General features: G+C 41.0%; 4 protein-coding genes and 1 long non-coding RNA gene across 14 annotated transcripts in view; 2 read left to right on the forward strand and 3 right to left on the reverse strand.

Annotated features, from left to right (window-relative positions):
* The first annotated feature begins 577 nt into the window (after window positions 1–577).
* Window positions 578–126,495, forward strand: adgrb3 (adhesion G protein-coupled receptor B3). 10 transcript variants are annotated; one of them, XM_052080557.1, is made up of 31 exons: window positions 580–1,236; window positions 2,577–3,345; window positions 48,645–48,755; window positions 50,691–50,852; window positions 56,202–56,366; window positions 57,784–57,948; window positions 59,536–59,700; window positions 60,432–60,533; window positions 70,471–70,577; window positions 71,910–72,107; window positions 75,956–76,024; window positions 79,386–79,494; window positions 86,895–87,041; window positions 87,668–87,743; window positions 90,020–90,122; window positions 90,391–90,434; window positions 102,541–102,667; window positions 104,209–104,312; window positions 104,410–104,512; window positions 111,722–111,872; window positions 113,170–113,239; window positions 113,634–113,700; window positions 114,570–114,673; window positions 115,243–115,341; window positions 115,573–115,744; window positions 115,856–115,951; window positions 117,212–117,251; window positions 119,319–120,007; window positions 121,308–121,343; window positions 122,260–122,364; window positions 125,356–126,495. In XM_052080557.1, the coding sequence occupies exons 2-31, from the start codon at window positions 2,592–2,594 to the stop codon at window positions 125,542–125,544; spliced, it is 4,629 nt and encodes a 1,542-aa protein (XP_051936517.1). In that variant the 5' UTR covers window positions 580–1,236; window positions 2,577–2,591; the 3' UTR covers window positions 125,545–126,495. The 10 variants fall into 10 exon arrangements, with proteins under 10 accessions (XP_051936522.1, XP_051936524.1, XP_051936517.1 ...); XM_052080559.1 differs by having other exon boundaries at window positions 71,919–72,107; XM_052080560.1 differs by having other exon boundaries at window positions 581–1,236; window positions 114,570–114,655.
* Window positions 122,370–125,349, reverse strand: LOC127610418 (uncharacterized). Its single transcript, XR_007964844.1, has 2 exons — window positions 125,057–125,349; window positions 122,370–125,005 (listed from the first exon to the last, which is right to left on the reverse strand). It is a non-coding gene; the product is annotated as an uncharacterized LOC127610418 (long non-coding RNA).
* A 5,200-nt stretch (window positions 126,496–131,695) lies between the features above and the next one.
* Window positions 131,696–170,700, reverse strand: lmbrd1 (LMBR1 domain containing 1). The gene is made up of 16 exons (XM_052080572.1): window positions 170,535–170,700; window positions 167,282–167,458; window positions 164,097–164,160; window positions 157,834–157,931; window positions 157,034–157,101; window positions 155,906–155,994; window positions 152,598–152,671; window positions 148,770–148,895; window positions 146,835–146,987; window positions 144,617–144,681; window positions 144,287–144,389; window positions 143,944–144,048; window positions 143,711–143,860; window positions 143,171–143,246; window positions 135,082–135,173; window positions 131,696–133,891 (listed from the first exon to the last, which is right to left on the reverse strand). Exons 1-16 carry the CDS (start codon window positions 170,598–170,600, stop codon window positions 133,781–133,783), a joined length of 1,617 nt encoding a protein of 538 aa, XP_051936532.1. The 5' UTR covers window positions 170,601–170,700; the 3' UTR covers window positions 131,696–133,780.
* A 3,650-nt stretch (window positions 170,701–174,350) lies between these two features.
* Window positions 174,351–273,401, forward strand: LOC127610410 (collagen alpha-1(XIX) chain). Its single transcript, XM_052080567.1, has 50 exons — window positions 174,351–174,484; window positions 177,402–177,523; window positions 178,760–178,834; window positions 178,924–179,023; window positions 183,785–183,908; window positions 184,665–184,940; window positions 185,329–185,409; window positions 186,331–186,450; window positions 187,147–187,209; window positions 192,140–192,184; window positions 193,412–193,456; window positions 201,556–201,600; window positions 203,223–203,258; window positions 204,958–204,987; window positions 205,114–205,140; window positions 205,473–205,526; window positions 222,871–222,915; window positions 231,312–231,374; window positions 231,449–231,493; window positions 232,836–232,868; window positions 235,970–236,014; window positions 239,703–239,756; window positions 240,224–240,268; window positions 241,794–241,868; window positions 242,862–242,903; window positions 243,940–244,017; window positions 244,394–244,429; window positions 244,871–244,924; window positions 245,123–245,176; window positions 245,811–245,852; window positions 246,968–247,072; window positions 248,463–248,516; window positions 248,863–248,916; window positions 249,215–249,268; window positions 249,366–249,419; window positions 249,633–249,677; window positions 251,673–251,723; window positions 251,884–251,928; window positions 253,330–253,356; window positions 254,550–254,603; window positions 255,529–255,573; window positions 257,000–257,044; window positions 257,145–257,207; window positions 257,623–257,658; window positions 258,910–258,954; window positions 259,798–259,923; window positions 260,579–260,645; window positions 260,733–260,870; window positions 265,821–265,898; window positions 272,183–273,401. Exons 1-50 carry the CDS (start codon window positions 174,420–174,422, stop codon window positions 272,359–272,361), a joined length of 3,384 nt encoding a protein of 1,127 aa, XP_051936527.1. The 5' UTR covers window positions 174,351–174,419; the 3' UTR covers window positions 272,362–273,401.
* A 3,355-nt stretch (window positions 273,402–276,756) lies between these two features.
* Window positions 276,757–288,358, reverse strand: part of col9a1b (collagen, type IX, alpha 1b) — a 12,928-nt gene continuing 1,326 nt past the window's right edge. Inside the window, exons 5-32 of the mRNA XM_052079456.1 lie at window positions 287,373–287,426; window positions 287,029–287,064; window positions 286,927–286,950; window positions 286,763–286,816; window positions 286,425–286,478; window positions 286,165–286,197; window positions 286,033–286,089; window positions 285,714–285,767; window positions 284,585–284,638; window positions 284,434–284,487; window positions 284,270–284,323; window positions 283,414–283,467; window positions 283,283–283,336; window positions 283,154–283,207; window positions 283,019–283,072; window positions 282,514–282,558; window positions 282,373–282,426; window positions 282,225–282,278; window positions 282,074–282,127; window positions 281,145–281,216; window positions 280,926–280,961; window positions 280,797–280,841; window positions 280,665–280,697; window positions 280,420–280,566; window positions 279,727–279,781; window positions 278,769–278,957; window positions 277,668–277,745; window positions 276,757–277,600 (exon numbers count right to left, since the gene is read on the reverse strand). Coding sequence (XP_051935416.1) covers window positions 277,410–277,600; window positions 277,668–277,745; window positions 278,769–278,957; window positions 279,727–279,781; window positions 280,420–280,566; window positions 280,665–280,697; window positions 280,797–280,841; window positions 280,926–280,961; window positions 281,145–281,216; window positions 282,074–282,127; window positions 282,225–282,278; window positions 282,373–282,426; window positions 282,514–282,558; window positions 283,019–283,072; window positions 283,154–283,207; window positions 283,283–283,336; window positions 283,414–283,467; window positions 284,270–284,323; window positions 284,434–284,487; window positions 284,585–284,638; window positions 285,714–285,767; window positions 286,033–286,089; window positions 286,165–286,197; window positions 286,425–286,478; window positions 286,763–286,816; window positions 286,927–286,950; window positions 287,029–287,064; window positions 287,373–287,426 — 1,797 coding nt within the window. The 3' untranslated portion in view covers window positions 276,757–277,409. The remainder of the gene's footprint in view (window positions 277,601–277,667; window positions 277,746–278,768; window positions 278,958–279,726; window positions 279,782–280,419; window positions 280,567–280,664; window positions 280,698–280,796; window positions 280,842–280,925; window positions 280,962–281,144; window positions 281,217–282,073; window positions 282,128–282,224; window positions 282,279–282,372; window positions 282,427–282,513; window positions 282,559–283,018; window positions 283,073–283,153; window positions 283,208–283,282; window positions 283,337–283,413; window positions 283,468–284,269; window positions 284,324–284,433; window positions 284,488–284,584; window positions 284,639–285,713; window positions 285,768–286,032; window positions 286,090–286,164; window positions 286,198–286,424; window positions 286,479–286,762; window positions 286,817–286,926; window positions 286,951–287,028; window positions 287,065–287,372; window positions 287,427–288,358) is intronic.

The raw sequence follows: 288,358 nt of genomic DNA on the forward strand, positions 1-288,358 counted from the left end.
TACATTTCCTCACAAATGTAACATGCAAGTTAATGGAAGAGTTGTTGCTCTACCTGGTGGGGAACTTGGGAAATTGCTGTTTCATCAAACTTAGGACAAAAAAAGAAAATTAACAACGGAAAAGACATTTGGCCCATGCTGATATCAATTCCTGTGTTCAACACAACAAGGTTCAAAATAAAAGTAATGCAAACACTTTCTCTGTCTAAATAAGTAAATCCAGAGGATGTAGTCTGTATAGTTTGTCCCAGAGCGGATTCATAAGAAAAATCAATGCCAACCCAAAGATCTTCTGGAGGGAAAAAACAGTCCGACGACACCAGCGAGCTTTCAGGTCCCAGTGACAGAGGGTGCAGATTTTATTTTGGTAATCACGGTTAATCTTATCCACACGAGTATACTGTACATAAAAAAATCTAACAAAAAGCCCAATATTCCATCCTTGAAGGATGCCGCATGCTGCAAACGTTGGCTGAGCATAAGTGAGAAGGGTCCGGTACAGGGGGGAACCCCTTTTGATTGGAATTAAGTGTGCGTGTGTGTGTGTGAGGGGGGGGGGGGGGGGCGAAAACGGAGGTGGGGGATGAGGAGGACTAGGAGGAGGGCAGAGAAGAAAGTGGGAGCTGGTGCCAGACGCAGTAAGAAGTGAACGTACGTGTGTATGGTGCTGAGAGTGTGACGTGTTATTGCAGCCCGCTCCCGGAGCTCTGCAAGCAGCCAGCAAAGCGTCTTTTTGCGTCCTGACTGGCCCCCTAAAACATCTCCCATCCACCCACTCTAGACGGATCTTTTCTCTCCTCTCTCTTTTCTCGACGTGACGAGAGGATGCCGCTTGACGATTTGCTTGGAAATGGAATAGAGATGCCAAATAAACCCGTGATGTTATTGTAAAAGAAAATGCTCTTATTTTTTTCTTCCTCTTAGTCTCTTAAATTCTGTGACTGTCGCTTGGTTCTATTTGAGTTTGGATGGGAAAGCCCATGCGGATGATGAGGAGGAGGACCGTGGATACGAGCGGGGAAAGCGGAGTGTAACGCATTTTATTTGATTTGATTCTTTTTTCCCCCCCCCATCCACTGAAGCATCTTGTTGCGCCGGACTTGTGCGCGTGTGTGTGTGCGCGAGTGTGTGTGTGCGTGTGTCGGAGTATGGATTCACTCGAGGGCTACAGACTTGATTTATAAAAGGATGTTGTCAAGTATGTTGGGAAAATAGCCATAGCTTTCGCGGTGTAAGGTAAGATCTTTCATTCTTATTATCTGCACGAATATGTGTGGCTGTTGTCAGTTAAAGTTTTTGCATTGAAATAATCTTGACGAATTTGTGTATGTGTGTGTGTGCGCGCGCGCTGCGTAGCCCTTCTCACGCATGCACGCAGATGAACAGATATGTTTATTTAAAGCAATGATCTGTCTTTTAAGAGGCAAACCCCGCTTTAAAGTGGCACCGCGTCTCCATTCACATTGCTTCCAGAGAGATGATTGCTTTTTAGAAGCCTCGGCAATAAAACCGAGCGTGTCTCTCTTGACGACCCATTTCTCCTTTTCGCCCGGAATATTGATTCCCCCTTGACGCCCCTGCACATGAATCTTGCAAAAGGATGTGGATTCGCGTGGATTTTGAGTTCACACCCTTGCAACCCATTGCACGACAAATAAAGGTGTATGGGGTGGGGGTGTGGGGGGGGGGGCCCATTCCATTTCCCATTCTGGTCAAATTGGTCGCGTGTGCGTGTGCGTGTGTGTGTGTGTGTGTTTGCGTGCGTGCCTGTGTGTGTGAGAGAGAGAGAGTGTGTAAACCAAGCGAGTCCATCGCCTCCCCACTTCCACAGTCGCATGGACGAGCACGCGCACCCACGCGCGCGCACGAACTCGCTCGCAGCTGCATTGCCTGCAGGATTAAAGCAATCAGGACATGGCATTGCCCCCCCCCCCCCAACGCAAACACACACAAAAACACGCACTCGCACACATTCGCACGCACACACACTATCCACTTCTCGTCCACACGCCCCGTGCGCGTCGCGCGCGCACTCTCAGTCAAACTCTCACACACAAGCACACCAAAACAAACAAAAATGCCTCAGAGAGGAACATTTTTATTCCGCAAATTTGCTTTCTTGGCATGAAAATGTTCATGCAAGTAATTTGTGTTGAAGCCTTAAATCAGGCAACCTGCATAAACACACACGCACACGCGTTGGAGTGACGGAGCCTTTGGATGGCAAACAACTTTAACCCAAAAACAAAAAAGCTTGAGGATGATCCCATTTCTTTTCTTTCACAGCACGACCCATTTAGCAACGTCTCAATGTCTTAACCGTGTCACCCCAACACACAAACATACACGCATGGTAGAAAAAAAAATGAATAAAGTCCAGAGTAACCACAAGGTGGCAATGTTTGCACAAAGTACAGTAGTGAAGCGTGGCAAGATAGGGTGCAAAAGACAGGCACCTGCGATTGATGTGGTGGGTTTTGTCTTGCCATTTTCATGATGGGGAAACACACGAATCCCGTGACTTCATCGATCATCCGTATTGCTCACTGTGTAATTCTCCTCATCTTTCCTTGCAGGCCAAATGACATAGGATGAAGGCTGTTCGAAACCTGTTGATTTATATATTTTCCACCTATCTTCTGGTTATGTTTGGATTAACTGGTGCCCAAGATTATTGGTGTTCCACTCTGGTCAAGGGGGTCATCTATGGATCCTACTCTGTGACTGAAATGTTCCCTAAGAACTACACAAACTGTACGTGGACACTGGAGAACCCAGACCCGACCAAATACAGCATCTACCTGAAGCTATACAAACAAGACCTGAGCTGCTCTGAGTATTCTCTCCTCGCCTATCAGTTTGATCACTACTCTCACGAAAAGATTAACGCCTTGCTCAAGGTGAACGAGTCAATAGTGTACCTGTGTGATTCCAAGAATATTTATGTATTTTTGCTCTACGACAAAAATTTTGTTCAGCTGCGGAGAGTTTTCCCCTCTGATTCAAATGGATTGACACCACAGAAGCTGGAAGAAGAGGAGAAGTCCATTGTGGAATTCCTGGTGTTGAATAAGGCGAGCCCCAGCCAGTTTGGGTGTCAAGTGCTTTGTACATGGCTGGAAAACTGCCTGAAATTAGAGAAGGGCACGGTGGAAACGTGCGGCATCGTCTACACAAAATGCACGTGTCCCCAACATTTAGGAGATGGAGAATCTGAGAGCATGCTCATGCTCAACAATGTGGTTTTACCGCTCAACGCCCAAACGGAGGGCTGCTTGTCGCCCCAGCTGCACGCAGGCCAGGTCTGCAATCTGAGTTCCGAAGTGAAGCGACCTCCTAAAGAAGGTGAGTATGCCGCCGTGTCTTCCGTCTGTGCTCGCACACTGATGGAGCTCTGTTTATGAGTAGATCATTTAATGTGCACGCCGATCACTCCCTTCTTCTGCCCTTTCCCCACTGCATGTCTCAAGCGTGATGGCCCATGAAACAAAGAGCACACATAGACTAGAGCTTTAATTAGATGGTTGCTGCCCCGCTAATTGGACAACCAAGTTTGGAGTTGGGTGTTAAAATATTACACTGGAGCCTCTGGAGTTGAATAGCCAAAAATTGGGGGAATAATTTCTTCCTTAAACATTTCAGTTGTCAGCTATCAAATGATTAATTCTGTCCGTGCGTAATTGGATTTTTCACAATGCTATATCAAAAAAAAAAAAAAAAAAGATGGAAACCATCACACATGACGTCAAACATGATGCGAGCATATCATGTTTGTTTCTTCCCCAGAATTCAATGAGCGTCAAACGATTCAGCGACATACTTAGATTTATCTTTAATCTTTCTGTGATATTTATGACAAATGCTTCAACAAGGGCTGTTGATAAAGATATGATCTGAACAGTGAAGACTCGTCAATTGTTTTTAAACTTACATCGGAGTGGATCACATTTTAGTGGTTAACTTCTTTTACACTCGTGTTTTGATGTTCACATATTTATGAATGAAACAGTTCGCGTTCGATCAGCTGTCTATTCTGTGCTGGTGCTAGGACGTGTTCTGAGCAGGCATGAGATTTAGATCGACTTTCTGCTGCCAAATTGTAACCCGGCCAAGTGCATTTTCAAGATAGCCCTTCTGCTGCGCTGGGCCGCCCAGTTTGACGGAGACCAAATTGGCAAACATGCACAATGAGCCTTGGGCTGATACAAAAAAAAAAAAAAAAGAGGATTTGGCATTTGGACTACTGCGCAGATGCACGTCTAGGAAAATAGAGCCCTAAATGTAAGTTCAGTGTTTTGCGTTTTTGAATGTAAAATGCTAGTTCAATTGTACTTATTAAAACAAACATACAAAAACAATCAAAAGGAATACATTGGTTTCCAATACAACCGAATGTCTTTGGCCTCAGAGGTTCCAATGTTCTCGTGGGTGCATGGTGGGGAGGGGTATATTTTCTTGTCAAAGGTCGGGTTTTAGGCCATTCGCATCATTAATTGGGTGGACACACGATGCAAAATTTGCTGTTTAGCTTCAACAGTAATTCATGGTCTGGAGTGGAATGAAAATGATTAGAGTGTAAAGGTTGACGTGGTTTTACCGTCGTGCTGGCATAGAGCAATGCAACATGTTATAACATTGGCTTTTAACAGCAAATGCTTCTGATAAGGTCGTGACAGACCGCGGAGCTTCATTATGGGGGCCGCTTTGACACATTGCTGATTGGCATTGAACAGGTAGTGTTGCGTGTTACGTTTGACGATAACTCACAAAGCAGTGGCCTTCTTCACCAAAGTCATCAATGAACCTTTTGATTTGTGGGGGAAATAATGAGGGAGCAAACGTTATGGAACATCAGTATTCCCTTGTGTGAATGAAGTAATGGTTGCAGTAATCACTCCCTGGAGATCACAATGGAAAGAAGAATATGCTTTTTTGCGATAGTTTGAGTTGCTGGGTGGCTGCTGCTGCTGCTGCTGCTGGACACTTCAACATCATTTAGTTTGCACGTCAGCTTGTAATAAGAAGACTAGTGGCCCTGTCATTGCTATGACAACCTTGGATCACTCTAGTCTCTACTTTAAGCCACATTTTCACCAGGTGGTAAAATTCTGTTTGGTTTACCTCATTATGGTTTAAAAGCATAAAGGCCGAATTGCTGATGATATGCATAATGCCTCTGACCAATCAACACAAAGCTCTGTGTCTAGCTCTACCTTTTGGGTACTCCGTCACTGCCTTTGACAGCCATGCTGAGCAGTAATTTTGGTACCACATATATACAGTATGGTGGTGCCTTCATTTATGAGAATTTACTCAGTTCACTTGAAACTAAAATCGACTTTCCCCATTAACATGACTTCAAACGTTAAAACACTTTAATCTATCATAGCCCGCCCACCCCAAAAAATAAACACTGCCCAGTGCCATGTTTTTGGAGCATAGACAAATAGAACAGTAGTGTAAAATGTAAATGGAAACATAATGAAGGATAATGTATAGAAAGGAACAGGTTGTATGAAGGGTAATTATTCCAAGTCACACGCACACTGTAGTACCTCCATGTGTTATGCTTTGAAATGTCATGTCCCTATGTCACTCTTAAACTACTCCCCTGTACGGCTTTGGTAGCAGTAAAGCTTACCTAAACAGCGAGAGCTCAGCAGACACTATACACACTTTCCAGGGTTTCTTAATAGCATAATTTTTCATTTCACTCACTTGGGAGTAGTAAGGCGAGCTAATTTGTAGAAAGAAAAAAAAACAATATTGCTGAAATGGGTGTTGCACTGAGCAAATGACATTTACGCTGCATGAGAGACAGCACGAGTGAGTGTTCCGTGTAGATGTCAGAAGCAAAGTTTATGGACCAGAGAGATATATGTTCAGCGAATGTGCTTGTAAATCTATTTATTAGTGTTCCACGAAGAGGTTCCACCTCAACTTTTTCATCGCCAGCCATTTTCAGAAAGAGAACCTCTTGAGTGCCACACAATGTCAAGTATTCTGACGGAAACTACCAAATGAAAGATTATTTTCATCTTTCATCCCCCAAATGTTTGTTTCTACACTGTAGCATTGTTTTAATAATGAGCAGTAAAAGGTTTAGCTCACCAAACTCACCCATGTTGTGCTTTGTATAGCAAACTATTGCAAAGTATTTGCAGTGAATCACAAATGTAACAGTTTTACATTTGACATTTACAAACTACTTGCACATGTATTAGTAATAGTAGTATTAAGCCGTGTGTGTGCGTGTGTGTGTGTAAATATACATGCATTACATCATTTTTTCTACTTTTACATATTAATAATCTTATTCGTCTTTTCTTTCTTTGATGACACTCTTTTGTAGTCGACTTAACATGATAAAACTCACTCAAGCAGTGTGTAATGGTTTCATTTCCAAGAGTCCGCTCTGTTTAAGGAGCTTACACATTGTTGTGACACGTGGTGATCTCATCCAAAAAATTTTATGTTGTTGTTTTTTTTTGTTTACTTTTTATGGCTTGATTATCAAACCACATTTGGCCAAGACTTTTCTCTGCTCACTAAAAAAAAAAAAAATAAAACAATAAATGTTGGCAATTAACATCAACAGCATTTTTTATTAGGAGTCCATGTCAGGAGTTGATGGCATGTCACGTCAACAGCGTGACGGCAAGAGTTAAATATTCCATCTTCACTGAAGGTGTAGAGAGCTTGCAGCTGTCTCATAACTCGAGTCATTGCTCGCAAGTCAAGAAAAAAAAAACATCCCAACCACAGCTCGTATCACGGAAAACTCGTATTTACCACAAAGTTCACTTTGGTGAGCTTGTTGACCACAGTTGCTTAAAAGTCAAGACTTCACACCTATAGTGAATTTTTAGTCCCCCCCCCCAAAAAAGTTAAAAAGCAATTACACACACCTCTTCTTCAGATAAGTAGCATTATCGCTTTACCAATTATCATTTAGCTCACCCGCTGATCAATTCAAAATGACAACGATGCAGAGAGAATTCTCTTTTCCAGAATAACATTTGACATTTTTCAGCATGTTAATATCAGCTTAAGAGCAAAGCTTATCCCCCCCCCCCCAACGCCACCCCCACCCCAATGAAGATTTTCCACTAGCATCTATTTATAGTGTTCGTTGATGGGAGGTTTGAATAAATCCGTTTTCATCTGGATAACGGGGGAGATCAACACACTGGGTTTTAAAAGAGCACTGTCTCCCCTACTGGCGTCACACGGGCAGAGTGGGTGTTCCTGACGAAGAATAAAGCATTACAAATAGTCAACAAGGGCTGTATTTAATACAATCGCTCGTCTTTGATCTTCTCAACTTCCTGTTGCGGAGGAGTGAGTTTGAGCCTAGCAAAAGGCGGCCTGGAGGTTGTCCATGTCACACAGGCTGCGGCATTGGCCCCACTCGTGTTGCACATGCAAACACAGCGTGTAGATCGTTTTCAAGGTTAAAGCTTGTACATATTTGAGGTGATCAGACAGATAAAAGACAGACCTCACTCGTTGATGCTGTGCCAAACCAACACAATGGGAACCCTAAACAGGGCTACTGACTCATTTATGCTGCTTTATTTTTGTGGCTGTCACTATGTCATGCATAAAAGTTGTAAAATCGGGTGGCCCAGTGCTGCACTGACACTGTGATTTAATTCTCTCCCATTTCCCTTGTGTGTAAATATGTGTGCATGGGTATGTGTGTCCCGTCTACCCGCAACACATGCAACAGCATGACAACTCCTCCTTGCCCATTGGTGAACTAACGTGTGTGTTTGTTAGCGTCGTGATGTCTGGATGTCATGCCCAACCTGCTTTTAGAGAAGTGTGACTTTTGGTCTAAACAGTGGGGAGCAAACAGACATTTTTATTTTCTTACAGCCATTTAGAAGGCAATTGTACTCAAAAGCGTTGTTTTTCACTGACAATGGAGCTGATTGTGCACAACTAAAAATTTACCCCCAATTGTTACTGATAATACACCGTATTCCTTTTTGCACAGAATCCCACCAATTCTCAAGAAAACAGGCACTCCTGACACATGCTTTGCGGATGCTGGTGTTTACTATTCATGTACAGGATAAAAGCTTAAAATCCTTTAATTCCCTTTGAACACTGTGATATCTTTCACAACCTGCTCCCGGCTTCATGAGGTACCCCCTCATTTGGTTGATCCCTACCGACTCTTTTTCCCCTTGGCTATGGTCGGCTGTCTCATTATTTGCGTTGTTTTGCTGTCATTGGAGGATCGGGGTCGATATGTCTCATTGCTTTTGGGCTGGGAAGTCTATTCTTGTTTGTCGTCCAATGAGACTGTTAATGAAGCTTCAAGTAGTCATGTTGTGCTTGTGACGTATCGCATTGGCCTTGACTGTCCGAGTTTCATCCAATTTGATTTTGCTTGAGATTTTTTACGGGAAATGGAATGTGTTGAACTAAATATTAAGAGTTCCATTTGAGATGGTGTCTGTAAGTATGTGGGCGTGAGTCTGCCTTTCAGTGGAGAGGTTATGGGTTCAAATCTTGGTTCAGCCCTTTGTGTAGAGTTTGCATGTTGCCCCTGCGTGATGAAAAAGATGACAAAGTGTTTCATTTGCTTGAAAATTCTTGGGAGTGCCATGAGTTAAGTCTCAAAAGTACGAAAGATATTCAAATGAATATTTAATGAGTCCACAAAGGGGGCCTCCAAATCCTGTATTAGTCCGAGAATTAGATTACAAACACAAATATGAGTCCTAATCCTCTTTCCCTCTTGAGGAAGAATGGCATGGCCCCTAAAGGCAACATGCAATGTACCTAAAACATGAATTTCATAGCCTTGTTTGGCTGGAATGATAGCGAAATAAGCATTCCGGAGGAAGAGCTCTGCATTTCTAAATGTGATACTGAGCAGATTTCAGGTTGTACACTTCCATTTACTTCATTTGAACATTCTGCTTTGCGACCACGCAGAAGATGGCAACGAGATTTTATCGGGGAACGAAACGTGGTGCATGGCTCTCCAGTGCGCCGTCACCCGCCGCAGTCGTGAGTGCCGCCGCAGCTCAGCCCCGCTGCCTCACATAAAGCGGCCTTTTATTCACTTTGGATCTCAGTCAAGTCACTCAGTAGTCACACTGCATTATTCTCACCCCCATTGTTCCGTACACTTGGAGGCCATTTTAGTTCCAATTCAGTGAAGGAGAGGCTTCAGCTAGACAGCCCTGAAACCATTCGGTTTACTCTATGTAAGATATAGAATGAATTGCTTTCTGTTACAATTGCTTTGAAAATTCCACCCAACGATAATAACATTTCCCATGGTATGCCTTCATAAGCGCGTTCTGTACCCGACTTTTATAGCAGTGAGCTCAGTGTTTCTTCCTCTCAACCTTTGCAGGCCATTCTGCTGACATGGAAAGAAAGTTGTTAGTAAAAGGCACGGTCAGCTTCAGTAAGTCCAATTGACTGTAGCTCTGTGAAAACCAATGTGACAACCTATGACATCTTTTTGTGTGCAATAATTGGACCCGCAACGTTAGGTAGACATACAGAAGCTGCGGGCATATTCAAGAGCAATTTCTCACTTTTATTCAGTGAAGAATTGTAAACACCTCTTCGTGTGATGTAGTGCAGCTCTAGATCAATGCAAAGTACTTTGTACAACTGCAGCAATAAAAATGGGAAAGTTTTGATCATTGTGTTTTTTCCACCCTTTTCACATCAATTCCATGGCCCCTGTGACTCTGCTACAAATTCTTTCTCTTAACTACATATATAAAAAATGCACAATTGATATAAATGTAAACTATAAAAGCATCTGTCACGTACAAAGAACATTCAATTCTTAAGGTCAAGAGCAATCACGACCATTGCTCTTACACCATAGCAAACAAACAACATGGCAGAGAAGTCATTGTTTATCATACCATCCACAGTCACGGTTTCATGAAATAAAATCGACACTCATACCAACCTTATACACACGCACACACAGTTCACAACCAGTTCACAGTGTATACGCCTGCCATCCAAAGACAGGTGGGATAGACTCCAGCATGCCCACGCCCCTCATGAGGATGAAGCGATTCAGATAATGGATGGATGGAAAATATTTGAACCACAGCTCCGGTATTAGCAAGTGTACCTAATAGAAGGGCCAACTACTGTGTAATATTGTAGGTAATACCTGTGCTGAACAGTCACTCTGGGAGATTATAGTGATGCTATTTATGTCTAGAACATGTTTACATTTGTTTGGTTATTTGAGTAATGTTGAATATTGTACCTTTATCAATGCAAAGTTAGATTACAGAAGTGGGTGATTAAAAAAAAGGCTGTTGAAACAACAACAAAATAACACATTCATTCAATGGCAAGGTACTGAATTCCGTTGTATTACCATTGCTGTTTCAATGACGTGATCGGACTGGTGGATGACGATCAGTTGTGCAAACTGTTGTTCAAATTTTGCGATAGATTTGTGATCTCAGTCCGGAGGATGTTCTTCAGCGGCGCCCCAACTGGGAGTCAGAGTGATAACTACCTGCTATCCGACTGTGTGCTGCCAACTGTCTCTGAGCAAATGAAAGAGCAGTGTTGTCATAGCGCAACTGCCAACAAGATGGTGGTCAAAGTGTCAACAGCGTTTAAGACAGCTTGAAGGAAATATACTACACTGGAAGAACTCAGCGAGACAGTGATCGACTGGTTAGCGCGTCTGCCTCACCGTGCAGAGGTGCTGGGTTTGATTTTGGCTCTGTGTAGCTTTTGCATGTTCTCCCTGTGCCTGTGTGGGTTTTCTCGGGGTCTTATGGTTTCTTCCCACATACCACAAATATGCCTGGCAGGTTAATGGAACACTCGAAAATGTACCTAGGTGTGAGTGTGAGAGCAAATGGTTGCTCGCCTATGCGTTCCCTGCAGTTGGCTGCTAACCAGTTCAGGGTGTACCGCGCCTTCTGCCCAAAGACAGCTGGGATAGGCCCCAGCACGCCCACGACCCTCATCAGGATAAGCTGTTTAAATCATGGATGGATGGATTAGAATTCAAGACAGCCAAATGCACATGATCAGCAAAACAGTTGCCCCTCACCCTGGTGTAGCGACATCCCTTGATGCAAGTATTTATATTCGTTTGGGGATGGAGAAATATATGAAGCACATCAGCCATTGGCTAATCTGTTTTCATGGAAAGGACTGTACGACTTACCTTTCCATTATTCATATAATTTATGAGTCTCAGCAGTTACATGGCCTATTATAATGTCATATTACATGAAGAATCAGACCAAAGTCTCAAATAATGAGGTCGATAAGATGGAGCAGCCACACGATGTCCTCGAGAGAGCCGCTTATGACTTTAAGATTCATTCCACAAGCACCTGAAAACGCATTCTAATGTACCATTTTGGCCATTTGCCTAAACTAGTTTGAAGCGTTTTCAACTCATTGAAGGTCAACCGTCAACAACTGTATCCTATGTTACGCAATAACATCTGAATGTACACCATGATGAAGGTTACTCATGTTGTTCGGATGGTCTTACTGTTCTTATTCGGACTTGTGCTGTCAAGTAATAAAGACAAATGAATCCGTTGATTGTTTTTCAACTACACTTTTAAAAGACAGTTCCAGGAAGTTGGGTTGGTCGATGTTGTTGGTCCAAGTGGTGCTGCTGCCGATTAGCGGTAGTTCCATTTGAGTCTTATCCGCCAAGCATACATTTACTGTAACTTGCAATAATGCATTACTGACATACGCTAAAACATATGACACAGAAATAATGTTTTCAAATGCTGGCCTGGCACGTCCTTTATACAAAATTACTCCTTATTTGCATCCGTTGCCTTTTAAGTCAGGGTAACCGAGGCTAATTGTTTTGAAAATGTTTTTTGTGGGTGAAAAAAAAAATGCCTATGCTAAATCATTGTTGTATCAATAGTACAATATCCTTGTTTTACAGCTTGGGTGGAGGGATAAAGTCACTAGTCTTGACTTCTTTTGGAGCAGAAGGAGTCTCATGCAAATTTGCCACAATCGGCGTCAAGGAGTTAAACTGAAATTTATTTGCACAGAAACTTGTAAATTATCCAATATGCTGCTACACGCTGATCTGCTCACAGAGACAACAACTGTCGAAGAAACTGGGCATGTGAGTGAGGGAAACTACGGTATTGCAATGATGTATAATGTGGCGCACACTTAAAAATATGAACCGGTGCACACAATATGGCATTTTATGTCAGTATTTGTTACTAACTATGAATGTCAACCATTCATAGTTTGAGGACTACTTGTCATGAATGTTTATCAGTGTTTTTTTGCGTGTGTTTTTTACCAATTTTTGGGTATGGATTTTCTTTCTTCCTCCCCGCCCCCAACGGATTTTAATGTCCATCAATTATATGTGGATTAAGCCTATTTACATGCCGGCCCATTCCCTGTCCCTTGCGTGTGTGGGGTGGGGTTCGACTGTCATCATCTTTGTCAATGGCTGCAATGTATTTTATGAAGCCGTGTTACACTCAAGCAAAATCTTTTGTGTGGTGACTAATGGACAAGAAAATCTCTTCGAAAAACAGACATATGCTGCTGACTGAAGCTCACTCAAAAGACCTTGTTTTCTTCTGCAGTGTTCCATGGCCACAAAGCTATAATGCCATTTGCATTTGTAATTGCACATCTTGCTCCGACATCACAGTGTTCAGGCTCTATTTTGCAATTTATGAGTTAAAGTGGACTACATGAATCAAAGGAAGCCGTCATTGCTTCCTCGGACTTCAAAAAGGCTTCTATATGAATACAAACAAAAGTAATGCGTCTCTGTAAATGAAGACAGCTGTCTTATCCTCTTATTATACAAATTGAATTTGTTTATTTTGCATCATGTGCATAATACACTGAAAGAAAATATTGCAGCAGCTTGCTCCACCACAATAGAGGGAACAGATTGAACTTGTTTCAAATCAAGTCCGCAGGAAGAAATAAGGAGTAAAGGTTTGATATCTTCAGGTAGGCAGCAGAGCAACAGCACCAAATCAAAAATTCAGCAATTGTAATAAAAGAAATGAATTGCTGCAATGCAAACTCCTTTCGAATGGGCTTCACACATTCATAATCTTCACAAGAGCATGTTACAGCTTTGCCTTGAATTCTGCAAGGAAGCAGAGCAAAGTTCTTCATGTAGATTAACACTGTTGGATGTCATGAGGATTTGTTATCAGATTTCTTTTTAAAGAAGAAGAAAAAATCATATTCATACCTCGTTTGCTTAAGTGGAATAATATGTTATTTTTCTCTCCTCTGGTGCTTGTAGATGTTAATGCAAATGGTGTACCGCTTTCAGCCTCTTAGTTGCATGCTCCTTCATTTCAACTCAGTTGGTTTTGGCCTGTCACTGGATGGCTATTTCTACCCACAGTAAAGAGGAATTTGCATAAACATCCACCCACAAACCCTGGCAAATGAGTCTGTCACTCAAAGACTATGTGGGGAAGTGGAGGAGAAATCCAATCCTTTCTCAAGGGGCTTCTGCAACCACGCTCACTGGCACCTCTTCAGTCGTGATGGCAAGTGTCTTAACATTATGGATGGCCGTAATATGTAGATGCTGCCTTCATGTGTGTGTTGTTTCTAACGAAATCTCAACATACACAATGGTCTTTTGGCAATGGGCCATTAACATGCAGAAAGGCAGCCAGTGTTTTAGATTCATTGTTTTGTTTTTGGGTTTTTTTGTACACACACAGAATCATTTATGCAAAGGTTGTCAAGCCATCCATCCATCGTTGGTGACTATTCCAATTGGATTTGAGCAAGGCACGGATCATTCCCTGGAATGGTAACCAGCCAATCACATGGCATAAATAGACAAATACATTCATACAGTCACATTCACGTCGACGGGCAATTTAACAGCCAGTAAAACTCACAGGCAAGTTTTTGGAATAGCCAGAAAAAAAACATATTGCTTGAGCCTGACTTAGAAGACGGGCCATTCATAGCTCGAGTTTCCACTTGATATTATTTTCTTGTTTTAATAGGATAGGATAGGATACCCCTCCGTGAGTCGTCGCCTTACCGTGGTGGAGGGGTTTGTGTGTCCCAATGATCCTAGAAGCTAAGTTGTCTGGGGCTTTATGCCCCTGGCAGGGTCACCCATGGCAAACAGGTTCTAGGTGAGGGGCCAGACAAAGCACGGCTCAAAAGACCCCTTATGATGAGTAAAATTAATGGATCTCAGTTTCCCTTGCCCGGACGCGGGTCACCGGGGCCCCCCTCTGGAGCCAGGCCTGGAGGTGGGGCTCGTTGGCAGGCGCCTGGTGGCCGGGCTTACACCCATGGGGCCCGGCCGGGCACAGCCCGAAGAGGCAACGTGGGTCCCCCTTCCCATGGGCTCACCACCCATGAGAGGGGCCAAAGGGGTCGGGTGCAATGTGAGCTGGGCGGCAGCCAAAGGCGGCGACCATGGCGGTCCGATCCTCGGCTGCAGAAGCTAGCTCTTGGGACATGGAATGTCACCTCTCTGGCAGGGAAGGAGCCCGAGCTGGTATGTGAGGCAGAGAATTTCCGACTGGATATAGTCGGACTTGCCTCCACACACAGCCTGGGTTCTGGTACCAGTTCTCTCGAGAGGGGTTGGACTCTCTTCCACTCTGGAGTTGCTCACGGTGAGAGGCGCAGAGCAGGTGTGGGCATACTCATTGCCCCCCGGCTCAGTGCCTGTACATTGGGGTTCACACCGGTAGACGAGAGGGTTGCCTCCCTCCGCCTTCGGGTGGGTGGACGGGTCCTGACTGTTGTTTGTGCATATGCACCAAACAGCAGCTCAGCATACCCACCCTTTTTGGAGTCCTTGGAGGGTGTGCTGGAGAGTACTCCTGCTGGGGACTCCCTTGTTCTACTGGGGGACTTCAATGCTCACGTGGGCAATGACAGTGAGACCTGGAGGGGCGTGATTGGGAGGAACGGCCCCCCCGATCAAAACCCGAGTGGTGTTTTGTTATTGGACTTCTGTGCTCGTCACGGATTGTCCATAACGAACACCTTGTTCAAACATAAGGGTGTCCATATGTGCACTTGGCACCAGGACACCCTAGGCCGCAGTTCGATGATCGACTTTGTAGTTGTATCATCGGATTTGCGGCCGCATGTTCTGGACACTCGTGTGAAGAGAGGGGCGGAGCTGTCAACTGATCACCACCTGGTGGTGAGTAGGCTCCGATGGTGGGGGAAGATGCCGGTCCGTCAATGGGCTCTCCTATCTCTGTGGTTGAAGTCACCGATGTGGTTAAAAAGCTCCTCGGTGGCAAGGCCCCGGGGGTGGATGAGATCCGCCCGGAGTTCCTCAAGGCTCTGGATGTTGTGGGGCTGTCCTGGTTGACACGCCTCTGCAACATCGCGTGGTCAACAGGGAGAGTGCCTCTGGATTGGCAGACCGGGGTAGTAGTCCCTCTTTTTAAAAAGGGGGACCGGAGGGTGTGTTCCAACTACAGAGGGATCACACTCCTCAGCCTCCCTGGTAAGGTCTATTCAGGGGTGCTGGAGAGGAGGGTCCGTCAGGAAGTCGAGCCTCAGATTGAGGAGGAGCAGTGTGGTTTTCGTCCCGGCCGTGGAACAGTGGACCAGCTCTACACCCTTAGCAGGGTCCTTGAGGGTATGTGGGAATTCGCCCAACCAGTCTACATGTGTTTTGTGGACTTGGAGCAGGCGTTTGACCGTGTCCCTCGGGGAGTTCTGTGGGGGGTGCTTCGTGGGTATGGGGTACCGAACCCCCTGATACGGGCTGTTCGGTCACTATACCACCGATGTCAGAGTTTGGTTCGCATTGCCGGCAGTAAGTCGGAATCGTTTCCAGTGGGGGTAGGACTCCGCCAAGGCTGCCCTTTGTCGCCGATTCTGTTCATAACCTTTATGGACAGAATTTCTAGGCGCAGCCGAAGCGTTGAGGGGGTCCGTTTTGGGGGCCTCAGTATTACATCCCTGCTTTTTGCAGATGATGTGGTGATGTTGGCTCCTTCAAACGGGGCTCTCCAACTCTCACTGGAGCGTTTCGCAGCCGAGTGTGAAGCCGTTGGGATGAAAATCAGCACCTCCAAATCTGAAACCATGGTCCTCAGTCGGAAAAGGGTGGAGTGCCCCCTCCGGGTCGGGGAGGAGATCTTACCCCAAGTGGAGGAGTTCAAGTATCTTGGGGTCTTGTTCACGAGTGGGGGTAGGAGGGAGCGGGAGATCGACAGGCGGATCGGTGCAGCGTCTGCTGTGATGCGGACGTTGTATCGGTCTGTCGTGGTGAAGAAGGAGCTGAGCCAAAGGGCGAAGCTCTCAATTTACCGGTCGATCTACGTCCCAACCCTCACCTATGGTCACGAGCTATGGGTCATGACCGAAAGAACGAGATCCCGGATACAAGCGGCTGAAATGAGTTTTCTCCGCAGGGTGTCCGGGCTCTCCCTTAGAGATAAGGTGAGAAGCTCAGTCATCCGGGAGGGGCTCAGAGTCGAGCCGCTTCTCCTCCACATCGAGAGGAGCCAGATGAGGTGGCTTGGGCATCTGATTCGGATGCCTCCTGAGCGCCTCCCCGGTGAGGTGTTCCGGTCATGTCCCACCGGGAGGAGACCCCGAGGAAGACCCAGGACAAGCTGGAGAGACTATGTCACCCAGCTTGCCTGGGAACGACTCGGGATCCCCCGGGGAGAGCTGGAAGAAGTAGCTAGGGAGAGGGAAGTCTGGGCTTCCCTGCTAAAGCTGTTGCCCCCGCGACCCGGACCCGGATAAGCGGTAGATGATGGATGGATGGATGGAGGATAGGATAGATTAATCCCTAATTAACCCTACACTAAATTCATAGCTTTCTCTGCCAAGGTATAGAATTTACCGATTATATATTTTCTGCAAAATAATGGTGAACTGTTTCAAGCTCCTAAACCAAATGCTGACGCTACTACCACGAGGCCAATATAGCAACTACAGTATCACACTACCAAATGTAGCCGGCTTGCGATCCAGGCAACTACATGCACCAGTTTGCAACATTTGTACAGGCCTATTGATTTAGTATTTTTAATGAATGCAATAGGGAATAGAAATGTATTCAGCTTTCGGAGAAACAACTGTGTTACATTGACTGTAAGGTGACCCTCAGATGATTTGTACAGCATGCATTATGCATATGTGGAACTGGGAGTTGCGGCTTGGAATTGAAGCGGATTTACATAGGTCAGGAGATGTGAGCCAATCTCTTTTTTCGTGAATGGAAACTACAGCTTCTTGTTTGCCTTCAAAACTTAGCTTGTAGCAGATGTGTGCACATTTTCAGCATGATGTCCCTGATCCACTGGTGAAAGGACACTTTGATCCTGTCCTTTTTCATCTATAACTGTTTCAAACAATAAGGAGTGCACAGAAAAGTGATACAGATTGAATGACTGTGTCTTATGTGTTGTGTTGTATTATTTTGACTTCATGATGGTGCAATGAGAGTGGCTGCCTTTACAACAGCTCCTATACTTTTTGTTCTTCTACTTTCTTCCTTTCATAACTTTGCTGCTGTAAATTGGGAATTTCTCCATTGTGACATGAATACATGTTTTCTTATTCTTATGGTTAATAGCTGTGAAGTTCATTTTACATTATGTCCTTATGTCAGATTTGGATGGTGATTTTAAGCTACAAAGGTCTAGTGCACAGTACTCTTCTGCCAACTTCTGTTTGAAATGTTTTCTTTGTTTTGGTGTGGAAAGTGGAGGGAGAGCAGAGAGTGGAAGCGTTGATTCACAAAACCTGACTGACTTAGAAACAAGGATCACATCAGAACCATCTGATTGAACATTGCGTGCCTTTCAAAAATCACACTGTACTTTTTTCTTTATTTACCTGCAATAGGCTACATCCTGGCACAAATCCACCATATGGGATTTCTTTCTTTTTCTGGTACTGAACTTGCTTATTGTCAAAAACTGGAGTTGATTGGCTTATTGTTGTTTACCTTCTACTATACTTTCCAATTAGTGAGTAACACGTTTTCTGCATGAGTTGTCATGGTATTTGTTAGTCTCATTAAAAAAGTCAGGAGCGATAAGGTTTTTATGCACTCAACAGTGCTCCCTTGTTGCATGTCTTTTTCATTAAAAACAAAGTCTACGGGAATTTCACTAATTGAATCTTAATCAAGTCACTAATTGGGTTCAAAGAATTCTCAGAGTGAAACCAGAGCCAAATCAAAAATTTCAGTTGAGTGCTAAAACATTTACCAGGCACTATTTCAGAAGTTAAGTCTTGATGTAAACTTTTAACCTTTCTAAGTGTGTGTGTGCGCATGCGCGCGCACATACTTTTGTGCATGCCATTCATTATTTACGCTACTTTTTTTTCTCTTGATGCGCTTCTTTTAACTTTTAGAACTCTGCTCACATAAAACAACCAGAAATGAAAACAGCTACACAAGCAAATGAAGATGAAAGAAATATAATATTTGAACTCAAATTGTACTTTACACAAGCCCTTCCTTTCATGATTGAAAAACATCCCTTTAGCCAGTATAATTTAAAACACTCAATCCATAATTCAAAATGTGTTGGAAATAAATAGTACCCACATATCAATATAATCTATAACCTTCTGTATTATATTATGTATGTCGTATTTTGTATCATTTTAATGTGATACGTATATCATTGAGGGTTTTATTCATCTTGCATGGATGTTGACCTTATATACATTTTTTAGATTTTTATTTTTTATATACAGTGAGGAACTGGACATGATCAAGGTACTGCAAAATGTTCTTTTCCATACATTATTATTCCCCCTTGTTTGATCTTTGGTTTCATTTTTTTTTCAGTATGAGCGAATATGCATAGAAGCAGTTATGTAAACCTGTCACGCGTCTCCCACTTTTGTTTTTCTGCTTCAGTCATCTTTACCCAGATTTCTTTGAAGGATGACGACGAATGCTAATGATGCTTTGTCATCATCATATGTCAGTCATCACTGACTGAGACAGACGGCATTTGCTTGCGCTAACTGGCCGTATGCTTGTGTGGACTTTGTGCTTATTCAGCTCCTTTCAAAGGAGGGAGAAGGGTTACTTTGCAGAGAAAGCATTCACAGGTCCTGTAAAAAACTAAAATTTTATATTTAAAAAAATAAGTAAATAAAAACAGACATGTAAATAAGAGTACAAAAATATTCAAACTGCACAAATAGGAGTGTGATGATGATCACCATAGAACCATAAATGGAGCTAGTTTCCAGTTGAACATCGAAGATCTAATGGTACCAATAAAAGTGGTACACACGTCTTTGCCGTGATGAATATGGCTAAAACTACTATAAGTCAACAATAATGATAAAAGAAGAACAGGATGTATGTCTGTGTTTATCTTTATGGGAGGCAACTTGCTTCATCCCTCCCGCCCATTTTCGTCAATGCGCCATTAAAGTTAATGGTGAGTGCACATTTCATTGTTTATCAGAGGTTCACTCTTTTTTCATGCTTGGGTGAGTTGACGTTAAAATGTGACTTAAAATCGTTATTTGCGTTCATTTTATTTTGAAACTTCAACAAAGTAGAGGTCGATATTGCTGTTAAACAGCACGTTGGTCAAGTGTCTGAAGATCATATTCACCATTTTGTTGTATTGTGCATGTGAGATAGGCCCTCATATGCACAATGCAACAAAATAGTGATGACTTGAATGGAAAATTGATAAGACCATAAAGTAGCAATTAACTAGTATACTTCCATGCAACCCATACATTTGCACAACTGTTGCATTATAACATCTCACCAAAGACCAATATCTTCTCTGCCCTTTGATGTCATTAGAATTTGGAAGTCACTGTAGTAACTGTAAAAAGAAAGCCAAACTGAAATGCAATAACGTATTTGCAAGGCTGCAGAATGTAACTGATTGAATCTGATAGTTTGGTTGGACACAAGGGAGCTTTATTGGTGATTGCGTTTAAGAGACGGTATTCAGAGCCTGACTCGACTAAAACCAGTCAGACGTTGAATGTGTGTGTCGCAGTCTGCCTCTTTAAATCCGTCTCTCCATCACTAAAAATCAATCTCAAACACCCGTCACATTTGGCGCATTTTAAACTGCAGATATTACGGCAGACTTTAAACTCACTTGTCAGAGTTCTGCACCACAATTACATACTGCGATTGTGTGCAAAGAGACAATTTAGCATCTATCCCCAGATAGCCTGCAGCACGCTGCTTCACTGAACATGCCTACACACTGTTGAGAGATGACTGCAGTAACCAATAGAGATGGTGGCTCAACAATGCCTCAATGTACAATTTGCAATTGATTACTCATATTAAAGCTGAGTGGACAGTCGGTGTTGAAATTGGATCGGATGCACAATCTGGCTTTCAGCTGACTGGATATCGTACGGTTGTCTGAAAAAGAGTACTTTTGTTTTCCGGGTTTAACCGGGATGATGACCTCTGTAAAATCCGAGTGGGAATGAATAGTTAGTTGAAATCTCGCATCCCAAGGTTAGGTGCTTGTTTGTTTCTTTCAAAGGCCTTTTCAAATGCTTCTGCTTTTCACGCTTACCATGAACAGTTTATCATATTTGAAAGCCTTTTGCAGATTTTTTATTCACTGGTGTCTCCGTATCAACATATAGCAATTTCAGTGGTATATTTTGTACTGAAACATGAATTAAAAATGTTCATCTCCACTTCCTTCATTTTATATATATATACATATATATATATGTATATATATATATATATATGTAGGGCGGCCCGGTAGTCCAGTGGTTAGCACGTTGGCTTCACAGTGCAGAGGTACCGGGTTCGATTCCAGCTCCGGCCTCCCTGTGTGGAGTTTGCATGTTCTCCCCGGGCCTGCGTGGGTTTTCTCCGGGTGCTCCGGTTTCCTCCCACATTCCAAAAATATGCATGGCAGGCTGATTGAACACTCTAAATTGTCCCTCGGTGTGAGTGTGAGTGAGAATGGTTGTTCGTCTCTGTGTGCTCTGCGATTGGCTGGCAACTGATCCAGGGTGTCCCCCGCCTACTGCCCGAAGACGGCTGGGATAGGCTCCTGCACCCCCCCCGCGACCCTAGTGAGGATTAAGCGGTTCAGAAAATGGATGGATGGATGGATATATATATGTATATATATATGTGTGTGTGTGTGTGTGTGTGTGTGTATATGTGTGTGTGACCAAACTACTCGAATGTGGCCGTTGTTGCAGTAAAACAATATTTAATTACACCAGACTCTCCTTGATGTGTGATGGAAGGATCCATCTGTGTCAAAACACTCGTTAAGTAAAATCTGTTGCAGGGTCCAAATCAGACAAATGAAATGGTTCAATGCTCTCTGCTGCACTTTTGTAAAGTGGAGGACTCCCCAAATACCACATTCATCTCAAAATGGGACAAATAAATCAGCAAGCTCAGAGGAGCTGCTTTTGGATTGGGCAAATCAATATTGTGCCACCATGGCTTGTTGCAGCTTCCAAAAACCTACTCTAAAATAAAAGCCCCCAGTTGGGCATTGCCAAGTGACGTTTTTAATCCAGCGATATCACAAATAAAAACACTCATACACATTACAATTCCAGAAGCGCAATTGGAACTTAGAGGCGCGTAGCTGTGACACGTGACATCAGAGAATCAATTCAAGGACAGCGATTCGCAAGCTTGTCTTTGCATTCTATGTACTTTATAAGATGATGCTTCGAAAACATCACGGCTTCTCTTATGAATATAAGAGAACCTTTAAAGACTAATTCAACTTGTTCTGAGACAATCTGGAATTATTTATGAAATACACAATACAGTATTTAGAATAAGCTCACAAATTGAAATTGTTATAAATGAACTCTTGCACTCATGGGAAATGGGAATGGCTTGTTGAATGACATTGAGAGTTCATGTCAACATTTCCGTTTGTTGAAATTTTAGCAGACAATCTCGTCATACGCGAGTCAGCACGCTGTCGTGTATTCGAAGCCAACAACCAAAGTGGGTTGACGGCTTAATCGGTGACGCTATGATATTTCTATTATTCCTTAGATACAGATTTTTGAAACTTCATAGATGCTTTTTGGAAACTTTTTAAAAGTTTGAATCGGACTGGCTTTGACAATGTCTTCGCTGTGTGATCATTTTTATATTATTCTCTAAGGTTTGCGCTCTTCTGTCTGTCATTCTAAATGTGTGCTGAATCAGTTATGGCTGCCATGTGCAAATCTGTTTTCATTTCAGTAACAAAAGTTTAGTCTTTGATTTGATGAAGGCACCTTTGTTTGCAAAGACGACATTATTAGGCAATTTAAATACGAGGAGTAACTTTTCCGAACCTTTGATTTATCTATGAAAGGGGTCACGTGACACACAGCTGCGGTGTCTTTTATACTAACCATATGAATACAATGGAGTTGTAAATGGTGCCTAATTCCTCATATGTGCTTTTGGTTTCCGCTTACCCTTCATGAAGACGCGGCACGTAGAGCTTAAATGACATTGCTTAAATGTACTTGTTTTAAAAGCGACAGTATGTTCAGTGCAATGCAAAGGCTTTCATAGTATTCACGCATGTGTGCGTTGGGAAAAAGTCTTCTTGCAGGAAATTCAGTTGCATCCTGTAGAACAAAGTTGGCGACCTCTGATCGAAAGATTATTATGCAGAGTACAATGCAGCCAAAATAATTAATAATAAAAGAAAGCATTTGTGTGCCGTGTAGGGCCTTTTAATTGAATTATGACAGCAGTAATGGCTCATCCCAGCTTTGCTCTAAAATGGTCTTTTGGTTTGTGCAGTGAAGTGGCACAAAGCTACTGTGGCAGTATGTGATCAACACAGTCACGGCAAAAAAAAAAAACAAATCTCCACAATCAATATCAAAGATTTATAGAAAGGGATCATTTTCAGCTACTTCATGTGCAAAACTGTTATTTGGGGGTCTGTATTTGAGATGCTGATACAAAAATGGATTCCATGATAGAACAAAAACTCACTTCCACCAGTGTGTTTTGTCCATAAATGTATTTTTTTTAAGCCAAAGAACCCAGAATTACTAAGTGACTCCAATATCGACTGTGTCACTATTCTCGTAGATTTTTCTTTCGTTGCTACACTAAATTTATCCCGAGTGAACATTTCTCAATTAACTCAAACGAGAGAGGGGTTTATTATAAAATCAAAGTTTTTATACGATTACTTGTCATGAGATATTGCACAGCACTTGTTGCGTGAACTGCTTTTCTCTCCTCTTCTTTATGAGAATGTCTGCACCCTGCAGCACTCCTACGCAGTGATCTGCCAGTGTTATTTATCAGGTGCTTGACGCTGTACGGCAATGAGATCCTCATTTAAGTTCTTTGTTCCTCATGGCCATCTTAGCGAAGCATCATCTCAGCGGTGTCCAACGCTTGGCTGTTGCGAAGTTGTCTCAACAGTTACTGAAGTGCAATAATAGCAGTTTTCTTCTCTCATCGGAGGTGACAATTCCAAGCAAGGAGGTGAAAGAAGTAGATTTGAAAAGGCAGTGAAAGATTGCTTTGCCACTTGGCACAGGGAATGTAAACACTATTGAATTGTGGGCCTGAAAAAAAAAATTACATATCCATTGTTTTTTTTTAGGTGTCGACAGATGCAGCTTTGGCTTTTTATGGTTTTTGTTTTTTTAAATGGCTTTGGAAGAAACATCTTCCATTCATTTCCACTTGCACGTCAGGAACATGTTCAACATCTATAAGGTTGTTCATTTGAACATCAATGCCTGTCAGAGCATGTGGGATAGCATCCAAGTCTGTTTCACCCCTCATTTGCATTGACGTCCCTTAGCCCCCTAGTGTGTTGTGCGCTTTTTAAAAATTGCAAATCATACAGATTGGTGATTGGTACTGTGTGTGTCTTTTTTTTAGGTGATAATAAATGTGATACATGTTGCTGACACGGCATCAAAAGTGAACAGGAGGTGTTAATGAGAGATACTGTCCACATCTGTAAATGTGTGCGTGTTTGTGTGTGTGTACGTCTGCGTGTGTGTTGTGTGTGAGTGTGTGTGTGTCTGTGTGCTGAAAAATGTACTCACATCACTGCTTTACAGAATATGATTGCTGGAAGGGATGCAAAAATGCACACAGTATGAGATACATGGAACAGCACATGTACAGGATATTGAAATCTGACTTTTTAAAAAAAAACATGCACAAATTGAATCGTTGAAATAAAAACATGCGATTGACACCTGATTCAAATGAACAGGTTTCAATGTCAGGCTTCCGCAGAGTTTGCTGATGATCTGATCATTTGAATCAGGTGTGTTGCAACAGGGAGACTTGGAAAACGTGCAGGACATCAGCCCTCCAGGACCTGAGTTTGACACCTATGACCTAGATGATTGGAAAGTGATTGGAAAACACTGTGTACATGGTAGACAGTACAACTGCAACACAACCCGCAGCAGAAGAAGCCCAGCAACAGCACTTGTCCAAACTGCATTGTTACACATGACGTGAATTCAGAGAGCCACAATTGATTTATTTATTTTATTATTTTTGATGGATAAACATGAGTGTGCTTCTTGAACGTGAAAAACACACTCTGAGTCTGAGTGAAATCCATGTACGACGCTGTATGTCAAATTTTACAGGATAAAGTCGCAGTTGTACTCATTTATCTTGTTGATAATTTCACAGACAAATTATACTTTCATTTTTTTAAAGGGCAAATGTTGAATAGAATGGTTCATTTGTATGTGTGTCTTTGTGTGTGTGCGTGTGTGTGCTTGACATCATTAAGTGTTGAATGGAAATAATTGTCAAAAAGGAAAATCACATTTTTTTAATGTATTTATCTTCAATGGGGTTGATCCTTTGAAAACCACTTTTAAATGCAATTGGTCTTGGACGTATTTAAATATTTTTGTATTGTTGTGTTTGAAGTTTGTAGGGCTTAAGACCTGTATGTCATCATCAAATCAGATGTTTTTAAGATTATAATGACCGAGATAACACCGTCTAGCATGAATACATTTAAATATTTTTAGATTTCAAATCAACATGTTGCCTCCACAAAAACTGTTCTTTCTTTAATCTTTGTACGTATGACCATAATGCCGTGAGTAAATTGCAAGCAAAAGTGTGGATGTTTAATGGGTTTGACATTCATTCTGAAGTGACACGTCAGCCTTATCATGTCAAGGGAAGTGCAAACTCAACTTTTCATTCCAGAATTGGTACACACGTGTGCACGATCACATTACATCAAAGCCCTGGAGTAAAAGACGACCAAGTTGAAATGCAAGACATTGCAGTTCCTCCAGTATTACTTCATTATCAAAAATTCAATTGGTATCCGGTGATCTTCAATTATTAGGTGAACATGAAATTATATTTCGCCCAACCATATTTCATTGTACTAACAGAATTAGTATTACTGAATTACATTAAGTTCTAAATTACAATGTCTATATTTTTCCAGAACTAATTTGTGGGCTACTTTAAATGGGGGGTTTGGGGGGTTAAAAAAACAAAAAACAAACGTACAAACAAAAAAACTGAACAAATGCCTGCATGCACTTTTTGGCCCCAGGCCACATTGCGCACAGTGGAAATCACAGAACACTGTTTTGTTGTGTGTGTGTGTGTGTGTGTGTGTGTGTGTGTACTTGTCCTCAAGCAGAGAACATATTTGAATGTTTGGCTGGTGCTTTATTTGTGTCTGCCCTACAAATGTCCCTCATCATTTCTCTTTCCCTCCAGTCTTTTTTTTTATAGTTCATCCTCTGAAAAAGCTTTGATTTATTAGCCTGGCAGCATTTTCGGACATTAAGTGTGAAAACAGAAAATTGATCTTGGAGGTAGAAAAGGTTCAGGTGCGTAACTCCAAGCCTGACTGAATTCCCAAATGGACTCAAGCCATCAGTAGAGGGCTGGACAGATCTAAAAACAAATGAAATCTAAAACAAGCAATGTGATTTCTGCCTCTCAGACCACAACAGCTTTCTTAGAACTTGGGCGAAACGACTATTGGGTCTAAACTCTGGAGCCTCCACAGTCGGTATGCGCAAAGGCTTGAAGGCCCTTCACGTTCTGGGGCAGGGTGAGGCCTGTCTGACCGGCTCTCCAAGTATTGCTTGTATTGGACTCAAATGAGAGCAAGCTGTTCTCTTTTAATTATTCAATATGTGGGGCTATGGAGGAAAAATAAGAGCCACCCATCAGATAATGTGTTGGCTTTGGCAGAGTAAACACCCACACAAATCTGTCATCAACATAGTGTGTATGGAATCGGATGTGCTGTGATTGCATGCATTTTTCCAAGTGCCGGTAGATTAATTGCATGCGAGTTACCTGAGTTTGTTACGTCAAGTATCTGCATTTTTCTTTTTCAACCCATCACAGTAGAAATATATTGTATGTAATGTATGCCATTCCAAATACTGTAAAAAAAGCTCTGTATCAACTGGATTGGTTTTGTCATTTCCAAGTTTGGTGCTTGAGAAAATATACTGATTGTCCAATCTCTAAGCACACCACTGGATGAATCGTAGTTGTTAGAATCTATTTGTGCGGCCCGGTGGTTGACTGGTTAGCGCCTCAGCTTCACAGTGCAGAAGTAGACAAGCATCAACAATGAAACTATGTGGGAAATAAAAACACGGTCACATATAGTTAACTGTTAAAAAGTCCCCAAAATTAAAAATGACCTGCTGTACGTTGTATTTCACAGTGATTTTGTTTCCCTTCACAGGATGAATAAAGTACAGCATCTATTGATGCATCTGTCATTATTGACTATGAAGATATGCATTCTTGACCATTGCAAACTTTCAGATTTCATAGAGTTGATGCTTCATTATATGTTTGCAATCTATGTGAGCTTCTGTGGGGAGGTTTTTTCCCCCATGTTGAGATTACCCTGTAACATTTGACATGTGAATAAAGTCAAAGGAAGGTAAAGTAATACTTCTCACCTTCCTGATGTGATGCTCCATTCCTCTCCTTTCTGATGTTGCTCATTGTGGTTTGCAGGCTCATAAATGATGCGCATGCCTGAGTCAATAACGAGGTGCATCATTTTGCAGGCCCTGCAGGTGGGCCGCATCATGCATGTCACTCTAATGTGTCTATTTTTAACTCTCACTATGTCTCTTGGGCCGATGCACAACAACAAAGAATGCAAAGAATGCACTTAAATCAGTACAAAATGTACGTTCGCTGCGATTTGTGACAAACGGAGAAGATTTGCTTCTGATATGCATCCGGTACACAGTATGCCCCACTTGCTGCCTGTTGTTTTGTGACGTGATCTCATAACCTTTGGAGCTGTCATTTGTTTTTTTTTCTTGCTCGTGAAAAAAAAATATACATTAGTTGCTATCCCATGGTGACAATACGGTGTTTTAGTCATGGACATGTGATGTTTGGTGGTGAAGGTGTAAACCGGATTCAAATACAGGGAAGAAAGAGAACCGAGGCAGGTGAGCAGACATACATTCTAAGAAGGATAAAAACAGCAATTAAGGTTCATGGAAAATCTAAGTAATTAACAAAATACAAACACGAAAAAAAAAGCATTTAAAACAGCGCACATTTGAAGGATTCAATCTAATAAATTATGACTCAGCACTATTGTTGAGGGCAGTTTGTCCTTGCTGGGAGGGACCCCTTTAACCTCCTTTGAGTGCAACACTTCCTTGGCATATCCACCATGTTTGTGGAATGTGCTCTGGCATAACATTACACACAATATTTGTGTTTATTCAGGAAGGCAGCACTGCATAGCTTCAACCCATGTGCTGAGAGACGGTGTTGCTGTGCTTCATTATCTGCATTGTACCATTCCTCCGTAAGTGTTCGCGACAAAACCTTGATCTCTATTTCCTGTGTCTGATTTCACATGGTGACTTGTGACTCGGATGGATGACTTGTGAGAAAATGACAGAGGCTCCAATCATGCCAGTGAGACTTATGGCATTTCCTCCTAGTATATCATTGACGGGATGCGCACTGCAAAGCAAATATCAACGATCTTCCCGTCGTGCATGTGCACTTAACGCTGTCTCATTCAGATGTTTCTTCGAAGTGACGTGAAGGAGCAAGGAAGGCATGAAAAAGGTTAGCGAGCCAGATGTAAAATCGCAGTACATGTTGTTCATGCTCCCACTCCCTGACTCAATGCTTGCCAGGACACCCTGTGGCATATTATATTTTGATATTTCCATAAACGCGTCCTATTATTAGGGCGTCCCGCAGCACATGCGACATCAGTCTGACTGCCTCCATGTCTTGGTTTTTCCTATTACACTTTGACTGACTCACCAGTGGACTGTGCCTCCCAGCTGGCAATAGGCTGACACTCTCTTCCACCTCATTACCAGGAAAGCCAGTGCATGGAGCGAATGGAACCTGTGGATGTGCAATACAATATGGCATGTACCCCAAGAAAGACAACCGATAAAACAGTTAATAAACTCGCGAGTTTAGTATTGTGCGGCTGTTAAAAAAAAAGTTCTGAGCCGCTCGCGTGACATGAGAATCCAGACTGCTTGCATTTCCATTTTTTTCCCTCCAATCTGCTTCTTGCGGATCAGTGGTTCTGTCAGATGCTCACAAGAATAGGAATATGTATACTTCGTACAAACAACAGCGGAGATTTTTACTCTCATAAAATAAAAAAATATCTACACACATATATATATATATATATATATATATATATATATATATATATATATATATATATATACTGTATATGTGCAGCTGATTTCGTAGAGTATGCTTATATTGAATTCTGACCGTATGTTTAATGTTGTATACTGTCACGTCGAAAGGATGCGCGGGGTATTTCAAGTTGTTGATTGTCACTAAATATTCCTGCAGTCTCTACTAACCGTTTATCTGATTTAAATCTGGAACACACAAAGTTGTTAATAACAAAAGGATTTGGGTCACGGTGATGCATGCTGTTTGATTTAGTATGCAAGCTTGTTCCGCGTTTAGTAATGCAAAAATATCTCGTTTTCCATCTCGGAGGGAAAAGCGAAGCTTAATATAGGAGGATTTTCGACTCATGTATCACAATTTGAATTCTGTTCTGATATAGTGGCAAGTCTTGAAAAGGCTCTGCAACAAGATTTGATAATTACACATGTTTTCCACTCAATGACTCACATTTACATGGCTCACAGATTCCACAAATTCAAATGCTGCACTCCACTACGTTTAATAAATCGAGTCTTTTTAAGAGCCAATCCCCATCATTAGTGGATTGTTTTGAGCTAAAGCTTAAGGTCACCTTTGATGCGTTCATGGGGGGAGGAAGCTCTTTGGTTAAGGAGACTTAATTATGGATGGGCTGAAATGAACATCTATCATCTTTCAAGTTCAATATTATGACATATTTTTAGAGCATTAATTTAGATTAATGGCACCAGGGGAGTTATAGATATGTGCCGTGCAACTCTAAACAGCTCTTCCCTCTTACCCTCTGCACAGTAGGAAAAGGTAATGTTATTTCAGTCATTTTAAGAATTCAAAACCCCAAAGTGATTGACCCACAAATATAGTTTTAAATTATATTATTTATTTCCTGCAATGCACTCTAATTGCCTTGACTTTGAGTTGATTAAGAATGCACGCAAATACCAAGGGCTGACTTTAATACGTGAAACCTGAAAATATATAAATAAATCGGTGGATTTGAATCACATTTCAAAATCTGTTGTTTTAAAGCATCGCATTCACTAAGATGTAAATGTGTGTTACTTGAAGCACGCACCAGTGAGATTATCTAACACAAAAGAATTCATGCATTATTCTAATGCATTTTACATCTGTCAGGCAGCGAGCCCAGCCACATAGAGGTGGGCGGTCATGTCATATGAGTCCGTCCCGTCGCAGCAGCACATAAACATAGGACGGTTATTTGCTGCAAGTGTGGAAAACTGCATATGGATGGTTTTATTTATTTATTTGTGTACAACCACTCGTGCTTGCTGTCAAACACATGTAACTGTATACTTAAAAACATAGTGTGCTTTGTTCACAATGAGGCACTTGTAATCTGTGGTGGAGCCTTGACTTTACACTCACGTGAATAATTTGGGCTTTCAAATCGATAGAGGATCAGCAGCTTTATGTGCGGGAGTACTGAATTTAACAAAGATACATACACATCCATACATACATATGGAAGATACACACATACATTACAAAAAAGGAAATGCAATTCATCTTAAAAATGAATAAAGCACTTCACATGTATGACCTGTGAAATCAATGAATGGATAACTACGGTCTACAATGATATCAACTTCAAAAACGGTTCATTTGTAACCAGATCCATAATTCCTCCATCCTTCTGGATGGACATAAAATATGCGCTGAATAAATTACAACCCTATAAGCATCAAATTATATTCGGTAGGATTATACAGCAAAATTAATTGGAAACGACTCCCTGTGTTTGCCTCCCATCTTCCTCTTTCCACCCAAATTGCATTAGCTGACCCAACCGGCCAGCTGCATCTGGATTCAAGTCACATTAACTTTTCTTCCAATGCCTCGAAATGAACCAAGCTCTCATTAAAAGAATTTCAAGCGCCACTTTTACACTTGATTCGCTGTCCGCACTCTCAGCGTTTGGGCCTTTAGCCGGCTTTATCCAAAATGAGTGCTTGACGCATAAGGAGCCCCACCACACACACACACACACACACACACACGTTCCCTACCCCCTGCATTGAATATGGACAGGAATGTGTGCACATTTTTGACTGCATGGTTGCTTGGTAACAGGAACTAGACATACGATTCCCTTCTACTCATCCTTAGATTTAATTTTCAAGTGATAGAGGATACTCTATATCTACTCCTCTCGGTCTAAATGGATTGAAAAGACTAAAAGTCTGTGGGTCGATTCACACGCGGCGATTCAGGCAGTGTTATAATCCTCAACGTGCCACATTTCAACTGCAGCCGAAGTGGAAGGGAAAGTGGCAGCAGTGTTGCTGCTTCACTTGGCAATGATGAGCAGATATTTTCCTGGACAGTGGCTAAATCAAGCAGACACTGCAGCATCGCTGCTCACTGAAGTAGCAAACAAAAGAGGTCTTGTTCTGACTGAAGCCACACTTTGCCCTCCCCTCGCCTTCCCCGAGATGCTCTCGAATAGATAGAAGGCACCACCCTGGTGGTCTGAGCTGCAGAGGGGGTTGTGATTGAAAAAAAAATAGCTATGTATATATACACACTATATATACACACTATATATATATATATATATATATATATATATATATACAGTATATGTCACAATCATCTGCATATGCGGGAATGCCCTTATTTTGTGTATTGATTGGTCATAAGGAGGTATGGATGTTCCTCGTTACTCAATTAATCTGAAAGGAATCCCTGGGATTGGAAGCCAAAGCATCTGGCTTTATGAAGCGATGCAAGATTACTTGTTAACACACCGGGTAAGCAGTGGGTTTTCTCGAAATGGACTTCATGCTTGTTAAAATAAATACAGTGAATCAAATGAAAAAAAGAGACTACTGGTAGTTTAAAGTACAACACTGGCGGAAAGATTGTCCCATCACATTAAGTGTCTAAAAAAACAAATTATTAAATTAACACATTGTCAAATCCCCATCTTAATTTGAACATACTCAAATTACCAAAAAAAAAGTTTTTTTTTCACACATTTGCGCGTCATTGAACATTTTTTCCCGTTTAACAGTTTGATCATTTTGTCATGCAAATGTAAAAATTTGTGCTATCATCAATGACGGACTTGTGAAACGTCAGGCACCCAAAAAGATGAAGGAAATACAAAATGTTTTTCATCTGAATATTTTTCACTGTTAATCCAGTCACTTTGAAATGTTCCGTGTTAGATAAGCAATGAAGAACAATTCAGTGCATCGATACACAATTTAAGATAACTACTTTTACAATGTGCTCATGTTCAAATCGATGATGTAAACTTGACAATTGGTCTCAGTTGTCCGTTTAAAGTACCGTATTTTTCGGATTATACATCGATCCGGATTATAAATCACGCCAGCAAAAAAAGGAGTATAAATCGCATTTCAGGGGGAAATTTATTTGATAAAATCCAACACCAAAAACATACATGCCATCTTGAAAGGGAATTTAAAATAAAAATAAAAATAGAAAACAACACACTGAATAAGTGTACGATATGCTAACATTACATGACACATTAACAACGAACTGAGAACGTGCCTGGTATATTCAAGAACATATTAAGAGTTATTCAGATAACTATAGCATGAAGAACATGTTCAGCAAATCATCATTGTCACTCCAAATCACTAAATCAAATGGAATCTTCATCCTCTGTGTCACTTTAAAGCAACTCCATCAACTTCGGCGGTAGAAGATGCAGCACTTCCTCTTCTACGTCGCTTACGTCAGACTCATCGTGGTTTTATCAATACAGGTCTCGAGCGGCCTATTGTGGTTTAATGTGAAAATAACATGTTAAATGATATAATAATGTGTTAATAATTTCACCCATAACTCTCTCCAGAGTATAAGTTGCACCCCCAGCCAAACTTTGAAAAAAAATGTGACTCATACTACGGAAAATACGGTAAATCGGTTATTTGCACTTTTATTCAAGACGGTTCTCTGAGACCTTCAGTCCTACTTCCGACATGTTGTTACTGACAATAACAGCACGTTTGCTTTCTATTTGCAACCTAAAAGAAATTTGCAAACCAACAGGAGAAGGAAACAAAACTCCAACTTGCCACTTGATGTCAAACAGCACATTTTGGTTTCTCTTTCTTCTTATATAATTCCTTGGAATATTTCAAAGCAGGCTACCATGGAAACTTTCTTGACAGGGCTGTGACAGTTCGAAAGGCAAATGAATAGCATTTTAATAAAGGGGGTGAACTCTAGCTCTGCCTTAATGGGATAGTGGTGCTGGTGTCATTTGCTCAGATCTCTACAAAGAAAGAAGACAGAAAAGTTGGAAGCGAAGCTGAAGCCAAACTGCATAGACTGGCATTGCCGGGAAACGATAATGAAGGAAAATCTCCCGCTGATTTGAGTTTTTGTGATATTCCCCACGGGCGTTACTTCATCTGCATCTGTCATAATCTCAAGGGAAGTCAGAGAAAAGAAGTCTTGTGATGAAGAGCTTGAAATGGAAAAAAAAGAGGTCGTACTTTGACCACATCGGAGGCCACTAATTACATGCTGCCAAATCATAGTTGTCTGAGACAATTAAAAAAATGAATAAATAAAGAAGCAGAGAAAAAGAATGGGCCCCATCGGTGGTGAATTATTGAGAAAGTCAGTGCATGAATTAGCTCTTATCTGTTTGTTGTTGTGGCCTTGGCAGTCATGGTTGCAACATGTTGCATTTAAAGAGTAGAAAACAGCCCCGGAGAAAGTGTCTGGGCAAGAAAAATGCTCTGCATCCTCCAATATTCACAAATTCATACCTTTAGGAAATGTATGTGCTTCTTTAGAAACTAATTATCATACCAGTAGGTATATATGTCGTATTTGTATTTTATGTATGCATCAGGCATCAACATTATATACATAGTCTTCTTCCAACTGTAATGATGAACAGAATCAGCCTTTATGAGATTTGTTTTACGGCGTCAAAATTAATTGTACGAGTACCAAGTACAATCATAAAAATGATCTCATTGCACATTCTGTATTCTGGATATAACATCATGTGAATGAATTAAATGTGCACTGTATAATACAGGATGTCATCATTTTAATTCCCTAATATTTACACTAAGTCAGTAAAATAGATACAAAACTGCTCACATAGTATACTGTGTATTTTTACCACAAAGAACTTGTACACATTTACCGTATATATCAGTTGAATGGTTGGCATTTGTATACATACTTCATACTGAGTCAAAATAGTCTCTCTTCTTTCTGTCTGGTTTTGAATTAAAATAGTTTTATTTGCTTTGAGTTCTGTGCTCAATGTTTCTCTGGATTGATGAGGTGTGTGTTAATGGATTCTGTCATGATCCAGCACCTTGGCGGATGGAAAAAAAAATATTAGGAGCTTATGTTAATGATTGCGCACTGTGAATTCAACATTGGCAAAAACAATAAGAACCTTTTTGTATCAAGCTTTTTCTTTTATTGGCAGGAACCAAAACAAGCAATCAAATGTTCTGCAGTGGATCCAATTTTTAATGTTATATAAGCTTATTAAGAATTTGAATATGTCTTGCCTAAGTTTTAAAACTTTAGTGACGTGCACAGTGGAAGGCACATAAATATATTGTGCTACGTTGTGCTGGACCAAAATGATGTGCACAATATAAAAATGAGCAATATTTCAAAATTATGGAAATTGCTGTTGGCTGAATATAGGGATTGGTTACATGGAATTGGTATCTTGGTTGCATTGTGAAGAGAACCCAGACCATTGGTATGCAAACTACTATCTGGGGCCCATTTGTGTCCCACCATCCAATTGTCAGTGGCCCGTAGCATATACTAAAAGGTCAATTTGACACAACCCGCAAGCCATGTTAAAAAAGAAAAAAAAGTGCAGAGGTAGGCTGAATGAAAAGGGAGGGTGTCAAAAATAGGTGCCACCGGTTTAATAAAAAGTAAAATAAACCTAAACTACCCACTCTTTGAAGACCACCTACAGGCACATGAAGGAGAAGGAACAGAGAGGTGTTTGCAGATTGATACTGTCACCTTCGGATCAACACTCACGTCTCACGTAACCTCACGGATGACGCAAATTGCACAATTTTTTCAACAATGAGTTGATCAAAAACACCAAATTGTACCACTTTTACTGACGTTCAACTTTGGAGGTTGCACACCAATGCATCTTATGGTGGTATAGCGAGAAAGAAAAGTGATTGTCGTTGTCTAGTAGTGGCAAGATTTAGATGGGCTGAGCGTAAATTGACAAGAAAAATTCTGGTTCACCATTACTGAGGAAAGGTTGCGGCTTGCAAACAACCTTTTATCCTTTTTGAGAGGAAATTGCTTGCCCTCAGTCCTGCCACGTTATATGGATCAGAGTTCTGTCTTTGATTCCAAGACCCTCATTACGTATTGACTCCTTCTCTGTCTGCAACACGAAAATAGTCTGTCTCTCAGACAGCCAATAAATGTGAGGCCTGAGCACACTGATCTTTCAAACTGTCAACTGTATTGGGATCAATCCGTCATTCATGTCTGCTTGTAATCTGACACGGTCACCATAGCCTCAAATGGTGTTCGCTGAAAGTTTATTCAATGGCGCTTGGCCGCCTCCTTTTGCAATCTTGCTAATGTCTTACAGATGATAAAAATAAGAACACTTGAGTCAGGAATTAGCAGGGCAGCCAAATTAGTTGTGTAATAAGATAAACGTAATCAGTCAAAGAGACCTTGTGTTGTAGTGTTGACACCAGATGAATCATTATTTCATCACTTAATCATTTTGTGTCAATGTGGGACCAAAGATTATACCAGGGTTCACTAGCATTTTTTTAAATTGAGAACTCCTTCTTAGGCATTGATAAGTAATTATTAGAGGCAACCTGTTGCTTGCAGGCACCGTATCACGGACCGCCGGTGTGTCATGATTAAATTGTAAAGTGCTCGGCAATTGTGTTCTGCAATGTTTTAGAACATCTACTTGTTTGTAATAATTTTACTGTATTGTATTCCAGGGTCAAACTGTACTCATCATAAAGTATTTATGCATTACAAAGAGAAGACCCAGGTCATATTTAACCAAATTAAAAAACATGACAGTAGTATTCAATAAATATATCGAGGTGCATTATCACATGTGCCAGTGATGTGAGTCTGGTAACATAAAAAAAAAAAAAACATTCACGTCAATAAAATGACCTTTGTGGGTTCAAGCAATACTTTTATTCATTCATTCATTCATCTTCCGTACCGCTTGATCCTCACTAGGGTCGCGGGGGGTGCTGGAGCCCATCCCAGCCGTCTCCGGGCAGTAGGCGGGGGACACCCTGAATCGGTTGCCAGCCAATCGCAGGGCACACAGAAACGAACAACCATTCGCACTCACACTCACACCTAGGGACAATTCAGAGTGTTCAATCAGCCTGCCACGCATGTTTTTGGAATGTGGGAGGAAACCGAAGCACCCGGAGAAAACCCACGCAGGCCCGGGGAGAACATGCAAACTCCACACAGGGAGGCCGGAGCTGGAATCGAACCCGTTACCTCTACACTGTGAAGCCGACGTGCTAACCACTGGACTACCGGGCCGCCCCCAATACTTTTATTATGATTGTCAATTTAGTAATTTTGTGATGAGCAGCCTTGGCATATGCTGCTATACAAATCAACAGCATCGGTAAACTAATTTTTTGTTTGTTTTCTGTAATGATTCATACACCTGTATGTAGAGGCTTGCAAACATGTACTGTATCTTTTTTTTTTTTATTAAAGTCGCCCATGAATTTTCATGTTCATCATTATCATTTTCAAAACAACCAAAATAGTTTCACCAATTGTTCATTGATTAAAATATTCTTATTCCCCAAATGGGAAAAAAAAAATGTTTTGTTGAATTTTTGATCGACTGCTGAGCACATCTGGGTCATAAAGTGCAAGATGGTGGAGGACCAAAAAAAGCCTGGGGGCAAGAAAATACATTGACAAAAACACTAACAGGGGAACACTGGAAAAATTAAATCAGTAACACAAAGTCATTAAATGCGAAATAACAACCCACAAACAAACAAACAGACAAAAAAAAAAAAAAAAAAAAACCATGACAGAAGCACAACGATCCGACCAAAAGTGGTCAGCGTGGCAGCCCTTTTAACAGAAAAGAGCTAATTACATGATGACCAACAGGTGCGACGCTGGAGGAGAAACCCTCCAATGGCACCTGCTGAAAATATGCATTCATCATTGCCTCTAAATGCCACCATGAAGTGCAAGATGGTGGAGGACCAAAAAAAAAGTATGGGGGCAAGAAAATATCTTGACAAAAGCACTAATAGGGGTACACTGGAAAAATTAAAGCAGTAACACAAACAAAGTCATGGAAATACAAAAGAACAAGCCACAAACAAACAAACAAACAAAAACCCATGACAGAAGCACAACGATCCCTTTTAACAGCCCTTTTAACAGAAAAGGCATGATGACCAACAGGTGCGACGCTGGAGGAGAAACCCTCCCATGCCAGCTGCTGAAAATATGCATTCGTCAGTGCCTCTAAATGCCACCGTGAGGTGAAAGGATCGTCCAAATTATTTTGGTTTCTTTATTCATTCAACACAATCTCTTCCACAATTTTAACAAGCGAGCTCCGAGCAAAAATGCAGCTTTTGGTTGAACTTTAGTTTTAATAAATTATAGATAGATTGTAGGAAGGCGATCCAGGAAAATGACTTTTTTTCCCACATTTTGTTGATGAGAGCAAAAATTATATGTGTCAGGTTTCTCTACTGAAAGCTCATCAAGCCTCCTCCCAGGAGTTCATGTTCAGTGAAAAAACATGGGGGATCTGACTCACACGTGGCTATTGTCAAGGAAATGTTGAAGATAATATCGCAAGACAAGTAGATGAATAGCATATCTTGTAAGGATTTAATGACTCCATCCCCAGCATTTTCTTTTTTGGGATGATGCCATTATTATCTCAACATGCTTTGACGTATTCTGACACTGTGAAACATTTAAGAACATGCACACAAGCGTTATCGCCATGAAAATGTGAGAAATGTATCATATTGCATAGCAGACATTCACTTCCTGTAACCACAACTCCTTGCCTGCTTTCGTCAGTGAATTAAACACGTTACGAAACACGGCAGATAGGTACACCATCAGCAACATGATCTTACCCAGAGTACATCAGAGAGACTATTCAGCCAAAGGAACTGGAACTGCTGGCGTCATGGGCTCTTAGAACTTCCTATTTCTTTGTGGCAAGTGTGACTGTGACTGTGCTTTTTTTCAGTCTAGTGAATGGCCAAAGTATGTTTTACAAAGAGAATACACTAAGGAAGGAGGCAAAAAAAATAACTTCTAGAGCTTTTTTAGACCCTCACCACATCAGACACCCTGCAGCAAACACACCCAACATGCACAGACACACAAAATACACACTCAGAGTAATCCATAAGCAATAGACGGCTTATGTGTGGTTCATTTTCACTTCAGCATGTGATTTTCGGACCAAGAAACATGGGCCAGAGTTTAAAGGACAGAAAAAAAGCATGATTGGGAAACTGCTCTGACACTTTGGGACCTGTTACATGGGTGATGCTTTGTAGAGTTTAACCCTTTGGTTGGTGACAAAAATGACACAGTGAGAGACCACTCTTTCACAACATTTCTCTCTTTTTTTTCTTTCTTCCAGACCATACTACCTACAGAAAGTACAAAATATTACATTACACACAGACCATTTCAGGATCGTTTGGCACCAAAAATGCTCTGCGTACCACAAGTTTAGAAACGTCAATTTGTTAATAATGCATTTTTTAAGACGAAAAATGTTGGTGACCAGAGAATCCTGTCGCATCTCATTACGTCCATATGGAATGATTAGGCTTTACATTGCGAACTGTAATCTGATTGACCTCGACTTGAACATATTTTTTTTCTTTTCTCCCCCATAACACTTTATATTCTAGACATGGTGACTGCAGGGAATGCTTGTGACACGTTAATCAATTCTATACACTGGGCCAACGGTAAAATCTTGAATGGCTAATTGACCACAGTAATGGTGCATAGCTTCGTGCCGTTGCATCGTGCAGACGTGCACATTAAAAAACAATTAATTCCCAATACTAATGCTACTCTGGGTTGCCTCGCCTGCTGCCTGTAACAAGAAGCTGTCAAGGATGAGTCATTTTCAACTCCATCTCATGCCTTTTTTTTCCTACCTCTTTTCAAAGCAGCATCCCTTGAATGCAACGTATCATCGCGGGTCATAATGTGCATGTGACGGTATTACATTGATCTCAGACAACGTACTCGTCAAAATACAAGAAAAGACCTTTCCTGATCAAGTGTATATCAATCATGAGATGATGTCCGGGAATGCTGTAACTCGATCTAGTCACGTAATTCCTTACTGACATGCGCATGATTATTTTGATAATGTGGTGGTGCTCTGTAAGCATATCCAAGCAAATACCCCCACTGAGACAGTCATCACGAAGTCACTGTAAGATAATTAAGAATCTGCATAAATGAATTATTTTACAACCCATCGTGAATGTCCGGAGAAGACAGCAGGAAACATTATTGTTGATGTCACTCGCAGGAAAGAATTAGGAAGCAAGTCCATTAAAATTTTGCATTTGGTCGACACCGCAATGTGTAATGACTGTCGGTAAACAATATATTTTATTTCGTTTTAATTGCCAATCAATTCTTTAAAGTGAATCTTAATATCCCCCCAGTGAATAGTATCCAATGACACGAGTTTCAAGATATGGCTTCATCCGTTATATTCAACTTTAAACGAGCCACATATTGTCGTTACCAGCAATGAATCTTCACTTTTAAATTGCTTGGAGGTGCTAAGGATGAAGTTTGATATGAACATTCCACTGTCGAAGATTTATGATCTGAGTGTGATCTTATCTTGTCTGGAATATTAAGGATTAGGGAACTCGTCAGTGCAATGCTATCTTATACTGTGTAGTCATAATGAAATACATATTCGCTTGCATATGTACATACGTGTTGAACTAATTTACGACACTGTCACCCAAATCAAGGTTTATACCACAGCTACACTAAATGAAAAGAATGAATGGCAAGTGCCAACATACACTGAAAAAAAACGGTGCGGTGAATTTACTGAAATATTTCGTCAAGTGGTTGCAGAAAATAAAATGGATCCAGATACCTTCTTGAAGTAGATGTCTACTTTAAAAGGGTATCTGATTCCAAATGATTTTATTTTGCTCAACATGAAATGACATTTTGCAAATTAAAAATAAATAAATAAATAACAAACAACAGCATAACCTTTTCGATAATAAACTCGAGTGTACTCATTGGCTAAAAATTAAAAATATAATTTATTAATACTGGGCGGCCCGGTAGTCCACTGGTTAGCACGTCGGCTTCACAGTGCAGAGGTACCGGGTTCGATTCCAGCTCCGGCCTCCCTGTGTGGAGTTTGCAGGTTCTCCCCGGGCCTGCGTGGGTTTTCTCCGGGTGCTCCGGTTTCCTCCCACATTCCAAAAATATGCATGGCAGGCTGATTGAACACTCTAAATTGTCCCTTGGAGTGAGTGTGAGCGTGGATGGTTGTTCGTCTATGTGTGCCCTGCGATTGGCAGGCAACCGATTCAGGGTGTCCCCCGCCTACTGCCCAGAGATGGCTGGGATGGGCTCCAGCACCCCCCGCGACCCTAGTGAGGATCAAGCGGTTAGGAAGATGTATGAATGAATGAATGAATTTATTAATACTATGTCAAAATTGAGTAATTAACTTCAGAGAGAAAAAAAATGCGGTTTAAATATTGTGCTCCAGTTGACTTGTTTAAGAACCCCAGTCTAAAATTTGGTAGGCCTAATGAATTGGGAATTCAATTAGAAATTCCTCATTCCTGTTCAAAATCACAAAACCTCAAGTAAAATGGAATTCAATTGCGCATTATTGTCACTACATGTTTTTCATGATGTTAAGAGGCAGTGTGATGAGGTAACTAGGACTTTTTTTATTAAAACGTAGATTTTTGACAGGCAGAATAGGAAACTAGATAAACCCTAACTGAGGAAGACGCAAAGGTAAAGAGTGAGCTGATTGGCTGCCTCACCATTAGTGGGCTAAGTAAAAGAATGACATCGCAAAAATGGATGTGATCTTACATTGTTTTCTTTAAAAAAAATAAAATAAAATTGCTACACAACTGCACTGCCAACAAATTCTCTATGGTCAAAAACAGAATTAGAAAAGTGTATTTTTAGCATGACATTTTAACATAAAACCAGAAGGAAAAACCAAAAAAAAAAGAAAGACTCAATAATACATGGGCAAAGCAAGTACAGTCCAGTGCAGCCATGCATATCTATGAAACAAGTGTTACAAATGTGATGTGATGTTCCCCAACTCGGTATCAGAATCTATTAAATAAAAATCCCATCTCGCCGCTGTTGTGCTCTTGTCTAAGGACATTTTCAGCATTGCCAGTGTGTCCTTGTAATTATTTTTGAGAGGGTATATTTGCTTTAACATGAGCTTAGTCAATGAGCCAAGACAGGGCATGTTGCAGGCATCTTCCTCATGACTAACTTGCATATGACACAATGTTCCCTACGTTGATAGATGCAGGGTGGCAGTCTGAAGCTCAGGGTTTTACCACTGCAAAAGGAGCAGACATGATTGGAGCCATGGAAAAACTGACAGCATGAATTATGAAAGTCTCATTTGGCCCTTGTTGGAAATGATTTGTCTTACTTCATCCATTGCTCATCTATTCTCTCCTAAAGGCGGAAATTCCCTTCTTGTTTTTTGCCCTTTTTTAAATTTCTGATGTCTACCATTGGTTTAGAAATACGGGAATTTACCCGAGTGCTCAAACTACGACTCTATTAAGACCAAGGTCATTACTTGGCATGCCAAGCAAAATAGCTCAGAAAAAGGACAAGATATGCTCTCTGAAAACTGGCGGCGGATGCAAAAGGTGCTATAAAAATGTGTCATGTTTCTCACTCGACAGATGCACGGCTTGGCATGGTGTCATCAAGCTTGGCGGTGTGTGCGTTAATGCCAGGTCATCTACTGGGCTTGTGTGTGTCCATATTGACGCCAAGAGCTGCTCCAGTACTATCTCAATGTCTCCTTGCATCGACATTTCCTTGTATGGCTGCGGTCATTTTAATCTTAACCTATAAAAGAATATTTCACTCGAATGCCACTCTGTAATGCGCAGACAACCGCCAAATTGGAAATATTCTTGTCTGATGATAGATTTTCTCTTAATAAACACCACAATTAAGAAAGGCAGACATTTGCTTTTCTTTTTTCTTGTCATTGGTTTTTATTAAGACATTTGCATCCCTCAAACTGGAACAATTGCAATAATCATAATCAATGACCGATGTGTGTGTTTGGCTTATAGTCAAGAGGCTCTGAGCTCACATGCGAATGTTTCGACAGTGCTTCAGTGAGTCTCCACAGCTACTCTCATGCCATCCCATATTCTAAAAACATGTACATTGGGTTTATGTCAGATTTCCATTGTCCACTGGTGTGAATGTGCGTGGGAAAGATTGTTTATTGAAATAAGGCCTGCATAGGCCAGTCGGCTCCAGCTCCCCCAGTCAGCCAGAATGAGGACAAGCAAAACACAGATGGATGGATCATTCTAAACTGTTTACTGATGAGAACCTCACCCATCCGATATATCCAATGCAGTACACAAATCTAAATGCACTTTCCTGACTCCTGATTCATTAGTAATCTGCTTCCATCCTTGTTCCTGTGAGAACACAGTAGTCCTTTTCAGTTTTGCCCTGCACCAGCGGCAATTTTACTCATGGGTGGTTCAGCACACTTTTTTTTCTAAAGCTGTGGATCTTGCAAGTTATAAGCTGCAAGCTTGGCATCGCTTTCTCTTGAAAACGTTCCATAGGCGGATCCATTTTCTGATAGCATCATGCAGCGGAACTGAAATCACAATACACGACTCGCATTATCATGCAGAGAGTAAATCTTTGTGGGTAGATGAAACGGAAGGGGGGTAGCTTTCATTTGCTTATGGTGATATTTTCAGTTTCCCTCATGTTATTTAACACCGCCTTTTATTATGAAATATTTCTTTTTTGGGGGCTTATTTTCCCAGTGGCACATCATTATAGTTTAATGCTTAGTTTGGGAAATATGCATTTATTGTTGTGGCTTTCAACAGCAGCTGAGATTCAATTTCTACTTGTTTGGATGAATTGAAGTGATATGAAAACAAGAGTGATGAAGCCGACATGACTGTGTGTGTGTGTGTGAGAGAGAGAGAGAAAGAGAGAGAGAGAGAGAGAGGGATCATCTGCTTATAACACCCAGCAACAGGGCTTCTTGATGCAGTGCTTTGATAACGTCGGAGCTCCATCTAGGTTGCCCAGCGTGGTACTGCTCAATAACCTTGTGCTTTAGATATGTTCTGCAAATGATCTATAGTCTTTTTTCATCAACTGCCGCTCATTGCTTGCACATCAGTGCAACAAAATGCGCTCAGATGGCTTACATCAGACTGTTCTGCCAGTGTCGGTCTGATCTGAGTGCTATCTTGTCTTTGGGAGAGTTCACATCCTTTTCAATGAGATGCAGTGGCGGCTGCGCGGAATTCTAATTTGGCTGCAATCTCAGTCATTAGAGGAGTCAAGAGCAAGCAAACAGATGGCAGAAGAAATATGATAGGTAATGTGATGATAATTTTCGGAGTCAGCGCAACCCCCCTCATTTTCTTAATCAATGACAAATTGACCCCCCCTCCCCCCCAACATCCTCTGGTGGGCCATCCTTGAGGTTGTACCAGAATTGAAGTAGTGGCGTAACAGCGGTACAATGAATAAAAGTCATACAGTTTTCTGACGATAATCCACTTCTGAGTATTAGACTGAGAAATATTTTTTCAATTAAAATACATGATTCATTGGCCACCTTTATCATTATCGTAACTATTATTCGAATGAAATACAAATCAATTCATAAAGCTATTTATAATAGTGAAATTGTAAATTTCCCCAGTGTGGGACAAATAAAGGATATCTTATCTTAATGACTCTATACGTTATATGTTTTTCTTAAATTGCACACTGCACACTGTTTTGAAGTGTCTTTTTGGTTGAGTCAAAATGGAAAAAGAAAGTATAAAGTTTTCTAAGAGAAATTAATAAAATATTTCTATATTGGCTATTTTTAAAAGCGTTATTTATTTTTTTGTGGTTTGTTGCGATAGTTTGCATCATTCTGAGGGATGCTGGTAACTTCTAGTGCAATGGAGAGTCTTCATTTGTTAGAATCAACTTAGATTCTATCTGACTGTATTGTGACACAGAGTGAATAATTTTGAACATCAACTGAATTATAAATGCAATTAATAGTAGGTGGGCACATTGCTGTGTCAATTCTATCTGTTTTATAAACAAATGATAGCATGAGATTCAAGGATTTCTGGACGGAATTTGAATGTTCTGCCCTTCTGCTTAACTGCGTTTCCTCCAGACTTTGTCCCACATTCCCAAAACATGCATATGGGGTTCACTGAACACGTTAAATTGCCCAAAGATGTGAATGTGTGTGAATGGTTGGTTGACCTGATGTTCCCTCCGAATGGCCGGCGACTTGTCCAGGTCGCTCAAGCTCACCCATGATCCTGAAATGGATGATTGGTGCCGAAAATGGATGGATGAATGAATGAATAAACAGGACACACATAGAAGGAAATATTACTTTATCCTTACAAACCAAACCGGATAGACCAGGTTACATTTTAAATGCATTCTTGCCATTCGCCATTGTCACAGCTTCTCTAAAACTGTGTTTAAGCACCTTACAAATCCTAAAATAGCACCGCATTGAACGACAATGTGCCAGCCTCCTAAGCTCAACTGTTGGGAAGTGGATCAAAGACAAGCATTGAGTAATGAGGTATTCCTCTTTCTGGTCTGCGTGGACTAAACACTTCTCAATATTTGGGGATCTTAAACTCTTCTAAGTGCAGCAGTAATAAAGTGCCACTCATTAAGAGTAGCGTTTGAGATTGTTGGTCAGGAATAAATCAAGGGCAAAAAAATAGGAGCTACTTCCAGTCAAAGCTACAATAAAGGGGGAGTGACCCACATTTTGAAGGTCTATGACTAACAATGGCCCTAGTAGGATTTTAAATTTGCAGCATTGCCATGCAAAGTGCCCAAAGTGACTTTTTTTTTCCACGGGTGGCAGGCCTTTGAATAGAACTGCACATGGAACATGTCCATGCAGCAAAGATGTGGCTGGCAGGATCACTGCTGATGCTTTAAGCCTTAAATTCCCAACATGTAGTTCAAAGCCAGAATACAGATGAAGGTTACCTGCACAGGGAACTTGGAATCTCTGATTGGGTGCTGCTTCTTGACTTGTTTGTCAAGTACACGGCACCTAATTAGTCGTGGGACATTAATTAAATAATGCAGGAATATATTTGTAAATATAGCCGCTAATTAAGCCTGAGAGCATCGCTGAGCTGTGATGGGTCTGAAAAGCTCTTGAGCCCGACAAATCAGGCTCAACGGAATAGTTTGGCAAGGATGAAAGCAAATAGTCCAGCATTATGGCAATTCAACATTTGAACTATGCTTTCCTGTTAAGTCAGAGCCCAGTGGACACAAGTTTACTAATCATTTGTGTTACTAATGGAGTGACCTGACACACACGTTTTTTGAGATATGCGCCATCACTCGGCCAATTGATTTTTTTTTCCTTTGCCTTGAGGTGCAGTGCTAAATTGCACCAGCACACTTCAGAACAAGCAGGAGGTTGCAGATAATGAATAATTCTTCAAGAAAGAACCACCTAACCTAACCACATAACCTTTTTTTCCTATTTGTTCTTTCTATTTCATTATTTTTTCATTTCGGGGGTCAAGCTAACCTGGAAACAAAAAAGGTTATGCATGTTGTTTGTTTTTTATTTATGATATTATTGTGTATTTTGGAGGGGCTGGAGCAGATTAAAGGCATTTCGATGCATTTCAGTCAGGAAACATGACTTGCGATAGGAGTTATTTGAGTTATAAGCCAGATCAGGAAACATATTAAACTCAGAAATCAAGAGACTTGGCCATTCTTCAGAAGCTTTTGTTGTTCCATTTTCGGAATAGAGACAAATTCAAACCCAAGGGAGCAGGTTATGAGTCGAACAGAAGCAAAAGCATGATCTTCCTTCCTCAGATAGATTACAGAGACAAGATTAATGTGCAAACCAGTGTGGCTCATGGGGGTCAACGAATCACTTTCTTAAAATTGAGAGTAACACACTAGCCGAAAAAAATCCCAACAACATTCTCAAACCCCTGATGACTTGTTGATGTCAAGCTTTTCAAAACTTGAGGCACGATTAGGCATCTATCCTTAAAATGTGATCCTTCAATATCCTTAAAGACCAGTTTGTGTTCTTAACAGGGTTTATTGCCGTTTTGATGTTCAAAGTATCAGCGAATGATCTCATTAATGTTTTTTCTGGATATTTATGTAATTCACTTAAAGAGCAAAAACTCATGTTTATTATTGACTTCTTTCTGCACGTGTGTGTGTGTGAGGGTGTGTGTGTGTGTGTGTGCGTGCGCGTGTGTTTGTGTGAGAGAGACAGAGAGTAAGGGGGGGGAGGTGGTCTTGTATTTCTGTCTCCAACCAAATAAATGTATCACATTTTAGTTTTAGCGACCTTGTCCCAAGGTCAGCAGCCCAGTTTCATTCTCATAACAATGCATGGAATTAATGAAAGTTATAAAGTTATTTCAATTGAGAAATATTAGTATTTCCTCATATTTTGCTAACTCGTCTCACGGTCAAAAAATAAGCATTACATTTTTAATCTGTCATCAAAAATATCTGTAATGCATGCTACATTACATGCAAGCCTGGGAAAGTGAATGACTCATCTGAAGAAATAAAATCACCATGATGGATTTCTATATTGATCAAATCTGCTCTTTGATGGATGCCAACAGTTTTAGTCCTCAATAATCTTAAATGAAGACACATGAGTTTTACGTTCACTTTAAGACGTTTAATAGTCTCCCGAATAGCTCTCCCAACTAGCAGATAGTGTCTCAAAAGTCACATTTAATGGCTTGCAACATGCTTTGTGCCCTCTAATGCCATTCAACACCTTTACAAAATATTCCAACCTGCTTCTCACAAATGATTGTAATTTGTTCTCTCGCCACTCACTTGAGTTAGTCACGGAATTACTTTTCTGTACTTCTCTTGTTTCATTTTTCATCACTGACTCACACCAGAAACAAAAGGCATCAGCATTTTCCATATGTGCGTGGACAGCAAGAAAAAAGATCATACAGTTACAACAGTGCAACTACAAATAACCTTTCACAAATTAAAAAAAAAAAAATATATATATATATATATATATATATATATATATATATATATATATATATTGTTTGGCTTTCTTTGCATATGTTGGGTATGCACTGACAAAAAAGTAAACCTCGGTTGAGAAATGGGCTAATAGTGACTTGATTTCAATACTGTACATTGCCTTCAGTGGGGAACGCTGCCCCTACCAACATGGCCGCCAAGAACGTATTTCGGTTAGTTGGGCTGTTGTAGCGAGCATGCCTTCATATCTTTTATGACATCACAAACCTCATGGATGTGGAAAATAAGTTTATATTTTGGAACAGCACATATCAGGTGATGAGAATACATGTATGTTGTTGTGTTACTGTAAAAATGACCTCCAGGATGGTCAGACTGCTGGTATTAGATGTGTGCATCAACAGTAAATAATGTCCAATTTATACCCACCAGTCACAATTAATAATAATCACAGGTGTTTAGGGTTCACCTTTGAAATTTTATAGAAAGTGCTTAGGGTCGTTTTTGACCCTACACATGGAAAAGTGTGGTACCAATACAAAAACTGCAATAACTTAAAAACTACAAATTTAGATTACAAATTACAAATTACAAATCCAAATCGGCTCATGTCGCTGCCAATCTGTTTGAGGAATGCATGGAAGATTAAATAATACAAATTTTCAACTACAAATAGCCCAGGGGTCACCCCATTTATGCATCATCAGGTTAACAAATAATTGACCAATTTAAAGGGGTGAAAATGGTTCGCCCTCCTTGAAGACGAAGGAGGCCTCCTTGAAGACGCAGTTTTTGGGTCGCCCGGAATAGTGACAATTTTGGAGGTACAATGATTCGGCCCAACCGCAGCAATACGCAATGTGATTGTGTGACTTTGATGTGTTTGTTATCCATCACCTGTTTTGCATTGGGAATGACTAAATCACCTCAGTTAGGACCACATTGTCAAAAGTTGTCGTCTTCCACTAAAAACGAGTTAACCTCAAGCAGACAATTATTGGATAGTTATTGAAGTCGCGGTTGAGTACCCCATTGCTTTTGTCAGTGTTGTCATATCACTTTGTCCCTGTGTTGAAGACAAAGTGAGCACGCATTGCAAAGTGCACAGCTCAAAATACAACACATTCACGGTCATTTGGCCTGATTCAAACAGAATGAAATGAATCACAAGAGGAAACTGTGGATCAATCGCATGTTATGTCCATGACCCCCCCTCCTCTGTGGCTTTCTTACAGCTTACACATTTTACTTTCATTTTGGTTTCTTTTTCTTTTCTGGATATGTGGGAGAGCGGGAGGGAGGGTCGCCACTTGGATCGACGTGGTCGTTAAGTAAAAGCGATATGCCAGTTAATTTGCATGTTTGCTCTGTGTCGACGCTCTGCTTACAAGCTCAATTAAGAATTTGACTTCACCCTTAAATTTGTTGCATTGTTCTATGCCCCAGAGTGAAGGACAGATTAAAAACAAACATGTGTGGTCTTTGTTTCGAGCCATGTCTGCGGTTGTTCCCAACATCCTGACCAAGCGTATGTAATAACGTTTTGTTGTCAAAGCATAGCTTTCATATCAACCTCTATTTTGTCTCTTAGAATATGGAATGATCGGAGAGCATACAGTAAAAAGTCAGCGGCCAAGATCAGTTCATGACACAAAGGCCCTGCAGGAGCAAGCTGAATCTGCTAAATTTATGGCACAAACTGGTAATATAATAGTTATATTTCCCTATTTTATTGTCTGAACTAAACTTAATTTCATCATGCATGCTCTCTCTTGTACTGCACCTTTTTGAGTGGAAATGTTCTGCATTATGATTTTTTTTTTTTACCCAACTCATTCCCGGTGACTACATAAGAAATGATAAGACGCATTTTTCATTGATTTATAATTCACTTTGAACATTGAACATAGATGACTTTTGTGGGCCTGTTTATTCTTATTTTCACATAGCCATTTCTTCATTCAGTATACACAGAATATACTTTTAAAACTAAGGCCCAGACGTAGTGGTTCAAATCCTCTAATGCGTGATAAATGAAATGCCATTAGGCTGATAGCCAAGTCATAATGTGACTTTGACTTAAGTGGAGCTTAATAATTCAAAAGTGAAAAATAAAAACAGCCATTCAGATTCCAAAGCACGATCTGGAGTTCATTCTCATGTTTATTATTATAATTTAAGTTGATTTGTTGCTTTATTTATTTATTTTTTATTTTAATGGATTTCGTGGGTTATTTCTTCTGGAGAGTCGAGTTCTTTGTTTGATTTGGGGAAAGTGTTTACCATTTTTTGTCATGTTTACATCGCTGTCTGTTTCCAACATTTTATACACGGTTCATGGCCATTTTAATTTGCAACCCACCATCTTCCAAGATTAACAGCACCACCCATCAATACTTTTCCTTTCCATGTAACACACGCTTTTGGTACGTCGCATCCCTGTCGAAGTGTATTATTGGTGTGGTTTTCTGTGCTTCATCCTCACATTATTTACACTCCCTATGCTGCCTCATTTGACAAATTGATCCACCTTCCAGTCTATTTTATGATCTCCAAATTTAGTGGCAGAGTTCCGATGCTTAATTGGCTGAATCGACTTATGTTATCATGCTATGCTGAGAAGAGCTGCTTTAAAGCATATGGTGCTTAAAGTGTTCACTTTTCTTGAAAAAGTCTTCATTAAAATACTTGAGATTAAAAAAAGGAATAATAATTGCATACCAAGAATTTTGTTCTACTGTGGTGTGGATAATATAATCATGTTGCTACATCAGGATTGGATTTCTGTGGGCTTCATGTTTGAGTCCCATTTGGGCTCTTGTGAATGCATGTTATTGCTTAATAACCTTAATTTGATGACTTTTTTTTTTCTTTACATGAACAGGATTAGTCCTAACTCTAATATAAATAATAGCATAACCCACAGTTGGCGAAAAAGCCTACAACGGAAATCGTTTGGGTTTTTTTGGTTGTTTTTTTTGGGGGGGGGAATTGGGACTCAACATTTTTGGGGTGATCAACATCATTAGATTTAACTAAGAAAGAATACAAATACCACGAGAAAATTACAGTTTTGCTGCAGGGCAGGGCGATCCGTAGTCCGCACCTCTAAATAACTCTCATCACAGTTTCCATTTTGTTTTATCAAATGTCATCACCTTGCATGTCACCATGTTTTTATGATGTTTTATTTATTTATGCTATTTTTTTTACCTTGCTTTTTTTCCAACATGTTTTGTTTCACTGAAATGCTTGAAATATTCATAGCGATGTACTGGAAAAAAACCCCTTTAGAACGCAACTATGTTGAATGCTAAATTTTTGATAGCCACATTTCTGTGATCTTTGTATAAATACACATTTGTAATGACCTGAAGTGATGTGCTTACTTTGGAATTGCTGTCAAAACAATCTATTACCTATTTGTCAAAGATCACCGAAAAAAATGATATATACAGTATGTACTGTATTTATAGTGTTGAGCACCCAATCTGGTGGCTTTAAGTCTTGAAAATACCGCTTTTTCTCTGGCCAACTTTGGCTTCTCCCCCATTTTACTGCCCACCTTGCCACTCCTTAGCCGTGCCCCCAAGACCATATTGCTGCATTTAACTAGTGTCACCCTTCTCCCATACAGGTGAATCAGGTGCAGAGGAGTGGTCCCAGTGGAACTCTTGCTCTGTAACATGCGGGCAAGGGTCGCAGGTGCGAACAAGAACATGTGTCTCACCATACGGAACACACTGCAGCGGCCCTTTAAGAGAATCAAGGGTTTGCAATAACACTGCCCCTTGTCCAGGTAGTGTTAGCCGCAGATTCTTGAATGTTTTTTTTTTGGAAGTCATTTGTTGTTGAAATGGCAGGAAATGTGTTGTATCGGAATGTGTCTTACAACGTATTATGATCATCTTTTTAATCACTCTTTGATCAAGTGTTTTCCTTCTAGTTATTTTGTGAAAGTGTGTGTTTTGTTTAGTTTTTTGTCATTATCACCGCTATGATTTCATCATTTCATATAACTGAGAGGCACCTCATCAGCAGCAAAATGGTTTAATGACACTTGGTTCTGCATGGAGCTGCAACTGATAAGACATCTGCATTATTTCCTTAAAGATTATCAGGGAAACTCAAAAATAGCTTCTTGAAGCGCACCTTCCAACCCTCAACCCAGTATGTACATAATAGGCCAGATGAGTCATCACATAGCAGCGTCAGACTTGTGATTACCGGCGTGTATTTGTCATTCGCTCAGGTGCTTGTTCCCATTGGTGACTGCTTAACCGTTCTTCCAGAATAGACAGACGCCATCGCAAAAACTAAACAAGATCAAATATAATCAACTGAGTGTAAACATAGCAAATACTAATTTTTGGACTGGGAGTGACACAACAAAAATGACCCAAAATGTACAAGGCCAGAAATCACATCTGATTAAAAGTTCATGGTTCAGTCAGAGGGCAGAAGTGTGAAGAACTCTCACGGTGTGAGATGTCAGGCTGTGCGGCATCCCGGTGGTCCGACTGCAGGAGGTGCGATCACATTCTTTGATGAGGCAGGATTCACTATTCGTCTGCGTGGTTCGTGTTGGACACGGTGTCCACATGAGCATCTCAACATGTTCAGACTCACTTGTCAGAAGACTGAAGTTAAAGTTAGAGTTGTGCATATTTGGGCTGATTCACCTAATTTACAGTCACATTTTTATCACCGGACCCAAAGTTGGCATATTAAAAAAAATCATATTCATAAAAGTATAGCAAGATTGGACTTGGAAAGTGTGTTTTTCTAAACAAAAGTGGTCTGCTGGGTTACATATATGTATTATGTTATCCCTCTCCTTTTTTAAAAGTGAAGTGAGATGTCATAAAAAGCTCAAGCACTGATGCATGTACATCCTAGCACCTGCTCATTTTAACGTCAAGAATATGATGCTGTCATTTTAACAGTGGCTGTGTCTTTTTTCAATGTAGTGTTCACACTTGAAATGAAGTGAACTGTTCCGCACCAAAGTCCATGTCAAAGAGCCACTTGTTTGCCACATTGGACCAAATGAATGGCACCTGCAGAGCAATCACATTCACAGTTGGTTTTAACACAACTAAACCAGACATGTGTCAACACAGCCCTTGGACTGTGAATTGAGAGAGAAATGACAAAGAATTGGCCAATTTTGAATACAAAGAAAGACATTTTTAGACATGATTTCAGATGCACTATGTGTAAGTGGAAATTTGGCTGTGCTCAAAAGGGTCAACATCCTACTGCGCAGAAGAAATGGAATGAGTCATTTCAAATAGCAGCTGAGTGAATAGCAGCTTGAGAGTGACTGCTGTTTAGATCTAACAGCATTCGGAACTTGGATTCGCGGGGGGAAAACAAAAATCAAAAATAGGCCTCTCAACTGCATGGTGGAACTTAAAATTCCCTTTTACTTTTGTCTGGCCAATTATGCATTCAGAACATTCCTCCAAAATAAAAGGAAACAAAACTCTTCAGTAATTTAGGCTATTCACACATACAAAGTGTCAAGGTAAGATCTGGTCTGCAATTTTCAAAAGGATGCACTTCTTAAAATTGCGACGAATATGGGCTTACTGTCTTCCGAGCTGTTCTAATAATACTGCCTTTATTTTGCTTCATACAAAACTAATCTTGAGTCTTGTGAAAATTGAGACACTATACTCACAAGCAAACTGCCAACTGGCTTTGTGCCATTGAAGAATGAAATGACTGATTATTTAAAAAAAACAGGCTAATTCTGCATGTCGAAGGATGCACAGTATCCAATTTGACGTGTGCCAAAATTAGAGGCATTGCTCTGAACGAAAAAATATCTTCATTAGTCATTAATAATGAAATATCAGTATCGAAATTGGCATATTTTCGTGTTTTTTTTTGCTGTTAGTCATGTCATTCATGCAGACATGACTGATCCATCAAAGTGTTGAATGCTTTGAGAGTTATTTGTCTTTTTAATAGCGCCTCTTTTGAAACAGAACTCATACTACCTGGGGCAATCGAGGCTGACGACTCGAAGGCAGCTTTCATTTAAGGAATAACACTCAATAGGTGACATTTATAGCTGAAAAAATCAATTTGTCCCCAGCTATTTGGTGCTCTTGAATCACATCTAAATGGATTAGGTCTGTTGTCTTAGCATTTCTAGACCGTTCTGTTTGTTTGTTTGTTTGTTTGCTATAGTTTTACAATTTCAACACCAAAAGGCACTCAGCCCCTCCAAAAAACCCAACACAATGCCGCTTCTGAATCAAACCTTATTTTGTATGAAAGAAAGGGAGAAAATGCAAGAGTTCAGAAATGGGAAGCATTTTATACTATCTGTAATGTTGTAAATATGATGAAGGCAAAGTTTTCTCAATTAAAGACAGCAATAATTCAAGGTGTCTGACAGTTTCCCTTTGCTAAATTGCAGTTGACGAGCCAGTGTTTCTTTGGCTTGGCCTTGAAACTGGTGGCACTCTGCAGCGTCGTATTAAAACCATCCATCCATCCATTAACCGACCAACGCAGCAAATTTGAAGTGAAATGATCATCACAAAATCAGAATAGAATTGTTTGTTAGATGGATTAATCCATTTATCCCCACGAGGGCCGCGGGGCCTCTCCCAGCTGTCTTCGGACAGTCGGCTGGGTACACCCTGAACTGGTTGCCAACCAATGGCAGGGCGCACAACCATTCACGCTCACAATCACAGCTAGGGACAATTTACTCTTTTCCATTAACCTGCCATGCGTGCTTTTGGAACGGGGGGGTGGGGAGGGGACCGGTGTACCTGGAGAAACCCCACTCAGTCGACTACTGCGCCGCCCGCTTAATATTCCATGATTCCTAAACACATACTGTATTTTCAAGACATTGTGTACTTTGCTACGTTTGATCGACTTTAGTTCGGAGTGTCAAAGCAGTGGCCAGAGGCAGTGGACTCGGACTAATGCTGACATGCCCTTGCTGGGACAATAAGTCGGATCCTATGATCCAAATGCCCCAGCACTGATCTTGAACTCTAACTACCGGTATTGCATTTGTGCAATGGGAGCCATTCATGTTCCATCTACAAAGCTGCCTTGTGTAGAAAAATAAAATCCTCAAGGTCGGAGCAGTCTAGTTTTTACCCAGAAATCTGGTCATTGTTTGTTCCAGTTCACCGGTCAACTTCAGATTTGTTTGGAACAATGTTCCCATGGGAATTGTTGGAAACAGATACGGAACTTATTTTCAAATCACAAAATAAAAGCTAAAGAACTTTGAGTCAACAGTTTGACATTTGGTGAGGTCCACCTCGGTCTGCATGACAGCGGTTCGACTGGTGTGTATTATTGAAATACTCGGGTCCGATTCCGAAGTTTGCAAACTCAAAGACACTCAACTTCACTTCCTCTCTTCCTCTTCACTTCCTCTGTAGGGCGTTTCTATACATGTTGTTCTTGTATCTTAAAGTGCTTAACCCCGGAGAACCCACGGGGGTCAAATTGGGCCCCTATAAATTCTGCTACTTAATTAAATGCTACCCTTAAATCCCAAATGGTCAAATTTGGCCTTAATCCTAAATTAGGATTAAAGCATTAAATCTTTGAAAAAACATGTATTTGGGTGTTCAGTGAACATATAGCAGTCATTTAATGTAAAATTCATCATTTTCCAAAGAAGAAAAGGGTTCTCCAGAGTTAAACATCATTTTTTTTAATTATACATTCTCAGAATATACAAGAGAATTTTCAGAATGTTGATGAGCATGAGGATTTTATTTTAGCCTACACATTTCTTTTTGGATTTATACCCATTTATAGCCAAAAGGCGCATTTCCATCAGTAGTCTTCAAGCCAGATGGAACACAGCTATGTGACCTGGTATAAATAAAACAACAGGTTAGCAGAAAAACAAAACAAAGATACAATCATTAAAAACAGCAGCATTACATGTTGCCATTTTTTCAAATTATTTTTAAATGAGCAGTTTGACCTGCACGATCAGAGAGCAAAAAAAAAAAGTAAAGTTCTCTTAAACTAAATTTCACAATCCCCTCTCATAAACCTTGTTGCCGATGATCTACGCTAAATTGTATAAGGCTACAGAGCTTTATTATCGCTATTATCCGGTGCCAAGGCCAGACATGAATTGTTAAACCTATTGTACGTCTGCCACTCTGATTTCCATATATTACTCTCCAAAGTAAAACTGAGGCAATCGCAAACAATGTCTGCAGTTTGAGGAGGAAGTTGCCATCTGTCGGCTGGAGAGGCAAAATTAAATTCCACTCGAAACAACACCTTTTGCCAGCTATCGTGTATAATGGGGAAATTTGAACAAAACACTTTTGTCCTTTAAAACTCCACTTATCAGAAGGCACAAAATGAAAAGAAAATGTGTCTTCACTTATCATTAACATGCAGCGCTTTTAATGTTTGTCTGATTCGGGCGTTAACATATTAAGGGACAATTGTTGCAGGAGTGCATCTTGAGAATCCCAAAATAAAATTGCACCATCTGGGACTTACTCTGATCTTAAAGACGAAATAATTGCCTGCCTTGGGAACATTTCTTGCATCGTTTGCACGCATGATGTCGAAGCCCTTGATTGCATAAAATTTGATGTTACTGATAAGTTATGGAATTTGACCGCTCTTTCAAAAGTGAGGAACCAGGCTGTCCGCTGCATAACAATTATGAATATGTTGTCGCAGTGACAGATTTGCAGGGGACCATTGTCGGCCCACGTTAACCTTAGGTCTGCGTTGCAGCAATTTTATTTGCAGTCGACTAAGAAGAATCAGCAAGCGGCAAAATTGAGCAGTCCTGCCACAGCTCGACTACATCTTTGTTTTGAAAGACTCTTACAACAAACCAGGAAGAGTGATCTCTCTCTTCTGTGTGACACTTTAACAACTTTAATAATGATTGCCAAATAAACATAAGTGACTGACGTTTGCACCTGAGCGTTTGTGAATTAGACCCCGCACAGTCCATGTGGCCAGTGTTTCATCCACTATCATAATAATGGCTACCGGTAATTACTTTTGATTGATTTGATTTCCTTTTATGGCTCAGTGCAGTTTATGATTGTCCAGTTCTGTAATGGCACGGCGAGGGGGATATTGATCAGGCCTGACACCTTCTCTGTGCCCGCAGTGCACGGTGTATGGGAGGAGTGGTCGCCGTGGAGTCTGTGCTCATTCACGTGCGGCCGAGGGCACCGCACTAGGACTAGGATGTGTGCGCCGCCCCAGCACGGAGGCCGGGCCTGCGACGGACCTGAGACACAGACTAAGCTTTGCAACATAGCCCGTTGCCCAGGTATCATCCGTTTGCGAGATAACCCAAGAAACATTAGAAAACGACACTCTTGATCCTCATCCATTAAGGGGTGGATCAAATTAAGATGTCCCCAAGTTTTTTTGGTTGAGGTTCAAATTAAAAATGGGTTTCAATCCTAGGGGCTGGGGGGAAAGATTGGTGCTGTCCAATGCCAAATGTGTATGTCTTACTAATGGGATCGTTTCTATTTCATGGCCAAGCGTTTCTTCAAAACAATCCACAAAGGACTCAACGGATTTAAATCTATAATTTCATATCGCCTTCAGTGTACAAGGACATTGTGTCGATGTAATCAAGGTTTTTCACGATGAATGCATGTTGCCCGTCTCACATTGTTTAAAAGTTGCTATTTGACACTGCAAACAGTCATTTAATGGCTAATTTAAGCACCTGATATTGTGTATCACCAAATTCTACTGTCAATCATCTGTTGAAAAAGTAACGCCCATGGTCCCAAATGTCCGACTTTCGTTTATTAATTAAGAGAAAGTAAGCTGACTCAACTCTTGTCCTAGTCCTTGAGCATCGATACTCATGTGGTATCTAGCCTCCGTGTGGTCTAAAAGAGATGATTGTGAAGGTCGTACCGCAACGCCGCAATTCTTTCCTGCTTTGACACACACACTATTCATAGTACATGCAATAGAAAAGAAACAATGTCATTGTCAAGCCTAAATTGTTCAGGTCGTTTCACAGGGACATCATATATTGATATATATTCATATACTGATCGACATACAGTACATCAATGCATAACCTTATGACATGATCATAATGTGGCATGCTTGACAAATAATAAGACAGCAGATGGGATTTTACTCTGTGAATCCGCAACCAATTTAAATACTTAAGCCATTGAACCACAACCCCTTTTTGGGTGGTATAGGCTGAGTTAAATCATCAATGTAATTACAATTAGCGTAAAGAGTAAAACGGGCTTAAAAATAGAAGCGCTTCAGCTTTTATGCATATTACCATACTGCAATCAATCACGAGAGCAAAGCTGAATCAATGCAGCATTTGCGGTGCCTTTGTACTGCTGTACTTTACAAATCCCGTGAAGTGTCAATAATAGCAAGCCAGCTTCAAAGTCATATTAGCGCTGATGATCACTCTTGCGTTCACATTAAATGTTGCCTTTGGCCTGTTAAGAGTTGGTCTTTTCCCCTGCATAGACAGCACGGCATAGTTTTAAAGACGTTGACAGTCATCACAATCCAAGTATAGCTGTGGTCAAGTCCTTCAGAAGTACCCATGCTGCTGAATAGACTTTTGTTCCACTGGTTTTTGTTCTAAAATCTCCTTCCTTTTCTGTCTGCCCTTATTTATATCTTATTTTTTCCCCTTCCGTCACTTGCGACACGCGTGTTGTGTTGTGTTGTGGCTGGTGCCTCAGTGGATGGACAGTGGCAAGAGTGGAGCTCTTGGAGCGATTGCTCAGTGACCTGTGCCAACGGCACTCAGCAGAGGACCAGGCAGTGCTCAGCGGCTGCACATGGGGGATCGGAGTGTCGCGGTCACTGGGCAGAAAGCAGAGAGTGCCATAATCCTGACTGCACAGGTAAAATATATACATATATATATATATATGAATAAATCAACAACAAAAAACTAGACCAAAGTCTATAAGTACCATAAATATGAAGGGATGAATGGAGGCCCAGATGGCGTTATAATTACAGTACACTTTTATTAGTGACGGCCCTTGGATTCTTTGAGCCGTGCTTTCGATTGCACTGCCCCAAAGCTTCAAAGCGAAAGAATCAGGGAAATAGCAATAATGTTCAAGACCATGCTCTATCAATTGGATTTGTAAAATCCAGTTAGAAATGCTGTATGCCTTTCAAAGAATTCCGGGTTAGGCGTCCACCCTGTCTGTCAACGCCATTGATGCATTAGAAGCTCAGAGATGTCAGCTTAGTGGCCTCCACCAAGCCTTGTCTCATCACACCGAGGCCTTCACATAATCTCCTGATGCAATTTTTGCAGCTGCAGCCTGAAAGAGCACCGATTTTCTTTCCTTTGTTATTCGTCTTTCATTCCGAAGTCTGTCGAGCTGTTTCACGACTACACACTCAAACCGAAGCACTAAAGGAAACAATAATGGCTTTTGAGGGTGTGCGTGCGTTTATTTTTCTCCAATTTTTGTGATAATGAACCCGGCAATGTTGTTGTTGGCTTCACACAGTGATGATACATTATGCAATTTTTGTCTTTAATGAGCTCAGCCAATTTAGCAATTCAAATGTATCACAAGGTGAGCGATCAAATGCTTGCAGGATTAACACTGACTATGCCATGGTATTGCACATGAAATTGATGGTGAAAAATATCCACCTTTCCCAAATAGTAATGGCAGTTTGATTGGCACCTTTATACATACCTACTACCATAATATGACTAATTATGTCATTGAGATCCTCACAAACAAGGGAAGATTCACCCTTGATGTTTAAAATTTTCTGAACTACGTTCAAAAATGTAATGTTTTGTTGTCGTTGTTGTTGTTCTCCGAGGGTCAATAAAAATGTATGTAAGGGTGAGCTGACTAGTTAATGTGCAGTGCTAAACAAACATCTAATCTCCTTTGTAGAGGTCATGAAGGACACTGCAGTTTCCATAAGTAAATTATTTGCGACAAAGCAAATATCTCATCAAAGCTCATCCATTAATTAATTTACTTTTGGCCAGTATGACTCAGTGGTTTCTACATATGAGCAACGGAGAAGGTGGTTCGTTGGAGGACAATGAAATGGCGCTGCATGTGTTTCCCTCTTCTAAAGAACAGGATATGGGAATTACTACATTGCTGAAGGGTAGCATTGTTTTGTCTAATGCTCAGTTTAATAGTCTTCATTACAAGGGTATAAAACCTGCTGCTGGTTATGGCAACTTTGAAATTATTGTGCTTTAATGTTGGCAGCATGAGCGAAATGATCGCCATTTGCAGAGAAGCTTCTGTAGCCATAAAACGCACATGCTGCTAAGTGCCCCAAGTTATTTTGTTCTATTTTGGACCATTGCTAGCATACTAAGTTGTGCAAATGTGCAAAATGACAGAGTGTGAGATAAGCACACCATGTAACAAAATGAGATTTGTCAAATTGGATGTTTTTGATTTAAGCCTAACAAGATGACTGTGTTACAGCGAATGGCCAGTGGAACCCTTGGGGTCCATGGAGCGGCTGCTCTAAATCTTGTGACGGTGGATGGCAGAGGCGAACTCGAGTGTGTCAGGGGGCAGCGACGACCGGGCATAAGTGTGACGGCAACAGAGAAGAAGTTCGGAAGTGCAGCGACCAACGGTGCCCAGGTGAGGCACACTACTTGACGGTTCTCCCCAGTAAGCAGCTCATGCTTCCCCCTTCAGGTACTTGGAGAAGATGAGTGAATTTAGCATATATATGCAATGCTCCTTTGACACAGAATATCAGACAACATGGTCTTGAGCTGACGTTAAAAGTTCAGAAGTCTGGATTTATACCAGAAAACAATTAACATGAAATAATCAACCGACATTTTCAGTAAACATGTCAAAAATGAACTATTCACGTGCTCACCATGACCCAATACCAATTTCTACATCAAGCGGTGATAATGAGTCACCATGGCATATACACTGCCCGACAATTGAGTAAGGCTAAAAGCAGGTCATAATTAGATTTGCTTAGCTCGTAAGAAAAACAAACATAGTGACCCTTGCAGTACAAAATCCAATTGCTATCGATTAGCTGTGGTTGTTGGCTAGCAAGTATTGTTGTTAGCTTACATTGTAAAGTTACTTACTGGTAATAAACAGATTCATCTCTCAGCTCACACCACTTATTTTTTATCTTAGTTTTTGTGAATTCATTTGTTGAACAAACAAATATAGCATCTGTGCGTTTACACAAACTAGCATGGCTCGCCTTGCTACCCAAATATATTATTTTCATTGTAATGCAAAGAAATGATTGCACCATGTCAGAAATTACGCACGAATTGGGAAATCTAATCAAAATGTTGCGTAGATGCAGTGCGCAATTTTACCAATTTGCATTTCAGCACCATATGAGATTTGTCCTGAGGACTATGCAGTGTCGATGATGTGGAGACGCACACCTTCGGGGGAACTGGCCTTTAACAGATGTCCATCTAATGCTACAGGTAAGGACAATCAATTATTGTTTTAAGTTTTTAATTTGTCTTTGGTTACATATGCTTCATTTGTAAGTCCTGTTATGTGAATTAGGATAGTTATTTTTTTCTTTTATTTTTGATGAAGGAAAAGCATAGCAAATGTAAAATGGGAAAAGGCAGTTTATATTGTTTCACCACAAGCCACATGATAACATTGTTGAATTTCTGCTGTTAAGCTGCACTGCAGTGGATCAACTCCTCAGCGGGCCTTATTGTTCTACAAGTTTCTTCCCTAATCTTTGTGAAATCTACAAAACCTTGTGACACTAAAACAAAATCTGGTGCCAGAATTCCGCCTCCGAATCCAAAGCACAATGCCTTTATCCCTTCATTCCAATTCAACACGCAACATAACTCTTGGCAGCACCTGTCAGATTTGCACAGGGCTATGACTCATTGCATAGCGTTGTTATCGAAGAGATCACTGAAGTGTGTTCTTTTTTTTTTTCCTTTTTCTTTTAATAAGACATTTAGCAGAAGGACCATAAGCAGTTACGCTGCTTAATTTTGTGATGTGGAAGACAATGGCATTTTATTGGGGCTTATAAACACAATATAAAATCATAAGATGAAAAGGTGGTAAAAAAAAAAACATTTTATACTTGTGTGGATTGTGGTGATAATTCCCCTTGAAGGACACCAAACCGAAACATCCATCCATCCATTTTCTAATCCACTTATCCTCACAAGGGTCACGCGCCCAAACCGAAACAGTTTTAAAAATCGGAAATTATAATCTGGGACAATATTGGAAAGTTTAACTTTTAGCTATTGCTACCACATACAGTATATACATTTTTTTCCAGGTTTTATATATACAGTATATATTGTATATAGGGCGGCCCGGTAGTCCAGTGGTTAGCACGTCGGCTTCACAGTGCAGAGGTACCGGGTTCGATTCCAGCTCCGGCCTCCCTGTGTGGAGTTTGCATGTTCTCCCCGGGTCTGCGTGGGTTTTCTCCGGGTGCTCCGGTTTCCTCCCACATTCCAAAAACATGCGTGGCAGGCTGATTGAACACTCTGAATTGTCCCTAGGTGTGAGTGTGAGTGCGAATGGTTGTTCGTCTATGTGTGCCCTGCGATTGGCTGGCAACCGATTCAGGGTGTCCCCTGCCTACTGCCCGAAGACAGCTGGGATAGGCTCCAGCACCCCCCGCGACCCTAGTGAGGATCAAGCGGCTCGGAAGATGAATGAATGAATGAATGAATATTGTATATATATTTTTTGTTTTTCTATTTTTATGTTTGTTTAATGTGAATGCTAATAACATCATGAAAATTAAACAAATATTTAAAAACATTCATTGCTGGGTAATGGAACACTCTAAATTGTCCATCGGTGTGAGTGTAAGTGTGGGTAGTTGTTTGTCTCTGTTTGCCCTGCGATTGGCTGGCAACCGGTTCAGGGTGTCTCCCGCCTACTGCCCAAAGATGGCTGGCTGATGCACCCCCTGTGACCCTTATGTGGATAAAGAGGCTCGGAAAATGGATGGTTGGATGAATATGTTGTATGTGTATGCGCATACATCGGGATAATTCAGATTCAGATTCGGATTCAGAATGTGAATAATGATGATGGTGGTGCCGTGAGCTTCAATGTCAAACAAAAATGGAAAATCACATTTGACATTTACTCATGTGCCGTAGATCTATCGGAAAATTATGTTCCAAATGAAATGTGATGTTTTTTTTGGTTTGTTTGTTTTTTTTGGGGGGCTTGGGGGCAATTCACATATTGGTGTGCCAAGTAATCGAATGTTTTAGATTTGGAAAAAAAAAAAAGCTTTTACCGAGTGCTCTTGTTTCACTTATATTCTAGTGCTACTGATGAATCTCACGTAGTTTCTAATACACATCCACCTCAAGCATATTTTATCTTGATAACTCGACTTCAGTAGCGTCAGCAAGTTGAATGTACATTCATCTCGAGCATATTTTATCTTGAAAGCCCTATCTCACTCATGTCAGCAAGTTGTAAGGCTTTGTACTATGTTGTTTATGTTAATACATTATGTCATTTCCAAGGAATCAGACCATCTTTGTGTCTTGTCAGTGCAGAAGAACATTAAGTGAATGTGCATTTTTGTGAGAATACTAACACGAGAGCGCTAAATCGCTTGACCTTAAATGTTTGCGTAATGGAGGGACTTGTGCAATGATAAAATAAAATACAGAGAGCAGACGTATTTTATGCTTCAACTACAGTGGCACTTAGCAAGGGGAAAAGACTATAATGGACGATAGTTCAGGTCAGGTCAAGTTTGTTTGTCAAGTAATTAGCAAAAGTCTCAGCACGGTTTGTAAGGGCTTATGAAACATTGAATGGAGTAGAACCTCTCAACCTTTTGTTTTTGTATTCAAATTGAGGTCAAAACCACAGAACCAGATGTGAAAGGAACCCATGATTAGGCCTCTTTCTTCCTTCCAGGATATTCCGACTGCTGAGACCAACTTAACAAGGATGAAATATTGATCAGCACAAGCACCACAACCAAATATGAGACATGAATGCAGCCAGACAGCTCTGGCGACGTGTCCAAAATGTGTTCGGGGCATAGGCGCTTACACTGCCGTTGTCACTGTCATCATCAAGGTCATCATAGAAACGGCGCACAGCACTGGGGCATAAGCGTCGGCTCACCCATCACTGGTGACAACTGCCACCAGAGGCGAAAAGATGGGGTCGGCTTGTGGGAGGGAGGGGGGGGGGGCATTCGGCCGATGTGGATAGCGGTGCTGCAATGTGGAAAGACAGGCGGACCGAAACGCGCGAGCTCAGCTGCAGCCGTGCAGAATGTTGAATTGGATTTTGACAAGGCAGAACTCTGCAAGATAAATCTCAGCTGGAATAGAAACACAGGAAAGACGATGGTACAAAGCCCACGAATAATTAAAGTCGACCTCATCAGACTGCAACATAGCGCAAGCATGGAGCTGATTGAAACGGAAGGATTTTTTTTTTCTAAACTAGAAAAGTACTGCAGACAATGCAGATCTTTGTCTCGGCCGAACCATTAACAAAAAATAAGAGAACACACTATGGACCACTGTTTTATTTGTCTTTATTTGTCCACCCACATTGTCAGTTTCTATACTCAGCGGCAGTCTGATAACAACAAGGCTGTTCTGTGGAAGGCAACAAAGGGGCTTTATTGTGAAGCCACACAGAAACACAAAAGTAAGGGACTTCTGTCTGCCTGTGAACATCCATTTTATCTGACTGGTACAACAGAAAACAAATCCATGTCCTCTATCTGCATTTGTATTCCAAGATGCACCAATTTAATGTCTTAAATGTCAACACTCTGTGATTGACACGTGCTTGTGCCACACACAACAACAGCCCGTCAGCTGGATCTGGTAGAACAGTGCCCAAATGCGATGCTCATTTTTCCATTGGCTCTCCCACTCTTAAAATAACGCCAAAAACCATCAAATTAACACAACAAAAACATAATTTGCATTGTCCATCCATCCATCCATCCATCTTCTACCGCTTATCCGGGGCCGGGTCGCGGGGGCAACAGCTTTAGCAGGGAAGCCCAGACTTCCCTCTCCCTAGCTACTTCTTCCAGCTCTCCCCGGGGGATCCCGAGGCGTTCCCAGGCCAGCTGGGTGACATAGTCTCTCCAGCGTGTCCTGGGTCTTCCTCGGGGTCTCCTCCCGGTGGGACATGCCCGGAACACCTCACCAGGGAGGCGTTCAGGAGGCATCCGAATCAGATGCCCAAGCCACCTCATCTGGCTCCTCTCGATGTGGAGGAGAAGCGGCTCGACTCGGAGCCCCTCCCGGATGACCGAGCTTCTCACCTTATCTCTAAGGGAGAGCCCGGACACCCTGCGGAGAAAACTCATTTCGGCCGCTTGTATCCGGGATCTCGTTCTTTCGGTCACGACCCATAGCTCGTGACCATAGATGAGGGTTGGAACGTAGATCGACCGGTAAATTGAGAGCTTCGCCCTTTGGCTCAGCTCCTTCTTCACCACGACAGACCGATACAACGTCCGCATCACAGCAGACGCTGCACCGATCCGCCTGTCGATCTCTCGCTCCCTCCTGCCCTCACTCGTGAACAAGACCCCAAGATACTTAAACTCCTCCACTTGGGGCAAGATCTCCCCCCCGACCTGGAGGGGGCACTCCACCTTTTTCCGACTGAGGACCATGGTTTCAGATTTGGAGGTGCTGATTTTCATCCCAACCGCTTCACACTCGGCTGCGAAACGCTCCAGTGAGAGTTGGAGAGCCCTGTTTGAAGGAGCCAACAGCACCACATCATCTGCAAAAAGCAGGGATGCAATACTGAGGCCACCAAAACGGACCCCCTCAACGCTTCGGCTGCGCCTAGAGATTCTGTCCATGAAGGTTATGAACAGAATCGGTGACAAAGGGCAGCCTTGGCGGAGTCCTACCCTCACTGGAAACGATTCCGACTTACTGCCGGCAATGCGGACCAAACTCTGACATCGGTGGTATAGTGACCGAACAGCCCGTATCAGGGGGTTCGGTACTCCATACCCACGAAGCACCCCCCACAGAACTCCCCGAGGGACACTGTCAAACGCCTTCTCCAAGTCCACAAAACACATGTAGACTGGTTGGGCGAATTCCCACATACCCTCGAGAACCCTGCTAAGGGTGTAGAGCTGGTCCACTGTTCCACGGCCGGGACGAAAACCACACTGCTCCTCCTCAATCTGAGGCTCGACTTCCTGACGGACCCTCCTCTCCAGCACCCCTGAATAGACCTTACCAGGGAGGCTGAGGAGTGTGATCCCTCTGTAGTTGGAACACACCCTCCGGTCCCCCTTTTTAAAAAGAGGGACTACCACCCCGGTCTGCCAATCCAGAGGCACTCTCCCCGTTGACCACGCGATGTTGCAGAGGCGTGTCAACCAGGACAGCCCCACAACATCCAGAACCTTGAGGAACTCTGGGCGGATCTCATCCACCCCTGGGGCCTTGCCACCGAGGAGCTTTTTAACCACATCGGTGACTTCAACCACAGAGATAGGAGAGCCCACCTCAGAGTCCCCAGGCTCTGCTTCCTCCAAGGAAGGCATGTTGGTGGAGTTGAGGAGGTCTTCGAAGTACTCTGCCCACCGGTTCACAACGTCCCGAGTCGAAGTCAGCAGCGCCCCATCCCCACTGTACACAGTGTTCGTGGTGCACTGCTTCCCCCTCCTGAGACGTCGGATGGTGGACCAGAATTTCCTCGAAGCCGTCCGGAAGTCGGCTTCCATGGCCTCACCGAACTCTTCCCATGCTCGGGTTTTTGCCTCGGCGACCACCGAAGCTGCGTTCCGCTTGGCCAGTCGGTACCCGTCAGCTGCCTCTGGGGTCCCACAGGCCATAAAGGCTCGATAGGACTCCTTCTTCAGCTTGACGGCATCCCTTACTGCTGGTGTCCACCAGCGAGTACGAGGGTTGCCGCCACGACAGGCACCAACCACCTTACGGCCACAACTCAGATTGGCCGCCTCAACAATAGAGGCACGGAACATGGTCCACTCGGACTCAATGTCCCCCGTCTCCCCCGGAACATGGGAAAAGCTCTGTCGGAGGTGGGAGTTGAAACTCCTCCTGACAGGGGATTCCGCCAGACGCTCCCAACAAACCCTCACAATACGATTGGGTCTGCCAGGACGGACCGGCATCTTCCCCCACCATCGGAGCCTACTCACCACCAGGTGGTGATCAGTTGACAGCTCCGCCCCTCTCTTCACCCGAGTGTCCAGAACATGCGGCCGCAAATCCGATGACACGACCACAAGGTCGATCATCGAACTACGGCCTAGGGTGTCCTGGTGCCAAGTGCACACGTGGACACCCTTATGTTTGAACAAGGTGTTCGTTATGGACAGTCCGTGACGAGCACAGAAGTCCAATAACAAAACACCACTCGAGTTCTGATCGGGGGGGCCGTTCCTCCCAATCACGCCCCTCCAGGTGTCACTGTCATTGCCCACGTGAGCATTGAAGTCCCCCAGTAGAACAAGGGAGTCCCCAGCAGGAGTACTTTCCAGCACACCCTCCAAGGACTCCAAAAAGGGTGGGTATGCTGAGCTGCTGTTTGGTGCATATGCACAAACAACAGTCAGGACCCGTCCCCCCACCCGCAGGCGGAGGGATGCAACCCTCTCGTCCACCGGTGTGAACCCCAATGTACAGGCACTGAGCCGGGGGGCAATAAGTATGCCCACACCTGCTCTGCGCCTCTCACCGTGAGCAACTCCAGAGTGAAAGAGAGTCCAACCCCTCTCGAGAGGACTGGTACCAGAACCTAGGCTGTGTGTGGAGGCAAGTCCGACTATATCCAGTCGGAACTTTTCTGCCTCACACACCAGTTCGGGCTCCTTCCCTGCCAGAGAAGTGACATTCCATGTCCCAAGAGCTAGCTTCTGTAGCCGAGGATCGGACCGCCAGGGTCCCTGCCTTTGGCTGCCGCCCAGCTCGCATTGCACCCGACCCCTTTGACCCCTCCCACGGGTGGTGAGACCATGAGAAGGGGGACCCACGATGCCTCTTCGGGCTGAGCCCGGCCGGGCCCCATGGGTGTAGGCCCGGCCACCAGGCGCTCGCCAACGAGCCCCACCTCCAGGCCTGGCTCCAGAGGGCGGCCCCGGTGACCCGCGTCCGGGCAAGGGAAACTGGATACCATCGATTTTATTTGTCATTAAGGGCTTTGTGAGCCGTGCTTTGTCTGGTCCCTCACCTAGGACCTGTTTGCCATGGGTGACCCTCCCAAGGGCATAAAGCCCCAGACAACTTAGCTCCTAGGATCATTGGGACACACAAACCCCTCCACCACGGTAAGGTGACGGCTCACGGAGAGGAATTTGCATTTGCATTGTGCTGGGTGGAAAAAAAAACGCTCCACTTGTCCGCCTCTGAAGGCCTTCAGGAACAAGGTTGCATTTAATTTGTCACGAAAATATTTTTCTGCAAAGCTAGATGAAGGAGTTCCGCTACATTGTGTAAGAGGGGTAGCACAAGGTCAAAGAGTCTTGGGATTCAGATGAAGGTTGAAAATATTCAACTTTAGACTTGTGCAGTGCATTTGCATTGGGGAAGTAAACAATCAAATCCAGCAGCGTCGTCCGGCATGTCAGGCTTACTCATTCAAATGAGGCTGACTGCCATGTTCAGAATTGTTCAGCATTGGTGGATTTGTTATTCTCGGTCCAGTTGTGATCATTCTTTTTTTTGACCCGTTAGATAATGACACCCTGAGATGTGAGCACACTTTGTCTCCAAGAGATTTGACGGCACTTTTGGCAGCAAGATTTCAGAGATGATTAGCTGATCAATGAATGGCATCTTGCAGGAGGGTGTGGGAGTCTTTTGGCAGCTGATTTGGTCATTTGCCATCGACTGTGATGCCGCCAGACCGCCTTGACATTTTGATATAAATCTTTTTGGAAAAGGTTCCAATCAGTGTAGTGAGAATGCTCGGAAGGCTCCCTTCTACCCTTGACATTGACAGATACCCAAGGACTGTTAAAATAAAAAAGGGGAGTTTGGGGCAGGTTTTTAAAGGGAGAGAGGTAAAAGGGAGAAACCCAAAATTTGGTCATACATATATCCATTTTTTTCCCAACATTGCAGGACGTTTGGAGTCTATCAAAGCTGATTATCAGAACCACGACATTACTAATAATCCCACTCACATTTTATCAATTGAGTGTTTTAGAATCACTTTGGTGTCAGTGCACATGTAATCAGTGGGCTCCTTTTCATAATGTAATTTGTTTTTTGCGATACACTAATAATTGATTTTGTCCTGCATAATTTGAGATGATTGTGCTCCAAAGCAATGGTCAAAAGGTTTATCATTTGGATCAATTTCTGTCCCTGTCTGCTGCTTGAATGATCAATTAAGTCTTATGTCACTCATCTAAAGGAGAGAGCAATTATTACAACATTACGTCAAGCTGTGAAACTCTTCACAGGTTAGTTCACCAAAAAGCTCTCATGGACATCCATTTTTTTAAATGAAACTGAGTTCTCTAACAACAAGGCTGTTATGTATTAATTACACCACCTCTGTGTCATAACAATAGTTGAAGGTTGTGAAAATTAAAATCATGATCATAGAAGACCCCCACATAGTATAGGAGAAGTAATAAATGACATTTTGGTGGTGTCATTACATGCTTTTGTTATTGCTCAGGTTCTTGAATGCCCCCCACTCCCTATGAATGTTTTTTTTTTCCTTGCGATCAAAGGGATTGAGGCATTTCACATCAATGAACATTTGCCTTTGGAAATTGTTATTTTCTCCCATTCTGAATTCACATTAGGGGCGGCCCGGTAGCCCAGTGGTTAGCACGTCGGCTTCACAGTGCAGAGGTACCGGGTTCGATTCTAGCTCCGGCCTCCCTGTGTGGAGTTTGCATGTTCTCCCCGGGCCTGCGTGGGTTTTCTCCGGGTGCTACGGTTTCCTCCCACATTCCAAAAAAATGCATGGCAGGCTGATTGAACATTCTAAATTGTCCCTAGGTGTGAGTGTGGGCGTGGATGGTTGTTCGTCCCTGTGTGCCCTGCGATTGGCTGGCAACCGATTCAGGGTGTCCCCCGCCTACTGCCCGAAAACGGCTGGGATAGGCTCCAGCACCCCTCGCGACCCTAGTGAGGTTCAAGCGGTTTGGAAAATGGATGGATGGATGGATGAATTCACATTACAAAGGCATCAAAAAAGGGTAGAGGTCATCAGACACGCCCCCCAAAAAACATCTTTGTTCTACAGCGAGAGAGAAAGGCTCTTAATATTTTGCAATGGTCAGCAGTTAAATCAATTTACTCCCAAAAACTTGAATCAGAAAAAAATTAATGCTGTCTGAAAAGGTTTCTACTTACTGGCCACGACGTTAGATGCAATTGCATCTCTCAGTAAATTTTTTTTTTGGTTTGTTTTTTGATAGCACTATTTGATCTCATTAGATTGTGCAAGTGCACCTACAGCAGTTTGTATAATTTGTGGGTTGGGGCATAGCTGTGCTGTGATGCTGTAATGCGGTCGCCATTGTGGTTGGAGTCAGTGTGCAGAACTGATCCCGAGTCTTCACTCACTCTCACGATGCGGCGCAAGTGGAAGATGAGACGAGAAGATAGTAGGTGGGCAGATCAGAAAGGTGGCATTGAGACCTTCCTCCCTGTATGTGTGTGTGTGTGTCTGTGTTGACTTGTGGAAAAGCGAGAACGTGAACAAACAATAGCGAAGGTTTTAGTGAGGGAGGATCGCCAGGGGAAATGTTTTTTTTTGTTTTTTACTGTGTGAGTTTTCCTCGGGATGTCGAACGGCCGGGTGATCTGTGAAGTGCACTCCAGCAGGTCGACAGCTGGGAAGGTGTGATGTTGGACCGTCTCTGTAGGATGCGCACGGCCGTGTGGGTGGATATTGGGTGGTTCTGCTATTTCTGGATCGCTGCTCCGTTGCCTGACAGCGACCACAGCAGTAGTGCCGCATGCTTGAATAAACCAATCCTGAGTTTTCATGTTGCACTAATAACACAAGACATGATGCATATATTACAAGCCATGGGACTCCAGTTTCACTGCTAATACATTGAAAAAGCACTCTCAAATGCACTGCATAATTGAATATGAGGCATCAAATTTTGATAGTGAGTGATGAGCTGCAGAACTGGACAAAAGGGGATTGTTAAATATCTCATGAAAAGAACTAATATGTCCGTCTGTCCTCTTCTCTTTTTTTTCCCCTTCATTTCCTGTTTCCAACTCCCCGACTTTGCTGCACCCTTCTGTCATTCAACTCTCCTTTGGTCTTAATCCCACCCCTAAACTCTCTGCGCCCGCATCCTCATCTCCCTTCTTATCTCCCCCGCCCGCCGCTTCCTCTTCTCCAAATCTGTCGCCTTCTCTCCCTCCCGCCATCTCGCAGGCACGACCAGTCGACGTTGCTCTTTGGATCACCGTGGTATGGCCTTCTGGGAACAGCCGAGCTATGCGCGATGCATAACAAATGAATTCAGATACTTGCAGCAATCAGTAGGTGCAAAGTCAGCTCTGCCCCCCCACATCCTCTGTTCACAATGCATCAAAATGTAACCTCCTCCCTCGCCCCACGGCACATTCTCTCCAGCACTCATCCATTCTCATTGCACTGTGGCGCGACATCCATCTTTCAATAGAGACGGAAAGGGAACATTTCGCCATATATCTTTCAGTCATAAATAGTTTTCATTTTCTGACACGTCCCTTATGTTTTGTTGTTCTATTGGACTTAAATCAACCAGATGTAAATGGCTGAACTACAATTACATTAGACCCAAGAACAAATTGTCTCTAAAACAGTGTCAAGTCATCCAAACATGGTGGACATGTTGCATCATTGCGGCATATTTTGCTACAGAAACATTAGATTGTGCTATCATTTCAAAGGAGTTATGGCATAGTCTTTTCAATTCCATTGATTAAAAAACTACTTTTAAAAGTCGTTCAAAGACATGTCCACTTTTAAATTACGATGCCTTGTCTTTTATGTAAAAATGTTTTAATTTGGGTGCAAAAACCGTCTCTAATACATCATATTCCATTGGAATATAACTGCACCCAAACAAATGTTAGCTTTTATGCCTCCTTTATATCTGTTTTTTTTCTTAAACTGAATCAAGTTTTAATTTAAATCCTGTTATCAAATGCACACTGAAGCATTAAATTGTGTATAACCCAGCCACATTTGAGTTAGTTAGTTTCGTGTTTTGAAAGTCAATCAGGGCCATCGCACCAAACAAAATACAAATGTTTTTTTTTTCTCTTTTTTGTGTTGTTTTTAATTAGTGGCTAGGCCATTGTTACTTGTTCTGTAATATGTTGTATTTGTTTATTTATTTTAAATGTGTTTGGTGTTCTAGTTTTTGTTTGTTTATTCATGCACTTTTTCATGCAGCCTTGAAGCTATCTTGCCATCACTCACAACTTGATTTCTCAATGCAAGTTGTCAACTGTAATTGTTTAAAACCCGATCTCTCATACTTGCAATACACAGTCAGAATGTTGTGCTGTATTTTTGAATGCATTCCTATAGCAGTGAATGTATATTTGATGGACCTTGAGCATCATTTTTTTATTTGCAATTTCTGCCTGAACATTTATCTTCTGCTCCAGTTAACTCTTTTTATTCACAGTGGCTCATTTCAGTCGTCCGTGAGGCACAATGCAATTGAGTCTGGCTCAGATATTTCGTGTCACATAAAGGGTTTCTTGGAAAATAAGCTTTCTTTTCATACTTTATTCACTCCATTTCCTTCCAATGTGAAGCTGTCTGTTCTAAAGTGTGAAGGACGCCGATGCCCCAAGTTCTTTCCTCTCCTGTTTTTGGAGGTTCAGGGCCACCTCGCAAAGGGACAGAGGATGCTGGCCGGGGATGGAATGTCCCAGGTGACCAAAAACCTGCTGGACCTTACCCAGAGGAAAAACTTCTATGCCGGGGACCTGCTGTCATCTGTGGAGATCCTCCGCAATGTGACCGAAACCTTCAAGAGGGCCAGCTATGAGCCGTCTTCCGATGACGTGCAGGTAAATTAAAAACCATTCATATGTGGGACTCTCAATGTTGTCTTCGCAACATTATTAGAACCGTATTTACGATGAGTAGCTCACAATCAGTTCACCTCAGAATGTTCTGGACTCCTGCTTCATTGAAGATGACCAGGATGATACACCCTTGAGGAGTTGTACCTTGATGGGAGTCTTTATTGATGTCAAAAAACGTCTTGACGTCATGTTCTTCTTTAAGTTGCAGAGCTAATTTTACAGCGCCTCTGCTGGAACACTCACTTCCGATTAACACTGGGACAGCAAATTTAAATCTGAGTTGGCTTTCGAGTTTGTGTTCCTAAACTCATTTTTTGATGCTGCTTTAAACAGTCCTTAATTTGTGTGTGTGTGTGTGTTTCGTCATGTATAGCTGTGTTGTTTTAGAAATACCACCTGTTGCTGAGACAAAGCCAGAACTCATAAATATTACCCAACATTTTATCTTTTTACATATTATATCATATTTATTCTAATTATATTTTTATCATGGAGACAAGATGTGCTAGATTATAGCACAGGTGTCAAACTCAAGGCCCGGGGGCCAGATCTGCCCGCCATACGATTTTGTGAACTTGTCAACTTATCAATCAAGCTTGTCAACTTTTTAATGATGCTTGTTAAAGTCTCAACCAAAATGTAAAATTGTCATATGAAATCCATCATTACATAGAGATATTGCACGCATTATCTCGTTACGTACTTATTACATGAATGTAAACAATGGCTGAACCAAGCATTATTCTTGACTTCTGGTTTCCAAATTAGTTATCCACCAATTTGTTGGGCACTGTTTATGTAATTTGTGAAGGCAATCAAACATTTACACAAAATTCACAGTCATCATGGTCTGCTCACGGAAACCATAACTACAATGTGGCCCACTCCAAAAATAAGTTTGATCCCCCTGCGCTCGAGCAAATGAAAATTTGGAATTAGGCAAAAAAAAAAACCCTGGAAAATTTTACTTGAAACTCTAGCCACTTTTGTTGACCAGTGTCATTAAACAGTGTTATAATATGCCAAGCCCTCTTCTAAAGTTCCGCAAACTTCTTTTCTGTGCAATCCCTTTTTTTATGATGTCAAAATGACTGCTGTGAAAAAGCAAATTAATACAAGGAGCTAGTTGTGTTTTGCGGGACTAGGAAATAGATAGCGATCTTCTCCCTGCCAGCTCTGTCATATATTAGAGAAATGTCTGAGGCAGCACAATGGCTGACAAACAAGCCCGTGGCTCTATTGTATTAAGAAGTCTCCTCCACAGCCTAAGCTGTTTCATCTCATCATGTTGGGCTTGACTGCAGTCCTGATCCTCTTTATGTCAATGATGGAGATTATAGCTAAAGCTCCACCTCCATCTTCAATAAGATAATTTATGTCCTCAGAGCCGTGTCACTTTCAAAGACACCCTTGTCGGGCCTCGGGATCTCTGCTCACTCCAGCACACGCGTGTGATTTACTTACTGTCTGCGGGTCCCGTGCACTGAAACGGGAACTCAATGGGCGGTAATCAATCGTTTGTTCATTTGATTTTAGGCCAAATCCCATTATATTAGCAAATTGATTTGATCGAGGTTGGGGGCAGTCTTGATCAATTAATTGATAAAATGTGTCTCAGTGTTCTGAGCTCTTGTTTCTGCCTTCCCATTGAGTTCAGTTCCGAAGATAAACTAGCAGACTGACTAAACTATGACCGCATGATCACCTACTATAAGAATAGTTCATTCTCAACTCAACTCATCTCAGCTGTATTTATAGAGCACTACAAAACATTCTTTATTGCCTCAATTGCCTCAAGATACAATTAATAATTAATTCCATGCAAAGAATGTAATTCTTAATAATTAATACATTAATCAATTATGCCCATAAAATAGCGAATATTCACCATCCACAAATTAGGAAAAAATATATAAAATAAAACTAGTTCATAGTCTCATGCCATACAAATGCCTCACTGACATTGTTGATTAAAGTAGAGCATTTTTCATGATTAGATTCCCATTCCCCCTATAAACCAAACATGTGGCCTACAAACTGTACAGCACAATAAAAAATATATTCTAAGCAAAAACAAATGTACAGTAATCTGGTTGCATAAATACACTCACCCTCAAACTACTTTGTTGCAGCGCTGCTGGCTTTTATGACAGCGCTCAGCCTTTTTTTTTTGTCTATCGATGTAGCAATATTTCCCCACTCTTCTTTAAAAAAAAACACTCCAAATCTGTCAGATTGTGAGGGCATCTGCTGCGTACACCCCACCAATGTTAGATAGAACTGTTCATAATTCACTCCACCCTAGTTGCAGCTTAAGGAAAAACAGTTCCAATGCATGATGCTGCCATCACCATGCTTGATTGTCGGTATGATCTTCTTTAGCCGCGCTTAGTTATTCCCTTTGTAGGCTAATGCTTCCGTATTGTTTCCCGAGCTCATAGCCGAACTATATGAATAAGGTGCAAATTTGTTGTCACTTGTACTCAACAACTTGCTAGGAATTTCTGCAGCTCCTTTAATGTTGCTGTCGGCCTGACCAGATTTCCTCTCCTTTTTTTCATCTAGTTTCGAGGGACGTCTAGTTCTTGGTGATGTCAAGGTTGTGCAAAATATTCTCTTGATGCTGACTGTCTTTACTGTGTTCTCGGGTGTATTTTATGCCTATTATTTATTTTTTTTTTACCCTTCTGCTGGCTGGTACTTTTGAAGAGTCCTCTGATGCTGTGGAAGCTCGCTGCAGATGATGACTGGTGCTGTAAGATGTGACAACAAAAATATTAAGGTGTCTACGAGAAAATCTGAACTTTAGGTGGGGTTAATCAGAGGCATTTTCAATGGTGGCAGGAGAGTGCTAACTTGCCTATAACATAAATTTGAATGTGATCGGTTAATCCTGAAAATAGCTACCTCGCCAATTGTATGAGATTACGCACATTATCTCTGTTGTTTGTTTTTTTTGTTTATTTTTTTTTAACTTACCCTTTTATAATTTTTTTCATTGACTTACACATGTTTTAGGTGACATAATTTGCAATTTGCAGGGCATGTGCAAAAAATGGGATAGAAAAAAATAGTCATAGAAATGACAGTGATGTTCAGATCTCAGTGGTCACATGAAGTCTCCATGAATGCCACTAATATTCTACAGGAATTTGTTGACCATGAACGGGCGGCCTTGAGCCCATTCAGATATTTTTGCACCATAAAAAATCTGTGATGAGAAAAGCATTTTGTCCGCGGTTATTACCGGAGTTCTTCAGTGTGTGTGGGCCCACAGCAGAGCAGTCAGATAGCCAGCAGTTTCCCCCGCCCCCACCCTCACCCCCCTCGACGCGCCTCTGCACTAATGCAGTGTTAAAGTGGGCACATTACCACCAGAGGGAGCATAAGCATTCAAGTAGAAAACAAGATAGCCTCTGTCAAGAGAGAGAGAGAGAGAGAGAGACACTCCCTCAGGCACATTGTGGACTAGACGAAATAACAAGACTAAGGATCAGACCAAGGTCCTATTACGACTTCAGGCATGCACCTCAAGCATTCCCGACTCTCTCCAGCTGAACAAGACAATGCACACAGCTGCTCAAACATTCCCTTTCATCTGTTTTTCCCCCTATGGTTCCAGCTTGTACTTATTTCCTCCAGCGCTCAATATTTTTTGCTCCAAGCTGCAGGGGTGCGTTCAAGGAGATCGTGTTGAATTGCCCCTGATATGCCATCACACAGCCGTAATAACCCCGTAGTGATGCATGATGCTCATTTTAAGGTTCTGGGAGCAAAAGTGAGGGACGTGTGTGTTACGGTGAATGATATTTCCTGTCCTATCTCCACAGAATTTCTTTCAAATCATCAGCAATCTTTTGGAGGAGGACAACAAGGAGAAATGGGAGGATGCGCAGAAGGTAGGCATGTTGCGGTGAATAATTCAGGCCCACACGAGTGTTGTGCACTTAAAAACTCAGGCAATGCTGTGCCATGTCATCCACAGACTTAAATAAAAGTCAGTTTTGTGCTTAGATAACGCTCTGCATCACAAGGGTCATTTAGCATGGTGTCCTCATCGTGCATGTGGCCTCATTTTTAAGGTGACTTTCGCAGATCACCACTTGGTGGCAGCAGCGCTACCACGGAAACTCCTTCAGCCATAAAAAGCACTGCAGGCTCCCCTATTCTGCACACTGACCAACATAGCAGATACAAATCATGGCAATTAGTGTGATTAGACCATTACTTAAGTAGATTTCTTTATAGCACTCTGTTGCACTTCAGGCTTTATATGTTTTATTGATTATAGTGCAGCAGCAAAAAGTCAATCTTCTTTGAGCCTCTCTCTCTCTCTCTCTCTCTCACTCTCTCACTGGCAAGTTGGTGAAATGTGCAGTTTTAGGGGAAATCGCTTATTATTACACGATGCATATTAAAGGTCTGCAGCACTGCAGTAATGTGCCGCAGCTCAAAACACAACGCTCTCTTGCAACGCTGTTTATCCATGAATAGTCGCTCCTGGCTACATCTTCTGTCAGAGCTTTGAGAGATGGCACTTTGTAACGTGGCGGCTTGTGTCTGCAAGCTGAAACCCCCGAAAACACACACAACCTAGACAAAAGATGCCATCTGTGATAGCTGCAAGTCTGGAGAGGGCATCTGCTGTGATGCCGCTGCCAGATCCACCTGAATTAGGTAACACTTATACTGACATGAACTAAAATCCAGTTAGATCAGTTTGATGCTGACAGCTGGTCCCAGCTGCCCGTATAGACTGTATTTAAGTATCTATTCATGGCAGCTGTAGGTTGACAGGGCCCATAATTTGCTCCGGTCTTTCACTGAAACTCAGTGAAGCAAAATGCATCAGAGAACGCGAGGAACAGATTTGAGGAAATGCAGAAAAAATAGGTTGCTCCTTCATTTCCGCCAAGGTGACATTCGTTCAATATTCTGCTTTCCAAAGACAAATTGCGGAACTTCACAGTTATATTTTTTTTCACACTTGCTAGCTTGTGTTGCCTTAATGAGTGCATGCCACTCTGTTTGCACAGCACCCACACACTGCGCATTGAGGACACCTGCAAAAAAAAAAGAAAACAACAACTCATAAAACACCTCATTGTGAGGTTTTACTGCCTGTAGACTTGGCTGGGAGGAGAGATCACTATACATTCACCTGCGGTCACTGTTTCCATGGAGAGAGAAGCAAGAGCTTTTTCTAAAGATACCCCATTGCAGCCATTTCCTTGTGCTGCCTTCACATCTTTACAGTTGCCATGGAGACTAGTGGAATACGTATGACTGCGTTGTGCGTCAAACGTGCCGGAAGGGGCGATGCAATGTGCTTTTCTTTTTACCACACCCACCCCAATCCGCGTGACTCTGCTGTGTTATTTATTAGAGGATCTCAACTTTGGCCGATCCACTTGCGGCATTTCACATGCGCACACACACACACACACACACACACACACACACACACACACAGAGCTCTGCCTTAGGTGTTTGCCAAATATAAACATCAAGTGAGGTGCTAATTGTTAAATGCCACTTAAAGGCCTTTTTAATTGCTTGAGAGCCTCATTATATGCTCACACATTTGTTAAATTAACATTGTTTAAAGTTGATGTTTTGGGAATACTGTCAAGCATCATCATGTACAACATCACTGCGGGAGGTGGGAGGGGGGCATCCCTTATCAACGTCTGTGCTTACATGTGACCCGTCAGTGTGTAGACGAGCAGCCTGGATAGTGCGAGGGCAGTCCCAGGATGGCCATGCCTTTGATATATTGACCTGGAGGAAATCGCTTTTTCGCTCCTCCAGTGTCAGTGGCCGAGCTTGTGCTGTCTGAGGATCCGACCAAAATGATCCACATCAACCATCCACTTTCATGTCGAGACTTAGCTTCCAAAATTTGACTGACTGATCACATTCATTTCTATGAATTTCATTTCAATTTTAAACACTTTCAACAAAAAGAATACTCTCAATCCGGTGTGGAACTCGGCCAACCCTGCTAATTATACCACTGCTTTCTGTGGATTAATAGTAAATGATAATTCCTGGAATTGTTTTTTCCACCATTGATCCCTGTGTCACCAGTTATGAAGATAATCATACATATAACTTACATGCAAATGACCTGACAAGCTTTGAGTTTACGGGGGTGGGGGGAGGGGATGTCACACAATTGTACATGCAGTCAAGATATTGGTATACTCTTTACACAATAATTCGAATGTAATAATAATTATAATATTTATATCTTTGTGGTGGTTGTTGGGTGGTTAGGTTAGCACTTCGCTTCATAGTTCTCAGGTTGTGGCTTTTAATCTGCCTTTCTGTGAGTGGTTTGTATGTTTTCCCCATGGCTGCATGGGTTAAACTTTGACACTGCGGCTCCTTCCACATTTCAAAAATTGTTTTCTTTGGTAAATTTAAGAATCTTAATTGTACATAGTGTCATGTTTGCGTGAATGGTAGAGGACCCCAAAAAGCAGGGAGGCAGGAGGAGCAGCGTGGGGTGAACAAAATGTATTAACAAAAACACTTGCAGGGATACACTGGAAAAACAAAATGAAAAACACAAAGTCCTGAAAACCACAAGAAATCAAAGTAACAAACAAACAAAGAAACAAACAAAATAACACAAAACCGATGACAGAAGTACATACACATGAGAGTAGCACAAAGACCCACCACAATCCGACAAAGACTGACAGAACCCAGGGAACTAAATACAAGCAAAGTGACGAGACAACGAGAAACACCTGGACAGGACCCAAAGGGTTGAGGGAGCTGATTGGTTAAACACAAGGAACTCAGATGCCGAGAACAGGCGGAGACAAAATGGGCGCTGAGGGAATAATCCATCCATCCATTTAATCTCAAAATCATAACACATAGACACAAATATGAGTGTGAATTGTTTATATGTGCACTGTGATTGGCTCGTGACCCATCCAAAGTGTATTCCGCTTCTCAGATAAATGTTACAAAAAATATATTGATGTAACAAAAAACTGCATCATATACAGCCGTATAATGTTAAAATGCTAGAACTCATAGAATGGGGCAGTCAGTCATCTGCCTCAGTAAGCAGTAACCACAGGGGTTTTTTTTCTAATCACATTTTTATTTGAATTTGTTTTTACTTTATTCCCCACACTGTTCCCCCAACAGACAGACTCAGTGTGTGTGAACTCAGAGCAGCAGAGTGGAAAATGAGGTGCTTTCTCACTGATTTATTTAATAATTTGTTGTCTCGTGCAGATCTATCCCGCAGCGGTGGAGCTCATGCAGGTCATAGAGGAATTCATCCACATCGTTGGATTGGGAATGAAGGATTTCCACAATGCTTATTTGATGACTGGGAACTTGGGTAAGAGTGAGCCTCCGAGCTTCTGTTTCTACGGCTATCATTAATTTAGGAGAAATTGTGCGTGACGAACAATGTGGAGAAAACTGCTGGGAATCAATAATGTTTAATAAAACAGAGCTAGGGGTCGAAATGTGCCAGATTCCCATGAAAACACACAGTCCGCGAGTGAATGGTATCGCAGCCAGACTTTTACATTTGGAGTACATCTAAATGCAAATCATCATCATAATTGTACCACGCCGAATAATATGGTAGGATTAAAAAAAAAAATTAAAAACATTGTCAGTGTATGCAGAACATCGGCCAGTTTCATGAAATTGTTTGTGTCACTCCTCTCGTTGTCAGTGACACACACAACCGAACCAAAAACAGTACACATGCTGTATCCCAGCAAGTGAGCCACGAGTGCAGCCACCGTGATGTCACTGGCTATGCACAAACCATGTGAACTGGACCGCTCAAATCTACAAATTAAGATTAAAATGATGGATTCCTGGAAGCACCTAAATTATAGAGATGAACATACTTTCCCTAACAATAAAAGATTTCAAGCCCTCTTCTACAGGCTGTGTGGGTATCGTTTGCATGGAGACAAAGTCCCGGCCTACGTGCGCTGATCCAACCAAAATGCAGAGTGATGAAACATTAAAACATTTTTCAATTCGTGCTCACATGCCACACACCAGCCATCAACCCCTTGCCCTGCCAGCTTCACATATGCAATAAACGTGTCGGTCCACTCCGGACTGCACTGTCCCAAGTGAAGGGTGGTTTACGGCCGTAATACGAGGTTGAAAAAAGTTTGGATTGAATTCACTCACATTTATTTTATCAAGTGGTTGCACGAAATAAAATCATCTGTATCCGGATTTTTTTTTTTTTAAGTAGACGACACAGCTCAAATGTATCCACTCACTTGATTACAAAAAATGCAACGCATGTAATCTGAGAATGCTCAACCTTGCCTGATCTGGAAAAGGTCCCTAGTTGTGCAAGTGCCACAAATGAGGGTTAATAAAGTCATCATAAGTATGTCAGCTTTGTATTCAATGAAACAGGCCCACATTTCACACTGAGCAAGTTGAACAATTTCTGAGTAACTTGAGACGTGACCATTATTATTTCAGAATTTTGGTTTGGTGGTGATTGGTGAGATGGGTCTCATGTACACGTGGTGCCTTGGTTCAATTAGGGCTTTCATTACTCGACTTTTAAACCAAAGATATAAGATAAGATATAAATTCCCGTCATCCTTGAGACCACATTCCTAATTGAATCAGCAATTTAGCATTTGGTTTCACCGAAGCAGTTGATTCCTTGAAGCATTTTCTTTCAATCCATTTTGGAAGGATTTGGTCATATTCGAATGAAATGTTAATCGTATATTGATGGCAAATATGCTCTCTCTGTTGACTGATGCTGCTGCGATCCATGTAATTAGAGCAGCACGCTGCATATCATGTTATACTGAAGTGCAATTTCAGCATTAACAAGATTGTTTGAGATGTGGTAGCCTATTGTGGGTGTGTCTGATAAAATGTTATCGAGCTAAAGTGAAATTACAAGTTATTCATTGTCACTGTAATGAGCTTGAAAGCCATTTTTAATGCACCGCCGGTCATAGTGGAGATTAAAACTCCCCTTCTTTGCGACAAAATGTCTCTTGATATGAGTCTTGGAACAATATTTCTCCTCCCTAATGTTCTCGTGGGATCTTTTAGTTTGTGTCGCACTGCCTCCTGGATGATCGCAGGTCTCAGTGGCATTTCATTTCTCAGTCAGCCATGGATGCCGCCTCGCTGGGATGGAATAATAGAACAGCAGTCCTGATTTATTTATGCAAATGAGTGTGAGCATGAACAGCTGGGCTGGTAGGCAATTTCTCCAGAGGAGTCAGGTTTCTTCCCAGCTTCTATTCTTTACAGTGGCCAGCATTTGACCCACTTATCGGAACTACTCGAGACTCAGAGGCTCTTCACGGCGCATGCATGATTTGCAAAATGATGGATAGGAGGCCCCCCAAGAAAATCATTGCAAACATGATGCAATGAATGCATACGAAATAACATGAAAGCAGTAGATACTAGGAAAGAGGTTTGTGCATCAAATTCATATTTCATGTTTGTTCGAGCATACATTTACCCTTCTTTGTTCCTCCAGTGGCGGCCCGATAGTCCAGTGGTTAGCACGTCGGCTTCACAGTGCAGAGGTACCGGGTTCGATTCCAGCTCCGGCCTCCCTGTGTGGAGTTTGCATGTTCTCCCCGGGCCTGCGTGGGTTTTCTCCGGATGCTCCGGTTTCCTCCCAGATTCCAAAAACATGTGTGGCAGGCTGATTGAACACACAACAAACATTGTCCCTTGGTGTGAGTGTGAGTGCGAATGGTTGTTCGTTTCTGTGTGCCCTATGATTGGCTGGCAACCGATCCAGGATGTCCCCCGCCTACTGTCCGAAGACAGCTGGGATAGGCTCCAGCACCCCCCGCGACCCTAGTGAGGATCAAGCGGCTCGGAAGATGAATGAATGAATGTTCCTCCAGTAGGACTTAATGACACTCCAGAAGCTTTTTACGTGGCTGTGCTCCACGAAACCAACTCCGAGACTTCACAGGGTAACGTCAGACCAGGATCTGATGTGAAAATTGCACCTTATAAATCATGTTAATGGAACACTTTTTAAATTTATTTTACCCAAATTAGGAATGTGCATAATAATCGATGAATCCATGAATCAAGAATTTGTATGTTGGTGTTGACTTATATTGATGAAGTTCCATCTTGAGGCAATTGAAGCCAAAGAGAGTGAACTACATGGCTGCAGAGGTGCTGTTAATTCTCGACCAGTTTACTCTTTGTGGGACAATGCCGTTCAATTCATTTCCATTGCACGCACTTGCACCAACTTTGGAGGTGTTGCAGCCTTCTGCTGCCATGCTTGGATTGGCCTCACAGCCCCATGCTTGATTTTACCGTTCCTGCTTCGTCCATCCACGGCAAGTACCTTTTCATGTGCCGTTCAACATATAGCTGGAACCCCTTCCCCCCTCCATTGCCACTTAGAGGTGCAATCTTTACCGCTTCCGCGCCGCAGCCAAGCGGCACGCTTCCCGTTTTCGCACCTAAGCCAGGCGCCATCATTCCTTTTTCAACACCTCATCCAGGTACAATGCCTCCTTCATATGTGCCTTCCGTTGCGACCAATTTTCCTTCCTCTCCTCATTATGTTGTGCAACCAGTTATGTTCACAAAAGAGTTGGGTACTATTGCACAACACATCACAAAATTTAATCCAAAGCAAGATGGCTCCGATCTTTTTCCACTTTTCTTTGAAGAATATTTGTCTTCCTTTTTGGAGGCGCACCCAGCGCTCTTGCCTCGTGCGTTTAACTTGCAAGGACGAGGACAGTGAACTACCCCCCATGCACTTCTACCATGTTGCACAACATTGTCGGCCATAGTAGAGCGCCCTGAACTACCACGAGTGCACCGCCCAGGAGGGCCAGAGACTTCAAAAGCCAGGTGCACAGAGACGGAAGGTCTCATGTATTTTGCGCTGCAAAATATACAGTAGTATAGGTGTAAAGTGCATGTTTATTTATGTATTCATAGTTAAGTTCACTTAGAATAAGAGTCTGGATTTCCAACAACTACTAATGAAACATGCATCAGTTACGGGTGGTTTTTACATTGATAATTTCCGGTTCTCATCACAGCTTGTGGCGGTCATTGGTCCTTCTGATTGAACAAATGAATATGCTTGGATGCCGAGCATCAGGATGAGTCACTGGATGTTCTTTCTCATTTGTTGCAGCCTCTTGACCCAGAGGGTTAATAAAAGATTGTTACTCATACCTCTTTTCTTTGCTCAGAGAACATTTGGTCTCATTTAAAAGCATTATTTTAAGCATTATTTTTTGTTCTCAAATCAGTTTTGGTTGAAGCTTGTTCTTGATTGTACAGTCGTCCTGTTAAATATGCTTCTAGTCACGTCAAATCAAACGTCTGCAGGTCACTCTCGTGTTGAGACAATAATTACAACAGTATCCTACGAATGAGTACTGTATTGTGCAAGATTTCTTTTCTCCTTTTTGAATTAAGATAAGATATCCTTTATTCGTCCCACACTGGGGAAATTTACAGCCTCCAGCAGCAAGAATGTATGTAGAAAGAAGAAAGGAGAAAGAGAAAAAAAAACAACAAACATCTTTCAATTAAATGCAATATGAACACAAATGAATAAATCGCAGTACTATTTACAATTTTCCTTCACATCATTTAATTATTATTATTATTATGATTGGTATTTTTTATTGATCAGCCTGACAGCAGTCGGTAGGAACGAGCGTCGGTATCTCTCCTTCTTGCAGCGTGGGTGTAACAGTCTCTGGCTGAAGGAGTTACCAAGTGCTGTCAGGGCGGGCTGGAGGGGGTGGGAGGGACTGTCCATCATAGCTTTTAGCTTAGTTAGCATCCTTCTGTTGCCCACCTCCTCCAGAGTGTCAAGGGAGCAACCCAGGACAGAACTGGCCTTCCTGACCAGTCGCTCCCGTCTCTTTCTGTCCCGGGCTGAGATGCTGCCTGACCAGCAGACAATGCCATAATGGATGGCCGAGGCCACCACCGAGTTATAGAAGGTCTTAAGGAGTGACCCCTGAACCCCAAAAGACCTCAGTTTCCTGAGTAGGAAGAGTCGGCTCTGTCCTTTCCTAATCAGGGTGTCCGTGTTTGTAGACCAGTCCAGTTTGTCGTTCAGAAGAACACCAAGGTACTTGTAGGAGGTCACCCTCTCTATGTCCATACCCTGGATGTTCATCGGTGCTGGTGAGGACTTTTTCCTGCAGAAATCCACAACCAACTCCTTAGTTTTCCTAGGGTTGATCTGGAGGAGATTCTGCTGGCACCAGTCCACAAAATCCTTTGTCAGTCCCCTGTACTCCCGATCGTCCCCTTCTGTAATGAGGCCAACAATCGCAGAGTCATCGGAGAACTTCTGAAGGTGGCAGTTTGGAGTGACGTGTCTGAAGTCCGAGGTGTAGAGGATTAACAGTTACAATGCATTGTTAAAATAAAGTAATGGCGTCAGTATATTTTGTTTATTTTTTAATTCTTTCACTTTGAGGTGTCAATTTTTAAGGTTTTGTGACTTATATTTGAGATCAAACCACATCTTCTTGCCGTCTACCGTGCTTTAGCTTTTTTTGCTGCTATTTGACCTTTTCTCACAATCATTTTGACACAGTTGAATAGTATACAGCTCTCATAAAAATACAGGTTTAAACTAAAGGCAGTGCATCACAGGCAACATAAGGGCAACCGAAAGACTTTGCTTGCAATTTACAAGGTTATAGATTAAAAAAAGCTAGTTAGCAAGCTAACATTTTTAATATGACATCGACTTTCTAATCCAAAAATCAGATTTCCAAGACTAAACATCGCTCAATGAGGCCTATGATCGCAAAAGTGTTTCACTCCAGCTCCTTTTCTTTTCTTGTGAGTATTCAAAGGACAAAGTGGTACTTTGGACACGCTGGGAAGTTATGAAGGATATTTAGCTCTGGCTCGCGTATTTATAACATAATAGTCTGATGTACAAATATTTATCTGAATTTCAAAGCCAATGTTCCATGATTCAAGGGTTTACTACAATTTTTGCGTTCGTACTGTGTTACTTTCGATAACTTCGTACTGACAAAACAAATATTCAAATTTCTAATTCCAATCTGAACTTAATTTGACCTTCTCAAAACTTTTGAATTAAAACATCTAATTGTTCAGTTTTTCTGTACGTTATACACAAGTTCTTGTTCTTGAAGCAGGAGGTGCAAGCAGTGGCATGTGATTCATGACCGGTGAGGCAGTGACTCAAAATTCAATGGACTAAGCAAAGCAATATTCACAAGCGTTTGACCCATGAATTGATCAAAACATTCCCAAGAACGTCCACTTCTATGCCTTTCTGTGACTCTTCTGTCTCTCTCCATTGAAACCTGCTGTCGATATTCTGTGACACTCAATTAGAAGGTCAAGTTCTGCATTGACTAGGGACCGACAATGCATTGCTCGCTCTCTGTCATCTTGATGCCAAAATGTGAATAGCACAATGAAGAGAACTATTTAAGAGCATATTGAATCAGGAAATGTATTGGGAGATTTATAGATCAAAGTAATTTTGCACACATGGACATGTGCGTTGACAGAAAGTCAAATTCAGTTCATTTGTAAAGTTTAGAATATATTCTGGGTTCATCCTGAATTGTCACCTGAAAGCCCACTCTCTCCAACTTTTTTGCAAGTAGCGTAGCTACGGATGAGTGCATCAATGCAGCATTCAAACATAATGAAGGCAGTGCCATAAACTCCCTTCATGTGAAAATGAACCACATTTTCGGTGCACTGAATCGCATCACAATCCTGAATGATTGCTTTATTTGTGTTGCCGAGCCCCATCGGGCAGATGCAGAGCCCCGTTTACATGCAGAATTACCCTGCACTGTGAAAAGCAGCCTTTCCTCTATAGTGTTGCCTTTCATGCTGTGCCCCATGACTGAATAAGGTACCTAAACCGCTGCCGCACCCAGCATCTGGCACCTTCTTACACACTTGGTGCAATGTGATTTCATGGCCGCTCCTGGATCATCCCAAACATACAGACACGCCTTCCTCGTCACAGTCTTCATCCCAGCGTGGAGCCTTGCCAGGATCCAAATGGCATTGTTGGCAAAGAGCAATGAACAATGGAGCTTTTGCATCAATGGGAATTAGCCTCACATTCCCCTCTCTGAAGCAGCACCTGACTGGCACAGGCTGTGATAGCAGGTGGAGAACAGGCCAGCTTTATCCTCCACTTGTAATGCCGAGGCTTGTTTGCTTGATCTGGAGCATTGCCGCGGTGCACGGACAGACCCTTTGTGGCGCCTCAACAGGGAGGTGAGAAAAGGAGAGACCGAATAAGGAGATTACCTTTTATACTAGTTGTCAGCTGCCAGTTCTAGCTCAGATGAGATCATTTCTGTTGGGAACACTCAGGATATGCTTGATTTTGTTTCAGGGCTCCCCCAAACAGTTGTTTCATTTCATTGAGGTCACGTTTGTCAGATAATGGTTTTTGCACAGACATATGCTGAAGTATAAATTATATCAAGAAAAAAAGGACTTGTGATTGATAATGAAAAGTATAATTTGGATATATATCCAATGTGTCTGCATATAGAGTTTATCAGGTTGCCTTTATCCATCCTATGGAAATAGAGCCCAGAGTGTGTAGAGTTGTCTGTCACTATGTGACCTGTGATTGGTGACCAGTACTGGGTGTTTCCGATGGGATTTAAGTGGGACTTAAAGTCACACAACATGCTTTGAGTTCATTGATAGCGACGTACAAATATTGTGTTATTTGTGCAGTGGCCAGCATCCAGAGACTTCCAGCCGTGTCAGTGATGACTGATATCAACTTCCCCATGAAGGGCCGTAAAGGCATGGTGGACTGGGCAAGGAACTCTGAAGATAAGGTGGTCATCCCAAAAGCCCTCTTCATCTCCCAAAGTGCAGGTTGGTTTCCCAATATTTCACAGAGCTTCCCCAAGTCGTAGAAATAATCTCTTGATTGTACATTTATTCAGGCATGTTATTCAGTGCAGTGGCTTTCCTATTTTTCAATTCATTGCCTTCTGAGTTTATTTCCGACTGACTGCATAATGATAAACCTGAAGGCCATTATGAAAGATGGAAAATAAAAATCACCTGCTGCCAAATTTCTGAATACTGTCGAGGAAGCGAGGCCAACCTGCCTTGCTGGGCCTGTTCAGTCACAGTCAACTCAGCATTTCCTTCTTCCTTATCAACCACACGCTATTTAGAGTATTGGGTTAATTGCTGTTATCTGATAACAGAATAAATGCCTGCAGGAGAAACTGCAACACATTCTTCATCCTAACTGCCGTGACTCGTTTTGATTTCAAAGTTTCAACCTTCGGATGAGTAAAGAAGTTGTAAAAATACCCGTCATAAATTATAATAAACATCATGAGCCTAATCATCAGTGCAATTTTAGATTTTAAAAAAAATAATACAGACTTTATTCATGAAACATTTACAAATTGTACATCAGCATGCATGCATGCTTACACTGCACTTCTTGAACAAACTATCTATTGTTACCTCTTGTTTCCCTTTAGATATGGAGGGATCCCCTGTCTTCATTTTGGGAACAGTTCTTTACAAGACCCTTGGACTCATGCTACCATCACCAAAGTGAGAAGACTTTGTGATATTTCCTACTGAAATCCAACGAAAGAGACGGAACACAAATCTTTGTTTTGTCATTTGAATGTTGCATCGTTGCCTAAAGAGATCATAACTTGTAACCAGCCTGTTCTCACAAGAGTTACAGAGGATCCAAAATGTTAAAATTGGAGAAAACGTTTTGACAATTTTTAAAATTGAAATTGAAAAACAGAATCATAGCTCTCTAGCAAAATTACAAATTTTCACACCACACTGTGGAGGAGCTAGTCTTTGAGTTATGTACTTTTTCTTGAGAACACATTGTCTCTTTACCTGTTGGCCGCCCTCAAACTTTGTCTCCTCCGCTATATTCAAGACGCTTTACAGCTCATGCGGGAACATATTGCTACATTGGCTCAGATGAAATCACATGAACAATCTTATAATTGGGGATCTGGCTATGTTCACAATTATCCAGTCATGTTCCACTCATAAGAAATGGAAGTCAGCACACACCTACCACCAGAAATGCAGTTAATGAACTCTGATATTCCTAAAAAGACCATTAGGATGCTCCTCCAAAGCTAACATTTCTTCTCAATACATCCCTTGGACCAACGTCCAAAGACAGAGCAGCCATTGCAGTGGACCAGGCCATGAGTTCCATCTTCAGCAGCTGGCCTTAGTGTGCATATGATGAAAACAAACTGTCAGATTTAAGTTCCTTTTTTCCAAATGTCAAGTTTGCAAAGTTCTAAAAAAAAAAGAAAAATAACCCCCCACACACACACACACACACATCTTTCCTTGGAATGCATTTATTCAAGTGCACCGAAAGTGGTGCGCTGCAGAGTTCAACAAAAAGTCCATTGACGTTCATTTTACAGAGTGTTCAAAAAAGATATTCAAAGCATATAAAAGGTCTGACAAAAATATTCTTAGCTCTAGTGGTGTTGGAAGGATGGCCATCCTTTGTGTTACTACCTCGCTCCTGCTTTTAATCTAAAGAGAGGCTATGCAGTCAATCCGTAAAATCACAAGTAAGGATTTTGAAAACATCACATCTTAAAAGTAGAGGAGTCAAAAAAGCATCATGTTCATAACTGACAAAGCTTTTATTTGTTCTCCCTGTTATCTTTTGTACTCGGAACACAGATGGTAAATGATTGATTTTTCATGTGTATGATTCTACTTTTACTTACAGGGTATTTTTGTGTAAAGTCAAAAAAGAAATTGCAGAAAAACGTGGTGTAGTTCAATAATGTTTTTTTTTTTTTTTTTTAATATGCCTGCAAAAAGGCCATGCCAATTCAAAATACTCCATGAATTGCTTTTCTGGTACAAAAAGCAATACGGTATAACAAGAGTGAATATCCCCGGCGCAGTTTGACAACAGAGTTGAATAAAATACGGTACCGGTTAGCATTGTATTGGTTTGTGGGGGAAATTTAAATTTTAACCACAAAAAAGGAACGGTAATGATCAATAGAATAACAATATCGAGTGTCACTAAAATATGTACGGGTATGTACATATGTACTCATTAGGCAATGAGAGTGAATAGACTGAGTAGCAGCAACGTATGTGACAATTGTACATAAGTGATAATCTCGATATTCATACATGCAGATGCCAGTGGAAACTGTACATGAATACATTTATACTGTATATACGCAGGTGTGCATGGCAGCTGTACGTGAATCAATAATTACTCATGTGTGCAAAACACAAGTGGCTGGTTTAGCCATCCATCTATCCTCTTTCAATAGTACACGTTCTCATTACGTTCAAGGGTAGGCTGGAGGCTCACCCAGCTCTCTTTGGGTGAGAGGCAGGGTACACTCTTTGTAAGCCAATCACAGGGCGCATATAAACCATTATAGGCAACCTGGAGTCTTTGGTTGCAACTTCATTCAGAAAAAAAACACACGCATAAGTAAGAGTAGTCAGATAAATGAGGGCCAAATGTTGCATCTGTAACTAGCTTTGGCAAATTTAAGAGTTGATGAAAGTGTCACTTGCCAACAACGAGCTGAGTAGGTTGAGCTTTCATTGGAATTGTTATCCATACTTATATTGGTATACATGGTAAAATCCAAAAGAAAAAACAAGACTTTGTTAGTTGTCCTTTTAAAGGCAATGTTTTTGATGTTGTTCTTGGACTGGTATCTTATTGGATTGTGCAGGTTAATGTTATCCAATTGCTGAGTCATTGAGGTTACAAAGTTATAGAAAGTCTTGTCGAGAGGATGATTCAAACAATGACATTTATTCCTTCTGTCATATTTTTGTGGGCGTTTCAGGAACCACACAGTCGTGAACTCCAAGGTCATTGCTGTCACTGTCAGGCCGGGGCCCAAGGCCATCCAGTCTCACCTGGAGATTGAACTGGCTCACCTGGCCAATGTAAGCACAGGCTCACACGATCACCAAAGCACTCTGTTTGATGATTATAATTATTCATAGTTAGCCACAAAAATGCTTGATGATTCCCTTTTTTTTAATTCTCTGGGTAATGAAGTGTTTCTAAGTTGTCAAAATGTGTTGAAGGACAAACAAATTGTGTCACAGGTTAATTAGAATTCTGACAGCGGTGGCCATGAAGATGAATTGTTTTTATCATTCACTTTAATGACTTTTTTGTATACATTTTGCCAATTTCTATTTCTTTCAGGGAACCCTCAGCCCTCACTGTGCACTGTGGGACAACAGCGTAATGTGAGTACAACCGGAGCCACTCGTTCAATTACATGTGAAGCTTTCAGCAGTGAAGCAAGCAAGTTGCAGAGATTTCACTCAGTTCACTGAGTAATACGAAATTAAGCATATATGTGAAATCAAAATGTGTGAGAATAAGAAGCCAAAATGCTTCTGATTACAGCGGTGAAGTCTTAATCATTCCTGAATTGCTGTTGAATTTACTTTTTTTTTATGCTACTATTATAATTTTGAAAAATATTATTCTGTAATGTACGGTTAGTGTTGTCGTTTAGGCCTAGCGCAAATTGCAAATGGTTTACCCATGATAAATATCAGCATTCTAAACATGTATCCGCCAGCATTCAAAGTCTTGCTCCTTATACAGCCGAATAATATCAAAGGGAAGGTTGGTATGATGAAAAAAGAGATATAAAAAATGATTGAAAAACGATTTGAGGTTGGACTTGAACTACAGTACGTTGGGCTTGGTGTATCAGAAATAATTGAAAACCTATAATGCCCATGGGTTGTGTACAACACCAACAATTATTGGAGATTAGACCATCAACGGGATTTATGAGAGGGGATGTCATAAAAAGGAAAACATTTACTAAATTGATTTTTGCTGCAAGATACCATGATTTCCTCAGTCAACTGTCAGCTGCATCAAGCCTTAAAAGCAGTCAGGTTCTTGTTGGCTATAAAATACAATTTTATCTGTTTGGAAAAGCTTGAAAGATTTGTGACTGGAAGAGTGTGGAAAATGAGAAATGTGCCAATTTGACCCTTCACTTCATCTACATGAGCCATCTTTTACAATTCTCAATCAAGTAGATTCTTGGTTTGACATTGAGAAATAAGCTTTCGATCAGAAACTCCTTGGGTACTGAAGACAAACTTTGGACAAAGTGGTGTAGCCTTGTGTCTTCATGGAAACAAGAATAGCCATGTATAGCTTTATGCTGTGCAGTGTTTCTGTCGAGGAGATGCTGCCACGATTACATCAAAACAAATATGAGTCAGCCATGACTCAGGACAGTCGCTCCTTCAAACCACAGCTACAGTATATAAGTGGTTACGCAACCTCAGTTTTACACAGAACACCATTAAGTCAATGTGCAATTAGATGGAAAAGACAGACATTTGCAAGGCATTAAAAATGGACCACCTGAAGTGTCAAGGCCACAAATACTGCAGAGCTGAATAACAGAACAAGCCATGAGGATGCCACAACACATAGGGCTGCATTATCCATACTTTCAAAATGGACATTTTCTTTTTCACCCACTCTAAATGTGCATATTTTATATTCTCTATGTTTCGGATTAATAGATGTCATGACGTCATAATGCTGTGCTATATGTGATAATGTTCTGTTAACTTTTCCGGCTGACATTGCTTTTGCCAACACTCTTGCAGAATGACGTTAATATGCAAAGCGTGGTTTCATCGTACTGGAATGGTTCAGTATGCTCCAATGGACAATCTTCTTGTACTGTATTGGTTCGAACTGTTGCTGCTCGTAGACATTACACAAAGGAATCCCATGACTCAGTGTGTTGAATGTGAGGCACAACACTGAAGCAGTTGCTTGCCCACATTTTACATAATGCAGGCTTATTGGATGACATTGTTGAATGTGCTGGATCCTCTCAGGCCACATTTAGTGTGTGTGTGTGTGTGTCTGTGTGCGTTGTATACACAGGCAGGCACCTCTCCTTTTCTTTTGCATCTTTTGCAAAGTAGCTGTAGCAAAGTGCACAAATTCCGTTCAAAATGAATATAAGACACAACTTGAAACGAATCTTTGTTTTTTTGCTTATTTATTTTACCCTCACTGACCCCAGGTGTTATGAAATCAACCATCGATTGATTGTATGCACTGTATGGGCTAAAAACCTCATACTCAGTTGATTTTTCAATGAGGTGATGGACTACACTCATTACCTTTGCCTGAATATTAAGGATTTAGTTTACCAATATATTAGCATGATTGTCCCCCTGTTATGGTTTGCTTTGATGAATTTCGTGTGGAAAGGACCTCACCTAAACGACAAGAGAGTCTAATATGAGTGACCTCTGACCTCATAAATGGTCACCTGGATGAATAGACAAACATTGCCACACTCACAGATTCATGTAGCCTATCATCCCATCTTTTCTTCAAGTTTCAGTTGGTGTGATAGCAAGCTGTCCCAATACTTTGGTCCATATTGCGTCACTTCATGTAGAACCAACAAGTATAACCCGTTAACCGGATGTTTTTACTTAAAGATGTTAGTGCATTTGAATTCATTAGAAAGCCTTAAAGTAGCAGTCTCCAATGAAGACAGCATTTTTATGGCAAAATAAATAGCATCGTTTGAACACATGTTCTCCTCTATTGTGCTGTTTGAGGGCATCTGGTCTATTTCAGAACAGGAAAGACACAACTGGGAAAACTCTCCATGTGTTTGTCTGACTTTCAGCAAAGCCAGTGTTTATTACAGTCATTATTTTATGATCCACACCCAGTCATTTCCATCGGCAAATGACTCCACAGGGCGATTAGCGTAGCACACAGTTGGCTGGTCCGATTAAAATAGGAGATGCGCTCAGAGGGCCATAGAGGAGGGGAAACATACCATCTGTCTGACATGTTTCAAACAAAACCACAGTGTAAGGATGTGAGTTTTGTTTATATGTTCCCCCATGCACTGAATGATTATAAGTCTGTGTCATACCTTGAGGATGCCAGTAGTAGTAGCTATAAAACCGTATCTGATGGTCACTGAGTGAGGACTGAACCCACACTGTTTGCACCGACGTAACTTGAATGCACCACTGTATCATTGACAACGAACGTCACATAACAAATGTCCCAAAAAACAATGTTCAAATAACAATAACAACTTAAACGGGAATAGAATTGACAACAACAGACAATGATCTGACAAACACAGAACGAAAGCAGGAATCCAAATCAAGCCAACTGACGAGACTATGAGGAACACCTGGACAGGAAAGCGTGGCTGAGGGATCTGACAAGAAGAGGTGGACACAAAATTTACCAAAACAGACATCCATCAATCGATTTTCTAATCCGCTCATCCTCACAAGGGTCACGGGCGCGTGGAAGCCTATCACAGCTGTCTTTGGGCAACAAGCGGGATACACCCTGAACTGCTTGCCAGTCAATCACAGGGCACACATAGACAAACAACCATTCACACTCACGGTCATTCCGAGGGACAATTTAGAGCATAGGTGTCGAGCTCAGATCCTGGAGGGCCACTGTCCTCCATTTTTCCAACTCTCCCTGTTGCAACACACCCGATTCAAATGAACAGGTTAGATATCAGGCTTTCGCACAGCTTGCTGATGATCAGATCATTTGAATCAGCTGTGTTGCAACAGGTTGACTTGAGTTGACTTTACACTGATAATTTAGAGAAGGGCTAAGGAACTCCTGCCTGTTTTCGAGCTCTCCCTGTTCCAACACACCTGATCCAATTGCTCATGATCATTTCAGGCTTCTACAGATGTGGTGATGAGCTGATTTTTTGAATCAGTTGTGCTGGAGTAGGGAGGGATCTAAAACAGGCAGGATATGGCTCTCGAGGAACCGGAGTTCCCTACACCTGACTTAGAGTCTTCCATTAACCTGCCATGCATGTTTTGGGAATGTGGGAGGAAACCGGAGTACCCGGAGAAAATCCACTCAGGCATGGGGAACACATTCAAACTCCACATAGGGAGTCGGAGCCCGAATTGAGGATGTGATGACCAGTCGAACAAGGCCGCCCCACAAGACGTTGAAAAAGGGACACAGGAACAACATGACAAAACAAAATCCAACAAATCAGCAAGCACACAGCCATTGACAACTAACATAATACAAAAATTGTAAAATTGTATGCGATAAATGTTTACATTTATTTGTAAATTGAATTAATTGATGCTTCTAATCTAAATTATGTACCGGTACTTAATCTTCTTATATCAATTATATCATCAGGTTTTAACTTTACATTCATTACCTTTTTTTTAAACTATTTTGCAGAGTTTAAGCACTTGGTGTCTTGAACATATGTTAATTCCAATATTTAAAGGGTCCAAATTGCCTCTAAACTATGACTACAAGTGAAGTTCAGAATGACATTTCAATCCAGCTTCAACCGTTTTAAAATACCCCTGCCATTTAATGCTTCAAATCTACTCAATCCCGGCTAACCACTGTGAAGCGAGCCAAGTGATTATCGTCTTAATTTCTAAATTGTGTTCCTTCACAGATTATCCTCAAAGTTTAGTAAAGGGTTTCACAAATCTGGAATTTGCCACGTCAGGATTAACTGCATCTCAACACCGTTTTAACACATTTCCAAACACTCAGCATTTTACATGCTGAAAACGTATCCTGTCATTTAGCTGTTGTTTCCTTCTCTTCCATTTCATACATTATGATATAAAACCAAATTGCCTTTGCAACATGCTTTGTTTCATTTTGACTGTAATGCCAAGACTCATGCTGGATTTACTCTCTGAGCTACTTAGAGAGAGAAGCAAATATATTTTTGTAAACAATACCCTTGAAGTTTTGTAAAATAAGACAAAGGACCTCTCTCTTTATAGTGGTTAGTAAAGGATTCGAAAGGATTTCTCTAAGATGATGTTCATTCTCTCTTTTTCACCTGCAACATTCATGTAAGTGAAATTTTGGTGGAGCACAAACTCCTCCAGAATCAAGGCTGATCAATAATTCACATTTGGAGTGGTGAGAAGCATCTGCTGCAGCTTTATCCTGGCTAGAAGCCAAACGGGCCACATGTAAACACTGCAAGATACGACTAAATTTAGACTAAAGATGTGAGATCAAGTCCATTATGAAAGTCTTCCGATAGACTGTGGTGTGCTAGAAAATCCGTAGATTTGTACCCATTATTTTTTCTTCATTTATCAGGTTATTTTTTTAACCATTTTTTTCCCGGCTTGTTAAAAGAGTGTCGTCTGCTGATGTGCACTGCGTACACTAACGTAATGGCGGCGAAGAGAGAAGACAGAGTTAATAAAAGCAAAGTCAGTGTTGCCAACTTTATGATTTCTCCATTTTCGTTAGAGGTATTGGCCTCCCTCAAGCAAAAACATTTCATGAAAACTATTATTTCAAATTCCTGCCAAGAAACAGAAAACACGAGCGGAATCATTTTCACATGGTTTTATGTATAGTAGCTAAGTTAATCATGGAGTCAATCATGCTGAGCATTGCCCAAGACATGCTTATTTATTCATTGCATTGTATCAACACACGTAGAACATTTGACTGATAGTACTGTTTGTGCTTTAAAAAAATGTCAAGATTTCAAACGTTTTTAAGTTCTTTAGAAGAGCTGCAGACACATTTTATGGACCGTCAAATGTTTTTTAAATGGAAATCACAATTACAGAAAGAATGCTCTAACTATTCAGCCTTGTTATGGTTTTTAAATTTGATTTTTATATACTTGGTCTCTACTCAATCTGGACTTCAGATGTTTTGATCTTTTCTTGGTCTTGGTGAGTTCGGGTCTCAGGCAAGACTTGTTCTTGGATTGTGTGTTCTTGAGCCACCCTTCAAATTAGACAAAGAAATTGTCGGCGGGGGATTTAACTGTGGGAATAACAGGGCAGCATCCATTTGCAGTGATGGCGTTATCCCAACCTTGTCTAGAGCATTATTTGCATGTCACATCAATGTCACATCATGCGGGTCAAGTAATCCTAGTGATGCTAGTTTGCCAACTCAGCAGGCTTATGCCCGAGACAACGTCCTACACATGGGCATGAGACATGGAAGGGGCCAAGGTTGTCACGTAGCGAGGTTGTGGTGGACCCCAAAATGCATGCAAGAGGGAGTAGCAGGGTGTATTTGAAGAAGTGTATTGATATAACACAGAAAACTAAATCCTAAACAAACGAAGTCCAAAGTATCAAACAAAACCATGCCTGAAGCTCAAAACTATCAATAACAGAAACATGACCTAAACATGACAGCGGCAAAGAGCAAAAAACAATGACCCAACAATGAGTAGTCAGCCGGGAGTCCTTTTATAGCCACTAATTACCTAACGACCAAAAGGTGTGCAGCTGCAGGGAAAAGCCACACAGTTCCACCTGTTGGTCACAAACCGTAACATGACAAAGGTGGAACGGCATTTTAAATGGATTCAAGAGATGAACTCAATCATATCATGGTAATTCATAGTGACGCAATCATCTCATGTGCTGTTGCCATATGGTTTGGTTTGTTTATTGAACATAAAACATATACAGTAATAATTTGACAGAAAATAAGGTAAATATCACTGAATTTGGAAAAGGAAAGAAGGCCATGGAGCAAGAAGCCATGCTGCTCTACAAGTTAAAGATGTACAATTGCAGCAGAAAAGCAGAAAAAACTCGACTCTGGTTTTGCTTTATGTGAAAGTTTTTTATTGGGGTCCAATTTACTTCACTTTGGATGCCGTGACAAATTTAATAGTTTTTCTCGTTTGTCGCCAGATTTCTTTGACATTTCCATATCTGAAATCGGCGGCTGTCAAAGTTTTGATGTCACAGTCATCCAATTGCTGCATTTGCACCACAGACGTGCCCTTGATCAGATTTAGTCCCAGCGAGAGAGAGCAAGCTTTTGTTGCCTTTAGTTTGGGCTTTTAATGGAAAGTGCACTGCAAATAGGACGAGCACAATGGTATCCTTATTTTGATGATATCTGTATCAAAAGATAGAGCAAGGATAAGAGGTAGGAGTGCACCGATATTCAACAAAATTTTTAGTTCTGCTGCAGTAAAAAAATAAATAAAAAGATGGATGACTGTCAAGAATTGAAACATGCATAAGGAGGTCTTATTGTTTTGTGCGCATTCAAGTAACTAGCTACATAATCATTGGCTTGTATGATACATCAAATCAATTACCGGTATATGAACAAAGTAATTGTACCTTAAAATAGCAACTTGCTATAATAGTAACAGCTGCAAGAACATCTACAGTATATTTATTCATATGTCTGTTAAACTCACATTTTCTGTCTGTTAAGATAGATTTTGAAATGTGAAAATGCATGTTTGGATATTCTGTATGTTCACCCACTCGGGCCCTTAGGCTGACAGTCATTAAATTGCCTGTCATCGGTACATCAAGGACTTCGGTGTTCCGTGTTTGCCTAATTTGCAATAAACACACAAAAATTTTAAGTCCTATTGCTGTGAGGAAATATTGCAAATGAGTTGCATGTTTAAACAAAAGCATCACGGACAAGGAACTATTTAGGGCGGGGAATGGATGGCCCATGGGCCATGTAAGTCTTCTGAGAGCATTTGATCTACCGAACATGCAATCCTGAAAACAAATCAAACCTCAGAGGAACTGTTCCAAAAAGCCCCAAAACATTTAACCCACAAATGTGCCTCATATATAATCAGCAGTATTTGCTTCATCTTGCATCATATTTTACTCATAAAATTAGGAGGGAAGACCCACTGTCAAATGGCTCCTGCTTAAAAAAATAAATACATCAATAAAATAAAAGTTCCCCACCCCTGATTAAACTTTTAAGTACAATTTCTAAGGACCTTTAAAGTAAGAATCACCATATTTGGAGATGCTTGTCCCAAAATGAATACCTGCTATGCTTAAAAGTCGACATTTCATTCTGCCAGATTGCAGTCATGTGTCTTATATCTATCCATCCTTGTCCTCACAAGGGTCGCTGGGGGTGCTGGAGCCTATTCCAGCTGTCTTCTGGCAGTTGGCAGGGGACAACCTTAACCGGTTGCCAGCCAATCGCAGGGCACACAGAGACGAACAACCATCCACACTCACACTCACACCTAGGGATAATTTTGAGTGTTCAATCAGCTTGCCATGCACGTTTTTGGAATGTGGGAGGAAACCAGAGTACCCGGAGAAAACATGCAAACTCCACACAGGGAGGCAGGAGTTGGAATTGAACCCAGTACCTCTGCACTGTGAGGTCAACGCGCTAACCACTGGACCACTGACTGTGTCTTATATATTGATGTCTAAAAATTTTCAATCGGAGTTTGATCCAATTCTGTCACAAATGTTATTCCTGGATTCATTATAACACCAAGTTGACATTGGCACCTCGTGGTCAACAACGTGTATGTGCATTTCTTCGCATTAAGAGTCACACTGCGACGGTGAGAGACTAAAGCCAATGTGACAAATATTAATCCTCAGCCTCTCTTGGCCCCGCATAAGCTTCTACAAAGTTCGGAAATGATCTTGCGCAGTTCCCACCAGGGAAGTTGTGACTTCATTTCAAGGAACTGGAAGTCATCAATCAGTACCTGTGGCTGTTTGAAGGCTGTGAGTAGCACTTCATCACAGCCCTACATGGAATTACCTGAAACAATAAAAAAAGTCAGTTCGACTAATACAGGAAACGTTTGCTGAATTCCAGACTGGGCTATGTTTGGCTTTCATTATTGATGACTGTGCAACCCGATCTCCACGGCAGTCAAAAAATTATGCTTCTTGGCCTAGCTTGCTTGGTTCAATGCCTTCTCAGCCTTAAAAACTGAAAAAAGGGGGAAAAAACTGCTGCTGAGACTCACAATTATCAGGATTTTTATTTATTTATTTATTTTTGGGATGATGGACGTGTGGTCACAATGGAGTGAATCCATACTGGGGGTTTTTTCCCACTAAATCGTGTCTTTTAGTCATTGCTAAGATTTTACAGACCTCTTGGGAATAACTGAAGGTTAATTGCCAGATAGACGTGGTGCGTGTGTGTGTGTGTGCGTGTGTTTGTGTGTGTGTGTGTGTGTGTGTGTGTGTGTGTGTGTGTGTGTGCGTGTGTGTGTGTGTGTGTGCGTGCATGCATGTGTGAGAGAAAGACAGAGAGCGAGAGAAAGTAAGCTTAGTGTAGCAATTGCTTTGATTTGTACGCTGTCGAATTTACATGATTTTTGCACAAAATAAAATCATCTGAATCCAGATGCATTTTTTTAAGTTGACCATAGAGCTATCTGAAAATTGTATTAAATAATTAAATTGAGTAAATTCAACATGCCATTTTTTCCAGTGTATATTTATGATTAAAACCAGTTTTCAGAGCTTCTGTTTCAGTGACAAAGTAGCCAGACTGTTGCTGGAGTGAGAAGCTTTATTGACAGCGATCATGACCATGGCCTTCCCAATACCCAATTAGAGTGAATGATTTTATGTTTATGCAGAAATCCTTGAACCAGAGCTTGAGGGGGTTTCAGTCCCCATCACGTTATATATCTCAAGTAGATCCACACTTTAGCTGTCCACTCAGCTTAATTAATTATTATCTTGTCCGTCTCAGTCAGATGAGTGCTCCTTAAAAATGATTTGAATCGGTCCAATGCGTCAGCTGAATAGCAAGAGATAAGAACAAAAACGTGTAGCACTTGTTAATTCAAGCTCATGACGAGAGAGAAGAAATGACAAGCAAAGTAGATTTTATTGTATTTATGTGCGAGTGTGAGTAGACATGCTGGAGCTGCTCATTCCTTTTGGGAAATTCAGACTACAGTCTCCACTGTCCCTACCTGGAATAATAAACATCGCTGGAATATTGATCAAATGACACAGCAGAAGTTGCTTGGTGCACTAATACACACCTATACACTCACCAGCCATAACATTAACCTACAGGATTGATTTAGATTTAACACAAGAGCTGTATCACGTAATGCGCCTTTTCACTGATAGCAATGCTTCAATTTAGTTTAGACTGTCAGGGAGGTATTATTCACTTTTGTTGACATTGCACTTCTTTTTGTTGTTGTTACTTTCCAGTATATAATGTATGGATCTCAATGACAACACTCAGGGATATACAGGAAGTCGTTATCTATAAATCTTTTCCTGATTCAATTTAGGATTGTCTTGCATTGGTTGAGGTCTCTGTGCTCTGGTGATTGTTGTTTGTGCACTGCATGGTGAGGTTCAGAATCATAGAAACGGGGTAATGCAGTTATACGCCACTGGAATCGACAACGGACACTATAGAGATGATGAAATGTAAACATTGCATTCAAACACTAATGAACAATAATGTTAATTGTCACCATAGGTGAAGGGACAATGTTTTTTTTTATGTTACCAACATAACTTGATGGCCATCAGGACAACAGCCGAGGATGTCAAATGGAAGCCACTTGTTAGTTTGATTGGTTAAATCTTCTTTGAGTTGGCTCCCCTTTAGAACCAAGGCTCTTGGCAGCTCCTTTTTAATAAGCATTAATTGCCACCCAAAACAATAGATTGGAAAATTATCAACAGAAATGAACAACTGTTTCTTTTACACACAGTGTTAATATTTTCTTTCTACGTTCAGAGCAAGTGCACTATTTCCACTTGGTTTGACTCCATGTCATTGTTGTTTTGGCCTTGGCTGAGGTATTTTCTCTGTGAGTCGCTTTTTTATTCACGTTGTAAAGACACTTTTTAAATCACTCACAATTCAACCAGTCACAATTTATTTTTTTCCACTTTCAGAAGAGGTTAACAAGTTAAGTCATGTCTCCGGGATTTGTTTTGCTCCCAGGACTCAAAGGGGTTTCGACCAATACAGGGGAAGTGAACATAATTAAGCTTTATTTATTTAAATTTTTTAAATATAATTTAAAATAAAATCCTGGTGGATCTTAAATGAGACCACACAGATGTTATAGCTCCCATAGCATCATCCCTGACTGCTCTTCTTACTAACCTTAAAGATAGAATTTGACAAAATTACCACTTGTTCTTATGTGGTAAATCCCCTGATTATTTTGACCTTGGTCGATGTATTTTCTCTATGAGCGGCTTTCTAGTTAGCTTTGAAAAGACACACACTTAGGAATAACCCTGTCATTATTTATTTTTCCGACTTCGGGGACAAGCTCACAAGCACCGCTAATTTTTGCACAGTTACTCTTTTGTGAGGAAACTACCACTTATTATCTATTCTTATTGTTTTTGCCTTGGCAGAGGTAATTTTCTGAAGACCTACAGTACTTTTTGAAAATTATTTTAGTGGATCAGATTAGATCAGGAGGTGTGCTTCATGAAGTGCCGTAGTGCTCTAAATTGTACAGCGTGTTTTGGCAGAAATTATGTTTTTGACGTTGTGATACAACAGGTTATTGATTTTCAGTATGGAGAAATCCACAGTCACGCACTTTTTATTGTTTGTATTTATTTCTGTTTTTTTTTACACTGTCTAGAAAATAAACACAAACGGGATAATCGGCGATTGATATGAAAAATACATTTAAAGAAAATGTACTCCTCATCATTCCCCTGCCACAGTGGTGTGAAGTGGATACCGGTAGCAACCATTCGCGCTGCTCCAGCGGGGTGGTCTCTCTGTCGCGGGCTTCTAATCTCGCTCGCTTCTTGCCCGGCGGCGATCACCCTTTTATGCGTAAAATGACTTTGAGGAATTATCCCGAAGCATTATCATCCCCGTTTTGGAAGCGGACGTCCGGTCGATTCAACACACTGCGCGTTAGCGCGCACAGCTGCTCTCATTGGGCTAGGCTCCCCCTTCTCTGACGCCGGCTAGGAGCCGCGCAACATTAGTCGGATTCCAGGGAGAAAAATCCTTGCTAGGAAACGTCCAAAGGGCTGCTAATTAAAGCAGTGCAGAGGGAGGGGGGGTAAAGCAAGGAAAAGAACGGAATAACAGGTGCGAAAGGAGGTGGGGGGGAGAAGTGGCCGTTCCGAACGGAGACAAGCGGATGGAATAATAATAATAATTAAAAAAAGGAAGCACAGCAAGAGATGCAGGTAAATATGACCGCTCGTTTTTAAGTATTATTGATACCGGCGCGGGGTGTTTGTGTTGGAATCAGCACCGGGGTGTCTGGACAGCTCCCTTAACCAACAACCCCCTCCTTCTTCTTTCCTCCGAACCTCTTTCTGCTCTCTTGGCGCCGTACAGCTGTATGCTCCGAGAGCTGCGGCGCTTTTTCTCTTTGATTTGTTTATTTCATTATTTTCTGTAGTCCTCGCGCATGTTCCGAGTCGTATCAATAATACATGCATGCAAAAAAAAGAAGCAGCATAGGGTCACTTAAAACGCCACGAACGTGTTTGTAAAATCGGCTTCTTGTGTTTGCAGGAACGATTCTTGGGGAGCTTGGTCCACAAAGGCGTGTAGAACTGTGCTGACAGATGCCTCGCATACAAAATGCTTATGTGATCGTGTGTCTACCTTCGCCATTTTGGCTCAGCAACCCAGAGAAATGGTAAGTGATTCGCCTTTCTTATTCCTATTGTCTTTTTGAGGGTGGGATGAAAAGGGTGCGCTATTCCAGTTAATTCGGTGCTGAGGGTGGAGTGTATGTGTGTATATTTGTGTGGCTGTGGTGGGGGGTCTTTTCTAGTGTATACACACTCTCTGTGCTTGTCATCCAATACACGTTTCCCAAGAAAGGAACCAAAAAGTTGATATACTTTTTCTTTTTTTAAATCATCTCCCATTTTGTGGCTTGAAAGATGGTGGGTGGGAATGGATTGGAAAAAATCCCAGTTTGTGTTATTGAAGTAATTAACCGTGAGAACATGGAGTACTGTACGGTGTGGCCTGCCTTGGTTTACTCAAGAAGGTCTACAGAGAGCATGTCACTATTAGGCCTCAGTCATACCACTAAAATAAATATTATTGAACCATTTTAACAATAATAATACTAATAATAATAAAACATATTTGTCACAGATGGTGAGATAACAGATAAGTCACACACTACAGACTCCACTGTTTTTGTCTGTTTTGTAACTTTTCTACAGAGATGAGAAGAGACTGTTAAGGAATCTATTCCTTATTTTTTTAGCCCCTCTCTGTTGTTGGATCTGTTCAAACACTTGAACGCAAGAATGTCGTATGCTGTTGAGGGTATATTCTACTTACTGTGATTACAATCACCTTTAGTGCCCCCTCACCCCCAGCACTTTTAGGACCCCTCCAGAGGACATGTTTAACATTAAAAGAGGAACTGTTATCTCAAGTACAGTATCGGTGGTGTTGCTGCCATCACATCAAAGCTCAGACAAAAGACAATGGTGGGTAGTGGTGGTCTGGTCTCACCTCACCACTCCCAACTTTTTCCAGCCACACCGGGTCAGATGACATGTTCGTTTCTTTGTTTCCGGGATTTGGCGTAACTCCACGCCTCTCATTATCATATTGTCTCTATACTTTCTCATGACTGTATTTTTTCTGGGCTTCCTGATGAAATCTGAAACTCTCAGGAGCCCGAATCGATTCGTATTGTGATAAACTGCAGAAAAGAAAAATAAAACCTTTGAAGATTACTGTTCATTGTCTCCAGCCTGTATTTGGACAACCAACATCCTCATCATCCGAAATTAAGGAACACTTGGAGGAAGAGAAAGACCGACTCTCTCCCCCAACAAGACCAACACAGTAGCGTGTGCAAAACATATTTCCATCGTTTACTGTTCACACCTCTGTATTCCGTTACCTGGACACGCCTAACAACACATCACACACCCCAGAAACCTCCTTAGAGGATGAAAACTATGACCACTACACTGTAGTCCTGTTTTCAACTATGCCTCATTATGATAGATGGATGGATGGATGGATGGATGGATGGATGGATAACAGCTTTCCCAATGCAATTGAAGCAACGCAAACAAACATTATGTGCGTAAAATGTTGTGGCATATTTTTCTGACTGCTCCCCTCTGTGTGCATCAGATAAGATGGATGGTCCTGCATGGACCATGTGGTAGTATCCACTGACCTGCTCTGTCTTCTCCACAGACCATGGAATACTCAGGGGTCCCATCTGTGACGCTGATAGTTGGCTGCGGTCTGTCATGCCTCGCCCTGATCACGTTGGCGGTGATATACGCCGTGTTATGGAGGTAATAACCGAAGGCCCCATGATGACGAAATGTTTAAACTATGTGCGTCTTCTATTTACAAGTGTCGTCACATTTTTATGTCCTCTCCTTTCCTTAGATACATCCGCTCCGAACGTTCCATTATCCTGCTTAACTTCTGCTTATCTATCATCTGCTCCAATATATTGATCCTTGTGGGGCAAACGCAGACACACAATGCGGTAAGTGTCATCTGCCCATTTTCTGGTTCACGAGCAAATCTTAAAACACAGAGGCGCAGTGATTGTTTGTAAACACAAACAAACCGGAACAATATGAAATCAATTTGGAGGTTTGTGCTTGCCATGCTAAGCTTATGTTTGATGTCACAAGGAAATACAGCATTCCTTGTAACTTTCAGGCATCTTTCGAGATGGTTCAAACTTTGAAAAGTAGGGATGGGCACTGTAGTCCAGCAATCTTCAAGAATTCTCTCCATATCAAGGAATTAGGCATGTCTCCATATAGTTGATTACTAAGGCAGTGCACTATACTTAGAACTTGTATGGAACTGGCAGGGGGCACAAATGATTAAGCCTCAACTGTTTCCCAACCAAAAGGATTATAATTACATGACATCAGCTAAGGAAAAGATGCACAAGACCCCGAGGCAACATTATTATGCTCAATACCCATAACATCTAGAGATATGTAGTATAAATAATTAGAAAAAATTTTACCAAGTGTCCCCATTGAGAATGTTGGATTTTCCCGTGTGCTCCTGTCCATTTCTCCTCCCTCAACTTTTAACTGAAGGAACCAAAAGGTTTTTAGCATCACATCATAATTAAGTACGCATAACTTTTAAAGAGTAAAGTGCAAGCAGCTTAAAAAGTGGTTCAGAGGTGTCTACGTGTGACTTTTTAAGAGGTGGAAGATGAGAGAACTTAGGAGGGGAAAACAAGGGCATTTATCGGAAGTGTAATCTGTTTTATCGTGCGTTTTGTTATGCCAGCTGTTGTCTGTCTTATAGAGTGCAAACAAACAAGAATGTAACAGCTTTAGTGCAGCTCCTTTCAAGCAAATAGCTCCTTTTGTTTTGGGTACCGTGCAAAAGAAGCCTCTAGTGTAAAATCTCAATGGAAAATAAAGTATCTCTTGCAGTTCAAGGATGAACGTGCAACTTTACTCAGATGGTCTTGAATTAAGCATTATATTGCCCTTTGCTACAGTGACAAACCAAATGGGGCACATCTAGGCAAGGGTTGCAAACGTGCAGCTCTGCAATAGATTGGCATTGGAGGGTTTTTAGGCACATGACACCAGGGAACATGATGCACCACTGAATCAAAGACTAATGAAGCAGTTGAGAGAAATTCTTCATCAATCCAAAAAGTTAAGCTGCAGCTTAAAAGCAATTCTTGTACTTGGCTGAATTAAGTGTGATGATTGAGACATGTTAGTTTTGTTGTTGTTAATGAACGGCTGAAGTTGACGTCTAAGAGAGCAGGACTCAAAAGGACAATGGCAGCTCCTCATAAATATGTATTAGCACTCCAGCTTTGGTTTGTGGCCTGTAAAACATAAAAAACAAGTTTGGCAAACAGTTATTCTGATTTACTAGCTGCCCACGTAGATGCCCTCCTCAGTCATTTGGCAGCACTACACTGACACATTGTCAGATTACAAAGACATGTCATTATGTAGCACTATTGAAGTTTTACTTTTTACCCAGCTCACTGATTCTCCCCTTTCTCCACTGTCCTGCCTCATTAGTCCACATTCTTTGTTTTGGTGAGTGCTCATCAAATTTCATTGTGACTTGACGATCCCTTATGGGAAGGTATGACTGATCAGGAAGCAGATGGCCTTGCCAGCGGTTTTTACAAGACATTGTTCATAAATCAGTGGTCTACCTTTATTTATTTAATTATGCTCAGTGAAAACAGATTCATAGATAATAGGCGATTGCAGGATTTGCATAAAATGATTGAATCTTCAAAGAAAAGTGAAGATGTTGATCATTAGCATTGTATGAGGAACATTTTTGCCCGTTTCATTCGTCAAAATCTGAATCCACACATCCGGTACACATTTATCAGGTGCACAGTAGCGGCGAAGATGATAAATGCCCAGAATTAAGCCGTGGAGGTCTTTTAAAGCCGGGTTAATTTGAAGCCTTGTCTGATTGAATCAAGCCGTCTTGAGGTCTTGATTACAACGACCACGTGGGTCCCCCTAATTACATATTTGCATCCAAAATATTCTGTTGGTATATCAAAATCCACAAGCATCATGAAAATGCAACTTTCACCAAACAAACACGGCTATCTCAAAGACAGATGAGATTATGTAAACACCTCCAACCAAAGTGTTGATGGTGATCCATTTTTTCATTAAAGTAGATGACAAATCTGTGCCAGTACGCGATAGCAACATTATGTATTCATTTGACCTAGCCTCATTATAAAATGACGAAGAAGGCAATCCTGAGCTCTGTCATCGTCATGGCAACCGCTCATCACGGTACCCCATAAGAAGGTTCTGGCATTCAGCAGACATTTAAAAGAAAAATTTGGTTCATGTTGACATAGACACTGTACTACAAAACTGTTTCTTTAACAAAAAAAACAAAAAACAAAACATTGTTAGTGTGACGGCCCGTTGGTCCAGTGGTTAACATGTCGACCTCACAGTGCACAGGTATTCGGTTCAATTCCAGTTCCGGCCTCCCTGTGTGGCGCTTGCACGTTCTCCCTGGGCCTGCGTGGGTTTTCTCCGGGTACTCTGGTTTCCTCCCACTTTTGAAAAAACATGCATGGCAGGCTGATTGATCACTCTAAAATTGTCCCTAGGTGTGAGTGTGAGCGCGGATCGCTGTTCATCTATGTGTGCCCTGCAATTGGCTGGCAACCGGTTCAGGGTGTCCCCTGCCTACTGCTCGAAGACGGCTGGGATATGCTCCAGTGACCCGTGACCCTAGTGAGGATAGAGTGGTTCAGAAAATGAATGAATTATTAGTGTTACATTGTAACACAGTATGCTTCCTGTGTCTAATATAACTTACCAGACTTACTTAATAGAAGATCCGCATAATCACTTACATTCCATGAAAAGGGCCGATGCTGTTTCGTAACACTGTTGGTAGCTCACTGCTAACAGAGCTGCAGTATCGCTGTTCATACAGCAGTTCTATTGCAGTTTATAGCAGAACAATACATTCAGTTAAATGCTGTTTTAAACAATCCCACCAAATTACAAATGGGACTACTATGTGAGTCTGAAGTTGATTAGATTTAAAGATACTGCAAACTATGCACTGTTTTTAGAGGTAATTTGCTTGGTAAGCCTCAGTCGGTGAGCAAGAACCAAGTGATCCACCGATTCTTCCCATCCTTCAGTGTCGTTGAAGAGAAAGAATGAAGCGGAATGATTTTTTGCCTTTTCTTTTGTTGTTGTTTTTTTTTTATTCCCGGCGTGTCGTTATAATATTTGAGAAATATTCCATGTTTTTGATCAGACCTCGTTTTAGAGCGGTAGGCCAACGAAAACACAGCCCTGGTGTGGGTTTAATTGCTGTACTACATGACATCGCCTCACTTGTTGTTGCTGCAACCCTTGAAAGAAGTGTATGTAATTGGCCTCATTGTTTGTGGATTCGGAGTCATCTAATAGAAATCATTTCAAAGGTGTGGAGGTGCCCTCCTGGGAGCAGCAGATTCAGTGAGTCACCTTTGCTTGTCTTTGCTTTGCCTTTGTCCTCTCTCTGTGTTCATCTTGCTTTGTGGGAAGAAGGCAAATCAAGAAACATATAGGCACAGTTGTGATTTATTGACATTAAGCTCTTTGGGATAATTCTATCAAACTGTCAAACTATAATGAGTAAAAATGTATGAAGTAATAACAGATAAAAGTCTAAGAGCTCCTCTGTGTGCCAACCTGTCCTTTCACTAAGTTTAGTTTGTCATTTTTATCATTAAATTATTTCAGTGCTACATGGTTAAAATCCAGATGTATGTAGGATTCGAAATGATAACTTATTGCGCATGTCACTGTGCCGCATTAGTGAGATGGCATCTTGTTAAAGGCCTGAGTCTTTTCACTTCCAATGTTCATCTCTAACGTCAAATTGTGCTTAAATAACCTGACGAGACATTTTGGAAAAAAAATAAAAAAATCTGATCAAACTGCTCCTACGGTAACATTCTTTACAATCCCCACTGCATGCCATTTGTTTAGAATGTTACTCTACAGCTTTTTGACCCAACTTTGTTGTATACAAGTTGCAGATTACACTGTAAATAGATTTTATTGATACCATAATGATTCTCTTATTTGTAGTAACGCCCAAACCTGTTGCTATAAACCCCACAGCTCGCAAGTTCTGCTGTAATCTGTAAGAAGAGTAAATAATGAAACAATTCACAGTGATTGGCAAATAAAACTGCTTTGTGCTTGAAGGGATTTACCGTGAAACGCTAAGTCAACATGAGTTTAATCCAATTAGAGTCAATTCCTAATGCTTCAAGAGTATTATTTTCTTCACATGTATTACTGGAATCCCCTCTTACATATTTAGACTGACTACCACCTAGACCGAATACTGTATCTTACCTGAAATGGTCTTTGAGAGTGTGTTGCAACGAGTTATCTTTAATTTACGAATCTATACAGAAAATGTAGACTTTTATTCAATGGTCTAATTAATTCTTCAAATGCATGTCCGGTTTTAACACGCTACTATTGAATGATCTTTAACTATTCTCCTTCTGGGTGTCTTATCTGTGGTATGATATTTTAATGTGGTCCCTTCCTCACTTTCTTTGTTTCCATGGCTACCAACACAGTGAGCTCCCGACATTTGCTTTTCTAAAGGCCAGTGTGAACTCCCGGTTTCATCCGCGCTTGTTTTGTACGACTGGCTACAGTCGTCCGGTGCGTTCATAATACGCATAATGATGAGTATTCATCTGCATGCACTGATGATGTTTGCTGGTCAAGGAAGATCAGTAAACCAAGAAGACTACAGATGATCTGTTTCCAGGAAACAGCAGAGCTGTTTATTCAACACGCGAGTAGCTTTCAATGTACACGGGAAAAAAAACCCCCAAAAAACATAGTGATGAACTAACACGTAATGTTTTTATATGTTGTAGCAAATGCTTTCAATCGCTGTTCCAGGGGCAGAGATCTTACTGATGCTGAGTTGTATGAGCTCACATTTTACTCACTAATTTACTACATGGGCAAGTGGATGTATGTCTTGGGATTTCTGTAGGCCTTGATTGGATGAACTGCTTTGACACTTTCAGGAATCACTAGAGCATGGTCGCGTTGTAAGTAGTTATGGGTCGTTTGCTTCAGTTGCTGTACGAGACGTTTCATTAAGTTAGTACACCTGCACTACAGATAAAACTCCTGTACAGTGTACAAGAACATCAACATCTAAATCTGTCCCCTCTAAGAAGAAGCCCGCTAAAAGTGGTGTGTTCAAAGTTGTTTCAAGGCTTTGATATAATATGCAAAGGGCATTGTACCCCTTAGTGGTAGTTTAATACATATAAACATATTTACACAAAGAAGTTGGTCACACCAGTTCAGTAAGTTGTTGGAATATAAATTACTTTTTGCAGATGATAAAGAATATGTGTCTTTCATGTTTGTTATATTGTTCGTCTGCACTGTTTGTCCTAAAATATCTATTATACAGAGGGATACTATTGCTAGTTTTGTTAACCAGTCAATGGCGTTTTGTATTTGTGTTAGCATTCCGCTAGCAGACTTTTTATAAGGCAAAGTTATGTGATTTTGCTAAATACGCAAAGCGTAATCACATTTTTTTCTTGTGTTTAGTTTATTTGTAAGCTACAGGGAAACATCAACTGATATTGCCAGTCAACAGCCTGAAGCAAGCACTTTGACTCTTTTTTGAAGAATTGGTAACATTCTGCAAAACTGCTGCTTGTTGTAAAATTAGCTGCCACTATCCAGCACTCATCGGTACATTTTTTTTCCCCTCACAATTCAAGAAAAAAAAAAAAGATTGTAACATGCATCACTCTGAGGTGCGTTACCGCCGAATTATGTTCACAAATATATACTGTATCATTGAGAAAAAAAATCAAGAATTTGGGTATTCTGTTAGTATAATGCAATAAATGATATGCCAGTCAAATTTGCACTTATTTTTGTCAAGGCAGGGTGTTTGAGAGAGCTGATGTATAAGATCTACCTCATTAAACTGTGCAGCTCTCTCGAGTGATGTCTCAGCCTGGAAGCGCACGTTTTCAACCCATTCCGCGTCAGAGTTTTACTCCCCTTAGTTTATTCACATTTCTCTTGCATCTGGGACAGCCCACTCTACCTTAAAGCTTGTCTTGTCATGTTTCAATCCACATTTATGGGCTTAATGTCTCCCGTGGGTTGAAGTGAATACACACCCGCTTGTCAGGAATACGGTAATACAGGATTACTCTCTCATTTGAACACCTTGCACACAACAGTGGGGTGGATATCGTGTAGTTCTCTCAATGGAGACTTACAGGGAGAGTCACTGTGCGGATGCCCTGGGATGGCATGATACACTGGAGTCTTTACCTCACACCATACTCGACTGCCTAAGGTATCCTCACTCAGTGTCAGTGTGCCTTGACAAGACTCTTAAGGATACCTCTTTATTTCTAATCCTCTCCTAAACAATCTCCCTCTGGCGACGTCTCTCGGTGGAACAAAGATGGACGAGCTAATGAAGCTGCAAAGAGCCGTTCCCTTATTGAGCCCGAATGCTATCTCCTGCCTCCAGTGTAGCCTTCCATGTCATTTAAGAAGTGTTTTGCTGTCTTTGCTCTCGTGGCGCTACATACAACAGTTGAGCTTGGCCCACATGCCTGCATGTGGGATCCCTGGCATACTAATGAGGGTCAGTGCAGAGGAATGCAACAACGTGGCGTGCTGTGTCCGCCAGCCTGGCTCTGATCTTTATGGCCACTGCCACCTCTGATGCTGCATAGCCAACTCATCTAACTGGGCTTCGTGTACTGCTCAGTGTGACACTTCTTGCTTTTAGGGTTTTTTTATTGTTACTTTCACCAAGCTGAAGGAGGTTAGTTTTATTTCACGTCAGGATGACAGAAGGAAGAACCCGTTACATTTTGGAGCAGGAGGTGCTACTTTCTGATCGATTTACAGCATACCATCATTTGCTCTGATTTGTATTTGGTCATGTTCAAAACATTTGTTTTCCAATCATTGAGAATTTGGAAGCATTTCTTCATAAAATGTATCCCTTATCTGCGATTGGCTGGCAACCAGTTCAGGGTGTCCCCCGCCTACTGCCCAAAGACAGCTGGGATAGGCTCCAGCACGCCCGCGAACCTCGTGAGGATTAAGCGGTTTCACATAATGGATGGATGAATGGATGTTTACCTTACCATTTTCCACTTTGTGACTAGGGCGTCTGCATTATGACAACAGCCCTTCTGCACTTCTTCTTCTTGGCATCGTTCTGCTGGGTTCTCACGGAGGCTTGGCAGTCTTACATGGCAGTGACAGGAAAGGTTCGGACCAGGCTCATCCGCAAGCGCTTTCTCTGTCTTGGCTGGGGTAAGTAAGGAGCAGAATTTCTCACTGACAGCTTACATCTTCTGCCCTTCAACTCAAGGTTCATTTAGTAAAAGTAATGGCATGAGGCGGCGAGATTGTCATCTTATCAGGCGAGGGTGTTTTCGCACTCCGGTCAAAATGGACCAACCTTGAATTATGGAATGGATGGGAGGGAGGTTGGCAGACACAGTACAGTACATTCCATAGCAAGTTACGCAAAGGGTGTGCATGTACTACAAAGGTGAACAGATACTGTAAGTAGTCAAATACCAATTTCATCAAGTCGTGCTGAAGGGCTTGAATCGAACTGTTGTAACATTTCTAACCGTTTTGACATATTATACGGTGTGTTTGTTTTTTTGACGGCACGCCAGTCCAAATCAAATTCCAAAAAACCTCAGACGTTGATGATTGCAAAAAATGAGTGAATCCGGGTTCAAAGAGTTCCTTCTTTCAGACAAGCAGAAACATCTCCTTTTAAAAGAAAAAATATATATATTTGGAAAGAGCCCACGTTCATTCTTCTTGTTACCTAGCAACAAAACATGGCTCTCTTAGTCATTGCAGAGCCGCTGCTTCATGAGCATAGCATTAGCTATTCATTTAGGTGTGTAAGGAACATGCTTTAAGAGATTATTGGAGGCTAAAACCAGACTTTTTTTTGTACCCAATTACTTTTGTAGATTAGATCTATGCATGACATTTTTCATCACCTTAAGAGTCAGAACAATTCTAAAATGGATTACGAAAGAACCCTCATGCCAAATGTCACTTGTGGTCTATTAATTCCACCCATATGAAATATCGCGGGCGATGATTTATGGGACTCGTGTGTCGTCTCTGCACACTTTAGCTCTCAAGCACTGCAGAGACACGGACTCTGGATGGCCACGAGAGCCGCATGCGCCTCCTGCCTCCAGGAAGCTGATTACATCAATAGCACCTGCATGCGCTTTCCAAAACCTTAATATTCTGAGCACACAGAAGAGGAACCGATCCCATCACACCAGGGCATTGGGGGTTTTTTCTCTTATTTTTTTTTTTTTTAACCATTCAATGATTAAAAAATTTACAGCATCCTGAACTTCAATTATCAGCAATCACAAGGAATTTGGAGTCCTTCTGCAGATTTAATAGTACATCATAAACACATTCAAAGTATCTCATTGTATCATTCTCGTGTAATTATGTAACATCTAATGAAGAAAGTTTCCCTCCGTTTTACAGACAGCACTGTACTCAACGTGACGACATAACACAGACGTCTTGACTAATCATTGATTGCTTTCTCTTGAAGGATTACCGGCTTTGGTGGTTGCTGTATCGATGGGATTCACTAAAACAAAGGGCTATGGGACACCCTTATAGTAAGTTGGCCTTTATGCTAGCGTTGAATATTCACCGCGCAAGAAGTAGGCTATGTTAATGGTAATACTTGAGCGAAATGATTAAGTGCCTCGGCAGTGACTCACTTCTCCTGAACAGATCCATGAAGACAGTCCCACGAACGCGATCCGATTTAGCGATCGCTCAGCAGGACCCCAATTTCTCGAGTTGTATCGCAGCTTGATACCGATGGCGTGAACACCGCTTAGAATCTCTTTAGTGTGTCAAATTCTGAAAATAGAGTTACGGCATATGGCGCCTACTCCCTTGACAATTGGGGGAAAAAAATACAAGCGGTTGTTATTTTGTGTGCCATTAACTCAGATGTTAATCACTGGCTGCAAGTTAACTGTTGCTCTCTGTGTTTCTCTGCAGCTGTTGGCTGTCTTTGGAGGGGGGGCTCCTGTATGCCTTTGTTGGACCTGCAGCTGCTGTTGTTCTGGTAAGCCTCAACTAGTAGATCCGGTTCTTGATGACAGGGAATAGATGGGAAATGGAGATGTTACCCGAAACTTAGACGGCACAAGAAACACAGTGGCAGATTGGGGAGGAATAGACGCATTAAACACCAACAAAATAAATTCAGTTTTGGAAAATGAGTTTTAAGGTATCAGAGCAAACCCATCTTTTGTAAATGATGGTCTATGCCAAATGTGTGTTCCTGTTGTTTCAGTTGTTCAAATGAAAATATTGATACTATTAATCTGTCAGAGGTACCTCCCACTGGAATAGTGACTGTCTATTTATGTAGAAAAAGAACATTCAGAGGTGGAATTAGAAATCAAGTCATATTTTACAAAAGTTTGCGAGCCAATGACACACAAAGAATTTTTTTTTTGTCATCTTTGCTCTAGTTTTCTTTTGCCTCAGACCTAAAATGGCATCAATAACAAGGAGCAACAATCAAGTTTGTAAAGCAACTACATATAAAGCCTCAAATTCCACACTGCTGCTCCAGTTTCCTGTCAGCGAAGTTGCTGCTAATGTTAGATGAAGGTGCCTTTGAGAGGAAAAATGTTTCTTATTAGGGAGATCTTTTCCTAAGGCTGCCGTGCCGGACTGAGTGTGCACGGCAATGCTCATCCACTGGCTGAAATGTGACAGATATGAGAAAACACACACACACAGAAGCTAGAGGTCGACGCTCAGTGCACACACGCAAAATTGAGGTGGGAAGAAAAATGGGACAATTACATCAATCATTGGCGACTAATGGAAAATGTCATCTCGGCAAACCATGCTTTTAACATTATATTGAAAATAATTGTGCATTGGTATGATTTATTGAAGATCCCTTTGCTTCGTTTCCAGGTCAACATGGTGATCGGTATTCTCGTGTTTAATAAATTAGTGTCCAGAGACGGCATACTGGACAAGAAGATGAAGCATCGAGCAGGGTATGACAGCACGTCCTTGTTAGTACCTTCATTTTTCTTCTTTTATTATTCATTATTTCAATGCCAGCATGAGTTATAACAACTAATTTGAACTCGTGTTCCGGCACTAACAATAATGTGCTTGCCCTGCTGCTTTGAATCTTTCCTGCACTATTTAGATAGTCAACGTTTATGTCAAGACTTGATGTATGAATGAGTTAGTTTCATTTCATTTAAATGTTTACCCTGTTTCTGTAAATGTTGAACCAGTGAGGCCGATTCCTTTCAAATGCTTTTTTTTCTGTAAATTGAAAACATCGATGTCATTTTATTATGAGTTGCGGATTTGTAGCACAAAGAAAGCAATATTTACAGCTGCTTATACATACACAGTGTTGGAACTTATTGAAAGTGCAAATCACAGGACATAAAGAGGTCAGCTTTCTCACGGGAGCGACATGAATTCATATTTTGTTGGCAGAATAAGTCCAAGATGAAACTACATTACGCCCACGCGCTGGCTGCGTGTGCCATTGCTAATATTTGACGTTGCACACTTTGTGGTTATTAGCGTGGTCGGTCACGCCGTTGTCTCTTATGCCCCACAGACAGATGAGTGAGCCGCACACGGGATTGACTCTCAAGTGCGCCAAATGCGGTGTTGTATCAACGACTGCTTTGTCAGCGACTACAGCGAGCAACGCAATGTAAGTGACTGCGAATCAATAATACAATGCTGCATATACAGCAGGTCCACCTCGATAATGCAGATCCACTGCCATGGCAACAGCTCTTAGCGCTGTACATCAGATCACGGCAGGAAAAAAAAGAAAGAAAGAAAACAAAAATCTTAGTTGTGTTTGTAATTGAACAGCCTTCAGATGACGAGGGATACCATGTAGTAATTTGCCTTATTTCTTATTTTTATATCCTCTCAGGGCGTCCCTATGGAGCTCCTGCGTCGTCCTGCCTCTACTGGCCTTGACCTGGATGTCCGCAGTGCTTGCCATGACGGACAAGCGCTCCATCCTCTTTCAAATCCTCTTTGCGGTCTTTGACTCACTGCAGGGTTTTGTCATAGTGATGGTGCACTGTATCCTACGGCGAGAGGTAGAGCAATTTTTATTTGTGATGCTGAGGGAGGGCAAAGGGAAATTTTCGCCACGATTTTATCCCAACTAACTCGAACAAAATCTGTAAAAAAAACATGTTTCTCCTTAGGTCCAAGATGCATTCAGATGTCGACTCCGAAACTGCCAAGATCCAATCAGTGGTGATGCAACAGGGGGCTTTCCTAATGGCCATGCTCAGATAATGGTAAGTGTGGTTTCTCCACTTGTATCATGACAGCTTTAACCCAACTGACGTTTCTATAGCTTCATTTCTATCGAGCCGCAGGAGTTGATTCGTTTCAGGATGTTGCTTGTGCTTTCCCCCCTGCCCCCCTTTGCTTTTCAATTGTGAAGAGGTGTAAAAAGGGCAGTATCAATAACTCATTTGTTTTTTTTTTCACTTCTAACTTAACTTTTGTGATGCCTTCTCGAAAATATAATTGTTGTGATTTCTGAAAGGAATACATGTTTCAGTTCTGGTTGCTCAGTACACTCTGGGAATGTCAACATAAGTTGACAATAACAATGGACACCAGCAAATTGTGCGCACTCAACTCTGGGTTCTTGCCACCTTGCTGAGTCAGCTTGTTTTCTTTATGCAAATGAGTCGTGCAGCTCTGTCCAGGCAGCTCAGTACAAAATGGATAAATCAATAATGATAAATAGACTAGGACAGAATGGACGCCACACAATGAACTGCATTTAGTCTTCCTGTGAGACAGTTTGCAAAGCTTAGCCACGTTCGACTTTTTTTTTTAACACCGATTATATGAGCAAAATTTTAAAAAATATATATACAATTTTTCAAAACATTGTTTGTAGATCTGAATTTGACCAAGATATCTTAAAGAATGCTGTCTACCTTTGAGGTTCAACAACATTTACCATCATTTAGCCGTGCATTGTTTTTTATTGTCTCATAATTTTCCGCGAATAGATACCGCATTAGTGCTCCTCTTAGGCCCTTAAAGCTCAAGCCGTTATTTTTGTTTGATTGAAATAATGACCCCATCCCCATCAGGCACGCATCTCACTCATTTCTTTTCTGGGATGATAGAGCATTGCTCCCAGCCCGACCTTTGAAATTGGCGTGCCAGTCTCTTCATCTCGCGCCACGATACCAGTGGCATGTCAGAGAAATGATCTGACATTAGTATTGTAATACTCCTCTGAGGGAAATAGTCTTCACAAAAGCAGAGTGGCGTCTGGCACTCTCGGTTCAATACGGTCATTTGCAGCAGGTGCAAAATGCCTCCCTTTCCCATTAGTACCGTCATGCATAGATATGCGCTCACCGGCCACTCCATTAGGGTTGGAAAAGGATCCGCCACAAATGCTATCTTGAAAAATATGCCTTTGAAACACGATTATATTGAAGAATGTTTTGGTTTGAATGACGCGTAGCATAGTAAGAGGTGTTTCCCAGATGTAAAATGTCTTGCTGATCACGATTCCTTGTTTGCAGACGGATTTCGAGAAGGATGTCGATATTGCCTGCCGGTCAGGTAAGAGCACATCCACTGAAAATGCCCAAAGTCGCCTCCCTGTAGAAAGTAAACTCTGTTTCTCAATGAATTGAAAAAAAATTCTGAATTGAAAATGTTGCTTTGCCAGGTTTTCAGAAGTGTGTGCTTATGTTTGCGACATTGAAATAATCCGTTCGATGACGACATTCCCGCTTGACATACATTTACAATCACTGGCCCACATTTGTGCGAGCATTTTGTAGTACCAGTACATCATGCCAGTGAAGATTGATTCTGAAAGGATTTTTTTTTCCCACAAATTCTGTAAGGGGGGGTGCTTATTTATGCTGAGCACTGTAACAACAATCTCCTCTCCTTGCAAGTAAAAACCCCAAAAAGAGGTTAGACAGTAAAAATAGCCGCAGTTGCATAACAGCCAACAATCCCCACAGGGTTTTTTCACAGTTACCAAAGCACTGACTTTAATCTGAGAACAAAACAGTATAAAAAGAGCTGTTGGCTACTCTTCATACTGTACCGTACTTTATACGGCGTTTTAAAGTGAAACCAGACTCCTGTGCATTTCACCAAAGCCACTTTGTGCTGAATGGCACGCTGTCATTAGACTGTATAAATGTTTCACACCATCATAAATCGGAGTTCATGCTTTAAGGACAATGTTCCTCATGATATTTAGTTCTGGGAAGGTAATATTTAGTTTAGGGGGGGGGGTTTTGTTCTTCTTTTGTACTTTTGAGCCGCTTTACAAGTGTATGTAGTATTGAAGAGTTGTTAAGACCAAATCAATCATACTTATTCACAGGTCTCAGAAAGTTGATTGGACCATATACCTCAACACGGTGCAATCCTGTCAAACTCAAGTGCATCTACCTGGAGAAAAACAACAAAAAAAAGGCAAAAGCAATCAGGTGTCATGAATAAATCGTGACCAGATTACGCTCTGTGCTCACACTTGTACAATTATTTGTGGTGCACAAAGATACATTTGACGGTGTCGCCTCGAGTGTAAACGTTGATGGGAATGTACTTAAGGCATAACAAGCTTAAAGGCTGTTAAGCGTGACCACTGGCGCGTTTGGCTGCCGCTGCTCAACCCATATTGTTTTGTGTTTTTTGTTATTGTAAAGTGTCCTTGGGTGTCTTAAAAGGTGCTTATAAATAAAATGGGCGGCCCGGTAGTCCAGTGGTTAGCAAGTCGGCTTCACAGTGCAGAGGTACCGGGTTCAGTTCCAGCTCCGGCCTCCCTGTGTGGAGTTTGCATGTTCTCCCCGGGCCTGCGTGGGTTTTCTCCGGTGCTCCGGTTTCATCCCACATTCCAAAAATATGCATGGCAGGCTGATTGAACACTCTACATTGTCCCTAGGTGTGAGTGTGAGCGTGGATGGTTGTTCGTCTCTGTGTGCCCTGCGATTGGCTGGCAACCGATTCGGGGTGTCCCCCGCCTACTGCCCGGAGACGGCTGGGATGGGCTCCAGCACCCCCCGCGACCCTAGTGAGGATCAAGTGGTACGGAAGATGAATGAATGAATGAATGAATGAATGAATAAATAAAATGTATTATTACTATTATTATTATTATAAAGTCATCTTGCTATGTGCAGGGTCAGAAGCCATAATGTTCTGTTTGGATTTGAACCAGATTATGCCTTTGGCAGCAATTAATATTAATAACGATGACATCTTCTGCCATTCATATATCTAAGATCATATTTTACTTAGGTTAGAATTTGTTACATTTAACTCCAAAAATTGGGATTTGAATGAACATGATTGCCTGTTAGGTTAAAAAAAAATCACAGGTGACAAGTGTGGTCTGTGCTGGCTCGTGGGACTTTTAAAAATTCTTTAAGTGAAAATAATTAAAAGGGAAAAAAAACACTTGACTGCTGAACAGATATTTTATGAAATTTAATGAAACAGTTTGTTTAATGTGGCATTCTTCTGATCACATAAAAGCATCAGCTGTCAGTGCACCTTAATCACTTCCTTTACAAATTGGATGATACGAACTGGAAATTTACTTTGAAGATGATGTGCACACAGACATAAATCGCTGATTTCAAACGTGTGCTTCCACCCTGTCAGCTCTCCACAAGGACATGGGCTCATGTCGCGCCGCTACCGTCACCGGCACGCTTTCCCGCATATCCCTCAATGACGAGGAGGACGAAAAAGCTCCTGAAGGCCTCAACTACTCTACGCTGCCCGGCAACATCATCTCCAAAGTGATCATCCAGCAGCCTTCGGCACTGCACATGCCCATGGGAGTGGGCGAGCTAAAGGAGCAGTCGCTCGCCGGCGACAACAACGCCGAGCTGCGCCGCACCGTTTACCTGTGCACCGATGACGCCATGCGCCAGAGTGACCAGAACATGGGCACCCACGACATGGAGGGCCACCCACCACAGGGTCAGATGATGGAGACGGATTACATTGTCATGCCCCGTGCCTCGGCGGCGGCGGCGGCACTTTCGGGGTCTGCTACCCTGCCAGCCCACCTAAAGGAGGACACCAAGATGAACATCACCATGGATACGCTGCCGCACGAGAGGCTGATGCATTACAAGATGAGCCCTGACTTCAACATCAGCCCGTCGGGCGTGGACCACATGAATGTGAACCTGGAGCAGCAATACCCCAGCGCCTCCGAGCAGATGCAGAACCTGCCCTTTGAACCCCGCACGGCCGTCAAGAACTTCCTTGCTGAGATGGAGGAGAACGCTGGCCTCTCGAGGAGTGAGACGGGCTCTACCATCTCCATGAGCTCCTTAGAGGTACATGCTATACACTGTATAATATATATATATATATATATATGGAATCAGGTGGATCGATTTTGAAAAATAACTGATTGCGATTTACAAGGCGATTATTTTTTTCAAGGTCTTCCTACCCATTATTACACATACTTTTGGGCCATCTTACAGTTTAAGCTTACGCTAAACGAAACGTAAATGAACAATGAATAAATATTTAGGACCGTTCCTTTATCTACTTCAATTACAATTTGTTTTTATTTCCTAAAAACTTTGAGGCAACTTCACAAAACTCCTACAAAACAAGTGTGGCATAAACATAAGTCAGTAATTCATAAGTGACACCACAACAATAATGAAATAATAATAATAATAATAAAACACGCCAACAACGATGGCATATCCACTGTGTATATTTATTTAACTTTACTCGGAGCACCAGCACCAATAACAAAGGTAACCACAATGTTTTAATATGGTCACTGTGGGAACGCTTAAACATGCAACTGAAACCACAGAACAAATATAAAATGAATGATTGACACGAGCAGCAAGCACAAAAACTCTGGTATTTGAAATGCTCCAACATAAGGCACTCCAGAACAAATATAAATGCATGAAAAAAGATGTAGAATATACTGTATATCGCCTCATATTGTGCAGAGTTGGCTTTGTGCGTGCTCTACTTTTTGCTCATTTTGCTAGCTCGTGGTTTTAATGAGTATTATGCCTCTGAGACATGTGTCAAGAAACTGTCGTGGACAGGTGCAACGGAGAGAATCCAGTCACTTGTCAAAATAAAATAATTTTCAGACTCAGACAAACCAGAAGTACCGGAAGTTTTGATTTACCGTATTTTCTGCATTATAAGGCGCTTCGGAGTATAAGGCGCACCTTCAATGAATGGCCTATTTTAAAACAGTTTTCATAGATAGGGTGCGCATAGAATAGAAGCTACAATAGTGGCCGCAATTACATTATGCATCCACTAGATGGAGCTACGCATTGGGGAATACAATACAATAAAACACACCTTTATTGCTTTATAGCTGTAACAAAGCGCTTTACAGAACATTTAAAATAGATCAGAATATTGATCCATACATAAGGCGCCTCGGATTAGAAAGCGCATTGTTGGCTTTTGAGAAAATTGAATGCTTTTGGTTGCACCTTATAGTGCGGAATATATCGCAAAAGCTTTGTATCTTGACTTAAATTCAACTCATTTTTCAGTGTTCATAGAGACAGACCTTTCTGTGTTGTGGCAGCCCTATAAATCTTTTCCTCATATTTTATTTATATATTTTTTTTCATACAGAGAAGAAAATCACGATATTCTGATCTGGACTTTGAGGTATGTTAAAACACGTTCCTTCGCTTAAGACATGCATCAATCTTTTTTTTTTTAATATACAGAGTAAAGCCATCCTTGTGTTTGTCATTTGATTTACTCGAACTTGTTGTGCCTCTTAAGCTTATTGGAGTTTACAAGATTTATTGTCACACTATGTAGTTAAGGTAAAAGCAAGGCTCTCAACTGACAAACAGGATGAGCGTTCATCAACATTTTGTCCTCCATCTCTTCCATCCATCGCCTCAGCACTGATTTTTCAATGATATGCTTTTAAAGTCATTAGCACATTTCATGACTGATTTGAACCGCTAGTCTTTCCAAGCAAATTCCACCCCTCTTTTGGCAGGATTTTGCATTCCTTTGCATTGCCCAATCAGGTTTTATGCATATATATATGTGTGTATGTATATATACATGCGCGCACACACACACACACACACACACACACACACACACACATGCACATACAAAGCCCCCTTTTCAAAGTAAAGGAAACAGAATGAAAGCTTCTGGCAGTGTTTCTGGCACGAGGAGTATTTTGCGTTAAAGTAGACACAGCAACCCCTTTTAAAGGAAGCCCTGGGCCAAGATTGGATTATAAGGGTTCCTCTTACACCAACAAAACATTAAATGAGGCAATTTGTCACAAAAGAATTAAGCTCGATTCGGTTACTCCTGCCATTTTGAATGAAGTCATTCTGCTGTCCTTGTACAGATCATCCCAATGTTTCCTTTATTTTGGCGGTGTGTTACAGTATATATATATATATGCAGAACCGAGCAGATCTGTTTGAAACCTGGCCTACAAGCAAACTACCTTGACACTAACACATTGATCAGAGTGTGAGTGGGTGGAGAGAAGATGCATTTGCATTATTGGCTGTCAATACCAAAGCAAAAACCCTTGCCATTGCAGAAAGTCATGCACACCAGGAAAAGACACATGGAGCTGTTCCAGGAACTGAATCAGAAATTTCAAACCCTGGACCGATTTCGAGACATACCAAATATGGGGAGCATGGTGAGTAACAGGAAACCAGTGGGGGGTAGTGGGGGGCGGTGGATTTCACTGACATTCAAATCCATTTCAATGTACAGTGCAGGCTACGTGTGTGATTATGCTAATGAGAATTTATGTAGAACAGGTGGTTCATTTATACAGAGCCAGAAACTGGCCATGGGGGGTGGCGGGGGCTATCCGTGTGATAGCCTGCCCCCACCTTTGCTTTTTTTTTTTTGCTAACAAAAGATGCATTTTCTCCACCAAACCAGTCACAGAGACAAAGGATGTTTGCTAACGTAGTTGCTCTCGAGAGTGCATCCATTCCAATGCAAAGCCATGAATGCACTTTGATTTACATTTATACATTTATCTACTTAGCAACACCATCTTTTTTTTAATCATAAATGCATGGCGGATGATTAATCTATCAGCATCCCAACCTGACCTAAAGTGTGCTGTTCTTCTAAGGCTGCATTTACACGCCAACACAATTCCAGTTTTATTTCTCCCATGTGAATCACTTTGGATATTTGTCATGTCAGTTGCCTATTTGACACCAAGATCCCACAAAATAGCCGCATGAGAGCTATAACAGATGATCTGACATTAATCCGCCTTTGCCTTTTACACGGAAGCCATCGAGCCAGAGGGATGTGTAACTGTTTGTGCTCGCTCGCGGCGCCCAGCTTTAAATCATTAGCTGTATGATGTCTGGTGTGACGTATTCGATTCTTGTCAAATAGCAACACACTTTTAACACAGCCATTTTTCAAAGGTTTCCAAAGTTCTTAACAATGTCACTCACAACAAACCATGATGACTGCTTTTAAGTTTAATCACTGGATGAATATGTATTTAATTTGGATGATATAGCTGAATAGTGTAAACATACAATACTTCTCAAAAGTTTGGGGTCACTGTGACAATTTCATGTTATCCATGAAAATACACCATGACGGCACTTTTCAAAAGTCACTTCGAAAATCCTTTTGTTTTTAAGAAAACGCTTTAAAGCAACGCTTGTTTTTCGTCTTTAAAAAAAAAAACACGAAAATTGTCTAGAACTGCCTTTCTGATTAATTTAACGTGATCATCGTTGATTACACCGTGTATAAGGATATTTCCAGGTAAAAAAAAAGAAGTACAAAAGGACATTTGTAAGTGATACCAAACCTTTGAAATTAATGTTTCTTTCGGATTATTTTATTTAGTACAGGTTATCCTCAGTTCACGATGGTTTGGACATCAGCTATTTTGAGATGACCTCATCGCAGAGAACACGAAGGCACGCTCCGTTACCTCATACATTTTCATTTGGCTGTTTGTATATTTACAATTTAGAAGCATTTTCTTTTGTTTTAACAAATATGCCTTGTACTTATGACTTGACCACTGCGTTAGCATCAATTAATGAGAGACTACGGCACATTCTGACATGCAAATCTGGGTTACGTTGCCGCTTCAGGACAGTCTGGCTTCCAAAAATCTTGCCATTAAAAAATAAAAATAAGCAATTCAAAGATCGAACCACTGTTGCTGATTTCAACTGGTCATCCTCAGTAAAGGAAATCTTAAATTCTTTATCATTTTAATCATTTTAAATTTCACAGGATAAAAAAGAGAGGTGAATATGAAATGTAAGTCTTTAATTTTGCAAATACGCCGTTCACGCTTCTATCATGGTTCCAATGTCAGCTCAATTGACGGTTCAACTTGGCCCTGCCATTCTGTGTCTGTACCACTTATGGAAAACATTGACTTGACAAATAGCGGAAAGCTTTTATAGGCGGCGCGAAAGGCGGCACCGTAAGAAGAAATAAAAAAACGGCAGAAACATAAATCTTCAGATCAGGAAAAAAAAGCTTCTATCATTGAAGGATAAAAATCTGACTTGAATAAGATAGCTGTCGATTCATATCGGACGGATATTCTCTGTCACTTGCGAGCCGGAAGTCTATAATCACACCAAGGCAATTGATATACGCACACGTCCACAAACACCACACGGTGCTAAATCAAATATACAGCATGGTGAGGTGCAGAGACCATTAAATAGAAGATTGTGTGGGCTTCTAAAGAGACTTTGCAGAGCTGGGACATACACGACGCACAAAACTTTTGAGATACTGGCGTTTCGGTTGATATCCGATTACCATTACACCTTCATTTAATATGACTTCCTCTCAACAATGACCCATAAAAATAGTCCATAACAATAATAATAATCATCATCTATGATTACAATATCCATTTATATTTACACTGCGCCTTTTCGTACTGCCATATCTTATTAAGCTGGTGAACTCCCTTTCCTTCTTATAGTACAAACGCAAACCTATAGAAGATCAGCACACACACACGCACGCCCACGCAATACCCTCCCCTCCTATTTTTCCCAGCCTCCGCCCCTTCCACTCCCAATGAATCTACTGCAGTGATTCTCTCAGAAATGACTTTCCATTTCATATTCCCTGCCTGCGAGCAGCGCCTCCTTCCTATTTGCAACAGCGACTTTGAGGCCGTTGCTGCCGATGTGCCGAGACGAATGGCCGACATATGAAGAGCATACGGTGGATTCAAAAGAAATTCAACAAACCCCTAATCGAATGCCAGGGTTTTGTGATCTAAAATAACCAGACCGAGATAGATTATTTCAAAACTTTTTTCATCAATAATATGACCTGTAACCTGTGGAATATTTTAGAGAGACGAAGAATAAAAAAACAACTGGTTCTGAACACATCCACATCCCGAGCTGTACTGGGGTGTCCACACCTGTGCAAGCACGTGATCTCATTTGTTTATTTTTACTTCCCTTCTCGAAAATATTTTCTACACATCACAATATTAGTGGGAAAAGTTTTGAAGTAGGAGGGCTGAAATTCAGGTATTGCAAGTGGATCAGGAACGTCACCCCCACTTATTCGGGGCAATTACTGAATAGTAAATGTGGGTATAAAACTCCACGTGATAACGATGCTGTGCTGACAAATGTGGCCGTGTTCACAGGACAAGGCAATGCCAAACAAGAACCCATGGGAGAGCTACAACCCGGCGTGCGAGTACCAGAATTACGCCACTATGAATGTACTAGACTCTAGCGCCAAGGACTCACTGGAAATGACACCCGCCGAGTGGGAAAAGTGTGTCAACCTCCCCCTGGATGTCCAGGAGGGGGATTTCCAAACAGAGGTCTAGAGGTTATGACGAAAATGCAAACTCGGAAAGGAGGAGAGGACGAAGAAGAAAAAGAAGAGGAAGTGATGTATTTTGCACTGAATAAAGCAACAGACTTTTCTAACAGCCTTGGCGTTCATGTCGGGATAATTAGGAGCATGGCAGGGACTTTATGTGCCAATACAAGACTGATGAGAGCGAAAAGAGAGAGAGGAACAATGGGGAAGAAGGGACAAGGAAAACCATCAGTGTTACTTTTTTTGTATTCTCACTAGTGTACTTAGTGCGGGGCAGCCTGGTGTACAATATTTACCATCACATTGTTTCAAATTATCTTTTCCAGGAATTGGCAAGAATGCAGAAAAAAATATATATATATATCCAACGTCAAGAAGAAACCTCATAGAGCAAACGACACGCCATGTGGTCCCAGCTTCATTGGGTCTGGTTGCTAACTAGGCCCAGGAGCACAATGTATATATTTATGCAGGTTTTTAAAACGTTTATAACAGTCCGTTTGGCCATTGCGACACTTTTTACTTTCTAGTATGAAACATGGGAGGCAAAGAGTATCTTTTGTGTCATATTAAAATGAATGTTTGTCCGGCTACATTCTTCATTGCTTTCAATGCAATAAAGATAATACTCACTTTTATATAAATAATATATTTCACAACTTTAATACTGCGGAACCCGCTTGAAGGATCCCCGGCAAGCTCTCCCATCTGCAGCCCTGTATAAAATAAAATTTAAAAAAAAAAAAAAACAACAACAACAACAAAAAACAGGCAAAAAAAAAAGAAAATGTTGTATGGTGTAAATAAACTTTTGTCTACATATGTTTTAATTGTGCCAATTTATTTTAATGAGGAAAAAAATGAAATAATGCCAACCTGATCAAAAGTTATAGCGAAAATGTTAACATTTGAAAAGGAATGTAAATAAAAGAGGAAATATGTTCGTACTGCTTCAGATGTGGTGTCAAATTTGTTGTTTGCTTTTGGATTCACGCAAGAACACCGTGAATATTGACCTATCGCCAACACAAGATTAAAAGAAAATTCCACAGCACAACGTTCGGTTTTGTACTCAAAATAATTACGCTTTGAAACTTTTGCAAAGTTGTTGTTTTTATCCAATCGTTTCTTGTTTTGGATGCGGGGGACGCGTATTGGAGGTTTATGAGTTTTTTTTTTCTCCCCAATGCATTTCAATGTGGACAATTATATTCAGATGTTCACTATTTCAGTCCCTGTCCACTGTATAGATACATATACACAGAGAGAGAGCGAGAGAGAGAGAGAGAGAGAAAGAGAGAGAGAGAGATGACTTTCATATCAGATTATCTATCAACTCTTTCGTGTTGATGGTTTGCACTGTAAAGTTTACTGACATATTTAATAAGGTCATCCCGACAACATTTTTTTTTTACATTTTCATTTGGAGTGGAAAACATTCAGGTGAGTGGGCTTCTTTACCACCACCAGGTTTCTCTTTTAAACGTTGAAGGTGCAGGTGAGATGGACCACAAATGGGAATAGGTGATCAGTTCTGTGTGGTGGGCAGCTCCGTGCACTGCAGCAACAAAAAAAGAAAAAAAAAATGGTGGGAGCGTGACCGAGGATCACCAAAGAAGAGGCTGCATGAGGATGAATGGTGTATTTTATGATCGACAATGTTTACTTGTCCTCATGCGCACTGTTTGAAGGGCTCAAAGTCAACTTCAGGGACGTCCTTTCATTTCACTCAAATCTCTTAAATGTCAGAAAATTGAGAACGTTTTGATTTGAGCTGTGTCGACACGAATCAGTGCACCTGCGTGATTTAAGTACATCAATTGTATTAAAAGTGTTGCGGAGACGAAACAGTTTGCGGTCACACAGATCTGTCCTCTGTGCTCCAGGAAGCCATGACGGTGACCTTTGCACAGAACTGCTTTGGTTGTACGTCTACTATTGCAGCACCGGTTTTCTGGATGTAGTACAGCTGTCTTTCAGGCTCTTTAGTAGAGTCCCGTGAGAACGAGGTGAATACGACTATGCTACTAGAGATGAACGCAAGGATCAAAGTCTCTCGAAGGCTGGTTCAAACTGCTATTGAGACGGGAGAAGGCTGATTGACGGAAGCAGTGACAGAAAGAGTCCATTTGCCCACCTTCTGTTCGCGAGGGGCAAATCTGAAAAGTTGTCTGTAGGGCACGTGCGTATTAATTAGCCGAGGGGCACCATTTACAGGATAAACAAAAGTGATACGAGGATTCTCACAGGCACCCACAAGTCACTTCTCTTTGTTCTGAGAAACCGTTTCTGATTTGAACAATGGCTGGAACCAAATTAGATGACATGCCTGAGATGATGACTCAATCCCGTAACCTCTATAACAATATGTCATGTTCGGCTGCATCAAAAATACAGCACTCAGATCCAGAATGACGACGAATAAGATTTTACTTGCGTCTGTGCACAGATGGATGTCATTTGTTTCCTTGAGAAGAGCGGCCTCAGTGCTGTGATGCGGCCTGAAGCCTGATTGAAAATCATCAAAGCAGTTACAGTCGAACACCTTATCAACATACCCCGTTTACCTTTTCATCCCAATAACGTTCAAATTTCAAAGTGCAGATTTCAGTTGATTCATTTTCCATTTGCCAATTTCGCCGACAACGAACACCTTTATTACGTAAACATCATTATAACAAAAAGGCTTTTGTTACAACGAACCGTGTAACAAAGCTAACTGCCGCCGCCACCTTGCTTATGAATAAAATGTACAGTCCCTCCTCCCCTTCCGTTGCTTAGCAACATTACAGATTGCTCGTACGTTGTTGTGCCTCCGGAGGTACGGCGCGGTCCTGAAAAGCAAATCGTTCTGTCTGTGAAGGATGAAATTCTCTCTCATTTTTACACGTTCATGTTTTCACATCTGTAAATGTTCATACTGTGTTTTACATCCGAATTGGCAGCCATTTTATTGGAAACGATTACAACAAACTACCATTATAACGTAAAGATTTGTTATGTCCCTTGAGGTGGCCGGCCATTTTATTGGAAACAGGTACGATGGCCTACCGTTATAACTTAAAGATTCGTTATGTACCTCGAGGTACGTTGTCACGAGGTTCAACTGTATTTGGTCAAAGAAAGTCAGAGAGCTGTTAAAAAACACATTTCTCACGCACTTGATATACGGGGATAGCTGTTCAGTATCGTGGCATCAAGCCAAATTTTTTTGTAGGAGTGGTCTTATGTCAGCCGTTTTCAAGACTGGGAAATTAAACAGATTGTATGGAAATGTGAATCTAATGGGAAAATTGGGGTCCGCGCCAATTTTAGAAAAGTAGCGAGCAAGAAGATGAGATGATTATAGGGATGTGTGTTTAATAGTGTTGACTCAAGGTGGCATGCCCTTGAGACCACACGCTGGCCGTGTTGTTTGCGTGTTACTAAATCGAGCTGTGGATGCTGACAGACCCCCCACCTCCCACTCCCCTGGGAGTGCGTGGCAACCCACCCCGACCCCCCACCTCAGGCTGCTGGACTACAGAGAGGGCCCACAGTGTGAATGAAACAATCACATTGGATCATCCCTCATGCTTCACTCTACTCCCACGGGCACCGCTAAGGAAAAGTGCTGTTTCATAAGAAGGTTCTGTGAGGTGAACTCAAACCTCTGGACACGCCGCAGGCCGGGGTGCGACCGCTGCATCAGTGTCACAATTTCAAAAATAAACAAATAATGGGAATGAATTGTCTCATCCCCCATACTCAACCCATTAGAGAAATGGTTCTTTTTTTTTTTTAAACATCAAAGTACCACCTCCAAATTTTAGGACCAATATTAAAATACAGTAGTGTAGTAGGTTAATCACAAAGGAGAGGTTAAATTCCTGAAAACGATAGTACTGAATATTACTGTTAGCCATTTATTGCACTTAAATATGGGACCATTAAAAAGTGAGTCAATTAAAACATGTTGCTCATTAAACAAAAATCTTAATTGTAGACATTTCAAAACAGTTATAAAAATTTGTTAAACAGTGTTTGCCTACGCAGTTGTGATTCACGACTTGCAAATGTAGTTATTTGCCAATTCTTGCAGGGGGAACATTTACTCCATTACTCAATTAAAAATGTGACTAAATGCAAAAGTAGTAGTATGGTACCACCTTTGGTAAGTTTGGTGCAAAGGAGTTATATTGAAGTGAAAAGAGCTTGAAAGAGTGTCAAAAAAGATCTGATTTGGTAAAGATTGGTATTCACGCCCTGCAGTGCCAAACATAAAAGTGTCACCTTGACATCATCTCGTGGCATACATCGACAACTGTAAACCTTTTTAGGTGGGACGTTAATTACTCATGGGTTTTTGCTGCTGCTCATGGGATACTCTTTGCTAATGCTAATCTGTTATTAACTGGAAAACACTATCCAGCCTTGTTGGGCTTTTGACATGATAGTGTCATACAAAAATGGCTTGAAAATAGATCTTCACCCAACCTTGCTGCTAAGTCATTGGAGGAGAAACGTGTGTTTGGGTGGTTATGTAGTAAATTATGATGTGCAAAGGGTCTTGCTCACAGGCACATTTTCAGGAATAGACAGCAAGAAATATTCTTGGATGTTTATTTTCACGCTGAAGGGGTAGACAGGAACTCCAAAGGCCCAACTAGAAGAAAATTCCACACACAAATCCAGGGTTCAAACCCAGATTCTCAGAACTGTGAGGCAGACGTATTAACCGGCCTCACGTCGTGCTGCTCAAGTGTTGTTTCTCACTGCTGAGAGACGACAGCGTGACGCACTCGCCTGGCAGTTTGCTCGTGACTATTCATGAAAAAAAAAAAATCATAATTAAAAAAATGTTTTATCCTTTTATCCCAGGAGGAATTTGTTGAAAAGATGACGTAGGAAGGAACAGATTTAATAAGTCTGATCTGTCACATCTATGCTTTATTTTAAGTATTTACCCCCACCCCCACCCCTCCCAGCGCTTATTTCGTTTATTAGCAAGCGATGTGGGGGCGGCATTCTCGTAATAAGCAAGCTCAAAAACAGCCTCACACAATACTTGGTGACAACGTGCGTATGTCACATACACTTAATTGAACAATCCAAGCAAATTTCCTGCAAATCCACCACAGGCAAAGGCTGAGTGTCCTACACTAATCCAAGGATGGGTGTATTTAACTGTCATTTTTAGTTGATACATATCCACAGTAAGGGGTAAAATAAGGAGACTTAAAAAACAAAACACCATTTAAATTGCTACCACACGAGATTTGGAATTGAGAGTATATCCGGTATACCTAATGAGAAGTAATGACAGCATTCACTGCACCGTTTGATAGACACCGTCAATCATAGGAATCAGTACAGCAGGAATTTCAAACCAGGGGTGCCTTTAGAACTGAGCTGAAATATATTTATTTATTAGAAATCTATTATTTTTTTACTCCCTCCCAGTAATGCCGTATTTTCCGGAATATAAATTTTTTTCATAGTTTGCGACTTATACTCTGGAGCGATTTATGGGTGAAAGTATTAACACGTTATTATATAATTTCACGTTATTTTCACATTAAACCACCGCTTTTGACCGGAGGCCGCTTTAGACCTGTATTGATAAAACCACGATGAGTCTGACGTAAGCGACGTAGAAGAGGAAGCGCTGCATCTTCTACCTCCGGAGTTGGTGGAGTTGCTTCAAAGTGACACAGAAGATGAAGATTCCATTGGATTTAGTGATTTGGAGTGACATTGATGGTTTGGTGAACTTGTTAGCATGTTCTTTATGCTATAGTTATCTGAATAACTATTAATATGTTAGTTTAACATACCAGGCACGTTCTCAGTTCGTTGTTTATGCGTCATATAACGTTAGCATATTGTACACTTATTCAGCGTGTTGTTTTCTATTTTATTTTTATTTTAAATTGCCTTTCAAGAAGGCATGTATGTTCTTGGTGTTGGATTTTATCAACTAAATTTCCCCGCAAAACGCGACTTATATGTTTTTTCCTTCTTAATTATTTTTGGCTGGTGCGATTTATAATCCGGCGCAATTTTTAATCCGAAAAATTTGGTACTTTTGTCACATTCTTGTTTGATGGTGTGTCGTGACATTTTTTTTTCAAGTAGGTGGCTTGCCAATAACAACAACAACACAACAACAGCCATTTTTGAAGTCATTTATTTCATCAAATCCATGTACCACTAAAGATATCCTTTATCCTTTATTTGTCCCACAATGGGGAAATTACACTCAGAATTCAGAAAGGAAAGCGCTGGGTAGGGAGAGGGGAAAAAAACACGCTCGAACTATCCTCTTCCGAGGATAATTTAAGTCCAAGATAAAAAAAGACCATAGCACATAAATAAGCATATGACAGTTACAACAAGTCACAAGACATAACATGTAATAAGGGGGGAGGATGAATGGGAAGAGGGGGGTAACCGCGACGCGGCCGAAATGAACAGCTGCACGGTCACCGTGGTGCTCCGCATATCGAACCACGTCACGGGGGAAAAAGAATCGGAGCGATGAAGATGGTGATAACAAGGATGTGTATGCGCGCGTGGTTGTCCAGTTGTGTAATTGTATGCGTGTACAGGCCATAGCTGCTTCGTCGAGGTCTGCTCATCAGGAAGACAGTCCCGGCTTATCAGTCCATGGCCGAGAAGGAGGGGGGTGGTTGTGGGGGCCCTAGACTCCATGCGTACTTCCATCCAGGGGAAAGGCCAGATAGCGTTGTTTGTTTTGGAGGGATGGCCGCCAACAATTCCAGACAGCCTTGAGTCGTTGGTCTGTATCTCCTCACTGGCGCCGATCAGTTGGATCCGAAAATTCTTTCCGCAGCGCGGATTCCAACTTCTCCATGGTGTTGTCGAACGCGTGGAGTCGCTCCAAAACAGCAACAATATTGCGGTTGAGCTCAGTCACCGCTTGAGTCTGAGTGTTGGACATTCGCGCCAAGCCATCCAGAGTGACCGGCAGCTTCTTCACTTCCAATGGAGCCGCTCCCGTCGCTGAATTTTGCGATAGAACAGAAAGCTGCCAACACCAAACAGCAGCATACCTGTTATCAGAAGGCCAATAATGTAGATGTCTTCCACATCCTCCACGGACAGTCCTGCCAGGCACACCAGTCTCCACTTTCTCCATGGATCCAGGGCGTATGCGGCAGCAAGTGTCCCCGGAGGGCAAGCAGGCTCCCCACTGCCCGCTCTTTTCGTCGAAAAAAATTTGTCGATTACATTGAGGGACCAGCCAACTAATTCCATGGTTAGTTCTTCGGATGAAAAATACGGTAGGAGGCTAGGGAAAAAGTTAGACAAAGACAGCACAAGGACTAAGTGGCGAGCACGGAAAGGGTGGGGTGAGGGCAGTGCAAAAAGCGTCCGTCTTCGTCGAGAGCCAAGCAGAAAAGAAAAGGACCAAATAGTGGACATATAATGTTACTTGGTACCACATATCACAGCAGTCAATTCCAGCACGTCAATGAATAACTTGGGATTATTCATGGAGGAAAACATGCCTTAAATCATAGGTGTCAAGCTCAGGTCCTGGAGGGCCGCTGTCCTGCATGTTTTCCAAGTCTCTCTGTTGCAACACACCTGATTCAAATGATCAGCTCATCAGCTAGCTCTGCGGAAGCCTGACATTGGACGTGTTCATTTAAATCAGCATTTCATTTCAATGATAGACAAAAAAAATGTGTAGTGAATTTCATACAGTAACGAGCACACAAGTAAAGTTGAAGAAATTTTAAAGCAGACGGGCAGCCATTTTAAGGGTAAAGGGCAGGGAACCAAAATGGGCCTCTTTTTGGGGGGGATGGCCAATGGTCAAGAGCTGAAATATGTAAAAGACAAAGCATTTCATGGTAAATGGCTTTTTGATTTTGTTTTGATAAATTCATGTCTTTATCAGTCCTTTATTTCAAAGCTATGGTTTGCATACTCGGAAGGAATCAAAATTTGGGTCTTGAGTTGAGAACGTTAGGCGGAGAAAGCATTTCAGTAAAGGTAAAATGCACAATTAGCTTGTAAGTGTTGCCTTAATTTCTACGGTTGTCTGTGCGTGTGGCTTTGCGGGACATTCTTCTAATTCCGACATCGTCAGTCACGTTGTATGGGAGCTGACCTCTTTCAAAGCTATCAAAATAAAATGGAAGCAAATGAATGCCTTGCCAAATTGTACTTTATAGCCCCCTTAGCTTATGGCTGGAGGTGCTGCCCCGAGGGTGCGTGCGTATTGCACCTCAGTGCACATATTCATCATCGCTGACATCCGAGTCGTCGACCTCCACCTCGCCTTCAATCACAGACTTCTTCCCTCGGCAGCATGACACCACCAGGCCGATGAGGAAGGCCTAAGGGAGAGAATTTAAGGCACATGTGAGAAAAATGCTGGCTGGGGAGTGCTCAGCTAACCAAAAATCTATCGGAATAATCTATGCACGAGATTTAACGTGTGCCTGGGGTGTGTTCCATAAATTCAAATCACTTAAATAGTGCACTATCCACGCAAAGAGCCAATGGGGCTGTATGTGACTCTAAATGTATCTCGGGTGTATTTGCGATGCAAAAAATATATAAATAAATAAAAACTACAATTAAAAAAAACACAAAAGTGTCATCTACACCTCATTGAATGAATTGATAAGCCTATGATTCTGAGGGGTCTGTTGTTTAAAAATCAATGTGTTGCTTGTTATCGTAATGTGCTCGTGGCCACACAGGATTGCTTACTTCAAAACCTGACGGCTGTGAATCATCTTGAATATGGAATGAAAAGTTCGGGAAATTTCCTAAATTCAGAATTATCTTTCAAAAAAATGATAATGTATAACGCAGTATAAAAGTCGGATCATATTACAAGAATTGCAGTACATGAGGGCGGCCCGGTAGTCCAGTGGTTAGCGCGTCGGCTTTACAGTGCAGAGGTACCGGGTTCGATTCCAGCTCCGGCCTCCCTGTGTGGAGTTTGCATGTTCTCCCCGGGCCTGCGTGGGTTTTCTCCGGGTGCTCCGGTTTCCTCCCACATTCCAAAAACATGCATGGCAGGCTGATTGGACGCTCTAAATTGTCCCTAGGTGTGAATGTGAGCGTGGATGGTTGTTCGTCTCTGTGTGCCCTGCGATTGGCTGGCAACCGATTCAGGGTGTCCCCAGCCTACTGCCCGAAGACGGCTGGGATAGGCTCCAGCACCCCCCGCGACCCTAGTGAGGATTAAGCGGTTTGGAAAATGGATGGATGGATGGATGCAGTACATGAACACAAAATCTACTTAGAATGTCAAGAATGTAGAATATATATGGGATCAGCCGAAAGTTATATCACGGTTTAATAGGATGCACGGGATTATAATCATCTTGTGTGGTTGTGAGTGATGGATCACTTTTACGAGCTTTACGACTCCTTGTCCATTGATCACCGAATGTATCCGAAAATAATTGTCGACTATGTTTTTAGTGTGTACATACAGTGCAATAGATGAGGAGAAAAGAACAATGACAACTGACAGCCGCTCTTGTACTCCATCGTGGGAAGAAAAACATACCCCAATAAAGGCCCAGTTTCCAAAGTAGTAGATGGTACTGAAGAACCAAAACTTGTGGAGGAAAAGATACGACCTGGTCACAATGCACTGGTCTGAAAAACAAATAAAACACAGACTACTTATTTTACGCACACATTTTTCTTTTTCTTTTTTTTTTTTTTTTTACAGCCAAAATAATAACCATGGGGGGGCTGAACTCCTTGGAAAACATTGGCAATGCTTTGGATCAAGTTATTCTTTCATTCAAGGAATTGCCCACCAGTGAAAAATGCAGTGAAAAATGCAAACGGTGACCCCCCCCTCATCGTGTTTTTCCATTGTACGAGTGAATAAACATGTTCACATACGTAAAAGTAAATAAATAAATAAAAATAAAAACCACGACACGGCATCACTACTCAGGTGGAGTGACTCGGCCTGTTCTGTTAGTTTCACTAAAAAGACAAGTATGTCTTGGAAAAGAGCAAAATCGTGTCACTGTCAGTGTGAACGTGACTTTGAAATGCATGAATGTGCGGAGAAGTGATGCACTATTACTGCCTCAAAGCATGGTTTTGCATAGGTTTCTCGGGCAATACAACTGCTTTTGGACTATTGCTACTTAACCAATCCCCACCCCCCATCCCCTGCAAGAACCCTTGATGAATGCTATTTTCTTCCTGAAGAGTGATTTTCAGGAGCCAATGGTTCTGCGATTGATGTCTGCCTTCTAAGAAGACTTTCGCAATCCTCACTTCTAAGAGTGTCGCTTAATCTAAACAGATGACAACGTGTTTCCATAGAGACAATAACAGCCACCTTGGTTGTTCTTGACTGTGTTTCGTATACTTATCATAAATGGGCTGCACTTTTCGCTCTATGTGGCCTTTTTTTTATACTAGCATTGATCCAACCGTATGAGTCCCTCTCCCTTTCTGTGTATCAATGGTCCTTCACAGCCATGTGAACAACAAATCGTGACGTGATGTGTCACATGCATCTCCAATGCATGGAAGAGAAAGGCACTCTGCGTAGGGGCATAAGCGAATGGACTTGCTCATGGGAAAAATATAACATTCTGAGCATGCAGTATATTTGAGTAGCATTATGTGTGGTGAGGAGATGAAAGGGTCTTGGCTGTGCTTGAGAGCCATCTGGAACTCTTCTTCTCTGTGACATTTGTACATGTCTCCTCACACTACTTGAACCCCATTGAACAGCATAATGAGACCCTGACTGAGCCTATGGAATGCCAGCGGAATAACAGCGAGCGCCACATTGTTTATGCATGACAGTTGACGCCACAGGTTTCTCGAAAGTTGAACGCGTTCCTGTGATCACAGCATTCAAGAATGTACCCAAGTTTTCTGGAAAACTAAGGCTCTAAAGGCAGATTGGACTTCAGTTTGAAATCCATCGCGCATGACTTCACATGAGAGTGTCAAAAGCAAATGATTGTTTCTCTTCAAAAGAAGCAGACTCAACCACGAAAGAACATCCACCAGAGGTTACGTCAGTCAACTCACATCCAAACCAGTAAATAAGGCACCTTTGATACTCCAAGTTCAAGTCGTGTTTCGCTGCTCAGGTTTTTATGCTTACTCTTTACAACAAGAAACAATGTATCTTTGTCTTAAGCCTTTGTCATTCATTATTGAGAACGATGTTATATGTATCAGTTTTGATCAATGCATCTTGAATCTATGTTTTATGGACGTTTTAGGATGGTAAAAGTTTGACTTTGAAAACGATTGTCATACTTCTATTTCAAATATTTACAAATACACCGTATATTAGATTTTATAGTCATATGCTACTTTATTATAGGATAGCAATTTATAAGGCCCCCCAGGCCCCCAAAAAACAAACATTTCAATACAAAATCAAAAACAAAAACAACCCTAACTACAGAAAAGTAATATTTTCTTAAATGATAAAATAACAATGTATAAAAACACTAAATATGTAATATTTGAAACTCATGTAGGACCAGTCCTAAATCTAACAAGGCCACTACAATTTAAGCTCATGTGGGTACGCCGCTCAAAAAGGTTTAACGTCAGACCTATGCAAATTTGGTTATTCATATTCTTTCACATATCTGTATTTGTCAGTCCCCATGAGGGTCTGGCACTTTCATAAATAATTGACCTGTTTTTATTTTCTCACAAAATATTGACTAGTCGTGTGTTCTAAAAATGGTTACTGTCGCTTTGATGAAACCGTAGCGATTCTGTCGCTATCACGGTCAAGTCATTAAGAAAAAAAAAACACTAAAAAAAAAACATCACAAAAAAAAAACATCAAGGTGAAACAATCAAACAGAAAAACTAAGTAAGTTTGTCAGGAAGTGAGGATGCCTACGTGTGACCAAATATTCTTTCACTACATGAACTTGTTAACCTCAGAGCGTGAGCTGCCGGGATTGTCGAAAACCGAGGACCCTTGCATATGAAAACAGAAGAATCTGAATGTCTTGATATACATACACAGAAAATAGAGAGCAGAACCTTTGGAATTGTGAAGGGAAGAACAACAATCAGCTTTAACATCATCATCATCATCCCCTTGGGGAAGCTTGTCTATATTCATCTCGATGACCTCACAATTTTCCGCCAGAACTTGGGCCATCTGCAGCTATCCAGCTGCTCACCTGAACTCGCAGTGCTCCGAGTGGAACATGCAGATGGTTCACAACGGCGGCGTGCCGAAATATATTATGATGTACACCGCTGACCCGCCTCACCTTGGAATCATTAGCGCACTCTGAGATGAGTGCGGGGCAGCTTGTGTGTACAGGTAATTTCACCTCGACTCACCACATCTTGGCGAGGCTGTGCCCCAAGTAGCACCATGCATTATGTACAACTTCCATCAAACCATTCAAATACGAGCACTTAAAATGTGCGCTTGAACTGATACCCACTCACTCACTCACTCCCACACATACCTGTACATATCCTACTTTTTGTACAAAGTCTTACTTCAGTTTGGAACGTGCCAGCGTTGCTCAAAAGTCCTATCCCTATATTATCTTGGGCTGAATGGTGATCTAAATACCTTACAATCTCACATATTGGGACAAGGAGATGTGTGCGATGGAAGTGGACAAGAGCAGATGATCCTTTGCTATTTGAAAAAATATACAGCTGCAAATCAAATTAAATTTAAAGGTTGAAAAAAAACAACAGTTTCAGAATAAATGGGTCAACTTTGTAGTTTTTCCAAGAAAATGATTAGAGGTTTTACTTTTCTGAAAAATACAGTGATAATAACAGTCATGATGAAAAATAATTGTTAAAAAAAAATTCAGAGAACTGCCCGAGCACTTTGTTAAAATAGAGTTGCCTAATGATGTATTAATTAATATTCAACTTCGCAAATAGCAATCTCGAGAAAACGCCAGTTAGTGTTGCAACTTCTCAACTCGGTTAATGTGTTGCTATGGCAAAACAAATGGATATTGGTATTAGCCAGTTGAAAGCCCAGAAGTAGCAGTGTGCGCTGGAGTGCACCTTTGTGACCAGTTCATGACAAGTGGTCGTTACACAATCTTGTGCCACTGGCTCAACCACTTTCCTTTATCTTCGCACACTTACAATATTTTGTTTTTTTAGTCCTTTAGTCAAACACGCGAACATTACTGTGTTTCACTTCTCAAGTACTTCACATAACAAACCACTTTAGGACGTGAACTGGAAGCTGCGATTACAATGATCCAACCAAATAATTATTTTAATTTTTTTTTATGATGGTCTGGGATGGGACGCCACTGGATTTTTTTTTCTTTGGGAATAGGATGGCACAGAGTTGGTACCAATTAATCACGAAAAATTAGTTATTACTGTATAGAGTATTGTAAAAATTCAAGACACCGCCGAGACCTACTTGAACTCTCATTCCAACATGTATACCTCCAAACTTTGAGTGTGTTTAAGACAACATTATTTTAAAATGTAAATACTGTCAGTGGGCGGCCCGGCGGTGGAGTGGTTATCGTGTCGACCTCACGGTACAGAGGTCATGGTTTTGATCTCGGCTCTGGCCTTCCTGTGTGGAGTTTGAATGTTCTACCCGTGCCTGCGTGGATTTTCTCTGGGTACTCCAGTTTTCTCCCACATTCCAAAAACATGCATGGTAGGCTGACTGAACACTCTAAATCAGGGCCCATTAGGTAGATCCTGATCTACCGGTAGATCTAAGACAGGTCCCAAGTAGGTCCGAGGAGTGTCGAGGAGAAAAAAAAAACCAACCATTTGTGTGTCTTTGTACATGTTAGTAATATATATTTTTTGTGTTCATGTACGCTGCACCCTAATCATCCTATCAGTCTCATTTTCACACACAAAAAAAACAAAATTAAAAAATAAAATAAAGCGGTATGAGTGTGAGTGTGTGTGGTTGTTCGTTTCTGTGTGCCCTGCGATTGGCTGGCAACCGATTCAGGGTGTCCCCCGCCTACTGCCCGGAGACAGCTGGGATAGGCTCCAGCACCCCCCGCGACCCTAGTGAGGATCAAGCGGCTCGGAAGATGAATGAATGAATGAATGAATGAATCTTGATTTTACGGTGGCGCGTGAGTACGTCACCGGAAGTTGTTTGCGCTCAGCAGTCTGCAATTGCAGCTTGTAATCAGAGCTGTTGCGCTCTATCTTTTATCGTCATTATTCTCATTCAGAGTTTGCTTCGTGTACAATTCACCGAGGGCACGGGCAAAGAATAGGAATCTCGGAGGGCCCAGGGAAGCACTTTAAAACGGTATGTGTGAGCTACGATAGTTAACAGGCTGCAAAGTGCATCGCATGCCTCAGTTTCAGGCTGTTTCTCATGGCGTTCATGTGTGCGTGTGTGTGCATGTGTGCGTACGTGCCGGTAAGGGTAGATCCCGGGAAGTTAGTTGATCGAAAAGTAGATCTTCGGTCCAAAAAGTTTGGGCACCCCTGCTCTAAATTGTCCCTCGGTGTGAGTGTGAGCGTGGATGGTTGTTCGTCTGCGTGTGCCCTGTGATTGGCTGGCAACCAGTTCAGGGTGTCCCCCACCTACTGCCGGAAGACGGTTAGGATAGGCTTCAGCACCCCCCGAGACGCTTGTGAGGATAAAGCGGATCAGAAAATGGATGGATGGATGGAAATATTGTCAGCACTATTGATGTTCACCAAAATTCTCAATTGAATTCAAACAGTGCTTAAAGTAATTCAAAAATATATATACTTTACTCTCTGAGGGATTCTTTACACAGAGGTTCATTTCTGTGACAGACTTGCAATTACCCCATAAAATGAGAAGTGTCATTTTCTAATCCAAATTAATAAAGGTGATCTAAAGGGACTTGAAATTGGACCATCGGCTTCATAAAATGTGTTTACATAATACTTCATAACTGACACTAACTGAATGATTATGCTCATATCTACATAGTCTTCAGTGGTCGATGAAAGTAATAAATCAATCCAAGGGCCTAATTGGGTGTTAAATAAATAAATAAAAGTGACATACGCGCACACCGATTTAATAACAAAAATTATAGGAGATGGGCGGCCCGGTAGGCCAGTGGTTAGCACTTTGACTTCACAGTGCGGAGGTACCGGGTTCGATTCCAGCTCCGGCCTTCCTGTGTGGAGCTTGCATGTTCTCTACGGGTCTGTGTGGGTTTTCTCCGGGTGCTCCAGTTTCCTCCCACATTTCAAAAACATGCATGACAGGCTGATTGAACACTCGAAATTGTCCCTAGGTGTGAGTGTGGGCGTGGATGGCTGTTCATCTCTGTGTGCCCTGCAATTGGCTGGCAACCGATTCAGGGTGTCCCCCGCCTACTGCCCGGAGACAGCTGGGCACCCTCCGCACCCTCCGCGACCCTCGTGAGGATGAAGCGGTTAAGAAAATGAATGAATGAATGAATGAACGTACAGGACATTTCACACAAGGCTATACCACATATTCAAGCTAAATGTATTTAATTCTCACAGCATTAAGTAAACCTTATGTTAATTAAATAATTATTATGTGTTGTATAAAATCTAAATGAGGATTACACATACATCTAATTTTTACAGGCAACCAAATTTACAAGAAAATATTCCAAGTCTGTAGATTTTAAGATGCACAACTGTGACCAAATCATTTGACAGGCCCGATCCATTGTCTGGCACAAAGGAAAATTATTTTTTGATGGCGTTGTAAGAGACTCTCCTTCTGCATTTTGAAAATTGCCTGACACTTTCAAGACGTCATAAAATTCCAAGCAGCTTTCACACAAAGATGTTCTTACAATGGTGTAGCAAATTTCAAGTTGCTAGGAAACAGACAAGGAAGAAGAGGAGACCCCCCTTAAAAAATAATAATAATCATCATAAATTCACTTTGCGTGTATAACAAGCCAAAACAGCACAGATAAAAGGGCATAGGTGCACCTCAAACAATTTTAACAATATGTGGTCACCTCAAAGAATGAGAAGTCATGAACCTTTTGGATATTATGAAAAATAATTGAGTCTCGTGTGAAAGAATGCAGAATGTCACTGAGATCACTGCTTGGTTCGCCGAAGAGAGCTTTGTGCCCACTAACGGCTCTCGCTGATGTGATGATGGAAGCGGTGAGGACAACAAATAACGGTGAGTCCAGATTATTTCTTGGAAGCGATTTTCAGAGTTACATAAGACAGGATCACCAACAATAATAATATAATGATAATGATAAAGGAGACAGCAAAGCTCTTATCGGAGAGCATATTGACTCATCTAAAATTCTGTATCAATATACTGTATATGATAATGGAATCCCTAGGTAAGAGTTATATACATATTCAGTACAAAATCATGCTTAAAATATTTGTGTTTATGAGAGTGAGATGTCAAACATATGAAATTACACATTTTTTCATGAACTGTCATATTTTTTAACAGGACAGTTTATTAAAATAAGGAAAAGGAAGAGGACCCAGCCTATTATCAAGCATACTTGTACTTGCTCGATACACTATAAGTTTTCACTCACCTGCGTTGACTCACATATGAATTTAAGTGACCGTCGTGAGACAGGTTAGTTTTACCCTACTGATAATGTGTTGTCGCAATAGCAATCCTGCTCAGTACGAGAGGAACCGCAGGTTCAGACATTTGGTGTATGTGCTTGGCTGAGGAGCCAATGGTGCGAGGCTACCATCTGCGGGATTATGACTGAACGCCTCTAAATCAGAATCCCGCCTAGATGTGCCAATACCGTAGTGCCGCCGCCCCCCGGTTGGTCAAGATTAGCGGCCCCGGCCGCGCGGAACGCCGTTCGACACTGGGCTGGGGTGCGCCTGGATGATGGGTGCCCCCTCTCCGGTTTATCACACCGCATGTTTGTGGAGAGCATGGTGCTAAACGACTTGCAAACGACCTGATTCTTAATCCAGGGATTAAGAAATGTTGGTCCACACTTTGTGGCTAAAAAAGCTTCTTTTCATCCGAAAGGTGTTCCACTGGGTACAATTCTCGACCCTGTCCTATTCCAACATGAGTGTACATCAGTGCACAAAACAAGGTTCAAAAAGGTATTAACTCATTCTAAATCTCGACAAAAAAAGATATTCTTGGGATTGAAATGAGGGTTTGGCGTCGATTTGAAACCAGGCAGATTGAAAATGATCTGTCAATGAAGTAAGTATGTTCATACTGTATGTGAGTAACAGCAGATGAGTGAGTGCTTTGGGCCATATAGTGTATTCCGAAACCTTAACTGAAATAACAATTGTATCATAACCACTTTGTGTGACTGGGGCATTAGCCGGATAAATAATTCATAGTTATAAAGCTCCCTGCTAAGATGTACTGTACAGTTTCATGTTTTTGTGACTGATGTGCTTGTAATAGGTGCTGGCATTGTGACAGCAAGAGGTTACATTTTGCATTAGTAAATGGTTGTCCTTGTGATTATTCTCTTTAATAAATAATGGATGGCGATAAAGATTGCTGAACAGTGTTCAACATGAAATGGCTCTGTTGTACACTGGCCTTGCTCTCTTACACTCAACTTGTGAGGAATGAATCTTTGATAATGTATAGCGGGATGCTGTAGCATCTCAGTATTAGTCCGTTGCTACCTTACAAGCATAAACGACACACTCACCCTCAGGCGCGTTGGCGTCACAGATCCTGGTAGTGCTGACTGAAGTGTTGCCTGACGTAAGGCCTGTTGAAGGACTCTTGAGAAAGAAAAAGAAGAAGCAAACCAAGACAAAATTCACAATTCTGTATGGAAAAATTCTATTTATAATATCAAGAAATAGCCACAAGCAAAAACACATCGGAAGGAAGATGATTCAATGCAGATTTTTTTTTTAATCAAGCGACAGAAAGCACTGGGAGAAATTGCACCGGCAAACATGTTCTTACATTAACATGAACATTAGAAATATACCCAGGTGTAAAGTGAACATAAGTGGCTTCAAATCACAATTCATTTTATTAGACTTGAGTGTATTAATGCCTTAATATTTTGAATACTAAACATGAGTTTACCAGAACGTTCCAGTTAACAATCCAACAAGATCTACAAACGGACTCTGTGGAGACCACATATCGGCCTATCTGGAACCATCAGCAGAGGCTCATCAAGGAGACCAATAAGGAATAAGTGGGATGAAGGTAAGCAAACAGCTTCGCTCACCTCTATGAGATATTTTTGGCTGCCATACATGACGTATTGAGGAGCAAGACTGTAGATCATGTAGCTGGTATGGAGAACAATCAAAAGCAAAATCATGCAGAGGAAGAGGAGAGCCTGGGGACGAGTTCTTTTAGGTCGGATTTTGTACAGCTGGAGAGGAAAGAAAAGATACATTTGAAAATGCATGTGAGCATTTATATAAATATATATAAAGAGCTATTGTCCGCATTTACCCTTATCCAAAAGAACCAGATGCCCATGTTGCGAATACCCGCCATGGATGTAAGCACAAAATACATTGTGATGACTGTAATCAGGATGTAATCCAATGGAAATACCTGTAAGGTCATAATCAGAGAATAAAGACAGCGATCACTTTAAAAAGGAGAGTACTTTCAGACCACGATATCAACATTTTTTTTCACTGATTAATGATTTATTAACTTCAAATCAGACGGGATGAACAATGAAAATCGGGCACCATCCATAACTAAAGGAAAGAGTAAAATATCTAATTAAGTGCATCTTAACTGAGGATGATTGTGTCTAGTACATATGACACGAGTGGATACTTACAGGTTGTAAGGCTAATAGAAGTTCATTCAAAGGATTGGTTAAATTGGTGCCAAAGATTATAAAGCCAGAGCTCATGCCAGCAGAGTGAAGAGCTTTATCCAGACTGAAAGAACAAAACAAAAAAAGAAAATGAGCAACTACAGTTTTGTGCACCATGAAATGCAAAACTTATAAATGTTTAAGGGATCATTTTTAGGTGGACACATTCACATCACATTAAAACACACACACACACACACACACACATTATATATATATATATATATATATATATATATATATATATATATATATATATATATTATATATATTTTTTTTTAAACGACTTACTTTGAAATGAAGAGTGCAACAGAGAACAGCAGAGCCACCAGGATAAAGAAAATGCCCAGTATAATCTGCACAGAAAGATAAATACATACATATATAATGTGTTGAAATTCTCGAGGGTGATAACAACAACACAAATTTAACATACTCAGCCAATTCTATTGCTTTGAAAAGCATCAACTGGCCCATATAAATCGATCATGTCTTATGTGTAGGCAGGACCATATGGCTTGGCTCTCGAGTTTGAAAATGATGCCAAAGGTGACAAAGGGACGCAGCGGTGCAGCCCAGACATGAGCATCGAGCTTCAAGCTTGGCAGTTTAACAGCAGCCAAAAAAAGCAATAAAGCTTATGAAATGCTTGAGGGACATTTCATATTGAAACAATATTGGGCCTGACAGGAATATGAAATGATTGGGCAACAGTTATGTCAACATATAGAGTTCGATTTAAACAATACTTAATTTAATGAAGTGTGGGTCCATTGTAATCAAAACAAGCTTATCTTTGGTGTCTGACTGCCAAATGGCCAGCTGGTCATGACACCGTAGGAGAGCACTTCAAAAAATTGTAAGCGGGAGAGAAAAAACAATTAAAACTAAAATCAAATATTCATTATTAATTGTAAATGGATTAATGGAAGTTTTTTTTTTTTTTTATTTGTCACTGACATGATGGTTTCATTCAACCTGGCAATGATGGCAGTATATATTACTATGACCTTTTAACAAGGGTGAAGAGGGGCCGAGTGTCTTGCAGTGCGCAAATGCACAGGGTTTTTTACCACTTTGTTTTAGTGTTGGTTGCGCAGCAGGCGCATCAGGTGTGAGTGTGTACAGCGAAGGCTGTTTGAAAGTGCTCTATAAATACATTTGAGTTGAGTGAATAACTACCGTATTTTCCGCACTATAAGGCGCACCTAAAAGCATTAAATTTTCCCAAAAGCTGCCAGTGCGCCCTATAATCCGATATGCCTTATATATGGTGTTATAGTCTTTTTATATCTGCGACTAAATTGTTTCCCTGTTAGTGTTCCTATGCCATCTAGTGGTGATTATTAGCAGAAACCAATTGTAAGCTAAAAGGGTTCTGCCCGAAAATAATTGACACGTGCAATCCCCAACACACACTCAGACAGACAACTACTTTGTGAGCCTCTACGCAGCCATTATTAAACGAAGAGAATACCAAAAGCATTGTTAACTGCTGACTAAATGACGGAAAAAGGAGACAAGCAAGCCTTCTAAGGATATTCAGCCCCTTGTGGATGTGAGCCCACGTTTGTGTGCCCTTTTGTTGAATCAATTGTCTTCCTAACTTTTGTCTTTCATTTATTGTTTTGTAATTCCATTTGTATTTATATGTTTCATTTCCGTGTTTGTGGCCAGTTCTCATGGATTTGTTACAGCTGCAGCGGTTGTGAAGGCGCCATATAAATAAAGCTGTATTATATTGTATTCCTTTAGTGTAGCCACATCTAGTGCCCAATATATGAAAAAAGTTTTAAAATAGGCCATGCATTGAAGGTGCGTCTAATAATCCGAAGTGCCTTATCGTGCAGAAAATACGGTATTTGGCAGTTATCTAGGTTACAAGCTGCAGATGTAAGACACACACTCTTAAATTCTACTCCACAGCTATTGGTATGAGGTCTCACAAATATGTTGTCCATCATATAGTCTGCAGCAAATGTGACATGTGATGGATAGTATCGCAAATCTGTATGGATCAGTTTTAGAGAATCTTTTAGGTATTTGCACTTCTTGAGTGGCATTGTGGGATTTTAATACACCATGGTCAGTTTGAGTTAGATTAGTTGTGCTATTTGCATAATGGATAAACATGGGAGAATGTAAATAAAGAAACCAGGGGACCAAAATACGTTACCTGAAAAATGGTAAATTTTCTTAAAGACAAATACAGCAGAGCTAAAAGAGAATCTAGAGCAGTCCACTGTGGAGTATAGGGAAATGCTGACATTGTCAGATTTATATCGGGTATGCTGGAACAAAACTAAATATTAGAAACCAATTGTTCTGAGAGGAAATCAGCAATCCCAATCAATCATGAAAATTAAGTCTGGAAAGATACATATATATATATATATATATATATGCACACGCACACACACACTTATAATGTATTTATTAGCAAACAGTTCACATGGGGACAGATTGTGAATTTTTTTTACTGGTGATTTATTCTAAAAATTCGCCTTACCTTGAAAGGTCTGAGAGCACCACCCATCTTGTTGCAGCAGGTCCTCTCTGCAATTTCCAGGTGCCTCCCTCTCCGTTGTAGGACCAGCAACTTTCCTTCGAGTTCCTGCAGATTGCGTCTGTCCCGTGATGACAACGGGCGTCCATCTTGACACTGAACACAAGACAAATTTCATTTCAAAGATTGTGATTACTAAGAGGTCAGTCAATAAAATTGTTTTCTCTGTACCTGTGTAGAATACCGTACCCTGATTTGGTGGTATGCATTATTATCTGGTTAAATTTGTCCAAGTGCATGCTTTTAATGCTCCCATTACAGTCTCACAATGTACTATAAGGTATGATTGTTGAAATTTGAAATCTTTTTTTTAGTTTTGGTCAAGTTCCTCGACTTGCACCTTTCCTGTTTTCCTGTAAGAGAGTGCCAGGAAGTTGTGCAGAAGCAGGAAGAAAAATAATTTGGATATATTTAATCTTGAACATCTTCATTGAACTGAGTTCAACTAACATTTTATTTGACACCTAAACAAGGTGAAAAATGTTTTGTTTTGTTTTTTTGCAGGGGGATACGTGTATTCTGCACAGGATTTTATTGTACGCAAGAATCGTAGATTTAAAACGTTTTTTTAAAGTCTCTTGAAATTACTTTTTGTGCATTGAGAATTAATACAATACAATACAATACATGCTGATTTATATAGCGCTTTCACAACAGCGGCAGCTGTAACAAAGCGCTTTACAAAACAGTTAACATAAAGTAAAATAATAAACACAACACATAACATAAAATTAACCAATACTGTTCAAACTCAAATTAAATGGACAACAGTACACACCTGGCTTTTAAGGGCCTCTGCTCAACCTCAAATAAAGCTTTGCATTTCAAGTGTCCTTTTCCTAAACTTTTTTTTTTTTTTTGCATTCCAGCAGAAACCTGTTTTATTCTCACATTGACTGGTATTTGGAGCTATTTAAACTCCCCACCACTTTGACTGAGGTTCCAGTTCCAGCTCAAGGAAAATAGCGCCAAAGCATGATGCTGCCACCATGCTTCACTGTAGGCATGTTGCTCTTTTTGGTGAACAGTCCTGTGTTTGTGTCAAGCTACGATTTGGAATTATGACCCAAAAGAAGGGATGCATGATAACTATCAGACGGATAATTATTGGACCGACAATGGGGGGGAAAAAAGTGACGTGACTTGGTTCATTCGGATGTCAGCAAAATTACAGTGATATTAAAAGTCACCTCAAATACACTAATGTTGCTCTGAATACTGTCACTCTTAGGCCGGGGTGTCCAAAGTCGGTCCTCAAGGGCCGCTGTCCTGCCTGTTTTCCAGCTCTCCCAGGAGCAACACACCTGATTCAAATAATCAGGATCGTTCTACTGCTGCTTCAGAGCTGGCTGATGAGCTGATCATCTGAATCAGGTGTGTTGCAGGCGGGAGAGCTGGAAAACAGGCAGGACGGTTGCCCTCCAGGCCTGGAGCTGGTCATGTCTGCTCTTGAGAGTCCACGCCTTTGCTGCATGACGTAGGAGCTATTAGGACGCAGCTGCTAGCGACTTCAGAAGTAACAAGAAGTGAGCCATTTATAAACACGGTTTTAGTTTTTATAGAGTGGTTTATTTGAACCAGGACTCTAGGCTGCTCCCAAACTTCACACTGTGACGGTTGAAAAAAATGATAGGTTGTGTATACTCAACTTGAAAAAAAGTATTTATTATCTAAATTGCAATTTAGGGTAACATTTTTCGGTAGCACGGTACCGCTTGCTGCGTCCCATTCACTAGAATGAGAGCCACAGCCAAGGCACCCTCACGTCGAGTTAGTTTTTTTAAACAAACACCTCTCGACAGTCTCAATTATACTTTTTACTTTGTATCATGAACTAAATAGATTGATCATGATCAGCGATCCATGTTTGTGTCACACCTTGGATCTCAGCTTCTCGATCTGATGCTCGACATCATCAATGTCCTCTGTGTTTTCCAGTCGTTCATACGCCACACTCCGTGTGCCTTTTATCAGATTCAAAGGCAGTACAGACATACCGTATGCCTGGAGAAGAAAAAGAAATAAAATAAACCAACCAAAGCTTCCATATTAATCACATTATTGTCATGCTGGGTTGTTGCATATGGTGCATGCATCCACCTACACATGCCCACCCTCCTGCAAAAAAAAAAAAAAAGCAAAGTGTGGTGCATTAGATGAAGGTAGGAAACGTGAAAAAATTGAGGAAAGTATAATCATTTGCTGACCTCCTGGCCTGAAGGGCTTTGTCATTTTTGATTGAGTAAAATTAAAATGGAAGAATTCAAAGTTGTCAGAACTAATGGATGTATTTGCTGCAACCATTTTGTAAGGGTAGTGCTCTTTAAAACACCATGCCGCAATTGTACAGCTTAACAGTGCCCCCATGTGACAGCACTCTCGCCTTCATCCAGAATCGGATGCATTTTTTTTTTCCCAAGAGAGTTTTAGGGGGAGAAATTTAGGTTACAGGAACGGGTATCAAGGTACTATGAATGATGAATGACATGAAATGGAATTTTATATACCTCATTAGTTTAAGTCATACAGGATTGCAATTTACCCACAGAAACAAACACGTAAACAAATAGAAAGAGACAAGTTCGAAAAAGGCTACATCAAGACGTAAAATTACACGAAATTCAAAAGCTGCTTTTAAATCTTTGACATTTGGGCTTTAATCTCCTGGAGGGATGTTTGAACTTTAATTTAAAATGAGGGGCACCTCTAAAACCTGACAACGCAGCGATCAATACAAATGAATATAACAGAGGCAAGTCAATGCGCTCTTACTCACCCTGTCATGTCTCGCTTTTACAAACCTAGCAGAGAGTCTTATTTATGGGCTCGTAATAAAAGAAAAGGACATGGTCTGTGCAACGAATCTTTCAGCCCTGACAAACATGCCGCCCTCTTTCCACTACTTTCCAAAAGTCAGGTTGTATTTTTAAAACAACTTTTAATAGTTTCTGCATGTTATGAAGCGTTCTAAGTGTCGCATGGGATACTAAGAAATGCTAGCCTATTATTAGGCTTGACTGTGGATCTGCGCTACGGGCGAATGTCGCCTCCTGCAATGAATCATCGAGCTCTTAAGGCCGGAGCATGTCCAGAATATCAAATACTCTCATAAAAGGAAAACCTGTCCAAGATCCCCGGAGAAACATTTCCCCTCCCCTCATGTGCAACAACACGAGAGAAATATAAAAGAGAAAAAAGGTTGGCCCTTTGCTGAAGTCTACATGTGTAGTTCACATGTAATCGTGCCTGCGTATTAGTTATTTTAAACCTGAAATAGCTTCGAGCATAGTGGGGAGTGTGTATGTGGGGGGTTTGGACTCTGGATAAGTAACTGGCTGAAATCATTGAGAGTGACTGTTGAGTTGGAAGAGGGGGAATTAGGTAGACACAGCCGTCTTGCACAAGCATCCCCTTTGTTTATCCGCTGATACTAGTATGGCCAAAAAGCGAAAAGCCCCCTACATTCTTAGTATCCTTTGATAAAGAAGCCAATCAAGTCCACACACGCTCATTAAAACTGAACAGGAAATGGGTGCTTTACAGTGATTTGAAGTAAATAGGCAAGTGGCATTTCAATAACTAAAGCTCGACAGTAAATAGTCTGGTGGATGTTGCCCATAAAGCATTTACCGCACATTAAAAATACATGTTGAATGAGTCAGGATTTAGTTATACAGATAATTTATCTTTTCCTGCTATCCAAGCATGTTTATCAAAACCTAGAAATATTTGGCTCATTTACAAAAGGGAAAGGGAAGTTGATGGACTGCCATAAGAACAACTGTGTAAATACACTTACAAGTCTGCTGCTGTGTTTCTGTTATCTTTGAAAAAAAATCTTGAGAAACTTTTTGCTAATCTTCTTTTGAGGACTGCAAAGCAGAACAAATGAGCAGACTTATTTCGCGTGAGCGTGGCAGTCGATCGGCAGCAAAATAATTAAGCCTCTTCCCTGACACTGATATAATTAACATTGGAGCGTCTTACCTGACACCTACTGAATAGCGGCAGCTGAAGTCTGTAAGCTTTTGACAAGAAGCTGAAAACTATTTCCCTAAATGTCATGTAATTGTTTCAGTAAAACAAGACTACTTTGACAACTGGTTCCGCCAAAAGCACACTTTAGTGTCTTTTTAAACTCAGAAACCTCTTTTTTTTAATGAATCTTTAAATAGTAGTGTACCTACATGCTTTACCATATAGGAAGATTGCCACAATAGTTTCTAACATTTTGTTTTGTTATACGAGTCTTTTTTTTCTTTAAATTCAATGCATTTAAAAGGGAAATGGTATGGGGCTGAGAAATTGAAAAACTATTCCAAATCAACATTGTGAATGAAATAAGGCTGAATGGATTCTGATGTGTAGGAGGAAAAAAAATAGAACATTGGTATTATCACCTACTACATCCAGGTCAATGTCACAGTCTGTTATTAAATCAGCGGGGCTTCATCTTCTCAATTTGAGGTTAGGCATTTGCATATGTAGACCACAAATTACTGAGCAAGAGGAAGGTCATCACACAGGTGAGCCATTTGACCCATACATCTATCTCTGATAAAAAAAATAAAAAATAATGAAGTCACTGAGGAATTTCATATGCTAGTATGGATGGATGTTCAGGAAAAAAAAAACTGTTCAGATACGTTTGCTACGTATCCAGAGCTTCACACGATAAGGGCTTTGTTTGCAATCTCTGTTTTTAGCGCATTAATCTGTGTTGTAATTTAGCGGGAATAGGAACAGTTAACTAAAGACAATGAAGCTAGCATCTCAATGTCATGTTTAAATAGGTTGCGGTACGTTTGATAGTGCCATGGCTTGGTTGTCAGGTGCAATATTCTAATATAAACACGATGAAGGATGTATTTCCATTCACGTTTGAGACTGCAGATACTGAGGTCATAAACCATGCAGATTTGAAAAAAAATCCCTTTTACAGAATGTGATTGCAAAAGTAAATTACAATAGAAGCTCTAGCCTCAAAATGTACTTTATCATTAAGCCAGTCTATTGAAAAGTGTGAGAACAGTGGGTAAAACCCCCAGTTAAGCTACATTAGTGATGCCAAAGGAAGATTGGTTCTACAACTTAGTAGGTTGTGTATTATTCAGTAGGAGCTCCAGATTCAATTGTTGTGTAATTTGTCAAATGGGACTCTGGGCTCAACAGAAATTGGATAGATTGAGGTTGGCTGTCACTTCTACTTTCACTGCTCGGGGTGATGCCCAAGTATTTTCCTCGTATTCTGGTTTTCCACCCAGCACTGTTCTGTTATTCCCAAACTGAGAGCTGTCCCACAACCTCCACAGAATATTCATCATGATAACTACAAGAAATGGACAGGATTAACAATAGCCGTAACAAAGTTGTTTCTCTGGCAGGAAAAAAAAAAAGGAAAATGTCAGAATGGTTATAATAAAATACAAACATATTCATGGACACAAAAACATATGCATAAATAAAAGTAACAGTCGGTTTAAAAATAATAATAAATCAATAACTTTGTGGGGATTTGTCAAATACATGAAGATGCAGACACCAGTGTGACTCCTTGATGTCCTTTACAGCAACAAAACTGTTATTCAGACGATATCAATGTGAAAAGGTGAGAAAAACAATTACAATAAAATGCAAGCATAACACAAAGTACATTCAAAAGTAACAAATAAAGCATCATGACAAAACATGGCACTCTCAACTCACTGTGTAAGTGATCACTGCCAGCATCCCAATCAAGGTCAAGGAGCTGATGGAGAAAGCCAGAGCAGGAAGGCCATCTGCAAGTGGAAAGACAGCTTTTTGAAAGACAGACTTCTGAAAACAATAGGACCTTATCATTTTAGAGGAACTTCCATCAATGCAATCCTGTAAAAACGTCTTTGAGAAACAACAGTTTACGAACAAACGAATAACATTCTTCTGCCGTTGAAGAACCATTATTTTTTTTTTTTATTTGATTTGTTACCGAATTTTCTGTAAACAGTTTCAATATGTTACGTGCTTCCTACACAGTTCCCACACTGAAGCGGATTCCGCATCGACACGTCAAACTGTTTGGCTTGGCGCAGTTAAAACGAATTGTTCGTTTAAATCACTTCTGACTAGGACCCATAATAACAATAATGGCTAAATAAACAATAGCTAAAGCATTCGGTGGGAATAAAAAGTAAACAGGTTGACAGCTCGCTGAGTTGCACAAGCACGGAAAGGAAAAAATAAATAAAAATAACGCCCCAGGAAGTGTTTGCTTCAAGTGTCTGTACAGAGCAGTTGCGCTTCAGTGATAAGCCATGCCTCGCACATAGCATAAAGAGCACCATATTGTTGAATCTGTCAGAAATACACCCACACTAAAGAGACAAAGAGAGCAGGAAGAAAGTGAAGAATGTTAACTAAATTTTTCGGGCTGCAAAACTGTTTAAATGCAAGGCTTTGCTACTGGCTGTACGTGTTTGTCAACGCTATTTCAATGTTCTGTGTTATTTAAAAAAAAAAAGATTTAAAAAAAAAACTGGTGAGAATGACAAGAAACGTCAGCTATTTACTGTTGCTTTATTCTTTTCAAGATGCTGCTGCTGTGAAATTGTTTGTGAGGAAACACCAAGTCTCAGCCTTTGCTTTCATCAATGAGACGGCTAAGAAACTGGCGTTTTAAAAAAATTTAGAAAAGAAAAAAGCTTGATCTGGGAATATAAGTAAATGGAGTTGAGGAGTGCCACCTTTGATTGAAGCATAAAGGGGACCACCCATCAGGCAAGGGCAACACTAGGTGTCACAGCAGCTGTCAAAGCTGGAGTTAGAAGAGGGGGATTGATGAACAGACTGATAGCCTCTCTCCCCTGTCAGGATGCCACCTGTCATAGGCTTGTGTGTAAAATGCTACACAGTTGTCATTGTACAGATAGCCCTCATCCTCTCAGAAGCAACTTCACAGCGCAGAGAGCGCCTGTCAGCATGGGCGGCTCTCTACTACTTCACATTCTCCTTGATGGGGGTGGCGGCGTGTTCCATTAGGGAATATTTAAGTCATTATTCAGGGCCTGGATAATGTGTGCTGTTTATAGCATCTGTCATCATCTCTTGGAGGGAAGTCGGGGGTCATTGTGAAAAAGGAGGCTTGAATTGTCGAATTATTTCAAATAATTAGAAATGGGCTTGATAGTACGATTGCTTGTTTGAACAAGTGGGAAAACTAAAGAACCGTCAATGCATTTTCTTTTTCCAAAATATGTTGGAATACAATATGAGATCCTCTCTCACTTGGAATGTTGGAAGGCTTTCTGGCAGCGAGCGGTATTTGTGAATGTAACAAAATTTGACATGGCTGGCTTTTTGTTGCTCTTTCAATGACAAACTTGTTTCAAATGAATAAATTCCACCACTTCTGGTTATAGCCTCAAGCGTCAAATTCTTGAATTGTGACACAATTAATCAACCAAATCCTTGGTGTAAAGTATAATTAAAGCTCAAAAAAATGTTGGTCTTTAAAATGTGGTATAAATTCACATTTTTCTAAATCCTCTGATTAGAATTAAGTATTGATCAAAATTATTTTTTATTTGATTGCATTCACCTTAATATACTTATAGGAAGAACCAACAGTATACCATACATTTGGGATGAGTAATAACATTTTCCTCAATTTCATTCACCTAGTTCCTAACACAGACAACATTCACCATTACTGTGTATAAATGAAGGTCTTTAAAGCATAAGGGTATAATGAGGACATTGTCATGAACATAATATTTAAATAATTTCGATCCAGTGACCTTATTGACCAGCCATAGAGACACAGTCAGCAGCATTATGTGCCAAACATTGCTTCCCATAACACAATTAACCTCCCATCTGGAGGGAGTAGAGAGAGGGGCGAATTATAACAAGGATGATCCTCACATTTCCACCAAGGCAGTCTGGAAATTTCCCACTGTGCCAAGGGAGGAAGATTAGGAAGCATGGCGTGGGGGTCCATAGAGTAAAAGAGGCAGATGGTTCAACTTCCTTCTTGATCTGCATATGGCAGAGGTCCAGAGGACTCCTAGGAGTTCACATTTGGTATTTTCTGCCAATTAGAATGTATATAGAAGCATATAAGGCGATGTTCAGTTCAACAAGTAAGACACCTGAGGACGTCGCAGTCACTGTTTTGTGATTAACATTTTTAATGCAACATTTTCTTTGGGATATTTTCATTTCAGAAGTCACCCCAAAAATCTGCAGAGAAAAAGTGCTGATTCAGTGTAGAACAATCCTCAGTCTCCACAGAGCAAATCTCGATTCAATGGCTTGAAAGATGATTTTACGCAGGTATTAAAAACACGACCCAAAAGGACCAGTTATGAAGCATATTAATGTACTAATGAAGTTCTTCTAGGAAAAACCAAAAGACTGAGGAACATTGTGGTTGGAAATCAATCAACATCTCGTTGTCGCTCTAGGGCAGATTTCTTTCATAACAATAAAATTAATAAAATTGGGCAGTGTGAGTGGAGCGTGTCTGACCGCGATATATAGCTGCCGCAGTGAAAACTACATGCAAATATAATATTCGACACCTCGCCGTCATTTTCAGACAGCTTTCAATTCCATGGAGAGCTTTGAAGTCCGCGGCAAATTCCGCGATGGTGGAATCACGGATTCCTGCTGAGACTATTTCGATCACTTATTCTTAAAATGTAATTTTACAAGGAAACTTGCTGCAAAGTGACCTTGGATCGGACAACCAGATGGCAACGCAGCTCTTGTGAAATACATTTACACAGGGCAAAAATCATTATGATTGCTTCATTGATGTTGTTACACGATTACAAATCAGCTGTGGCCGTTTTTTGAATGACATTTTAGACTTTTTTAAAATTCCTGTCGCGTCATTGACATGTATGCAAACATGTGAAATAAAGGTTAACATGAGCAATTTGTGTGACACAGCAACACATTCTGTAACCAGCAGCAGTACACTACAAAGTCTGTTCAATAAAGTTGTCAGTCTATAGAAGAACAGTACTTACGACCACTGCCAAGCTCTTCAAAAAGGTATTGAACTTTCTCCCACTGCGTGGCATTTTGCTGTGGTGGAGCCTCGAGTGGCACAAATGCTCTGAAAAACAACAACAAAGATTTGCGATAGTTTTGGTTTGCTTGCATATGTTGGAAAATGTGTTTTAAAAATAGTTTAGTAAGAATCATATTGCACCAGAGAAAGAGTCAAGTCATCTGGCCTACCGGTACTTGTTTACAGATATAGCATACAGCGCACAACGCCGGAACACACGCCGTTGCTGAATGCATTGAAGGTGCCGTAAGAATGATATTGGGCATTTTGCATGCACGCACAGTACAGGTGAAACAGCAATCACCGTTGCAAATTAACACAAGACCAGGCTTGACCACCCAAACTGCATTTCAGTCAGGTGTTTTATAACATCCATCCAGTGCAGACCCCCCCACCCCCCGAAAAAAGCCTTGCCCAGAGTTCCCACGTAATCTATACAGACAAAAGACTGCCCCTTTCAGAGCTGAAAGGTTTTGATCACAATTGTCTACATGTGGCAGTAAAAGGTCAGAGAGCATTTAAAGATAAACAAAGCTTTGTAACATCAAACAAGAGACTGCTGTGTGAACTCGCTCCCAACAAAAGGTTGTTTTTTCTTGGTGGCTGAAAAAAAGCAATTCAGGGTGAAAGCTAACATGTTATTAAAATAGAGAGACTGGAACTCTTGTCAGAGCAAAACACCAACTGTTTCAATCCATGAAGCAAACACTTAGATAAATTAGTGTGCCGCGAGAGATCATCAGCTGTGGCGCGTTATCCATATTTTCAATTAAAAATATGTTTTGTTAATTTATCTTGGTATTCACCTAGAGTAACAGGAAGAACAGAATGCCCTTCCACTAGATGACAGAACGTTAATCTGTGTATCCACTTTTTGTTAACCGTTTGCTAAGTGGTGTGCCGTGACGTATTTTCTGATGGGAAATAATGTGTGTTGACTCAATAAGGGTTGGGAAACACTGGCCTAGAGAACAAATACACTTGACAATGCACATTACAGATTCATTGAGTTAAAAAAAAAATTGTTTCGCGGAATGGTCTTTGTGAAAATGCAGCAAGAGAAGCCACCATGCATCTCACTTACCCAATTAGTAGCAGCAATACACAGACAATGGCAAATCCGACTGTGTACTTGATGGCGTTTTTAACTTGCTGCAGTGAAAGAAAAACAAACTGGTCAATCATGTCCATGAGCACGAATACAGACACACTCACCGAGTGCATGCTGCGAATAAACGCGGATACATCAAAGACGCAAAATTCATTCAGAGTAAAACCAGCCGACAGAAAAGTTAAACAGCCAACAATGATGGCTTGACATTATGACTCAATAGCCCCAAATACACCAGTTGGCAGGTCAAAGTGTCAATACCATGCAGGCTGTACTCAGAAATTCGATGTACAAATGGATCTGCTGGTAAATAATGACATGACTGCACACGTGTCAAGCAGCAGGTTAACAAAACAGTTATAGATCTGGAAACGTTGGTACTGCTGCTTCTTATATGATGCTTTTTAGCACCTGATATTAGTGTGGGTGTATCTGTGTAGATTGCTGTTTTTTCATGGTGTATCTTGTTTGTATATGTCTAGACATTCACTTTGTCAGTCTACAGCAGAGCCGTTCAATTCAGTGCAAATAAATTCAACATGTAATTTCATCCGAATACTGTCCTTATGACTAAAGACCGTTGTTGTTCTCCTTGTTCTATTCTACCTCACGACCCGCATTATAATGCAAAATGTCCTTTTTTTTCTTTTAAATCAGGAAATCTTTAGATCCGTGTTGACATTCCATAATATCCTCCCACAAGTGTTAAGGAACACGACTTAACAATACGATAAGTCACAACTGCAAAGACATAAGAAAAGTGAAGTGTTTACCGAGCATCTGTTGACATTGTCATCATCTCTTTCTTCATAGTAAAAATAAACGAAAGGAATCCATAGAAACACACACAAGAGGATGATGGAGTAAAGTGCTGTGGACAGACATTAAGATCCAGAATTAGTCTCGTTCATCCCTCTGACCATTGTCAACACGAAAAACAGCAAAAATGCTCAAACTCAATTTCTCAGTAATCCCCCCCCCCAAAAAAAATTTTTTTTTAAAGTGCCTTGTATTTGAGTATTTCCGGTATACTGTATTTCTCAGGTGATAATTCATCATCAATAAATATGACTCGCCTCATGGAAGCTTGAAAAAATGATAAGATGTACTCAGGAAATCCAGTTGCAATGATTTTTTTTCCCATGACAGATTAAGGCACCAGTGAGTATGCGGCAATTATTTGTGGAGAATATATTTCACCTTTTCTATGTTTCCACAAGCATACACTAATACATTCTTTCATCTCAATCAGGTTATTAAAATATAAATGTCAAAAGATAATAGGAAGTGCTCGAACATGACTTATTAACTTTTTAGGGACGTCCTTAAGACAGCTTTTATCACTATTCAAACAAAAAGAGAACCCTAAAAAATCTGAATAAAAATGTTTAACAATATACCAAGTTTTATCAAAATTAATGATGACATTTAATTGACAGATTGACTGTTGTAATACTGATGCGAATGAACATTGAACATTTTATGGTGAAAATATTTTGTAATAATTATTGTTACAATTCCCCATTGAAAGAAAATGACAGCTCCCATACGGTAAATAAAATAACTTGCATCTATGCATCTATGACCAAAAAAAGTATTTCAGCAGCAAGGCTTCAGTGACCGACGACACTAAACTGCTTTTGAGGAAACATTTTTTGAAATGTTCATGTGAATCCAAATTTCAAGGTCAAATGGTCAAGGTACTAAAAATATGCACCAATATTCTAAACGATTCGTTGTTGAATTCCCTTTCCAATACTACCTGTCTTGTGGAGATGGACCAGGTAGTTCCTGAGATACAAAGGTTCAAAGGAAGGAGGCCGCGCCCCTTTTTGCTGAAAATGCCCAAATTTGGTGGTCCATAGCTCCCAAAGCGCTATTTTGATGGACCTAAAATTTGAGATTTTGTGTTGTCCCACCACTATCAACAAGGAAACCAAACTTAAACTTATTTTCAATAAATATATCCTTATTTCTCCACTAAGGTATCTATTTACACTCATTATAATGAGATAAAATGGTTTTAGGGTGATGTCAAGAGCCAATAAGTGAAAGCGATGCTATAGTACACAGTCACTGGCATACGATTGTGTGTTAAGGCAATGGGTCAAATTAGTCATAACACCATGAATATTAACATACTGAGAGAACGGGTCACACTGCATTACCATACATCATTTGTTACTCTCCAAGATTATCTTCCACAGGGTCGGAACAAATGGCTGGGGATAAAAGTTCAGCACATTTATTATCCCTTTTTGACAGAGCAGAGGACAATATCATTGAATGTTCTCGATTACAAGTTCCCCATGTTTTGCATGGTGTGTTGCATTTTACATGCAGAGAATGAAAAGAAAAAGACACATTTTCTTCAATGTCACATATAACGTATGTAGGCATAATAGCCTGTGCGTAATGAGGATGCAGTGTGAAAACAGTCTTGAATGTGTGCCATGAAATATATCATTGATAGCTGCAGAATCCCTCGCAGAGCTGTAGAAGGCTTAATGAGAAACATTAGACCGTTGTCCTCACCCTACCATGGCTGTCCACAAGGGTATTAGAACCTAGACTCTCGTCCATCGCTCGCAGGTGAAATATATTACATTTGAATTCAAAGCCAGCAGACATTTCTCTCTGAGATGCTCCCTGACAAAGGACTCAAGAGACTGATGAAAATATCTGTCTTTTCAGGTTCTTGCTGAGAGGTATGGCAGTATGACAAGAACTTGCCTCTCTGCTTAACACCAGGGAGATACCTTGTGGATAAAACTGTATGAGCGAGGGCTGGACGGTTTTAAACAGCCCATTAGTACCTGTCTCAGGGGCCTCATCAAACTGAGAATATAGTTTAAACTGCTCAGTATTGTATGACGAAACCACATGACAGAGGCTCGATACTTCTTCAGGTTATGGTTGGTACAAAGCTATAGTAAAAGTGACAGCAAAATTGGTTCTAAAACCACTGCGCACCAAGCAAAAAATTGTTTGTCTGAAACCCTGAGGCAGCTGATCATAAGGTAGGGAAATGTGTGTTAGAGCCCGCTGATTTTTTTTCTCCGATATTTGGCAGAATAAGATAATGATAACAGATTAATCGACCGAATGATTAAAGAACCGAAAAATAACCATTTCTGCTATCTTAACACTCATCGCTCGTTTCTATGTTCAATGAGAGATGAAAACTCCGTGTAGATGACACTTTGGACATTTACAGTCACTAAAGGTTTCAAAGAATGGATAAAACCTGAACACAATGTCAGTACTTAATTGAGTTGGGAATTAATAACCAAGAATTAAATGCAACCAGTTCTCCCGGATTCGTTTAGAAGAAGCAGAAACAAAGAAGGAACAAGAGAAAATGTGCGCACGTGGCACGTAGCCCCTCCCCAACACCAGGGCCAAGGTGCGGTAGCTCAGCACGGGCCCGGCGGGCGACAAAGATCGGTCGGCAGTGTTGCGCTCTGTGCTGGAAGCCGCCAAACACGAACAAAGACTGTCCAACAACACACACCTTGAATAAGTAGGCTGGAAGTGTGTGCAAGCATTACGTTTGCAAGTTGTAGACACAACTTGCAGGAAATCAAAATTGAAAAAAAAAAACCTTTCTTCTGTTCATTGCAATATGTGTCTTAAAATAATGGAGTGCAAAGGAGGATGCAATTCAAATATGATCCAACACCTTTGGATTCACGGAACAGATATGATTGTGTGCACCGTATTTTCGACCTTCCTGTGCTGCCTAAATTCAAGTTTGAGTATGTAAACATTGAGCCAATAAGCCTAACTGGAACTAAAACAGTAGGTAAACACAAATGTAAATGGCCAGCTAATATTTAGCTTACGCCTCATGCCCATGACACAGCAATTCTGGCATGTCAGCATTTTTTTGTTTGTTTTTCCACATCGCGTGTCATCTCCTAAGAGACTCCACAATTTGTTCTTCGACACTGACCAATAAAAAAAACCCCAACAAAACGCCCGCCGTCACTCTTGCTCCATTTATATCCATATATATATATATATATATATATATATATATATATATATATATATATATATATATAGTATATAGTGTACATACATATATATGGATATATATATTTTTTTTCCGCACACACATATATGCACACACATAGACATTTCCAAGAGGATGGCATCCTCTCTGGCTCCTCTCCTGCAAATGGCATTAAAAAGGAGAGAGAAATCCAATGATTTATTTAGAGGGCCCAGGGGTATTTTGCCCTGTTGCTTATGGTTCTTCTACACCAATGCTTTGAAGTAGTAAACTGTCGAAAGAAATGTATGAACGGACCGAGCGGCGAGAATGAATGACTAGACTTGCTCTCAAAGCCGGGGGTTCATCAAAGATCACAAAAGCGATTTGAGCTTGGAAACCAAGTGGCTTTTTTGATAAAAGTCATTCATTCGCTTTCTCAGGTTTCCAATGTAGCGGTTATGACATGTAATATAGATGGTATTTATCCATAAATGTTGAAATGACGTAAACACATGGACAAAAATGGTTGTTACCGGTACCTGTCTGCTTCTTACGATTTTTCTTAACATAATAATGATAACAAATACTTCTGTTGAGCCAAATTACTACTTTTGTCAGATTTGACTGTGGTTTTTCCTTACATTGTTCTGTTTTTTGTTTTGTTTTTTTTCTCTCCATATGTGCATTCTGTGAAAAGATTAGTCACATAAACAGTCTGTCATACCTGTCAAATTGCATTGTGCAAAACCATTGCATAATTAAAATAAAATGCATTTTCTCCAGAGGAAGCATAAACAGATCAGAGTTATTTTGATTAACAATGTAATTGTAAAAAGAACACTAGACAGGTGACATTTCTTCTTTAACACACTAAATCATGTATTCAGTTTTAAGGAAAGTGAACTTGAAAAGGTTTGAGCTCTGCATCCAACACACATGGAGCTTGGTCTCCACCTACTGGTAAATAGAAAAGTGAAATGTTTGAACAATGAGTTGAAACGGGCATCAGACATAAAATTGTTGTATTTGCACAGTGTCAGCCAGCAAAGTCCTCTTATCGAATATGGGTGCCCATTGGCAGGAGATATGAAGGTAGATCACTCCAGATAAGACATTGGATTGCCAAAAGAATATAAATGTAAATCTTAACAGGCCTCAAAATGGGCTGGATCATTGTAAATGTCTGGAAAAAGGCACAATAACAGTGACTCGATGGCTTAATATTTCCAAGCTGGAAGCACACTTGCAGATTGAAAAATTATTAAATGTTTGCGCCGAAATTGCGACATCTTCATGTATAAGCATACATGTATTCTGATCATCCGGTCAAACGTAAAAACAAGAAACTGAATCCATCCTAAACTTCATTCACCGTGGGTGTGTTGTTTGGACTGGTGTACGAGTTGGGCTGTACGCAGCCTCAAGAGCATATTTGGATGATGTCGGGCTCACACTGACAGGGGTCCAATCTGTCCCTTCAGATTTTCTTTCTGCTGTCATGACCACATTGCAGGAAAACATAATCGAAAATGACCAATATCGTCTGAATCCAGTTTAGGATCGACAGTGTTGCAGGGCACATAGAAAGAAGCACTGAGCCAAACTAGACGTAATGTCTTTGAATTAACTGTCACACAGCGATTCAGGGTCAAATACTGCAAATTGTTAAAGCACAAAATTGCATCCCTTGATGCACGACAAATTTAACTGCTCCTCCATAAACTTGTTTTACAGACAGTTTGTCCAACAATTGAATTAAAACACTGACGCAATACATCCTTCGTGATGAAACCAACTGAATTATTCATGTCTTGTGTCTGATCTGAAGAAAGTTTATATTTGAAGTTATGTTTAATCTAAACCAGATATTCAATCAATTTTTTATATCCGGTGGACAACTGATTACAGTCCCTTAAAGGCTGAACTAACACGCACTGAAAACAGTCTTTGAAAGCCGCTTTGAAAGTTTATTGTCATATAACCAGTGGAAGTAGTTCATTGGATTGAGCTGTCGAAGCAAGGAGACAGCTTGTCATTTCTTAACAGACGGTGCATAACAGTGTTGCTTGGAGGCACTTTAGGCTAGCAGCTGTTGGAAAATGTGTGATAGTGTCTCTGGAATGGCTGAATTTGCTGTCATCAGAGACAGCAGACTCAAAGCCAAACACGCAAGCCAATCACGGAGACATTTCAGCGCCACTACAGTTTTATGTTCGAGAGTGATAAGCAAAACAGTCTGGATTTGGGCCCTCTTATTGTAATCATGGACAAATAGTCTTATTATAAACATTGTGGGCTCTTTTGGGGGCTGTGTTCTTTCAGGTATTTTTTGGAACCTCATGCGGGATATGTTATGCACAGTGCAATGGAAGTGAATGACGGTAAACAAGAGAATTTATTCCAGGTTCAAACTTTTTCTCTGATAAAGCCTTTTTTTTTTACTTTACAGGTGATGTTTTAAGTGTTAATTTAACATTCCTAAAGGTCATGTAAGTGGAGGGGCAGTGAGTTAACAACTGTTATAATAAAACTAAAACAAAGGGAAAAGTGCTCACTCCTTGAGGGCCGCCTGACTCATCCTGTATATTGTAGAGGCAACAGGACGGTGTCTGCAGAGCGACCCTCTGTCTCGTGGTGTTTAAAAGCTATTGCTGGAATGAACGGTTGTGTCATGTAAAATCACTGTTTTTATGTTCGCATTTGTCACAAGCGGAGTCCTTGGCTTGGCAATTGTGCTTGATGAGGTGATGAGGTGATGATGCACACAATCTTTAGGGGTGTAAGGAGGTCAACATTGTAGGAACGAAAAGAAACGTAAGAGGCCCAGAGTCAAACTACTGGTAGATAAGATTTATGCATGAATGGATGATGGACCACAGCTCTCACAATCAAAATAAAGGATATACAGTCTCAAGTCACGATGGGAAAAATATTGTGATGACAGAAATAAACTCTTAATTGGAAATTTAATCAACGGCTACATTTTTAACCACACATGTAATATATCAAAGTGAAAGGATAAGGGAAAGTACTCACCATAATAGCCATAAAGGACAGTATCTTCAATCTGGGCTCTTGTCTCATTGTTGACAGCCCATTCCTAGATGTTGAGGAAAAACCGGCATGACAATCATGAAAAAGATATCATTTAAAGTAAATCCAACTTAAAAAAAAACCTAGAGATGCACCAAAACTGTTTGGCCAAAAAGTCCACTGTTTTGTTGTGATGAAGCACTCTGTGGGCTCACTAATGCAAAATCTCAGTTGGTAACCGGACAGGGATAGCCGCCGTGCCTACCCACGATGAATCTCGCAGATGTCAACGGGACGCTGAAGTGAATGGAAGTGGGTGGTGAGTAAATGAGTGTAAAATGTCCTCGCCGCGGCAGTCGCCCACAAGCCCAGGGCGAGAGGGCTGCCATGGCCGCCGTGGACTGCCTGACCGGCGGTTGTGAAAGCATGCATATCTCTCGGAAGGAACCAGAGAGCTGACACTTCGTAGGTACGTGCGTACCCGCGACCGAACGGTCACTTGATGAACACATGATCAAGCATCTTGAGTGACAACGGAACAGCTGTTTTCCATGTTTCGCCACTTTACATGTGACGTAGAAAAGGTGTTCTTACTTCATTACAGTGATGTTTGTTCCTTACTATGCATTTGAACAACTCAAGACTGTTTATTTTTGACATTTTTTTTTGTAGCTGCATGGCAACTATTAAAAAACATGTCTAGCCTTCTTGTTTAGCCTTACTTCCTAATTTTCTACATTTGTTGCGTTACATTGGCAGATTATATATTTTTTTCTAAAAGGAGGCATTTCACTCAGATTTTTTTTCTGTACAAATTTTCAAATGTTTATTGTAGTTTTAAAATTAAGATTTTTTTATCCAGAGATTTACCGATGGTTATACAGTACGTCATGAGTGGAATTAAAGCAATATTTAATAGATCTGACTGACAATGCTAGTCTTGTGTAAATAGAAATGTATCCACACATTCCTAAACTAGGAAAAAACTGGCAAAGTGCAGAAAATGAGCTAGCAAGATTTTGTAATGTCTTTTGGTGGTTCGGCTTTCGGCCTGGTGTTCCTCATATGCTATTTTTGGTTTCGGGCAATTTTCATTGTGGTGTGTCCCTAAATGTGACACATGTGACAGGTCTGCTTTGCAAATGACAATCTGTTCTCAATTGCCATATACGTAAGAAGACATTTTAAATAAATTAATTAGTCAACATTGGGTTTGATACTAAATTCCCAAATAACATGCACCAAATTGCTTGTTCGCTCAAACAATCTGCACTCTGTCGGACAGTGAGCTGCACATGATTTATTAAGATTGCAATATTTTACGATGATGCCAAATGGCAGGTACTTAATTGAAAGTTCACTCTAATAGATTATATGCGCTAAACTCAACAGGTGTAAAAGTGATAGAAAAACGTCATAGTCAAAATAGCATCTTGTGATTAAGATGGTCGCGCTGATGCATGTAACATTTGCAAGAGAATCCAAGAACCCAATATGAAGCTCAAAGTAATGGAATTGGAAGTGTTGATGGAAGACAAGCATATTCATCTGTTCCAGAAATGTGACACTCTGATCATTTTGAATCCAGCAACCGCATAAAAGCCATGTTTCTCTTTTTGTTTGTTTTTTTTTTTAACTTTTTTTAACTCATACCCATTTTGCATAACATGCATTTCAAAGTTGTGACAGGACACTTGAAAATCTGTCTGGGACAGGACACCACCAGACAAATGACCCACAAATGATGTGAAGAAATACATCGCTGAAAGGAGTTTTGTCGTATGCGACTGGCTCCAAGTAAGCCCTTAAATCATTCAAAACCTCCAAAATTGCATTGCTGAAAAGAAGATATCACGATAATGTTTTTTTCTGGCATTTCAAAAATGTTTACTCGAGCGGAAAAGATGCGTTCGACCCGTCCGCTCTCACTTTGCTATTGCTCTTCCATAATTATGGCTACACAGAAAGTGCCATTTTGCATCTCCCTTTCATACACAGTGTTGAAGACCCCAAATCAGCCATTACAAAATGTCTTCGGTTTGATTAATCACACTGCACATGCTAAATGATTGAATTTGCTTATACTCCGGCCAAAATGCACAAAATGATCTATCTGCACATCAATTTAGAGCATATGCAATCCTGGGAGGCGCGCCCTGTCAGTAGATGAGTATCCACATCTGTTTGCGAGAGCAATCATGTTCGCACCTATTTTTTCGCCAAGCAAATCTTTAGTAAATCACCACCGTTGTTTCTAAGAGTGATGACAGACCAAACCTACAACACAATCAATCCTCTTACAGTGCCTAATGACCAAAATATTATTACCGATAAACATAAGATAAATGCGGCCATGGTGAGTAAGAATATCATGAACTGTACTTGAAAAAATAATAATAAAATAAAAATCCTGAACAAAGGTAACGACAGGCGGTGTAACTTAAGTTTCAGACAGGTTATTCATTCTTCAAGTAAATGTACAGTATATTTATTAAAATCTGATCTGCACGGAAAGGTGGGCCAGTGGTTAGCATGTCGATCTCACAGTGCAGCGGTCGAGGGTTCGATCCTCGTTCTGGCCTTCCTGTTCAGAGTTTCCATGCTCTTTCTGATCTACCTAACTATCTGATTAAACACAAGAAACTTAAATCACTGTTACTCACAATGGCCATGATATTTGAGTATACGTGCAATTGTATACACGCCAATTGATGGGCCTATTTTCGAAGTCAGGCTCACATTGATCCAATGTTTGCAGTTGTCCAGTCATTTTTTTGTGTGCGTGTGATTTTCCCAGATTCTGTAACGCTGCCTGATTCTCAGTATTGTTGCACTGATTTTTTCCCATCATTAAAAAAAATGGCCAATCCCAACTGAAAATGCGGACTTCATATTTTAATTTCATCACAAAACAAAACGTAGTGCTTGGTGTGCAATCAATGCAAACACAGCCCAACAATATGAGTTTCTCCTAGCCCACACAGAGCAACAAACACTGTCTTCAAACACATACAAGTCTAACAGAATTCATGAGCCAAGAAATGAATTAAGCTTTAAGACTAGACAAACAATCCATATTGCTTAGTTCTGAAAGAAAATTACAAACTATTTAAAAGGTGCCTGAGGAAACCCAATTTCTTTGATACAATTTAGCGAGGCTATTAGCAGAGCTGATAACAGATACAAACCTTATAAGTGCCATTTGGGTACTTCATGAAGGAGACAAGGAATATATCCACAGGAAGAAGTGCAGAAGTTATTAGCGCAATAGCCAGTGCGCATATTGCCGTGATGGTTGAAACAACTTCACTCTCCTGGCGACTTTGAAATTTGCGGATGTAGACCCAGCAAAAAGCAAGGATGACCTTAAAAACAACATCAAATATACATTAATTCATGCAGCATTCAACATGGATGTGACTCGTCACATTTAATAATGCAAACACATGGAACATAAGATTAACATTCAAGACATTTTTTTTCTCCAGTTCTTGCACATCCTCATGCAACCCTCTCATTTATGCAGACTTGGGACAGAGACTGGAACAACATTTTATTGGGGGAAAAAAAAAAGATTGAATCACTGGTTTAAAATTTTTGATTTGTTTGGGTGTTTTCTTTCTCTTGTCGATAATTAATTCAGTTGTAATCTTATGCTATCTTCAGCAACATAATGAAAATGTGGCTATTCTATCTCAATTTATGTTTATGTCTGCCGGGATTGCATGGGTTTTCTCAGAGTACTCCAGCTTCCTCCCACGTCCCAAAATCCTGCATGTATATTAATGACTATAAATTGGTCATCAGTGAGATTGACTGGTGACCAGTCCAGAGTGCACTTTGCCTCTCATTTGGGATAGGTTGCAGCTGATCCATGACTCAAATGAAGACCACAGAAAATGGATGGCTAGATGACAAGTGTGCTCTCTCACCCTAACCAACCCAAACATATGACAAAATGTAATACAGGTACTTGAGACTGTGCTATATCGCAGATTACCTACAGCGCTGCTATGTTGTGAATTTTGGCCGGATCCTCTTAAGCATTTTTACACACACAAACACACATACATGCGTGCACACACACACACAGTACAGGCAAGTCCAAATTTTGATTTTCAGCATGTTGTGCTGCAGTGCTCAAAGACATGCAGCATAACAGAAGAGATGTTTTTTTCTTTTTGAAAAGCAAGACTTAGAAAAGAAAATTCTCCAAAGACATTGCTATAAAATCACAAAGACAACCAAATACAACCATGAATATTACTGAACTTTAGTTATTTGTTGGGGGGGGGTTCGGCCACACAGAATAAAAGCCCCTCATAACACCACAACTCCCCAAAAATATTCAAGTTCTCCATGGTCTTGAAGACGGAAAACTTAAGTGTCAACCCTGGGGCAAGAAAAAGAAGGGGCACAAAAGGTCCCAAAGCAATCACCAATAAAAGTTGTCACTCCCAAAAAAAGAATAAATACTGTCTACACATGTGGCTAATGGGGCATGTTATAGCTGCATGTGTGGCTGCTCCATGTGTTAAATTAGCAGTTATTTGAAAGTTTAGAATTCACAAAACAAGCATGCTAATTTGCATCAACGCATCTATGGCATTTCACATTATACATTTGCATTAAGCTAGAGCAATTTGGTTCGGAAAAAAATTGTATTGCTCAACATTTTAATGTTAAATAATTTTAAAAAGTCACCTGTCAATCCAATGATGCCCAAAAATAGCACTGTTAAACAAAATACACTTTGACTGGGGGAAGCAGGATCAATCTTGCTTGGTTGTAGTTGCTATCACCATTTTGTTGTTGAATTTGAAAACACTACTGATACAAACAAGGTAGTGGAATGGAAAAATTCTCAAATGACAAGGTCAAATTCAAGGCACACATGCAGTAGGAAGCAAGGAGACTTCTAACACTCGTCTCTTCAGATAAAGGGCTGCCACTTATTGACAGGATCAATTAAAAGACAAGCAGCTTTAAGCCCTCTTGCTTGTTTTGTTTTGTTTGGTTTTTCCAGGTGATGATGCTAGCTTTGCATCCAAATCAGATCAACCTGTGGTGGTGTTGAAGTAGAAGCCACTTAGTAGTGTTGTAAGAAAGTGCAGCAACGTTTTTGACAGCCAGACTGTTTCTGGCTAATCCAATAGTCGTGGCTAATTATGCATTAAACCTGCTGAGCTACTTTAAAGGCAGTCACTTGAGCACAAAGTGCTCATTACGGTACAGTGTCAAGCACTGAACGGATGTGTAAAAAAATCGCTTAACATCACTTAATGACATAAAATTGCCATTAATCGACTCATGCCCACTTTAACCTCTGAAAACACCAGAATGATAACTCCAATATTTTGGATTTTATAGATGCTAAGCCGTTTTCTCTGGATAGACGCTCACTATAGAGCAAAACCTAATGTTGTTTAATGTCAGAAAAATGCAATCAATCGTCACCAAAGTTGGTATGGGTATCTCTACATACGACAAATTCAACCTCAGAAATTATTAGGGATGTCCCGATCATACTTCCTTGTTAGCCATCAACCTCAGAAATTATTAGGGATGTCCCGATCATACTTCCTTGTTAGCCAAGTCCAAATTTGAGTCTTTGATTTTAAGTATCTACCGATACCGAGTTCAGATTTTTCTAAAATGAATATGGAAAATACAGGCTTGCATACATTGAATGTGTATGTTATATGTGGTTCTATATATGAATATATTTATAGTCGATGGACCATTCCACCGAATCGATACCAATTTGTCTGAGACTCAAAATAACTAAAAGTTTTAGGTTTCGTTTTTTCTTTTAATAATGTTGATATTGAACAACTCAAAATGTGTAATGCTCAGACTTATTTTTCATGTTATTATTTTTGTACTGAAATTCTTTGGGGGTTTTAAACATTCAAATTACCAAATACAGGTGCAATAGCTATGACATTTACGCTAATTGAATGTTAACTTTACAACAAATACATATCACTGACTGACTCCATCACATAGCCTCCTTGCATTATTAGAGCAATAGATGTTTAGGTTTTGATGGTGGGTTTGTAATCATGAGTGTACATACGTGTTAAAAATGCAATATGCATGTAAACTATGATCAACGATTACATTTTTTTAAATGCGCAATATGCAATATTCTGGTTGCAATGTTGAAACAAATGGCCACCGTTCCATTACTCACTTACTTGAATATGAATGTACAGGTAGTAGACTGTCTAACATAAAATAACAACCGTTGCTTGGGGAATGATGACAAACGTTGACTATATCAAATCCAAGCGACAGTAGTATTGTTAGTAAACGTTAGCCACGGTGGCTCGAAAACACACGAACGTGACAAATCAAGAGGTCGCAAAACGGTGTCAGGCAATGTTTCTTTCACTGTGATAAATTGTGGTACAATGAAACAAGTTAACAAATGCTCACCAAAAGTATAAAGGTGAAAATAGACCAGCCAAGAGCCGACTCGGAGAGAAAAGACTGAGCCGCCATTTTCACTTCCTCCAATAACAAAACCACGTGGTTTGAAACACGTCATGGCGCAGAAGCTCACGTCGGCACGACACTTGTGTTCTTCGACGTAACTTGTGACACGAATCGAATCTCGTAATACTTTTTACGGCTACAAATGGAAACAATGTGAGGAAAAAACGGATTAGCAGTAAATAAGCAGTGGAGGGACATGTATTTCTGACGTGGGAATTCACCAGACTCAATCCACTTCAAAATTATGGAAATTAAGAGGAATAAATAACATTTACACAATTTAATGAACAAGTTGGCGTTTAGAAAAAAAAGCACAATTTGTTCTTGCCACACAAAGTATCTGGTATGACTGGTCAAAAAAGAAATGTGCAAATTTCCCCCTCAGAGAAAATCCACCCATCAGTCCATTTTCTGATCCGCTTATCCTCACAGGGGTCGTGGGGCATGCTGGAGCCTATCACACCTGTCTTCGGTCAGTAGACAGGGGACATCCTGAACAGGTTGCCAGCCAATTGCAGGGCGATGAAAACTCAGAGATGTTGCTTGTAATCTGAATGTTAAGTGTCAGCTTCAAATTTCACACGCAAGCATTCAAGCTTTCGGAAATATTAGACATCACTACAACTGCAATGTTATTTGTTTAATTGTTCCAGCTGGTGCAAGACATTATGTTTGAAATAAATAATTATTGTATGTGTATTCTTGGTGGGGAGTCAACTTAAGGCCAGCTGGAAACAAGGCTTACATTACACATACAGAAACACTCCCGTATCAGGTAACATGCTTGGCATTATTAACTTGTTCATGTGGCACCACCTACTCTGTCTAACAGGGGAAGTTGAATTTCCTTTGACCCCCCCCCCCTTCAGTTGCACTTGATAAATTGTGTTTCATGCGTGTCTAAATACGCAATGCGGACAAAAGCTGGAGTGTGCCCAATCTAATGAAGGGCATGAAGATACCAAGGTGCTGGCAGTGGAGCTAAAACTACTTAATTACTGTATTACAGACAGACGGACAGACAGACAGGAACTGGTGTTCTCAGTGGGCTGTCACAATACTGTCAGTCACATATTCGTCATTGCTGTATCCTGACTGAGTTTTCCTCGAGGATAGAATATTTTTGAGATTACTGCTAGGGAAACCCATGTAGCAGTTGGCGGCCTGGATCTTGCTCAGCGTACTGCAATCCAGACTGCAAAACTGTTGATGGAGATTCAAGAATCTAACTGTGCTTATTATTAGAGTTTTAGACTGTATTTTACATTCCTACTCTACCATGTTTCTACTGCATTTTCCACACCTGCTTCAAACCAGAGGGTCCCGCCCCCCCCCCCCCCAAAGTTTCTCACAGCGATTCAATGTTTGCCGCTGAATTTCAGTATTTCTTTCTTACATTTCAGTTACATGGTCATATTGCATAAAGACTCTATTGTACTGAAGCTGCAGGCTAAATAATGTGTATTTTTTGTCTTCGATGTCTACATGCGTACTCTTCAACCCAGCAAATGCCCGTCAATGGCTGTGTGTGTGCACAGAGATTGGTAACACATTATGAAGACAGGTGCCTTACAACAAAAGTGCTTTGGATGGTTTAGAGTCTGAATGGAGTGCTTTTGTATTAAGGGCAAACATTGAGTGTGTGTTTTTTGTATTGCAAAAACACACATTGTTTGCTGAGAATCTGAAGGCAATATGGAGTACAAATAATCTAGAGATGCATCCAAGAACATTGATGTACTCTTGTGAGAGCAGCATCAGGGTTAATTTTGTGTTCAAAGTCATTCTGTACTATGTTGCATTCTGTTGAACCCTTGTGATTTTCAAAAGTTTAGGTTATGTGAACAGAATATAAACCATGACAATCTGTTAATTTCCATATTTTCATTCATTGCATCAACTTTTCACAATGAACACTGAACTGTCTAAAGGCAAAAAAACCACCAAAAACGAGAAACAACAACCAGAATAGTGACACCAGCCCTCCTCTTAGAAAATAGCAACTTTCCAATTTCAGACACTATTAACATCTTCTGCGTTTTCAAAAGCAAAAGGTCATTTTCACCTGTATGACAACATCACATTGTTTAATGTCAAAAATCACAATGCGGTGAGACGTGGAAATTCTCTCCAAATTAATGAACACCTTCAAACCTAAAAAGTCAGTTGGCACTAGATAAATTGCTAGCCAGGGGGAAAAACACTTTTTGTCTTTGCGAAGAATGTCAAATAAATGTTACGAACCATGCAATTACTTAGATTTTTATGCAGAACATTTTATGCTCTGTTTAAAATCTTAATTAGGCATCCTTCTATAGAGTTATTGTGGGAAACCTTTTTAATCCATGTCTTTTCACTACTCTGCATGTGGTAAACGGGGAGGGAACATTTACATCAACACTCGAAACACTCATCTGGGATTCTGGTCTGAAAGAAATGAAAGGAGACAATGACAGCATCATTTTGAAAAACCTTCATTGCAAACACACCTGAAACATTCGTCCATCCATCTATTATTTCTCCTGCTCATCCTCAATTGGGTCACATGCTCTCTTGCCTATCCCGGCTAACTTTGAGTGAAAGGCGATGTACATACACCCTGAAGTTGTCGGCAACCACGTGCAGAGCAACATCTTAAACACATTAAAGTTAATGTTACAGTGCCGCCTTGCAATGTGTTAGTCTTTATAGTCACTTCATAGAAACTTACAAAGTTGGTGTTACAGGGAGGCAAGTAGCAAAGATTGAATGGTATATTATTGTGTTAAAGCATTCGTTGGTGTACATGTATATGGATCGTATTCATTATCTCAATGATTTACGTGAATATTTTCTCATGATTGCAGACACTCATATAGCAAGTCTAGTTTTGATTTTTATTAGAGATAGCAAAAGTACTGACACACCGTACAGTATTCAAAGCAGAAGTACAGAGAAGACTTGAATGTTAAATACCCATATTGATACCTCGGCGTAACTGAAAAAAAATCCACTGATTTGCACTCAAAATAATTTTGTTTGCTGCACATTCATAATGTTTTTGTATTTTTATTTTTTTTGACAGGAAGCACCCACTATGTTTGAAGGGTTTATGTACCGTAATCAGGTAGGATCTACTATATACTGTGCAGGTCTCTCTTTAAAAGAGATTATTAATCTCAATCGGACCAATTTTGTTGTATAAAAATCAGATGGTAATGTACACCATTGTAATTTCATGAGTCAATCAGAATCGATTATTCACCAAGAGCTTGGTCAATACTGTGCAATCGTCCAAGTGTCTTCAAAAAAATACGGATTAATGATGATAATTTCAGAAAAAGCAGTTCATTGCAACAAAAACTTTCTGGCGAACTATTCAGCCCTTTTAGTTACTTGTTTTTCTACGGTGGTTAATCAATCAGCGATTGTTTAAGTGCAGCGTCAGGCTATTGGTACTCATAGCTCCTTGACCACGGAGCTAAATGAATCCTAAAAATAATATAGCGCCAAATTCATTCAATAACACAATAATAAACTGCATAATAAAATACATTAATTTAAAAAAAACATACAACTCCACTGCGGTGTATCTTATCTTCCCTTCCTCGTAAATTAATTGAGAAATCTTAAAGATGATGACGTTGGCAATCAACAATATACACACTTGGCTGTGAGTTTGTTGTTCGTGTCGTGTATGTGTTTTGCTTTAGATCTGCGTGGAATGACATAGTGTTGTGGGAGGGCCACTTCGTTGTAACTAATAAGGAGCTCTATCAGCAGGCGATCCGAGTGTGACTTATTTCCAAGTCCTCAAACCCACACTCGGACTGATCGTTATCTCACATGGATTATGCGCTGCTTGCTGCCTTTTCTTGCTTACTGCCTGAGAGGAAACTTTCCCTACAACTGTAAGTACTGAACAGTTACGAATTAACGGTTACAAATTTGCATGTATGCCCGCATTTGCGCGTTCAACCTCAGCACTTTACCTCATCTGAGCAGCCCCCCCCCCCCCTCCCCCAATTCGTAAGCGGACATGCTGCGCTAAAATGTTTATTTGCCAATTTTGAAGTGTGCCGGATGACAATACATGTTTGCCGCTAAATAGTATTAACATCGGATAACCTGATGAAATGAACCGTTATGTACCCCCCAAAATTAAGTCAGGCAGCCAATCACCGAACGCGCTCAAAAACAGTTTTTTGATTCGGATGGTGGATGGTAACATAAGATCGAGAGCTGTCATTAAGTTATAGAAAGAAGTTATAGAAAGCCAAATTGGCAGATTAGAACTCAATCAATAAACGTTCAAATACGCACCTTTTATTATATGCGCATGAAAACTAATATTTAATGCCAAAGTATTGGATTGGTGCATCGGGTATGTCATGTAGACGTGATCCATAAGTGCATGGCTTTGCTTCAAGTAAGAGCTGTGTGTGTTGAGAATAACATCGTGCCTTCACACAAACAAGGAACGCGATACCTCTGTAGTGCTACTTGTCCCGTGCTTGACTTTAAGTTGACACTTCATCTCTGAGCGCCATCATGCCAATGGGCCAAAAGTTCCATGCTGTCAGGCTGCGGTGCTGCAGTGTGGCTGTGTATGTGTTCAATGAATTTTAATCCTCCTGTCCTCTCTCACAGTTGAAAAGAGGGCGGCTTTTAGTCTCAATACAATGCAAATATTTTTAAAATCTACTCAAGGATCCTTCATTGTGAAATTCAACTCACACTCTACACTATGTTTGTGTTGCATACCTCACCATCAACCAGTTCCACATATGCAGACATGCATAATGTCAGAGTAAAAGGTGTGCACGAAGTGTCCAGCACCTCTTGAGCTAGCGGTGGTGAGGTTGAGGATTTGCCCAAGTGCCACTACTCTGAAAGCAGACTAACATGTCTCCAGCCTCAAGAGTTGAGATTTTCATTTTGAACTGTGACCCTCCAATTCCAAAGTCTACTCCAAAAAATGAAGTGCAGTTTTTCCAAACGAACGTTCTGAAGGCCGTTATTCGTCAGGGGGAAAAAATTGGCAAAGTCAGTATGTCACCATTGCAATCTCACGAGCTCCAGAATGGAAGCTGTGTCAAGAAATGTCCCATGGAATAAGTGATTGTAGAGGACCACGATGTATCCTACCAGACATCTTATCCATTTTTACAAGATTGTATATTAACCACGAACATCCATCCATCCAATTTCTATCCTGCTGATGTAGTTCAGGGTTACGGGTGAGCTAGAAACTTTCTCAGCTGACTTTGGACAAGAGGTAATGAGACAATGCAGACCCACGACTGGTCACTAGTCAGTTACATTTTACATTTCTGATCACAACAAGGGCAAGATTTAAACCCAGCACTTTTTTTTGCTCATCACGTGTATCACTGTGTGCTGGTCAGCATGAACATTGTTTAATCAATTTCAAAAACATGTTACTAATACTCTGTATGCCATGAAAGAATCCAGCAAAATCAATTACTGATAATAAATAATGAACAGTTTTCAGTTGTTGCCACAGCATTCGGTGCATTGAATAAAATCAGGCCAACACTTTAGCAGAAGTTAAAGTATCCTTGCATGATATTACGGTACTTGAATAAAAGTGCTGGGCGGCACAGTGTCTGACTGGCTAGTATGTTTGCCTCACAGTGCAGATGTGCAGGGTTCCGCTCTCCTGGGTTGTTTCCCAGGTACTCACTCTGGTTTCCTACCACATTCCAAAAACATGCAAAGCAGGTGAATGAATCTAAATTGCCCCTCGGTGTGATTGGGAGTGTGAAAAATTGTTTGTTATCAAAATTGTTTGAGGAACACCACTGTGACAATATCAATCCAAAGTGAAAATTATTATCTTGGCTCTCGGTGCAGATGTACCCATGAGGCGTCTTCCATTAGAAACATTTTAGTGTTGGGTCAGTAATGTTTTGTCATTGCTGATATGAAGTGAAGCAGCAATTTGAAGAAAAACGTTTCTCAAAATATCGTTCAGCACAATGTACGCTGACATAATTGCAGGTTGCCTTTTTGCTGTCTGCACGGCGGCATCATAACGATGTCAATGCTATAGTGCCACATGGTTCCGCCGTCTGCGCGCGCTCACAAGTTGAAGTTGCTCGGTTCGCTTCCTTTCACTTTCATGTGAGGCTCTTCATCACAACACTGTTGACAGCGCACGGATCAAAACCCTTGTGATTTAAAGCTGCACATACGGCCAAGTTGAGTGCTTTCATAGCAGGACTAAAACATGACAAGAATCAACCTTCATGGAGCGGCATACTAATTTAAAATACACCTGCAGTATAGAGAATAGTGACAATCATTTAAGAATACACAAAGACAATGCCCGACTGTACATTCTGCATTATAATTGCTGTACAGTATATAGTTTTCTGCATTTGCTAAAGCACAAAGTGTGGTTATCACATAAGGCTTGTATGGTAAACAGCATCCGTACATCTCATCCAAGCAGTCGATATGTTTTACTTCATAAAGAACTAAATGATCAAATTGTGTTAGACTGGATAAAGATGCAGCAGCAGGCTTTTGGGGCATATAAAGCCACCAAAGTGCATGTGAAAATAGGACTGATGAAGCGCACAATCAGAAAGTTATATTAAAGTGACATCAACAATCATACTGCTTATTGCTGTCTTTTAAACTGAACAGAATGGTTTTGAGGATAATTGATAGAGCTCAGTAAAAGTGATTGCAGGCTTTTTGAAAAAAAAAACCCCTCAATGATAATAACAGACTGATAGCAAATTGTTGCAGTCAAGCAGAGTGGGTTTAAAATGTAATATATATTGTGCCTCTATTCAGGTTTTCAAGGAAACAGCTTCATTGTGTCAGAGCCATGACCTGCCTGCAAAGATGGACGGGTTTTTTTTGGACCGTACTCTTAACTCCTTGCATTTTCGGAATGGCAGTTAATGAACAGACAGGTAAGTACTTTGGTGGTCACTTTTTGCCCTCTTCTTTCACAGGTGCTTACTTTAGACATTTGTACAAATAGTATTTCATTTTCAAGCTTTTTAGCTGTTCCATAAGTTGTCTGTAAAATCTCTCTGGAGTGTTCATTTGTTTTTGCAATTCCTGCTTTGTTTATCACCGGTTTGTTAGTTTGACTTCCTTGTTTTGTTTAAAATGTTCTAACATTTGGTCCCACTCACCTGTTTTCAGTTTAGGATTAGTCCAGTCCTCTTCATTTATATCTGTGTTGTCCCCTTGCCATCTCTTTCTATTTGTAGTATACAGCGTATGGAATGGGTTTCTCGGTTTACCCTACACATGTGGTTTTGGGTAGAAGGAATAATCGATTCACAGCTGCATCACAATGCAAATGATTGTGAAACGATAATAACGTTTTTCTAATATGTGGTCAGTCAAAAATCAAATTCCCAGACCAACATTAATGGTTTACATTTAGGAATGCCAATTATAAAAAAAAAAAAAAACTCCGACCGTATGTGGTTCGTGCTGGAGGCAGAACTTAATATCCACTGTTGCATCTCTGCAATCTGAACAATGTATTCAGTGAGGTGGTGCATCATTACCCAAAGGTGAATACATATGGGAATAATTTGACCATTGTGACACAACCATCGATGAATAATATACATTTTATGCAAATGAATGATTCGATTGACACATCACATAACCATCTGTTTGTGTTACTCCTCTTCTAGCACAATGAAGACATGGAATGAATACACTCGATTTGTGTGATGAGATTGTGATGGAACATAATTCAAATATTCTTGATTATCTACATTGCAATGATGTTTTTGCCAATGACTTTAATACACACAGCAGTGCTGCCAACTTGGCAACATTGCAGTGATATCTACTAAGTTTAAAAGAAAGTCCAATGGCGGCTATGTTATAAAAAAAAAATGTAAAAAGCGATGAGCAAAATATCTAGCGACTTTATCTGCTTTTATGTGAAACTTTTGGTGACATCATCCACGTGACAGTCAGAGCAGGAGACATTCCGAAGTTTTGCGTCTATGCGTCACTCCTCTCTATCCAGATTGTAAGAAGCCACAACTGCCTGATTAAACCAGTTCCCATTTAATGAGATTAACTTGAACGTAAATTCAAAGTTCAATTCAAATCATCCAAACATGTCCAAGTCAAAATACCTGCTCATATAATTGTCTTCTTTTGTCTTCCTTCAGTTGACTCCTGTCCCCTACTGAATGTAGAAGTGCTGAGGTTTTCTAACAGCTTCGATGAAACACTAGAAATCACAGGTCTGTACAGAATGAGAAAATCTGCAATGTAAATAAGACAACATTGAAATCTACTGACATATACCCTGCCCCACATTCCTCTTTTCCAGGATTTGATCTCACAGAAAAGTTTCTTCTCCGAAAGGGGACAGTCACAGAACACCTGCCTTCATTTCGCCTGGGAAGCAGCCCACTTATCAAGCCAACTATGTGAGTCGCAAATACAGGCGGTATACAATATATACACACACACACACACACACACACGCACACGCACACACACACACACACACACACACACACACACACACACACACACACACACACATTCACATTTGAGGACAAATGGCGTGTCTGACTACCAGAGGCCAGTAAATACTATCACTGTATGCATTCATTGCTTTGTACTCCTGTGTTGCAATGCAATGCAAAAGCTCTCATGTGCAGCCAAGACTGTAAACACTCTGAAACTGCAAAGCCCATTGAGATTTACACCTATGGTTTTTATATGTTGTCCTTCTCCAATTTCTGGAGTTTCGAACATTAGTAGAAGCCTCACTCAAGACCAAATACAATTGTATAATTATAAAAGACTGGAATCTTACCGGTAGTATAAATGTGAGTAGTTCACAAGTTTGCCTCAATGTGCTTAGTGGTATCGCTGTGTGCAGGTTTCATTTAACAGGAGGTAACCCAGATGAACTGCACTCTGAGCAAAAGCTTCATTTGCCTCAGCTCGTAAGGGCAAACGGTGAGGTCAGCCATTAGATGAGGAATCATTTGAACAGAATGAGTACATTCTGCATTTATTCTATAGATGCCCTCAGGGCAAAAAGTGGAACTCTGGAGGGGGGGGGTGTGTGGGTTATATGCATGTGTAATAAGACAGGAATTTTAAAATAACTACAGAAATGACACATTGAGGTGCCACTTATGGGGAGACCTTTAAGCCTTGGTCAACTGGTGGAGGCAACCCGTTACTTCACCATGAATCTAAAATGATGATTAATTAGGAGGTTGAGAAATTTTTTCTTACATATTCATGGGGGCCTATTGCACCTTTTTACCAGCAGTTAACCCTGTGGAATGTGCATGGTTATGCAGTAGAAGCTGCATTTGAACTCGGGACACTCATGTTCTTTGTATCTTGTTCGAACTTATTGTCATTCTTCCAGGAAGGCAATGCTATTTTTACATGACCCCCGAGTAGTAGAGACCACTCCTCTCCTTCGGGTGAGATGAAAAACAAAAATCTGTATGCAGGTTGATTTGCGGTTTGCTTCCTCTCTGTCCTGTCATTCGGCTGAAAAACATTTGCTTATCTGCCTCAGTCTCTTGCGCTGTGTCTGTCCGATGTGTCTAAGAAGATGCTGCTTCCATATGACACTGCTGACAGTGTCTTTGGTTATAGTGACGAGCCTGTGATCCCTCTCATATCCAATTATCTAAGTACTTTGACAGGTGATACTGCATGTCAGCTGAGGAGGGAGCTGTACCAAGTGCGAGGCCCCGCTGAACGCCGCCCCCCTTGCGTCCTCCCTCCTGCCCTCCTTCTCTCAACAGCCACTAAAACATTACTCCCTTTAACATCTAGTTCGGATAAGTGCAGTAGTACATTCCCCATGCTCTCCATCGGGCTAATGTTATGCTGGATCCATACCATAAATCACATGGTGCATAGATCAAGACAAGGGGCATTTGTCTGAGAGGACAAATTATTGGACAGTTTTAAGGCTCAATGTCTCTCCTTTATGATCATGTTTGGCCTTGTCCTCTTTCTGTTTTATTTTAACCTGTGTCACGTTCAGGTATAATTTATAGCGGGTAATTACATCCGGGATATGTCTGATCCACTTTGGATTCCAAAATATTATGCAACAATAATGACATTGTTTTCAAAAATAAAAAAAATATGGTTCCAAATTATTATGCAAGGCAGTGTGTTTCAAGGCAATAAATTAGTCATTTGTTTAATTTGGTGCATTACGATGTAGTATTTGCATAAATAAGAAACTCTTTCAATAACAATCTTCTCAACAGGTCAAGTTACTTTTTAAGATAGCAGATTTGATCGTAGTTTTTGCAAGTCTTGCATCTACTAAGTGTGAGTTGTTGCAGATTCTCTTGTGTGTGGCCCCTGTTGTCCCTGGATGATCAAAACTATTGAGAACCTGAGCAACCCCTCACCAGTTTTCTGACCGTGTTGTAACTGATCCAGATAATAAAAACACATTGTGATGTCCCTTCCTTGTATGTCAGTTTTCCAATATTCCTTAGTAAGATGAATAATCAATAAAATAAGATTCAGGAGTAACTAAGTCAGTGTAACACCAACCATGTTTGGTCAATGAATTTGTTAAATAGTGTTTACAAAGTGTCATAAGTTTAATGACACACGTCTTCTTCGATGCAAATCGTTCCAGTTCCGAAGCATTAGCTAAACGGTAGATCTTCTATCATGTTTCTTTTGTATCTGTTTTAAACATGGGAAGTGGGCTTGTGCTAAGTCATTGTTAAAGCCCTTGCTCACATGAATAGGTCATCCAACTTGACAGTTCACCTTGTTGAGCCATCTTTGATCCTTCACTGGATCGTGTGTCAGCAATAGGGATGAGAGCCAACTGGGGTAACATTTGAGCTTTGATTGTTCCATCTGTTGCAATCTGATTCCGTGGGCTCCTTGAAAACAATCCGCCTAGGTAGGATTTCCTGAAAGACACCAAAGCTTCTTTATCCGGAATGGGAGCATTTTGCAGTGGTATTCTGTCAAAGCGTCGACACGGTTTGGCCATGATAAAGTACCCTCCATATTGCAAGTTAATCCTAAAATAGCCACAACTCATGAAAATTTAATTTGCTGGGATTTTTTTTTAGGTCGTGAATCTACACGTTTATTGAAAATACATGCAACATTTGCTGAGGAGGATATTTCTGACTCCTACTTTTCATTCAGTAATACAGCCCGTACATTTCTGCAATCCCATTGTCGCACCAACTCTGAAGCGAATGGGCGTCTTGACTGTTATTGCAAGAAAAAAAAATGTGCCGCCGTATGCAGTTCATGTTGTATTTGAATTCCCATTTGCGAATGTAAATTAGTTGTACATGTCTGGGAAAGAGAAATTTGTTGGCAAATATGACGTGATGGCCGAGCAGGTATGAGGGTTTGAGGGATGGAAAAATATATTTGTAAACCAACCTCCCCTGAGGTTTGGTTAAGGCAATTTACGGCAGATGGCAGTAAATGTGAGGTTGTGAACGTTGATCCTCTGGGCCCTCTGAGATCATGCGTGTTTTACAGTAGATGTTTTGAAATGGGAGCTGGCTTGGGGAGTTAGTGGGATGTGTGGAGAATTCTTGGTCACTGTAGAGTATCTTTACTGTGCTAGCAGCATAATCTTGGTTAATTGCCCTTCTACTATTTTAGTACAATTTGAGTGTAATTTCTACCTGGCACTACGCATAGCAATGGGGGAAAATATCTTTCGGGTAAGGATCATATATTAGCACACCAAGTACGATCCATCAATCTCAGTAAAAAAATAAAAATAAAAAAACTGTTTTCTTATGACTTGTTTATTATAATGACACATTTTATATGAATTACTACATAGTGTTTCCAATTTATTCCAGTTAGTTGTTATTATAATTAATATATCATGCCCCAGATTTCCACTTTCACCAAAGCATTGGTAAAGACCTAATTTATGTGCACAATGCTCAAGTGCCGTAAAATCCTGTGCATAACACACACCCATGTATAATACAATTAGTAATTCCTAGTTGTTATTCTTATATTATGCCCCAGATTTCCACTTTTACCAAAACAATGGTAATGCCCTCATTTGTGTGCGCAATGCTCAAGTTCCATAAAATCCCATGGATAACACAAACCCACGTACAATACAATTAATGAATAATTCTTTTTTAAGCATTATTTTTGTCTTAACCTGTGCTGTGCCAAATATATTTGAATCATTTCAGAGTAATTCTGAGCTGCTGAGTCCAAAATGCACATCAAATTTGCACTAGTTATATAAATCAGCATGTATTGTATTGTATTGTAGTTATATTCTTTTCATAAAAATATTTTATGAATCCATGTATTGGACCTGACCAGCTGAATTCCTTTGGACAATTCAATGTGTCCATCGTTTTGAGAACATTTGGGGAAGGTCTTATTATTCAGCATGACTATGATGAAATGAATGATATTCCATTAAATTGAACATCAGCCAGCAGGAGTAGCCTAGGAGCTGAAAAGTATACAAAGTATTAATATAGAACTATTTTCTGAACCTAATTTATTCAACGATGGTATTTCTGGGTCACTATTTATTCTGACCTTGATTTTTTTTTGTTTTGGTGCGACTATTTTTGGGCGTCAATAACAGTGTTTTAAAAGGAATACAGTCTGTTCTTTATCATGCAATCTATGCAATCTATAATAGTTCTAAGACATGTGAGTCTGTGCGATAAGTGACTTAACAGGATGCAATTCATGCAAGGGTGATGGGGGTGAGCTGGTGTGGTGCCGCTGATGTAAAAAAATGCTATTGTTTTTCCTATATCGTACAACCTCCATCTTCTCCACATATTCCTTCTTTGGCTCGGAATTGTTATTTGACTTTCCAGAGCAGCTGAGGTCAAACACATAAACAAACGTTTTCATTCCATGAGGCGTCTATGAGCCAATAACTGCAGCACATAGTAGCGCAGACAAGGTAAAAGATTGGTTCGTGTGACTCTGGATCAATGCCTATGTTTTCATTAACTGAAGGCTCTGGAGGCTCAAAGTAAATGGTATCAAATGTGTCAGCGTTAATCTATTCATGGGGCAGAAGCATTATTGATTGCAGACATTTGTGTTGGGTGTTAATCCGTTACCAAGACACGCCTCTTATTTGAATCATGATGTTCTTGTCATAAATGTAACATATTCACATAACTGTCTAAAAATCATTTTTTTAGACAAGTATTCCCAAATGGATTGCCAAGTGAATTTTCCCTTGCCACCATCTTTCGTGTGAGAAGAACTACCAAAAAAGACCGATGGTATCTTTGGCAGATATTCGACCAAGCTGGAGACACGCAGGTGGGCTTCAAAATCAACATTACATACTTAGTGGAACTTCCAAAGTCAAACACAATACTTGGTTGACTTCATTTTTGTTTGTGTTTTATATTGTCTGCAACTTAGGAAATAAGGAATATTTGTTCAACTGTCTGTCAAACCTTTGCTGTCATTCAACCTTTTAAGATTTTAAGTGTAATTAATTAAATGATTTAACTGTAATACAAATGTAAAAATAAGTTCACCACTGTTAATAACATATAACAACTTTATTGACAATGTGCTGTTCGCTATCATTAAAACACTATACCCTAACTTTGGTAGCATTACATCAGAAATGTTACTTTGCTGTAAAAGTCACTGGCAAATGTTAGCAGTTGGTGTTTACAGTGAATGCAAATAGCAAAAATGCGCGCCCCCCCCCTCCCCCGCCCCGCCCTCACTCCACACATTAAAAAAAATTCTGAATTACCATTAATTGTGTTAGATTAAGCCCGAAATATCCCCCGTTTTAACCTGTTGTTAATTATATATAAAAAAGGTATACTGTATATTGGTCAAAATCAGCAAAGAAAAACACAAGGTAAGCTTTGGTGCTCTCAAAAGTTCTGAACTCTCAAGTTTTTGTAATCTTAAGATATAAAAAAAAAAAAAAATCAGTCACACTGAGAATTATATAAACTCGGGTGTGTTTGACTTTAAAGGTTCCACTATACAAGAAAAGGGAATTGTTGGGTATTTTTGTTGTTGTTGCTGAACTCCCCTTTGTCCCCGCAGGTGTCAGTTGTGGTTGATGGTGGCAAGAAGGCGGTGGAGTTTTCCTCTCAGGGCCTGCTGAAAAACCTGCTCCGCTACACATTTAAGAGCCGTGACCTACACACCCTCTTTGATCGCCAATGGCACAAGCTGAGCTTTTCTGTTCAGAGCAACATCGTCTCTGTCCACATGGACTGCAAGCTAATAGAAAGGAGGCTGACTGCCGAAAGGGACGAAATCGACCCGCGTGGGCGTACACTCATCACCACCCGAATACAGGATGGACGACCTGTGGATGTGCGTGCTCCATGCTTTCTAGAAATGTCCATGGTGTTGGTTCATATATGACCTGAAGTAAGGTTTTCGCTGCAGGCTGAACATGTTTTCAAGATGTGGTCAACAGTGCTAAAAAAAAAAACAGTATGTCACTTGTGTCTTTTAGTCAGTGTGGTTTAGTATATTAAAGTTCCATGAGCATCTGACCTTTAGGTTCACATGTTATATAAAGGTGTGAGTCAGCGCATCACCAAAATGGAAGTGTTAAAACTTGGCTCAGAATAAGATGCAGTTCAAGGTGAAGCTAAAACCTTAAGTGATCTGAATTTACAGGATTTCTTTGGACACAGTCTCTTAAGTTTAAATGTCATGGTTCACAGCGCTCCACTAAAAGTACTCTTTTCCCCAGGTTGAACTCAAACAAATAATCCTGTACTGTGATCCTTACCTAGTCAATATGGAAACATGCTGCGAGATACTGGAGTCAAAGGTAAAATATTCCTGTCAGCAACATAGTTTTTTTTTCTCCAATAGTATCAACATGCATTTATTCTATACATTACCGATTTGTCTTACTGTTTATTGTGCATGTTAAATTGCTCCATGTACAGCACTTTGTATGCAGCGATGGCTGTTTGAAAGTGCTCTATAATTACTGCTGACTTGACTTGATTTGACATACACAATATATTCTATATATAGACTACATACAAATATCTTATCTCCAGGGGATAAAAAGTCATACCATGAACAATTTCTGTCCAATCCACTCGAAAAACATTCACATAATGGTAAGCACATACCAAAAGGATAGTCAACATTATAACCTCTTCATGTAAGGCATTTTAGCCAATCAGAATTCTGAAGAAAGCCATCTCTGAATAAGGAAAATATTGCCCGTATAGACTTGAAGAGCTACTGTATATACAGTATGTGTGAAGCAAAAAATGATTAACGGCATTGAACATATCACATCAGGGGGAATCTTGCATGCATGCAAACTTACTGAAAACACTGTTTTAGAAAACATGGCTGAGCGGGACTCGATGCCCTGAAACACAGTACCGTATCCATGTGGGTCTGAAGGCCACAACATATCAACAACAAAAAATAACCCAGACTAAAATCAATACTTACTAATGTTACAATGATTTCCAATGGTTCGGTGGCCTTTGACCTTTACTATTCTATCTCTCTCGACATATTGATACTTGTGTTGGGCTGTCACACACAGAATAATTATTGCTCAGTATGTCAATGGTCTTTTCTATTTACGTCACCACATGAATGCAACACCGCTCCCTAGACGTATGTTAATTGTGATACTATACAGCTGTTTTTTGTTAATTGTTTATCACGTTGCGAATAAGACAAAAGTGTCTCGATGGGTGTATTCTTTGTATTGATCCAGTGTGAAGCCAAGAAGACAATTAATGGCACCTCCCCAGCTCCAGTTACAGCCCAGCTTCCACAGATGCTGTCTCAGCGAGCTACACAGCCAAATGACAGATGTCACTGTCCAACTGAAAAGGTACAATCAATTTTAAGCTACAAGGGACCTTAATTGAGCACATGTAATGTCTATTGTAACCCTGTCAACAATGATTACAAATCCTTTACAAACACCTAATGTCCAGTTAAAGGACATTTATACGGAAAACCATTTCCCCTCCAGAAAGACAAGCAATCGTGCTAAGAGTAAACACCAATGTCGTGCTCTTTGATTGTTTCTACATGGCACATCATGTACGATGCTATGAATTCTTCACAATAGTAAATTGTTATTTCAGCTGCAAATACAAAGGGTAAATTGAAATGCTAATTCAAACCTGGAAACATTGAGTCTTCTCTGAGAGTAGCAGATGGCTACTTCCAGACTCAGCCATCATTTGTGAGATCTGTAAAAAAGTACTGTACAGTCATCTAATGCAATTATTATTTGGTCATTCATTTAAATGCTAATGCACACATTTATAAAGACTGATGGCAGCTTTCCAATTCATACAAAATTAAAAAAACGTCAACAAAAGCCTTGAATCATTTCTTTTAATGCAAATAAATTCAGACCGTTTGAATTAAATCTACTTATGTATGTCTATGATCAAAAAAATGTACATAATCTATGATTGGTATTTTATCTACTATATATTTATACTTTAACACATATATATATATATATATATATATATATACAGTATATATGTATTTTTTATGTCTTTTTGCATAGGGGGATGCTGGTCTTCCTGGTCTAGTTGGACTTCCTGGACCAAAAGGGGATGTGGGAGAAAAAGTATGTTTAAATGTGTTAGAAATGTGCCCCACATACTTGCGGTTCGGCACCCAAGAATTCGCATAATTGCAGATTAAAAAATATAGATGTGTTTTTTTCATTAAGATTTTTTAATTCTTTAGGTGTTTGTTTTTTGCCACCCGGCATTTGCTCCCCAGTTTTATTTTTATTTATCTATTTATTTATTTTGTGAAGAATGCATATTGAATCAGCGTTTTTTTGAAGAATTCTTTGGGTTTGAATGTATTCATTTATTTTCCCCGATACATTTCATTGGGCGCCTGTGATCTACGAAGGGATGGTACCTATCCCCGGTGAATATCAGGTATCAATTGTATTCATGCGTAAACCTCCATCCATCCATCCATCATCTACCGCTTATCCGGGACCGGGTCGCGGGGGCAACAGCTTTAGCAGGGAAGCCCAGACTTTCCTCTCCCTAGCTACTTCTTCCAGCTCTCCCCGGGGGATCCCGAGATGTTCCCAGACCAGCTGGGTGACATAGTCTCTCCAGCGTGTCCTGGGTCTTCCTCGGGGTCTCCTCCCGGTGTGACATGCCCGGAACACCTCACCAGGGAGGCGCTCAGGAGGCATCCGAATCAGATGCCAAGCCAACTCATCTGGCTCCTCTCGATGTGGAGGAGAACTCGACTCTGAGCCCTTCCCGGATGACCGAGCTTCTCACCTTATCTCTAAGGGAGAGCCCGGACACCCTGCGGAGAAAACTCATTTCGGCCGCTTGTATCCGGGATCTCGTTCTTTCGGTCACGACCCACAGCTCGTGACCATAGATGAGGGTTGGGACGTAGATCGACCGGTAAATTGAGAGCTTTCCCCTTTGGCTCAGCTCCTTCTTCACCACGACAGACCGATACAACGTCCGCATCACAGCAGACGCTGCACCGATCCGCCTGTCGATCACCCGCTCCCTCCTGCCCCCACTTGTGAACAAGACCCCAAGATATTTGAACTCCTCCACTTGGGGCAAGATCTCCTCCCCGACCCAGAGGGGGCACTCCACCCTTTTCCGACTGAGGACCATGGTTTCAGATTTGGAGGTGAAGTAGTGAGCACGACATTGGTGTTTACTCTTAGCACGATTCCGACTTACTGCCGGCAATGCGAACCAAACTCTGACATCGGTGGGATAGTGACCGAACAGCCCGAATCAGGGGGTTCGGTACCCCATATCCACGAAGCACCCCCCACAGAACTCCCAGAGGGACACGGTCAGATGCCTTCTCCAAGTCCACAAAACACATGTAGACTGGTTGGGCGAATTCCCGCATACCATCAAGGACCCTGCTAAGGGTGTAGAGCTGGTCCACTGTTCCACGGCCGGGACGAAAACTACACTGCTCCTCCTCAATCTGAGGCTCGACTTCCTGACGGACCCTCCTCTTCAGCACCCTGGTAAGGTCTATTCAGGGGAGGCTGAGGAGTGTGATCCCTCTGTAGTTAGAACACACCCTCCGGTCTCCCTTTTTAAAAAGAGGGACTACCACCCCGGTCTGCCAATCCAGAGGCACTCTCCCTGTTGACCACGCGATGTTGCAGAGGCGTGTCAACCAGGACAGCCCCACAACATCCAGAGCCTTGAGTAACTCCGGGCGGATCTCATCCACCCCTGGGGCCTTGCCACCGAGGAGCTTTTTAACCACATCGGTGACTTCAACCACAGAGATAGGAGAGCCCACCTCAGAGTCCCCATGCACTGCTTCTTTCAAGGAAGGCGTGTTGGTGGAGTTGAGGAGGTCTTCAGGTTGAGGAAGTACTCAGCCGTGCGTAAACCTGTGACACGTGAAATATCACAGGAAAAATACATTTCTATGAACATTTGCGATGCACGGTCTTTAAATATAGAAAAACTAATTTCTACAAGTTCATGGGAGGACAAAAAAATCTTGATCATTATCATCATTATTATAATCATCTTCAGGAGTCTTATGTACTTGTCCCATAAATCATGTGATTGGCATTAGTCCTGAAGAGAACAATCCTGTTTCCATGACAGTCTAACAGCCAAATCATACTTGAACTGAAAAGTGTTTTTTTTTTTGCTGAAGAGCAGAGAAAAATACAGCCCCCCCCCAAAAAAAGTTCGCAAAAAGATGGGCAAATAACCTTATATCATGTAAAACCAATCTATTGTTTTTGAACATTTAATATGCTTCAAGTCAATTTGAAAGGCATACAAAATACACACGATGTTCTTCATGTGAGGCCTCAACATTTTACATGAGGTATTCCCATGCATTTTTTCTGTAATCTTTAAGCTATCGATGTTGGCAGAGGAAAAATGTGATGATGGTCTTGAGAGCCCAAAACGATCACAGTAAAGTTGCCTCACGGATGAGCCTGACCTCCCCGAGATCCTGCCGTGCCTTTCGCAGCGATTGTACCCGTTTCCATTTCTTTGCTGCCACTAGTTGTCCTCCTCCTCTCGCTCAAAAAAAAAAAAAAAAACCTAGTGACTTATATGGCAAGCTTGAACGCGAACGCAGTACAAAGCGATACCAATGCAAAAGTGAAGATTATTAAATCGACCTTATGCATGGAAACGTATTCGGCATTTCCAGTGGAAAGTTCAGATGAGTAACAGTTTATTTTCTTTAAAGTCCAAGCTCTTTCAGTTCAACGCATGAAAAATGGAAGAAAAACAAGCATTGTGCTTATATTTTTAGTCCGTGTAAACTCAGAGGGCAACAAAACAAATTGCACGCCATCCAAAATGCAGCGCGGCAGCCAAGGTGGCCTTATTTCTCATCGCATTCTTTTGTGCAAAAAAAAAAGCCCTTTTGGTTTACATCTTTATTTTCAAAGATAAACAGTTTTTTGAAGTAGGTGTGTTTGTGTTCAAGATAAGTTTCAGCATGCTTCTCACAAATCTTTAAATTTTTTTCTCATTACCGTTCCGGACTATGTTTTGAAAAAGTTGAGGTGCTGGCCTCCATTGTTAACACCTGAAATGCAATTTCTAGTTTTCAACCAATCAATACCTGGCACCATTTGTTTACTCGCTGAACACCAAAATTCATAACAAATCCTATTACCATCTTGAACACGAAATCAATAACGATAAGGAAAACCATGATTGAGGCCTGCACTCCTGGATGATGGTGGCAAACAGGCTTTGTGGGCTGATAACATACTGTACCCTTCACTCCTTCAGTGGCACGCGGTGCCTTTCAGATGTAGTAGGCCTTCGCTCAGCGCCACATAACCCTCCCATAGCACTCCTAAAATAAATATGTCAAAGTCGATTTTTTTTCCGTTCAAGTGAGGTAGTAGAAAAGAGTTGGTTTTGGAATACGGTTATGTTGGAAAGACTGACACACAAATGATTCTAGCAGTGCTTTTCTTTTTCACAGCAAGCAATTTTCAGTGCACCCCGATTTAGGATTGTGTCTCTCAAATTGATACCCAAAATCCTTAGGTGTTCCATTGCCTTCTAATCTCTGTTGTACACTTTTACAAATGTACATTCATAGTTCATAAAAAGAGGCTAACAATGTCATTAAGCAAACATTAATGAGGTGAATTAGTGAGGCTTTCAATTACTTTTACAGAATCCCTTTCTGCGTAGAGATGTAAAAAAATGCTCAGTGTACATATTAGCAATTTAGCATGACTTGTAATGATTACTCAGAGATATCTGGGCAGTTCAGAACATTTAAAAGCTGCATAATGAGAAGTGCAGTTCTTGGCTTACTTTGGCTGTTTTACTCTAACAGTACTATCGTGCATTACAGTGAGGGTTTGATGGAGGATTCTAATACACTGCAAAAGGATTAGACAGCAATGATTAATCCAAAATCCCCCAGGAAATTAAACAGATAAGTAGTGGTTATAAGAATGGAGCTTACTTGAATGGAAATCCATTTTGCATGGCCTCGCATATAAACCCTGGCATTACTAGGTCTAGAGCTTCTGTATGTGCACACAAAAGGATGGGGGGAAAAACATAATAGTGAAATTAAAACTTCCTCTTCAACAATTACCTTTGTGTATAGCTTTTCAGCACTACGACCACTATCCATTTTCCGATCCGATTCATCCCAAAAGAGTCACGGGGGTTGCTGGAGCTTATCCCAGCCGTCTTCGGGCAATCAGCGAGGGACACCCTGAACCGGTTGCCAGCCAATCATCGGGCACACAGAAATGAACAACCATCCGCACGCCTAGGGACAATTTAGAGTGTTCAATCAGCCTGCCATGCATATTTTTGCAATGTGGAAGGAAACCAGAGTATCCGGAGAAAACCCACGCATGCAACATACAAACTCCACACAGGATGCTGGAATTCAACCCAAATATGCAATGTGAGGTTGATGCGCTAACCACTGTCACACCCCTACGACCACTGATATCAAATTAAATTAACTGTATTTTCCTGACAGAATGGATTGGCCTTCATGCTAAAAGACAGTGCCCCAATCAAAAGCCAACCAATTTTATTGCCACGGTAGCGGTTGGTAGTTCGGAGGTTGGGCGGGGGGCAAAATACCCTATTTATGACTGTAAAAAGGAAGCAAGCTAACATGACTGTTCTTTGATTGATAGTACCTTGCGATGCAGTCCACAAATGTGATTACTTACACTTCATTAATATTGCACATTTTTAGACACATACTAAAGAATTAGCCAAATTATTGTTGTTTTTCCATTTCTGTAAATCACACCAAATAGAACTCAGTAACTCAGTTTGATTTTTAATGTCTCGCTGATTTTTTTTTTCTTGTACCTTCTTGCCCAAAGATACGACAGATAATACTAACACATTTATCTTCGGAATGTGGTTTTTGGGAAGTAGTCTGTAGGCTGCGAGCTGCTGAGCGACTGAGACGTCAGAAATGATCAAACAAGCACTATAAGAATAACTTCAGAATACCAAACTATTCATTAACTGTTCTTTGTGTTTCTGTTACAGGGAGACCCAGAGGAGGCCTGCTGTCCAGGAAGCCAGGGTCAGAAGGTACAGTAGGGTCTATAATTTTTAACATTTTACTAAGTATGTTAAGAAGGAAACGCATGAAGATCTTCACTTGCAGATGATGTAAATTTGTCCGCTAAGAACTGGGCACTTGAAGACCGCCTTCAACACCTGATCGTGAGACTGTGTCACACCTTGATCAAATCCACCCAAATCACGTTAAACCACCTGTGCCACAATTTAGACCTAATTACATCCGGTCTGAAGTCGAGCCTATTTTCTGTCAACGAATTGTCAGGTGCGTCTGTGATTGAAATAGAAAACGCTCAGCGAGGTGTCGCGCGGTCTGCCAAATTGCAAAAAACGGTATACTGGACTTGCCTCGGACAAAAGCTCATGTATGCCTGTCTGTGAAAATATGGCCCTTGGAGTCAGAAGCTGTTCTCATCCTGGGCCTAAATCATATGGAGATTTTTCTAGAGTGTCAGCACGAAGTTCCTTCAGAGCCATTCAGAGGATTTTATTTGTCATGATCCAATCAGTGTATATCATAATGTGTAATGTTTCAGAGTAATGTCATTTCATCTATTTATAGTAATACTTTTAGTTCCTGCTATAAGGACTGAGTGATGCTACATTTTTTCAGGCTTCGGTGATAGCCACATTAGAAAAGTTTGGTACAGCTACTTTTATCATAACAGTAAATGCAGTTTTGTCCTTGGATGAAACAGTCAGACTTTTTATTGGCCCACAACTTGGCCATGAGGTTATAAAACTCTGTAGGTTACATTAATACCATTGCCAAGGAGTTTCATGATATTTCACCCACAGCTCAGAAATGAAAACTGAAGAGTGTCACACAGAATATTTGGTCTCTTGAGCTTGTAGGTATATACCAATATGGCTGTGATGAGAGTGTGTTGCATGGCACTCAATTTTGGCACGCAATTGCTGGGTGAAATGCATTTGTCTAGGCATTGCTTTGTTTTCTACCACTGCACCGAATTTGTCTTGGTAGACAATTTTACTATAATCTCTCAATTACAGTACTCACAATACAATGAATTTAATCCCAGATCCATGACTCAAAGTTGGGATTTGTTGTCGATTGCTTTTATTTGCTTCAAGCTATTCTACGGTGCAGCTGTTTAGCCAATTTCCTCCAATCATAATTCACACGAAGTTGTATAATATGATTGACTGACAGTACAAGGACTGAAACGCAAACCTTTCAAGTTTTTTTTTTTACTTTCACTCTTGTGACTACAGGGAGAAGATGGTTCAGAAGGACAGAAGGAGGTCAATGGCGAGAAGGTAAAGGGCCGCCTCTAGCCGTCATATATATACAGAATATATACCTGTATATATTCCATGCATAGCATATCCGCCAGATCAAGCATCATCAGAGAATCAATTCTTATCGGCTTTTCATTTTCTGTGGGGTGCGCCGGGGCATGAGGAGCAAAGCATAATTTACTGCATGTCTGTTTTCTTGTGCCTAACATATTTGAAGTAGATCTGAGTCTGCTCTCGCCCTCTGTGTCCTTTTGCAGTCCAACTAATTGAAATGTGTGCTGCCATGGGCTTGGCATACTAATGGGCTAAACTAATTTCTCAAATTACTGTATGCCTCTTTGATGTCACTTCAGGTTAAACTTTATTGCAGCCTCGCAAATTGAACTGCGGTGATTCGGCTAATGTGTCCACTGTAAGCCATATGGTTGCAACAGTATGCTCAGCAGCAAATGTAGGTAAATGGATTGCTGTGAGTTTATGAATTAGGTCGTTTCGAACTTTATAGAAGTTGTTTTAGCCTAGATCAGGTGAGAGCAACTTACATTTTAGTACCCATGAACATGTTTAATGATAAACTGTTAGTTTACCCACTGAGGTACGATATAGGTGGAGGCTGTGCAGATGGTCACTTTATTGTGGATTGGCTGGCACGCTCACAGTCATCAAAACATCTCCCTATTCAGAAGGGAAACATTTGTAATAGAGATTTTCTTCAGTGGGGATATTGAAGAAATGCCCTAAATTGTAATAAACGTGTGTTGGCAAGGTAAAGTTTGTCTACCTTGAGAAACTGCCATGGAAACAAGAATTTGCAGATTTTATGTTGTATGAATAGCACAAATACCCTTCGGGCCATTGCCAAATGATTCTCTATGCTCTAACTAGCTTTATGGTGTGTTTACGTTGCTTCTCAGCTGGACAGCAATCTTAAATCGGAGTAAATAAGAGCAGACAACTTATGGTTGCATGCAGTAATGTATGTAAAATGCAGGTTGCGGGACAAATGGCAAACAGCAAAAGCTTCATTAGTATGGAACAAACGTGAGTTTAAACATCAACATGTCACCCTCATCACCAAGGGCCCCCGCATTGCTGACTATGTTCAAGATTCTGTAGCTCCAAATTTATTGAGGAGACCACATAACAGAATACAAACTCCATCCGTTCAAAAAGCGGCACATTCAAAGGCAGTAATTCTCCCGCAAAATTAATACGTGAGAATGTGACCTTTTTAAATCACAATGTGTCTTCACTCGGGCGACCAGGTGGTCGCCTGGTTAGCACGTCGACCTCACAGTGCAGAGGTGCAGGGTTCGATTCCGGCTCCAGTCTCCTGTGTGGACTTGGCATGTTCTACCCGTGTCTGCGTGGGTTTTCTTCTACAGTTTCGTCCCATTTTCCAAAAACATGCATGGCATGTTGATTGAGCACTCCAAATTATCCCTAGGTGCGATTGCGAGCGAATGGTTGTTTGTCTATGTGTGCCGTGCAATCGGCTGGCAACCTGTTCAGGGTGTCCCCTGCCTACTGCCCTGAGATGGCTTCGATAGGCTCCAGCATGATAAAGCGGAACAGAAAATGTATATACCGGTATATAATCCCCCCCCTCCCCCCAACATTTTACATTCAACTAGACTAAATGATTTGAGTGAACCTATTTAACACCACGGCGATCTACCTGACCTGTCTGTTGCTGTAATGAGCTCATATTCCTTTTTAAAGCGTATGTTTTATTTAAGGCTCAGACGAGACATCTGAGAAGTGAGAATCTTATGTATGACCATGTGATCCAGGATCTTGTTCAACAGATACACATCCTATGTGTGGGAAAAGAGAGAGAGAGAGAGAATAGTACTTTACGGAATAGTACTTTATGTTTAGATCCCTGTGGTAAACTATTGTCATTCATGAGAAGTAATAGGCATGCTCAGAAGCAGTAATTCCCAATACTCACTGTGATTAGTTTCACAGCAGGAGACCATGTGTGATGGTGTATTTGTGAGAAAATGGAAAGGCACAAAAGGCATTTCCTGCTGCAACATGGCTGGCTTTATGTGTCGGCACTCAAGATATCCATCCGCATTGCTTAGATAGCTTGTTCCTACTCTCGGGCTGTCCTTTTGCGGAACAATATTTCTCTGCTGGAATACTGGGAATATTTTAAAGGAACTCCAACTTTCATTTTGCCCATTTCCCAACAGACAAAGCCTGGTTTGTTGATGATTACAATGTATACAGTTGGAGAGACTTGTAATCATCCCACTGCTCACTAGACGGGGCACGGAGCCCGAGCTAGTTCAGTTCGTAATACGTATCAGTAAACATAATTAGGCTGCATTGGTGCACTCCTGCTTGTGTGGCTTTAGTTGTCCCGGGCTGGGGACTTGCCAGATTGTCTTGCAGCCCCACCGCTACAGGAGTAACGAGACACAGCGGTGTGTGTAATTAGCAGGCAAGTGTACACACAGCTCACCATAGTGTTCTGACCTTGTGCTGCAGCACAGTCACACAGACAGCACCCGTCATTACCTCCTCCTCGCCTTCATCCCATCATGTACAAACAGCAAAAGCCCACAGCTTGCAACAAAAGATAACTAAGCGTCAAACTCAGTCCCTTGTGTCCTTGTATACCTGAAATGCTTCGATGGTCTCACAATGCCGTGAAGATGAGCATGCAAGCGAGGTTATGCAAAAGACGGCGAGTGTAACAAAGGGAGGAATAAACATTTTTTATTCTATCTCATTGCTTCTTTTTGTTTAGGTTTTTTTTCTCAATCAAGCTTGAAAACCTGGAGCCCTATTTTTGGATGCAGGCGCCTGTGCACATGGAATCCTGCATGGATTCCAGGGAGTTTGTTGTACTTCCACCAAGCCAACCGTGCGCATCTCCCGCATTGAATTTTAAGGGAATGAGCGGAAGTCGCTGATGTCTGCAGGCAGCATGGGATCGGTTCCCACTCAGTGATGGTGTGGATGTGGGTGTAAATGTTTGTTTGTCTCTCAATGTGCCCTGTGACTGACTGGCGACCAGTTCAAGGTGTAGTCTGCCTTCCGCCCAAAGTGAGCTGGGATAGGTTCCAGCAACTCCACACGATCCTGTACAGCAGGGGTGACCATTAGGTAGATCCTGATCTACCGGTAGATCTAAGACAGGTCCCAAGTAGATCCGAGGAGTGTCGAGGAGAAAAAAAACAAACAACCATTTGTGTGTCTTTGTACATGTTAATAATATATTTTTTTGTGTTAATGTACACTGCACCCTAATCATCTTATCAGTCTCATTTTCACCAAAAAAAATATTGAAAAATAAAATAAAGCAGGTAAATCTTGAATTAGGCGCGTGATTATGTCACCGAAAGTTGTTAAATCTCACCAGTCTGCAATGCAGCTTGTGATCAGAACTGTTGCGCTCCATCTTTTATCGTCATTATTCGCATTCAGAGTTTGCTTCGTGTACAATTCACCGAGGGCACGAGCAAAGAATAGGAATCTAGGCGGGCCCAGGAAAGCCCTTTAAAACGGTACGTGTGAGCTATGATAGTTAACAGGTTGCAAAAGTACGTCGCATGCCTCAGTTTCAGGCTGTTTCTCATCAGGCCGTGCATGTGCGTGTGCGTGTGCGCGCACGCGTGTGTGTGTGTGTGTACACGTGCGCGCGCGCGTGCCGGTAAGGGTAGATCCTGGGAGGTTAGTTGATCGAAAAGTAGATCTTCGATCTAAAAAGTTTGAGCACTCCTGCTGTACAGGATAAGCGGTTTTGAAAATGGATGGATGGGACTGAGAGGAGTCACTTCAATTTGCCAATCTTCATGTTGGCTGTGATCAATCCCGCAATGGTGCAAAAGCACATGTCTACCTGCGCCCATCTATGAAAATACTAAAAGAAAAAACACTTCATCCATGTGCACAGTTAGAATTCACTACATGCTTGACTTGAGCTGGAAGAGTATGAGCAGATGCCCATGTACTTGTTCGTACATGGGCATCTGCTCACAAGTAATAGCATACCTAAAGACATTTGAGACAGGACACGTATGCAGTCGTTAAAGAGGAAGGAAGGATTAAATGCTTCAGCAGACACAGGACTATGAGCCACATCAAATATGCCCTTATTTGGGACTAGAATCAGCACATAGACATCCAAAATATTTTTAAAATCAAATTCCGATAATGTAAGAATTGCAGCATTTGATAAATGTTAGTCTGTTCAAATGTCAGAAAAACAGCAAAAAACATCGACTGGTATTTGTGCGAGAGTGAGCATGCAGCAAAGCAACAATTATAAGTTCTCTCATGGCATTTGGGATTCTCTTCAAGTTATCAGTTTAAGATAAGAAAACATTTATTTGTCTCACAATGGGAACATTCGCAAATACAATATACAGGTTGTTTGTTACCTCGGCAGCATGGTGGGCGAGTGGCGAGAATGAGGGCTCAATACCGGGCTCCAGGCTTACATGCTTCCTCCCACATTCCAAAAGCATGTTTCTTGGCCCCACTGAAGTCTCTAAATTGTCCAAATATGTGAATTTGAATCGGAATGGTACACCCCACCTCTCACACAAAGTCAGTTGAGTTGGACTGCAGCACTGCCATGACCCGAATGAGGATTAATGGTTGGAAAAATGTATTGAAAGAATGGATGGATGTTTGTTCGTTTGCTGCTTTTCCATATGAGATCATTCTTAAATTTGTGAAACAATGACAAATTAATTAATGTCCTGGTGCCTGTTCAATAAATGTCACGTATCACACGGAAAACTGTTTTTTTTTCCAAACAATTGTTTCGCCCTGCATTATTCCAAACTCACAACGTTGATTGAACTCACAAAGTACAATGCATTTTTGATTTGAATGAATGTACCTTCTATCACAAAGGCACACATGGTAAATTAAGCAGACATCTTTGCAGCTTCAGTAAATTACAACATGAATAGGTTCTGCTTGGGTTCTAATTAAGATCAATTTATCAGGACATGTTGAAATTGTTTCTATTCTACACAAGCAATCGGTAATTTGCAGTGAGACATGGGAAACAAGACAAAACTCTTAATTGACACTTTATTAGACCCACTCGGGGATCTATCACAAGAGATATCACAAAATATAAGAAACTAGAGAAGCCAAGCCAATTAATTAATGCTCCAAATGAATTTGTGTCATCATGTCTTATACAAAATATTTCCGTGTCATTTGACTGTGTGCAAGTCTTGACAATAACACATGCAACTCTATATTGTAAACAAAACATTCATGCGAATAATAAGGCCTGTGCCTGTGTCTGTGTCCAACTACCAGCCTGCTACTTGGCCACAGACTGGTAGTGGGCAGCTGGTCATGTGGTACTGGGCCACACGCTTGAGAGACTGAGCAAAATATATTCTAAAGATGATCAGAATTTAGAAGTTTCATTTTGGAAGTCCGGTGAATCTACCCGTGTTATGTAAAAAAGTCAGTGAGCTGACAAAAATAAGCATAGAAACACTTTTCAAAAATGGAGCAGGCCAAATATCCCAAAGACAATATGAGACAAAATCAAAAACGTGAGACAACATTGGTAGTCCGATATTTTTTTACAGTCAAAAATCGTCCCACGTAATATGCCTCAACGGTCTCGCAAATGAGGTGATGAAATAAACAAAACTGCTTCTCCACTCGGAGCCCAAGCAAAGGTAAACTTTTGGAGCTTTTTGAAGAGAAAAAAAACAAATCCCAAAAAAGGACTCGCTGAATGAAGAGAAACAAGCATAAGGGCATCCACAAATTACAATAAGTATATTCAGTGCAATGGTATAACACTGACTTGTATGGCTAATCATTTGTTTTTATTTGTTTCTACACCCATCCATCAAAATGTCTTTATGTGAAACCCTTTTGTGGCGTAATGAAGGTTGATGACCAATAGATGACTAAAGTAGGTGATCCAATAACGCAATGATGAAGTTGTTCTCAAGTCTAATGTCTGATGAGCTAAAGTAGGGCTGCCCGTGTCCGGGTCCTCGGGAGGTCTTATCCAGCCAATTTTAGATGTCTCCGTCCTCTAACACATCTTCTTCAAATGATCAAACTCAAGGTCCGGGGGCCAGAGCTGTCCCACCACATCATTTTATGTGGCCCGCAAAACCAAATCAAAGATGCCAACTTTCATGATGCTTGCTAAAATCTCTACCAACATTTGAAATTCTCATTTGTAATAAATAAAAGTGATACTGGAAGCACCTTCTTGTTACCAAACTCCTCATTACAGTAACTTTAACAATAGGTGAAAAAACGTTATTCTTCACTTCTTGATATGGTTTCAGTCAAAACGGCCCTCAAAGGGAAACTGTCATTAAAATCTGCCCCGCGACAAAACTGAGTTCGACACCCCTGATCTAAAGCTTATGTAATAACTCCATGTTTGCAAATTGTAGCTTTAATAATTGATTAAATGTTGTTCCTATGATACAGTGTAAGCAACTTTTTATTTCTTTATAGCTGGAACTGAGTATGTAAAATTGGAGTCGATGGTTTTAATTTGTTTTCAGCCCGCAGATCTATGTTTGGGAATTACTGTCAGTCCCCAAAGTGTTTTTGTCCAAACAACAAAATGACGGTTAAAGAATACTAATAACAACACACCGTGTTCATATTACCAGACCTTCTCAGTACAATAATGAGAGCAGGGCTGCTCATTACAGAAAGGGTGGCATATTCCGATTAATCAAATTCCTTTCTGTAATTGACTGAGGCTAGAGTTGTTTACGTGCTCGTTATCAAATTGAACCTTGATCCCCAATACTCTTTTGTTCCTACCATGTTGAGTAATAGCTTCACAAAGAAATTAGCTGCAGGATTCCTCCCGTGTGTGTCAGATTGCCACAGTTAAGTGCTTGGCCTGTCAATTTGAATTTGGCTCCCATGTTTTACAACCAGAACACTTTTGATCCACAGCCATTTTATGGAGGCGCGCGAAGAGACTCACATTTTGAAAATCATGACAAAATCATCGCAGCTGAATCAGCTTGGAGGCAATTCTTCTCCATATTTTTGGATACCAACATTTGGTGTTTTTATGACACTGTTTAGGAAGAGGCTTGCAGCAAGAAAGAATAAGTTAGTCACATCTCTGGTTGAGCAAGACTTGTGTGATAAGGATATGCACTCATCTACTATTAATAGTTTCTCTGACACTTAATTTAACCATTACAAATGTTTTTGCAGTCGTTCTCACCCCCCCCCCCCATTCCTCCTCTCTCCTAATTTATTTAGGAGACTCGCATTTACCAGCCCGAATGTGTCTCACCTAATGAGGCATGCTAACAATTTACCCTGTCAATACGCGTCAAGGCTCATCCATCAGCAATTGCTCCCCATGCCCCCTATCTCTCTCATTTAATGTTCGCAAGGCTTGCCTTTACTCAGTCCAAGCCGCTGGTTATATGTATGAAGGCAATTATAGAAACGGTTCTTACTCGGGCACAAAGGGTCAGAGATTGAGACTTTATAAGGGACCAGATTGTGGTTTTCCTTGCTGGTTACATGTGTATGCGTTGACATCGTATCCACTGGCCTTAACAGTTATGACTTCGGTTGTATCTCAAAGTGCAATCTTCTTACCTGTATTGTCATTAAGTGACATGATTCACACAGTATGCAGCAGTGACTTGAGACATATTTTTAATTCCCTCATTTGGCCCAGATTCATATAGCGCGATTGCGCAAAATAAAAAACTGCGAAAGAACACATGCCCTTATGTTTAAAAAGATGGACAAACAAGCCGAGTGAAGTAATATGGAGATAACTTGGCTTTTAAACGACTGAGTCCAGATCAAACCAAAGTGAATATAATGCTTACTGGTAATGTTTGTTTACTTCTGTGTTATCGGTGTCGGCCATTAGACGTAGTGTAAAACCAATCAAGACTTTCAAGTTTCAAAGGGTTTAATCAGGTCTGAGTGTTTAAAGTCCATTTTTCTTACATTTGGGATGGAGAAACAGCTAATATTACAAATGCATGAGAAAAGCATTGCAATGCTGACACACAAAAACACTTTCTTCTCAATGTAACCGCTTTCAAACATACTGATGTTGCATGTAGGTGAAAATCATACACCTCATATGTTTTCATTGTCAGGGTCCAGCAGGTGACCCAGGACCAGCTGGTCCCAAGGGACAAAAAGTGAGTGTTTCTGCCACCCATAGCCCCATAAACAATGGACATTTTCTGTAGAATAAATATGGTTACTTTACTTCAGAGTAAGGTTTGACACCATTTGATTTGGAAGGAAGCCTTTGCACAATCTAATCTTATTGTTCTCCACTGAAACATTATTCATGTTTTTTAATTTTTTTTCCAAAGCCAAGACACATTTTCTATCAGCCTCAGATGCACACACTTCTTCGTTGGATTAACATAGTTTCTTCTTTGGGTCAGTGGATAGGGCATCAACCTGGAGAACTGGAATTTTAAAAATGCAAACGAATCTGCAAGAATTGGAATGGCACCAAGGGTTCCAATTAAATCTCGAGACTCAATGTCCAATCTTTGCAGTCAGTGCTGGACATGTATCACTTGCCTGGTTGGATATTGACTTAATCTGTATCGTTAAGGGATGGGAATCGAAAACGGTTGTTTTTGAGAACCGATTGCCAGTAATTTGATTTCTTGGAATCGGTTATTTGCTTCCCGGATGATTCCTCTTAGCGGGTCCTCTTATGTCACAAACGAGTTATGACATCACACCTTCTAAGTGTATTTAGTTCAGAACTTTTCCAACATGGAGTCAAGAAGGACCAGAGCTTCTTAGTCCCCAGGGTGTCTTATCGTGCTGATGTGGAATTGGAAGGAGTTAAACTTGTTATATTTTTCTTCCCCCAGTCAAACTATCAAAAAGAGTCAAATTTGGAAGCATAAAGTAGTGTCAACCCCTTAAATCAGGGGTGTCCAAAGTGCCACTGTCTAGCCTGTTTTCTAGCTCTCCCAGGAGCAACACACCTGATTCAAATAATCAGGAATGTCCTAATGCTGCTTCAGAGCTGGCTGATGACCTGATCACCTGAATCAGGTGTGTTGCAGCCGAGAGAGATGGAAAACAGGCAGGACGGTGGCCCTCCAGGCCCGGAGCTAGACATGCCTGCTTTAAATGGTCCGCAGCAGGCATCTTTTCAAACGTCATATTCAGTCAGATATAACAATGGATACAATCTACCATACAAACTACCAAACTACAGTTGTATCTTTCATTCAGTTTGAGATCCAACCATTTTTATTCCGGGTATTGAAAGGGAGCGTTCTCTTATTAATGTTGGACAGTGTAGGAGGAGGAAACAAAGTGAGAGAGGCAAAAGGATGAGCAAATAATGATTATATTTTGCTGTGCTGCTATCAAAACATGTTTTTCCACAACCATATCAATGTCAACATTGCTATCGTAACTGTCCATTCTTAATGTGGCAAAGCTTTCACACCTCTGTGGTACCACTTTACTTGTTTTAAGATGACACATTTAATGGCACAAGCCAATCCGTCCTAACTGATGATGCAAACGTGTTTTTGACAGGCTTCATCTCACCATACACTGTAAATAGAGGTTAATGGGCTTTTCTTTTGTGCATTGGTTGAGCTATTATTCCAGTCTTATTCTAGCTGACATTACTGTTTGATAGCAGTGAAAAAAATATATATACAACATTAACGAGCTTTCTTCACTCGTAACGCACTAGTCCCATATGCTATTGACCTACAGTATGTAATTCACCATTGACTGAAATTTGATTAATTACCCTTGTCTTGGTTCACAGGGTGATATTGGTCTGCCCGGAGCTCCAGGACTGCCTGTAAGTTCACAATGTCGTACTTCTATCTCATGATGTTTCCTTTACAAATAAATTGTCTTCCTTGATGCACAGAGGCTGTTATAGCTAAAAGGTACCTGTAGATCCACTCCATTTTTCTTCCATTTTATGACACCTGAAAGTTACCGGAAGCAAAGCACGCTCTGCTCCATTCCAACCGTTCGGAAACTCACAGCGTTGTTGGAATGTGCCATTTGGGTATTCAGAGTGCCAAAATCTGGAGGTGCATTGATTGCTCTCTGACCGATGTGAGTGAGGACACAGAGCGCCAAAGCATCAGGCAGGACATTTTCCAAATGCACACTAATGAATAAAACAAAAAAAGTGCATGTGTGAGTTGTTGTCAGTTATTGTCATGTGTTCTATTGGGCTGAAAAAAATATATCACACAAAGTATTGGTATCGGGATCAATTATAGTTGCCCAAAAAGTCATCTGTATCGTGTCCAATCAAAATTGTCACTAAAGGAAAGTAATACACAATGTGTGATCTGATAATTGACACTATGATTGTAAAGTAATACACAATGTGTGATCTGATAATTGACACTATGATTGTAACAGTCACATAAAGACAAGTCATGTTAAAATTGTATTTTGTCTTGCAACATCATTTGTTTTATCCCTTTCACTCCAGAGATTGTTAGCACATCTCAATTTTTAGTGTTCTTAGTCTGCACATTGAGTTGCTTTCTGTATGAAATTTGCTGTATAAATAAAACTGCTTTGCTTTGCCTTGCCACTGAGCATAATAAATTGCCAACTGCTAACTAATTACTTGAGGGCTTACTTATGCGCAGTGTTGAAACTTCACAACATGACGGAACATTTTGTTGGAAGTGAAAAACTTGTGGTGTATGTTTTCTAAAATTCTGGAAATTGAAATAAGCTGAATATATACTGCACATTCGCATTCCCCAAGGACGACTCAGAGATGACATTTTACACTTCTGAAAACCGAGAAAAAAAAATATCTCGGATAGATATGCTGAGTATGCAAGTGTAAAATCTTCCAAGGCTTCACCAGATGCACCATTGTACATGTGTTGAATGAATGAGCTGTGACTGACTGTCCTGAAGCTTGTAACCTCAAGTGTCTTTAAGCTTCTTGTTAACTTTCCAACCCTGAACAAGGCCTCTGACTAATTCAGAAGACATGGGCCGGGGGCGTCCGTTTCGACAGCTGTTTCCAAGAAAAGTCAACAGCTCTTGACTCTTGGATGCCAATTGAAACACAACACCGTTCATTTGGCTTGTAGTTGAAAAGTGAGACGTTCTCTTTGGTCTCGTGTCCATTTTGTGGCCCAGCTGAGGATGAACGCCTGTTTTCCCGATCCGGGTGGTGGGCATTAGGCAGTCTGGGGACTTGTAATTACCACGATCCCACCACTCTCCGTGTCATGGAGGCCAAGGCCAAATAGCTTGTTACCAGTTGTGTCGCCTTAGTGAGACTTTCCAACTTGGAATGTTTCATCGTATATATAAGGTGACATAGCCAAAAGGATTAAGACACTCCTCTTCATGAACCATTTTGAAATGGAGGTCACATTATCACTTCATATGATTACATCTGTAGGTGTACAAATCAAATGTCTAAATATTTTTATCGATATGGTGTATGAAAATATTATCTTCATAATCACAATGACTGTTTTTGTTTTTATTTATTTTTTTATTGTTAGGCTGTCACTGAATGCCTCAAAGGAGATCAGGTAATTTACTTTTCTTTCCTGATCATAACAAAGCATGATATTTTGAATTGAAAATTTTAATAAATGAATTCATTTTGTATATGTTTGAACACGTTTTCTCTTCTTTCTATCTTTTTTCATCCTCAGGGCCCCCGTGGTGACAAAGGAGAGAAGGTAACTGATTGAACATCACATATCCAATGAAATGGAATGTGAATTATGAATATCCATACACAGACCTTCTATGACAAACATAGCAATTAATTTTAAGACACAAATTGAACGTGTAAAGCATTTGCAAATAAGTTGTGAACAAACCAAGGTTGTCGTTGAATTCTTTAAAAAAAAAGGTGGAAAGTTCTTTTGTCATTATATACGCTGTTTTAATGAGAAACACCTATCCTAGGAGCAGTTCCACTAGTTATTCACTCGCGTGTCAAATACCTTTCTGCATTGCCTTTTTCCCCAAAAAGCAATATACACTATAATATATATTTCCAATACAGGGACTGGATGGCATGCCAGGCCAGCCAGGCGAACCAGGCAAGGAGGGCAAAAGGGTGAGTAAACACAAACAGTCATCTGGTGTATGGCTGGGCTCTTGCTTGAACAGATTTTGGGAGGAAGGCTGGTTGGGATTTGTGTGGTGAAACGGTCAAACAGCAGCTGAGTTGTTGTATTTATTTTGTGTGGAAACAAAATGACATGTAAGCTCTTGTGGTCACACAAGAACAATAACAAAACCGACAGCAACAAACAGGCGGCATGATGATGAATGAAAAGCCTACAAGACTGAGAGGTCGCAGATCGTCACAGCCAAATGCCGGCACATGTTATATGATACACTCCTATTGGGGCATTTTGGTGGACAGTTTTTAGTTTGGGAGAGTTCAGAGGGTAAAATTGTGTAATCGGGACCTATATTATATTTGTTCGATGAAAATAACAGTTTTGTTCAGTTGTTAATTTTTTGATAAATCATGTAGGGTATTGTGCTTTCGAACATTGTCAATAGATGATACATGAAAGTTTAAAAAGGACATCAGTGTAATGGATTACAGTGGTATAGTTTTATTGGTGTGCAGCCAACCCAAGTGGCTAGTGTCGCACCATTTGAAATCTATAAAAGCCACTGGAGATACAAAGTAATCTAAATTATATTTTGGTGATGTCTCATGAAATAATGACTTCACACTGGGATGAATGTTTTCCTGAAAACAGGAATGTTGTTACTCCTTGACATCCCAGCTGACATGCGCTCTTCAAGGACAGGTGACGTGCTTTTGTGTTCAGCGTCATTACCTTGGCATGAATCCTGCTGCTGCTGTTCCCAAAATAGACCCTTAGGGATAGTTGTGTTTATAGACAAAATGGACAAAACAGCACTAAACAGTTGGCTTTCCTTCAAGTAAAAGGAGGAATATGGAACAGGATTCATCAGCCTGAAGTAGACCAGACTAATGTTTCCAGATTCAGAAAAAAAAACTAATTGGCGTGTCAGCTTTGAGACATCTGGACGCAAGTATCCCAAGAATGCCAGCCTTCTGTTTTCACCACAAATGTGTTTAAACAGCATTAACATTTTATGAGTTTCCATCAGCTGTGTTATCTCTTAATAGCTAAACACACGAGGCCACTGAATCGGTTGTTACCAAGTGGTTGTGGTCCGCACAATTGGCTTTGTTTTTTGAGGCAGTTCGTCAATACTTCACACATGAAGTACATAAAATAACCCCTTGACCCAGAATGATTTGGATATGCAGTCTTCCTTTTTTCATATTTTCTCAATAGACTCTCATAAGTCAAAATTTTCAAGTCATCTTGATGAATTCTCTCCCGTTTAGTCGCAACATAATTATTGTAAAGTTGCATTCATATTACAGTGATTCTTGCTGCCTCTGTTACAGTTTTATTTTTTTCAAGTACAACAGTCACTTTCAAATGCTGTGTCAATTGCAACAGCATTTTTAGTTCTCATCCTGGCTCAAAATAATGTCTCATAATTTTTGAATTTGTGAGTTTGGGGTTTCCTCCCTCATATATTCATTCTAATGGGAAAGACTGAGCTCATTTTATTATTGGCATTTAATTATTTTATAATACAACACGGTGCATGTTCAGTATCATAATCACCTGAAGGTTGCTTCATGGGATAGCTTTTACATAGAGATATTTCTCATTTGTGTTAAATGAAATCAGATAAAAGATGGCCACGGTACTGGTATCAACTTCTTTAAGCACCTTTAAAGTCCGTTTTTTTCTCAATTAACATTCACGTTTTCAGGTATTCATGAAACCCCTCACCCATGAATATATTTTTAAATGGTCCACACGGCAGAAATGACACGGGACATAGGATCCAGTAACAATGTAAATTTACCGTTCCCTCACAATTACTGAACACACAGTCATTCAAACCGCTGGACTTCACAGCTCACATAATGATCAACGATCAGTGGATTGCGCTAACATCCACCAGCGAGGTGATGATATGATGGAGGGGTGGAAAAGAATTCCTGATAGGCGACTCAAGATGCAAATGTGCAGTCATTGGTCACTTTGCAGAAACTTAAAGATTTTACTTTTTGAAGAATTATTATAGTGAGTAGTGACTTTATTGCCAATAACACAGTCCTGCTCTATTTTTATCCGAGCTATTGAGCCCTGGTTCCTGATGACGGTTCTTGTTAATGTGCTGAGATTAGACTAAAGATATGAGACTATAGATTTGCCGAACAACCTTGTGTGTCTGCAGCCTGACAGCGTTTTAGTAAAATGCATGTGTATCATTATCAGGGGATCACTTGTGGCCGAGCTGATACAGCAAGAGACTCTCGCCTAATTAGCGACTCTTGCCCACACTTGCAACTCATTGGTTCAGCGAAGAGTCATCGGCGTGCCAAAATGACGCAGAATATTTTGACGGGTGCTGACCCGACCACACCACATCCTTCATAAAATAGCCGGCAGTGGAAAGCTTTCACAAGTCCTTACATTCAAGTCAGACCATCTCTTATACTGTCTCCTTCAATTTATTGTGGAGGGAAATAAGACCACTCTAAGCCACTTAAGAGTTGCTTCAAGGAGATGTAGAGGACATTGTGGTGGGGGACATGCTGCCTCTGTCCCCCTTCTCCCATAATTTGAGGTTTAAGGAAGCGTATACTCTCCAGCAAGGATAGTCATCCAAAGTCGAACACAGAATCTGGATTTTATCTTATTATCATGATGGCTGACCACTTTGGTCAGGGTAGAGGTAAGGGCCTCCCCAATTACCTAGAAATGTATGAGAATATATAGTAGCACCCACATTTCACACTGCCATTAATGGTGATGCGGCTTGGTTTTTTTTTAATTTTTTTACTATATTGAAAGGAAGGGGCAGATAATGACAGCAAATAAGAACTTTTGCAGTGCATGGAGCAAAACAGCTCAAGATTGGGAGCCATGATGGTCTGTGAAATTCTGGATTGCCATCACAAAATGGTCAGTATGGTTTGAGTCAGGGTACAGAATGACACAAAGTAAAAGGGTGCTCATTGAGCATGCTGTGCTGACAAATGTAAGGTTGACAGGCAGGTGAGGAAAAAAATGTGTGGTTAAAAAATAATCTCACACTAGAAACAAACAAAATAGTAATTGTGACCTTTTAACACAACGTGTGAAAATTGCTTTCAGAACTGGTCAGTCAGTTGAGTTGTCCACTTAAATTTTGTCAAAGCCATGACCACAAATACTGTATACTGTACTGGCCTTTTTTAAATTGCTTTTCAACCTTTCACTCATGGACAAACTGTGTATTAGCTTCACTAAAATCTAACATTTTGGAAAACTCTAGCCAGAGTAAAGAGCTTTCACTGTAAATGGTAAAGCCGGTGCTTCTGCTTTCATAAATTGATTGTAGACAAACATAGAAAGGGCTCGTTTTAAATAAGCTAATACAACATTCAACATGTTTAAGTATTCTTCTTTTCATTCATTTATTAAAAAAATAAAGGCATGAGAATGCATCAAAAGTATAAAAAAGGGTAATATTCTGTTGATTTCCCCCCTCCCAAAATATAATTCACATGCACAGATTTGCCATTATTGTTGTCCATTTTGAGGAATTTTCTTCACCCATCTTACTAGTTACAAAAGAGTAATGGCTCGTAATGGCATTTATGGGGACTAAAATCCTTCTAAAATAAATGTTGCAAAAATTCCTTGTACACAAAAGCAAAATATATTGGCATAATTTCTGTGGCATTGGCACATATTTTTCAACACTGCTTTGAGAGAAAGGGATCAAGTCGTGTTTGTATATACTCCTGAGGTGACATTTTTTTCGTAGAAAGATTTGGAAACGTATGGCAGCAGAATATTCTTGGCACCAAACTCGACTGACAAGCTGTGTTTGGTTGTTGCATGCGCTTGCTTAAGGCTAAAAATTCAAGAATGTCAAACTTCATTCACAAGTTTCCTAACAACTGTTTGTTAGTTGGCACAGAATAGTGGTGGTTCAGTCATATTGTATTCACATCTCTAGGAGAGGCCGGCTCCTGCGTTTTGCTAAAAAAAAAAACTCCAAAGAAATCTCTTATTTCATGGATGGAAAGCTTGAGTGAATTAATGTACAGTAACCATCCAGTCAATGACGTTGGATCAGAGCAGAGCAAATTGACTACATCCATATATTTTGGTGTCTTGTCTCTTGGAAAAGTTCCACTTGTGCACAGTTTGTATTGTACTTTGAGTTCTAATGAGACACTGCATTTTGGAAAGCGGTAGAAAAATGATGAAACTCAAAAGAGCCCTAGAGGAAACAGATCACCGCAATCTACTCTATCAATTGATGTCCCCCAATTGATGTACAGTGGTTAACCTCTTACTCGTTCATTTACACGATCCAGCAAACCTCTGTCAGGTCTATGGGAGGATGAGATGCAGGGCTCACGTTTTAAGAGCCGCTAATCATAACCAAAAAAAAATATTGACACATTTTCCCTATTGATTGCATTGTCAAAAGTACTCTTGATCAAAAGTATGAAATTGCTCTCTTTGTGTTCTCTCTCAGTTGTAAAACCAGTCATTTTGAATTTTAGTCTACACTACACTTTATTTTCTGCGCATTCACATTCTGAAGCTGTTGTATAAGGCTGCTTACTCATGTGTGTGCTCCAAGCCCAATGCGTGAAATGACATGCAGCATTTACATTTGTGCACATTCAAAAGCTGTCACCACTTTGAGATCTCATGCACATTTTTTGTTGTATAGCGATCATATCAGTTTCATTTCCAAAAATCTTAACTTCCTCCCGCAACAGCTGCCGGAGTATTTTCAAATGTGTATATAATCTGTCAAAAAGAAGTTAAGAGGTCTGTTTCGTCTGCGTTTGGTTTGCCATACTTCTCCAAGGGAGCGGGAAGAGCCGTCATTGGGAAGTGATAGTTATGTTTACTTTTCCCATCTCTCCCACTTGCTGAAAACATGAGACAGCTGTCTGCGAAACCCTTATATTTTCTTTACCTACATTTCCTGTCTGTGACCTTGTGTCGACACATGTCAAAGGTTGTTTCTCTTCTTGACACTGATCCTCTACCCAAATGCTTCTTTTTTTTTATACCAGCACAGGAACAACCAGAGTGTGTAATCTTTCGCTTCTATCATTTTCTTGCCAACCGTCCAAAGTGTTTTCTCTTCCCTCAAAAGCAATTTGAGCATTGTTCAATAGCTTTTTGAGATTCAGTATGATGAGATTCGGCACAGTAGGTTTGCAGTATATGTGAGATTATTGCTGATAAAAGGTGATTTAACAAGTTATTCAGTCATGAGGTACACAACATTTTGTGAATGCTTTTTCTGCTTTGTTGCCTGTAGAGCTTCGGTTGTATTCACCTACTGTAATTCTATTAGTCATGTCAACGTGATGCTCGTGGACCCAAAAAAAGCAGGCGAACCAGGGAGTACTGAACAAAATGGGAAAAAAACACTTGCAGGCATACACTGGAAAAATTAAATCCAAAATACAGTCCTGAAAAATCACAATTAACCAAAGTAACAAACAACCATGACAGTAAAACAAAATGCGACAGCAGCAGCGATCCGACAAAGAACAGACAGAGACCAGGGTATGAAATACAAGCCAACTGACAAGCCAGCAAAGAACACCTGGACAAGACACAATGGGTTGAGGGAGCTAATTGGTTGACGCAAGGCACCTAGATGAATAGAACAGGTGGAAATACAACCTAACGAGGAAGGCAAAAAAGGCGCATGAGGAAACAAACCCAAATCTCAACAAAAACTGAATCATTACCATTAGAACCACTATGGCATAGGTGTCAAACTCAGATCCTGAAGGGCCGCTGTCCTGCATGTTTTCCAAGTCTCCCTCTTGTAACACACCTGATTCAAATGAACAGATTCAATGTCAAGCTTCCGCAGAGCTTGCTGATGCTCTGATCATTTGAATCAGTTGTGTTGCAACAGGTAGACTTAGGGAAAATCTGCATGACAGCGGCCCTTCAGGACCTGCGTTTGACACCTATGCACTATGGTAACTCTGGTTTGTTTGTATTTTTATTTATAAACAGTGAATCCATTCCTGAGTCAAACTGTCACACTGTAAAACTATGGGGATGTTTTTAAGTGAACCAATGTTACTTTTCAGATGTAGAAGCAATAAAAACCCTCCCGACACAAATGATGGTTTTATGGCATGGTGATTTGTGTTACATATATGCTTCATTCATCTCGTTTTACACTCGTATTTGTCAAACAACGTCAAACGTCAAACGAGTATATAAAAAGAACTTCATCAGGGTGAACTATAAACAAACAGCCTATCTTATGGGCACATCTTTTTCGATTGGATGGCAGAAGGATTTTCTCATGTCAAGTATACTCCTCCCAGATGAATTACTTCTAACAGACCTTCAAGCAAATGTATTGATGTGAGTGCATAAAATGTGTAATTAACAGCTGATGAAGTTGGCCAGTATATGACAAAGTAGGCACTGTCTCGTGTCACAGATAGTGGCAAAGTTGTAGTTTGAACTGAGGGCAATGGAGCCCATCAAGGTGGTTTCCTGAAGGCAGACGCTGAGCTGCGATGCGACTAACGGATTGTTGACCTCTGCGGGAACACCTGCAGGGCCAGATTATTAGGTAACGAGTCCCTGGTGAGAACACCAACCTTCCTGCCAGACACTCTCCATGGGAGGCTGCGACTGATTTGGGCATCGCCATAAATTACATCACTTATTTTAATGCAGCTGTGCTAGTTCCTGTTCTGCCTAATTGTCATAACATTTCCCAAACTCTGTTGGAAGGTATATTCCATCAAGGTCATCTGACTACAACTCTCACTAACCTTCAGTGCTGGATTCACGTTGAAAATTGAGGCAGGGGGATATTATGGTCGTTATGGTAGCACTGTTGATCCAGCTAAGACGCAAGAGGTTTCTTGCCAGGTCCATCACTGACCATGTAAGTAGGATGTGCAAGATCACAATGCTAATGATGTACTCACAATTCACGTTATAACTATCAAGTGTACTGTCAAATTCCCTTTGATGCTTTAAAAGAAAAAACAAGGTTTAAAAATATCATCTAAATCATTGGAGTGATCATATCAATTGTCTGTGCCCTTGCAGCTGTATTTTAAATAAGTCAGTGTGATGTACAGTGCATGTTTAGTTACAGTTTGGACGCGGGCCGTTGAAGCTCAATGACATAGTAACACACAGAGAAAAAAATTACAGGTCAGTGGGGCTCACAGCTGAGACTTTATGGCAAGATTTACAGCCTGTGAGAGTTTACAAGGGAGGTGGGGTGGGGGGGTGAATGAGGCTTCGTGAACCCTTTGTTGGACAAAATGGAACAGGTTATTCTTATCCCCCTGAATTTCATATTGAGGAAATCCAGAGAGTCACATTTCTGACACCTGTATTACACTAGAAGGTAACACATTTGCCCAGTGCACAAGGCAATTAATCTTGCCAATGTCAAGTACATTGGGAGCGCGTGGGGGTGAAACCAAGCTTTGACCTGATTGGCTGTGAGACAGTCTCACATTCGGGCCGTTGGGGAAGAGGAAGGTTACGGGGGAAACGGTTGGCACTCACAAGGACAGATGCACCTCGCTTAGATTTATCTGTCTAACTCCTCGATGTTCACAGAGAGGCACAATACAACTACATCTGCGGTTGTCCAGAATAAACACACATTAATTGGCCCATTAATTACCGGAGCGAATTCGAGGGGTCAGAGACATGGAAAGGACCACTGTGATTGCACATTGTTCTCCACCTATTGTAGCGTGTTTGAGCACGTGTGAGAAGAAAGGGCTGTTCGGAAAGGGTAATATATGTCAACACATCCGATGAGAATTGGGCATCTCTGCTATTGTTGTCCGCTTCACGGCTGTCACTCACACTGTATTTTTGAGACCTGGAGACACTCCACGACATTGGAGCGCCACCAGACATAAAGGATCCAACAATGACTTGAATTGTTAAAGTTTTATCATTGTTTAAAATATTGATTTATTCCACCTGAGACTGTACTTTTAAATTACCAAATCACACCAAAATTTTACTGTGCCCTGCAATGGACTGGCAACCAGTTCGAGGTGCACCAAAATCAGATGGGATAGGCTCATGCTCACCTATGATTCTAATGACGATGAGTGTTTTTGTGCATGGAAGCATATTTTATGATTAAAGGGGAACGAACTATCGGCCACCTTTTTGATTTTTCCAAGAATACGTGGTATATGCTTAAAACATATGGAATAATGATGAACTAGAATAATTCATCAATATCATGGGGCCGACAAGTTGGGTGAAATTGCGTTCTATCGAAGACCACAAATGACATCACAACTACAGTAGTGCTTTATAACCCTCTAATACAGCATATTTGAGTCAGCCTGGTTTGTTAAAAATGAATCGGTAGGAATGGCAACTGTGTCATGCTGTCAGCATCAAAGGTTAGTGTGAAGATTCCTTTTCGTCTATGAAACTGCCTTTGAAAAGTAGTCCACCGATTGTCCCGAGCCGAACAGGTAATCTCCTTTAGCAGCCAACTGCTCGCCACCAGCCTTTAACACCAGCATGATGGCACTTTTGTACATTTTAAAATATGTTTTATCAATGACAGTGTGAGTAATGAGCATTTTTTTGTTATCATATTACATTTGTTAGTGATTTCAGGATGGTGTTGTGTTCTTGTTTGTGACAACAGTAAACAATGACAAAATTAACTGCGGTCACACCAGCTCGAGACTAAAAGTCAAAGTTAAGCCAGCCGCCACGACAATAATATGCATTGTAGTCAATGCATTGTTGAGGCCTAATGTCAAAATGAGAGCCGAGCAAGGCGTTGATGTGCATGTATTATTTGGATTTTGTTTTGAATTTGGAACTATCAGTGTGATCTCGTAATATTAGCAAAATATGGATTTTGAGATTTGACATCTTGGGCTTAGCTCCCTTAAGATGGTGGATGGATGATGTGATTAGATGCTGAGCTATTACAGGTACATGTTTTACTAAAGTGTTCAATTGTCAGTAATTTCATGAGACCATTTTAGAAGCACATCTTGTCAGGCAGGTTTAGTACCAGAAACATGAATATATCATTTTACAACCAAATTACTGCCTTGATTGTGTTAATTCAATATTTTGAAATGTTTACACAGACTGATTGAGGATCTGCACATGTGTATTGAGATAATGCCCTCCTGTCAATTATGTTCCATATGTGCATGTAGCAATTGAACTGCAATTGTTACATTATGATGTTTTCACATTCATGGTAAAATAGCTCTTCTGAGTTTTTGCTCATCTTCAAATCAGACATGAATGGGTACTGAGTGTACGATTCGTGAAGGATAGTTATTGAGTAATTGAGTTGTTGCAAACCCTTTTGTCACTGCAGCTCCACAATTTTAACACAGGAAATCTCAGAACATTAAAATCTAAATTGTCCTAGAAGGAACTTCAGAGGTGGGCATCAGAATGTGACAATTGTCGTGACGCATCTTGCGTCCCTACGCCTTGATCATTGCGTGATGAGTTTAACATCACCTACTTGAGTGTCATGTGGCACGCGGTTCTAAACCTAGCCAATATGTCACCGGGCAGAGGCCCAGTGGACCCTGTGACTCTTTCAGGTTCGTGCTTCACACCATAGCAGCAGTCATCCTAAAAATGAGCTTTCTCTGGCTCCAAACTGTCTAGCCATGCAAAGATGCTCTGGTGGCATTTTGGGTCACTTTTAAGGTGAAGGTAAGGAAATGCTGAGAATGTAAATACCGGTACTTTCAAAAGGGCATTTCGGATGCAGGAGGCACGGATTGATGCATGCCCCTCGGTAAGCTCTGTTTATGCGAACTGTTGCCTCGGCCAAAAGGCGAAGTGAGGGCACAGCGAGCTAAGAGTGCAGGGTATTTGAGGGTGGGGGCGGGCGAGGCTTTTGAGGCTGTTTGGGGAGACGATGCAATGCAGCCGAGCACACTGCAGAACACACAGAGGCGTGGTAGTGGGAGGTTGACTCTTACAGCTTTTCTATCCTATTCTGATCCTTCTTCCTCTCATCCTGCCCGTGACCAATTTAGGCACATTCATCTGCGTCCACTCTAATAGCATGCTCAGAAGCAGTGTTTGCCCTGGCCTGATATTATACAGATTGTACGACCTTAGTACAATCTGTTATGCATGGTGTGTGATATGAAGCATACGATTAGCTACAGTGCACCCTATGGATCTTGCATGCCCTATGCACCGTGCCATTTTCTCTGACTTCAAATATTTGGTTGGTGAACTGAACCAGGGTTTATTCAAAGTAGATCTTTGAGCCTGTCCTCTTCACTTATTGGAGGGTGCATAAATGAAACACCCGCCACACTAAGTAAACATAGTAAGGGAGCAATGTGGATGAATAATGCAGCCAAAAGTCCAGATGAGACTGTGAAATGTTTTCTTGCCACGACAAATAAGGGGCTGAGAACATTCTCAAGTCGAACAGGCAACCAGAAACGGCTTGCATTGAACCACTGCAAAGACATTCATCTGATTCATAGTTTAATGTAGATTTGACGTCTTCACCGCCTAAACATGCAAATTCACGTACTATCGTCGCCGCCTCTTTCCTCTCCTTAGCAGTTGTTAAAGGCAATGAGCTCTTAAGCCTCATCACAGAATATGTGACTGTTGTAAAGTAGACACCCATGGGACCGCATTGGCTTTGTTCCTCTAGACATCCACCGTCTGCATTTCCTGTTTGCCCACGGCTCTGTTTGGTGTTTGCCTGCTGTGCGTTGGTGGCAAGAGCTTGGAAGTTTTCTCAAGATGCTCAGTAATATATTTTGCCCAATGAAGGCGGCTCTTTTATATGCCCACCTGTGTCCCTTTTGTGTGTGAGAGTACACAATAACAATTGTTGGTGTTTTCTCCCGATTATTTCCCCTCATCTCCGTGCATTGTTTTTCAGCCCCCTTCTAACCAATTTCCTTTACTGTACGGTATTCAGAGACTAATTGCCACATTGCCTAATTAGTGATGTTACCCAACATGCATCATACATTCATGCATTGAGGCCATCCATCCTCTTTAAAAGAGAGCTTACAAGCTCTCTGGATGGCTTTGCGGTGAAGCTAGTTTGCCATCTAGTGGCACATGAACAAGGGGTGCATGACTGAATCTCAGGGAGCAAAACGCCTCCATGGAAAACTTCAACCAGGAGACTATATGTGCAATCTTGACCAACTGAGATGTGTCTTGCGTCGGCTGCGGTGTCAGCCATCTCTTTATACCACTCTGAATATTTAGATGGCTGGGAGTTAAAGGGGAGCATTGTGTGCCAGTCAGAATGCTAAAATGCTAAGCTGCATTTGAGCCCCTGCCAGGCAGCTGTCGGCTTTGCCGTTCTCTTCCTGCCCCATCCTCTCCTCTTAACCCTCAGTAAACAACTGGAACAAATCCTATTTTATTGACGCTTTTACAAAGTGCAAGGGATCTCTGCAAGCTCCAGTGCCCGGGCTCTTTCCTCAGCATGTGCAGTGTCCTGAGATGGCATCCAGCATGGGCAGTCAAAAGTCGGCAGCATCTCTCTCTAATTGCGACCATAATGAGGAGCAAGTAAAGCGATGCTCTCTGGATTGTGCTTTTCTGACATTTCCAAGACGAATTGCGAGTGGTATAAATTTCACAGAACCGCAGGCCAATGACAGTGAAAAATAGTGAGTCTGACACGTTGAGCTGCAAACGTGTAAATTCACGGAATATCTTTTTTTATGTGTTATCAGCCGGCAGAGTAAGTGGATCTCATAATGTGTGTTTTGGAAGCCTTGGATATGTTTCTGCTTAACGGAAAACACGGACTATTTTGGTTTGCTTTAGATCGAGATAAAAGTGCTTTATCACTGCATCTACATGAGGTGAAAGTTGAACGTTGTCGGCCAACAATAATGGTTTGGCGGCCGTGCGCATGTGTGATTTTGCTCACGGTGGTCCAATGAATGCTCAAACGCATGGTGTGTTGAATGAGTGTTGAATTTACTTAAGCCCGCCTGGTTAGCATGTCCACTGGTCTCAAATTATTCCATTAGCAGGTGGTACTTGACAGAAGAAAAATCCTGGTTTGAAAAATACTGCAATATTCCTTTTTAGTGTGCAGATAACTTGACAAGGTATTCATTAGTTTAGAGCACAATGAAATGTACGGCTTGTTTTGTGAATTTTCAATTATCTTGAGGATATTACGATACGTTCGCTGTTTTGTGTACATTTGTTTACCAAGCAAATACAGCTGCAGCTGACGATGAATTTCCAGTGAACTCCTGTGCAGCCTTCAGACAAAGGCTCAGGTGGCCCGAGTACACGTCCCCAGAGGCAGACGTGTTCTCTGCTCAGGCAGAAAGAGTGTGAGTGTCATATGAGTCTTTCAGTCAAGAAAAGGTCAGCTCTCCTATGAGCTTCATAACATTGGAGAAAATCAACTTGGCTCGCTAATGTCAGAAAGTTTAGCCTACGGGACATTAAACTTGGTTGTCACACAGGAGACAAGCAAGAGGAAATGAAAAGCAAAGATTTTTGCTGCCAAGAGCATTGACGCTCGATGTTTGGACTAGCAACCAGGCTGCATGGAAAGGTCAGGATCTAGTAGACAGATACAGGGTTCCGTCTAATTTGGGACTGATGGTTTGTGATATATGTCTGAGGAACTTATTTCAAGCCCAAATCTATCTAAAATCGAATTTGCAAGTGAATATGACACCTTATATCTGCAAAGGACGAGCTCCGCTCTAATAGTTCATTCCCCTCAACTGGTCAGGCTGCTTGGTCCATGTGAGGATGATGAAAACCCGCATTATGAAGAGGGACTAAAAATGGAAGGACATGCAAATGGTAAATGCGAGCCAGAGACAATAAATTCCCATTGTAACATATAATCTAAATGGTCGTTCACAGTTTACCACTCAACAGACATCTGGCTGTCTCGCGGCATTCTTTCACAAGCACTTACACGGCGTTAAACATGTCATTTCAGTTAAAGAGCTTCTACAATACTGGTGTCGCTATGAAGTGGTGCAGCAACATTCAAAAAAATGTATCGTAATCACCAATGCTGTTCGTTTTAGGCAACCTTAAATTCGGTGCTGCGCTAAAACATTTGCTCAGCACTGTCCCTTTTGAGGATAATTCCATACCTCAGCATTGCACAGCGTGCTCAGTTATGCCAATGTGACTACAGAGCTGCCTTTGGGTGTGACAATGTCCTCTGACCCGCGCCATTAAATCCTGTGAAAATCACCCTTGTGTTTGTGGGCACGCCTGCCAACAGACAAAACTAATGTCGTTAAAAAAGATAACCTACTACAGTAATTGGGGATGGTGAATGACCTTGTCGTATGACATAACAGCCGAAGTGATATCTGTACTCTGTGAGATTAAGTGCGCCCGGCTTGAGCTGAATCCTGTTTCGGTCATTTCAAAAGGCCTTATCTCGTGACCCCAGTCAACAGGGGCGCTCGCCAGGTGGATTACCTCTTATTTCCACGGTAGATTTGCTTTATTGCCAAAAACGCAACACGTTCTGCCTTCTCCGTTTTACACCGCAGAGGTGATTCTGGCAAGCATGAGCAGTGAAGACATGGGATGTCTCAGAGAATCTGGTGACATTTGAGATAAGTAATAGGATCATCCTAAAGGAGCGCCTCCTCCGTGTTGCTGTTGTTGTTGTCTTTGCTGTCATTTTGGGGCATGCCATCCCGAACTGGGCTTCATGTCTGCTGTTGTCTTGTATGCTTAACAAGTTGTTGCGGAGCCGAAGCTAGCGAAGGGCTTGGGATTCATGTGGATTAAAGACGAGTTCTTCCCCCAAAAATGCAAGCATCTTTACTGACGGTTGCAGCTTCTTTGTATCACATCTCAAATACAGTTTTACTCCCACCTCTTTAATCGGCACTTAACGTGGAGTGCTTTACATATTACATTTTACGGGATGCTGGTTTTTAGAGGGGGTCTGATGAATACACGTGGCTCTGTGCCTATGTTTAATTTACTCAAGAAGCTGGTTCCTCTTTTACCTGATCTTCCCTCGATTCCACTCCTCCACAATCCCGTCTTCTTTGCCCTTTTCTCTCTCACCCCTTATTTCTCCCTCATTCTAATCTACTGCTCTGACTTGAAGGAAGGCCTCACACTGTGGCGCTCAAATAATAATCAAGCACGAGGATGTTGTCAAATTTATTGGACACCGACTGTTGCATAGCAACAGAGATTGCTACGGTGATCCAACAGGCACTGGAAGTTGGCTGCCTAAGAAACAAGGCGTGTGAGGAGTAAGAAGATGGAAAGATGACAAGAAAACCGGAGAGAGAGGCCCAGATGAGAGGAATACAACTGCGATGGTGTATGCGCAGGGTGGGGACTGAGTTTTGAAATTTGGTAAATTAAAGTTTACTTTGATGAGAGGAAGGATTCACACCTGTGGACTCACGTTGTGTTCTGTTCTTGAGGTATTTAAATTACAATTACCGTCGTGTTGACATCTTGTATTATTAAAACATTTCTGCAGTCATTGGGTAGCGTTACGTTGATGGAATGCAAAGCTTTTGTCATTTAACAATCCCCTCATGATTGCAAAGATTCTGGTACATGAAGCAAGGTTTTTCTCTCTCATCTTTTTTTAATGTCATCCCACATTCTTTTATTTTCTGCAGCAAGAAAATCCTCTTCCAGTGTGGCGCTTATGCCAGATGCCTAGAGACAGCTTTGGACTGTTTTTCACCTCTGACACTTATGTGCACTCTGGCATTGAGGCTACACGCTTCACCAGAAATATATCAGACCTGTGCTCATGGGAGAGAGAGTGGGGTTTTTTTCCTGTTTGTTTTTTTTTTTAATTTAGAGCAGATAACTGCATGAAGCCATTTTGAATTATTTCTATACCTTTTAATTGTGATACAGACTAAGGAACGGGTAAAAATTTAAGAATTATAACAAAAAGGTAAAGACAGACAGGATGAAGTGTCTGAACAAATGAAAATTGGTGACCTCTGACTCGAAACGGCACACACAGGTGGCAGACGCTGCCAACAGGAGCGGTTTGACAACCATTGAAAGATGACAGACAGTTGGAGATAACCATCACACAAAAGAAAGTTCCACACTGAAATAAAAGACACCGTGACATAAATTGATGGGAAAAATCTCGTTCGCGCTTTGACTTTTGAGCTCAGTTATCTCAGGCACGAATCCCTTTAACAATTTGACTTATTAAACCTAGAGAGGATTCTCAAAAAAAATGTTTCAGTGCAAGTGCAAACTCTTTTGCTCAGCATTTCATTCTTTTTTTTTTTTGGTCACACATTCGTTGTGTATTGTGTGTTATGATATTCCACATACAGTGTATAGTCTGCCAAAGGTGTTTCTGAAGGTGAAGGAAGAAAGATGAAGCACTGATATGGGATATTTTTGTCAAATGTGAAATCCGACCTTTTGAACCATTTACAAACAGAATGTTATCTTCAGGCTGCTTGTTTAAATGGAAGTTACCCCCTCCCCACCCCACCCCCACGCCTCAAAAAAACTGTATTTGTTGATCACGGTGACTGTTATACCATTTACTTTAATTATAATATGCAAAGCTCACGGTCAGTATGCACTTTGCCAGCTAAAAGCAATGTTAGGACAAATGTGTAGAAATGATTCCAACAGCTGAATAATTCATGCCCTGCTTGGAATAATCAGATATGAAATATTCATTAGCTAAATTACTTAACTTTGTAATCTTCTTTTGTTGTGATGTTGTTGGGAGAACGGGTTTTGGCGCAGGTCAGGATGGTCAGACCTTTTGGCAAAGCGAGTGTTTATTACGTTTTTGCATTTATTAATGGGCAGTGGATTGCACAAACTCAACATCCACCTTTAATGAAATGCTGTCTATTATTGCTAATAATAATACTGATACTTGTGTTAATATCAGAGCACATTGAAAAGGTAGCGCTTACCCTTGCCACCAAGGAAAATATTCAGTACATCACACAGCGTGAAAACAGAAATTTGCAGAAACCAATCACCGTTATTACTTAGATTGAAATTGACGTGTTGCACCTTTGCTCGTTTTGTTTACCGGTACATGTCCCTGCAGTCTGTACAGTGCATAAACCAACAGTGCACAAAACGATGAACACCCATGCAAACAGATGATTACGCAGTACAACTGACAGCTCTCATCGAATTCTAGTCTTTTGTCACTGTTGCTGTCACACACACGTTCATGGCAAATTGCAAACCAATTATTCAAAGTCAACATACATTGAGCGTAGACGGAATCAGCGCATTGCTTTGTGATTCTTTTTGTGTCATCTTCAACCCAGCCATAGGAATACAGGAAGATGACAAAACCCCAATTAGTTGTAATACAGATCAAACGTGTTGATTTTGTTGATTGCATTCGCCGTGTGGTCCAACCTCTATTGAGCCAATGCACACATTTTAAAACAAAAACCTCAGGTGGTGGCCCCCACGTATTCAGTTTAGGTGGGAGCATTCAATAAATTTGTGGACTAAGGTAGTGGTCGTACAGTTTTAACACCGACATGTTTTCATTGTTTTGTTTTGTTTTTTTAAATAAATATTTCGAGTTTGTTAAAGAACCCCCCCCCAAAAAAAAAAATTGGGGTGGGAGATTAGTCAAGGGGCCACTCGGATTTGGGTTGCAGGCCACCAGTTGTCAATAGCTGGCCTTGCCTTAGAATTAAAGACACTCCGACAATGAGAGCGCCACTGCCACCTACTGTAGTGGATGTGCAATTCCACTTTATTCTAGTACGGCCAAAATAAGCATGTTCCCTCAGGTCAAACCAGCCCCACTATTTGATAATTGCAAGTACAGCTTAGCCAGTGATGCTCTCCCAGTTGAGATCCTTCTTACAAGGGTGTTACCCAAAATCCATTCCCTCTCATCCATTCTTTCGATCCTATTCCGGTAACTTTAATTTGCTTGAGAAAGCAATACACCTCATTAAAAGGTCTGTGTTTGAAGTCCTACATACTTTCAAGGACTCAAGGCTTTTTGTAAAACGTTCACTTCCCACTGACCTTCCTCGTCAATACTGGCCAGCTCTGTGGCTTGGCTGGCTCGCTGCTCTATTTGCTCTCTGCTTTGATTGATGCACGGGGGACTCGCACAGCTGGAAGAAAAGACAGTGAACAAGAGGATGGAACAAAGTTGCAGGCCACACCGGGTGCAGCAATTAAGCTGTTTTCTTGTTGTTAATTAAAAGCAAATTAGAGAGTGTGACAGGAGTTGCTGTCAAGCCTTATTTGCTGGCAGCATGTGTACAGAGTAACACCTGTTGTTTCATCTTCACTCTCTCATCACAATCTCCTTTTATTTGTCTTCCCTAGGGACGTAGAGGAAAGACTGGGAAGCCTGGACCTGAAGGCAAGCCTGTGAGTGTTACTCAGTAACTTACACAACTAAATACAAGAACCCGATTAAAGACATGATGTCCAGATCTACAAAATGTGTTTTTTCTCATGTATAATGTATTTTAATGCTTGTCAGCAGCAATTGCAGATTAATCCCAATCACAAACAGCTCATGCATGGGCTTTTATCCCATTCAGAGTCAAATTTAATTCAACTTTACTTTGAAAATCCTCACGCACCATAAAAAAAAAGCATAGTAGCCAAACATTACATCCAAAATTCCTTTTTAAAAAAGACAAGGGAAAAAACCCCACTGCATTGAAGTCTGACCATGTTATCATTTACCATTCAACTTTTGGTTCATTCCCCATTGATTTTTAGGCATGAGTAGTGGAATGCAGACTCTTGACCACAAACTAAACAATTATTTGTTTCGATGATAACTTTGAAATATTTCAAATAAAGGCTATAAAAAGGTAAATGAGCACTTGTCAAAGCTTGTATTAATGAGAAGACTAAAACGTGACTGTATGCCCCATTGCATTTTTGTGTTCCTTCTTTTCCTTCTCAATCCAAACCAATTTAAGCTTCTGTCTCTGTGTTTGCGTCGTCACACGCACACTTTAGGCTCCAAACATAGGACGCGTGAAAAAGAGATTGCTCGTCAGACTCTTCACTGCTCTGATGTCGGGACAAACAGGAGTGCCATATTGCTCCGCTGCTTTGGGTGTCCAATTATTTTCACACACTATTGCCCTGATTGCACTCCTGATCTGGATCAGGGGTTTTCTTACTTTATTTAGTACCAGAATCCAGAGAGATCCCATTCTGCTTCGATCACTGTTATGCTCTATAGCTTCAATTATCTTTTGTATAATTGAGCCACTCGCTGTTAAATGTCTCCCACATGACTCATTGTAAGCCTGGCCTCCTTAATAACTCATAAAGTTGTAGGACGCAAAGTCGAAAGAGAAAGGAAAGACAAGGCTGGAGACGGTGTGACATTTCTAAATGGCAAGTTCTTGACAATAGTCTCAGCATGTGCCAGCTTTGCCTCCATCCCAATTGAAATGACATTTATGACTCACCTGTTTTTCCCAAGTTGGCTCTCGGGGCCAAATTTATCTTTTCAAAACGCCCAAAAGGCCGTCATTCGGTCTTGTCCTTTGGCAGCAGGAGAGCGCTGGCAGCTGAGAGGGGGAACAGGTACTTTTCAATATCATATTAGAGTCACACCATGACAGGAGAGTCTGTAAACACAGCACAATAAATAAAGACACAAAGATGATTCATAGACTGCTTTGTGTCTTACTGCAATGAAGTGTGTTTAGTTTTTGGGCTGCCTAGTAATGCATTTTCAAGTGACATGCACCCAGTATCACTACTATGCTCATCTTGACTGAATACGTAAAACAACCCACATGTGCTCATACGTATTGGTAAAAACAAACAAAAATACATAATATAAATATTAGGCATGTATACCATTCTGTTGGTCTGGAGTGACTTTTCCACATCCACGCATTAGTTGAAATTAAGGTAACCTCATCATTGCTCCACTGATTCTGGAATAATGTGTTTACTTGATTTAATGGACTGTGCACCTATTGTGATGTTTATTTAGACCATGGGTGCATTTGCTGTAGTTCGATTTACAACGGCTGCCCTTTTTATGTGTGCACTGCATTATTTGAGTTCTCACTTGAACATTGTCGTGTAAATGTAGTAGAGACCCCGAAAATTGCATTCTATCATAATCTCTAAACATGAAACCTCTGGAAAAAAATTGCAGTCTGCTGTCCGCATTTTGGACGTAAATAATTCAAGCACCCAAGGTAAGCCTTTGACCTAGTAAATATGATACTTGAAAAGGATTTAATCAAATTACAGTACACGACAAAAGTCTCGCTTAGTTTTTACTTCCAAAAAGGAGTGAAATACTTTATTTACTTGCCTTTTTTTATTGAAAGAGAATGTGTCAAGTTAGTGTAAACTGTCACAGGACTGACGTGTGGCGTTTATCGGTGAACTGAGTTCCTGTTGGCAGACCAGCTCTGACCTGCACTTGACACGTGTGTATGTGTCATTTCAAATGTTTGAGTGCTTGGAGACCAGCATCCACAAGACATCCATGCTATGCAAAGAAGTTCCCGGCAGTGTCGTTGTACACAGGCCAGACGATGGTGTAGGTCGTGTTAGTTTCAGTTCCTACTCAGTTATAGTATGACAGTGCATGTCAGCGATAGTGTGTCCTTGTATCCTTATATCTGCCCTGTGGTCGGCTAGCTAGTAGTGTGTGATTTGCCTTCTACACGAACGGCTGCAGGTTCCAGGTTCTTGGTGACCATGAACCGGATTTCTCACGAGTCATACTCAATATAATGACATGGCATAGTCTGGTCACTAGTTGTTGAAAGCTATCAAGATATGTCATGTCAAACATGTCTCCTAAAGTCAAATGTATGAATGACCAGTAGAAAAACCTCCTTTGTATTTGACAGGCATATTTGTATTCATCGTGAGAAGCTTATATCTCATCATAAATGTCAGCTTTGAGTGAGGTGCAGCTTATTTGTGCATTGTAGACCCCACCGTAGCCCTCCTGCAGCGTCACACAACGTGACTCACCACTCACTCTCAAAAGTGACACATAGTCATTAGGTTTAGCACTTTTTCACAAAGTCTCCGCAATCATTTTCATGTGGACCAGAGGTGCTATAGCTCACAGGAGGCGCATAACATATGCGATGTAAAACATCCCCAGACATGGATCTCACAAGGCCTCCCACTGGTACTGTTGCTGCCCCTTTTGCCTCCTTAGCCAGCACCCACGCACCTGTTCAACACCTCCAGCGGCCAACTTGTGATGAAGCCAAGAGTGAAAATTAGAAGGCAAACCTCTTGACTGCCCTGTTGATTTCTTGTATTGACATGCCGTGTACCAGGTTGCATCTCTGACTCGTTTACTGCACTGTTTGCCAAGAGGAAGGGGGAGTATCATTTGGCTGACCTTGACAAGAAAGTCGTATGCATGAGAACACACTTAATCTGCCTCGAAATGACAGGGCACGGCTGGAGGTGTATTCGGTGGAGTTATTTCAAGTGTTATGTTCGGGAATTTATTTTGATCTTAAACCAATACAGTGCACTGGGAATGATGCCACTATAACCCGGTTCCATTATAACCCCAGGGGCGGGGGGGGGGCAATCCAGAGAATGTGTTTTTTTTTTCCCAACAACATTCTTATAAAATAATGGCCCATCATGTTGGTGACATTTGATGGAACATATTATGATCTCAGGTTTTGGACAGGTGCAATATTGGTTTGGTATGTATGTAAATGGATGTTTGACACTGATCATCTGCATGTGTGATGTTGCTCACCATGGCCCAATGAATGCTCAGACACATGGAAAATTAGAGGACACATTGGTCAGCATGCAAAAGTGACAGTCATCACTCACTGTCAGCGGCTGTGAAATGACTTAAAACATCAATCTGATGTTTTGCCTTTGAGAGGCGCTCGATCTTAGTCCAGGAGGACAAAAGACGCTTAAGTCATCAGTAGAATGTGCGCACTGACAGATTTTGTCAGCATCGCACCCTGATGTCTTCTGTCTCCACCCAGAGCGCTTACATTTTATAAACGAGCAGTCGATGGGAGAATCTATGCAGCCCCAAAAGTACACAGTTGACTTAAGCACCCAAAGAATATGGCCCAAATTGCTTGTATCGTGACATGTTTGAGATGCACAGATGGCCTTCGTGCAATACACCCGGATAATCCACCATTGGCTGCTGAATTTTGCGACCCACAGCCAATAATCACAGTTACCGTTAAAGCTGTCGTCATTTCCTGTCCAGCTCTGACTGACAAATGCCTTTGATGGGAATTTATCAACGCGGCAATTCCTGCTCTTACCTTTGCTGCTTGTTTAACCCAAGCAATATGTGCATGTGTCAATTTATAAAATCATCATACCCGTCTTTGCTTTTTTCGTGCATTGTGGATGACAATCTTTTACATCAGGAGAATAACATGACAATCTAACCAGGTACTTAATGGAATTGAATGCAATTTATACAATCAAACATGATAGGGAGAGTCACTAATAGTAATAGTTGAAGGTTTCTTGGGCGGCAATAATAGCGCACCATCAGGATTTGCCCTCTCATTCCTTCTCACTGGCTAACTTTGTACATCGTGATTTGACTACTGCAGCATGTTTATGCTGCTTGCACACACCCCACAGTGTGAATTTTTAAAACCCACCAAAAAAAACACACTTACAAAGACACACTTTGTTTTGGAAAGACATGAATCACGTCGCCTGTATCTCCGGACAATCACAAGCTCTGGAAGAAGCACATATATCTGCACATATAGATGATGTGTTAGCTCATAGGAATCACACCAGGAGTTTTTGCTGACAGACAAGCATTCATAAAAGGCAATCCAGCCAAAAAGGGTCAAGCAGATGGATACCAAGGACAGGTAGTGTCGGACAAAACTACATCAGTTCAAAAGGTACCGTAAAGTTTTGTCAGTGAGGTAATGTGGTAGAGGGCAAAAGCAAGGTGGCTGCTATACTCGCTGGAAATAGAGAAGGAAAGTTGAGAAATGGTGAGGAGAGGACGGAAGTGGAGGAAAAATTGGGGTCACCTACTGTATGATGAGCGTCTGACTTGGTCTAACTAAATAGAATGGCGGTAGCCCCAAGGGCACACTTGATTTTTACATTTTGGGAACACATCTGTAATTGTTTTGACCTTCCAAAGGTTCCAGACTTTTACAGTGCCTTGGAGTCCTGTAATTGTCCCTATGGGGGAAATTACCGTGATTCAAACTCTGGCTGTAAAAAAAAAATATATATATATGAATGAGTCTTCAGGTATTATGTCAACTTACAAAGCCGAGCCAAAAACATATGGAGAGAAGTTGGCAAACAAGTTCCAAACAGAGCACTGCACATGGATCCTTTTTAATTAAAATCCTTGATATTTGTTTGAAAATAATTCATTAAAATGAAGAGAAGTAAATCAAGGACTGTGTGGGGATCTAGACAGATGGTGTTATTGGGAAACAAGAACGGCTCCATATTTGCAGAGAAAATATCCAGCCTTGATACTTTTTTTTAAACAGTCAATGAAGTACTTATGTTCAAAGGTTATGATTGGTTTTAATAATTGTCTTTCACAGTTGGACATGCACTGGGGATGTCCAAATTGAGGTTTTAGACTTATTTTGAGTAAATGATTCTCTTTTGAATTGGGACCCCTTTCAAGTCTCAGGCATCGCTTGTTATATATTGTATGGTATGTAATCATAAGTTGATCGTGTAAATTGTGCCATGACAATACTCTTCCACAGTGAAAGAGTTTCACATCGATTTTCCAAACTCTGTCTATCTCTCTCATATGAACACTTTGAGACAGTAATTCATGCCTTTGTCACATCCCGGCTCGATTACTGCAATGTCCTTTACTTTGGAGTCAGCCAGTCCTCCATTAAGCGCCTTCAGCTGGTACAGAATGCCGCTGCTCGCCTCTTGACTGGTACTCGTAAGAGGGAGTCCATAACTCCTACTGTGGCATCCCTTCACTGGCTCTCCATTCATTTTAGAGTTATTTTCAAGATCCTCCTCTTTTTTTTTCAAATCTCTGAATAATCTTGCGCCACCTTACCTCTCTGAGCTCATCCGCCCCTACACACCTGCCCGGCGCCTCAGGTCTGTGGACCAGACATTATTAGAAGTACCAAGAACTAAACTGAGGCTCAGAAGGGATCGAGCCTTTTCTGTTGCTGGTCCCTCTCTCTGGAATGACCTCCCACTGAACATTCGGCAAGCCTCCTCGCTGCCCATCTTCAAAGCCCTCCTCAAAACTCACTTGTATTCTTTGGCATTCGACTCAGCATGACTTAGTTTTGTTCTTGGTTTTACTGTTTGGTGCTTTCTACCGCCTTTATTACCGATTTGTCTTACTGTTCATTGTGCATGTTAAATTGCTCCATGTACAGCACTTTGTATGCAGCGATTGCTGTTTAAAAGTGCTCTATAAATACTGTTGACTTGACTTGACTACGTGCGCCTGTGTATATACTGTATGTATATGCGTATGTGTAACACTAAACTTGGAAAGAAATGTTATTGTGAGTAACCACTGATGTCGTGCATGACATTTCAGTCATAAATATTTTTGTCCTAACCAACTAAGTTCCATAAATCTATTGTGCAACTGCATAAAAGCCATGTTTTGTTCATCATACCTCACCTGGAATTCTTACAAATTGGATGTACTGCACATGCCCATTCCGCATAACATTGTCTTTAAAAGGCCAACCCCGCTGTGTCCACAGAAGCTCCTGCTGGAAACTACAAATGTGCTCTGCAGCACAGCATCCTGTCTCTGTAGTGTGATCGTGACATGGGCACCGGACCCCCACCCTCCTTACTATTTTACTTATTTCTATTTTACAAGTCTCTAGGTCCAGTGGTTAGTGCATCGACCTCATAGTGCAGACGTACCGGGTACAGTTCCAGCTCGGGCCTCCCTGTGTGGAGTTTGCATATTCTCCCCGGGCCTGCGTGGGTTTTCTGCGGGTACTCCGGTTTCCTCCCACATTCCACAAACACACATGGCAGGCTCCAAAATGTTTTTGCTGCACATAGAATATGTCCTGACAAATTTTTCATTTTGTGGATTTCACTACCACAAAAAGATCCATGGCTACATAGAATGGTACCGTTTGAACTTGCCTTTCAGACGCAGTATTGAAAGACACAAAATCAGGGCATCGCAACTCATCCAATTTTTGATAAATTACATTGTGCATGCTCCTCTCTCACAAGAGACTGAACTGCATGGCAGTTTTTTTTTCACATTTTCCAGATGCAATTTAAAATTCACATTCAAGTCTGACCTTTTAAACTGTTTTTAATATCATATGCAAAGGAACATAAACTGAATTTCATAAACATTAAAGATTCGAAAAAACAATGGTGTGAACAATTTGACATTATTGATTAATTGTAATTGTGAAAATTATTCAAACCTGCAATCTAAACTTGTAATTACCATACCACTGCAACACCTTTTTTTTTTTTTTAAGCACACTATTATCTTTTTACCATCATCTTTGTTTCATGGACTTCTCTCCTCAACATTTGCCCTACTCCACTCGTAAAACTGCTCTGAACAAATTATTTGATTGGATCATGACTAGTCCACGTTTTTCATGTTTACATGCTACCCGAATGATAAAAAAAAAGAAAATTATTAATCCCCCTCTCCCCCATTCCCCATTCCTCAAATTGGACTAATAATCATATTTGGATAGAATAGCACCTGAGTCATGAATCCTTAATGGAGTCCCCCTAACAATGACCTCTAATACAATACTTTTATCATATACTTTGCTTCTGAGATGGATTGACATAATCAGTAAAGTGATTAGGCAAGTAAGAGCAAAAAGCGGGACGGGGGATAGCACATATGGTTAATAAAGCTTCACCAAATTCAATTAGTCCAGTCTTCACACAGTGACTTCACCTTTCTTAAAATTGTGATATGACAATCCATCTGTTCATATACAGGAACAGACTGCTGATTTAATTAAAAAACTGAGGAAACAGAGGCTATAACTCATTAAAAGAAAACTATCACAGCGACTGTTGTCAAAATAATCAGGGGAAGGTTGAAGCATAACTTTAACTTTGGCCAGGTACATCTATGCAGTTCAGAAATATGTTATCACCTCTCTCAAACGTTCTTGTATTTTAGTTTATGTATTGATACTTTATCGCATCTGAGCTGTTTCTTGGTAGTGTTTCACCATACCCACAATGAAAAAAAAAGTTGCTGATGAATCTTTCTGATCCAAGGGTGCTTGCAAGTTAAATATACGAGGTCAAAATTGTGTAAAAATGCATAAAAGTAAGATGAGAGGCAATCCCCCAGAGACCCAAAAGTTTTCCCTGTTTATATTTCTATCACAGATGTATCTTACTTATCATTCCCTGTGCATCATGGCCAATGCGAAGGTACCACTTGCTGTTTACTTTGACATTTTCATCACATAAGTGACAGTGAAAGAAATCTTATTAAAATGCACGGAGGACGGCTCACCAGCAATCATTAAGTGCCATCTATTGGAAGACGGCGGAATGGAACATGAAGAAGTGCTGCAATGCAACAGGGGCAGATGTTTTCCACCATCTTAGATTCTCGCACCGTTTCCATTTTAAATGATCATTTTAATGTACTGTATTTGGATTCAGATGTTTTGTTTTTCTGACACCTTATTCACTGCATCTGTCCTTGCGTGATGTTTCGCTGTGATTTTTGTGTGTATTTGTCTTTGTGTCCACTGTTTTCCTCTCAGTGAGTGGGAACGATCTGTTCTTTTCACATGCAGGGAGAGAAGGGCGAGCCTGGCATCTCGGAAGAAAAGTGGGCAAAAGGAGATAGAGGAGACCCTGTAGGTATTTTGTCACAGCAACATTTTAAACGCTGCCGTGCCATTGAGTCATTTAGCAATGCCTCCTCCCACAGGGTCAGCCAGGTGCCCAGGGGGCCGAAGGGATGAAAGGACAGAAAGTGAGTCAATGTCAAGTGCCAATACATGACGCTACTCTGTTTGCTGCTTTGTTTCTGCTGTCACCGTGCCTGCGAGTGTGTGAGTTATTATTGGTTTGTTTAGACCGCAAGGATATCTGAATGTCAGTTATCAACAACTGATGAATTGGCAGCTCTGTTCCATTTTTCTCCCCCTCTCAGCAGGACTATGCAACACAACACAAATTAGCAGCAGTGAACAATGTGTGGCCACCCAAACTTGTTTTTGTCACAAAGTAATATTTCCGATCCGCACCGTAAAGGCTAATTCATGTTCACACTGGGTAAACACAAGAACCAGCAGTTATATTTGCTGTAGTGACCAAAACTCCAGTATGCTGTACTGTGAATACAAACTGTCAAATGGAAAATGCAGCTCACTGAATCAGTACTTGAATGTTTATTGTGTGGCATTTAAGAACAACGCTGTTGGTGTGAAGGAAGGTAAAATTCATTAATAATACAAGACTGAAATACAGTAGGTTTGTGTGTGTGTGTGTGTGTGTGTGTGTGTGTGTGTGTGTGTGTGTGTGTGTGTGTGTGTGTGTGTGTGTGTGTGTGTGTGTGTGCGTGTGTTGGAAAAAAAAACAACCCTTTTTTCTGGGGATGTCCCATTCGATTTTATGTTCCCTGGCTTTCAACGTTCTTAAAAAAAATAAATTGGCTCCCTCTCTATCATTTGCATTTGATCCCAATCCAAATGTGCTTGAAAAGCCTATAAAGCTTTGCTGTCTTAAAACTTTCAAATTTAGAAGATTGTGGTAGCTTGGCGGTGAATGAATTCTCTGCGTGGTTTTGAGTTATTTATATGTTGTCCATGCTAAATATAGATAGATAGATTGTTGCTGTGTTGTGAAAGCATGAAAGTAATAGCTTATAAATGACGAATGGGAGAAGGTAGGCTCCCGACAGCCATGCATCACAGTTAGGGCTCCCAACACGGCCATTACAAAAGGTTGTATGTGCTTTAAGGATGCCACAATAACTACAGGGACTGTGCATGACATGAAAACCAGTGATGAATGTTTTTGTGGCACTCACCTCATATCACTTGACTTCCACTTTATTTTCCACTTCGCTCTGCTTCATGTGTTGTTCATTAAAAAGATATTGATGTATCTGCGTGATGTCATTGTTTGACTTTGTGGCAAAAAAAAAAGTGCAAGTACATGACTGGCCTGCCAGCAGTCCAGACCTGCCTCCCATTGAAAATATATGGCGCATTATCAAGAGCAAATTATATGGCCTTGGCATATGCTAATAAGGCTTTTTTTTTTTACTAGCTGATACTGTAACTATTCGTCGTTGTGTTTGATTCTTTTAGGGTGATGTTGGCCTCCCTGGTCCTCCCGGTCCTGTAAGTAAACGTATATTTTGTGTTTTAAAGTCTTTTTTTATTATCATGAGTGACAAGCAAATTCATGCATTAGCTTCACACTGTACAACACACAATAAGACAAGTCACAGTACTTTTGAATGCATAATCGTTTGTGAATTGCTGACCCTTCTCACCCAGCAGTGTTAAGCTTATGTGTCTTGTTTAAGCAGAGAGGAATCCTGCATCGTTTTACTCTTCATTCCCAGCATCCTCAGCTGGCTTCAATTTCAGTTTCATGCACGCAGGCCAGGCTGATCATGAACCAAGTTCACTTTTACCCACATTGATCTCTCTGCCGGGTGTCATGTGATGTATTTCAATTATGACTCACATGTAGGCAGTTTGCAAAACTTCAGAATTCAGTTTCAAAGTGTGGAAAAGGTTGCTGCAGTTTTTTTTTTTTTTCCGGATATCCGTTCAAAGTGGAGGTGCAAAGAAAACCAAACTCTGCTTAGCTGAGTGGTTTGCAGAACAGTTGATAATACATATGGACGTAAATGAATATATGAATCTGTTCATTGTTTTGATGTGTTTTAACGTTCCAAGCACAGGTGGAGTTTTTTTTGGAGGGGGGAGAGGGGGTGGTTTTCTTGTCTACTTAAAATTTCACTTCAGTGGAAGAGAGAATTGTTCCTCTCGGTCAAAAGTGAAAGTCTCCATCGTGTTCAATGTTGTGTAGTGAGCCGAGGGCCACCCAGGATATTGCAGATGTATTCAGCAGCACACGCAAGAGAAGAAAACATTAGTCATTTGATAAATGAGGCTGTTTGAACATTTAGTACCAGTCTCTGTCTGTGCTCTCTGCCTTCCTGTGGCAGATAATTTTGGCAGTTAAGCATCGATTTCCCTTACACAGCAGAAGCAGGGGTTCAGATCATTACCCTCCCTCCATAAACCTTCTTGTGTCTCTGTGTATTAGTGGCAGGGAGGTGCAGTGGTTTTAACAGTGCACACTGCATCATTCTCCCCGATGGCCTTAACGTGGCAAAACAGGCTTTTGAGCTCAGACTTTTTTTTTTTTTACAGCTGCCAGCCTCACTTTATAGTGGAGCTTTGTAATGCCTTCAACTAAAGCTGGCATCCTAAGCTCTGTTGAGTAAATACCGGCATGCCGGAGTTCACCGCACATGTGCGAAATTGACAACGATGCTGTATGTTGATAGCGCTGAGACATTGATTAGTGTCTGCAGTGAGAAAATGAGACAAGTGACTGCATGTTGGATTTTGATGGACGCTGCGGACGGCCCTTTGAGACAGCAGATGATCCAGTATCTATTTCAGCGTCCTATCGATCCAGATGGAAAAAAAATGTAGTTAAACATTACTTCATGACTATAATTGTCTCAAAAGGCTCATAAGCACACATTGTGCTGATGCACCTGCACAAACACGTCAATTCAGTGCGCGACATGCAAAAACCATCGGCAAAGCTGTCTCATTTAAGAACTCAAGATTTAAGGACAGCTCGCATTTCCTCCTGGATGCGCCTTTCGCTTACTTTGTTTCTCACTTCATTAAGTATGATGCTTAAATCACTGGACATCGACTCACTTATTATATCGTATAATGTGGGCAGGAAACATGCGACAGAGGAGGACAGAAGGTGTTTAGGTTGGTTTTATCTGCCATGAAATGAATGCCTACATCAAAATAACATGCACAAAACTGGCATTCGTATATATGTGCATAATTCATCTTAAAGCCTATGAATCCATTAACTGTAACATAATGGCAGCAGGGACGCCAGTAATTTAACATTATTTTACAATGCACCTACTGAAATATATTGTAAATCTACAACTGTATTTTGAATGACAGCATATAGCATCAGATAACGTGGTGTGTTCATTCTATACCGTAGCTACTGTTATTTTTTTCATCAGTATACTACTGTATTTTGGATTACTGTACATGATCGTAGGATAAGTGTGTTTTCGTATTTATATGGAACATGCCTGTGTAGATATGAAATCTGATATTTAATAAGAATAGAAATGTGTCAGCGTTGTCTGCTGCTTTTCTGTAACACATTGAAATTGTCCACAATGGATACATTATTATTACATTTGTACATTAACATGTCTTGCCTAAGGACACGCTGACACATGACTTGGACAGAGCGAGATTTGAACAGCGAGATTTGTGGTTACTGGACAGCCCGCCCCACCTCCTGAGCCACAGCCGCTCTGCTGGGCTCTACGTTTAGTTCAGAATATCCGCAAATCTAGTTGAGTCTTGTGGTCGGCAATGAAATGGGATGCATTTTATACTGTTGAATTACAGTTATCGACCGTTGTTTTTGCTGACTTATTTAACTGTTTACAGGCTATGGAAGAATATTTAACCATATTTTACGTATCTTATGAAAAAGAAAAACAGCAAGAGACTGTTATAAAGTCAAATTTAAATTTACAGAAACTCATTACAGTGTGGTCAAGGAGCTAGAGAACTCGTGGCCTTGTGATTGACAGTGGCATCAAAGTTACCTTTTGTGCAGATTGAACTTGTTTGGAGCAAGGATATGAGAGGAAGAAGAAAAATGAGTGACTGGAATTTTAGACGCATTACAGTCAATAACTATAATAATCTTTTGTGTATTTTGGATGTTAAATATCAACCTCATTATTGACGATTATGTCATATTGAGCTGTATTGTAAGCTGAGAGATGTTTCTCATGCTTTGGTTTCCTTTGTGAGGGGATCAAAATTGTCACTGTGTTGGCTCTTAATGGATTAGGTAGGGATGTTCTCATAGCCATTGAGTGTATTTATTAAGTATACATGACATGCCTCGAACGTATTCAAGCATCATAAAATTATAGGCAGATTCTTTTAAGATGACTATGTTTTATTTTTCATTCTGTTGAGGTGATGACAGCTCATGGGTTGAAGCCCTTCTCTGGAACTGTAAGCAACTCCATTGTATCATAAAGCACTGGTGATTCGCAAATATGGGAGAATGATATATTTTTTGCTGAGTCACATTTTGAACTGCTTTATTTTGTCCTGTGTGCGAAAGGATCATGTAAGGTAATGGACTTTATTTTTACACATTCTCATCCTTTTGGGTGATTTCACAGGGAAACATTGGGCCGCAAGGACAAAAAGGAGATCAAGGTCCCGAGGTGAGTCTGGCGTTTAAATGATTTATTCACTGACAGTAGTTATTTATTTTATTTTATTTTATTTTTTTACACTTACTAGCATCTGTCTTTCTTGAAAAGCAGGGAGGGCAAAAAGAGACATTTTATAAATCCTGTCGAACGGAAATTATCTTGGAACCCGACGGTGTGCTAAACGAGTGATGATTCAGTTCTCTTATTGGTCCCCTTTATGTCTGATGAGGATGATGGAATAATGCATTGGCAGTGTAGGAAAATGCGAACCTGTGTATTCACATTTCAGAGATTAAGTGAACTGCTCGGAGAACTTTAAGCGAATTTGAATTGACATCATTTTAGGAGGTGATCTGAGGTGAAAAGAGTTGAAAAGAAACATGCATTAACTCTCCATTCATTGAGAATAACACATCATATACATTTTTTCCTGGTATACAGACAGGATCACAACTTTGATTTTCATTCTTTATTTATTATGTATTTATCCATTCATCCATCCATCTTCTACCGCTTATCCGGGGCCGGGTCGCGGGGGCAACAGCTTTAGCAGGGAAGCCCAGACTTCCCTCTCCCTAGATACTTCTTCCAGCTCTCCCCGGGGGATCCCGAGGCATTCCCAGGCCAGCTGGGTGACATAGTCTCTCCAGCGTGTCCTGGGTCTTCCTCGGGGTCTCCTCCCGGTGGGACATGCCCGGAACACCTCACCAGGGAGGCGTTCAGGAGGCATCCGAATCAGATGCCCAAGCCACCTCATCTGGCTCCTCTCGATGTGGAGGAGAAGCGGCTCGACTCGGAGCCCCTCCCGGATGACCGAGCTTCTCACCTTATCTCTAAGGGAGAGCCCGGACACCCTGCGGAAAAAACTCATTTCGGCCGCTTGTATCCGGGATCTCGTTCTTTCGGTCACGACCCATAGCTCGTGACCATAGATGAGGGTTGGAACGTAGATCGACCGGTAAATTGAGAGCTTCGCCCTTTGGCTCAGCTCCTTCTTCACCACGACAGACCGATACAACGTCCGCATCACAGCAGACGCTGCACCGATCCGCCTGTCGATCTCTCGCTCCCTCCTGCCCTCACTCGTGAACAAGACCCCAAGATACTTAAACTCCTCCACTTGGGGCAAGATCTCCCCCCCGACCTGGAGGGGGCACTCCACCCTTTTCCGACTGAGGACCATGGTTTCAGATTTGGAGGTGCTGATTTTCATCCCAACCGCTTCACACTCGGCTGCGAAACGCTCCAGTGAGAGTTGGAGAGCCCTGTTTGAAGGAGCCAACAGCACCACAGCATCTGCAAAAAGCAGGGATGCAATACTGAGGCCACCAAAACGGACCCCCTCAACGCTTCGGCTGCGCCTAGAGATTCTGTCCATGAAGGTTATGAACAGAATCGGTGACAAAGGGCAGCCTTGGCGGAGTCCTACCCTCACTGGAAACGATTCCGACTTACTGCCGGCAATGCGGACCAAACTCTGATATCGGTGGGATAGTGACCGAACAGCCCGAATCAGGGGGTTCGGTACCCCATATCCACGAAGCACCCCCCACAGAACTCCCCGAGGGACACGGTCAAACGCCTTCTCCAAGTCCACCAAACACATGTAGACTGGTTGGGCGAATTCCCACATACCCTCGAGAACCCTGCTAAGGGTGTAGAGCTGGTCCACTGTTCCACGGCCGGGACGAAAACCACACTGCTCCTCCTCAATCTGAGGCTCGACTTCCTGACGGACCCTCCTCTCCAGCACCCCTGAATAGACCTTACCAGGGAGGCTGAGGAGTGTGATCCCTCTGTAGTTGGAACACACCCTCCGGTCCCCCTTTTTAAAAAGAGGGACTACCACCCCGGTCTGCCAATCCAGAGGCACTCTCCCCGTTGACCACGCAATGTTGCAGAGGCGTGTCAACCAGGACAGCCCCACAACATCCAGAACCTTGAGGAACTCTGGGCGGATCTCATCCACCCCTGGGGCCTTGCCACCGAGGAGCTTTTTAACCACATCGGTGACTTCAACCACAGAGATAGGAGAGCCCACCTCAGAGTCCCCAGGCTCTGCTTCCTCCAAGGAAGGCATGTTGGTGGAGTTGAGGAGGTCTTCGAAGTACTCTGCCCACCGGTTCACAACGTCCCGAGTCGAAGTCAGCAGCGCCCCATCCCCACTGTACACAGTGTCCGTGGTGCACTGCTTCCCCCTCCTGAGACGTCGGATGGTGGACCAGAATTTCCTCGAAGCCGTCCGGAAGTCGGCTTCCATGGCCTCACCGAACTCTTCCCATGCTCGGGTTTTAGCCTCGGCAACCACCGAAGCTGCGTTCCGCTTGGCCAGTCGGTACCCGTCAGCTGCCTCTGTGGTCCCACAGGCCATAAAGGCTCGATAGGACTCCTTCTTCAGCTTGACGGCATCCCTTACTGCTGGTGTCCACCAGCGAGTACGAGGGTTGCCGCCACGACAGGCACCAACCACCTTACGGCCACAACTCAGATTGGCCGCCTCAACAATAGAGGGACGGAACATGGTCCACTCGGACTCAATGTCCCCCGTCTCCCCCGGAACATGGGAAAAGCTCTGTCGGAGGTGGGAGTTGAAACTCCTTCTGACAGGGGATTCCGCCAGACGCTCCCAACAAACCCTCACAATACGTTTGGGTCTGCCAGGACGGACCGGCATCTTCCCCCACCATCGGAGCCTACTCACCACCAGGTGGTGATCAGTTGACAGCTCCGCCCCTCTCTTCACCCGAGTGTCCAGAACATGCGGCCGCAAATCCGATGACACGACCACAAGGTCGATCATCGAACTACGGCCTAGGGTGTCCTGGTGCCAAGTGCACACGTGGACACCCTTATGTTTGAACAAGGTGTTCGTTATGGACAGTCCGTGACGAGCACAGAAGTCCAATAACAAAACACCACTCGAGTTCTGATCGGGGGGGCCGTTCCTCCCAATCACGCCCCTCCAGGTCTCACTGTCATTGCCCACGTGAGCATTGAAGTCCCCCAGTAGAACAAGGGAGTCCCCAGCAGGAGTACTCTCCAGCACACCCTCCAAGGACTCCAAAAAGGGTGGGTATGCTGAGCTGCTGTTTGGTGCATATGCACAAACAACAGTCAGGACCCGTCCCCCCACCCGCAGGCGGAGGGATGCAACCCTCTCGTCCACCGGTGTGAACCCCAATGTACAGGCACTGAGCCGGGGGGCAATAAGTATGCCCACACCTGCCCTGCGCCTCTCACCGTGAGCAACTCCAGAGTGAAAGAGAGTCCAACCCCTCTCGAGAGGACTGGTACCAGAACCTAGGCTGTGTGTGGAGGCAAGTCCGACTATATCCAATCGGAACTTCTCTGCCTCACACACCAGTTCGGGCTCCTTCCCTGCCAGAGAGGTGACATTCCATGTCCCAAGAGCTAGCTTCTGCAGCCGAGGATCGGACCGCCAGGGTCCCCGCCTTTGGCTGCCGCCCAGCTCGCATTGCACCCGACCCCTTTGACCCCTCCCACGGGTGGTGAGACCATGAGAAGTATGTATTTATCTATTTTTTAAATTATTTTCAAAGGCATTAAAGAGCAGTACATCCTGCAAATGCTTGCTGCTAGCTGGGACATTAAAATCAACAGAATACCAGTAACATGAATGGAGGGAGAACAAAAATAATGTTTTTTCTTTTTTTTTAAATACATTTTGTTCTGTCAGGGCAAGCATGGTCCATCTGGACCAACTGGACTTCCTGGACCCCCAGGAGAGCCTGTAAGTACACCTGCAACAGAGTTAATGTCAAGCTCTGTCGCCTTATCTGTCACCTTGGCTTTCCAACGCAGTTCGCCAGACTGAGTCTGAGATCAATTGATGAATACCGCGATAAACAGGATGTCAGAGGGACGAGTCCGGTCTTTTTTTTTTTTTTTACTAAAGCAGTCAGTCTGCAAATTTAATAATTAATTAGCAGAAAAGAAAATGTCTGCTCTTTGTGCGCAAAAAAAAAACCCCTAAACTGCAATCTGCTTGCTGCACCTGCTTTGATAATGAGCATCTGTCTTTCTTGAAATGCAGGGAGGGCAAAAAGAGACATTTTATAAATCCCGTCGAAAGGAAATTATGTTGGAACGTGACAGTGTGCTGAAGCAATGAGGAGGAGGAGGAAGCTGTGGAGATGAAGGTGTGTGAGATGAAGGTCTGCCGATAGATGTCTTTTTTGTCCTCATTTTTGTTTACAGGGCTTGCCAGGAGTCCCTGGGAAAGACGGCCTAAAAGGAGAGAAGGTAGGAAATCATTCAATCAAGTTCTCACCTCAAAGAAAAAAAAAGGGAGATTTTGTGATGTTTTATGAGCAGTTCAACATACGAGGCATCTTCCTGATGACTCGCATGCCTTTCATGCCATCGTCAATCAGCCCAAAACTTTGTTTGCCTCCATTTGATGCCCTCGACTACCCCACAATTTTACACGAACCCCCTCTTACAGCAGGATTTGTTCCAAACACTCGATCAAAAGTGACAAAGTGCAACAGTGTGCGCCTTGACACGCGAGTTTGATGAGGTGTGTCGCTTGTCAAAATAAATGACGCTTTACACGCGACCCCCCTCCCCCTACCCCCACTCCTGCCTCCTACCTCCGACACAGTCATTCTGTCAAACTCCAGGACAGAGAAATAAATCTAATTCCAAGTACTTAAGCTTCCTCCGTCCGCTCAGATTGAAAACCCTCCATTTGTCACCTCCACTAATGCAAACTAATGTCAGAGACAGGTGTGATTATGTATTCATATGAGAGCCACAACAAAAACAAACATTAATTTCAAGAGTAGATTCGGATGGAAATCAAATATATGCACATAAAGCGATTAAAGTATGAAGCTGCAGAGAGAATGTCAAGTGTGCTTAAAAAAGTGTGCGTCTTTGTAAGGCTGCATAGGTGCTTCCATCTACTCTGGAAAGGCATGCCCTTTTTGCAGGAAGCTTAAATATTTTCCTTCTTGTCCTATTGAGACATAGATGAACTTGCTCGGGTTGTGTGTAATTTAAAGTGCCATGAAAAAGCATTGTCAAATATTTTGGAGGGGTTTTTTTTCTATAGTTTCCCCAATTGACATCAACAAACAAAATCAGGCAAATCAGGCAAAGAAAATCCAAGTAAAAATAAACGGCCGTTTTTAAGTGGTGATTTTATTAGATTTTTTTTTCATTAAGTGGGGGAATGAGAGCTACGTTGTACAACTGGCAACGAGTATTTCACATCTCCCTGTGGATATTTTGGCCCCCCTCATCATTGCAAATTGCACAGCCACACTGTGTAGAAAATGTTCGCCTTCCTCATGATATTTTTTTACTTCTTAGATGCTGATTGTTTTCGTCATGGTTCTACCAGTCGCATTTGCCTCCCCTACTGACAGTGACAGAATTGAACATAAAGTTGCAAGTGAAACTAAGTTTACCATGCTGTCCCACTGTTCACTGTAAAAACACTTGCCGTGCCTCTCCGTCTTTCTTGCTTTCCTTACATTTGACAGCTGCCATTTCGATTTTGGAAAAGAAAGCAAGTTGTCACCATTACTGGGCTTAGTTGCATACATGAAAGGATTGCAATAAATTACTTCAGACAGGAACCAAAAATGTTGTTTCTCATGCAGCCAGCAACTTTCAAACAAAAGTGGCCATTTGATGCTATTATGGGGGGTTTGAGAAGTTACCGAGGACAAAGTTTGTTCTTTCAAAATCATCACAATAAACGGGATCAGTCCACAAATTAAATAGTCAGGCATTGCATGACTCATGACTCTTTCTGTAGGGGGACTTGGGACAAGTGACGAGGCTTCAAGGACCTCCGGGACCTAAGGGCGAACCTGGAGAGCCTGGATATGTGGTGTGTAGTCACGTTTATCTGTTCCGTGTCCTGAATGAGGTAAAAAGAGAAGAAAAAGAGGTCAAAACAAACGGCATCATCAAACATAGCTTGTGACTCAGCAGCAGATAAGGAAAAGTAGCCCTCCTGGAAAACGTGATTATCATGACGCAAGTCGTTAAGTAATCACATTTTGGATGACCCCACCCCAGGTTGTAATTTCTCCTTCCAATGTCAAGATGATGGGTGTTGACGCATTGCGTTTTACGGACCTGCCTGTGCATATAAAAATGTTCATTACAGCTTGATCAAACAGGTGACAGGGTCCTCCATCGACTTCATAGCTTTGAAGGTTCTTGTTTGTTTTCTTGGGAACAACACTCACCCTCAAGCGAGCTCATCAAGCAGAAAAATAACGGCAGGAATTAGTGCAAGGTGAAGTATTTAGACATCTTTCATGGTTCTGAAGTGATACGTGCGCGAAATAAGACGCCGTCTTTGGGGGCAGAGGTCCTTTCGCGAATGTCATTGCTGGAAAGTGTCTCCGAGGGAACATAGATATTTTTCCACGCGTTTTATGATCTTTGTTATTTAAGACGACCATAAAAGCGATAAAATGAACTCAGTGCGTGACTTTAATGAGGCAGGCCTCTTCAAATAACTGTTGCTCAATTGATTTTTGCGCGTAAATGAATGATGGTGGTCTGTCTTTCTTTGCTCACTTTTATGATTGGATGGTAATGATGTTCTCCTGGAAATGGTGTCATTGTTAATCCCAATCCACTATCTTGAGGCGAATCTACAACATTCATTGTGGGGCTTGTTAAACCACAGTCATCAATGTCATCATTGTCATCTAAAGTAAAAGAACAAATAAAATGTTTGTTTTTGCCAATCTACAGTATACTTTGGTACAGATTGCAAACAGTACTTAACATGAGTTTGTGTCACTTTTCAGACTGTTTGCACTGTGGAGGGTTTTGTTTCTGATATTTCTTTCATGTTGACATGCAGGGTGAGCGGCTGTCTTTGTCCAGAGGAACCCGTGGCCCCAAGGTAAAGCACCGACACTTTAGATAATCACACACACCATTCATTCAGAATCCACATCCATCTGTTCATTCTGTAGATGAGGGGTATTAAACTCATTTTTGTCGCGGGCCACTTTCTGAGTGACGTCTTCCCCGGAGGGCCGTTATGACAGCAAAACCATAAAAATGATTAATCGCATTATTACATGAAAGGTAACAAAATTATTGCAAACTCTCAACGTCATTTATGACACATGACAATTTGACATTTACAGTGCATTTTTTTAGCAAGGATCATGCAAATGGACACACATGATTTTCTTTCAGGGGGCCACATAAAATGATGTGGCGGGCCGGATCTGGCCCCCGGCCTTGAGTTTGACACTTGTGCTGTAGATGGTGATGTGTATTGAAATACATGACTTTTTGCTGAGCGTGTAAAAATCGTAAATATTCATCAGAGGTCTTGTCTGAAAAGACGATGCACCCAACTCTTTTACAATTTTAGGTAGATCCTTTCCTGCTCTACTATGAAATGTACAACAGACATTGTAAACCAAGGGATTTTGTTTTACCTCTGACCCCACCAATGCAGTTGTCTATGAAATGCTACACATTCCCAAAGACACACTCCAAAACCTTGTAAAAATCTTCCCAGAAGAGTCAAAGTTGTACCCAGGAGGGGAGGCATGCTGTCTTTTTGATGGTCTAATCCTCTGTCCATTTGTCCATTTTTTATTAAAAGCATTTTGTGTCAGGATTTTTTCTGCTGAAGGTACTAAATATGTTGCGGTGTCCAATGGCACTGTTATGGTGGGGAAAAACAAATGACATATTGTGTGCCACTCAGCACGTACGGAGTTTCATATAAAGTAGATAAGGAACATGTACACGCCACTGGCCTTGAAAATACATTTCCTGCCCTTCAAGCTGCAGAAGGCAAAAACATGAAAGCAAAAATCCATTCGGGTCCAGTCTAAATACTTAATGATCATGCAGTGCAGCAGCTCTCCAGGAGATTCGGATTGAGCCGTATGACTGCTGCCTTGTTCTTTTGTCAGGGGGAGCGAGGCATCCCAGGACTACCTGGTGAGCACGGTGATAAAGGCGAGCCTGGCGAGAGCATCACAGGCATGCCTGTGAGTATGACGGTATATTTGATTGTTCTTCGTATTCATTATTTACCTTACATTCGCATCTACACCCAGTAAAAAAAAAAGGAGAAAAAAAGGACGCACCGCTCAGTAAATATCATTTTCTGCTGAAAATGCCTGTCATTACTGCTAGATGCTTCCTGCTGTGTGCCAGGCATTCATCCCCCCCATCATATATCTTGCGCAATACACGTTTCAACCTCACCGACATGATTGCAAGGGAGTCTGTCTCCATTTCTTTTAATATAAAATTGTTGGAGGCAGAATCAATATGAGCAAAAGGTGTCGAACACAATAGCTTTATTGGATCCCTGGTGCTAGAGGGCAGACAGTGTTAACAAGCTGCGTGATGTGTTGTCAGGGCCCCATGGGACCTCCAGGAAAGCCAGGAGTTGAGGTTAGTGGAATATGAAAACCCACCTTTTCTTTGATTTCCAGTTTCTTGAAAGTGCAAAAGCTATAGAATAATTGTTATGCAGTGGAACCTCCGAAGTGGTACATTTTGGAAATGTAAAATGTTTTGAAAAAAATATATACCTCCAAGTCAAAACTTGGAGTTCAAACCGTCAGCAATTCATGTGAGAATTACGATACGTATCGTAACACTCATAAATCTTTATGAGTTGTGGATTATGTATCTTGATATGAATTAGGAAAGTTTTCATTTGGGGGGGGGGGGGGGGGGATAAGAACAACTTGAAAAAAATCAACCAACATCTCCAATATGGATTGTGTTCAACTTGGAGGTTCCACAATAAATCATTTCAACAACACTTGTATCTGCATCAGCCAGCGGTTATTTTGGACTAAGTCATCAAGGCCATTGGCTATTTTTCAGGGTCTTCGCGGATCCCCAGGTTCACCTGGGCCTGCTGGAGCTCTGGGAAGAGAGGTGAGTCATTCCCGCCACCCCATCCACCCCCTGCCATGTGTGCAGATAAAAGCCATCATCATGACTGTCATCTCAAGAGTGGCAGATCACACATTGCCACCAGCTGTGACGGATGTGAAAGCACAATTACAGTGTGGTGTGTTGGCTTCATTTCACTCCTGTAGGGATTGTTAGCTTCTTTCTTTGTCTCACTTAAAGGGCACGCCTGGCAGACCGGGCCCCCCCGGACCTGCTGGACCTCCAGGTGAACCAGTAAGTTTAAAAATCCCTTATGCGCATTTGCACCGTTAAGATAAATTTAGTAACGCAGCTCCGGTTTGGGGGTAATTTGCAGCCAGGCTTGCTGTTCACGGCCGAAAGTTACCTCCAGGAAGGTGGTGGCGTTTATGACTAATTGAGAACACCCCGCTATCTCCTGTTTGTAACTATAGTTTTCATATACAGTAGTTGGTGTCTGCAACTAGCCAGGGGTAATGAGGGCTGTTGCTTAGTAAAACTCAAATAAAAAGAGAGGAAGTCAAAACCACGGACATTTTAAATTAAAAATGTTTGTGTTGGCAAGACTCACATGACCATTTCATATTTGTAAGATGTGGATAAGAAATTGAAGAAAAAAAATGTAACATGACAAATATGAAGGTCTGAGGATTGTGTTGTTTAGCAACAAAATTTGTCTAGTGGTTCCATTCAGTCTTGGACACTGAATCAGTAGTGTTCATGAAGTGTTCATGGTTTTAATCTTTCAATGAATGCATAATAAAACAGCATTATTAACCGCTGTCTATCGCACCAAAATGGATGTCAGGATAGTTTTGTAATATAATAAATGTACTACAAGCCTGAAGGTTCTTCTGTGTTATGTTCCTTTTTTTTCTTTTTCTCTTAGACTGCACTGCCAATTGTTGGAGATATGGGGGCTTTGCTCAAGGTATTTTATCATTTTAATTAATAATAACAGCAGCTTTCTTGATTTGAATAGATTATTTTGGCATTGCCAACAGCTCATTGTGTGGCTCATCTGGAATTGTATGGCTTGCAGGAGCCAACAGAACAATTTAAAGCCCTTGAGTGCCTCCATCAGGATGTCTACATCCATACATTTAGAAATACTTATCTCACCTTTTTTTCCAGGCCCACTGACTGCTATCATTTAAACAGACAACTTTATGGAAATATTTTCATTGTACTGCAAAAGATGCCTCACAAAAATATAAATGCAGCATACTTGTTTTTGATCCCATTTTTCATAAGCCGATTGAAATATGTCACATTTTCTCTGCACACAAAAAGCCTCTTTCTTTCCATCCGTTCTCTTTGAACAAGAGGGGTGCACACGAAACTGGTCCAATCACTTGGAGATTTCCTCAAATATTTTTCACAAATTTGTCTAAATTACTGTGAAACATTCTAATGAGCTTCTACCAGTCTCTTTATCTTAAATGCACAATACTGCCCACCAGAGCATTCTGCTGCTACGGCGTAATTGGATATTCTGTAAAAGCTCTTTTCTTGAAAAAAAATATATATATATATATATATATATATATATATATATATATATATATATATATATAATATACACACATAATTGTTAAGCCGATGTCTGAAACTGTGATTATTATTATTTAACATATCAATCACTTCTTACTGGTACTGTGTTTTTGCTTAAATCAGGAACTCTGACATTTTCTTGTAGATTTTTATTTTAAAATATCACTGTAATGCTGGCTGTAACGGCACAGCAGGCCATGTTCTAATGAAGGGTGCGGTCCTTATATTTAGAATGGATCAGGAATGGTGATATTTAAAATTCTCGCCTAAATGTCGCAACCAATGAGTTTGACAAAGTTCAGCACTCACCTCGATGAAAGTCGCCGTTGCTGGGTTCACATTATTTCTGCTATGCGGACATTTAAAGAACACTTCGTGTCAGCTCGGGTCTTGTCCTCCACCCCGGGATGAAACATTATAAATGATGAAAATGCAGTGTTCTTATTTGCGTGATCACACTGGATTTCTCCATTGACCTCCATGTGCTGCTAGAATGCCTGCAGTGTTTGCCCGATGAGAGTTTCTGGGCTGACTGGGCAGAAGGGAGAGAAGGGCTCCCCTGGAGTGCTCGGACATGACGGCATGGTGGGAGAAAAGGTACATGTGACTTATTAGTAAGATGCTGTGAATACTTGTGACCCGATCGTGTCACTTTGCATTAAACCAAGAGGAGAAGAGACGGGGGCATGATGTCACCATTTTCATACTTAACGTCATATGCTGCGTTGACAAAATGTTTACCCGATGAAAGACAAAATCTTAGGTGTAGACTGTGTATTCATTTCATGTTCATATTTTGTGAGTACAGACTTAAAAAGAATCAAACTGTGTGAACCTACGACATGTTTTGTCTCGCTATATGGGTTAAAATGTCACACTGGATTTTGCAACTAATAAAATAAGGGCAAAGTTATTGCTGCTCTTTGTATACTTGACGGTGAACATTTAGGTCAGGCACAGAAAATCTGTGAAGCTGCCTAAAGCGTCTCATTCTCAGTCGTTATTGGGCTCATATTACAGCAAAAATGATTGAAGAGTTTACAGACGGGGAAAAAAATGACATGCTGAGAAACTGCCATCACAGGGGGTAGAGTAGTGGTCGGTCCCCTCCCAGAGGAATTAACAGTTTCTAAAAAGTGATTTTTTTTGTATTCGTGCCAAACGTATTTACACGCAAAATATGTTTGTTTGTTTGTTTTTAAACAGAATAAATCCTTGTTTTATGTCTGAATTAATTTTGGATCAAACTATTTGCATTTTGGAGTAATTTTGCATTTCCCATATATTGTCAACAGCACATTGCTCAATGACTTAGTGACATGTTTTATGTCATCATATTTTCAACATGCACTGCATCTCCATTGGCCAAGCGTAATAGAAGCCCAACACAGCCAAGAGAAGAACCACTTTTGGATACAACTTTGTTTTGAGCTGATGATGTTTTTTTTTGGTTGTCATTTAAATGCACTAAGTATGGTTGATACAAATTGGTATAAAAACAATAATTAGAATAAGAAAACCTTTATTCATCTCACAACGGAGAAATTCCCAATTTACACCAGCAAATTTATGAAATGAAGAAAGTAGAAAAACAAAAAGCATAGGTGCTGCTGTAAAGGCAGTCACTCTCATCAGGTCAATTATTGGATTGATAAATTGGACATTTTCCGTGTACTTGTAAACATAAATGTTCACATCACAGGACCTGGTTAACCATTTATTATTTGAAACAGCTATTTAAGAAACACACATGTACACTTTCCGTCATGGATCCTCTTATAAGTGCACTCAAAATATAATTTAACATACAGTAATAACTCTGACAAGGAAGCTTTACAGTATATTATAACGGCAAATGGTGGGACTTTGTTGTTTTCTTTCTGAGGAAAGAATAATGGGAATTACATGATTGCTTGAAATTATCCAATGTACAGTATATGCTTGGGTGATGGCACTTTATTCATTTGTGTTTTTGTCTTCAAAACAGGGAGATCCAGGTGTGAGAGGTCCAATGGGAAATCCTGGGAAGGAAGGTCCAAAGGTTGGATGGAAATATCAACACAACACATGGATATAATGTAGACATTTTTAGCACATTGCATGTAACTTTAGATTTTCAAAAATGCCATTGAGCCTCATAAGCTGTGGAGAAGGACATCTTTTGTGCTCTGACATGGAGTTCCCGCAAAAGTTGTTGCTATGGAAACAGTGCTGCTCTACATTGATTCAAGGAAGCAATTTCTAGCTGTGTACTATAAGAAAGACATTTTCAAGTTTACATGCTGTTTTTTTAACACACACACACACACACACACACACACACACACACACACACACACAAAGTACTCAATTTCCATCACTGGATCACTGGTTCTGCCCCACCACAGGGAGTGAAAGGAGAGCGAGGCTTCTCTGGCCCCACAGGAGATAAGGGCGATGAGGTGAGTGCAAAAAAGTAGAAGAAGTTGGCACAAGATTGACATTCAGTTATTCCTTTGCCAAATGTGATGACCTTTTTAATCTAATGTGACTTGTCAAAAACTCTTGGAAGCTTGAGGGGCACAATTCCCAATTCTATGCTATCTGAGGTGTAAGGAATATATCCTGCCCTAAATGTGTATGTGTTAAATAAAAAAAAGATGTCTAGAGCACTGTTTCAGGTGCACTCAACCGTCTGCAAATTTTAGTATGTTGTTATTGTTCAATTTTGATCTAAGTGACGAATTGCCTCTGTCTCAGGGGCCCCCTGGAGTCCCAGGACTTCCAGGAGTGACAGGTCGCACTGGGGAGCCGGTAAGATATTCCTGTTTTTTTTTTAAATCTGTCAAAAAAATCCAATATTATGGGTTTCTAACTAATGACACAAATTTTGATGTTGAATGGTTTGCAGGGGATCATGGGTCGCCCAGGTCCAATGGGTCAACCTGGATCTAAAGGGGAAAGAGTGAGATTTTTATTTATTTATTTAATCATTAGTTTTGTATTTCCCTTTAGTATGTTTCTAAATTTTACTATGTTCAAGTTGTTTTCTTTTATGGATTATTTTAATGTTAATGAATTGCAACAGCTTGAAAATGTGGTTAGAACATATTTTTTATTTGACTGGTTTCTCAAAAAATATATATATATATATATCTTTCTGGTTTGTATTCGACAGGGAAATGAGGGACCTCCTGGTCAACCAGGCCTTCCAGGACCTCCAGTAAGTTATCAAACAAACTGCTAATCACAAATGCACTAAGTCAAAAGTTTTCTGTACAAAAATATATTCACCCGTTTTTTGAGTTTGGACGTGTGACCTGAGCCGTGAACAACTGTGAAGTCATTTTCAAGTGGCAGTATCTAAATCGTGAAGTATCTAAATCAAGTGGCAAAATGGCCACCCTCTGAATGGATAATAACGGGTGGATTTTGCTGCCAAATTCCTATTCAACAGATGCATTATATACCGGCTTTAGACTAATTGGGCCACAGAGAATGTGTTATTGAAAGAATTTATTTGACTCAACATCCACTTCCATTTTTAAGAGGAAATCAGGATAAATTTGACACAGCTCGTGGGTGAACTGGATGGTGATGGGATTCCACAAAGGTAGACACAAATCAGATCCGTAACAAAAATATTTCAAGAAAAATAAATGACAAACAAAGAGAAATCTATGCCAACAAAAAGGAAGGAAAACAAAAGGCAAGGTTACAACAGAACCCAAGAATACACAAAATGAACTAGCAAGAGTCCAAAACAAATACACGTGACCAAATCAGCAAAAATCTCTAGAACAAAAACACTTACAAAAACAGAACCTGAACAAACAAGAGCAATTAGTAATAAGAACAAGAAGGTCCAGAAAATAGCACTTGAGGCAGTGAGCAAGGTCAATAATCCGACCAGACCTTGGGAGCATGGCAGTACTTATATAATTGAACAGGCTTGATTAGAATAAGGAACAGGTGAGCCTGCTGGAGAGAAACACGCTTCAGTCTAGTTGGAGCTTAAACAAAACAAACACACACAGAACATGACATGACAAAATTATTACTGAGGTCTATTCTTTGATTTTAATTAGGATAAGCAGTTTGGGAAATGGGTGGATGTTACTAATATGACCTACAATGGCTGTTAGTCAAGTACACATTAAAGAAAAATTATTTTGGCCTAACTCAAGTACTGTTGTACACACAAAATCTGAATGTGATCTAGGTATTATACATAGACAATCAAACATTACAATCACTTTTCAAACAAAAAGTGTAACGGTCTGAAATAGACAAAGAATAAGCTGAACTTCTTTCCATCTCAAAGTTTTTTAATGGATATGCACTTCATGATTGATTGTATGATGTCCTCTTTGCAGTGTTTTTTTCTTTCCTTGTGATTTTATTTAGGTTTTTTTTTCAAGGCAATTTTATTTGTGAATCAGCAGACTGAAAACAGTTCAACAAATGTTTTTATTAAGGTCACAAGATTGTCTTGATGTGTCTTCCACGCACAACTGACCCTGATTCTGCTTTCACTCCGCATAACAGTATTTACTGTGAGACGAGAACAAAAAATAAATAAATAAATAAATAAATAAATAAAATAAAAAATGACAAACAAGTACAAATATGACGACATTGTGAGAACCCGTTTGCTGGCATTGAACCATGTTCGCTTCTTCTAAAAGGCCAGTAAGTGTAACGCGCGTCCAAAGCCAATCTATAATTCATCAGACGTCCCCTTGAACCTGCCTTACACCCCCACGCACCCTAGCCTCATAAAGTGCAGTCTGGAAGGACAGGGGATGGCTCAGTGGCCTGAAAAGGGCACAGGCATCCACTTGCGTCTAAATGAGCACCTTAACTCCCTTTCTGTTTTAAAATCATTCATTCAAAATCGGGCAAAAACAAGTTAGCGTTGGAACACGGACCCAAAGAAGTCTCGCTTGTGTCCTCATTCTCATTCTTCAAAAGTTGTGCTCCCTTCTTGGAATACGTTTGGGTTCATGATGTTCACAGATATCATTTGATTCTTTTCTCCCCCATCACGTGTCATTGTGAAATCACCAAATGAGGCCTTGATCGTTTCTGCGTAGCTTTTCAAGGCTAAGGGGTAAATACCTGCCTGGGCTCGACTGTACCAAGTCTCGATGCGTAAGAATCTCAGCAGGGACGTTCTGTTGGATGAAATGTGATGAGATGCACTATTGTGTTTTAGGGTATATCCTATGTGGAGGGCAATGGGATGAGCAGTCTATACAAGCGGCAGGTAAATACCTTTCTTCAGCGTTGGTGATACAATGATGCATGAAGTGCGCAGCGCAATGCCATCAATCATTTTGACAGAAAACATCCATGCCTATGGTTAAAATTCACTTGACCCATATTTTGGAATAGAAAGCCATCGTGTCAAAATCGTGTCTTTTCAGAGTGGTGGAGCTATTTTAGGACCCCCTGGGGCTCCCGGTGCACCGGTAAGTATAATCATCGTTATGCCTGGAGTGATTCCTTCAAAGTGCACCATGAAGAAACGTCAGCAGGCAGACATGTTGATTCTAGAGAGGCATATAAGAAAAAAATATCCCATTGGCTAGCCAGTGTTATCTCAGCTTCTGAGGCCGTCATATCACACTCGGTCACATTCATTGAGAGCTTCTGCTGCCGCTTGGTCCCCTTCCCGATTCTCACACAGATGTTTCTGACCTGCCCCGGGGATGCACAAAACATCAGCGATTTGCAAGTGGAAGTCAGAGTTCAGCCACATAGTGTCAAGCCAGAATGGTCCACTTTGAAATTCCCCTTGCACTGCTCTTCCTTATCAGGCAGTTTGTAATCTCTTCAGGCCCAGGGAGACATCCAATCTAAAGCCCCACAGGGATCAATCCTCCACAACACATGAGAGGGGCGGGGCATAAACCTGAACCACGGTTAAATCTGAAGGATTTCTCTCCCTGTGCTGCCTCCTTTATTGACTTGCTTCAGTCTAGGTAATTTACATGTAGCACAATACATGTATAATTTACATCATGTATCTAACATGATGAATATTATGAACCGCAGAACATTTGATGATTGACCACTTCTAAACATGATGATATTCAGTACTAAGCATCCTGGAAATGTGATGATATATGTGTTCTAAACAGGATGATTTATACTGACTGAAATTCACAAAGCGCCATATGCTCCCATTCGTGTGTAGGTCTTTTTTAAGCGCCTGGCTTGCGTAATTTTACCTATGCGCAATGACTCCCAAATTCCGGCCCACGCACCGTGTATAAGTGACTCACATGTGCGCACCCATCAAAGAGGTCTCACTCACTGAAGTCTCAGGCTGGCTGCCATTCATGCAGCATGGAGTTTTCCTGAGACACAGGAATGCCATAGATTCCATTTGGAAACGATATCACACTCTAAATCTGAAATGAATTGGATAAACCCCAAAAAGTCATATATCGGTAATTAAAATACTGTGCTTACGACTGCTTGGAGATTACTCAAAGAAAAGCCAGCTGTTTTTCAGCTTGCGTGTCACTTCAATTCATATTACAACCAATTTATCTTTTAAAAACGATTCAAAATCTAACCCACCATTTTGTCATTACAACGACAGCAGTTTTTATAATACTTTGTGGCGCTTTGAAAGAAGCTCCAAGCGGTAGCAGCAAGTTTGTTTGTGGAAAAGCCCCTTTATAAATACTTTTTTTTAGCTCTTGTGTTGAATATATTACATAGAGCCAGTGGTCATAATGTTATGGCTGGTAGGTGCGTCCTCTGAGTTTCAATTACTAGCGCAGACTGAAATCACATGCTGTACTTTTTTTTTAAATGAGAGCAAGTGTCACATGTATCTGTCCTTTTTTTTTTTTTTGAAGGGCCCCAAAGGAGATGAAGGACTCGCAGTGAGTTGAAACTTGTTTTTCTTCAATGAAAGATTGTTTATTTGATGTTTTCTTTTAGAGTCACCCGACAGTTGTTGGTTTATTTCAATCAATGTGCGTACTCACCATATAAGTCGATGCACTCTGAAGCCTCCACCTGCTGAACTCCAACACAAACACACACACACACACACACACGCACACACACACACACACACACACACACACACACACACACACACACACACACACACGCAAACTGTTATGTCTCCTGAAAATATGAAATCGTAGGACCACGTTGTCTTGCTTGCGGGAAGCCATGTATCTTCAACACTCTTCAAAAGCGCCCCTATCTACGACCCCCCTCCCCCACCTACTGATGCCTGAAAACAATCCACACCGACCTGGAAACAACTTTGCTGCCATCACAGTGAATTCTTGGGGCCAATTGTAGATTTTATTGTTTTGTTGCGCTGTGATTTTTCACCCTGATCTTAATTTGACATTTTAATAAATTGTGTGAGCAGCCCCAGTGCTGTGGCGGAATTGCCTCAATCCGTCTCACAGCTGATCCCCCTGGTTGCACCGCTCTCCCCTTAAACGCGCTCCCTTACTCGTGACAATCTACATGTGTGACAATTACCTGCACAATCCATCTATGTCAGCGCCAGTTGGCCCTCTTTTCCACATAATGGCGTTTCTTCATGGCAGCTTGAACAAAATGAGCTCAATAGAGGCCATCTCTTGTTCGTGCAGCTGCGAATAGCTCTCTATTTTTAGGGCGCAGAGTAAGCCTGATTAGGATTTTTTAAATGGGGCGGCTCTTTCTCCGTCTCATCCGCAGCCCACAAATTGTGACAGCGCAAGCCATAGATCATACAATATCATGCATTGAGCCTGAAGTATGGTACCCTCAGGATCATCTTCATATTGACGTGTGACGCCGAGAGCAAAGATCGAAATGTGTGACATTGTGGATCATGCAGAATTTAATTTACCGTGAGTCACCTAGTTTGGATCCATATTTGATGCCCTAACAGTTACTGACAGCCATAAAATAACCACTCCTTCAAAGAACTCATCAACTGCCCTGACAAGACCATCAGCCCAAAATAGCAACAGCAGATGAAACCAATTTTAGTCTTCACAAACAGTGATTTATTTATTTTTTTCACATTTACACAGCTGAGTGTGTCATCTGTGATTACTTGTAGGGGGAACCGGGGCTCATGGGATTACCCGGGCTGGAAGGTCTACCGGGTGCTAAGGTAAGCTAAAGCATCTCATAAAAACAATAAAGCCTGTGGAGCAAAGTGGAGCATTATTTTTTTTTTTTTTGTTGAACTTAATTGAATAACTGATTTGTATTAAATATAAAATACATACAGTAAAGGACAGATTCCGACATTTTCCTTTATTTTTTATTTATTTATTTTTAATACGTCAAAAAGCTGCATATCGAGAGTGGGGTGACTTTTTGGGCCTCTGGCAATAAATTTGCCACTCTTAATCCCTCAGCGTGAAGTTTCTAATTAGCCATTCAATAGCACACTTTAGAAAGCTTTTCACTCTGCGGTGGTTGTTTTTACATTTTCCAACAAAGATTTTGAACCAGTAATGGACAAAGCAACCATGTAGTTAACTTCTCCTCATTTCATTTGTCAACACAAACATGTTTACCGATATCTTTTCACAACTGTGGTTTGAAAGTTACACTTTCACCACTGAAGGGGAGCAGAGCACCAAAATAAAATCATTTATTTATCAGGATGTGATTATGTATGATAATATATGACAGTTGCCAAGCCTTGTCGTTGAGGAGAGGATAACGAGATGTTGTGGGTGTTGTAAGTCAACTTCATGTAGCACTTTTCGACCAAAATATCATTGCATGAAACTTCATATGTCAAACATGTGCAGAAGCTGCTGGTGTAGTGACGAGGTGGAGCATTTTGTCTTTTAAAGAAATGCTGTTGAAGTGAAGACCTGCAAAGTGTTCATCAAGTTCATTAGCTTTTATGATCATCTTCATCAGCTTTTGTGATAGTGGATAGAAATCATGCTATTTTCAAATTAACCTTCAATTTGTGCTATCCTGTTGTCAAAAGCATGACAATGATGTGGAAAAACATAAAAACACTGCATTATTTTATATGCACTGTGTGTCTGACATGACTGCAACGTTTTCTTCAGGGTGATGTTGGTCTGTCTGGTGCACCTGGAATACCAGGCCCTACAGTAAGTCGTTTCCTTTGAGTCATACTTATCGGTTTCTTCATTAGGTACACCTGCACTGTCCATCCATGTATGCGTTTTCTTTCACGCTTGTTATAGGTGAGCTCCAGCCTAACTCGATCATAGGGCAAGACATTCAACCATTCACATCACATTTACACAACTCGCTTGATTTTAGAATGGCGGGTACGCGGAGGACAACCAAGCCAATATGCAAACTTCACACAGGAGCGCCTGAGCCAAGATGAACCTCTGACCACTTGACTATGAGGCAGATGTGCTAAGTCTGTATCTTAATTAAGTCATTCACTCCCAAAGACGTTTTTAAACATCTTTTAAGACTTGGTCTAGAATTAGCTGGTACTGAATGAGTTTTAATGTTAAAAAAAAATGTACAAGAGCTGCATGAATGGTGCAGATGTACCCTGTTGGCTGTCGTTTGTTCATGCCAACTCATGCAACTCAAAGCTTAATCAACGGTTTTGTTTTTTTCCTAGGTTCCACTCTCTACACAAGATCAGTTCAGATATTGTTCATATAAAAAGGGTGTAAATCCCTGCTTCAATGTGAGGTTTTTGTCATATAAAAAAAAAAAAGCGACCAAGGTATATCGTTTCAAATGTTTTTTTGTTTTGTTTTCGGGGGGGCAATAACATGTAACTCTTATGGAAACAAAAACGGAATACATTTTGGGAGGGGAAGAAAAATAACCAATTGAGATGATGTTACACAGTTTTCTGAAGTTTTCCCGCTAAAATTGACTTGACACAAAATTGGACCATGACTTGTGTTGAAAAGTGTTTATTCAAGTTTTAAAAACTTGAATAAATTTCCCCAATTTCCCCAAAACCCTGCAGGGTGATTGACACTAGTATTTGCAATCGTCCTGGCATAATCTTTGACATGCCCATTTCTACACTCTGGAGGAGAGCATTAAGATGAGGAAGACATGCATCTTGATTTCCTTGTATTGAAGACAATTATGTCATATAAAATTGGACCATGACTTGTGCTGTTAGATTTGACCATGAAAATGTGAGGAAAAGTCTACTACAACATCTGAACTTAATTTGGGTAAATCAGACTTTAGAAGTTTAAACGATGGCAAGTGTGTGCCAACTTGCTTTTAACAAGAGTTAAAAAATGATTTTTCCGAAATTTGTTGTTTGCATCTGATACAGATAACATCAATGGTGAAAAAAAATTGTGAAGTGATTTATCTTGGTCTCATTTCTTTATATCACAAAAGCCTGGCATTCAAACAGGGGTACATAGGCTTTTTTTAATACGCACTGGATAACCTGCTGTGTGTTTGTACTCTGCAGCTCGGTTCTATTATAAATGAGAAGCGGCACAGTCCCTCCACATATGACACCAATGAGGGTCTGTCAAACACTGATGATTCTTTTCTTTTGGCTTTGATTGACAGGGGAAGCCCGGCCCTCGGGGAGAACCAGGGATCCCAGGAGAGCCGGTGAGCAGCAGCCTCCAACTCTCTTTGAGCTGTCAATCTGCACGTCATTCCTTTATCACTGCCGACTGACGCGTTGTGGCTCTTCTCTGTTCTCTGACAGGGTGAGAGGGGGCCACTTGGAGAGACGGGGTTCCCGGGACCTGAGGGACCCCAAGGTGTTGCTGTAAGAATTTACATGATTTCTACTGGCCTCCGCTTATAATCACAGCTGCATGCTCCCATAGCGCCACAGCGGGATTCCCACGCCGTAAACGAGGCCTTGACCAACACAGCGGTCTTGAAAGGACCTCAGAAGGTGTTGTTTCACCATTGAGCGGTAACAAATACATGATACACAAACAACGGCTAAAAATGGGTGTGCCATTACATTTAGAAGATTACATCCCTCGATGTAATTACCATAAAAGATGGTTTCTGTAATGTTCCCTCGACAAGCGTACAATGGAAGAGCATTTGCTAAGCAATCAGGATCCATGAGATATCCCATTAAATTGGAGATTAGCCGGGGTGCAGTGGCGCTGATCCAATCGAATGAGCTGATACAAAATGTCTTTGTTTGTGTTGCGCACCTTGAGCAGGGCAGACCTGGAAAAGATGGAACTCCCGGCTACAAGGTGAGTTGTGCGCACACCATCAAAATCCCCTTATGGAAAGTGCTTCACGTCCGTCGAGCTGCAGCGAGATGGCACTGCAGATTTTTATCCCAACCGCGCCTCTTTCAAGCTACCTGAGTGCATTAAACCAATTTGCATACATTGTTTCACATTTTAATGATTAAGCTAAACGGAAGCCTGCAGATATAGGACTTTGCTGATTTAACTCCACTAACACAGCTAATGCTAGTAGGCAATTCATCAATGTTTGAAACAAAAACAGAGACAGACAATCTGCTTTTTGACAACACATCAAATTTGTAAGATACAGTTTCCTAAATTATCATACAGAGAAGGTATGCGAAACACAGAAGTAACTACACATTTTCCTTTATGATTTACAATATGATGTCACAGAGCATACTAATGACTGCCCCAATAGTTTATTGTCTTCCTCTGATTATTAGTTGATATTCCTCCTGGATATTCTCATCCCTACACTGCAGTGTCTTGTTACGTCTCACTACCCTGCTGTCCAGCTGGTTTTTGGTAGAGAAACAGTGCCATCTAGCAGGTGGTTTTGTTTCTTTAGCCCAACCGCCTTAGATTTGTGATTTCATGTAAATCTCTGGGAAGCAAGTCAATAGGCAAGACGATACATTTAAAGCACTCATCAGGCTTTGGGGAATAGGAAGTAGTTAAGATTAAAGAAGGTAAGGGGAGTATTGCCCTTTAAAAAAAATACACATAATATGCCAGATTGTTTTACATGGATACTTTAATCCGGCTAGAAATGGATACAAGGATGCTCCCGTTGGTGTTTCAGTGCGTGCGCTTAAAGAAAGCAATGAGGGGTGACAGGGTGGGGTTGGAAGACACAAGATGTTGTGACATGCAGCTCAAGAGCTTCACTTTTCGCTCCCTGCTCCTGCATATACAGTAAAGAGAAGCCAGCTGTGTTGATGCAGAATAGCCGTGACATTGCAGAAAGTGAAAGACTGCAGGAAGCTAGACAAACAATACACCTGGGCTGGGTAATAAGCAATCAGCTCTCGTTCATCGGGGAAAAGGCTCCATCTTGGTCAGGAAAAACTTTCTCCTAATTTTGGTTAAGCGTATGAATTTCTGGTAGACAGAAATGTATTCATGTGTGCCTTTATTAATGAATAAAACAATGTGTTGTGTGAAATAATGTATTTTAGCATTGAGAATGCTGTCCGTATTTTTTGTATCCTGTCATGTGTTGAGTTGTTATATTTTTCTAATTCAAAGGGAGCACCGGGGAGACTGGGAGACAGAGGCCCCAAAGGTGAACGTGTAAGTACCGGTAGCTATATTGGGGGGTTCTACGACTGAATAGTGTGAGATGCTGATATGCCTCACAGTCTCAAGGGTTCTGTTTTTGAATCTCAGCTCAGTCAGGCCCATTCATGATTTTCCCATGGGGAGGATTCTTTGTCTATATGTGCTTTGCGATTGACTCCCATGCAGTCAAGGGTGTACCCTGCCTCCACAGCTCACCCTTGACCCAAATGAAGACAAACACATAGAAAGTGGATGAATATTGTGCACAAATATTCCCATGGTACTGTATTATATTGAGCACATATTGTACACGTCACAGAGTAACCAATTACGCCCATAAACAGTTTTATAATTCAGTGGAATATTTGTGATGAAAAATGAGCCATATAACCTCACCATCATACGGTATACACACTCATTAGCGTTACTATTTAAATCATTTTTATTTAAATCATATTATCGCTCGCTGTCTTTTTTGGTCTCTTGTTTCATTGCTACCTCTATTTCATTTGTTTTCACCCATATTTGACTCTAAATGTGGGTTTATTCATCCATGTGTCTGTTTGGGTTTTTAATTTACCTTCCAATGCTTGGAAGCATTTGGTAAACTGTTGTTGTTCAAATGCACTCTATCATTAGAGTCGGGTTGCATTCGGTCATACAATACAGAACTTTTTCATAAAACCTTTCTTTAAATTCATCTTAATTACAGGACAGATTAGTATAAAATGTCATGTACAAACAGATCCTGAGATTAGGCAGTGCCTTTTCAAAAGGCTACAGTATAAGTACAACGGTGAATGTAGTTAATTCAGCTAGTAACATGTTTTGCATGTCCGGGTTTCACTCATGCAGGGTGATCCGGGAATTCCCGGAGAGAGAGGTGTCCAGGGAGACAGAGGACGCACAGGAGATGTTGGCCTGATTGGCCCAAGTGGACCTCCGGGACAAAAAGGAGATCCCGGCCCTCCAGGACCTTTGGTAAGTCATTATTTTAACACTAACCCTTCCCGAAACAGTTCCCGGAGATTCTTTTAAGCGCCATTCCTGATGAAATCGGTAATTGCTCTCGTGGTTCTATGCTGCCCATCCCACAAGTGTCCATCAGCACTCAAGTGAAGCTCAGCATATAGGAGATGGAAAGAGAAAGAAAAAGATGATGTGACCATTTGTTGTCGTTAAAAGCAGTCATTTTGACCATTTGATTACAAGGAAACAGCATTTCAGAACCCACTATATGTAAGATTTTGAAAAGGAAAAAGCACTTTTCCATCTAAAGACGGTGGGGGGGGGGGGTCATCAGCGCTGTTTTGACATTGTTTTCTATATGTGAAACGTTTGAAAAAATTTTAAAAAATGATTCCTATAATGGTGTGATTGTCAATACACCCTAAGTTTAAAAAAACTTAAATAACAGATTTTCCCCCAAATCCCTCAAGGTGATTGACAGTAATAGTCGTAATCGTCTTGGCATAATCTTTGACGTGCTCATTTCTACAAACACTCTGGAGAAGCTCATTAAGACGAGGGATAAGACATGCATCTTGATTTCCATGTAGTTAAAACAATTATCTCAACTATGCTAGAGCTGACATTTCACTCTTAGAAGAAAATTAATTATCATCTCTATTGACAGGGCGACCCCAACTTCATGGAAGAAATCAAAATGCTCATCAGTACTGAAATATTAAGGATCATTGAAGGTACAATGGTTGCAAAAGAGTACCCTTTCTGTTATTTTTTTGTTATGCTGCTTTTCATTTTGACATCTGCTGTGTCATGTCTTGTAGAAAAGTGGTCCAGCCCTGCCATGCTTCAGAAGCTGCCTGCAGGCATTTTAGCCTCACAAGTCCAAGGGCCTCCAGGACTACCTGGCAAGGATGGCTTGCCAGGCTCACCAGGAGAGCCTGGTTCTCCTGGTCCTCAAGGTATGAGCTCAGTCGGCCAAGGTGAACATCTGCAGTGGAACACCGCCTTATTTTATTTCATCAATTCTAAGTCGCATGCTTGAACGGTGACATCTTAAAACTACCGACTGAAATTCTATTACCGGTAATTGTTGCCAAATCTTATCCCATCGGGATGCGCCGCTCCGTCACTGAGGCCAGTGTGATCTATTTCTCAATACACTGCCGGTGGCACGGTCCACTTGTGATTCGATTCAATCCAATTTTGATGTGACGTTGCATACTATGATATGATGCAATGCCAACAATAGCGATGTGATATTTAGTACTCTACAAAAAGGCTTTCTTTCAACATTGTGCTAGCTCTGTCGATAGTTTTATAACATGCATTTTACAAGAAGGAAGACAAAAGGTTTGTTTTCATATGACTAAATAACCCATCACAAATAATCATAATCAAATTAACCCCTGCAATTGTTGAAAAATGAGGATTGGCATCCAGTAAGAATAACCCCCCCCCCCTTACAAAAAAAACATTCCTGTATAGATTTTCTCCACTGCATAGAAAATTCTCAAGAGCCATCAAAATGAACTGTTGAATCTAGTAAAACATAAATGATGCAAATATATGTATTTCTGTGATTGTACTGTCGTTTGCGATGTTTGTTGAACTATACCGCATATTCCTGAGACATGTTCCTTATATGACGGTCATGGCGGAAGTAAAATATAAAGGACACTTTGCAGTTCAAAGGAGCGCTAGACTACAATAAAGAATTGAGTTAGTGAGTTAGTGAATAAGTACCAAATCAAGCCAATTAATTTCCAACATTTAGTGCAGGAAGCAAAGGAGATCCCCGTTACATTTTGATGCAGATTGAGGATTTTATTTTTTATTTGGGCCAATCGTGCCTGGAAAACAGCTGGCCGTATTGCCCCACGCCATGGTGTATTATTCCTCAGTTACATTGTACAGCTGTACATAATGTTTTGGCCAGTGAGCAGACGTTCATTGGTGTCGACCCCCTTTTCTCATCATCATCAGTGTTCCAATTTAAATACATAACATATTCCACACACACACAGCTTTATAATGAGGTGATCTTGAGCAGTCTGTCGTTGTAAATGTGAAAATAAAATGGCTGACACACGGCCGATTGAGAGATTACATTTAGATCCGCAGCAGGTCGCCGATGTGCAGAAGGATATCGTTTACATTTTGTGGGGATGTTTTTCTCTTTAGACTGAGGGGCGGGCAGCTGAGGAAACAGGCCAGGAGTGTGTGGCGCACGGCGACTCTCTGGGAAATATGAAGACTAATGAAGAATTGACTGTGATTAAGAGTTTTATCAGCGCATACGGGAAAGCAGTCTCATTATTGATGCCTCGATCTGAGGCGGGGTTGGGAGTGGGTGTTGTCAGGAAAGAGGGTGGACTGACTGTTCGTGATCCTACTGCCCAGGCTTTATTCTTCCAACTGTTTTTTTTTCTCTGAGCTTTGCATCTACCTCACAACACCACAACATGTTTACACAGCTATAATATGAAATGCTGCTGCTCCCATTCATGAATAATACAACTAATGTTGGGAACTAAAAACCACACTATAAATATGTGTGCTGTGTTGATGCCTCCTGTTACACAGCTCCTGGATTTTTGGTTATTTGTTTTATTTTCTGTGCTGTGCAAGGGAGTGTTTTATAGGGTGGTCTTAATGCAGCCTTGCAATAAATATTTACTGAGAAGGAAGAGGAAAGCTATCTCCCTTGATAAATCAAAAATTCAACAACTTCCTAATTCTTTCTTTGTTGACTCCACTCATCTGGGGAGAGAGTTTTGGGAGTAATATTTCCTCATTATTTCTCGTCATCCTCTGCTGGAAACTGTGCTCCTCTGGAACATCCAATTTGCCTTTTCTTCCTCTCTGCCAAAATGAATTGTTATGGAGAAAAATAAGCCTCGTGTTAAATGTACAGTCCATTTTCTCTTTCTACCTTTGGTTTGATTTCTAATGCCGCAGACTGCCTGTTATACGGGTGCATGCAAAATACCATTCATTTCTTTGCCCTCACTTTAATCCACAATTATATTTCATTTTTTGTTTTATTTTTGGATCATTCTCTGCATAATTCAACCACGCCATCACGTTGCAGAACCACACATTTAAAGGAAATGGAATCCTAAACGTCAAACATGTTCTGTGATTCTGGTTGACTTCCAAGTTGTTGCACCCTCATTCCCCCACACACGCGCGCACACACACACACACACACACACACTCACGTACAGGTTTTTTTTTTCTCCATAGGCAATTATATGAAGTAAATTATTTGTCCCAAGCGCAAACAGAAACCATCACAAAATCTGCCGGATGAAATGTGAACAGGAAATGTTTTGCTTGCATTTAAACATTCCTAACTGCCATACAGGTATTTTAAAAATTTAATCATGCACTGTACAATGAAATGAACTAAAACTATCCACACTTATTGAATTAATCTTTTAAATGCTCACTGAGAAGGAGTACACGCATATTTTTCCCCCAAACGTTTTGTTGAACTGTACCAAACTGTACCAAAGGTGATGTTCGACTTTGGAGGGTCCACTCGAATTCTACATTTTGTTCTTAGGCCATCATTTTGTATGACCGTATTACCGCCTTTGTTATGTCCATTTGATTCTGACTGAATCTGTGATTCTATTTTGTACTCTAGTAATTCGCAATAACTGGTGCCACAAAATTTAATCTTCCGTTGTACTCACAGAAAGCTTTTTGTTCCCCCCGACCAAATAGATGTTCCTATCAATGCATTGTTCATCTGTGCAGGACTGTGATCCAATCAATCAAGCCTGAAATCCCTGTAACTCCTCTATTTTGTCCATTAGTGCCAGTCAAAGCCAAATTTTTTTCTCAGCCAAATGTGGAGACAATAGCAATGTTGGTTAAATCTGAATGCAGCAATCTGCTTCACTGCCCAAATGCACTGTTCAGTATTTCTTTTTGCTTAAGGTTCAGAGTATTCTCTCCTCCGGAGTATCTCTTCCCACCGAGCGAAATCCCCCAGGCTGTGTGAGTGCTGAAAAGAAGTCTCATTATTGTAACAAAGAACCACCTCCCCAACCTCCATGCCCTTTTTCTCGTTCACGCTCGCTTTTCAGAGCGATCGCAAGCCCTTTTTCGGAGATATTCTGTGACATGTAAGCGTTGAAGCGTTTCTCCTTAGGGCCAGGCACCAGAACGCTTGATGCTCCTGTCAGCGCACACAAGATGCACACCATGCTTCTGCTGGTCCTGACTCCATTACTTCAAGGGCCTCTTGGGCGGTGGGGGGGGGGGGGGGGGGGGTATTCACACATTCAAGCATGGTTATTGCTTGAAAAGGGTAAAGAATGAATGACTGTGCATGCAGTTTTGAAGGTGGGGTGCGCAACCTGTTTCCTGTCAGGGCCCATTTCCTCCAAGGGCTGAACCAAATTCAGGGGAAAAAAAAACATAATGGGGAGAGCAAACTAATATTTATTATTAAGTATCATTATCATATCACTAAATGTTTGGGGCTTTGTACCGCCAAGGAGGAATTACATGGGTTTCCCACCCCAGAATTAGTGGATGTTTTGTTACTCCACAATTGTTTAACAGTGCAGCTTGTTTGCTGTTAATGGCGTCAGCTATTCATTCCCTCAAGTATTTACCAAGACCGAGTACAATATGCGGACATTTTTTGTGGGGATTACTTACAGTAGTTTATCAACACCTTGCTCTGTCTATGTCTCCGGAGTGTGGTGTGGGAAGGTTACCTTGAACATACCATACTTTCCGTACAACGATGTGCATCTGATTAAAAGCTGAAACAGTGGCAGTTAGCCATAAAACCAGTTTTGGACATACATCGGCTGCTTCATATTAATAGTCACGGGAATCCATGTTATAACCTGGAATATTTGCAAATAAAGAAGTCACAGACGCTTTTTTTTAAACATCAGTAGACACTTATTATCCCCAAACGTAGCGAGTTATATATATATATATATATATATATATATATATATATATAGAGAGAGAGAGAGAGAGAGAGAGAGAGAGAGCCATTAGCCCCTGTCATCGGTTGCAGTTCGCGGCTTGTAGTCCATAAAATTTGGTACACACACGTCAACCACCTCCATTGTGTTTCGTTCAACATAATTTTGAGGTTACTGAACACTGACTTGGGCGACTAACTAGCAAAATACATACGGTGTACGATATACTGTAGGATTGACAGGGTAAACGTTGCAATATATTTTGTGCAATAAAGTGCTCAACTTTTTGTTTGATTTCCAACTCATGTTTCAAAGTGAGCTTGTGCTTGACTATTTAACTGCTTGTTTTGGCATATTTGATTCAGATTCAGAGAGCATTCAGGTTAACTCTCTTGGCCCAGTACCGGTAATTGCGTATATATTTATTTCGTCCCTTAGAAAGTGTTGCATCTAATTGTGTTTGTCGAGTGAATCCGCCTTTGATCGTTTTCCAATCTGATCAGCCTCTGCTCGGTTGTGGAATGTTGAAAGCTTTGCGCCTGTGTCGCTGTCGTTGCCTAACGCACAGATGGCTCCTTTGATGATTTCCACTTTTTGACGGCATGTCAGTATGTCTTTTATTATTCAAGGTAGGGGACCGACGGTGGGAACAGAGTAGCCTGTTTGTATGTCAACTTGCAAAGCTGCTTCACTCCAAATTATCACGGAGCTGCTATTTGACATTGTCGTCACTCGGGTGTTATTTATAGCATCCAGGAGCTAATGCGTAGAATTCCCTGGATAGATGTGAAGGTGTCAGAAGTGTATTGCCACCTTGAATCTCCTTGGATAAGACCTTGTCGTGGCATTTCTGCTAACATTACTAACTAAATATTCATCATGCACACATGACTCTGCACTGTCAGTATTTCAGTCATTTGTACAATGAGACTTTGCTGGGTTTTTCCACAGGCTACAGGGGGCAAAAAGGAGAAAGAGGTCAGGTTGGTCTCGGCCTACCAGGTGATCCAGGACCTATGGGACCACCAGGTAAGACTTTTACAAACAAAGCTTGCAGAAACTATTTACACCTGTATACACTTTATCATTGTTGTGGCACAGTGATCGACGGGTTAGCCTGTCCCCCTCACAGTGCAAATGTTGCGAGTTCGATTCTGGGTTCCAGTCTTCCTGTGTGGAGTTTGTATGTTCTCCCTGTGCCTGTGTGAGTTTTCTCTGGGTACTCTGGTGTCCTCTCACATTGAAAAGACATGCATGGTAGGTTCACTGTTAACTCAAAATTGTCCTTCGGTGTAACTGTGACACTTGTTGATTGTCTATGTGTGCCCTGCGATCGGCTGGCAACCAGTTTAGGGTGTGCCTCGCTTACTGCCCGAAGACAGCTGGAATAGGCTCCAGTATGCACACGAGTCTTGTAAGGATAAGCTGAACACATCATGGATGGATGGATGCATGGATGGATGGATATAACATTGTTTCCCAGCCTTTATTGCACCGTGGCATATAACGTATGTATACGGATGTAATAGCCACAATTTACTCGCAAATTTACTTTTATGTGAAATCTGGGCCCGTTGATTTGAAATTGTCAGAACAACCAATTATATCCTTCACCAGCCCGATAGACTCCTTGAACATTAATTGTTCCTCTTACCAAAACTTTTTGCGCCCAAGTACACAAAACAAGTGCTATCAACACATGCTAGAACGATTCAGATGTATAGAAACTACAAAGGCCACAACCTCATCAAATGTTTTTGGAATTTCCTTGACCAGAGAGGGTGAGCCATCAGCCGCAAAGTCTCTCAGACACTCCAACATGTTGAAGATCTTCCCCAAAAAGTGGGGCCCAATGCTTTTATCAATATAGTATGCAAAGATATCAACTATGCAGTGTCCCTTTGCTCCACAGTATTGGCCATCTATTAATCAATTTCTCTCAGTGTTGCCCCTAAGCAGAAGTGTGTTGATTCAGCCTCGCCACTTTCCTCAACATTGAGCTGTTGTTAGCAGCAACCCTTTGATGAATGCCTCTCATTCTGTGCACGCACACTGTTCCATCAGTGCATTAGCTGAGGAGCACAGTGGAGTTATTTCCATTTGAGTTCAAATGAGACCGAATATGGATAATTACATTTTCATACCTTGTTACCATGAACCCCCATTTATCGTGGTTGATACGTTCCGGACCTGTCACGTATGCGAGGTGGTGGTGGACCCCAAAAAGCAGGCAGAAGGGAGGAGCAGGGTGAACTTGACGAATTGTATTTGAAACAGAGAAAACTAAATCCAAAACAAAGTCCAAAGCAACAAACAAAAACCATGAAACAAAAACTATCAATAACCAAAACACTACCAGAACAAACATGACCAAAAACATGACCTAAACATGATAAACAAACAAACATGACAGCAGATAAACAAATAAATGCATTTAAGCAAACTTTTTTTTTCAGTCTTCCCGAGCACCTATTGTTTTTCTCTCACTCTCTCACCTGACTTACAATACACACAACAATGAAACATTGCACAGTTATGTCCCGTTTTAAAGCAAACCATGCCGCTTCACGTAACGGAAATACACGAGGTTAATTTGAAATGCCATCAAGAGAATCAAGGAAATTGCCATCGACTTTTCAGGAATTGTAAGTCTTCAAACTTGCTACTTTTAACAGCAATAAATCAGTAACAAAGATGGTAGAAGGCACCAAACAGAAAAATTCAGATCAAATCTGAGTCATGCTGAGTCAAATGCCAAAGAATATAAGTGAGTTTTGAGGCGCGTTTTAAAGCGAGGGGGGTTGCCGAATGTTCAGTGGGAGGTCATTCCAGAGAGAGGGACCAGCAACAGAAAAGGCTCTATCCCCTCTGAGCCTCCGTTTAGTTCTTGGTACTTCTAATCATGGCTGGTCCCCAGACCTGATGCGCCGGGCTGGTGTGTAGTGGTGGATGAGCTCAGAGAGGTAAGGTGGCGTCAGGTCATTTAAAGATTTGAAAACAAATAATAGGATCTTGAAAAGAAATCTAAAATGTATAGGGCGCCAGTGTATAAAACAGAGTAAAAAACAACAAATTTAATGTTGCTCCGAAACAGAAGCCCCCGAGATCGCATCACAAGATGTCAGCTTATTCCCTCTCCTCGTGAAGTGAATAATAGCATCCCCATCGGCGTGATGGTGCAATGACAAGTGGGCAAGGCCCCTTTGGTTTTCAGCCTGTGATAGCAAAGTTACGACTGACCTTAATGCCGTTCATCTCATCCACGTAAGTGCACAATTTATGTGCAGGGCTAAAGGAAGTGTACCGCTTGCTCCCCGTGGAAAGAACAGCTGTTTCAAGGCAAGCTTTCCGGGGAACCACGTGCAGTAATCTCACATGGATTCATGTTCAACAAGACTAAAGTTACTTTAAAGAGAATAAGCGCTGGTGAACTTTGTCAAGTGAAGGAGTCAATCTCCCCGTCAGGCTAAGAATCGTGCGTATATACGTATCAGGTTCCATTCCCTTTAGCACTTTATCCGTTTTCCATCACAGTTGCCCTCATTAGAGTCACAGATAAGCAGGCGGTTATCCCGGCTGACTTTGGATGATAGGGGTAGCAGACACTCGACTGGGTGCCACTTTGTCACAGCATTATCACCTACATAACGGGAAAGTAATCCATAAGTATTGACACTGCACAGACCTCCGACACTAGTCAAATACTTTGAAATTCAACAATGTAACTCAAGGCAACTACTTTTAGTATGATTTCATCAACTGCACTTATCATTTTGAATACCTACTTACCGGTAATTTAGACCGCAGTGACACTTGTGGTGTGAGGTTAATTAATCACCAAACAAGTGTTTTGACAACAACCCAGACATCTCGCTGAAATTGGGTTCACCCAAGAAACAAGCAGTGGTGCCTCAGTGCTGAACCAGTGAAAAGACAATGTACTGTAGCATCTGCTTGGACTATGAAACAAAGACACGCAGTTATCGCTCGATAAACTGTTGTAAAAATCAATGTTTAATTTTGCCACGGAAAACTTCAAACTAGCGTTCCTGTCAGCCGCAGACATGCTCACGATCTTCCTCCTTCCACTGGCTCCACCCCATGACTCACACATCAGGTCTTCCAGTCAGGTTTCAAGACGATGCATAGCACGGAGTCAGCCCTGTTACGCGTTTCAAATGACATCCTCCTGGCAAATGACTCTGGAGACCACGTGTGTCTGGTTTTATTGGACTTAACTGCAGCATTTGATACAGTGGATCACAGTATTCTGCTGACTCGTTTGCAGCACTTGGTGGGCATTGGCGGGAGTGCTCTTGATTGGTTTAGGTCCTATCTAGCTGACAGGACCTTTTGTGTCAGCCTTGGCTGCTCTGAATCACGCACTGCTCCCCTGTCATGTGGTGTTCCACAGGGCTCAATTCTGGGGCCTCTGCTGTTCTCGCTGTATCTGCTCCCATTGGGTTCCATCTTAAGGAAACATGGTATTCCTTTCCACTGCTATGCAGATGACTGCCAGATCTATGTCCCACTGAGCAAGAAAGACACCTTCTCATTAAGGCCACTCCTATCCTGTCTGGAAGAAATCAAAACCTGGATGGCACAAAATTTCTTGAAGTTCAACGAAAAGAAGACAGAGGTGATATTGTTTGGCCCCAGTGGACCTTGTACATTCCATCCTGTAGACTTGGGCCCCCTATCTCCTTATCTGAAATCAACGGTCTCAAACTTGGGACTTAAACTGGACAGTGATTTCAAACTCGATCGGCAAATTGGTGCCTGTCACGTCGCGCGTCCGCCAGCAGGTGGCGGGTCTTCTCCTCCGCCATTCGGCACACCTGCCCGTAATTTCGGGCTGATTACCCCCCTTTATTTTGAGACTCCGGCAGTCATCTCACTGCCGGAGAATTCCACGCCGCGCCATTGTTCCTTCGCGAAAGTAAAAACTAAATTAATATTACTCATTGCTTCCTAGCCTTTTGGCAATTGTATCGTCGTACCAATTATTGATTGTATTTAAATTATTCCTATAGTCTATTCAGATATTCCTCGCTTTTGTTTTCCGCGAGCGTTTTCTGTTGTCACCTTATTTGTACCCTGGTCCTTATTTGACCAGCGCTTTTTGTTATTCTTCTTGTCGGGTATTTTGTGTTCCGTATTAAAGACTTTTTCTGTTCTTTGACAAGATCTCGTTTTCTGTCTGCTATCTCGGGGATCCACTTCCTTATTTTTTGTTGTGCACGAAGCGATCTGTCAATCGCTTCGGGCACAACGTGACAGTGCCGTTGTTAAATCCAGCTTCTTTCACCTTAGACAGCTGGCCAAAATAAAACCTCTCCTCTCACATGAACACTTTGAGACAGTAATTCATGCCTTTGTCACATCCCGGCTCGATTACTGCAACGCCCTGTACTTTGGAGTCAGCCAGTCCTCCATCAAGCGCCTTCAGCTGGTACAGAATGCCGCTGCTCGCCTCTTGACTGGTACTCGTAAGAGGGAGCATATAACTCCTACTTTGGCATCCCTTCACTGGCTCCCCATTCATTTTAGAATTATTTTTAAGATCCTCCTCTTTGTTTTCAAATCTCTGAATAATCTCGCGCCACCTTACCTCTCTGAGCTCATACGCCCCTACACCCCTGCCCGGCGCCTCAGGTCTGTGGACCAGTCTTTGCTAGACGTACCAAGAACTAAACTGAGGCTCAGAGGGGATCGAGCCTTTTCTGTTGCTGGTCCATCTCTCTGGAATGACCTCCCACTGAACATTCGGCAAGCCTCCTCGCTGCCCATCTTTAAAGCCCTCCTCAAAACTCACTTGTATTCTTTGGCGTTTGACTCAGCATGACTTAGATTTGCTATTGGTTTTACTGCTTGGTACTTTCTACCGCCTTATTACTTATTACTTATTACTGATTCGTCTTACTGTTTATTGTATATGTTAAGTCGCTCCATGTACAGCACTTTGTATGCAGCGATGGCTGTTTGAAAGTGCTCTATAAATACTGTTGACTTGACTTGACTTGACACATCCAATCAAAAATCACTAATACCTGATCATACATGACCTCAACGACAATCGGATATTCGGATAAAACTCTTACTCACATAACAGCTGCAGGTTTGCTACACTGTCTACATGTATTGACTTCTCTAATATTTTGTCGTTTTGCACTATTACTGCTGTCGCGAATTGTTGATCGAGTTTTACCACCTGTTGACTGTCTGCGAGGCCTCAAAGGTATCGGAATGTGATCGTATGAACGACTCAAGGGCAAAATCGTGCAACTGAGCATGACGGGGAGTGAGTGAGCGAGCGTGTGATTGGAGGCGAGCATGGTGGGTTGATGACTGGGGATAGTTTCCCAATTGTTGCGAGGTTTATAAACACATTCAATCTTGAGGCTCAGTGAAATAGGGTCTTGCTAACTAGCCTCACATGGCGAAATGCAGTACTTTCCACGGTGTTTCGTTTGAATTACAAATTGTATGACCTGCTGATCCGCATGTCGTATCAATCGTGTGAAGTGCCTCATGATCTCGTCATGGTACGTTACTGAAGCACTACACTAACTACATTTCAGGTTTAAATCAGCCGTTGTAGTAGTTGCCTACGCTGTCCGCGACACATTTCAGGCACATATTTGTGCGGATGGTGACAAGATAACAAGCGGAGCTGCAGTTTGGTGCAAGGTGTTAGGCAGGAGATGGATGGCAGGGGTTGATGAAAAGGCCAAGTTTTGTTTTCGGTTGGGGAGGACGTGGGAAGATGTGTGATCCTTGTTTTGGGCTCACGCTCCATAATATGATGTGAGCATCCTGCTTATGACATGGGTGCTATAATTGAAGGCTTACACTGAGCCGTGCTCTGAAAAATAGAGGGAAGTAACAACCAGATCTTGCATGAGTGTGTGTGTGGTCTGTGTAGGCCACTGCATACATTACAAAATACAAAGAGCTGTTTGGATTACCGGTACATTTCCACGACACAGTGTTGCCTAGTAACATGGCATATGAATATCTGCTTTTCTATAGTCTGAAAATGTTTCTCCTGTCACGACTGCAGCTGGCATTTAGACAAATGGATCCCAATTAAGATAATAAGCCGATGAAGCAATAATTGCGAACCAGGATGAAATGGCAAAAGCATGTTGCTAGCCTTGGTACACGCTAGCCAGATGTGTCACTGCGCTCTCATTTACAGACTAAGTATTTATCTCGTGTGCCAGGCAGTTACATTTTTTTAAATTACCTTAAAATGTTCTTTGTGGGAACCCTAACAATGAACTATGTTTCCTTTTTTTCTTTAAATCAAGGCATTCCTGGGGCAACTTCTCAGGGTCCTCCTGGCTCTCCGGGGCTCCGTGGACCTGCAGGGACATGTGACCCCAGTGACTGTTATCCGTTTGAGCCCAGCGCGGCCTTCAGCCATCCTGCTCTGAGCTCACAAGTGCAGCCAAATACTGTCCGCAGCAGGAAAGGAGGTACAGCGTGATTGGTGTCCCGCACTGGGTCTATCCAACCAACACTTGGATACAGCCGGGACCTTTTTTTGTGACATTGCTAATGGGCTTGTTTTGAATGCAATATTTTTATGTAATTATTATTATTATTATTATTATTGTTTTTTTGCAAAGCTTTACTTTTGGTCATGTTTTTAACCGACCCCTCTTCTCTGCTGTGATGTGATGCATTCCTTGTCAACCCTCATCACGTCTCTCAAGGCCGTGAAATGACTTTGTTTAGTGGGTTTCAGCCCCGTCGGAATAACATGATGTTAATTATTTGTTTGCCTACTGAAGTGACACGCCTTGCACCCTTCTGTTCTCATTCAGATAAGCGGTCGTGCTAGCAGAAGGTATACCATACGTGTGTTTGTGCGCGGGTGAGTTTTGAAAGACGAAGAAGAATGAGATTAGATAATGCTTTTTTTCATGTGTGCCTCTGAGAAAATTAGGCGCTCTTTACTTCTGTCGACTTCACGCAGTGCTCTTTGTGTTGAGCCGTTGCCCTGCGGAACTCCTTGTTATCAGGCTACTGCAGAGCCTGTGGACGACTTAACACATTTGAATAAAGGTCTGATAATAGAAGTACGTTTGAGAGAGAGAGCAAGCAAACATCTAGAAACAAAAAAAATTGTCCTTGAAAAAGAAATCAGCGCCTTATACGAAAGTGCATCCACTGTGTTTGATATAGAATTATTTCTTTTTGTGGTAAGAGCTGAAAGAATGTTTAAGAGCTCTTTTTTCCAGAATGTGGATGAACCCATTTTTGTATGTGTGGACTATCTTAGGTTTATTATAAAGTGATTTGCATCGTGAAAGATCATCATTTAGAAAAAGAAACTAAATGTCTTCCCCCTTGACTGCAAGTACGTTAGTCCTTAATTAGCTTTGCTATGGCAATTGACTGTACAAAAAAGGGAAAAAACACACTAAGGGCAGATTGATACACTTAAGAATCATGGGCTGTATTTTAAACGTTGTTTCATAAGCATGATATAATGTAACCTTTATAAAGGATTTTTTAAGGCCAGAGAGACTCAAGACTCAAATTAGTAAAACACACACACTCACACACACGCACACGCTCACAAATAAAGCTGTACAAGACAAAATGTGTATAATGTTTTGTAGTAATGAAAATAAAATCGTTTTGTTTGTCATTTAAGTATTAATCATCAGGTTTTTTCCTCATTATATTACCAAAACATTTATTTCATGATAATACACTTAACGCAGCTGTTAATATTGCATTTTTTTTATTTTAAGTAAAATTACTACTTTCATTCATATTTTTTTCTCTTTCGTTTTCTTGTACTCAATGGCTTCTATACCTTTATTCTCATAAAGAAAATATCATCAAATAATAATTTGACTCTTTTAATATATCACTACAGTGAATATGCATGTTCATTCTCATAAATTATTATCATACGTTCATCATGATGTTTTTAGTTTTTCTCGTAACAACACAGCTTGAATCTGTAAAGCCACATTTTTCTTGTAACAGGGTGATTTTATTTTAGTAAAATTCCAATTTATTTCTTGTAAAATGATGCCTTCTTGCCCATATGCTTTTTTTTTAATCATTTCTATCACGACACTGATTTTGCATAAAATTACTTCATAAAACGTGTGTGATATTGCATTTGAATCAATTTAACACTTAGATTAGAAAATTAGGCGCTCTTTAAGTGTTAAACCTTTATTGTAATTTTATTTATTATTTTTTTTACAGTGTCCCTGTAGCTCCATCATACACTTTATGCTTAATCTTGCGGCGATGTGTAAATACTCTCAGTTGTATACTAGGAGAATGAGTGATGACTCTTTTTGCACGTTCATTTTGTTTCTGGGTAATGGAGCTTGTAATGGGACCTGATGATGTAATTACACAAGCAAGATATCATTTTAACGACATGTTAAAGTCCTCAGTCGTACACAATTTGATAGCTGACTGCTTTGTGTGCCTTTGTAAATTTCAAGTGCTGTGTTGTGTTGTGTTTACACAGTGGTTGCAGATGATGATTCCTCCAGTCTATTTGTATATTTTTGCTTTTCAACGCCACCACAGTAATAAGAACACTGCGCAAAAGTGAATTATACTTACATCATTACTTGACATGTTCACATCCAAGTTCTTTTTTGAGATGTATTTCATTGCCTTAAGACTGGAAGATATTGATTTATTTATTTGCTCAGTCTGTTTTCTATACAGGTATTACCGTATTTCTTTGTACATATATATATATAACTTTTTTTCAATCTGTACATTTTCTGTACTGCTTATCCATATGGCTCAAAAATGAACTGGTACAGAGAGGCGTGGTAGATCCTGGATTGGTCACCACACAATCACAGGAGATATAATGTGTGTGTGTGTGTGTGTGTGTGTGTGTGTGTGTGTGTGTGTGTGTGTGTGTGTGTGTGTGTGTGTGTGTGTGTGTGTGTGTGTGGATAAATAGATATCACACGGAGACAAACCAAGGAAATACAAAATGCAGTTTCTAAATACCATTTAAATTTATTTACACAAACAAAAAAAAAATCCAAACCTACCTGTCGCAAAAAAAAGCAATTGCCCTTTGAACCTATTCATGGGTTGTGACACCCTTGACAGCAGTTATCAAGCTTTTGCGATATTTGTTGTTGAAGCCACTCTTTGAGGAAATACGGTGAAATGTGCTTCTATTTATTTATTAATTTATTTTTATTTGGTGCTGTTGTACTGACAGTTGGACTCAAAGGCTTTAATTTCTGCTTTAATGTGTTTGATATTGTAAAGTGTGAGTTTCTAACCGGCTCTTTCCCTCATTCAAATTTTTTGTTGTTGTTTCTTTTTTTCTGTCTTCCAAGTCTCACATCAAAGAACATCACATCATACACAAAATGTCTTTTTTTTTTCGTTCTGAAAGCATGCTTGTTTTGTCATCAGCTGGGTTTTAAAATGCGAGTTGGTCTTTTTTTTTTTTTTTTTTTTGAAGCATTCATTTATGAGTCTAAAGAGCCCCCTGCTGGATGACAATGAAATATATATTCAATAGAGGAGAAGCATTGGATATGGACAATCTGCTTTCTATTGGCTTGTGGCTTTTTTCATCATGTTCCTCTTAATGGGCTCCCCCCTGAGAAAATAAAACTGACCTTGATCGAGTTCCAAAGGCACGAAAAGTAATCTGAACTTCCTGTTTTTCCTCTGTTGTACTGATGAGAGCTTCTCGTTTGTGTACACTTAATAGTCATGTGACTTCAATTTAGCTGGGATAACGAGGGGGGACTGAAAAGTAGCTCTTCGTGTCACAGCTCACTTCACCAGAATCTTTCTCAAATTCATCTAGCTGTAAGTGGAGCGCAAAAACAAAGGTGTCTATTTGTTGTTGCATCATTTCAATCAACTGCTTATCTTGTCAGGTCTTGTTTTGTTTTGTTTTTTTTTTCTAGCCCCCAGTTGCAAAGTTATTCTGTAACTAGTATAATGTCACGTCATCTTGTTATATGGGGAGTATGGATCAACATCTCAGCATGCTCTCTCAAATTAAAAATGTCTGCCGGCTGCTCTCCCTGCAACTGGTTATAAACTGGTGTCGTACTCGGTGTCCTTTTGTCCTCATTTTTGTTTGCTTCAATATCTACCTCACTCTGTGATCAGTGTGATTACCTATTTTGGAAATTGTACTTTTTTTTTGTTTGTTTTTCACAAGTGTTGTGAGTTTAATTTACATGTACTGTATTACCATGAGCAGAAGTTCTCTCTGACATGTTCCTTTGCAACATTTTCTTGATCCGGACTGATATCTGCCTTAATCGTGTGCAATAAATGTTATACACTGCTTTATTTGTGGCATTCCGTTGTATTTTGTTAAGTGTCAATCCCTGAAACATGGAATTGCTTATATTTGTTTTTTTCTGACATTTTATTGTGATGATGCTATTTTTTTCATTTTAAAAATGTTAAGGTGTTACATGTGATTGTTTTGTCTGCAGTTGACAAGTTCTGAAAACAAAGCACAGGTCATCATGTCATACATCATCTTAAAACCCTCAAGCAGCGCTTTGCAAATGTGTGATTTTTCCTTATGTCCGCAAAAAAATCATTTGCAGACTGTTGCCTCGAAACTTGGTGGAAATAACATAGAACAATGGCCCCTAGGAGAGCCAGTTATGTCGAAGTTCATGACTATTCAACAATCATATATAAATGAATACAAATTTAAAATAGACCAAAGCAATATTTTAAAAAATATCTATCGTTCATTGCCTGCAAATTGTCTCCATTTATATTTAAAAAGAGCTCCATTAAACACAATACCAAATCTTGAAAGTATTTTTTTAATCAATAAATCTTCCATTAGTAACCAAAGGTTTTCATACAGAATAAATAAACGGTGTTGTGTGTATTTTTTTATTGTATTTGTTACATTTATGACAATTGCACTCATCATTATTAAAATTGACCGCTGTCGTCCTGTACAATGAGGCAAAATGTCACATCAGGTTGTTTTGTAGGAAATAAACTTTACCACAACCAAATTCTTTTTTTTTTACAGATTTACAACCTACACTGGCATACGGCCATTGTGACACCTTCTGTCCTTTTTATTTGCAACCGCAAAGACTTATGATTTGTAGACAGTCGTTAAAAAAAAAAATCATTTGTCTTTGATAAATTACCACATACAACGCAAAAAGGCACTACCTAATCCAGATATTTGGGTGACTGTTAGACATGATTTGTGAGGAAATTTAGGGAGGGGTTTTTTTGTTTTTGTTTTGTTTTTTTAGTTGAGGAAAGGCAAAACTGTGAATGGAGAGAAAGTGGGATGAACTATTTGAGACAACTTGTTGGGAGTATAAAACATACATCCAGGTAGAAAAAAAAGACTTTGGCAACACATAAAAAATTGTGTATTTTTCTGGAGGCGGGCACTTTGTGGCGGAGCTTGTCAAGAAATGACTAGAGGTTAATGGAGGGAAGGCACCACAAACCCCTGAGATGAAACATGTTCGAATCCAATAGTCTCTGTCTCTCCCAGAGTGGCTTTTAGTTCCTTGCAGGTCCCTTCACATCCACAGGCTGAGCGCCTGGTGACAGGTTGCAAGAGGATGGGTCACAGTAACCATTAGGACCAGCTGAACCGGGAGGCCCCGGTACACCGGGCTGTCCGGGAAGACCAGGAGGTCCCCTCTGGCCGTCGCGACCGTCCTGACCATAACCAGGTTTGCCAGCCTCGCCTGTGATAGTTCCTCTAGTTAGCCTCGACATAGCCTGGGATATAATGAAAATCTCACATTTACTCACCAGGGAGTCCTGGAGGTCCTTGCTGACCTTTGGCTCCTCTTGCTGTCGGCCCGCGGGACCCTCTGTCACCCATTTCACCTGTAAGCGACGAACATCAAATGATGACGCCAATCCACTTAATAGCATTGAGCTAGATATAAAACGGGGAGGGCAAATTTAAATACTGGAGGGGGAACCGACCTTGTCAGTGCAAAGGGTTCTCTTGCATAAAAATGATCATTCATGTACAGCACAAAACTGCTAAACAGCACACTAAAACATAACTTATTTTATGATGTTTTTTTTTTTCAGAAAGAGCAACTCCCTAATTTTAATAATACTGAGGTGCTACGTTTGCCCTGCATATCATTCCATATCCGCAAAAAAATGTTCGACCTAATTACGTCGTATAAGGCAATATACAAGTAGAACCAGTTGTAAGCGTCTTGAAAGGCGCTTATAAATAAAATGTATTATTATTATTATAAGCACATAACTAAGCAATGTCTGCCATCTAGTGGTGAATGGTTATATTACAAGTTAAAACTACAGTCAGCCTCTGCATACTGACAGTGTTCAGCACCCGTGGTTTCACATGGTCTGAGATTTTCGTTTTTAAATACTTTTTTTGGAAGGGAGGGATTTTTTTTCCATACTGTGCCTCATCTTACTTGGCAAACCGAATCTGTAATTAGCAATTTTTTTTCAGATTTTGAGGGTGTTTGTACGAAAATAAATCAATCGATAAATAAGATCTCACTCTCATTTTTTTTTCATGAATAATGGGGCGGTTGACGCGGTGCTTGACTGGTTAGCATGTCGGTTTATAGTGTAGAGGTGCAGGGTTTGATTGCTTGGCAGGTTGATCGAATATTCAAAATTGTGCCTAGGTGTGATTGCTGGCAACCAGTTTGTTCAGGATGTACCGCGACGACTGCCCGCAGACAGCTGGAATAGGGTCCAGGAAAAATGGATTAAAAATGGATGGATAGATGAATAATCAGAGTCTGGCCCATACACAACGGAACTGTTTCCTCTACTCTAATTAAACATGGTTTGATGGCGTGCTGCTTTCAAGTGGACAAAAGCACACAAATTGCTTAACTATGTCATGTTAGTTACCTTTAGGTCCTTTTGCTCCAAGTTGCCCTGGTGGCCCTTTGAGTCCAGGAAGGCCTCTCGTCCCCGCCTGTCCTGGCATGCCATTGTCTCCTGGAGCACCAGGAGGGCCCGGGGGTCCAGGTTTGCCAGGTAAGCCAACAGCACCAGACTCTGGTCTTCTCAAACTAGCAGCCAAATTAGCCAGTTGTTCTATTATGAGAGAATTAAACCACAGAGTTATGATCGGCACCAGTGTTATGCTGGCCTCATGGAGATAGTCTTGATACTCTTTTGGGTTCAATTCAGAGTGAAGCAGGAAATGAAGTCAGGAAAAACTTCTCCTGTCTTTCAACAAAACACTCAGTCAATTCAACAGAGAAAAGACTGTACTTTTTTAATACAGCAATGAGCCTGAGAAAACGTATGTTCACGATGCAAATGATCCAATATTAATCTCCTGTGATTCTTTGCTGCCTGCTATCTTGCTCTTCCTGTCTCTTGCTGAAAATTCATGCAGTGCATGCAGCCAGACTGTTCCTTTTAAACATTGCCTTCCCTGGCATTGACTCTCTTTTCTCTGAGCAGAGGAGTGGAGGTCTGCTCGAGGTGTAATTAATTTTTCAGCAGCTCGGCTATAAAAAAGTAATGACTCTAGGAGATGAGTTTGGAAGACACAAGAACAAAAGAATAAAGAGAAGAGAGGTTGTGTCTTCCGCCGGAACATTTCTTCCGAGGCGAACAAGGAGATCTTTCATCCATCAAATAAACAAGGACTGAATCTTATTTCATGTTTTGCTTATGAGCCCTTCTCTTTTCTGTGTGTGAACTGTGTAGTATTGAGCAAGCGTCCTGATCAATGAGGGAGCAGAAGGCCAGCGCCACGCTACAGTGTGTGTGCTCTTGTAAGCAAGCATTGTGGCTGAGATTTGCGTCTTAAACAAGGCACAAGGGGATGATGAATGGGGTCATCACTTCTTACCTTGCATGACTCGCATGCAGACCTGCTTGATGTGCTGGTCGCTCGGTTCTTTTCCCTGCAAAACAGTGTTTGAACATATCATAACACTTCGGTCCCATTTTCATTCAAGATTTTCTTTCCTATTTGTAATTTGTCAACATGATAACATCTTTCATCAAAGGGAAATGGATGGCTGATCTCCTTTAGGCAAATTCGACCTAAAATTTCAAGTAAACTCTCAATGAATAAGAATGTCGAATAAAGGGTCATTCATTTTAGAAATTCAATTCAAAAAGTGAAATGTAAATAGTGTATTTTTTGCATTTGTTTTCCGGGGTGTGTTTTTTCCTATTTTCCCTTTTTCACGGACAACGCAGCATAGCAGTGTTTTTGTTAGGGGGGGCGGGGGGTCACCCCCCCCCCCTCCATATGCACTTCAAGGGCGGATAATTCTATGCAAATTTTCGCTATTTGTATCCCAGCCGGGTCGTTATCCACTGCACATATGGCTTTCACCTTTTTTGACGGTCCCCACAACATTGCCATTCATTGAGATGCCTCTAGAATTCCACAATGACAACAATAAATTAGTCAAAAACAACACACACAACTAGCTGATATCTCACTCTGTCCTCTCCCAGTCAATCTTTTAACTGTTCTTTTTTGCAATGATTGCATTGTGCATACTTTGTAGCGAGAGTATACTCTTCCTACCGCGGGACCTTGTGTTCCTCTCACTCCAGGTGGACCTCTGTTTCCTTGCATTCCTCGCGGTCCAGGGGTGCCGGGTGGACCCTCAATTCCGGGCTGGCCTCGAATTCCCTCTGGACCTCTTCTGCCAGCCTCGCCAGGGTTTCCAATCTGGAGAAATATCATAAATTGCCAATGCAATTAATTAGGCAGTTGTGAATATATTCAAAAGAAATGTTACAATGCCAAAAAACTAAACTGCTACACACCTCTCCCTTTGCTCCACCTTCTCCAGGTTCACCCTTCAAGAGACATGAGATATAAACAAAAATGGGAACATGATGCATTGTATTTTCCTGAGAGTTCAAGTGAAAACTGTTCAAATTTGCATAGGAACTTACATTATCTCCTTTGTCTCCAGGGTTGCCTTCATCACCTTGTGGACCCTGAAAAAATATGCAATCATTTTTGGGGTTAAGTATCATTATACCTCATGCGTGAAATAATCATTTCATATGAGGATTTTATACCTGGTCTCCCTTGGGCCCTGCTTCTCCTCGCTCACCCTGTAATCAACGAGACAAATGAGTTTTGCTGCAAGTGTGTGTGTTTGTGTGTGTGTGTGTGTGTGTGTGTGTGTGTGTGTGTGTGCGTGTCTGCATTAGTCTTCAGCACAGAGAGTTCTGTGTTGAGTCACAATCAACAAAAATATTGTGTTTCTAAGATGGACTATTGTGATATTTCCTTACCCTTTCTCCTTTCATGCCAGGAACGCCAGGAGGGCCTGGGATACCAGGAAGGCCGGGGTCACCTTTGGGTCCCTATCACAAACCCAAAAGCACATTTAAAAGGTCCCCCTCCCAACGTGTCCCGCCCCCCCCCCCTCTCTCTCTGTATATATCTATATATAGAGCCCAATTTGAACCCACAGTCTCTTAACTGTGAGGTAAATATGCTTACCATTCATTCATCATGCCGCATAATATATAATTCACAATGAAATATACGTGTGTATGTGGGTTAAAATTTCAACAGAAATTTCATAAACAAAAAACGATTTAATGCAGTTAATCAGAAATGAATCCTACTACGACTACTACACAGACTACTGCCGTACTTTATCATAAGAGAAGACAATGAAAAGCATTATAGTACGGTCATATTTAAAAAAAAATGTTGACGTTTTCAAAGGCATTACATGCTGTGCACCATTAATATACAGGAGTGCATAAAATGTCTTAGCAAAGCACATAATGCATCGCAGCATATTTTCAGTTAGTCTCCCATTTGATCTCTGCGGAATGTCAGAACTGGGAACAGTGGACCCTTTCAGCCTGTTCACTCCTCACTGTGAAAGTAGACCTCAAGCGAGATCCACTCGATTATAACAAAGTCTACTGAGAAACAAGAGCCAGGAAGAAACTTTCTCAGTTTTTTTTCCTTTAAATTCAAAAGCATCTGACATTGTAATATATCGAATGAAATAACTTATGCAATTATCCGCTTATGTTATCACTAAAATAAAATGAAATAAATAAATATATGACAGTATACCCAGTGGCATTTCACTGTGCTCAACCAAATAAAGGACATTACATTAAATATGTTAAGTAGCCTCTCAATGTTTCCAGTAAAAGAATATGAAATGAAATAAATATTTGCTCATTAGTAAATATACCCTGGAACCAGGCCTGCCAACTGGACCCACTGGGCCTTGTTCTCCCAATCCTCCCTGCAAGCATAGAGGAGGATTAACAATAATGAAGTGGGGGTCCTTTGACTTTTAATTTAATTAAAACCATTAAAATGAAACCGGGGTGAATGCTCACAGGTTCACCAATGGGTCCAGCGACTCCAACCTCGCCTTGTTCCCCACGCTCGCCCTGTAGAGGAGAAAGGTCAGAGGTGTTTTGTGTTTTGTTTCCGTCAGGTCAATATAATACAAGCCTTGGTGGATAATAACTGGATGTGCTATACCATTTTTCCAGCTGAGCCCATCGTTCCAGGGAAGCCTGTTTGACCGACGTCTCCCTAAAGCACCAAAGCAGTCCAAATTGTGATTGTTTTCACTTAAAATATGAATGCAAGCAAGATTTAGTTATGAATCAAGACTGCAACCTTTGAGCCACTCTGTCCTTTTGGTCCAGGTGAGCCAGGCAAACCCTATAACACACAGAATAAGAGCCCATAAAACAACTTTAAAAAGCGTTTCCACACAGATGGATTCATTATATTTGTCTGAGCCACTGGCCCAAATAAGCTGCTTATAAACGTCTTGATCACAGCACCCTCAAGGTTTAATTCGTGTGACGACTTGAACACCGACACAATCTTAGCTTAACAGCGTCACAGTTGAGTTGAGTCCCATTAGTGTCTTTCATTAGGCTCCTCACACATTAGAAGGCAGGAAAAGCATTGCTTGCACACTCGTGCCAACGAGAACGTAATTTCTCTTTCGTAGCGTATGTGTGTGTGTGCAGGGTTGGGGTAATATCAAGTGTTTATTTTCAATGGTTAAGATCATAACAGGTTATCATTAAATATGATACAGCAAAATTATTTGGTGGGAGAAGGTGGCATTTTAAACTTGGTGTGCTGAGCTGAGTTTGGGGGTCAGACTTACAGGTAGGCCCTGAGGGCCAACCTCTCCAGGAAGTCCAGGTTTGCCAATCCCTCCCTGTCGGCAAAACAAACAGTGAGGAAGATCTAATTGTAACACATACTTTAGAATGATAATACGAAGCAGTAGGAAATTTACCTTTGTTCCCGGCATGCCTGGAATACCCTCACGGCCATCCACTCCAGGTAAACCCTGGTGGGAATAATAAAATAAGCCCAAAAGAAAATTTAACATTGTCATCGTATTTGACATACAAATTATACTCACAGCATCTCCTTTGGGACCTGGCAGACCTGTGATACCTCTTGGTCCTTGTAAACCCTGACCAACAAAACCTTTGGTCAGATTGTTCAAACAAACATTACTTATACAAGATAAGTGATGATGTGCCAACCTACCTGTTCACCTTTGGGCCCAGGTTCACCCATTACACCTCGCTGGCCTTGATCACCCTGAAATCGTACAGTTCCATAGTTGTCTAGATGAGAGTAACTTCAAAAGAAACTGGTAGCATCACATATTACAAGTCAGAGAAAGCATTGTAGCACCATAAGGAATAATACGAGTACTTTCGCTTGTGGTCTTTTCAACCTCACAGCACTGAATCGATCGCATCTGGACTGCTTATCTTGGAATATGTTTCATTAGGCTTCATCAGCTCAAGCAACAAGGCTTTGTTTGCACTGCACTAAGTTGGTGTGGGAAGTCCAAACTCTTTACACAATGACTTGTTGGCAGACAAAGTCCTCTCGATGAGACTGTTGTTTTGCATTTCCATTGAAGGATACCATTCGTGCTTGGGGTGTTCATCCAATTTGGGGCATCAATAGCCGGGTTTTCCATGTCAGTTTAGGCTGATCCTAAACAACCAACCTAGCCTTGTTTTCTGAACTGATGCAGCCTACTCAGTTGAGAGGCGAAACATCTTCTAAGACAAACAGAACAGTCCATTGGTCATCTATTCAGTGCCCTCGAGAATTACTAGCATTGTTTATTTTTTCGATAGTAACTTGTTCACACAGAAGTATATGAAACTATGTGGACAAAAGTATTAGGAAGCGTAATATAGACAAAGAAAAATTGGGGTAATGGCTTTCGCTCTGCTAGGATGAATTTCGACGAGATTTGCAGCATGTATGCAGGAATTTGTGTTCCTCTCTAAAGCAGGGCTTCATGGACCTTGCTTTGTAAACTGAAGTCTAGCAGAACCTATAGTACATTTTGTGTCCATGTTGTACACTTTTAAACACTTACAGATGCACCAGCAACGCCCTGAGGACCCGGATCTCCATCAGGACCCCGAGCCCCCTGTCAGAGAACAAACAGTAAACATGACACATTTTGTCAGAGTTCAACTGAAATGGATAAAAATTGCAGAAGGGCAAAAATATATATATATATATATATATATCACCAACCATCTCTCCTTTAGTGCCCATCATTCCTGTGGCTCCACGGATGCCCTGTGCGCCCTGGAACAACACACAGAGACAGCCGGAGAATGACATAAAAGCGAGCGTGACCACAACACACACACACACTGAAAGCAATGCAAATAGTCAATCTCACCGTCGGTCCTTGTGCACCGACCCAGCCTTGACCCCCTTGTTCTCCTTCCTCCCCCTAGAAGCAAACACGAAAACACAAACAACATCACCAGCGTGGGGTAAAAAATCAATAAATATATATATATATATATCACACCAGTAGTTATGCCTCTCGCTTGCACAAAAAACTGTGGGTTATGTTAATGGGAAAACAAGAACAACGTTCTGTTTTCAATTTTTGCTAAGCCAATGATTTAACTGCAACTTGTTGCCCCGCTTTGCTAATTACAAATAAATAATGTGCTGACTCTGCACTAGATATGAGAGAAAGCGTTTGGGGGTTTGAATCATCACAGATTTTCTGTCATTAAATAGGCAATTTGTTTGTTTAATTACGGCTCATAGAAGAGGCTATTCAAAGAAATAAACAACAGAGGCCGGATAATGAAACTGTACACAACAACAAACAAGTCAGCATGTTTTACGTCAGAGTGCAGATGAATGATCAGTTCTGCTCGTCTCAAAGGGAAACACATTTGTATTCGTTCACTGGCAACTCCAGAAAGAATGAGCGGCCAAATGTATCATCTGCCTTTTTTGATATAATAAATGGGAAGAAATATGTTTACAGAGACCTCCAACTTTTCATGGAGCGTTTGTACACTCAGTTCACACATTTGGAGGACTTTAGACCTGAACAAGATGGAAACTGTGATCATTTTATTGATAATGGCAAGTGGCTGTGCATAAACAAGCCAAAGGTAACTGAAACGGCTCCCCGTTAGTCCGTGACAGACAACATCGTTGTGAGGCGGATGGTGAATCATATCCTGCACGCAGAATGATCACCTCATTTCCATTTATATTGTTTATGAAGACGTTCCAGGGGAAAAGGTTGCTTGAACATCATTTCAAATCAATCATCCTGGAGAGGTATCAGAGGCATTACACGGGTGGGTCTGGCCTCTTCTTGACAATAAGCGGCACTAAAAATGCTTGACTCATACTGTGGAGTGAGATTTTCCTACCGGGGGGGTTCAGGCGTAATCCGTATGGGAATGCTTTGGCATGCGTTGCGCATTTACGTGCCTAAATCTCACTTGGTTGAATTACCTGCATGGAATATTTGAGTAATATATATACGTATATACCTTATGCCCTTGTTTGCCAGGTATCCCTGCTTCACCTTTTACACCTTTGTGGCCCTGGTAAAACAAAAAAAGGGAGGGAAAAGCAGTTATTATAGGTGTTCAATGTGTTTTTTGGCAACCTGCAGACAAGTTGATAAATTGTTTGTTTTTTTTGGGGGGGGGTCTAAAAAAATGTAAAATAGCGATAATATTTTGAGTTTACTGTATATTTGTATTGGAATGCGACGAAAAGAGGCTGCAGTTTTGTTCTGTTCCCTAAAAGGTTTGGCTCACACTTTGACACTTTTGTGTTGACACAAGATTCCACTCTTTCAATCACCTTCATGCCAGGAATGCCAGGATGTCCAGAGGTCCCGGGTGGACAAGAGTTGGCACACTAAACAGCAGCAGAAAAGTCAGAAATTTAAAACATGTCACGAAAATCAAATATCTTTGTTTGGACTGATTTTACCAGGTCGGCATTGGCCAGCATCCCAGCTGCTCCCTGCAACAGAACAGGAAATGTGTTTTATACTTAGAGAGCATGACTACTAAATGTTTTTAAGAAGATAAATGGTGCACTCAAAAAAATGTATCTGGAGCCAGATGATATTATTTCATTCAACCACTTGATGAAATAAAATTGAGTATTTTTTTAAGTGTTTTTCAATGCACATTAAGCAGTGCACTTAGTTCATGTCAATTTATTTTCAAATTAAAGACGTCACTTACCCGTGGCCCTGTTGGTCCACGAGGTCCTTGCGGCCCTCTCACACCCAACGGCCCCTGTGCACAGCAATTGCACAAAAAGTTTGTAAAGATACTCCTGACAGTCATATCTGACCCCTTGTAGAGTGATACTCTATATTTGGTTGCATCAACTTAATGTTTGTTCCGCTTCCATCAAGTTTATAATGTACCGTAACTAATTCTAATGACAGCAGATTATCAGTACCTGTCACTTTATCAAAGAGGTTTAAAAGTGCCATTCCCTATTTTTGAGTCACACATGAAGTCCTTTTCACTTTTTTGAATAAAGAGTAGCTCATTAAAACACTTTCTGTACTTACAGGTGGTCCTGTTTTTCCCAATTGGCCCGGAAGTCCTCCTGGCCCAGGTGGCCCCTGTCACAATCAAACCAGATGGAGATGAAACTTGTTTTCAGGCTAAAACATGCAAACAAGCACTTTGTAAGACGAAAAAAAAGTATGGATATGAATGATGAGTAACTTACAGGGGGTCCATCTGACCCGATACCCTGAGGAGAAAAAAAACGGTGTGATGAGTAATTCATGTAATTTGCTGGACGTATATTTGGAGATGATGTGAAACTCACAGCAGCTCCTCGAGGTCCAACTGTTCCAGGTTCACCCTAGAAAAAAAATTGCTTTTTTTAATGGATTGGATTGATGCAGACACTCAAAGTTTGTACAAACAATCTATATGAGACTAAATAGTTATCACATGACTGGGCCGGCCAGGCACACTTGACCCAGCAATGTTTGTACTAATGAGGAGCAATGCCGGGCTTTGCCTCCCCACGGAGATTACACGGAGGACTTGCAGGATTAGGTCTCATTTGTCAGGAGGAATTTATGCAAAGAACGGCAAAAGAGCAGACAGCAGCTTGGCACCGTTTCCCGGATGTTCTCTGAGGTAAAGGCCTCATTAGTCACTTACTTTCTGTCCGGGGGGACCGTCAGGCCCGGGCTCTCCGACAGGGCCCGTCAAACCCTGCAGAGAGCACATTCAGTCAGGATTAGCTCACCTTGCCATGTGCTTGTGAAAGGAGCCAGTGCCTTTCCTCTGGCAATTTTTCCATATTCAGTATTAGATCGCTATCATGTTACATCATCATAAATTTCACCTTTTGGGAGGAGCCCTGGTCATAAAAGGGATGAACCACCTCTTACCAGCTGTTACATTATATATTACGGTGAAGCACGGAGCATTAATGAAATCCCCAGTTTCACTCAAATCCTAAAAAACTTCAAGAGGCACACGGGAGGAAAGTTTTGAGGAGGGAGTCAGCAATGGGACAAGAGGGCAAACTACTCAGAGTGCAGGCAGCAGAAAGCAACATTCCTTTGGCTCATTTCAAACAAGGAATCATTCCACACTGTTTTGTGGATTCTCAGTGGAAGATATCGACTGCATCTGGATCACAGAGAGGCCTTTGTTTTTAAAGTGCCATCGTTGTAGACGCATTAATGACCTTTTTTTTCTATAAATTTGTGACACTGCATCAGGAGATTTTCATCACCTGTCAATTCAGTACAGTAACTCTACATCTCCGCCACTACCTTTCACCAGCCATTCTGACATGAAACAGCAAAGAATAGACCTTAATTTGGTACAAATCCATTTTGCTTCTACAGAGGTGTGTTCCAACTATATTGAAGACTATAAAAGAATAAAGTACCAAATTTGAGTAACTGCCAAAATCTGGTGCCTTGGCTTTCCACAATGTCATTATAGCATTGCTAAAACAACCAATCAAATGGTGGTCAATGATTTTTGTAATTTGATTTTAAAAAATTACACTCATGCCCTGTTGTGAACAAAATATAATAGTTCTCACATCCCCATTTAATCATTTTACAGTCCGCTGGATTAATGGCAACACAACATATGTGCTGACTGAAGTGATAACTTGATAGATAAAC

Source organism: Hippocampus zosterae, chromosome 11 (genome assembly GCF_025434085.1).
Source record: "Hippocampus zosterae strain Florida chromosome 11, ASM2543408v3, whole genome shotgun sequence".
Lineage (NCBI taxonomy): Eukaryota > Metazoa > Chordata > Actinopteri > Syngnathiformes > Syngnathidae > Hippocampus > Hippocampus zosterae.

Excerpts from the sequence above, each read along its gene's own strand:
- LOC127610410 (XM_052080567.1), top strand. The coding sequence starts at position 174,420 with ATGGATTATGCGCTGCTTGCTGCCTTTTCTTGCTTACTGCCTGAGAGG. Across the intron at positions 205,141-205,472 it reads GTGGTGACAAAGGAGAGAAG|GGACTGGATGGCATGCCAGG; the intron begins GTAACTGATTGA and ends TTTCCAATACAG. Across the intron at positions 257,659-258,909 it reads ATGGAACTCCCGGCTACAAG|GGAGCACCGGGGAGACTGGG; the intron begins GTGAGTTGTGCG and ends TCTAATTCAAAG.
- adgrb3 (XM_052080557.1), top strand. The coding sequence starts at position 2,592 with ATGAAGGCTGTTCGAAACCTGTTGATTTATATATTTTCCACCTATCTT. Across the intron at positions 113,701-114,569 it reads CTGCAGCTGCTGTTGTTCTG|GTCAACATGGTGATCGGTAT; the intron begins GTAAGCCTCAAC and ends CTTCGTTTCCAG. Across the intron at positions 114,674-115,242 it reads GGGTATGACAGCACGTCCTT|ACAGATGAGTGAGCCGCACA; the intron begins GTTAGTACCTTC and ends TATGCCCCACAG.
- lmbrd1 (XM_052080572.1), bottom strand. The coding sequence starts at position 170,600 with ATGGCGGCTCAGTCTTTTCTCTCCGAGTCGGCTCTTGGCTGGTCTATT. Across the intron at positions 167,459-170,534 it reads TTTTCACCTTTATACTTTTG|GTCATCCTTGCTTTTTGCTG; the intron begins GTGAGCATTTGT and ends GTTGTTTTTAAG. Across the intron at positions 144,682-146,834 it reads GTGCTCTCAGACCTTTCAAG|ATTATACTGGGCATTTTCTT; the intron begins GTAAGGCGAATT and ends CTTTCTGTGCAG.